The sequence below is a fragment of the Amblyraja radiata genome, chromosome 3 (genome assembly GCF_010909765.2).
Source record: "Amblyraja radiata isolate CabotCenter1 chromosome 3, sAmbRad1.1.pri, whole genome shotgun sequence".
NCBI classification, from domain to species: domain Eukaryota; kingdom Metazoa; phylum Chordata; class Chondrichthyes; order Rajiformes; family Rajidae; genus Amblyraja; species Amblyraja radiata.
Window position 1 is genome coordinate 59,736,853 of NC_045958.1, and position 288,358 is coordinate 60,025,210.

At 43.1% G+C, this 288,358-nt stretch overlaps 1 protein-coding gene and 2 long non-coding RNA genes across 8 annotated transcripts; 2 read left to right on the forward strand and 1 right to left on the reverse strand.

The window, feature by feature from the left end:
- Positions 1-45,977: 45,977 nt before the first annotated feature.
- rnf38 (ring finger protein 38) lies at positions 45,978-204,420 on the reverse strand. Of its 5 annotated transcripts, none has more exons than XM_033017866.1 (13): positions 202,952-204,420; positions 179,800-179,870; positions 117,739-117,932; positions 115,713-115,926; positions 112,442-112,606; positions 105,654-105,824; positions 96,469-96,630; positions 84,087-84,190; positions 69,389-69,574; positions 57,966-58,050; positions 53,209-53,330; positions 52,274-52,373; positions 45,978-50,322 (listed from the first exon to the last, which is right to left on the reverse strand). In XM_033017866.1, exons 1-13 carry the CDS (start codon positions 203,355-203,357, stop codon positions 50,260-50,262), a joined length of 2,043 nt encoding a protein of 680 aa, XP_032873757.1. In that variant the 5' UTR covers positions 203,358-204,420; the 3' UTR covers positions 45,978-50,259. The 5 variants fall into 5 exon arrangements, with proteins under 5 accessions (XP_032873757.1, XP_032873759.1, XP_032873758.1 ...); XM_033017868.1 differs by having other exon boundaries at positions 204,079-204,290; XM_033017867.1 differs by lacking the exon at positions 69,389-69,574 and having other exon boundaries at positions 202,952-203,947.
- LOC116971057 lies at positions 70,962-71,920 on the forward strand. Its single transcript, XR_004411389.1, has 3 exons — positions 70,962-70,989; positions 71,320-71,328; positions 71,808-71,920. It is a non-coding gene; the product is annotated as an uncharacterized LOC116971057 (long non-coding RNA).
- A 25,649-nt stretch (positions 204,421-230,069) lies between the features above and the next one.
- Positions 230,070-244,194, forward strand: LOC116971059. 2 transcript variants are annotated; one of them, XR_004411391.1, is made up of 4 exons: positions 230,070-230,428; positions 232,438-232,617; positions 234,299-235,072; positions 244,184-244,194. It is a non-coding gene; the product is annotated as an uncharacterized LOC116971059 (long non-coding RNA). The 2 variants fall into 2 exon arrangements; XR_004411390.1 differs by lacking the exon at positions 230,070-230,428 and having other exon boundaries at positions 232,056-232,617.
- The last annotated feature ends 44,164 nt before the right edge of the window (positions 244,195-288,358 follow it).

Consider the following 288,358-nt stretch of genomic DNA (forward strand, 5'->3'; position numbering starts at 1 on the left):
GATTGAACCTCAGAATTGGAGTGAGGGTCGCCATGGAACATAAATTTAGACATTGGATGACAACATGTCACTTTAAACAGATTTAGATAGATCATCTCAGGCATCAAAGTGTCACTAAATTTTGATGTCAGTCATCATACCTGACCCCAGAATAATAACCACTATCAAAATTACCATTCCGAGGCAGCTTCCAACTCCATCGATGATATTCCGCAGAGCCCGGAGAATGTGATCCGAAAATCAATCACATCTCCGGGAAGGTAAAACCATGAAAAAAAATGTGTCCCCCTCCCCCCACATACAACAAACAGAACATCATTAAAACAAACTTTAAACAAACGCTAAAAATAACAAAAAGGATAAAAAAACGAACAGACTGCCGGCTACAGGAGTCAAGACGGTCCCGTCAACGGGGGGCTCGAGGCCCCCGACCAAGGAAGAACAAAAAGGGAAGGACTTGAACTTTATTTTCGCATTCCATCACAGTAAGTAATAATGGATGGGATATATATAGCGCCTTTCTAATACTCAAGGCGCTTTACATCGCATTATTCATTCACTCCTCAGTCACACTCAGTGGTGGTAAGCTACTTCTGTAGCCACAGCTGCCCTGGGGCAGACTGATGGAAGCGTGGCTGCCATTCTGCGCCTACGGCCCTTCCGACCACCACCAATCACTCACACACATTCACACACAGGCAAAGGTGGGTGAAGTGTCTTGCCCAAGGACACAACGACAGTATGCACTCCAAGCGGGATTCGAACCGGCCACCTTCCGGTCACCAGCCGAACACTTAGCCCATTGTGCCATCTGTCGTCCCAAGTAGGAGTCACTGTGATGGATGTTTAGGAGTCACTGTGTAGGAGTTACTGTGATGGATGTTTAGGAGTCACTGTGTAGGAGTTACTGTGATGGATGTTTATGTGAAAATGTGCTTTTTGAGTCTGTTGCTTTTTATAAAATTGTATGACTGACTTGGCCAGTGAAATTTCACTACACCAATTGGTGTATGTGACAATAAATGAACCTTATGAATGACCTACTTCCTTGTCACCCTTCTTAGCTCTGGCATATGCTCATCTGCTGGTTTGTAAGCTTTACTGTTCTATTGCTGGTCTGGCCAACCTCCCAACTCCCACCACGGATAAGTTTCAGATAATCTCACAACTCAGAATCCTAACTTGCATCAAATTTGAATCACGTCGTCTGTCTGTTAACCTATATGAGCTCCAGACACAGCAACATCTCCATTCTAAAATTCTCATCCATGTTTTCAAATTCCGCTGTTGCTTGTCCTCTTTATCTTTGCAATTTCCTTCAGGCCTGCACCTCCATAATTCTCCAATTCTTGCCCGTTGCACAACTTGGCTTTCACTGACTTTCCATTAACTCCTGAATTCCTTCCTTAAATCTCTGCACTTTCCCCCGCTTTAAAAGCACTTTAAAAAAAAAACAATTTATAATTTATTTTCGTTCACCACAAGTATCCACCTAAACTCTGGTTCAATCCCAACCTGTATCCTCAACGACAGAAGCTGCTGGAAACAGAGCAAGAGAAACAGAATTAATGTTTCCAGCGAAAGCTGATCTGCAGGGTTCCCTCAATTTTTTTTCCTTTTACTTTAGCCAACATCTGCAGGTAGTTAATATGCAAAAGCAATAACTTCGGCCAAGCTTTTGTCATTTGTTCTGCCTCCGTCCGTGATGTCATCAGGACCTACATTACAAAGTGTTACATTTTCTGTCATGGTCAAACTCAAGCAACTTGCCCTCCATCTTGGCCAGAAATTTCCAGGAAGAAACTTGGACATCAGCTCCAATAAATAATTATTTATTTGGATTGACAAACCACAGAAATCTACTTAAACTACGGCTCAACTCAGCCTCACTCCACTTTCAATTCAATTTTCCCACGACTCACCAATCCTGTATTTAACCCATCAAATTAGGTTTATCAAATTTGATGAAGAATAGCTACACTAATGTATTCTCAGGTCACTAATAACCACTAATTCCCTTTAAATATTAGATGCAGAACATTTAAGTTTGGCTGCAAACATGGTTCTGTGCTACACATTACTTGCTGCCATCTCTTGGAAATCTAAAGGACTGCAAATGTTTTCAACTGTTAAAACAGCTTTTGGCTCGTCATTTTATACAGTATGGAAACGGGTCCTTTGACCCAACTTGCCCATGCTGATCTGCACTAGTCCGACCTGCCTCCGGTTGGCCTATATACTTCTAAACCTTTCCTAATTCAACCCGGACACTCTCTTCAGCGATCAGCCATGATCAGCCATGGTCATATTGAAAGGCGGTGCAGGCTCGAAGGGCCGAATGGTCTACTCCTGCACCTATTTTCTATGTTTCTATGTTTGTATGTTTCTTCTCCCCTCCCCTCAGGCAAGAGGTACTGAAGTTTGAAAATGTTTAAAATTCAGAATTCAGTCCTTAGTGAGGGGTGAAATAGGGTCAGAAGGTGTAGACTCACTATGGATAGAGCTGAGAAATTATAAGGGTAAAAAGACTCTAATGGGAGTTATTTACAGGCCCCCAAACTGTAGCCAGGACATAGGGGACAAGTTACATCAGGAGATAAAATTGGCATGTAAAAAAGGCAATGCTATGGAGGTCATGGGAGATTTAAATATGCAGATAGACTGGGAAAATCAGGAAGGCACTGAACCCCAAGAAAGGTGTAAAGACGAGCCAAAGCGCACTATGTCTTCACTACTGTTTTATTACTAATCACACTACTCATACGCATTACTGCCCTAGCTGTCCGTGGTCTGTCACCGGAGCTAGAGAGCGATCTAGAGGTGGGGAAGTTACAATTATACTGGTGATATGGGGAGTGGTTAGTAGTGGTGAGGTCACCATGTTAAAGGAACATGCACCAGTCTACATCCTTCCCCTTGGAAACAAAGCAGTACAGCAGTGACAGGGCGACCACGACTCATACGCTACAAGCAGTTAAACACACACACAGTCAGGCAACAATTAAACAAATTCCCTGTAACGTACAGGCGGCTTGACCAACCGCCCGGAGCGGGTACGCAACTCGCCCTCCCCCTCCTCCGCAGGAACAACAGGAACAGGAGCAGGAGCGGGAGCGGGAGCGGGCGAACGAGCCGGAGATCGGGCAGGAGAGGGATGGAGCGGAGACCGGGGAGGGGAAACCGGCACAAAGGCGGGCAAACGAACAGGCGAGGGCGGACTGGCAGCAGGGGAGCGGGGCACAAAGAGCTGAGAGGGCAGAGTTCTGGGCATGCGAGGAGCGGTAGGCAGAGAGGAAGAAATCGGGGGGGCAAAAGGGGCAGCAGGAGGCGGAGCGGGCTCATTGACCAGCCGCAAATACTGGCGGGATCGGCGGTAGATGGTACCCTCGTGGTCGACGAGGTAAGAGCGCGGCGAGCCGGCAGAGCTGACGACAACCGCCAGTCGGTAGTGTCCGGAGGGGGACTGCATCCGGACGACCTGACCAGGGAACAGACGCGGAAGGGGACGGCAGGACTTGTTGTGGGAGCGTTTTTGTATTTCTTGGTTTTGGGCAATGCGCTCCTGGATGGCAGCAGGGCGGAGGGCAGAAGGCACCAGGGACCGCTGGGACACAGGGATCGGAGGGCGCATGGTGCGGGACATGAGCCGCTGAGCAGGCGAGCCCAGGGCAGGGTCTCGGGAAATTTTGCGGAGGTTGAGGAGGGCCAGGTAAAAATCCGACCGGGAAAGTCTGCAGTGCTCCAGCAGCTCCTTGGCACTGCGGACGGCGCGCTCAGCAAGGCCATTGCTCTGCGGGTACTCGGGGCTGCTGGTGAAGTGACGAAAGTTCCAGGTGGCAGCGAAATCGCGGAACTCCGCACTTGAAAACTGGCTACCGTTGTCCGACCGCAAACTCGCAGGAGAGCCAAAGGTTGCGAAGTGGCGGCGCAGCTTCCCAATGACAGCAGCAGATGTGAGGGAGGGCAGCTGGTCCACCTCGAACCAGCTGGAGTAGGAGTCCACAAGGACCAGAAAGTGCTTGCCACGCCACTCGAAGATGTCAGTGGCGACTGCCATCCATGGCAGATCGGGGACAGGCTGTTGCAGAAGCGGCTGCCGTTGCTGATGGGGAGAGAGGCTATTGCAGGTGGAGCAGGCGGAGACCCTCTCCCGGATGTCCGGGGCCATGCTGGGCCAATAGAACTGGCTCTGGGCCTGGGACAGAGTGGCCTCGGCCCCGGGATGGCCGCTGTGGGCGGTTTGAAAGTAGTGGTCCCGCAGCGCAGCAGGCACCACAACCTGGTGGCCCTTCACCACCACTCCGCCGTGCAGCACAAGCTCATCCCGGACCAGGAAGTAGGGCACGGCACCGGCCGGCAAGGATGAGCGACGGTCAGGCCAACCACGCCGGATGACGTCGGCAAGCTGTTGCAGGGCAGGATCTTTGGCAGTGTGCTGGACCAGGGACTGCAACTGCTGTGAAGGCACAATATTAACGTTTAACACCATCAGGTCAGATGATTCGTACGGGTGTCGGGTTGTGGACGTCAGCGGTGCGTGGGACAGCGTGTCGGCCACGAACATGTCCTTGCCCTTGCGGTACACGACCCGAAACGTGAAGCGCTGGAGCTGCAGCATCATTCGCTGCAAGCGGGATGAGGCGACGTGGATCGGTTTATTCAGGATCGTGACCAGCGGCTGGTGATCGGTTTCGATAGTGAAGGTGTTGCCCAGGATGTAATCCTTAAACTTCGAGCAGGCAAACACCACGGCGAGGAGCTCTTTCTCGATCTGAGCATAACGCTGCTCAGCGGGGGTCATGGTGCGAGAAGCGTAGGAGACTGGCAGCTGCAGGCCATCGTAGAGCTGCAGGCAGGCGGCACCAAGACCGAACTTCGAGGCGTCGCAGGTGAGGACAATTGGCCGCTGCAAGTCGAAGGACTTGAGAGTGGGGGTACTAACCAGCCTGGACTTCAGGATGTCAAACGCCTTCTGGTGCTTCGGGAACCAAGCCCAGGCAGTGTCCTTTTTGATCAGCTCCCTCAGGGGCGCACTCAGCTCGCTGAGGTCGGGAATGAACTTCCCCAGGTAGTTCACCATGCCCAGAAAGTGCTGCAGGCTGGGCACGTCAGCGGGTGCAGACATCTGTGAAGACGTGGCCCACGTACGTGACCTCTGGGACGCGGAAACGGCACTTCTTAGGGTTAAGCTTAAGGTTGATCTCACGAGCCCTGTCCAGGACTTGGCGGAGGTGGAGGTCGTGCTCAGCGACATCCTTCCCGTATACCAGGATGTCGTCGACTATGATAGCACACGGCAGACCGGCAAACAGCTGCTCCATGGTGCGCTGGAAGACCTCGCTGGCAGAATTGATCCCGAATGGCATGCGAAGGAAACGGAACCTGCCGAAGGGTGCGCTGAAGGTGGTCAGGTATGAGGAACGTTCATCCAGCGGTATCTGCCAGAAAGAGCTCTTGGCATCGAGGACTGAGAAGACAGTGGCCGGGCCAACCTGTGCAGCGACGTCCTCCACCGTCCGCATGGGGTAGTGCGGGCGCTTGATGGCAAGGTTCAGGTCTTTGGGGTTTATACAAATGCGAAGCTCACTCTTATCCTTCTTTGCAGCAACAACCATGGTGGAGACCCACTGGGTGGGATCACTCACCTCCTTGAGGATGCCCACGGCCACCATGTGGCGCAGAGTCGACTCTACCTTGTCCTTCATAGCAAAGGAGATGCGGTGTGGCGGGCGGATCACCGGCTCGACACCTGGGTTGACAACGATCTTGTAATTGCAGGGCAGCTTGCCCAGCTCGTCGTCGAAACGATCAGGGTACTCACACAGGGGGTCCAGGAGGGTTCGCACCTGGTGGATATCGCGGTGAAAGGAGATCAAACCGAGGTCCTGGCACGCACGGGCGCCCAACCACATGATGTTCTCAGTGTCCAGCAGATAAAAAGTGAGGGGCCGAGAGGCCTTCAAAACCTTGCAGATAAGAGTTGCCTTCCCGACTGGTACGAGCACGCCTCCCCCATAGGCATGTCGATGGGAGTTGTCGGGAGTGACCTTCTCACCAGACCTTATCTTTTTAAAGAGGCTCACTAACATAACATTGGCCACCGCCCCCGTGTCGATTTTCACTGGGAAGGTCGACCCATTCACAGTAACACGCACCGAGGGATCCGTTATCAGCGCAGATGCACCCAACAGTGAAAAAATGCTTGATTCATCATGGGAGGAACTGGTATCAGAATCAGGGAGTTCGTCCGACTGGTACTGTGAACCGAGCGCGCTATCAGCCTCCGCAAGGTTGTTTAGCATTCTCCTGGGAGCAGGAACAGGCTTCCCACGGGTGCGACATGCGGCAGAAAAATGATTTAACTTTTTGCAGAAATTACAAGTCTTCCCCAGCGCGGGGCAAACATTAAACTGATGGGATACAAAGTTGCAGTTGGGGCAACGACGCGGGCTGCCCCTCGAGGGGGTAGGGGAACCACGCTGGCGAGGCGGGCCATCGATCCGCCGGTGGCCAGCAACAATGGCAACGTTAATGTCCTGAGCTGCAGGCGATACGACGGAGGCGACAGCCGCCGCCATGCGAGAGGCGTGCAGAGCCTCGGTCAAAGTCAGATCGGGCTTCCTTAGAAGTTCAGCCCGCAGTTTCTCGTCCTGGAGACCGAACACCAGGACATCCCGGGTCATTTGATCGGGGGTCAGCGCGTCCAGACGGCAACGCCGTGCCAGATGTCGTAGCGCGGCAATGTAGGTGTCAATGTGCTCACCGGGGCTCTGGCGCCTAGTGAAAAACTTAAATCGCTCTAGAATGCAGTTGGTGGGAATGTCGCACAGACCGGTGAACTTAGCCAAAAGACATACCGGGTCCTGAGCATCCTCACCATCAGCGTATTCAAACGACTCCGATCGTTCCAGGGCCTCTGGGCCAGCCAAGTTGAGGAGCAGGTGTGACTGCGTCGCAGGGGTGGCATCAGGATGGGCAATCACAATGTAGTGCTCAAAGTTGCGTCGGAAGACAGCCCACCGATGGGCAATGTCGGAGTTGAAAACCAGCATATCAGGCTTGCAACAAGAGTTGGCCATGGTAAAGACACGGGAGAGAAACAATGAAGGGTAGGGAACTGGGCGAAAAGTAAATAAAACCCGATAAACAGGAGGCGCAAGGTATTACTATGACACCATGTAAAGACTAGCCAAAGCGCACTATGTCTTCACTACTGTTTTATTACTAATCACACTACTCATACACATTACTGCCCTAGCTGTCCGTGGTCTATCACCAGAGCTAGAGAGCGATCTAGAGGTGGGGAGGTTACAATTATAATGGTGATATGGGGAGTGGTTAGTAGTGGTGAGGTCACTATGTTAAAGGAACATGCACTAGTCTACAAAAGGGTAGTGTAATGAGTTGTAGTGGAGCCAACCTAGGTAAAGGCAATTCTGGATTTAGCGTGATGTCATGAACTGGATTTGATAAGGAAACTCAAGGTAAAGGAAGCATTAGAAGGTAGAAATCACAACATGATAAGTTTTAATCTGCAATTTGAGAGGGAGAAGGCAAAATCAGATGTGCCGGTAATGCAGCTGAGCAAAGAGGACTACAGAGGCATGAGGGGGGAGCTGGCCAAAGTTGACTAGAAAGGGAACCTAGCAGGGGTGACAGTGGAACAGCAATGGAAGGAATGCTGGGAATAATCCAGAAGATGCAGAATCTTTTCATTCCAAAGAGGAAGAAAGATTCTAGGGGAGGAAGAGGCGACGATGGCTGACCAGTCAAGAACAGTATATAAAACTAAAAGAGAAGGCGTATAACAGGTCAAAGATTAGTGGGAAGCCAGAGGATTGGGATGCTTTTAAAGAAGAACAGTAGGTAACTAAAAAGACAATCCAGGGAGAAAAGATGAAATATGAAAGTATGGTAGCGAATAATATAAAAGAGGATAGCAAGAATTTATTCAATTACTAGACGAAGTGGGACCCGATGGGCTGGTCCCCCAACGCAATATTCCACCTCTCTACCAATTGCAATATACACACACACACTCACACTCACACACACACACACTGACACACACACTCACACACACACACACACACACACACACACACACACACACACACACACACACACACACACACACACACACACACACACACACACACACACACACAAACACACACACTCACACACGCACACACACACACACACACACACACGCACACACTCACATTCACACTCACACACACACACCATAAATATGTCAGTAAACTTTCTTGATTCCACTCAGGCCCGGCCTCTCCACTGTGCCGCTTCTGCAGTCAGCGGCACTTCCGCAATCAGCATGACCTCTGCACTTACCGGAAATTACGCAATCAGCACGACCTCTGCACTCACTGGAAATTACGCAATCAGTGTGACCTGTCCACTAAGCAGAAGTCACAAATTGAGCGGGACTTTTGGACTAAATACAGTCTGACCTAAAAAGCATTTATTCCTTCCCATCACAGTCAGACCTAATAAAGCATTTATTCCTTCCAAACAGAGTCAGACTGAAAAAAACATTTATTCCTTCCAAACACAGTCGGACCTAATAAAGCATTTATTCCTTCCAAACACAGTCGGACCTAATAAAGCATTTATTCATTCCAAACCCAGTTGGACCTAACAAAGCGTTGCAGTTTCAAGCACAGGCAGGGCAACAGACCAAACACCACATTGCATTGTCTTTTCATTTCATTTCATTTCCAATTAAGCATTGCACTTTCATGCACAGGCAGGGCAGCAGGCCAAACAACTCATGGCATTGTCATTAAGGGCTAACAAATCATTTATTGCAAGTACATTGCAGACTCACAGTTCAGTTGATTCACAGTTTAGAAAGAGAGTCGAAGCCTCTCCCTTGCGATCTTGCAGAGTGACTGACTCACGTCGAGGCATCCGGAGTTTTATAGTCTTTTATAGTATAGGAGAGTGGGCAGAGAAGTGATAGATGAAATTCAATACAGCAAAATGCGGGGGTCATGCATTTTGGTAATAAGAATAAAGGCGTAGATTATTTTCTAAATGGAGAGAGAATCTAGAAATAGGAGGTGCAAAAGGACTTGGGAGTGTTGCTGCAAGACTCCCAAAAAGTTCATTTGTAAGTCGAATCGGTAGAATCAGATGGAACTTTTTTTCGAGGCCAACGACACCCCAGATATTTCACCCACTTTACTATGGGAATCTTTCAAAGCATTTATCAGAGGATCTATAATTTCATATCAAGCTTTTCAAAATAAAAAGAATAAGAATGAACAAAGACAGTTAGAAGAACGAATTAGACAATTGGATCAAGATAACGCTAAAGAGCCAACTATAGATAAACATAATAAAATAACAATATTGAAATTTAAATAAAATAAAATATTATCAGCAAAAGTTATAAGATTATTTCAAATTACAAAACAGGAAAATTTTGAATTCGGTGATAAACCGCATAAACTTTTGGCACGTTAATTGAAAAAACGTAAAAAAGATCATACGATTTTAAAGATTAAATCAGATAAAGGTGAATTGTTAACACTACCTAATGATATTAATAAAATTTACTCAATTCTATCAAAATTTATAGACATCTAAAATGTCAGCAGATAGTACTAAAGTTATAGAGTTCTTAGATAAATGTAATCTCCCAAAACTTAACCTGATTGAACAAGAGGAATTAGGAGCACAAATCTCAATTAAGGAAATAGAAGAAACAATAAACTCATTAAAGAATGGAAAAACACCAGGACCAGATGGATTTAGTAATGAATTTTATAAAAGTTTTGATGAGATAATTACACCACGTTTGCATAAAATGTACACATATGCTTTTAAAGAACAAACATTACCAGAAACATTAGCGGAATCAACGATTACACTTATACCTAAAAATGTTAAAGATATAGAAGAACCTGGTTCATACAGAACCATTGCGCTGTTAAATACAGATCAAAAAATACTAGCGAAAACATTAGCTAGAAGATTAAGTAAATATGTTAGTAAATTAATAAATGCGGATCAAACGGGGTTTATACCCAAGAGATATTCATGCAATAATCTGAGACGTCTGTTTAATATAATGCCTTCATATAAAACTGAAAAACAAGACTTATCAATTATTTCATTGGATGCAGAAAAAGCATTCGATTAAGTGGGATGGGACTACCTTGTTAAAGTATTGCAAACATTTCAAATGGGAGTGAATTTTATCTCATGGATAAAACTTATATGACAGGCCCACTTCTAGAATATTAACTAATAACATATTGTCCCCGAAATTTCAATTATCAAGGGGCAATAGACAGGGATGTTCACCATCACCTCTGCTATTTGCTCTTGTAATAGAACCTCTAGCTGAAAGCATTAGAACACATCCGAATATCCATGGTTATATTACAATGGTATTCCATGGTTAAAATATCCATGGTTAAAATACTCAAATAATAAAATATCATTATACGCAGATGATGTACTACAATGCATCACAAAATCACAAATCAGTATACCAAATATATTAAACCTAATAGAGGAATTTGGATCCTTTTCAGGATATAGAATAAATTGGAATAAAAGTGAAATTATGACGATAAAACCCCAAGACTCAACACACCTGTTAAAATTCCCTTTTAAAATTGCTACAGAAAAATTTAAATATTTGGGAATTGAAATTACTAGAAAATATAAATCTTTATTTAATGCAAACTATATGCACCTACTTAATAAATTAAACGCCTTGATTAAATTTTGGAAAACTCTTCCGATGTCTTTAATAGGCCGAATAAATGCTATAAAAATGATCTTTCCACCATAAAATTTATATCTATTCCAATTAATACCAATATACTTACCAAAAAAGTTTGGATTCTGATATCACAAACTTTATATGGGACTATACATCCTATAGAATTCAAAGAAGACATTTGTGCAAACCTAAAGAATTTGGTGGATTTACACTCCCTAATTTTTTGTATTATTATAGGGCAGCAAATGTCAAAAATGTTGATTCACCTGTTGGACAACTCTGCCCAGCAGGTGGATTGGATAGTAATGGAGAGAGAGGATTTCTCCCCTTTTAATATAGGAGCGATCCTTCTCTCACCAATAAAATTGAATAATACAAAATATAGTAAAAATCCAATTATTCATAGTACAATTAGAATTTGGAAACAAATAAAATTAACCTTAAAATTAAGAAACCTATCGCTTCTTTCGCCAATAGTTAATAATCCGTCGATTAAACCAACTATTATAGATAAATCATTTACATACTGGGAAAGAATAGGAATTAAAACGTTTGGAGACATGTATGAAAATTGAATTGTTTTATTATTCCAACAACTACAACTTAAATACAATCTGAGAAGTAATCAATATTTTAAATATTTTCAAATCCATGACTATTTGAAAAAATACACACAAGAATATCAAAATTAGTCTCCAGACCTATTAGACGAAGCAATGAATATAAAGGCGGAATCAACTAATTTAATATCATACTTCTATAATATCATCCTAAATATAGAAATACCATCATCCGATAGAATTAGAAGAGATTGGGAACAAGAACTAGCTATAAAAATTTCAAAAGAGAGGTGGGATAAACACTTGCTATATGTGCACAAATGCTCGATCAATGTAAGACATATTCTAATCCATTTTAAAACTTTACATAGACTATATTACTCAAAAACGAAAATAAGTAAACTTTTTCCCAATGTCTCCCCCATCTGTGATAAATGTCTATCCCAAGAAGCAACTATAGCACATTCCTTTGTTTTTTGTATAAAAATCCAAAAATTTTGGAATGAAATCTTTGAAATTTTTACAAAATTATTTAAAATAAAACTGAAACCGAACGCAGAATTGATTTTTTTTTTTGGAACAATGGAAGCCAGCATTGAGCTGACTTCGTTCCAAAAGAGCTTCCTTAATTACGGCTTAATAATGGCAAAAAAACTTATACTTAAATTCTGGAAAAACACTCCCACCAACGATAAAAATGTGGATTTCAAATATGTCCGAAATGTTACACCTGGAAGACATGAGATTCCTCTTAGCAGGCAAATCAGACCATTTCCAAAAGATTTGGTCTCCATTTGTGGACTTATTACAAGAATAGGGTGCAACATAACTTTGAAAATAAATGGTTTCAGGACCTGGTAAGGGGTGTGTAAAGATACGAAGTAGGTATATCCCTTTTATCTTATTTTACTTTCTTATATCTTCTGTTCTCTATTTTTCTCTTTCATTTTCTTTGGTTTTCTTTTTATCTCTTTTTCGTGTTTTACGTTTCTACGGGTCTCTCTTGATCACTCTTTCACGCACTTACTATCCCATCTAACTCTCTCTACTTTCCTTCTTTTTAAAGTTTAAAACAAGAAGTGGTACAGGAAGTATTATGTTATTTTTGGCTTATATCACTGTAATGTACATTACTTCTAATAAATAAAATATTAATAAAATAAAAAAAAAAAAAAGAATCGGTAGTAATGAAGGAAAATTCAATGCTAACATTTATATAAAGTGAACTGGAATACAAGAATAGAGATTTGATGCTGACGCTCTATAAGGCGCTGGTCTGGCCACATTTGGAGGCCGTCAGTGGATATTTTTAAGGCAGAGATAGACAAATTCTTGATTAGAATGGGTATCAAGGGTTATGGGGAGAAGGCAGGAAAATGGGATTAGGTGACAGAGTTCAGCCATGATTGAATGGCAGCGTAGACGTAATGGGCCGAATGGCCTAATTCTACTCCTATAACTTGTGAAATGTTGTTACTCCAGCATTTTGTGTCTATCTTTGGCATAAACCTGTCTTTGTTGTTCCTTCCTACACATTTTCCTACAAATAATTCAAAGCCAGGGGGGAGCGTTGCAACATGGCTGGACACAGCATCAAGAAAGCAGATATGCAATAATGCATGTAGGTACAGTATCTGCAATAATGCATGTTTTCATTAGATATAATGCAATTGATGATTCAGGGAACACTATTTATATTACGCAGGCAGAAATGGTTCTAACCCATTTTTGATTGGGAACTTGAGAACCATTTAAAAGTTACTTTGGAAATTAAAAAACAGGAAAAGAATGTCTAGCAAAAAAAAACAGCCCAGGGGAAAAAAACTTTCTATGTAACTTTCCTACTTATTATCTCTAAAGGACTCTTTCAGCCAGTCTTCATTGAAATAGACAAACGATCGATTCTATTGACACTCGTTCAATAATACTTGTATAAACAATGTAACATATAGCCTTTGTTTAAAAAGGAACTGCAGATACGGGAAAAATCGAAGGTAGACAGAAAATGCTGGAGGAACTCAGCGGGTGAGGCAGCGTCTATGAGGAGTTGCCTCACCCGTTGAGTGCCTCAAGCATTTTTTGTCTACTTAATAAATAGCCTTTAATATTTTTAGCTTGCAGTAACAAAAATAAACTTGTAGCTATTAAAAATACCTTTATTTTTGAAAATTCTGTGAGAAAAAGAATTTTGTATATTGTGAATAAAATCTAACTTCCATTTCCACATTGACACATTTATTTTAATAATGGATTATGCTGTAACATGAGGTTAGGTAGGAATGCAAGTATCGCATTATAGCAGGGTTATCTGAATGTCTCAAAATGGGCAAAAGTTATAGAACGTTAGAAAATGGAGAACAGACTAGGTATCCAATTTCTGTGGTATCATAGGCAGAAAACAGTTCAATGTGTAGGAAAGGACTGCAGATGCTGGTTTACACCGAAGATAGGCACAAAGTCCTGGAGTAACTCAGCGGGAAAGGCAGCATCTCTGGAGAGAAGGAATAGGTGATGCTTTGGGACGAGACCCTTCTTTAGACTGAGGCAGTTCAAGCTGGGTCCATAAGGTCAGCCAATACTAATACCATTGGTCTGGCTCTGAGTCACAGAATAGTGTGTGTGGTGAACACGATTGATGATTCAGAACCGTCTATCATCTGCTCATTCAATAGTGAATCTGTCCCTTTATACTTTGTCAGACACCTGGTCGAGTGTGCATGCAATCAGAGTTAATCAATTGTTAATATTATTGGTCTGTTGCTTCTTCTTCTTCTTCTTTCGTGTGTTGTGCACAGCCGAAAGTTGTTGGATTTGATCTTGTTCTATTTGATCTTCCGTTTGTGCACGTCGAGTTGATTGCATTAGTCGAAACAGGGCGGACCGCGTGAAGGTTGCAATCTTCCACTCCGGTCTGTTGCTCAGAAAGTTCCATAGAAAGTATTTTTTCCCTGGGCTGTTTTTGTTTTTGCTAGACATTTTTGTTCTGCTTGTTAATGGTATGTCAACAGAGTAAAAAACAAATTTTTCGAGGAATTCAATGAGGTAGGCAGCATCTGTGGATAGAAATGGACAGACAACCTTGTGACTGGGAGCCTTCCTCCGTCTGAGTTCCTGCAGCAGTTTGGTTTTTTTCTCAAGATTCCAGCATCTGCAGTCTTGTATTTGTACACTAATAAATGTATTCATTTATTTATTTAATTCTTTATTTCGAACAGAAAGAATAAAAAGCAAGTGTGACAAAAAACAAAACAAGAATATTTATAAAGTGTCATAAACAATATCTATAAAAAATGAAATCGTATGTGCCCGAAAAGGAGCAGGAAGAAGCCAAAGCCTATTAATTCCCACCCCTTATTCCACTGTTTATAATTATCATATACATTTAGCAGCTATATGTACACCATATGTACACCAAATATTTACATTTATACATTAATCAAATATTTACAAAGCCATACAAAAAAGAGAGAAAAAATGCTTTCCTTTTTTCTGTGGAGACGTTCTCACAAACAGCAGTCCTCACCACCGGTGTTAAAAAATAAACCATTGATGCTTGCAACACACTCAGATCTTGAGTGATTCTTTGATTCTTCAACTACCCTGAACAGAGTCTGCAAAGTCCTAGAGATAGGTTAAATAAATGGGCTGAAGAATGAAAGAAAATAGTGTGGACAAATGTGAGATTATGCACTTAGATAAGAAGAATAGGAAAAAAAAAAGTGTTTTACACTGTGAGAAACTAGAATATATCAGGATTCAGAGGGTGCCTTCCATCACGGTAAGAAATGTGATTCCACTGTGGTGGAAGTTTATGTTAAATTCTATGGTGTATTGTGTTCTTTTTATTCGTATGGCTGTATGGTAACTCAAATATCACTGTATCAATTGGTGCATATGACAATAAATGTGAACGAACTTAAACTAGGTGTACAGGTCCATTATATTAGAGTCTAGTTAGGAATCCTCTCCCCAGGGGATAAGTCTGTGTTCGTTTGTCTGTTCGCTTGTTCCGGTGAAGGCACTGTGCACACGGCAGAAAGCCAATAGTTGTTTTGTCTTTTTCTTTTGTTTTCACTTTTAACGTCAAGTTTTTTGTGTACCTCGTTGTGTGTTGACTGTTGGCAGAACAATTTCCCTCCAGGGATGAATAAAGTTTTATTGTATTGTATTGTAAGTATAGAGATTGTGAAAAAATCCACACAGACACCAGTGGAGCACAAGATTGAATGTGGGTCATTGGCATTGGGACATAGCTGCTATACTAGCCACAGCGTGGTGTTCCCCCCTCAACCCCTACAGGCTTTCACAGGCATATAAGATGTACTGGAAGCAGCGTGAACCTTATGAACAGGATTTAAAAAATATATTTATTTATTCATGTGATGTGGGCATTGTTGATGATGCTAGCTGTTATTGGGTCTCCCTAATTCCAGCTGAACTGAAGGGGCCACATGTCAGTAACAAATTTGGTCAAACTGGACAAGAGCCCTTACCTGCTGGAGTTAATCAATCAAATGGACGTATACCACAAGCCAGTAGTTTCATAGCTTTACAATTATAAATATTTTGTGATCCATAAACATTTAATTGCTGGATTTGTGCTGCAAAACTTTCATTCTGTAGGCAATGTGTGTTAGGTTTACAATTTCATTATTTTGATAAAACAAATCACTCATAGGAATGTACCAGAGATTCTCACCAGGGCTACGAACACTATCCTACATACTATGGACAATTTAACAAATTACCAACGTAAATTAACGTACAAATCTGTACATCTTTGGAGTGTGGGAGAAAACCAGAGCATTCAGTGAAAATCCATGCGGTCATAGGGAAAACGTACAAATTCTGTCAGGATTGGCCCTGGGTCTTTTACACTGTAAGGCAGCAACTCTGATGCTGTGGTGCCACCCTAAATACATAAATGCATAAATACATAAATACAATACAATCAAGCCAAATTCAAGTACAATAGGTAGATATACTGAGCACAGAATGTCGTGGCACACCAATTTCCGAGACATAGACCAATATCTGAAATGGGGTAGAAGTGAATCAGACAGCACCCTGATAAGAAAGGGGAAGAGGCTGTTCCTTAGTCTCTTCGGCCCATGAAAGAGCAGCCTGAAGGGCCTTGAAAGCGAACTCCTATTTCTATTCCTTAAATTGTAATGTTCTTAGGATATAAAGCAGAGTGGATGTAGAACAAAGAAGATAGACAGATTGAAGCTGAAAACAAGTTTGAGAATGGCATACGGAAGATGATAAAGGAGTTCATTGCTTCATGCTGCATGGTCTGCTGATGAATGTCTTCAACAACTGCAACATTTTCCAACCATTGGGGTATTTATCTTAATGCCCATTAACTTTAGCTTTGACAGCTTTTGGTGCTTCAGTGCTGCTTTAATATCAAGGGCAGGTGGGAATATAACTCTTTGTAGGCAGTGGTTGAGCAAGAGTGTCAAAAAATAGAGATCTGCAGGATGTTGTATGCTCAGGTAGATGAATCTGTATAACAGTATATTGTAATATTGGTTAGAAGATCAATGATGACCAAGCTGTAGATTACATATTCTCCCGGAGACTCTCTGTTTATTCTCCGGGTGAACATGGAATCTACAGCTCAGGTCAACATTGATTTTCCAAACAATACTACAGTACATCTACCTGGACATACAACATTATGCAGATCTCCTTTTTCTGACACTCTTGCTCATTCACTAAGGCCGACAGAGAGTTTTATTCCCACCTGCACTTGACATTAAAGCAGCACTTGAATGATCTTGCCAACAGCATTGGCAAAACTGTTAATGGGCATCAAAAGGAAATACTCCTTTCAGTCAAATTTTGGAAACAACCGGGAATGAAGCAGATAAGGAATGGCTTGTTACGGACTCACCTTGAGCTTTTAAGGTTGGTTAAAGCCGACTTCATGAGGTTATCTAAATTCAAAGTCAGGAGTGTTTTTCTTGTCATATGTCTCAAAAGGGAACAATAGAATTCTTACTTGCTGTAGCTCAACAGGTATAGAAACATAGTACTCAGTAGATACCATGGTAAATAACAAAAAGTTCAATAAATTAGAAAAAGCAATGTACTGAATCTGAACTAATTATTGGTGATATTTACACCTACGAATTTGACCATCTGCTACGGTCAGGCAAACGCCTCCGTTGCCATGCTGTGAAAACAGAGAGGATGAGAAGGAGTTTCTTCCCAGAGGCCATTCGGACTGTAAACTCCTATCTCACCAGGGACTAACTTACTGTATCAATTTACTGTTGTGTGGTGTCTTTTTAATATTGCTGTTTTTTCTTTTTTTCCCCCAAATATGTAATTATTGATTCTGTTCTATTCTGTATTGTAGTTTTTTTGCACAATCCGCAAGCATTGCCACTTTTCATTTCACTGCACATCTCGTATGTGTATGTGACGAATAAACTTGACTTGACTTGATCTCCACTTTAGCACCATTGATGCAGAATGGGGTATGTATTCCACCCCTTTTCCTTAAGTCGAAGACAAGCTCCTTCATTTTGCTGACATTGTGAGAGAGGTTGTAGTCTTGACACCATGCTAGTAAGCTCTCTATTTCTTCCTGGACTCCATCTTGTTGTTGTTTGAGATCCAGCTCACTCTAGTGGCTTCATCTTTTAACTTGATGGTAGGTCTAACATTTTTGGGGGAATTTTCATAACTCTAAAATCACCAAGGAAATCATAGGATCCTGTGAGCTGGTTTTGATTTTGCAGTGGAGTCTAATGGCTAAAGGTCGATTGGCATTAAAGGATGACTGTGCTTTGTATTGAATGTTCCTGGCATCTTTCGTAGACCAATTCCACAGCATGTCCAAAGTGCATTTTTCTTTGTGTGTTCTCATAAGTGATGCATTTAAGACGTGGTCCAGACTACGGCTTCTGTTTGACTGTGTTTGTATGTTTTCCATGCGACTGTGCAGGTTTTCCACAGGTGCTTCGGTTTCCTCTGCGTTTCGAGGCATCCGACAAGGGGAAAAAAGATTCCTATTGTCAATCGACCTCCCTCACATACAGCCCATCGCCTATTTGTGTCATTGTGCAGCTTCATGGAAGGTTTGTCGAGACAACTTGGCACCTTTTTAAAATCTGATTCACATGGTCTAGAGATGAAAGGAAATTGGAGCGAATTGCTTTACTGCTCTAACAAACTTCCTGTAATAATTTTTTGTGATGAAATACATCTCTTGATGCTCCTGAACACATCATCAGTGATGTAACCTGGGGTCATTGGGTGTTTCAGGATTTTCAACATCAGACACCCTCGCCCAGGCGACCCAGCCGTGGCTGATCAGACCACGACTTGTGTTCAGGTGGAATTTGCTCCTCCCCATGGACAACCTCTCCTGATCCAGAGCCATCTCGAGGCCTTCTCCGCTACCTCTGTGGTATTCTTGATGGCTCTTCTTAAATTAAAATGTCTTTATTTATATAGCACATTTTTAGTCAACTTGCATTGACCCCAAAGTGCTTCACATAATTACATCCACACACACAGGCAAAGGTGGGTGAAGTGTCTTGCCCAAGGACACACACAGGCAAAGGTGGGTGAAGTGTCTTGCCCAAGGACACAACGACAGTATGCACTCCAAGCGGGATTCGAACCAGCTACCTTCCGGTTGCCAGCCGAACACTTAGTCCATTGTGCCATCTGTCGTCCCTTCTCTCCATTCTTCTCTCCATTCCATTGATTCCCAGTGCACTCAAGGCTTTGTAGAGCGATTGCCCTGCAAAACCTCTCCAGCCAACCTCGATGGGCATACACCTTGCCTTCCAGCCCTCCTTACGGCAGTCTATGGCCAGCTCTTCATGCTTGGCCATCTTCCTCTTGTGGGCCTCTTCCCGACGGTCCTCCCACGGCACTGTCAGTTCAAACAAGACAATGTTTTTGGTCGCCTCTGAGACAGGAGGATGTTTGGCCTCACGGTGGTCATGACAATGTGCTGTGGGAACTTCAGCTGTTTCACCAGGTCTACAGAAAGCTGCCAGTCCTGCACAGTCGCCAGGATTCCTGGCAGATTCTAGGCTGCCGTTGTTCTTGGCAGCCGCACTCCGGCCTACATGAAGGTGATCATCTGGGTGGTGGGGCGTGCTCGTTTGCAGCTGCTGATTCTCATGCTGATGGCTTCTGCAATGGGTTTAAGAACCTGATCGTGACGCCATGTGTACCGGCCCTGCCCAAGAGCCTTTGGGCAGCAGCTCAGGATGTGTTCCAATGTCCCCTTGCCTGAGTATTGCGGGCAATCTGGAGATTCCGCTTTGCCCCAGATGAAGAGGTTCGATGGGCTGGGCAGGACATCATACACTGCTTGGACCAGGAACTTGATACGCTGTGGTTCAGTTGGCCAGATCTCAATCCATGTGACTTTTCGGTCCATGGCCTGTTCCCACCTTGTGCAGCCCCCTGCTGCCTATTGAGCTACTTTTGATTGTTCCCTTTTGGGACATACAATGCATTCAGAAAGTATTCAGACCCCTTCAATGTTTCCACATTTTGTTATGTTTACACATTTTTTTTTGGAACATTATTTGGAAAGGCACACACCTATCTATATAAGGTCCCACAGTTGACAGTTCATGTCAGAGCAAAAACCAAGCCATGAAGACAAGAGAATTGTCCGTAGACTTCCAAGACAGGATTGTGTCAAAATACAGATCTGGGGAAGGGTATAAAACAATTTCTGCAGCATTGCAGGTCCCGAAGAGCACAGTGGCTTCTGTCATTTGTAAATGGAAGAACTTTGGAACAACCAGGATTCTTCATAGAGCTGGCTGCCTGGCCAAACTGAGCAATCGGGGGAGAAGGGCCTTGGGTAGGGAGGGCCTTGTGCAGAGCTCCAGTTCCTCTGTGGAGATGAGAGAACCTTCCAGAAGGACAACTATATCTGCAGCACTTCACCGATTGGGCCTTTATGGTAGAGTGGCTGGACGGATGGCACTTCTCATTAAAAGGCACATGACAGCCCGCTTGGAGTTTGCCAAAAGGCACTTAAAGGATTCTCTGGTCTGATGAAACCAAGATTGAACTCTTTGGCCTGAATACCAAGCATCACATATGGAGGAAACCAGGCACGGCTCATCACCTAGCCAATACCATACCTACAGTGAAGCATGGTGGTGGCAGCATCATGCTGTGGGGATGTTTTTCATCGGCAGGAACTGGGAGTAGTCAGGATCGAGGGAAAGATGAATGGAGCAAAGTACAGAGCGATCGTTGATGAAATCCTGCTCCAGAGCGTTCTGGACCTCAGACTGGGGCAGAGGTTCAACTTCCAACGGGACAACGGCCCTAAGCACACAGCCAAAACATCGCAGTGACAAGTCTGTGAATGTCCTTGAGTGGCTCAGCCAGAGCCCGGACGTGAACCTGATCGAAAATCTCTGGAGGGACCTGAAAATAGCAGTGCATCGACGCTCCCCATCCAACCTGTCAGAGCTTGAGAGGATATGCAGAGAAAATGGGAGAAATTACCCAAATACAGGTGAGCCAAGCTTGTAGCGTCATATCCAAGAAGACTCTAGGCTGTAATCACTGCCAAACGTGCCTCAACAAAGTACTGAGTACAGGATCTGAATAATTATGTAAATGCGATATTTCAGTTATTTCTTTTTAATTACTTGGCAAAAATTTCTAAACACTTTTTTTTCGCTTATTTATTGTGCGGTATTATGTGTAGATTGATGATTACAAATTGAATTTAATTGATTTTAGAATAAGGCTGCAACATAACAAAATGTGGAACAAGTGAAGGGGTCTGAATACTTTCTGAATGCACTGTATGACAATAAAAACACTCCTGACTTTCAATTTAGATAACCTCATGAAGTTGTTTTCAATCATACTGTAGCTGCTAAGATCTTAAAAGATCAAGGTCAGTCCGTAACAAGCCATTCCATATCAGCTTAATTCCCGGCTGTTTCCAAAATTAGTCCTTCAGGGGTATTTTCTCTTGATGCCCATTAATTTTAGTTTTGCCAGTGCTTTTGGCAAGCTCTTTCAAATGCTGCTTTAATATCAAGGGCAGGTGGGAATATAACTCTTTGTAGCTCTTGGTGGCTGATTAGGAAAAGGGGAGATGCAACGAGACCTGGGTGTCATGGTACACCAGTCATTAAAAGTAGGCATGCAGGTGCAGCAAGCAGTGAAGAAAGCGAATGGCATGTTAGCATTCATAGGAAAAGGATTTGAGTATAGGAGCAGGGAGGTTCTACTGCAGTTATACAGGGTCTTGGTGAGACCACACCTGCAGTATTGCGTACAGTTTTGGTTTCCTAATCTAAGGAAAGACATTCTTGCCATAGAGGGAGTACAGAGAAGGTTCACCAGACTGATTCCTGGGATGTCAGGACTTTCATATGCAGAAAGACTGGATAGACTCGGCTTGTACTCGCTAGAATTTAGAAGATTGACGGGGGATCTTATAGAACCTTACAAAATTCTTAAGGGGTCGGACAGGAGATTGAGAGGGGATCTTATAGAAACGTACAAAATTCTTATGGGGTTGGACAGGCTAGATGCAGGAAGATTGTTCCCGATGTTGGGGAAGTCCAGAACAAGGGGTCACTGTTTAAGGATAAGGGGGAAATCTTTTAGGACCGAGACGAGGAAAACATTTTTCACACAGAGAGTGGTGAATCTCTGGAATTCTCTGCCACAGAAGGTAGTTGAGGCCAGTTCATTGGCTATATTTAAGAGGGAGTTAGATGTGGCCCATGTGGCTAAAGGGATCAGGGGGTATGGAGAGAATGCAGGTACAGGACACTGAGTTGGATGATCAGCCATGATCATACTGAATGGCGGTGCAAGCTCAAAGGGCCGAATGGCCTACTCCTGCACCTATTCTCTATTTTTCTATGTAGGCCTTAGTGGCTGAGCAAGATTGCCAAAAAATAGAGATCCTGCAGGATGTCATATGCTCAGGCAGATGAATCTGAATAACAATGTTTGTAATATTGGTTAGAAGAACAATGTTGACCAGAGCTGTAGATTACATGTTCTCCCGGAGTATAAACAGAGAATCTCCGGGAGAACATGTAATCTACTGCTTGGTCAACATTGTTTTGGAGCCAATTGGAAGTCTTCAATTTACTTTGTACAATCCCTTTTGGGCAGATGCCAACATGGAAATTGCTAGATTACTAAACTAGTTCATATCCAGCCTATAAAACCAGTGACTTGGTAGTGAAGAAGCAGAATCTTGTCTGAACTGAAATAATTAAGAGCTAAAGAAGGAAAGATGAGCTGCAGATACACCTTCACCATCGTGGCCGTGCTGGTGCTCTCTGGTCTTTTGACAGATGGTAAGAGAATTATTGTGCTCATCTAGTATTATGATCATTTTATTAACTAACTGAGAAATTCAGCCTGTCGGAGAAATCGTTTTGATGTAATATGATGGTAGAGCTGCTGTCTCGCAACACCAGAGACTTGGGTTTAATCCTGACCACAGGTGCCGCCTGTGTGGAATTTCCATGTTCTCCCTGTGAACGCATGGGTTTCCTCAGGGTGCTTCAGTTTCCGTCCACATGCCAAAGATGTACAGAATTGTAGGTTAATTGGTCTTTGTAAAAATTGTGTGTAGAGAGTGGATGAGAAGGTGGGATAACAGGTAATCAATGCTCAGCATTGGTGGGTTGAAGGGCCTGTTCCCCGACTGTATCTTTAAATTAATGATAATTGTGTGGGGGAGGGGAGGTATGGGGAGGGAGTGTGGGGGAGGAGGGTGGGAGAGGGGGGTTTATGTGATGGAGGGGGGTATGTGGTGGAGGGGATGCGGGGGAGGGGCGTGTGTGGGGGAGGGGGTGGGGTTTGTGGGGGAAGGGTGGTGTGGGGGAATGGGGCGCATGGGAGAGGCGAGTGCATGGGGGAGAAGGGGGTGTGAGGGAGGGGGGGTGTGGGGGAGAAGGGGGTGTGAGAAGGGGATTCAAAGTAATCAAAGGTTTTTATTAGTCACATTCACATACACCGTGGTGTAGTGAAGTGAAATGCTTTTTGCCATTTTGCAGTACACAAAATAATACAGACATAACACCAATGAGAGTCTTAAACACATAGAACATCCCCCCACAATGGCTCCCACCATGAGGGAAGGCACAAAGTCCAGTCCCCAACCCCAGTTCACCCATAGTCGGGCCTATTGAGGCCTCCACAGTTGCCTCTACGGAGGCCCGATGTCCCTGGCCGTTCTCGCCGGGTGATGTTGCTCCGGCGTCGGGAGAGTCCTCACAGCGGCATGGGAACCCTGGAACGGCCGCCTCCGTACTGGAGGCCGCGGCTTCCGAAGCCGACAAGGCCACGCCGGTTGGAGCTCCACTACTGGCGATCTCGTCGCGAGATCCCAGACTCCCGGTGTAAAGTTCGGCGCCGCCGCCCGCAGCTGGCCGCTCCACAGTCCCGCAGCTCCGCGATGTTGTTCCCAGCGGTCTCAGCTCACCGGAGCTCCAGCGCGGCGACCCAGGCAAGGCATCGCCCGCTCCACGATAGCACTCCATTGCTGTGCCGCCACCGAAGCCGAGGTTCTGGGCGGTCCGCGACAGGAAACGCCGCTCCAGGCCCGCTGGTAGGCCGCGAGGACGGGTCGAAGCTGCAGCCCGGAGAAAAGCTGCCTCTCCGACCAGGTAGGGACCCTGAAAGGCAGTTTCCCCCTCCCCCCCCCCCCCCAACCCCCCACATAAAAAAGTCTAGACCTCCAAACAAAACACTTTAACTAACTAAAAATAAAAATAAAACGGTGAAAAGACAGACAACTGCTGGCAGGGCAGCCGCGCACAGGACAGCGCCCCCTAATTATGTGTGGGGGAGGGTGTGTGTGCGGTGGAGTGGGGGTGTATGGGGGAGGGGGGGCATGCAGGATTGCGGGTGTGGGGGGGATGGTGTATGTGGGGGAGGGATGTATGTGGGGGGGGGGGGTGTGTGGGGGAAGGGGGTATGTGGGAGGGGGGGTGTGGGAGGGTGTGGTGTGGGCGGGGGGGGGGGGGGGGGGGAGGGGAGTGTGTGGGGAGGAGATGGTGGAGGGGATGGATGGGGATGGGGTTGCTCACTCTCCGTAGGCTGCACATTCTCCGCGAGCTGCTCAACACACTCCACCCCTTCAACTTTTTATTCTCCTCCCAGCGGGTTCCAGAAGGGTGGTTTTTACGATTTTTAAACCTTCATTACTTTTGTACTATTTCACCGATCAGAACAAAACTTATATGACTTGCAGCAGAGGAGAATGGTGAGTAACGTGGCGAAAAATTGTAGCGCAATGGGGGATCGATTTTGCGCAAATTTACATACAACGCAGACCGGAAGTGGTCAAGATGAGACTTTTAGTAATAGTATAGATGTATAAATACATGCCCTCTTAAACATATTCTGCCATTCAGGAAGATTGTGGTCAGGCTTTCATCTAATCTGTTGAATATGTTATTCCTTATCAGCTGGACAAAATACATGGACTAGAGTATTTCAATGTAAGAAGCGATAAAGACACCAACAAACAAATAAGCTTTTATGATATAAAAACTTAATTTTAACATTTCAAATTTGTGATTGTTCAGCTCAAACCAGTGAATATTTGACTCAGCCCTGCCAATGCGCCAATTTACCGTCTACCGTGAACGACCCAGGGAACTTGACGTTTGTAGAAATCATCGTTGATGGGCCACATTGCCCGAACACTGAAATCATGTGAGTAACTTCATCAGAAATACCATTTCCATGAGTGCTAGAATAATGACTTGATTCTCAGTTTAAAGATTAATGGACACTTTCGGCCAATGCCCTGCATGCAGTAAGATTTGATGGAGTGGTGCGATATTCGTGGTTTCACTGCGCTTGGGAACAAAAAGACAATAGATTCAATTACATTTGCTGAAATCTTAAAATATGTGAGTAAAAACTACCAAATGTTATTTATTTCAGTGCCACTTTTATACCTGGAAGGAAAATATGTTTGGATTCAGACGCAGGGTGGATAAAGACACTGATAGACGAGACTGAAGAAAGGTAAAACATAGTTAGTTATTTTCAACACCAAAAACAGTGTATGGGATGTTTATTTTAACCATCCTTACACTTAAAGTCACTATTTTGTTACTAACATATTCTTTTTTTTATAGAATTGTATAAACAGACAAACCCAGCCCATTCTCAACCTGATAACCACACAGTGCCTTTGCCTGCTGTGGTTTTACCAGGCTGATCAACATTCAATTCTGAAACTGTGCTCAAAGCTCTTGAAAAAGAACCAAGTAGTTAATTTCTTGCATGTGATTTATCTGCATCCTGTGGTGTAATTGTTGGGGCTCATGGTTCTCGTGTTTCACCAGCCTGCCGAACAACCTGAGTCCCACCTGTCTCCAACTACCCTCCCCTGGACACTTGAATATTTGTATTTTGTGGACTTGGTAGTGTGGGGGGAACTGGTGAGCGGGGTTATAGGATAGATACTGCAGCTCTTACATAACTATGGATCCTGCTTGTCATTATTTTAATTTGCAAGACATTGCTTGTGAATACATTTTGCTATTGAATTTTGCATGTTTAAAGAAAGTACGGAGCAACATGGTATAGTCAGTAAAGTGCTCTCAATTGCTTTATGTAATGAGGCAATGCAACATAAGTGTTGGCAATAACAAGGGCTCTCAATATTTTCCCAGACTGAATTTTATAATTATGTTTCAACAATTCCTCATAATTACAAGCAACGTGTTCACTTGCCAAACTGCAGTGAGTTAAAACTTTTCATTTTAATGCCACTAATTTACAACAATAGCAAGGAATGAGCAAAGTGAAATGAATTCGTACATATGAACAAACTATGGTTATTTCAAAAAAATGGTTCAACACCTTTGCACAAAGATGTTTGATGCCATGTTGCTTCTACTGCTTAAATGCACAAAAAATAGTTGGCATATTTTTGGCAAGCACTTAATCTAAATTATCTACTCAACAGAGCTTGAGTCACATTTAACAGCATTGTGTAGGAATGCACTGATTAATTTTTGGTATTGATTAATATTTAAAAATATTTTCAATGTGTATTCATTATTTGATTGCATTATTTACCTTTGTATAATTTATGCTTAATTATTTGTTGTTACATATGATGATAGCAATCACTTTAAATTATGAGAAAATAAAATATCTTATCTTTTACTTTATTCTGCCATATTTTCCATTTTTAATGATAATGCCCGCTTCTATTCATGGATCCCTACTAGTGACACTAACATAGCACACTCGAAACAAATTAAAGATGCACTCTGACTCGTCATGGAGGTGCTTACTTGGTGATACTGACACCCTGGCCCACTTTTTCACACCATGAGACTTTTCTCTGAAATCAGTGTTTAATATACAACAGTTTGAAAACAGACTATTCACTCAGCGATATGATTGGGAAAATTAAGCAAAGGTAAATTCTAGTAAAGTTGTATGCTGGACCTTCCCAACTCACTTCAGGGACATAACACACAGAAATCACATCATGGATATCTGTTGTACAGCAGTTCAGCAAAAAGATCAAAAGGATAATGGCCTGTCAGAACTTTAACAATTAGGGAAATTCACGGCCCACAGGTATGAAGGTGCTTGCAGAGCAGTATGAGGACATCACGTGTAGAAAGCCTTCACATAAATCTCATCTAGATCACTGCCCTTCTTCACTCTCAGCTGCAATACTTTGCTACCAGAGAATGTATCAAATGGAACTCACAAATAAAGTTTCATTTGTGACCCCCTTGCAAGTTCCATTTAGCTTTCCAAACTCGATCAACATTTTGCCTGGGACTGACTACAAGAATTTGGTCATCAGGTGTGAGGTGCACACGGGGCTGCTGCACTTGGCGCTAGTATGACCTGAACCCGCTACAATGCCGCAGCGATCACCCGGGCCGACTTCCAGTACATCTGGGGGTTAAAGATGGAGCTGGTCCGATGGGCCACAATGCACAAGTCAACAGAAAATAGGGTCAAAAGTGTGCCCAATGTCGCCCTTACCCCGATGGCCACCTTCGTGTGTGCCTGCATCAGGCGGCATGTAGAACCAAGGCACTTGGGCACAAAGTGTCACTACCTGCGGAGGTTCTACCTGTCCCTGGTGTTGCAAAGGATGTGCCGGGTGCAGATGCCACACAATGTGCCAGTCAGCTGGCCATTGTCGCACCATCTATCGTTCGTGGAAAGGTTCATCCGGCCCAACATCTTTGACCACAAGTCTATCAGGCAGCGGTCAGCAGGGAACGTTCTGCAGGCACTGCAGGGAAATGACTCCATGGTTCCTGTAGGGTGGTTCCCAGAGCAGACTGTCCAGCTTGTCTGGCAAAATGCCTCATCGCCAGCACTCACCAACAAGCACCAGGACCTGGCTTGGCTGGCGATAAGGGTAGCCCTCCCAGTCAGATCCTTCCTGCATCATCGGAAACTCACTACCAGCGCACGCTGCCCTCAGGACGACTGCGATGGAGAGGAGACGGTTGCCCACCTCTTCGCAGAGTGTGGATTAGTAAAGAGATTCTGGGGAAGTTTGCAGGGGTTCGGACACGGTTTATTCTGAAACAGTTACGTAACAGAGTTCCCAGGGACACATTCAGAGCCAGATGTCGAGTGCTGCTGGAAGGTCTTCAACTGAAAGGCGCTCATTGGTCGGCCCGAACTTTGATGACCTCCCACTGTCAGGGAATGTTGCCGACTGGCCCGCTCCAGACGACAGGAGTACGCGCTGAGGAACGCATTGAAGCTTGATGCAGCCAACGCCAAGGCCCTGTGGGGGATGATCATAGTTGAGGGTTCGTCTGCCCCTGGTCATTGGGACAGGGTGTGATGGAGACACCCCTCAAACGAGAGAAGGGAATTCACACAAGGGGGGCCACACGAGTGGCAAGGGTGTGGGGCAAAATTGTGTAAAGACTACGTTACGATGCATTGAATATGCATTGACTATAGCCTTTGAGAATGTCGGAAGAATTTTTGCACAGTTCCTGTATTGTATATATTTTTTACTCTGAATAAAGTCTATTTTGAACAAAATTATTTTTTGACTACAAGAATTGATACGAGTTTGCGTGAATTGTGAAATGTGAAATTTGACATTGCTTTCAGACGCAGTTTCAAAGATCAGGAGGCAAATGATAAACGGCAAGCGATCCAGGATCAGACTTATGAGATATTTGTGTGATAGCATGGAGAAAAAGCATTTGTTGATGTTAAACAGAATACAGGACAGCGTAACACAGGGACAGGCACTTCAGCCCACCATGCCTGTGCTGACTATGATGCCAAGTAAGCGAGTTCTGTATTCTGACGGCGCATGCCCAGGTCATAGGTCACCGGTTATAAAACAGTCTTGGCAACAGTGGTGCTGCATTGTGCGCGTTTCGTCCGTAGTTGGGGTCGGGTCAGGGTCGTCTCTCTGTCGCTACGGGTGCTGTTGAGTTGCTGTTCGGCCGTTCCGGTCCCCTCCCCGGTGTCCCGTCCCTGTTCGGAGGTGTCCGGGGATGATCTGGGCTGGATGTCCCGCCGGGTTGGCCCTGGCAGCTCTCCACCTCCACCCTCCACTCCTCAGTCCGACACCGAGATCCTGCTGAAGATGGGCAACCACCAGTCCTTCATGAAGATGGGCGACTCGGAGCTGTTGCTGGAGTCATCCTGTTGGTAATGATGGTGCTGGCGGCAGCAGCAACCTCCTCCCCCTCCATTGCCCAGCCCCAAGCCCAGAGTCCCGGACAGCTCTGACTCCAGGTCAGGGCTGAAGACCGCCCGCAGCGCGGACCAGTGTAGCGCCGGGCCGGAGGAGGCTTTTCCCAGGCTGGCGCCTTGGCGCAGGTGAGGACGGGGCCCTCACTCCTCCTCGGGATTGTGCATGAAGTGGCAGCGTAGTGGCAGAAGCCAGTGATGTGCAAGGTACGGCTTGCACTTGTCGCCGTAGCTGCCCATCGGGGAGCGGGTTCCTCTGGAGTTGGAGCGGGGTTGGGCTGGAGTTGGTGCTGGCTGTGAGCATGTGGGTTCTCCACACTGTTTGTGGGTCTGGGGACGCTGGTGTTGTCAGTCCACAGAGATGATGCCTTTCTCTACGGCAGACAGCAAGGAGAACCACTCTGTAATTACCCCAGTCGAATCATCCTTTATGCTGCAGAACTGTTGGCAACCCCAGCTCCCTATTCAGTCCAATGCCTTGCAAAATCTTCACAGCAACCCCCATTGCCAACTGCATCTGTCTATTCAAAATCCCTGAGGTATTAAGCAAATTTGACCCCCCATCAGCTGGAAATGGAGAGAGGGAATACTCATTTAACTGGCGACATAATTATAAATATCTTTGACTCACTTTGTCTATTGAGCTAGAAGGACCAAATAAGACATTTTTGGGGAATTTTATTTTGTCACAACTAAATCAGAATTCTATATCGTCTTCAATGACCTTCGCGTGGGAACAGGTGCTGCTGGAGGTTTTTATTCCATCTTTGGGGGCATGGTCACAGAAAGTACAAATATCTTTGTGGCTCAACCTAGAATATTTGATTCTTCATCTGGTAATTTGCAACTCACAAATAAGCATAAGCTGACAAAATGAGAGGGGGAAGTGAGGAGAATAGGTAATGTGCCTGGATTTTATCAAACCGATTGAACCTCAGAATGGGAGTGAAGGTCTCCATGGATCATAAATTTAGACATTGGATGAAAACATGTCACTTTAAACAGATTTAGACAGATCATCTCAGGCATCAAAGTGTCACTATATTCCAACGTCAGTCATCATACCTGACCCCAGAATACTAACCACTATCAAAACTACCAACTTCCTTGTCACCCTTCTTAGCTCTGGCATATGCTCATCTGCTGGTTTGTAAGCGTTACTGTTATATTGCTGGTCTGGCCAACCTCCCAACTCCCACCACGGATAAGTTTCAGATAATCTGACAACTCCGAATCCTAACTTGCATCAAATTTGAATCACGCAGTCTGTCTGTTAACCTATATGAGCTCCAGACACAGCAACATCGTAATTCTCAAATTCTCATCCATGTTTTCAAATTCCTCCATTGCTTGTCCGCTTTATCTTTGCAATTTCCTTCAGCCCTGCACCTCCACAATTCTCCAATTCTTACCCGTTGCACAATTTGACTTTAGTCATTTCACTGACTTTACATTAGTTCCTGAATTCCTTCCTTAAATCTCTGAACTTTTTCACTTTAAAAGCACTTCAAAAAAATACAATTTATTATTTATTTTCATTGATCGAAAGTATCCACCTAAACTCTGGTTCAATCCCAACCTGTATCCTCAACGACAGAAGCTGCTGGAAACAGAGCAAGAGAAACAGAGTTAATGTTTCCAGCGAAAGCTGATCTGCAGGGTTCCCCCTATTTTTTTCCCTTTTACTTTAGCCAACATCTGCAGGTAGTTAATATGCAAAAGCAATAACTTCGGCCAAGCTTTTGTCATTTGTTCTGCCTCCGTCCGTGATGTAATCGGGACATACATTACAAAGTGTTACATTTTATGTCATGTTCAAACACAAGCAACTTGCCCTCCATCTTGGCCAGAGATTTAAAGATACACCATGAACAAAATAACTTTCTGCCAAGAATTTCCAGGAAGAAACTTGGACATCAGCTCCAATAAATAATTATTTATTTGGATTGACAAACCACAAAAATCTCCAAACTACGGCTCAACTCAGCCTCACTCCCCTTTCAATTCATTTTTCCCGCAACTCACCAATCCTGTATTTAACCCATCAAATTAGGTTTATCAAATTTGATGAAGAATAGCTACACTAATGTATTCTCAGGTCACTAATTACCAGCTAATTCCCTTTAAATATTAGATGCAGAACATTTAAGTTTGGCTGCAAACAGCCTGTGTTCTGTGCTACACAATTACTTGCTGCCATCTCTTGGAAATCTAAAGGACTGCAAATGTTTTCAACTGTTAAAACAGCTTTTGGCTCATCATTTTATACAGTATGGAAACGGGTCCTTTGATCCAACTTGCTCATGCCGATCTGCACTAGTCCGACCTGCCTCCGGTTGGCCTATATATTTCTAAACCTTTCCTAACTCAACCTGGACACTCTCTTCTCCCCTCTCCTTCACTGAAGTGTGAAAACGTATAAAATTCAGAATTCAGTCCTTATTGAGGGGTGACATAGGATCAGAAGGTGTAGACTCACTGTGGATAGAGCTGAGAAATTATAAGAAAAAGACTCTAATGGGAGTTATTTACAGGCCCCCAAACAGTAGCCAGGATATAGGGGATAGGTTGCATCAGGAGATAACATTGGCATGTAAAAAAGGCAATGCTATGGAGGTCATGGGAGATTTAAATATGCAGATAGACTGGGAAAATCAGGAAGTCACTGAACCCCAAGAAAGGGTAGTGTAGTGAGTTGTAGTGGAGCCAACCTAGATAAAGGCAATTCTGGATTTAGTGTGATGTCATGAACTGGATTTGATAAGGGAACTCAAGGTGAAGGAACAATTAGGTAGCAATCACAACATGATAAATTTTAAGGGGCTGTCCCACTTGGGCGACCTAATCCACGAGTCCAGAAGAGTGTCTTCGACCTTCCAGCTCGAGGGCACTCGCCTGGAAAGCCTCGAGCTGGATCGACCGGCCGCGTTGAAACCACAAGCTGGATCGACCGAACCGCGAGCTGGATCGACCGACCGCACACATACACAAATACATCGCGAAGCGGGGGCCAGAAAAGGCGGAGGAGCGCTGTCTGCGCGATGAAGAGGAAGGTAAACGGCTGCCACAGTGTATGTAAGTTCTTTAGAGAGCGCGGGGGGGGGGGGGGGGGAAGATAAGGGGGGAAAAAATTTTAAGAAGTTTAATAAAGTTCAGCCGGCATTTTACTGACCGGTAGGTCTTCCTTGGTCCTGAAAACTGCAATAAGCCAATCAAAATGCCCGGTCAGCAAAAGAGATTGCCTACGGCTGCCCTCGACTGCCTGTAAGTAATGAGTGACCCCACTCCACAGCACTACGAGTTATAAAGAAACATGCCGACCAAATTTTACTCGCGGAAGTTTTTTCAAAATGCTGAAATATTTTCCGCATGAAGGAGAGTTCCAGCGACCTCATATTAGGATCTTGTGTCGACCGTGCTGCGGGTTTGAAGGCTGAATTCTAAATTAGGTAGCCCAAGTGGGACAGGCCCTTTAATCTGTAATTTGAGAGGGAGAAGGCGAAATCAGATGTGTCGGTATTGCAGCTGAGCAAAGTGGACTACAGAGGCATGAGGGGGGAGCTGGCCAAAGTTGACTGGAAAGGGACCTTAGCAGGGTGACAGTGGGACAGCAATGGCAGGAATTCTGGAATAATCTGGAAGGTGCATAATCTTTTCATTCCAAAGAGCAAGAAAGATTCTAGTGGGGGAGAGAGGCGACGGTGGCTGACAAGGGAAGTCAAGGACCGTAGAAAGCTAAAAGAGAAGACGTATAACAGATCAAAGATTAGTGGGAAGCCAGAGGATTGGGAAGCTTTTAAAGAACAGTAGGTAGCTGAAAAAGGCAATACAGGGAGAAAAGATGAAATACGGAGGTAAGGTAGCCAATAATATAAAAGAGGATAGCAATACCTTCAGTTATATAAAGAGTAAGAAAGGGGCAAGAGTGGAAATTGGGCCGTTGGAGAATAATGCAGGAGAAGTGATAATGGGGAATAAAGAACTGGCAGAGGAGTTGAATATTATCTTTTTGCATCAGCCTTCACAGTGGAAGACACCAGCAACGTGCCTGAAATTCAAGAGTCAGGGGTTGGAAGTTAGTGGAGTGGCTACTACTAAGTAGAAGGTGCTTGGGAAGCTGAAAGGACAGAAGGTGGATAAGTCACCTGGACCAGATGGTCTGCACCCTTGGGTTCAGAAAGAGGTTGGTTTAGAGATTGTGGAGGCATTGACTAATATTTCAAATCACTAGATACAGGAGAGGTCCCAGATGATTGGGTAATTGCCAATATTACCCCGCTGTAAGAGAAGGGAGCAAAGCAGAATAGTCAGAACTATAGGCCAGTTGGTCTCACTTCCATGATTGGTATGATTTTAGAGTCCATTGTAAAGGATGAGGTTATGGAGTACTTAGAAGTTCATGATAAAAATGGCCGAAGTTAGCATGGCTTTGTGAAGGGGAAGTCTTGCTTGCCAAATTTGCTGGAATTCTTTGAAGTAAATAGCAGGACAGATTAAGGACAGTCAATAGGTTGTTTACTTAGATTTTTAGAAAGCCTTTGATAAGGTGCCACATGAGGCTTCTTAGGAAGATGAGAACCCGTGGTGTCAAAGGGGAGATACTAACATGGATAGCAGGTTGGCTGGATAACAGAATACAAAGAGTGGCAATAAAGGTGGCTATTTCTGGTTAGCTGCCAGTGACTAGCGGAGTTCCACAGGGGTTGGTGCTGGGGCTGCTACTCTTCACGTTGTATATTAATGATTTGGACAAAGGGATTGAAGGCTTTGTGGCCAAGTTTGTAAATTATACAAAAATATGTGGAAGGGCAGGTAGTGTGGAGAAAGCAGGGACTCTACAAAAGGACTTAGACAGGTTGGGAGAGTGGGCAGAGAAGTGGCAGATGGAATATAGTGCAGCAAAGTGTGGAGTCATGCATTTTGGTAATAGGAATAAAGGCATAGACTATTTTCTAAATGGGGAGAGAATCCAGAATCTATGGGACTTGGGAGTGCTGATGCAGGATTCCCAAAAAGTGAATCTGCAAGTCGAATTGCAGATTCAAAGAAAGCAAACTCAATGCTTGCATTTATTTCAAGAGGGCTTGTATACAAAAACAGGGATGTAATGCTGATGCTCTATAAGACCCTAGGCAGACTAAAATGCTGGAGAAACTCAGCGGGTGAGGCAGCATCTATGGAGCGCAGGAAATAGGTGACGTTTTGGGTCGAGACTCTTCTTCAGACTGATGTGGGGGTGGGGGCGGGAAGAAGAAAGGAAGAGGCGGAGACAGTGGGCTGAGGGAGAGCTGGGAAGGGGAGGGGAAAGAAGGAGAAAGCAAGGACTATCTGAAATTGGAGGTCAATGTTCATACCTCTGGGGTGTAAACTGCCTAAGCAAAATATGAGGAGCTGCTCCTCCAATTTATGATGGGCCTCACTCTGGCCATGGAGGAGGCCCAGGACAGAAAGGTCGGATTCGGAATGGGAGGAGGAATTGAAGTGCTGCGCCACCGGGAATCAGGTTGGTTACTGAGAACCGAGCGGAGGTGTTGGGCGAAGCGATCGCCAAGCCTATGCTTGGTCTCACCGATGTAGAGCAGCTGACACCTGGAGCAGCGGATACAATAGATGAGGTTAGAGGAGGTGCAGGTGAACCTCTGCCGCACCTGGAAACACTGCTTAGGTCCTTGGATGGAGTCAAGGGGGGAGGTAAAGTGACAAGTGTAGCATTTCCTGTGGTTGCAAGGGAAAGTGCCCGGAGAGGGGTTGGTTTTGGTGGGAAGGGACGAATTGATAAGACTATAAGACCCTGTTAAGGCTGCAGTTGGAATATTGTGAGCAATTTTGGGCAACATATCTGAGGATGTGCTGGCTCTGGAGATGGTCCAGAGGTGGTTACAAGAATGATCCAAGGAATGAGTAGGTTAACCTATGCTGAGCATTTGTCGGCCCTGGGCCTGTACTCGGTGGAATTTAGAAGAATGAGGGGGGACCTCATTGAAACATACAGAATAGTGAAAGGTTTGGACAGAGTGGATGTGGAAAGGATGTTTCCACTTGTGGGAGAGTTTGGGACTTGAGGTCATAGCCTCAAAATTAAAGGACTTATTTTAGGAAGGAGGAGAAATGTCCTTAGTCAGAGGGTGGTGAGGAATTCTTTGCCACAGAAGGCTGTGGAGGCCAAGTCAGTGGATATTTTTAAGGCAGAGATAGATTCTTGATTAGTACAGGTGTCAGAGGTTATGGGGAGAAGGCAGGAGAATGGGATTAGGAGGGAGAGGTAGATCAGCCATGATTGAATGGCGGAGTAGACTTGATGGGCCAAATGGCCTAATTCTACCTCTCTTATTCCTTATGATAGCTGCCTCCAATCTGTTATATTTGCTCCTCCAATTCGCTCTACTTGGGGGCCTTAGTACACTCCCCAAAAAGGTGATCATCCCCTATTTATTTCTTAGTTCCACCCATACAAACTCATTAGAGAAATCATCAGTAATGTCATTTCAGACTACTGCCATGACATTCTCCTTAATCAATAAAGCATCACCCCCTCCTCTTTTACCCCCACATCTCTCCTGTACGCGAAACATTAAAATTCCAGCCCTGTCCCTCTTTTAGCCAGGTTTTCGTAATGGTTACAATTTCCCAGTTGTATGAACTTATCCATGCACCGAGTTCATCCGCCTTCCCATCAGGCCTCTCGCATTAAAATAAGTGCAATTCAATTCAACAATCCTTCCTCACTCCATCGTGTCTATTCTGTCCACTGAACTTTCATTACAATCCATGCCGACTTCCAACCTCTCACCTGCCTCCTCAGTCTTGCATTGGATCCCACATCCTAGCAAATCTGAGTTAATTATGCACCTCAGGCAGGGGATCCAATATCCTGACAGACATGTTTGCTAGCGTGCAGCACTAGCAAACCTGCCTGCCGGGATATTGGTTCCCCTGCAGTTCAGGTGCAAATCATCCCCCTTTTAAAGGTCAATCGACAATAGACAATAGGTGCAGGAGTAGGCCATTCGACCCAGCACCGCAATTCAATGTGATCATGGCTGATCATCCCCGATCAATACCCCGTTCCTGCCTTCTCCCCATATCCCCTGACTCCTCTATCTTTGAGAGCCCTAACTAGCTCTCTCTTGAAAGTATCCGGAGAACCGGCCTCCATCACCCTCTGAAGCAGAGAATTCCACAGACTTACTTACTTATTCTTAAATTGTGGCCCCTGGTTCTGGACTCCCCGAACATCGGGAACACGTTTCCTGCCTCTAGCGTGTTCAAACCCTTAACAATCTTATATGTTTCAATAAGATACCCTCTCATCCTTCTAAACTCCAGAGTGTACAAGCCCAGCCGCTCCATTCTCTCAGCAGATGACAGTCCCGCCATCCCGGGAATTAACCTTGTAAACCTACGCTGCACTCACTCACTCAATAGCAAGAATGTCCTTCCTCAAATTAGGGGACCAAAACTGCACACAATACTCCAGGTGTGGTCTCACTAGGGCCCTGTACAACTGCAGAAGGACCTCTTTGCTCCTATACTCGACTCCTCTTGTTATAAAGCCCAACATGCCACTCGTTTTCTTCACTGCCTGCTATACCTGCATGCTTACTTTCATAGACTGATGAACAAGGACCCCCAGATCCCATTGTACTTCCCCTTTTCCCAACTTGATGCTATTTAGATAGTAATCTGCCTTTCTGTTTTTGATACCAAAGTAGATAACCTCACATTTATCCACATTAAACTTTATTTGCCATGCATCTGTCCACTCCCCCAACCTGTCCAAGTCACCCTGCATTCTCATAGCATCCTCCTCACAGTTCACACTGCCACCCAGCTTTGTCATCTGCAAATTTGCTAATGTTACTTTGAATCCCTTCATCCAAGTCATTGATGTATATTGTAAATAGCTGCGGTCCCAGCACCGAGCCTTGCGGTACCCCACTAGTCACTGCCTGCCATTCTGAAAGGGACACTCTGAAAGGTCATCTTTGCTCCAGAAGAGATCCCAATGGTCCAAAAATCTGAATCCCTACCCCTTCACCAACTCCTCAGCCACACATTCATCTGTCCTATGTGGCACATGTGGGGAAGAAGTAAATATAAAGGGCTGTTCACAAAGGGATATTGGTAAAATCAGGACACATCTTTGTGTAGTTTCTGCAAAGCTATTTGAAAAAGAAATGACATATCAAAATCAGTAAACTCATAAATGGAGCAGAAACCCCAATCTCCAATCAAGTGATGGATTTGGACGAGTTCAATTTACTGCACAAAATAGAACTGAATGAGGAAGAATTACTGATGCAGTTCTGAGGGTAATACCAGCTGCCATACAAGGGCACATTCATCGTAACATTTTATTCCCTGCACCTGAAAAACAAATATAGAAGAGGTTTTAGAAGGTATTTGCAAGGATATCCTGAGGTCAATCACAAAGTTTCCACTGCAACATTTTCTCAAGGAAAAATAATGTTTATTTATCGAATCTGGTTACAATTGTTGAGGCCAGAATTTATTAGTCAGCCCGAGTTATCTTCAAAATTGGGGTGAAGCCGGTTGCAATCTGTAATGTGAAGGTGTTCCATTTATGCATCAGTACAATACAAATTAATGAATGCACTACGAAACAATAGTTCAATGGAATAGAAGACTCCACGTACCCTCTCGTGTTGATAGAAATATTCCACTGTACTGTTTACTGTGTGACAACTTAGTTTAGTTTGTCACCAAGGTACAATGAAAAGCTTTTTTTTGTTGCAATTAGGAGTAGATTAGAAAAGAAAGTTGACTGGCTTATTGAGAGGCACATCAGCCAATAAATAGCAAAGGAATAATGGAGCAGCGTTCCTGGTCGAGGATGTGTTGAGAAGTGATATGTTTCCGTGTAAATGTTGAGGCTTTGATTCAAGAGGCTAAGGTGAGGAAGCCGAGCAGAGGGTGACAACAGGTTAAGGTATGATCTGTTGATTTTTATATATAATTGTCCTTAGTGTCTTAGTGGTTTTGGTGTAGGATGGTGGAATGGTCCTTGGTGATCATGACAAAAGGTGCATAGAGAGTAAAAGGGTGATCATCAGAAAAAGATGCAGACAGTGCAGGATTCCCTGAGGCCATTCTCCACAAAAACAGGTATAATAATAATAATAATGGATGGGATTTATATAGCGCCTTTCTAATACTCAAGGCGCTTTACATCGCATTATTCATTCACTCCTCAGTCACACTCGGTGGTGGTAAGCTACTTCTGTAGCCACAGCTGCCCTGGGGCAGACTGACGGAAGCGTGGCTGCCAATCTGCGCCTACGGCCCCTCCGACCACCACCAATCACTCACACACATTCACACACAGGCAAAGGTGGGTGAAGTGTCTTGCCCAAGGACACAACGACAGTATGCACTCCAAGCGGGATTCGAACCGGCTACCTTCCGGTTGCCAGCCGAACACTTAGCCCATTGTGCCATCTGTCGTATAACCTTTTAGATACTCTTGGGGTGGGGGTTGACCGGTCAGGGAAGAGCAGCAATCACGTCTGTGGCTCATGGCCTGCCTCTGAAGCACAGTGGGAAAGGGTGAAGTCAGGCAGAGCTCCAATGATGGGAGACTGACACAAATTGCTGGATTCGTTCAGCAGGTCAGGCAGTGTCTCTGGGGAAAAAGGATGGGTGATGATTCGGGTCGGGACCCTTCTTCAGACTGAAAGTATAGGGGAGGGAATTGGTGGTAACAAAAGGTTAGAATAAAACAGGGATAGCAACAGATGACCAAGGAAAGGTGGAGCCCATAATGGCCCATTGTTGGCCTGGGAAGGGGGGGGGGGGGGGGGGGGGAAGGAATGCAAGGGCTACTTGAAATTAGAGAAATCAATGTTCCTCCCAGTTGGTTGTAAGCTGCCCAAGCAAAATATGAGGTGCTGCAGACAGACAGATTATATGAAAGCAAACAGGACTCCAGGATGGCACAGAAAACATAGGTAGAAAAAATGATAAGATCCTGTAAAGCAAATACAGGGAATTAGGCAAAAGGTTAAAAAGGACTTTGAAGGCAGTAATCTGGGGATTATTCCCTATGCCACTTGTTAGCAAGGGTAGGAATACAAAGATAGGACTGATGAATGTATGGCTCGGGAGTTGGTACAGGGATAGGGTTTCAGAATTTTTGGGATCTCTTCTGGGGCAGAGGTGACCTGTACAATAGGGATGGGTCACATCTGAACTGGAGGGGCATCAACATCCTTGCCGTCAGGTTTGCTGGTGCTACTTGGGATGGTTTCAATTAGAATGGCAGAGGTGTGGGAACCTGAGCAGATGGTCAGCCATTAATTGACTTATTAATTGACAAGTAAATATGCAATGTTTCAAAGATCCAGGCTGCCTGCTTAAAATTCCAAGCCTTCATGCTTAAAAAAAGCTGCCTTCAGTGAGCCACCAGGCAATACAAAAATTACAAGATATTAATTACATGAACACATCGTAAGTTAACCCGTTAAGAGTACGGCACGGGTAAATCAACTGATTCAACACATTTGCACAGTATAACAGTGCATTCAGATCCCTTCACTTTTTCCATATTTTGTTAGTGTACAGCCTTATTTTAAAATGGATTAAATTCATTTTCTTTATCATCAATCTACACACAATACCCCGGAATGAAGGAGCATAAACAGGTGTTTAGAATTTTTGCAATGTAATTAAAAAGAAATAACTGAAATATCACATTTACATAAGTAATCAGACACTCAAAATTGAGCCTAGGTGCATCCTGTTTCCATTGATTATCCTTGAGATGTTTCTACAACTTGATTGGAGTCCACCAGTGGTAAATTAAATTGATTGTACGTGATTTGGAAAGGCACACATCTGTCTATATAAGGTCCCACAGTTGACAGTGCATGTCTGAGTAAACACCAAGCCATGAAGGAATTGTCCATAGACCTCCGAGACAGGATTGTGTCGAGACACAGATCTGGGGAAGGGTATAAAACAATTTCTGCAGCATTGCAAGTCCCGAAGAGCAATGGCCTCCGTCATTCTTAAATAGTTGAACTTCGGAACCAGCAAGGCTTTTCATAGAGCTGTCCGCCCGGCCAAACTGAGCAATCGGGGGAGAAGGGCATTGGTCAGGGAGGTGACCAAGAACCTGACGATCACTCTGACAGAGCTCCAGAGTTCCTTTGTAGAGATGGGAGAGCCTTCCAGAAGCACTCCACCAATCAGGCCTTTATGGTAGAGTGGCCAGACGGAACCCACTCCTCTGTAAAAGGAACATGACTGCCTGCTTGGAGTTTGCCAAAAGGCACCTAAAGGACTCTCTGGTCTGATGAAAGCAAGATTGAACTCTTTGGCCTGAATGTCAAGCGTCACGTCTGGATGAAACACCGCTTATCACCTGGCCAATACCATACCCACAGGGATGCATGGTGGTGGCAGCATCATGCTGTGGGAATGTTTTTCAGTGGCAGGAACTGGGAGACTAGTCAGGATCGAGGGGAAAATGACGGAGCAAATTACAGAGATCCTTGAAAACCTGCTCCAGAGCGTTCAGGGCCTCAGACTGGGGCGGAGGTTCACCTTCCAACAGGACAACTACCCTAAGCACACAGCCAAGACAACGCAGGAGTGGCTTCGTGATAAGTCTGTGAATGTCCTCGAGTGGCCCAGCCAGAGCCCGGACTTGAACCCGATCGAACATCAGTGTAGGAACCTGAAAATAGCTGTGCATCGACGCTCCCCATCCAACCTGACCGAGCTTGCGAAGAACTGCAGAGAAGGATGGGAGAAATTATCCAAATACAGGTGTGCCAAGCTTGTAGCGTCATACCCATGAAGACTTGAGGCTGCAATCACTGCCAAAGGTGCCTCAACAAAGTACTGAGTAAAGGGTCTGAATACTTATGTAAATGAGATATTTCCATTATTTCTTTTTAATTGCTTTGCAAATATTTCTAAACACCTGTTTTCGCTTTTATTATGGGGTATAGTGTGTAGATTGATGATAAAAAATAGAATTTAATCCTATTTAGATTAAGGCTGTAACGTAAGAAAATGTGGAAAAACATTTGAGGGGGGATCTTATAGAAACTTACAAACTTCTTAAGGAGTTGGACAGGCTAGATGCAGGAAGATTGTTCCCGATGTTGGGGAAGTCCAGGACAAGGAGTCACAGCTTAAGGATAGAGGGGAAATCCTTTAGGACCGAGATGAGAAAAACATTTTTCACACAGACGAGTGGCATGTTGGGCTTTATAACAAGAGGAGTCGAGTATAGGAGCAAAGAGGTCCTTCTGCAGTTGTACAGGGCCCTAGTGAGACCACACCTGGAGTATTGTGTGCAGTTTTGGTCCCCTAATTTGAGGAAGGACATTCTTGCTATTGAGTGAGTGAGTGCAGCGTAGGTTTACAAGGTTAATTCCCGGGATGGCGGGACTGTCATCTGCTGAGAGAATGGAGCGGCTGGGCTTGTACACTCTGGAGTTTAGAAGGATGAGAGGGTATCTTATTGAAACATATAAGATTGTTAAGGGTTTGAACACGCTAGAGGCAGGAAACGTGTTCCCGATGTTCGGGGAGTCCAGAACCAGGGGCCACAATTTAAGAATAAGTGGTAAGTCATTTAGAACGGAGACAAGGAAACACTTTTTTCTCACAGAGAGTTGTAAGTCTGTGGAATTCTCTGCTTCAGAGGGTGATGGAGGCCAGTTCTCCGGATACTTTCAAGAGAGAGCTAGTTAGGGCTCTCAAGATAGAGGAGTCAGGGGATATGGGGAGTAAATGTTGAGGCTTTGATTCAAGAGGCTAAGGTGAGGAAGCCGAGCAGAGGGTGACAACAGGTTAAGGTATGATCTGTTGATTTTTATATATAATTGTCCTTAGTGTCTTAGTGGTTTTGGTGTAGGATGGTGGAATGGTCCTTGGTGATCATGACAAAAGGTGCATAGAGAGTAAAAGGGTGATCATCAGAAAAAGATGCAGACAGTGCAGGATTCCCTGAGGCCATTCCCCACAAAAACAGGTATAACCTTTTAGATACTCTTGGGGTGGGGGTTGACCGGTCAGGGAAGAGCAGCAATCACGTCTGTGGCTCTAGGCCTGCCTCTGAAGCACAGTGGGAAAGGGTGAAGTCAGGCAGAGCTCCAATGATGGGAGACTGACACAAATTGCTGGATTCATTCAGCAGGTCAGGCAGTGTCTCTGGAGAAAAAGGATGGGTGATGATTCGGGTCGGGACCCTTCTTCAGACTGAAAGTATAGGGGAGGGAATTGGTGGTAACAAAAGGTTAGAATAAAACAGGGATAGCAACAGATGACCAAGGAAAGGTGGAGCCCATAATGGCCCATTGTTGGCCTGGGAAGGGGGGAAGGAATGCAAGGGCTACTTGAAATTAGAGAAATCAATGTTCCTCCCAGTTGGTTGTAAGCTGCCCAAGCAAAATATGAGGTGCTGCAGACAGACAGATTATATGAAAGCAAACAGGACTCCAGGATGGCACAGAAAACATAGGTAGAAAAAATGATAAGATCCTGTAAAGCAAATACAGGGAATTAGGCAAAAGGTTAAAAAGGACTTTGAAGGCAGTAATCTGGGGATTATTCCCTATGCCACTTGTTAGCAAGGGTAGGAATACAAATATAGGACTGATGAATGTATGGCTCGGGAGTTGGTACAGGGATAGGGTTTCAGAATTTTTGGGATCTCTTCTGGGGCAGAGGTGACCTGTACAATAGGGATGGGTCACATCTGAACTGGAGGGGCATCAACATCCTTGCCGTCAGGTTTGCTGGTGCTACTTGGGATGGTTTCAATTAGAATGGCAGAGGTGTGGGAACCTGAGCAGATGGTCAGCCATTAATTGACTTATTAATTGACAAGTAAATATGCAATGTTTCAAAGATCCAGGCTGCCTGCTTAAAATTCCAAGCCTTCATGCTTAAAAAAAGCTGCCTTCAGTGAGCCACCAGGCAATACAAAAATTACAAGATATTAATTACATGAACACATCGTAAGTTAACCCGTTAAGAGTACGGCACGGGTAAATCAACTGATTCAACACATTTGCACAGTATAACAGTGCATTCAGATCCCTTCACTTTTTCCATATTTTGTTAGTGTACAGCCTTATTTTAAAATGGATTAAATTCATTTTCTTTATCATCAATCTACACACAATACCCCGGAATGAAGGAGCATAAACAGGTGTTTAGAATTTTTGCAATGTAATTAAAAAGAAATAACTGAAATATCACATTTACATAAGTAATCAGACACTCAAAATTGAGCCTAGGTGCATCCTGTTTCCATTGATTATCCTTGAGATGTTTCTACAACTTGATTGGAGTCCACCAGTGGTAAATTAAATTGATTGTACGTGATTTGGAAAGGCACACATCTGTCTATATAAGGTCCCACAGTTGACAGTGCATGTCTGAGTAAACACCAAGCCATGAAGGAATTGTCCATAGACCTCCGAGACAGGATTGTGTCGAGACACAGATCTGGGGAAGGGTATAAAACAATTTCTGCAGCATTGCAAGTCCCGAAGAGCAATGGCCTCCGTCATTCTTAAATAGTTGAACTTCGGAACCAGCAAGGCTTTTCATAGAGCTGTCCGCCCGGCCAAACTGAGCAATCGGGGGAGAAGGGCATTGGTCAGGGAGGTGACCAAGAACCTGACGATCACTCTGACAGAGCTCCAGAGTTCCTTTGTAGAGATGGGAGAGCCTTCCAGAAGCACTCCACCAATCAGGCCTTTATGGTAGAGTGGCCAGACGGAACCCACTCCTCTGTAAAAGGAACATGACTGCCTGCTTGGAGTTTGCCAAAAGGCACCTAAAGGACTCTCTGGTCTGATGAAAGCAAGATTGAACTCTTTGGCCTGAATGTCAAGCGTCACGTCTGGATGAAACACCGCTTATCACCTGGCCAATACCATACCCACAGGGATGCATGGTGGTGGCAGCATCATGCTGTGGGAATGTTTTTCAGTGGCAGGAACTGGGAGACTAGTCAGGATCGAGGGGAAAATGACGGAGCAAATTACAGAGATCCTTGAAAACCTGCTCCAGAGCGTTCAGGGCCTCAGACTGGGGCGGAGGTTCACCTTCCAACAGGACAACTACCCTAAGCACACAGCCAAGACAACGCAGGAGTGGCTTCGTGATAAGTCTGTGAATGTCCTCGAGTGGCCCAGCCAGAGCCCGGACTTGAACCCGATCGAACATCAGTGTAGGAACCTGAAAATAGCTGTGCATCGACGCTCCCCATCCAACCTGACCGAGCTTGCGAAGAACTGCAGAGAAGGATGGGAGAAATTATCCAAATACAGGTGTGCCAAGCTTGTAGCGTCATACCCATGAAGACTTGAGGCTGCAATCACTGCCAAAGGTGCCTCAACAAAGTACTGAGTAAAGGGTCTGAATACTTATGTAAATGAGATATTTCCATTATTTCTTTTTAATTGCTTTGCAAATATTTCTAAACACCTGTTTTTGCTTTTATTATGGGGTATAGTGTGTAGATTGATGATAAAAAATAGAATTTAATCCTATTTAGAATAAGGCTGTAACGTAAGAAAATGTGGAAAAACATTTGAGGGGGGATCTTATAGAAACTTACAAACTTCTTAAGGAGTTGGACAGGCTAGATGCAGGAAGATTGTTCCCGATGTTGGGGAAGTCCAGGACAAGGAGTCACAGCTTAAGGATAGAGGGGAAATCCTTTAGGACCGAGATGAGAAAAACATTTTTCACACAGAGAGTGGTGAATTTCTGGAACTCTCTGCCACAGAAGATAGTTGAGGCCAGTTCATTGGCTATATTTAAGAGGGAGTTAGATGTGGCCCTTGTGGTTAAAGGGATCAGGGGGTATGGAGAGAAGGCAGGTACAGGATACTGAGTTGGATGATCAGCCATGATCATATTGAATGGCGGTGCAGGCTCGAAGGGCCGAATGGCCTACTCCTGCACCTATTTTCTATGTTTCTAAACTGAAGGGATCTGAATACTTTCTGAATGCACTGTATATCCTGGAGTCAAATCATAGTATAAATATATCTGTAAATCCCTGAAAATCGTTTCTCAAGCAGTTTCTATTTCATGCATTTGCATTTTTGTTTCTATTATATACAGTCCAACCACTATACACTGCACCTTTATATATTTCAGACATAATCGGGGTTATCATGTACCCCAAGGTATATGCATTTCATTGCAATAGAGGGTAAAGTGTGCGGTCCTCTATGCCTGGGCATATTATGTTGTTGTAGGGTACTCGTGCTAAGATTTATAAAGAAACATTATTGGGTTAAATGAGTGGGCAGTATTATGGCAAATGCAATGTAATATATGAAAATAAGGAGTCATAAGAATGGGTGCCTATTGGAGCAATGCTCCAATTAATTAATGTCAGTAGACCCGATACTTTGTGGGAGTTACCATGTGGAACAGCATCCCAAATGCGAGGCCATGTGTGCGCAGGTGTCTCTCAGATAGTCACTGTTATGCATCTTTCTTCTGCTGTGTAGAGATATGATTGTTCTCAGCTTGTCCGCAATTATTAAAGGGCCAGAGGGAGACAGCAATACTCCCAGCATATCCTTCTTCAGACGTTTCGACCCGAAACTTCACTTTTTCCTTTTATCCAGAGATGCTGCCTGACCCGCTGAGTTACTCCAGCATTTTGTCTATCTTTGGTGTAAACCAGCATCTGCAGTTCTTTCCTACACTCCTTGTACTGTAACTAGTTTTGTCTTTGTGGAATGACATGCGCTTAAACAATTTTACTGCTTCTAAAGTTCCCTTTTGGACCTCACCAGTTTTCAAGGTTTCTATTTAATCTCCAAATGGAAAATCATACAACTAAAATTTTAGACGTATGGCAAGAAATAATAATAGAACATTTAGGTTGAAAGATTAATTTAACACTTTGAATAAAATTAAGACTACCAAAGTATACATCATACATTTATTAAATGAACAACCCTCTCAACTTCAAAATTGGGCACAGGGATTAAAAATAAAAAATCATTGCACTACTTAGTAAAGCATTACTAGTAACTTCCATAAAAAATGTACAAATTTTGTTAAAAATTTATCAAGCTTTCAAATGATTTGGTTACAGATAGATTTATAATACAACACTGAAAACTACTTGTCATGTTAAATGATAGAATATATGAATGATTTAATTAAATGCTCAAAAGCCTCCAAAAAATGTAACTTGCTTTTTTACTGATTCATCAGCAATTTTTAAACATATAGTGGCAAATGAGGTAACAGTATATGTACCAAATAAAAATCCCGCTAAAAAAATGTTCATTAAGACCTAAAGATGACCCAGATTGTATGTGCTTCAGGTTTTACTTCCCCTAGAAATTTAGGCTGCCGTTGAAACCCCATCTTCAATATCACACTTTTAAGACGTTACCCCAAATGTTGCTGCATTTAGAACAAACTTCTTTAAAAAAAAAAGGATCAGTATGGAAATCCTTTTGAAGGTTAACAGTCTAGCTTTAAACTCTTGGTTTCTTGAAATAATGACCAAAACCTGGGGTATCACTAGGTCTTTGTGATATTTGTTTACAATTAACAGAAATTTCAAAATGTTACCTAAAACGGCATGCAAAACATTTTAAAAAATGGTGAGCCGGACACATTGATAAACCCAATATTTGTGGGGTCAACCAACACAACAGATCCTACTGCAAGTTGTTGCTTCCCTTACATCATACAGACTGTGGGATTAAATACAAAATGCGCATTACAGTTCATGGCAGTAATAGCTCAGCATGAATCCCCATTCCCACCCAAACCAACCCCAGCTGGGCAGATGCAGCCACGGCCAGTATGAGTTTGCTTGAATCACATGCACATGTACTTAAAACACACTGACCACAGAAAGCAAAGTCTGCACACATCTGTCCTACAGTCTCCATGCAAAAATAAGAAACATTTTAAAAGTGGTTAAGCATTAAGAGTGCAACAATTAACTTTGCCAATAACCAGACCTAAATTGTTACTTTGCTTCCTCTCTGACTCCAATTTCCATATGAAGATTAAATGAAAGCTATTCTCTCCAAATAAAATAATTCCAATCTGATCTCATTAATTCTGCCATGAGTGTTACAATTAATTATGATGACACAACAATAATGAATCTTTAAAAATAACTATTGGCAGCGCCACTTAACCTAAATATCATCATTCAGATGATGCTATGTTCAGCATCAGTATGTCTCAGCATTATAGTAGCGGTGAATTATAAGCACAAAAACGGATTTAACACTGGTTCAAATAATATCAGGAATTAGTAATCATGCAGGAAAAAAAGTGTCACACAGTGCTTCTGTACATTCTGGAGCATGGCACTACAAATGTCTGATAGTGTAGTGCCTTGGGATATTTAAGACTACTACAAGGAATGCACAAAACGAACGAATAACCAAAAGCTCAACTATAATTAAAGGTACATTCAAGATCTTCAAATCAGAAAGGAAATTATGTATTAAAAGAATAAAAGATAACACTATTCATACTATCAGTTGTACATATCTTATATCTTTAAAATTTTGCACGTCCATTATCACTACACTAATACCTTGTATACTGAATTATAATAATCCAGTGTGCCTAAGAGGCCCGTATTTACAAATTTTCTTCCATGATTCTATAAATAATTTAAAGAAGGAAAATGTATCGAGAACACATCAAGAATTTTTAAATTTAGCTCACCCTGGTTCTAATTTATAAATTCTTCCTGCAATATTTACAATCTTTGGCTGTGCTTTTACATATCTTGCTTCTACTCAAGAATTACACATTGCATTTGGCCTGATGAGGAAGTCATGATGAAAAATATTTATTGTACACATGTAACTGAATAGTGATAATGATGATAATGATATCATCTTTTTCTGCATTTTCGACCGTCTCAAGCTTCAAAGTATTGGCCTTTCAAAGTATTGGATACACTTTAAGAGAAACAGTCTTCAAATCTAGAACATTAACAAAACTATAAAAAGTAATACCAGTTGCTAATATTTGGTGTGCAGATATAATTTGCTAGCTTTTTGCTTGTATATTGTTGATATCTCCAAGTTCTAATGACTCCAATTTCATAGAATGTTTCAATACTGATATGTTATTGATGTCAATACTCCACCACAAATCATTATTAAGTCACAACTACAACTGAGGTCGAAGGCGAGAAGTCAATTAAGGTTTCAATTTTTAGACCATTGTTATTAAATGAAATAATAACCACATATGGAAATTAAATTTGTTTCCATTCTGTATCCAGTTTAAGTAACAAGCAGTTATAAGCCAGGTCTGGTCTGTTGCAACACCAGGCTCTCAATTCATCCCAACAATCTAAATCAAAAACATAAACTGTCTGGTGTATGTTAGATTATTAAATAATTACAGTAAATTACAAGTTGCATCCTAAAGTGAGAATTTATAAACCAATTGATTGCAATCTTTGCTTCAACCAAATGTTAGTGAATTTTTATTAGCAAAATATTAAAAATCTACAAGAATAATCAATATTGATTTACTGTAAATGACTACTGAGTCGATTACAATCTTGAAGGATCAAAGAAAAGGAGGCATGAAATTTCTTCAATCCAAATCTGCTTTAGATCTTCTCCAAATGTTTTTATTCAGCGGTTGGCCCCTATTTCGTACTATAAAAATAGTAATTTCGCAATTTTTCTTTTACAAAATTTGTTAAAAATTGAATCAAATACCACAAACTGTTGATTATAATTTGGTTACCACTTAATAGACCTAATAACTGCTCGGTTCTTTCCTACAAATTTTAAATGAAAATCCCAAGCATTGTGACTTGGGCACTTATATATGCAAATAACTTTATTGGGGTTTATTTGCAGATATGGGGAAATTACTACTCAGGCTAATAGTAAAAATTATAGAGCGTTGTCAAGAGAAAGAACTAAAATACTTAAGATGGAGAACATTTTATTTGATCACAAAGGTGGAGCTGAAGGCAGTAGAATGCCTAATAGTGCTGTGCTGTGGTCAATCAGAAAGTTTGAAAGAAACAATAATTAATATTGTGCTAGGACGGATGCAACATGGAAGCATTCATTAAGATCAGAAGATAAAATGGAGAAATGTCTCTTTTTAAGTAGCAAAATAACTGAACAAATCAGGTTAGGTCTTAAGGTGCTTATCGGAATATTTTGCACAATGGGTGGCCTATGTTATCAGATTGGCCAGTAATTTCAGTCACATATAATATTATTATACAACACCCAGCTTTCAAACCCCTTTGTCATTCTGCTTACAGAATTTACATTCATTATACGTCACTGGACAGCAAAGTATTTCACTAAGTAGATACTTAGTATTAACAAGCAGATACTTGTTTTGTACTTTGGGTTACAATATACCATTTTACAGATCAACATATTTCTTGACTATTCATTTATCTAATTCATTGACTAATTTTTTATCATATGGTTTTCCAATTTGCCATTATACAATACTGAGGGGTAACTGGCTGATAAAATTTACATAATTGCTGCACCCTTAACTTACAGTGTGCAACTGCAAACAGAAAGATACAAACCAGTGTACAGTACTAGTACTGTATAAATAACTATACATTTCAGCATAATTAAGACTACACACATACAACTCACATCATGCCAGTACTTAAGTTTATCTGACAAAGTACATGTGGCTAGAATACTTGCACACCTACAATCACTCTCACTCACAGTACCTGAAGGCTCTAAGGTAGACTGCTAAAATTGTTGAACTAATATATATATATATATAATATAAAATAATATATATATATATATATATATATATATATATAATATATAACACACACACACATATACATGTGTGTGTTAAATATATAAAAGCACACATGCTAAAAGATCACATCCACTGTAATCCTGCAGCAATACCCGGAATGATCACACAAAAAAGGGAATGTTAGTGCACACACAAATTAAGCTGAAAAAAATTCTTTGGAGTTCCAATCACACTGTTAGTATAACAATCCCATAATTGTTCAATGTGAAGACTATATAAGCTTTATAAATCATTAAATCACACAGTGCAAAGGGAGGTCAAATAACTGCATCACATCATGACCCTTAATGTAAAGGGAAGGCTGGAAGCCACAATAGGCATGTTCAATGGATAGTTCATTCATATGCAACAAGGAACAACCAAATTTGTGCTATTAAACTGGTCTCATTCTGAATCACGGTGAACTTCTGAAGCATCTGCTCGACAAATTGGACACGTACGATTGGCCTGCGGAAGTAAAAAGAAACATCATGATTTATATATTGGCATTAGATTTTGAAGAAATTAAAGTATATATAAAGATTGACACTAATCTTGTCTTGCTGGACCTATCTGCCGCCTTCGATACAGTGGACCATGGAATTTTAATTTCCAGACTACAGCACCAAGTGGGCATTTGTGGCAGTGCCCTGGGATGGTTCAGGTCCTATCTGGCAGACAGAACCATGCGGGTAAGCCTTGCTGGCTTTGAATCCTCCTCCACTCCCTTGGTATATGGGGTTCCACAGGGCTCAATTTTAGGGCCCCTGCTCTTCTCCTTATACCTACTTCCTCTGGGCTCAATTTTAAGAAGGCATGGCATCTCCTTTCACTTTTATGCGGATGATAGCCAGTTATATATGCCACTCAGGAAAGAGGAAGACTATTCTTTAAAATCACTTCTGTCTTGTCTTGAGGACATTAAGTCCTGGATGGCCTTAAACTTTCTGGGACTTAATGAAGAGAAGACAGAGGTGATTTTGTTTGGCCCCAATGGCTGCCGTGAACCTCCCTTTGTTGACTTGGGTCCACTGGCATTGTCTGTAAAGCCAACCGTCTTGAACCTGGGTTTTAGGATGGACGGTGATTTTAAACTAGACAAACAAATAGGCGCGGTGGTTAAGTCCAGCTTCTTTCACCTAAGGAAGCTGGCAAAGGTGAAGCCCATTCTCGAGCGGGAGCATTTTGAAACAGTAATCCATGCCTTTATTACATCTAGGCTGGATTACTGTAACGCACTCTACTCTGGAGTCGCACGAGCTTCATTGGCTCGTCTCCAGCTTGTTCAAAATGCTGCCGCTCGCCTTTTGACTGGAACTCGAAAGAGGGAGCACATTACGCCAATTTTGGCCTCCCTACACTGGCTCCCAGTGCACTTTCGAGTTCATTTCAAAATTATTTTATTTGTTTTTAAATCGTTGAATGGGCTCGCCCCGCCTTACCTCTCTGAGCTGCTCCACCTATATGCTCCTGCCCGGTGCCTCAGGTCAGCTGATCAGCTGCTCCTTGAGGTACCAAGGTCTAAGCGGAAGCTCAGAGGGGATAGAGCCTTTTCTGTTGCTGCTCCGGCACTCTGGAACACCTTGCCGTTGCACATCAGACAGGCCCCCTCACTGTCCATCTTCAAATCCTCCCTAAAAACATATTTTTATTCTTTGGCTTTCGACACTGGCTGAGGCATTGCTCCTGTTTTTAGTGCTTTTAATGTCTTTTAATTTTTAGTGTGTTTTTTATAGTCCTTCGTTTTACGGTTTTTAATGGTTTTTAATTGTTTGTAATAGCTTTTTGTTCATGATTTCTCATGTACAGCACTTTGTGGCAACTGTAGTTGTTTAAAGTGCTTTATAAATAAAGTTATTATTATTATTATATGAACGCTGGTCCCAAACACCCAAGTCTTGCATAGGTAGATCTTGAGCAGATTGCAACATGACTTAATGTAAGTCTGCAGCATAACACATTATGAACACGAACTATATTTGGATTTTTCCTTCATAAACAAATCAGGAATTCAATTTTGTGACAGTTGTATCAACGATTTATACTTCACTATGATAGTGGAATTATCCGATTATTATTTTAAATAATAGAGATAAATGGAGCGGTCAAAATTACTTCAGTTAATTTAATAAACTCGTTCATATGATATTCTTTTTCTTGTTATGGCAACAAAGAATATAAATGTATTTCTTGAAATAAATGTACAAATATTACAGATTTGCCAAACTCAGTCGCACTTAAAATATTAAATGAATTTAGACTTTTGTTACTACAAATTACACTAAATAATTAATACTATGTAGATATTATTGCAATATTATTTCAACATCTTGCATTATAAAATGCTAAAAACAAATTATGATAATATTTTAGAGAATAAGACATCAGGTCCAAGCACATGGTTACAAAGTCATTTTACCTTCAACCATTTGTCGACACACTTGGCATGAAACTCATGGTTGCAGGGTAAGACTCTAAGTAGTTGTCTTGACTCAAAATCACACATGCACACAACGCATCTGTATGAACAATGGAAGACAAAATTATTGCAGATTGCACCAGCAGATTGTGTCAGAACTTTCAACTATGGGGACTGGATTGACATTGTGCAAAAAGGAGGCAGGGTCTACCTTCCAATCTCTGACATAACCCTCTCAATTGTTGGTTTTAATACATCATACGACAATGCCCTCGCCTTCAATAAAAATTGCATACATTCCTTCCCCAACTGCTATCTTCTCTTTCCCCTTCTCTTATCCCTAAATCTTTGACATAATCCTAAATCAAATTAGGGTTGCTAACAACCCCACACACCCCAGTTGATTGCTGCAGCTTCCAGCTATTACTTCCCTTACTTGGCCAATTATACGCTTGTACGGTGTATTAGTGAAAAAGAGAAGGAAGCAGTAACGTCAGTCTGATCCCCAGTTTTGATGTCATCTTTGGCTCTTAATAATGCCTTTCCGTCATCTCCACAAACAGCAGTGCCAAATCTCAACCACATCTCAAGAATACAAATTAGTATCAGGGGTACCAAGATTCATATATTTATTCAAATAGATGTCTTCTATATTGAAGATAGGTACAAAATGCTGGAGTAACTCAGCGGGACAGGCAGCATCCCTGGAGAAAAGAATAGGTGACGTGAGCTACTCCAGCATTTTGTATCTATATTCAGTGTAAACCAGCATCTGCAGTTCCTTCCTACACTCTTCTTTATTGATCTTTTGCATTAATGATAACATTGAGATGACAAATAAAACTAATTGCTTCAGGGCTCTCCAAGTGGAAGAATTCTTGGTATCAGTTGAAGGGTTAAATAGTCTCACTATGAATTATATCAGAAATACTTACAATGTTTGCTCCGACTGGTGGTTGTTAAGGTTAAATCTATATGATGGAAGTTGTTCAATGTCTGCTTTAGTAAGTCCCCGCGGTTTGGCTTCTCCCAGTCTTTCTGCCAGGTTAAGAAGTGCCTTTATTCAAAGTAAACATATTAGTAATGAATGCTTGAAATTAAATGTGAACTCTTAGCTCTTGAGCAATATTATGTAAGGATGCCTAATTGTTAGGAATATATGTTTTTGTGTAAGTATGGAAACAGTTGTATCTATAAAGCACATAAGATATTTCACTGTGTTTAAAGTATATTATCAAACTACTATTAAACATGTTTATTTTCTGTTTTATAGCTTGCCAAATATTTATTTTAGACTAATGTTTGCTTAGACATTATACAAGCACAAAGAAAATCTCAAAATCAGAAAAAATGTTTCTAAAATGCGGTATTATCCTGCAATCCGAGGCCAAAAATGCCAGCAATTTCTTCCCACATTTTCCACTGTTCATATCCCTTTATTATCACCTGTTCCACAGCCAACAATGTACCATTGTGGGCTCCACCTTTCCTTGGTCATCGGTGCCTGTTCTGATTTGTTTTGTACATTTTCATACCTCTATTTTCCTATTTCCTGACTCTCGGTCTGAAGAAAGGTCAAGCGCAAAACGCCACCTATTCGTTTTCTCCATAGATGCTGCTTGACGCAGATGCAGTATAATGTGGATAAATGTGAGGTTCTCCATTTTGGTGGCAAAAACAGGAAAGCAGACTATTATCTAAATGGTGGCCGACTAGGAAAAGGGGAGATGCAGCGAGACCTGTGTGTCATGGTACACCAGTCATTGAAAGTGGGCATGCAGGTGCAGCAGGCAGTGAAGAAAGCGAATGGTATGTTAGCTTTCATAGCAAAAGGATTTGAGTATAGGAGCAGGGAGGTTCTACTGCAGTTGTACAGGGTCTTGGTGAGACCACACCTGGAGTATTGCGTACAGTTTTGGTCTCCAAATCTGAGGAAGGACATTATTGCCATAGAGGGAGTGCAGAGAAGGTTCACCAGACTGATTCCTGGGATGTCAGGACTGTCTTATGAAGAAAGACTGGATAGACTTGGTTTATACTCTCTAGAATTTAGGAGATTGAGAGGGGATCTTATAGAAACTTACAAAATTCTTAAGGGGTTGGACAGGCTAGATGCAGGAAGATTGCTCCCGATGTTGGGGAAGTCCAGGACAAGGGGTCACAGCTGAAGGATAAGGGGGAAATCCTTTAAAACCGAGATGAGAAGAACTTTTTTCACACAGAGAGTGGTGAATCTCTGGAACTCCCTGCCACAGAGGGTAGTCGAGGCCAGTTCATTGGCTATATTTAAGAGGGAGTTAGATGTGGCCCTTGTGGCTAAGGGGATCAGAGGGTATGGAGAGAAGGCAGGTACGGGATACTGAGTTGGATGATCAGCCATGATCATATTGAATGGCGGTGCAGGCTCGAAGGGCCGAATGGCCTACTCCTGCTCCTAATTTCTATGTTTCTATGTTTCTATGTTGACCCGCTGAGTTACTCCAGCATTTTGTGTCTATATTCTACATATATGTCAATATAATTTTACCACCCATTTGTATTGATGGATCCTCAAAAATATAGCAGTAAATGCAAACGCTCTGTTGGAAACAGGTTTTGAGATGGTTTGCTTTTAAAAATGGCACATTTATAAAGGCCAGAAAGACCTTTATAGCTACTCTTTCCTCAATTTTTTTTTATTCCATAAAACTCTTTCAGTGGTATCTTACCATCATCATTCTCTGTAGTCTGTTCTTGCTTCCATACCTACAGTGCCCTCCATAATGTTTGGGACAAAGACCTATCATTTATTTATTTGCCTCAGTACTCCACAATTTGAGATTTATAATAGAATAAATCACATGTGGTTAAAGTGCACACTGTCAGATTTTAATAAAGGCCATTTTTATACATTTTGGCTTCACCATGTAGCTATTACAACAGTGTTTATACATGGTCGCCCCAGTTCGGAGCACCATAATGTTTGGGACACAGCAATGTCATGTAAATGAAATTAGTCATGTTTAGTATTTTGTTGCATATCCTTTGCATGTAATGACTGCTTGAAGTCCGCGATTCATGGACATCACCAGTTGCTTGGTGTCTTCTCTGGTGATGCTCTGCCAGGCCAGTATTGCAGCCATCTTTAGCTTTTGATTGTTTTGGGGGCTAGTCCCCTTCAGTTTTTTCTTCAGCATATAAAAGGCATGCTCAATTGGGTTCAGATCGGGTGATTGACCATGTTTTAGCTTTGAAAAACTCCTTTGTTGCTTTAGCAGTACGTTTGGAATCATTGTCTTGCTGTAGAATGAACTGCCGCCTCCCAATGAATTTTGAGGCATTTGTTTGAACTTGAGCAGATAGGATGTGTCTATACACTTCAGAATTCATTATGCTACTACCATCAGCAGTTGTATCATCAATGAAGTTGGGGTGGAAGATTGCAACCTTCACGTGGTCCGCCCTGTTTCGACGAATGCAATCAACCCGGCGTGCACAATCAAATAAGATCAAATAGAACAAGTTGTCCTATAACTTTAGTCTGTGCAAGCCAAACGCAACTGAACTGAACTTTATTTATAGAGCACTTTAAAAACAACCACTGTTGCAACAAAGTGGCTGTACATGACTAATCATAAACATAAAACAAAACAATAAAAATATTAAAAGACAGTAAAAACAATAAAAAACAATAGAAACACTAAAACAGGAGCAAAGTCTCATGCAGGGTCGAAAGCCAAGGAATAGAAAAGGGTTTTAAGATTAGTTTTGAAAATGGACAGTGAAGGGGCCTGTCTAATGTGCAAAGGTAGAGTGTTCCATAATGTCGGAGCAGCAACAGAGAAGGCTCTATCCCCTCTGAGCTTCCGCTTAGACCTCGGTACCTCCAGGAGCAGCTGATCAGCTGACCTGAGGCACCGAGCAGGAGCGTAGGGATGAAGCAGCTCAGAGAGGTAAGGCGGGGCGAGACCATTTAAAGATTTAAAAACAAATAAAAGAATCTTAAAATGAACTCTAAAGTACACAGGCAGCCAGTGGAGGGAGGCCAGAATAGGCGTTATGTGCTCCCTCTTACGTGTTCCAGTTAAAAGGCGAGCAGCAGCATTCTGAACCAACTGGAGACGTGCAAGGGAAGATCGGCTAACTCCAAAATAAAGTGCGTTACAGTAATCCAGCCGAGACGTGATGAAGGCATGGATTACTGTTTCAAAATGCTGTCGTTCAAGAATGGGCTTCACCTTTGCCAGCTGCCTTAAGAAGAAGATCAATGAAGATAAGTGAGCCAGTACCTTCAGCAGCCATACGTGCCCAGGCCATAACATCTCCACCACTGTGTTTCACAGATGAGGTGGTATACTTTGGATCTTGGGCAGTTCCTCCTTTGCTCTTGCCATCACTCTGATATAAGTTAATCTTCGTCTCATCTGTCCACAAGACCTTTTTCCAGAACTATGGTTGCTCTTTTAAGTACTTCTTGGCAAACTTTAACCTGGCCATCCTATTTTTGCGGCTAACCAGTGGTTTGTATCTTGCAGTGTAGCCTCTGTATTTCTGTTCATGAAGTCTTCTGTGGACAGTGGTCATTGACAAATCCACACATGACGCCTGAAGAGTGTTTCTAATCTGTCGAACACGTGTTTGGGGATTTTTCTTTATTATAGAGAGAATTCTTCTGTCATCAGCTGTGGAAGTCTTCCTTGGCCTGCCAGTCCCTTTGTGATTAGTAAGCTCATAAATGCTCTCTTTCTTCTTAATGATGTTCCAAACAGTTGATTTTGGTAAGCCTAAGGTTTGGCTGATGTCTCTAACAGTTTTATTCTTGTTTCTCAGTCTCATAATGGCTTCTTTGACTTTCTTTGGCACAACTTTGGTCCTCGTGTTGATAAAGAGCAATAAAAGTTTCCAAAGGTGATGGAAAGACTGGATTAAAGACTAGGTGCTGAGAGCTCTCCAAATACCTGCATTAAGGAGGCAATTAAACACACCTGAGCAATTAGAGACACCCGTGAAGCATGTGTCCCAAACATTATGGTGCCCTGATTTGATTTGAAACACTAGCATCTTGTAGATTTCCTTTATTCAGTCCAGTATCCATCATGTTAACTTTTATTGTTTGTTCATAAAATAAAACACAAACTATGATTTAAGATCCTCATTTCTCAAATTTTCTACTCATACATGTCATTTTCCTATTTCAATTTTCGTTATTAAAATTAACAAGGCATTTCTTTTTATTAGATTATTAAGTTTTTACCCAAGAAATAACAATAGTTAAAATTATTCTACTTTACTAGTCTGTTGCTTTTACAGATTATATCATAAACTCATGGAGTCTGACAGCGTGGAAACAGGACCTTCAGCCCTACTTTCCCACACCGGCCAACATGTCCCATCTACACTAGTCCTATCTACCTGCGTTTGGCCCACATTCCTCTAAACTTGTCCTATCCATGTGCCTGTCTAAATGTTTCTTTAAAGATTTTTAAGATTAAAGATATCTTTAAATTGTCTGTACACCTAACAAAATAAAAGAATGTCCCCATATTCTAACTATCCTACTGCAAAAATGCATTTGACCCGTGTTCCATGGTTTGCTTCGCTATTGTTCCCCATTTTGATCTTGAAGGCAAGATTATTTTTTTCTCCGCATCCTTTCATCATAAATTATTTCTCCTATAACTTCCATGGTTTCAGCAAAATGCATATTACTAACCTCGTAATTTTCCACTTCGCCATCCTCCACATCCAATTCCAAACTAAAAGCTGGTCCCACCGTAGGTGGCACTGGAAGCATTGATCTGCAATGAACAATTAGGTTTTTAGTTTGAATAGCAAAAAAACACTTTCTATATGTAACAGGGTTATAAAAATAAAATGTACATTGTAGATTTCATTCTATTACATCTATAATATTTTATATTAGTTTTGGGAAATATGAATAGCCAACTGAAATACTCATTTTCCATCAAAAGGAACATGGTGGTCCAGTGAACGTGCACACAGATCTTCACTTCACATACCTGATTTATATTAAAAATATCTCCCTCTCAGAGGATTTTCAAGTCTCTTTATCTAGATTCAAAGTAGCCTTAAATCAGTAGCATAATGTCACCTGGTATTTGTGATTAATGAACCAGAAATCCAGAACAGTTCAGATCTTTAGATTATTACAAGTTAATAAAATGGAGAGATCTGAGGAACATGCAACTGGATCCTCGACTTCCTGACCAACAGATCCCAATCAGTGAGGATAGGGGACAAATCATCTTCCACGATAATCCTCAACCAGGAAGCGTTCTTAGCCTTCCTCTTTAATCCTTGTGCACCCACGACTGTGCAACCATGTACAAATCTAATTCAATTTTCAAATTCGCAGATAACACAACCATTTGTGGGCCGGATATCAAATAATGATGAGAAGGAGTACAGCAGGGGTTGGCAACGTATGGCCTCCGGGCCTAATGCGGCCTGTAACCCAAAATCATCCGGCCCGCAGGCGTATTTTTTTTCCCCGCATTTATCCGTCCCGCAGACTTCTGTCATCTCCGGTACCTCCCGGGCCCAAAGCCGCGGTGACGCAAGGAGAACTGCGCTGGCGGCCGCAATGGCACCAACCTCTGGCTGTACCGCAGCCTGCACAGGGCCGCCGACACGGCGCACGCCTTCTGTGTCTGGGCTTCACTGTGATGTCAATAGGCCGGGGACGAGTGAGTATTTGAGCCACTGCCTTCAGGACAGAGCCAAGGCAATGGTCCGTAGGTACGCCATGTTCATGAGCGGCCGTAACTAGGGGCCAGTGCTCCGGGTGGCGTCCTCGAAGGGGCGGGATCTATGTGAATACGTGATTCGATGGCTGCCATCCGGGGCGGGATCCATGTACACGTGATAGATGTGGCCCGCCATCCGCTCACAGACATGTGTCCTGGCCCATATGCAGAACAAGGTTGCTGACCCCTGGAGTACAGGAAGGAGATTGAGAACCTCGTGTCCTGGTGTCGAGTCAATAACCTTTCTCTCAATGTCAGTAAGACAAATTCGTTAGTAATCAACTTCAGGAAACAAAGCGGTACACATACCACAATCAGCATTGACGATGCTGAAGTAGGGATGGTTGAAGACTTCAAATTCCTAGGAGTCAATTTCAACAACTTCTCCTGGACCACCCATATTGAAGCAACAACCAAGAAAGCACACCAATGCCTCTATTTCCTCAGAAGGCTGGCATGTCCCCTACAACTCTCACCAACATCTACAGATGCACAATAGAAAGCATTTTATCAGGATGCATCACAGCTTGGGTTCGGAACAGCTCCATCCAAGACTGCAAAGAATGTCAGTGAATTGTGAACGCATCACACAAACCAACCTCCCTTCTATTGACTTAATTTATACCTCATGCTGCCTTGGCAAGGCCAGCAGCATAATCAAGGACGAGTCGCACCCTGGTCACTCCCTCTTCTTCCCTCTCCCATCTGGCAAAAGGTACAGAAGTGTGAAAATGCACACCACCAGATTCAGGGACAGTTTCTTCCCAGCTGTTATCAGGCAACTGAATCATCCTCCCACAACCAGAGAGCAGTGCTGAACTACTATCTACCTCTTTGATGACCCTAGGACTATCCTTGATCGGACTTTGTTGGCTTTGCTTTGCACTAAATGCTATTCCCTTATCAGGTATCTACAGTATACACTGTAAATGGCTCGATTGTAATAATGTATCGTCTTTCTGCTGACTGGTTAGCATGCAACAAAAGCTTTTGACTTTACCTCAGTACACGTGACAATAAACTAAACTGAACTGATGCATTTCAACTACTAAAAGCAGGAACTGACAGGCTGCTCTATGTTTCTTGGACAGCAGTGAGCTTTGGGAAAGCATTGCTGGCTGATGGGGTGTTTGCAGATGTCTGCAATCAAAGTGGGTCAGGTAAATGTATTGAAATGTATTGCAGTTTTGGTCCCCTAATTTGAGGAAGGACATTCTTGCTATTGAGGGAGTGCAGCGTAGGTTTACAAGGTTGATTCCCGGGATGGCGGGACTGTCATATGCTGAGAGAATGGAGCGGCTAGGTTAGTACACTCTGGAGTTTAGAAGGATGAGAGGGCATCACATTGAAACATATAAGATTGTTAAGGGTTTGGACACGCTAGAGGCAGGAAACATGTTCCTGATGTTGGGGGAGTCCAGAACCAGGGGCCACAGTTTAAGAATAAGGAGTAAGCCATTTAGAACGGAGACGAGGAAACACTTTTTCTCACAGAGAGTTGTGAGTCTGTGGAATTCTCCGCCTCAGAGGGCGGTGGAGGCAGGTTCTCTGGATGCTTTCAAAAGAGAGCTAGAAAGGGCTCTTAAAAATAGCAGTCAGGGGATATGGGGAGAAGGCAGGAACGGGGTACTGATTGGGGATGATCAGCCATGATCACATTAAATGGTGGTGCTGGCTCGCAGGGCCGGCCTTAGGAGGTGCGGGGCCTAATTGCGAACAATTTTCATAGAAATATAAATATATAATTATAAATGAGTCATATTCAGGCATGTGTCGTGAGTAATATGACAGTGAGTCGGCTTTAAAAAAATCTTAAACCGCGCATGCGCAGATTGTTCTCTCCGTAAAAATACAAATAAAAATAAAGTAACAATTCAATTTGCCCAAGGCTTCCAAATCTCCTTCTTTCTGAATTACTGAATGGGTGGGGGGTGGAGATTGACAGCAGGTGGAAAGATGGTGGGAAAAACAGGAACACACCGGGACATCATGAATCAGTTGTCATCTTATTGAATGGCTATACTAGTTCAAGGGACCAATTGGGGGGTGAGTTCCATTCACAGCGTGTGGGGAGTCTAGCCAGGGGTAAAGTTGCGGGGAGGGCAGGAGCGTTGAGAAGGAGGGGGTCGAGGTTCATGCCAGTAACCCACTCACTCACCGCTGCCGCGGCCCTCCGGGCGCGGAGCCACCGCATTGTGGCCGGGGAGGGAAGCAGCTCGCGTGGCTATGAGCGGCCGCCATCACCGGACAGCGGAACAGACTGCCATCTCAGCGCCTTCTGCCGACCCACTCACCTCTGGCAGTGCTCTCCGTCAGAACAGTGAAGGGACCAGCTCAAGAGCAAAGATCATAGAGCGGAGTGGGTCAGCGGGTGATGGATAACATCACAGTGGGCAGTGGAGTTTACTCCTGTGTCAGCGCGAACAAGGGATCAATTGAGGTTACTCGTACTGACATAAGGAGTAAGCTCCACCGCCGGCTGTCCAGTTATCCTTTGCCCGCTGACCCGCTCTTGAGCTGGATGCTGGAATGATCCCCGACCCCCTCCTTCTCAACGTTCCTGCCCTCCCCGCAACTTTACCCCTGGCCAGACTACCCACACGCTGTGAAAGGAACTCTTCCTCCCCCCCTCCCCCCCCACCAACCCAGCAGCGCTGTCCTTTTACAGCCGCTTCCCATCGGCTGCTAGCATTGAGGGATAGACTTGGCTATCCCTCAGTACAGCAACATCGTTCTTGATGTTGCTGCACTGAGGGATAACGAAGTCTATCTTTCTTGGCTAACAACCTAACCTTCGGCCTCCAAGATGCAGGTACATTTTCTAGCAATGTTACAAAATTTTGAGATTTTAAAAATCAAGTCTGCAATTTATCCCATCAGATAAAGCATAAAAGGAAGTTAAATTTCACACCTAATTCACTTTCATATCTTCAGTATTAAAAAAGCTATGGCCATTTTCATACTCAGAAATTAGCATCTTGGTCCCTATTGCTTTTCCATTGACTTAACACAAAAGCTGTGATCGAGGACAGTCAAAAGCCCATAACTTTCTTAAAAATTAAATGAACTGAATTAAATTTTCAGTTATTATTGATTGAAGCATTCTGAAACAAATATAAAACATCTTACTTGGATGACCTGAAATTAAAGCATATAATTAGTTAATTACATAATTGTAGCTAATTACAAAATTGATGGAAATAGTAATAAACACCCAGACTGCCTTGAAAATTCAAAAATGTGACACTCAAGATCAGAACTTTAATATTATTGTATTATATGCTGTAAGTCCGTAACAGATACGTAAATAAATTACAATTTCTAGCAATAGACCAGGTCTTTATGGAGAAAATTAGTTGCTAGCTGGTACATTGGCATACCATAATCAGTAGCATCATAGAAACATAGAAACATAGAAATTAGGTGCAGGAGTAGGCCATTCGGCCCTTCGAGCCTGCACCGCCATTCAATATGATCATGGCTGATCATCCAACTCAGTATCCCGTACCTGCCTTCTCTCCATACCCCCTGATCCCCTTAGCCACAAGGGCCACATCTAACTCCCTCTTAAATATAGCCAATGAACTGGCCTCGACTACCCTCTGTGGCAGAGAGTTCCAGAGATTCACCACTCTCTGTGTGAAAAAAGTTCTTCTCATCTCATCATCATACTCCTCAGATTGTAACAATAAACAACTCTGTACACCTTGTTTTTCATCAACTTTTCAATCTTGGCATTGTTAACTACAAGTTTTGGCTCTTCAAACCACACATGACATGCCTTTCTGCCCACTACTTTCCCATTAAGAATGTCCTGTAGATTCCATTTCTTAAGAAAAGGATAATTTTTAAAAATAGCCTAAGTATCCAAATAACAAACTAATCCCATTCACACAAGAATTCACAATATAACATGATTTTTAAATCTCACTGTCATGCATTTATATGCCAGATGGAAGGAATTTAATGTTTCATTCCCATAAATTAATCTAGAAACATCCACTCAATATAATCAAAATCTCTATGGAACCTGCAATGGGGTGTTACATATATATTGCAATCAGTGATGGAAATGGGTTTTAGGAACTAGGGATACACTAAGGTCCGTGAGGCTGAGGTTGGGCAGGAAGTGGAGGGGTAGACGCTATAAGCCCCCCATGAGAAATTTTATTTAACTCTGAAATTGAGGATAGACTAAAGCTGGAGTAACTCAGCAGGACAGGCAGCACTGCGACTCTGGAGAAAAGACCCTTCTTCAGACTGAACTGAACTCTCATCAGTGAGAGTACTTGTGATTGTCTGAAGAAGGGTCTCGACCAGAAACGCAACCCTCTCCCCAGAGCCCCTGCCCGTCCCGCTGAGCTACCACAGACAGGGGGGTCCACCTTCAACTTCAGAGCCTAACAAAAAACACAGAGTGCTGGAGGAACTCAGCGGGCAAAGCCTGCACCCGCGGAGGGAACATATCACTTATCAGGAGCCACCACTGGCCAGGACACTCTCAAAGCGTGTATTGTATTCAAAGGAACGCAGCGTCATTAATACTTGTTCAAAACACAATTACATTTACTGAGGAATGTGGATCGATGCATTGATGACACATTGTATAACTAGTTAACTACTGGCTGTAAACAAGTGCTAACAGTAGTAGTTAACAAATTGTTTGTGTCTGATGGCCGTGCAGCGGTTGTTATCCATGTTCGTTTTGTAAATAAATCCGTATGGCGAATGTTTTTTTTAAACCTTTATTTAACAAAGCGAATTTGTATTTCCGTACGAAATACGGAAAATTAAAGCGGGGCCCCCCTTCGGCGTGGGGCCCAATTGGGAGAAATCGGTCCAATCAGCTTAAGGCCGGCCCTGCTGGCTTGAAGGTCCGAATGGCCTACTCCTGCACCTTTTGTCTATTGAGATCAATTTGTAAAAGAAAGTGACTATTCCTACACGATCATCTGGATTATTGTTATTCTACTGACGGTGGGTGAGTGGGGGTTGAATGGATTCCTTGTGATTTTTTTCATTGGTATTAGATTTTCCTGTACTTTTTAAATCTCTGAAATTATTTATTGTCCAACCCTTATTGCCTCTAAAGAGTGGCTTGCTAGGCCATCTCCGGAAGTGGCGGCGCTGCCCAAGCAGCTGCATCTCGCCTGCAGTCCGTCTGTCTTTTTCTTTTTTTTTGTTTTCTTTTGTCTCGTTGGACGTATGTTTTAGTTTATTTTTAGTTGTGTATGTGTGGGGGGCGGGGGAAACTTGTTTTAGTCTCTTTCTTCGGGGGGGATGCAACCTTTTCTTTGTCATATCTTGCCTCCGTTTCCGTCTGCGCTGAGGCCTAATCGCGGAGCTGGCGGCCTCCAACTGGGGCCGACCTCGAGGCTCCGGAGGCAGAGCCAGGACTCACCATTGCGAAGCTGGCCGACTTCGGGGCTGTGGTGGCGCTGCGGCGGCGGTTCAACTTCGGAGCCTCGGAGGCTTCGGCCGCGGGCCCAGTGGATGACAACATCGGGAGCTCGCAGGTTGGTGACCGATTCTCCGGAGCTCCCGCAACAACAGTTTCATCCGCTGGACTTGAGGGTGGCAGCTTCGTCCGCCCCGGGGCGCGGAGTTTTAACCGGCCCGTTCTCGGAGCTCAGATCCGGCCGTGGGACTTACCATCACCCGGCAGGGGGCCCAACATCGAAAGCCTGGATCGCCTCAACGCAGAGGGAGAACAAGGAAGGAAGAGACAAGGACTTTAAGATTTTTGCCTTCCATCACAGTGAGGGGGTGCCTGGTACTCACTGTGGTGGATGTTAAACTGTGTTCATTGTGTGTTCTGTTATTTTATTCCGTCATGACTGCAAGGTATGTAATTTCCTTCAAACTAAAAGTTTGAATGACAATAAAGGATACTTTATACTTCAGAGTCAACTACATTGCTGTTGATCTGGAGTTACAATGGATAGAATAGCAAGGATAGTAGTTTTCCACTCGACAGATGGATTTCTAAACACTACAGTTTATTTTTTTAATTATTAAATTTAAAATCCACAGCTGCCAAGGTACACTAGTATTTAAACATTGTGCCACCTGCATTTCAGATGCTTTTCTACAGTACCATTCAGTAGAGCTCAGCTTGATCCTCTGCATTATTTAGATATGACAGGTTTGAAAAATAAACTCTCACTTTGTTAAATGCTTTTGGAGCAAAGGATGAAGGCATCAGGAGTCAAGAGTGTTTAGCTGTCATACAACAGAAAACGGAATAATTAAATTCTTACTTGCTGCAGTATAACAGGCTTATAAACTCAATACTCATATATAAGGTAATAAACCAAAAATATTACACTGATAACCGCAATACATGCACAAGAGCCCAAAGATCTTAGTGCAACCAACGATGGTGTATAAATCATAGTGTATTTAATGTTGTGTAGTGTTTGAGAACCAGATGGTTGCTGGGTAGAAGCTATTCTGGAACATGGTAGTGATTGTTTTCAGACTTCTATACTTCCTGCCCATTGGTAAGCTAGAGTGTGCATCTTTGGTGTTGGTTGCCTTTTTGAGATAGAACTTCCTATAGATCCTGTCGATGATGGGGAGGTCAGTACCGTGATCAACCACTTTTGTAATCTCCTTCATTCCTGGGCATTTGAATTGCTGAACCAGGGCATAATGCAACTAGTCAATATGCTTTCTACCGTACACCTGCAGAAGTTCAAGAGTCTTCATCGACAAAATAAATCTCTTCTATCTTAATGTGCTGCATGCACAGTACATTAAGGAATACAGATGCAAGAGTCTGATATCAGACTGTGTTGAGTTAGATCCCCTGACATGTAGAATGCTACAATTTGCCCCAAACCTACAAGTGAGAGAATATTAAATAAAAATTGTTAGGATCCCCACTCATGATCCTCTATGGCTTCCAAACAGAATTGCATATATTTTTACCAAAAAGTAACATTGGGCTGGGTATACTGCATTTGGCTGTAAAATGGCTTTCATATGTTTAATTCAATTCAATTCAATTCAATTCAATTCAATTTATTGTCATTTGGACCCCTTGAGGTCCAAACGAAATGCCGTTTCTGCAGCCATACATTACAAACAAATAGACCCAAGACACAACATAATTTACATAAACATCCATCACATTGCTGTGATGGAAGGCCAAAAAACTTTTCTCTCCACTGCACTCCCCCCCCCCCCCCCCGATGTCAGAGTCAAAGTCAAAGCCCCCGGCGGGCGATGGCGATTGTCCCGTGGCCATTAAGCCACGCCGGGTGATGCAAGGTCGCACACCGGGTCTTGGTGTTAGAGCCCCCGGCGCGCGCTCGCAGAGACCCGCGGCCATTCCAAGCCGCGCGGGGCGGTGCTGTAAGGCCCCGCTCCAGGAGCTCTTCAACCCCGCAACTCGGACGGGAGAAGTCGCCGTTGCGGAAGCCCGGAAAAGCGGTCTCCCTCCAGGGACCCGCGGGCTCCCGGTGTCACTGTCCGCCAAACCCGCAGTTGCAGCCACCGAATCTCCGGGGGTCGGGTCGCAGCAGCGTCCACCACAGCTCCGCCCGCTCTGGACTCGGCCAGCTCCGCGACGGTGAGGTGAGTAGTCGGCACCAGAGCCCCCGGTCTTCATGTTGGAGGCCGCTCCTCATTGCAGCCCCAACGACAACGGAGACCCGACAAAGAAAAGGTCGGGTCTCCCGTGCAGGGAGAGATTTAAAAGTTACCCCCTCCCCCCCACACCACCCCCACCCCCCCACACACATACCCCAACAAAAAATAACAAAAACTACATAAAAACATAGACATAAAATAATAAAAACGCAGACGGACTGCAGAGGCCGCTGCTGACGAGAGCCGCGCCGCCTACCGCCGTTTACATAAGACATTTTAAAGAGAAAAGAAGTATGCTAGGCAGATAATTAGTGATAAACAATAATGTATATAATAAGCAAAGTTAATTATAGTTTCAAAATCAATTAATTGCTTGTAATCATGAAACATGTTGAAATTTCAAAGCAAAGGATATTTGTTCATTTCAGTTTTAATGGCCATGTACAATATTATGCAATTTATATGGTACAATTTGGCAAGATAACAATTTGCAAATATGAGCTTTTCTAAATTAGAGATTGTGGCCAAATCCTAATCCAAAAAACTGAACATGGTCAATAGGTTAATGATAATGAGGGTGTGCTAGTGTCAAAAGTGGTATCTTTCAAATTAGATGTTAAATTATGATGCCAATCCATCAGGTAAACAATTGCATGACCTTATTTCAAAGAAGAGGTAGGCAGTTTACTCCATATTGGTTACATGCTTAGAATTCAGGTCATAATTATTATTTGGTTAAGATGTTTAAGAAAGAACTGCAGATGCTGGAAAATCGAAGGTAGACAAAAATGCTGGAGAAACGCAGCGGGTGAGGCAGCATCTATGGAGCGAAGGAAATAGGCAACATTTAGGGTCAAGTCCCTTCTTCAGATTCCAGATATTATTTGGTAATCAGTCCAAATCACCATGTTAAATATCTGGAGTGAATCCACGTTATTTAATAATAAAAGGTCTGTCAGAGTTCTACTATATTTAAATAAAAACGAAATTCTACTTCAAAGAGCAGAGTGTCTGCATTTCAGATTTTCATCCAAAAGAGTGAGTCATATCACCAGGTAATTTTAAAGACTGCAGGAAAAAATGAACCAAATAGTTTAAAGCTACTGATGCAATCAATTTCCAAATAAAATTTTGGTATGAAGGATTTGTAAAACATACTATTCCCGAAAAACAGATGGAAAATCTAAACAATAACAGGAGCAGTAAATGTAATAACAAAGAACTGCAGTTGCTGGTTTACACCAAAGATAGTCACAAATGCTAGAGTAACTCAGCGGGTCAGGCAGCATCTCTGGAGAAAATGGATGTGACGCTTTGGGATGGGGCCTTTCCTCAGACTGATTGAAGTGTGGAGAGTGGGGAAAACAAACTGGAAGCGAGAGAAAAACTGGACAAATAAGGGCTGGCAACAGATCTCATGTAAGGAGGTTCCCCGATAGGCCGATTGTTGGATAGAAATGTGTGAGCCCAAGATGAATACATTGTTGTGAACATGTGGAGCAGGTTACCAGAGTTTTAGTGGAGAAGAGGGATGTTTGGGGAAGTCACTTAAAATTGGAAAATTCAATATTCATACCGTTAGGTTGTAAGCTACCCAAGCTGCTACTTCAATTTGTGTGTGGCCTCACTCTGGCAATGGAGGAGGCGCAAGACAGAAATGGCAGTGTTGCAATGGGAAATGGAGTTAAAGTGGTTAGCGACCGGAAGGTCCAGTAGACCTTGGAGTCTAAGTGTTCAGCGAAACGGTTTCTGAGTCTACGCTTGCTGTCGCCAATGTACAGGAGGCCACTTCCGGAACACGGTATGCATGGATGAGGTTAAAGGAGGTCCATGTGAACCTCTGTCGCACCTGGAATGATTGCCTGGTCCCTGGGTGGAGGTGAGGAAGGAAGTATAAGGGCAGGTGTTACATCTCCTGCTGTTGCTGGGGAAAGTACCTGGGGAGGGGGTGGTTTGGATGGAAATGGATGAATGAACCAAGGATTTGTGGAGGGAGTGGGCTCTAAAGACAGAAAGGGGTTGAGATGGGAGGATGTGATTAATGGTGGGATCACGTTGGTGGTGACGGAAATATGAATGCGGAGACAGGTATGGTGAAAGGTGAGGACCAGAGGAAAGCTGTCCTTATTGTGTCTGGGGGTAAGAGGGAGAAAGAACTGATGACACAAAAGAGGCGAGGGTGAGGGCCATCGATGACAGCCAGGGGAAAACCAATGTTCACTAAAGAATGAGGATATAGATACATAACAATAGGTGCAGGAGTAGGCCATTCAGCCCTTTGAGCCAGCACCGCCATTCAATGTGACATGGCTGATCATCCACAATCAGTACCCCGTTCCTGCCTTCTTCCCATACCCCCTGATTCCGGTAGCCCTAAGAGCTCTATCTAACTCTCTTGGATATCCTCGTACGGAAAGCCTCATCTTGGGAGCAGATTCAGTGGAGACAGTGGAATTGAGAGCAGTTTTTGCAAGAGGCCGGGTGGGAGGAAATGTAGTCAAGATAACTGTGGAAATTGGCAGGTTTGTAGTAGATGTCAGTTGATAGTCTGTCTCTTGTGATGGAGACAGAGAGATCAAGGAAGGGGAGAGAGGTGTCAAAGATAGGCCAGGTAAATCTAAAGCAGGGTGCAAATTATTGGTCGTTAAAGGTCCTAGAGTTCTGCATGGGTGCAGGAGGCAGCCCTGATGCAGTGGAGAAAGAGTTGGGGGATAGGGCCATTGCAGGCCTAGAACAGGGACTTTTGAATTAACAAACAAAAAGGCATGCATACCTGGCGTCTTTGCATGGCTGTGGAGGACAGATTGCCAGAGGTGATGAAATCAGAGACAGTCCGGGAAATGATGGCTTGGTGGTCATGGTCATGAGGTAGGTATGAGTGTGTTCAGAGGGTGTGAGATTGTAGTGGGTATGGAGAGTAGAGAAGTCAAGACGGTTGGCAGAGCTGTAAATGGGCTCACTGTAGAAATGTGAAATAAATTTTTAACATAAATTACATTGGAACCTATACAGAATCCGGAAAAATATTGGAAGTTTACAACAAATGCATCAACCATCTCTGCAAGATTTCTTTTAAGACCCGTTGAAACATGCCATTATGTCCAGGGAACTGCTCCCTTCAGTCCCATTAGTTTGCCTGGAAACATTAAGTTAGTCCGTGTGATTATACTGGTTTTAATAGTTAAAATTAGCTACTCAAAACATATCTTATACGACCGTAGGAAATACATATATTGTATTTATCCTATATATTGTTCTTACCTTCTATATTCTTTAATATTATGCTTAAACAAAAAATACAGTGCATTCAGAAAGTATTCAGACCCCTTCACTTTTTCCACATTTTGTTAGGTTACAGTCTTATTCTAAAATTGATTAAATTACTTTTTTTTAATCATCAATCTACACACAATACCCCATAATAAAAAAGTGAAAACAGGTGATTATACATTTTTGCAAAGTAATTAAAAAGGAATAACTGAAATATCACATTTACATAAGTATTCAGGCCCTTCACTCAGTACTTTGTTGAGGTACCTTTGGCAGTGATTACAGCCTCAAGTCTTCTTGAGTATGACGCTACAAGTTTGGCACACCTGTATTTGGGTAATTTCGCGCATTGTTCTCTGCAGATCCTCTCAAGCTCTGTCAGGTTGGATGGGGAGCATCGATGCACAGCTATTTTCAGGTTCCTACACTGATGTTCGATCGGGTTCAAGTCCGGGCTCTGGTTGGGCCACTCAAGGACATTCACAGACTTGTCATGAAGCAACTCCTGCATTGTCTTGGCTGTGTGCTTAGGGTCGTTGTCGTGTTGGAAGGTGAACCTCTGCCCCAGTCTGAGGTCCAGAACGCACTGGAGCAGGTTTACATCAAGGATCGCTCTGTACTTTGCTTCGTTCATTTTTCCCTCGATCCTGACTAGTCTCCCAGTTCCTGCCACTGAAAAACATCCCCACAGCATGATGCTGCCACCACCATAGGTATGGTATTGGCCAGGTGATGAGCAGTGCCTGGTTTCCTCCAGACATGATGCTTGGCATTCAGGCCAAAGGGTTCAATCTTGGTTTCACCAGACCAGAGAATCTTGTTTCTCATTATCTGAGAGTCCTTTAGGTACCTTTTGGCAAACACTAAGCGGGCTGTCATGTGCCTTGTACTGAGGAGTGGCTTCCGTCCGGCCATTCTACCATAAAGGCCTGATTGGTGGTACTGCAGAAATAGTTGTCCTTCTGGAAGGTTCTCCCATCGCCACAAAGGAACTCTGGAGCTGTCAGAGTGACCATCGGGTTCTTGGCCACCTCCCTGACCAAGGCTCTTCTCCCCCTATTGCTCAGTTTGGCCGGGCGGCCAGCTCTATGAAGAGTCCTGGTGGTTCTACATGTGCGAGGTTATCCACTTTGGTAGCAAAAACAGGAAGGCAGATTACTATCTAAATGGTGTCAAGTTGAGAAAAGGGGAAGTACAATGGGATCTGGGGATCCTTGTTCATCAGTCAATGAAAGTAAGCATGCAGGTACAGCAGGCAGTGAAGAAAGCAAATGGCATGTTGCCCTTTGTAACACGAGGAGTTGAGTATAGGAGCAAAGAGGTCCTTCTGCAGTTGTATAGGACCCTAGTAAGACCACACCTGGAATATTGTATGCAGTTTTGGTCCCCTAATTTGAGGAATGACATTCTTGCTATTGAGGGAGTGCAGCGTAGGTTTACAAGGTTAATTCCCGGGATGGCAGGACTGTCATATGCTGAGAGAATGGAGTGGCTGGGCTTGTATACTCTGGAGTCTTGAAGGATGATAGGTGATATTATTGAAATATATAAGATTATTAAGGGTTTGGACACGCTAGATGCAGGAAATATGTTCCCGATGTTTGGGGAGTCCAGAACCAGAGGCCACAGTTTAAGAATAAGGGGTAAGCCATTTAGATCGGAGACGTGGAAACACTTTTTCTCACAGAGAGTTGTGAGTCTGTGGGATTCTCTGCCGCAGTGGGCGGTGGAGGCCTGTTCTCTGGATATTTTCAAGAGAGAGCTAGATAGGGCTCTTAAAGATAGCAGAGTCAGGGGATATGGGGAGAAGGTAGAAACGGGGTACTGTTTGGCAATGATCAGCCATGATCACATTGAATGGCGGTGCCGGCTCGAAGGGCCGAATGGCCTACTCCTGCTCCTATTGTCGATTGGTTCCATAGTTCTTCCATTTAATAATGACGAAGGCCACTGTGCTCTTCGGGACCTGCAATGCTGCAGAAATTGTTTTATATCCTTCCCCAGATCTGTGTCTCGACACAATCCTGTCTTGGAGGTCTACGGACCATTCCTTCGTCTTCATGGCTTGGTTTTTGCTCTGACATGCACTGTCAACTGTGGGATCTTATATAGACAGGTGTGTTCCTTTCAAAATTATGTACAATCAATTTAATTTACCACTGGTGGACTCCAATCAAGTTGTGGAGACATCTCAAGGATAATCAATGGAAACAGGATGCACCTAAGCTCAAATTTGAGTGTCATAGCAAAGGGTTTGAATACTTATGTCAATATGATATTTCAGTTATTTCTTTTTAATTACTTTGTAAACATTTCTGAACACCTGTTTTCGTTTCTTCATTGAGCTTAGATTGTTGATTAAAAAAATTAATTTAATGCATTTAAAAATAAATGTGGAAAAAATGAAGGGGTCTGAATACTTTCTGAATGCACTGTATGTTCAAATCTCACCACATCAGACCAGAAATGTAAACAGTTAATTCAAACTAGAATGTGAAGCTAAAAACAGTAATAGTAAATGTGAAATCACTACAAGGTAAAAAATTCCCATTTAGGTCACCGATGTGCAAGAGAGAATGTAGCTAACTAAAGAAATCCAAAATATTGAAGGCAAAGAACATTAAAAAGTAATAATATTTTTTTCTTGCTGGGATTTCTGTGAGATTTATGTTGTTTGTGACATATATAAACAACTTGGACTTACATGTAAATGTGTTGCTTAGTTAGTAACATTAGTACCGACAGGAGTTACCGCATTGTAAACATATGAACCCCAACTCCCATTATCACATCCTGTGCTAATAGGATAGATTCAGAACCAACCAGGCAACTCAAAACAGGCACCCATGAGGCACTTCAGGCCAAGTGTGGTAAAAAAATAATTTTCCGGCATAACCTTTAAACTCATGGCTCAGCATATGCCACAATCTAATATCACATGAAAAAACAAATCTTGGTTTCTTTCAAACTGCAAAACAAACGCATGCCATTAGATCAGTTTTAGTTCAGTTCAGTTTAGTTTATTGTCACGTGCACCGAGGTATAGTGAAAAGCTTTTGTTGTGTGCTGATCAGTCAGCAGCAAGACAAAACATGATTACAATCGAACTATTTACAGTGTATAGATACATGATAAGGGTATAACGTTTAGTGCAAGGTAAAGCCAGCAAAGTCCGATCAAGGATAGTTCAAGGGTTACCAATGAGGTAGATAGTAGTTCAGCACTGCTGTTTGGTTGTGGTAGGATGATTCAGTTGCCTGATAACAGCTGGAAAGAAACTGTCCCTGAATCTGGAGATGTGTGTTTTCACACTTTTTTCCTGAAGGGAGAGAGAAGAGGTAGTGGCCAGGGTGCCACTCAACCTTGATTATGCCGCTGGCCTTGTCGAGGCAGCATGAGGTATAAATGGAGTCAATAGAAGGGAGGTTGGTTTGTGTGATGGTCTGGGCTGTGTCCAAAATTCGCTGTCGTTTCTTACGGTTTTGGATGGAGCTGTTCCCAAACCAAGCTGTGATAAAATGCTTTCTATGGTGCATCTGGAGACGTTGGTGAGAGTTGTAGGGGACATGCCAAACTTCCTTAGCCTTCTAAGGATGTATAGGCTTTGGTGTACTTTCCTGGTCGTTGCTTCAATATGCGTGGTACAGGAGAAATTGTTGCTGATACTGACTCCTAGGAATTTGAAGTTTTCTACCATCTCTACTTTGGTGCCGTCAATGCAAACTGGGGTATGTGTACCGACCGCTTCCGAAGGTCGATCACTATCTCCTTTGTCTTGCTGACATTGAAAGGTTGTTGACTCGACACCAGGACACGAGGCTCTCAATCTCCTTCCTGTACTCCGTCTCATCAATATTTGATATCCGGCCTACAATGGTGGTGTTGTCTGCAAATTTGAAAATTGAATTAGATTTGTACATGGTTGCACAGTCGTGGGTGCACAAGGAGTAAAGAAGAAGGCTGACAACGCATCCTTGTTGTGGATTATCGTAAAGGATGATTTGTCCCCTATCCTCACTGATTGGGGTCTGTTGGTCAGGAAGTCGAGGATCCAGTTGCATGTTCCCCAGATCTCTCCATTTTATTAACTTGTAATAATCTAAAGATCTGAACTGGTCTGGATTTCTGGTTCATTAACCACAAGTACCAGGTGACATTATGCTACTGATTTAAGGCTAGTTTGAATCTAGATAAAGAGACTTGAAAATTCTCAATCAGATTTGTACATGGCTGCATAGTTGTGGGTGTACAAGGAGTGAAGAAAGGGGTTAAGAACACATCCTTGCAGAGCACCAGTGTTGAGGATTATCGTAGATGATAATTTATTCCCTATCCTCGCTGATTGGGGTCTGTTGGTCAAGAAGTCGAGGATCCAGCTGCAGAGATGAATGCTGACATCAAGTCCCCTAAGTTTGGTGATAAGCTTGGATGGTATAATGGTATTAAAGGCAGAGCTGTAGTCTATTAGCAGCACAAAGCATGCACCTAAAATCAGGATACCATGCATTCTAAACATGTTATGCAACATATTATAGAAAGAACCTTCACCAAAAACTGAACTGAAGCAGCCACATATTGTAGATGGTATTGTTACGTGAAGATGTCAAGACTAAATTCGTCATATGTACAAGTATGGTGACTACAGGTACAGTGAAAAACTGGTTTGCAGAAGAATTAGACACACAGATTCAGACAGCATACAAAATAAATTATACAAGATGACAGCAAGAAAAGGACTGCTGAAACAAAACATTAGTGCAAAGCACAATTAGAAAAAACAAATCCAAGGTAGTGCAAAGGCTGGTCCATTGTCTTCAGTTACTGAAGTACTGATTGGAGTTGCGTAGATCTGTACAAGAATCTGGTGATTGTAGGAAAATAGTTATTCTTGAACCTGGTTATGTGAGACTTCAGGGCTCCAATTGTTGCAAAAGGCAGTTTGGCCCGGAAGGTGGGATCCTCTTGAGGCAGCACTTAATACAGATGTTTGCAAGTTAAGGAGGGCTGTGCCTGTGATGGACTGGCCAGCAAGCCTTGCCATAGTTAATCCGTGATTCCAGCTTAGTCCGGAATTGGCCCTTCGTACTTGCAGGACTACAGGAGGCTGTACATGGATTACTTATACCACTCTGTTTCGCCAATCTTAAACACCACAGATTTAGCCTTCAGTAGATTACAAATCATCTGGTTTATTTAGGGCTTCAGGTTGGGGAAGATTCAGAATGTTTGTGGGTACACACACGTCCACATATTTCTTTATGAAGTCAGCGACAACAATAAAACATTCATTAGATTCCTCTGTTGAATCCCTGAACATGGCCAATTCCACCAATTTGTAGCAGTCATGGAAGCATTCTTTTGCCTCCCCTGACCCACCAGGTACCCTCCAGCAGATAATGCACCTCTTTACTCTGCTTTTTCACTTCCACATGGTACTTTAAGAAAGGGGAATATTCCACTTGTCTGAATGGATGTTGCTCCCATAACATAAAAGCACAATACCAGATTGTTTCAAAAACATCGACTTTGTTTGACTTACAAAATGCAATTTTTTGCTGTGACTTCTTTGACAGCATCTCCCAGATCCATGGCTTCATCACATCACAGACAGATGGATACAACACTTTGTGAATATTGTGAAACACAAGCTTAATGGGCCTGTCCCACGTAAGCGACTGCAGGAGACTATACAGTCGCCACATGGTCACCACATGTTCGCGGGTGGTTGCCGGGGAGTTGCCTTCATGGTCATGAGGAGTTCCCGCATTCTGGAAACTAGTCGCAGCCTCAGTATGGTCGGCGAGAATTCTCAAGCTGTAGGTGGGTCGCCAGGAGGTCCTAATGGGTTGCCAGGAGGTCGAAGGTTCTCGTAGGTTGTAGCCGGTGCTGACTGGTAAATTTCATTGGCTCATTGGGGAAAAAAAGGTAAGCGGTAGTTTTCAGAACCAAGGATAACCGACCGGTAATGTTAAACGTCCACCGAGCTTCACAGCCGAGTATCTCTGGCTTCTTAAAAGTTGTCGTCACTCCTTCTCCCCCCTTCTCCTCCCCTCTTTTAAAGAACACTGTGCTTTAGCCGTCTTTTTACAGCGCCAACCTTCCTGTTCATCGCGACGTGTGTCTGTTTCACCTTGGCTTTGCACCGTGAGAATTTTATAGACAGCGCTCCCACCCGCTTGCCCTGTCCCCCGCCTGCATAACGGGCTGGTGAAGGAAGTGATGTGTGTGTGTGTGTTCCACTCTGACAGTCGCCGTTCCAATTGCCGGTTTTTCAGGCGAGTGCCGGCAACTTGAAAAGTCGAAAAATCGCCTAAGTGGGACAGGCCCATAACTCCTGTTTCCTCAACTAGACTTGGCAAAGTGTTGCAGATCTTCATTGTTGCTGGATCAAAATCTTGGCACTACTTACCAAATATACAAAATAGGAACAGGATTATATGACAATTCAGTGTTCAGGGATTGCTCCGCCATTCAGTATGACCATGGCAAAACATCATCCATATCAGTATCCTGTTCTCAACGTCACCCCAAATCCTTTGATTCCTTCAGTATTAGAAAATATTTTCCAAGTAGACTAGTTATAGCTCAGGAGGGAGCCATTTAGCCCATCATGTTTGACTCTCCATTATAGCAATTTTCAGCAATTCCAGTCTCTTCTTCAGATCCTTGCAAGTTATTTCTCAGCATATATTTATCCAACTTACTGTTGAAGACTATGATGGAACCTGCTTCCGCACCTGCTGGCAATGTAATCTGAATGCAACATCTCCAAGTTTGCGGATGACACGAAGCTGGGGGGCAGTGTTAGCTGTGAGGAGGATGCTAGGAGGCTGCAAGGTGACTTGGATAGGCTGGGTGAGTGGGCAAATGCATGGCAGATGCAGTATAATGTGGATAAATGTGAGGTTATCCACTTTGGTGGCAAAAACAGGAAAGTAGATTATTATGTGAATGGTGGCCGATTAGGAAAGGGGGAGATGCAACGAGACCTGGGTGTCATGGTACACCAGTCATTAAAAGTAGGCATGCAGGTGCAGCAGGCAGTGAAGAAGGCGAACGGTATGTTAGCATTCATAGCAAAAGGATTTGAGTATAGGAGCAGGGAGGTTCTACTGCAGTTGTACAGGGTCTTGGTGAGACCACACCTGGAGTATTGCGTACAGTTTTGGTCTCCTAATCTGAGGAAATACATTCTTGCCATAGAGGGAGTACAGAGAAGGTTCACCAGACTGATTCCTGAGATGTCAGGACTTTCATATGAAGAAAGACTGGATAGACTCGGTTTGTACTCGCTAGAATTTAGAAGATTGAGGGGGGATCTTATAGAAACGTACAAAATTCTTAAGGGGTTGGACAGGCTAGATGCAGGAAGATTGTTCCCGATGTTGGGGAAGTCCAGGACAAGGGGTCACAGTTTAAGGATAAAGGGGAAATCTTTTAGGACCGAGATGAAGAAAACTTTTTTCACACAGAGAGTGGTGAATCTGTGGAATTCTCTCCCGCAGAAGGTAGTTGAGGCCAGTTCATTGACTATATTTAAGAGGGAGTTAGATGTGGCCCTTGTGGCTAAAGGGATCAGGGGGTATGGAGAGAAGGCAGGTACAGGATACTGAGTTGGATGATCAGCCATGATCATATTGAATGGCGGTGCAGGCTCGAAGGGCCGAAAGGCCTACTCCTGCACCTATTTTCTATGTTTCTATGTTTCTATGTATTCTAACCAACTGATACTTTCTTTCTGAATATGCTAAATGACTTGGCCTCCATTGCCTTCTGCGATAGAGAGTTCCAAACGTTCACTATGCTCTGAAAGAAGAAATTGTTCTTGATCTCTGCTCTAAATTGCATGCTCCATACCCTGAAGTTGTGACTAACACCCACTCTCCCCTCCCCTAACCATGGTTCTGCACTGTCAAAAATATGACACTGTTCGAATATTATAGGTTTTTAGTAGATGTTGTTGCATTCATACGATGAACATTGGTCCAATTGACCTAATTGTTCCATATATGACAATCTTGACATCTTGGGAACTAATCTGGATAAATAGACATCCTTGCACACCTTCCATAGCAAGGTGGTCTTTTCTCAGAGATCAAAACTGCATACAAAGTTCTAGACGATGTCTCACCTGTATTAGCTTTTCCAGCTGTAGTCGGACATTCTCACTTTAATATAACTCGGGCCCTAACACTGATCACTGTAGGATTTGATCTACCATCCCATCCATCCATTTATTTCAGTTCTCTGCTTACTGTCATTCAACAAATTTTAACACATGCTAGAGTATGTGCTTTAATGTTATATACTAACTAAAAAGTGTGGCCTTCAAAGGCCATCGACAAGTCCAAAAGCATCTTATCCACTGGTTCTCCCTTAGGTGCATTCTCAAAGCATGATTTTTTTACCATAAACTCACGCTGACTTTATCCAGTTAATGTTTTCCTGTTATTACACTTTTATAATAAAAGCTATAATTTTCTATGCCACTGAATTTAAGACTTTCACCAGTGTGTAATTTCCTTTGCCTCTACCCTTTTTTAAAATAGTGGAGATATATTTGCCACGTAATAAAGTTTAAATAAATTTGTAAAATGAGTACAATTGCATCTACTTGCAAGATTACTTTCTTTAGTATGTGTAAGAAGGAACTGCAGATGCTGGTTTACACCGAAGATAGGCACAAAATGCTGGAGTAACAAAGTGGGACAGACGGCATCTCTGGAGAGAAGGAATGGGTGACGTTTTGGGTCGAGACCCTTCTTCCTTCTCTCCAGCGATGTTGCCTGTCCCGCTGAGTTACTCCAGCATTTTGTGACTTTCTTTAGAAACATGGAACATAGAAAAATAGCTGCAGGTGTAGGCCATTTGGCCCTTCGAGCCAGCACCGCCATTCAATATGATCATGGCTGATCATCTAAAATCAGTACCCCGTTCCTGCTTTTTCCCCATATCCCTTGATTCCTTTAGCCATAAGAGCTAAATATAACTTTAGAAAATACTAAATTTATTATTTTGGGATGTAGACTACAAGGCCCTGCAGATACGTTAGCTTTTGCTCCTAATTTTATAACATTATTTCTTTACTATTTTTTTCTTTCAGTTCCTACATTTCTATGAATGATTGAACTGATTGATTGATGTAATGCCTCACCATTATGGCACCATGCTTGAGACCTGCCTTTATTATGTTATTAGCTCTCAAAGCTCTTCTTTGTGCTGTAGCTTCATTTAACTCTCAGCCTTATTCTAAGTCATCCACTTTTGCTTCTTCCTTTTATATTTCATTTTGTTTCCTATTTTCCAAGCTTCTATATTCGTTCTTCATCTCCAACCATTCTAGTTTAAACCCTCCAACAGTGCAGATTACAGTGCCCTAATGTTTGGGACAAAGACCCATCATGTATTTATTTGCCTCTGTACACAACAATTTGAGATTTGTAATAGAAAAAAATCACATGTGGTTAAAGTGCATGTTGTCAGATTTTAATAGAGGCCATTTTCATACATTTTGGTTTCACCAAGTAGAAATTACAGCTATGTTTATACATAGTCCCCCCCAATTCAGGGCACCATAATGTTTGTGACACATGGTTTCAGGGGTGTTTGTAATTGCTCAGGTGTGTTTAATTGCCTCCTTAATGCAGGAATAAGAGAGCTCTCAGTACCTAATCTTTTCTCCAGTCTTTTCATCAACTTTGGAAACTTTTATTCCTGTTTATCAACATAATAATATAATAATAATATATTTTATTGTCATTGCACAGAGGTACAACGAGATTTGGTATGCAGCTTCCATCCGATGTAATAACTTAATTAACTAAAAACGTAGACACCCAGAGAAACAAGATTTAAAAAAAAACAGTTAAAGCAGTATAAAGTGCAAATAGGTCTGTGCCGGGTCGATGTGCGACGTGACCATCCGAGGGAGACAGTTCATGGGGGTGGGGGGGGGGGGGGCACTCAGCAGGGCACCAAAGTTGCGCCAAAGAAAGTCAAAGAAGCCATTATGAGATTGAGAAATAAGAATAAAACTGTTAGAGTCATCAGCTAAACAGGCTTAGCAAAATCAACTGTTTGAAATATAATTAAGAAGAAATAGAGCATTGGTAAGCTTAATAATCGCAAAGGGACTGGCAGACCAAGGAAGACCTCAACAGCTAATGACAGAATAATTCTCTCTATTATAAAGAAAAATCCCCAAACACCTATCCGACAGATCGGAAACACTCTTCAGGAGTCAGGTGTGCATTTGTCAATGAACATTATCCGCGGAAGACTTCATGAACAGAAATACAGAGTAAACACAATTGACTGCATTGGTGCTACCTCCTGCACCCATGCAGAACTCACTGACTTCATCCATTTCACCACTAACTTCCATCCGGCACTCAATTCATCTGGGCCATTTCCGACATCTCCCTACTATTTCTAGACCTCACTATCTCCATCGCAGGTAACAGACTACTGACCGACATCTACTGAATTGAATTGAATTGAATTGAATCCTTTATTTGTCATTCAGACCTTTCGGTCTGAACGAAATGCTGTGGCCTGCAGCCATACATGTAATAATAACAAAACACAATAAACACAAATTAACATCCACCACAGTGAGTTCACCAAACACCTCCTCACTGTGATGGAGGCGAAAGTCTTAGAGTTACTGTCTCTTCCCTCCTCTTCTCCCTCTGCGCCAAGGCGATACCCCACCGGGCGATGGTAAGTCAGTCCCGCGGTTCAAGCTCCGCAGCCCGGGGGTGGTCGAAGCTGCCGCCCTCCAGTCCAGGACGCAGCTGTTGCAACGGGTGCTCCGGAAAACAGGCACCAGCCTGTGACCTGCGAGCTCCCGACATTGTCCTCCACTGGCCCGCGGCCGAGCCCCGGATCCAGGTCGCCGCCGCCAGAACGCCGCCTCAGCCGCCGTAGCACCGTCTCCGCCCCGCACCGGGCCGCCCACACGGCAGCGTCTCAAGAGAAGGGGGATACGACAAAAAAGTCGCATTCCCCTGAAGGGAGAGACAGAAAGCCCTGTTTCACCCTCCGCCCACACACATAACACCACCTAATAACCAAAAAAATTACTAAACTAGACAAAAAAAAACAACACAAAAAAGTAAAAACAGACAGACTGCAGGCGAGCCGCAGCCGTATCACAGCGCCGCCACTTCCGGAACGCCGCCACTTCCGCTACAAGCCCACTGACTCCCATGGCTATCTGGACTACACTTCTTCCCACCCTGCATCCTGTATGAACTCTATCCCCTACTCCCAATTCCCCCGTCTACGCCGCATCTGCACCCAGGATGAGGTGTTCCAAACCTGGGCACCGGAGATGTCCTCATTCTTAAGGGAACGGGGGTTCCCCTCTTCGAATATAGATGAGGCTCTCACCAGGGTCTCTTCTATATCCCGTACCTCCGCTCTCACTCCCCATCCACCCACTCTCAACAAGGGCAGAGTCCCCCTTGTCCTCACCTTCCACCCAACCAGCCGTCACATACAACAGATAATCCTCCGACATTTTTGCCACCTCCAACAGGATCCCATCACTGGCCACATCTTCCCATCTCCTCCCCTTTCGGCTTCCAGAGACCACTCCCTCCCTGGTCAATTTGTTCCTTCCCACCTAAACCACCCCCTCCCCTGGTACTTTCCCTTGCGACCGCAGGAAATGCTACACTTGTCGCTTTACCTCCCCCCTTGACTCCATCCAAGGACCTAAGCAGTCTTTCCAGGTGAGGCAGAGGTTCACCTGCACCTCCTCCAACCACATCTATTGATCTGCTGCTCTAGGTGTCAACTGCTGTACATAAGTGAGACCAAGCGCAGGCTTGGCGATCGCTTCGCCCAACACCTCGCACAGTTTGCATTAACCAACCTGATCTCCCGGTGGCTCAGTACTTCAACTCCCCCTCCCATTCCGAATCTGACCTTTCTGTCCTGGGTCTCATCCATGGCCAGAGTGAGTCCCACCGCAAATTGGAGGAACAGCACCTCAGATTTCGCTTGGGTGGTTTACACCCCAGTGGTATGAACATTGACCTCCAATTTAGGAAGTCCTTGCTTTCTCCCTCCTTCCGCTCCCCTTCCCAGCTCTCCCACAGCCTACTGTCTCGCCTCTTCCTTTCTTCTTCCCACCGTCCCCACCCCCCACATCAGTCTGAAGAAGGGTCTCGACCCGAAACGCCACCTATTCCTTCGCTCCATAGATGCTGCCTCACCCGCTGATTTTCTCCAGCATTTTTGTCTACCTTCGATTTTTCCAGCATCTGCAGTTCTTTCTGAAATATAGAGACTACACTGCAAGATGCAACTTCTGGTTAGCTGCAAAAATAGGATGGCCAGGTTACAGTTTGTCAAGAAATACTTAAAAGAGCAACCACAGTTATGCAAAAAGGTCTTGTGGACAGAATGGACGAAGATTAACTTATATCAGAGTGATGGCAAGAGCAAAGGAGGAGAGAAGGAACTGCCCAAGATCTAAAGCATACCAACTCATCTGTGAAACACGGTGTTGGGGGTGTTATGGTCTGAGCATGTATGGCTGCTGAAGGTACTGGCTCACTTATCTTCATTCATGATACAATTCCTGATGGTTTTAGCATAACAAATTCTGAAGTGTATAGACACAAGTTCAACCAAGTCCCACAAAACACATTGGCCGGCGATTCATTCTACAGCAAGACAATGATCCCAAACATACTGCTAAAGCAACAAAGGAGTTTTTCAAACCTATAAAATTGTCATTTTTTGAGTGGCCAAGTCAATCACCCGATCTGAACCAAATTGAGCATGTCTTTTATATGCTGAAGAGAAAACTGAAGGGGATTAGCCCCCAAAACAAGCTTAAGCTAAAGATGGCTGCAATACAGGCATGACAGAGCATCACCAGAAAAGACACCGAGCAACTGGTGATGTCCATGAATCGCAGACTTCAAGCAGTCATTGCATGCTAAGGATATGCATCAAAATACTAAACATGACTACTTTCATTTACATTGCTGTGTCCGCAAACATTATGGTGCCCTGAAATGGGGGGACTATGTATAAACACTGCTGTAATTTCTACATGATGAAACCAAAATCTATAAATATGGCCTTTATTAGAATCTGACAACGTGCAATTTAACCACATGTGATTTTTTTCTATTACAAACTTCAAATTGTGGAGTACAGAGGCAAATAAATAAATGATGGGTCTTTGTCCCAAACATTATTGAATTGAATTGAATTGAATTGAATCCTTTATTTGTCATTCAGACCTTTCGGTCTGAACGAAATGCACTGTAACACAAAGCCCTTCTTGCCCATCCTCTCACCCCGCCAGTCCCCATGGTATTAGTCCCTATACTGCTCAGGTGTAATTCCAATGTTCCAGGGATCTCCATCCCACCATGCGCATCTCCCCCCCCCCCCCCCCCTCCACTGCAGCTCCACTGCATATTCATGTTATCTTCCTTTTCCTCCAATCTATATTTTAGCTAGCATGTGGATGTTCATGAGCATTCTGAAAATGACTACCTCTGAGGCAGTGCATCACCACAAGGACTTTCCGCTGCTGTCTTATTATGTGGAAATTATGGATAGCCAATAACTCGTTACCTTCCTTGAAGTGGCCACATGCCAAAGAATATATTGTAAACACATTTTGCAAATTTAATATGGGCTCATCAGAATTTTCCAATGTTTGAATCAACTCAGGCAGGGGAGTTACATAGTTTTCACTCAGTTTATTAAATTATCCCATTGCAAGTCTTTTGCATATTTTATGCTCAGTGATACATTTGTAATGGAATGTTATTGACCTGAAACATCATGTCCACAGATGCGGTCTGAGCATTTCCAGCACTGAGTTGAATTTTGTAAAGTTCCAATTGCTGATAGAAACAACATTTAATTTGATTTTCTTCTCTTTGTTCAGTTAGTGAGTAGAAAATGAAGTAAATACAAAAAAATAATCTTGACATTGGAAACTGGTAAACCACAACTTTCATCACAATTGATCAAAACTCCCTGCTCAGCATTCCTGTATGTTTTTGAATATCTACATCTCTCATTCTGCAGAGCTGGCAGATTGTACATTCATCCAGTTACTTGGTTAAGCCACTGAATGACCAGAGTGCAAAACTTTCCAAACATCTCATAGGAAATAAATACTTAACTATCACAATACAGTTGAAGGTACTAAACTCACGTACAGGAAATATGGCAAGAAGCTGGGATGATATGGTGGAGGTGGTAAGGGTTGCTGTGAGCGATATCTGCGTCCTGGCAGTCTTCGAGGCATGAAATGAGGATACGGCTGTTTGGGAGCAATAACAGACAACAGTAAACATAAACTGCAGTCAACATTTGCTCTCAATATCATCCATAAATTTGCTCAACTTCTCAATGAAACAAGGAACTTGATAGTTAATTATCATCAATAAAGAACACTTACTGGAAATCAAGTTTTCAAAATAATCAGATTTATAAAACCCTTCTGCAGGGCTTCATGCCACCTCTAAGCATGCTGAAAGCAGCCAGTGAATGGAGTGAGGCATCTGAGTTGTTCCTGTAGATACATTTTGTGAAGTAATATCACACCAGAACAGCAAATCCATACACCACAGATGAGATAGTATTTACCTTTATATTGATATTTACTTATTTCTTGTTTTAGAATTATTATCTATAATGTAATAATCAAATTGCTCTCTCAAAATAACTACAACCACTTGCATAAATGTAACAAACGTCCCTGAAGAGAAAGTTGGTGGTGCAGAACACTACATTCAGCAAGACATGCGTTAAGTTTATATTGGATTAATCAGTTTCTTTGGGGATATTTTTTATATAATTCATATATGATAAATTAAATTAACTCCTCAATTTACAATCAAAACAAATTTGGCAATTTCAAAAGAAATTAACTACAAGTCTTCAGCTAAATTGATTTTCTTTAAAACATTTAAATTCCAACCCATACACTGTTATCTTCTTTCTCCAACATAACCCCACGATCAGTAGCCAAATATTGTGACTGAAGAAGGGTCTTGACCTGAAATGTCATCCATTCCTTCTCTCCAGAGATGCTGCCTATTTTGCTGAGTTACTTCAACTTCCATTATTGATTCCATTATTGATTCTTTAACATGGGCTAATGCCCTAAAGTGCCACATATGTAACAAAATAATTCTGGTACACACAACAAAGAAAGTGAAATCTGTGCTTTCCGTCCATTTACAATTCTGGCAAATCAGAGATGGTCCTGGTATTCTGCTGTTTCCATGAGGAGTCCAACGGTTGAATGACAAAAATGTAATCAGAAGCATTTGCAACCTTTTGCATTGATGACCAACCAAAGACATTCCTATGATCTCCACCATAATAGAAACTAATTCAATCAATTTCATTCATTCCATGTGATATTAAGAAACAGCTTTCTAGTCTCAAAGATGGTGGGACAAAAGAATACAAGAAGAATTGGAAGTGCAGGCGAATTGGCTCCTCAAGTCTACTCCTCTATTTACTGAGATCATGTTTGATCCGATAGAAACCTCATCTCCACATTCCCATCTACTTGCAGTTGCCTTTCATTCCTTACTCACTCATACCTGTCTATCCATCCATTCCCATCTTAAAAATACTCAAGAGGTAGGACTTCCGGTGGCGCCATGACAGTGAAGGCTGTGTAGTCGACTTGCTCTCCGGGAGGCCCTCTTCAAACCAGCCATAAAGAAAAAATATATTGTGGTATACGCGGACAAAGGTGTGCTGGCAGCTGCCCGAACATGATGGGTCGACATACGGCGTCCGAATGCGGAGGAAAAGGAAAGATTGAAGGACAGAAACCGACAGACGACGGTGAGTCCGACAAGGAAGGCCCGCTAATTCTCTCCGAGTTGAGAGTTGAAAAAAGAACATAAAGAAGCCTCAGAAGATACAAAACAGAGACTAATGAGAGTGGAGGATAAAATTAAGGATTTAACGGCTCGAATGGAAAAGCTGGAGGGAAAATTGAAGGAAATGGGAGGACAGAGCAAGTTTAACAGAAGATAAGGGAATGAGACACGAGAGGGCAATTAATTACCTGTTACAGAGAGATGCTAAGCTAGCGGAGAAAATTTTGGACCTGGAAAATCGAGCGAGGCGTAAGAATTTGCGGATATATGGAGTTACAGAGGGAAAGGAATAAAAAAGAACATGTTCCAGTTTGTAACTGAACTGTTGAGGAATTCCCCAGAACTCCCGGAAGATTTAATTGATCATATTGAGAGAGCACATAGGTCCCTCGCAGACAGACCGAGAGCAGAGGAAGCCACACCAAAATCCATAATAGTCAGATTTTTGGACTATTACACAAAAGATATCGTGCTGCAACAGGCTTGGAAGCAACGAAAGATAATATATGAAGGGGACAGAGTGTATTTTGATCAAGATTACTCGCCAGAAGTCCAGAGAAAGCGTAAGGAGGTACGACAGGTGATTAAGCAACAGCGGGAGAAAAATATCAGAGCCAAGTCTCCATTCCCGGCGCAGCTCAAGATCTTCCTAGATTCTGGAGTTAAAGCCTTCAAGACACTGACCGAGGCAGCACCCACACTGGAGAAGATGGGGATCCACATCAGAACGGAGTCCAGAGATGAGTTGAATGCGGGATCATTGGTCAGGGGGCACGAATAAAGCCAGCGGGCAGAGAGGATTGACAACTTTGTCAGAGAATGATCTTCGCACCATCTTGGGTATCACAAGAGAAGGACTATAGACAGGTTTGAAATAACTACAGAAAACGTGGGTCCTATGGTAAAATGACTGCAAGAGACTATTGAGACAATGAAGTGGACAAATAATATGTATATGAAAATACAATAGTATATGGAGATATAAATAGTATGCAAATAGTATGTACATATACTCTGCGGTGTTTTTGAAGAAGGTTAATTATGCTACGTTTAATAGTACGTATACGGCTAGTTTTGTATTCTATATTTTTATTTAATTTAAATGCACTATTTAAGAGAGGGATTGAGGGGGGCTCTCTCGGGTGGGGGAAAGATACCTGCCATTTATTTTTGTTTATAACTGTAATTTAGAAGTCCCAAAGTGGGATTTAGAGCAACCTTACTTTAGTTGCAACCACACATAAGTGGGCTACCCAGGAGAGACCTAGTCACATCTCTTCGCCTTTTTACGAGGAGATGGTACACCAGTTAGTTCAGGGTGTCCAGATAGGTTTGTTAGATAGGAAGTACCTTTAAAAAAAAATATATTTCTTGTCTTATGTGTAAAGTTTTATTGTTTATTGATCTGTCTGTTTTGCAAATGTCTTTTATTGTTGCATCGCACCCTAGTAAATTGTATTGTGAGTATAGTGGATATTCACAGGCTAACCAGAGCGGATATTCACAGGCTAACAAGAAACAAAAATGGTATAGAAAGCAACTAATAGAATACACAATGTGGAATAATGACTAATTTAAAGATAGTAAGTTATAATGTTCACGGTTTAAATCACCCCATAAAGAGGAGAAAAATTCTGAGCCAACTCAAAAATTTAGGATGCGGAGTTGCATTGATACAGGAAATTCATTTGGTGGAAACTGAACATAAAAAGCTTAGAAGAGAGTGGGTGGGTGAGGTATTTAGCGCCTCCTATGGGAAAACGAGAGGGGTGGCTATCCTTTACAATAGAAATTGATTTTTTTCAGTAGAGAAAGTACTCCAAGATATATTGGGGAGATACGTAATGGTAATTGGTACAATAAGTGGGTGGTAGTATTGATAATAAATATTTATGCACCAACGGAAGATGATTACTCTTTCTTTAGAGACATTACAAATGTAATTGCAGAAAATGCCAAAAGTTTGATAATACCTGGTGGAGATTTTAATGCTGTTCTTGATGGGAGGCTGGATAGATTACCAGATGAGTATAACCAAAAAAAAAAAAAAATACTAAATAACATGCTATGGGAGTTAGGATTAGTCGACCCATGGAGATATAAAAATCCAAGGGGGAGGGACTATAGTTTCTTCTCGAACGTGCACGGGAGCTATTTACGTATAGATATGTTTTGTGTCCTCAAACAATATACACATAGGCACAACAACAATCAGTGACCATGCACCCATAATCCTCACCCTGGAGCTAGGAACAGAAAAGTGATTTAAATACTGGAGAGCAAACATTTTTGATTGACCGATACGGTAGTGACCCAGGAAATTAGGAATTGTATTAAAGAGTACTTTGACTACAATGACAATAGTGAAGTAACACCATCCACTCTTTGGGATGGTGCAAAAGCAGTAATAAGGGGTAAAATGATCGAAATATCGAGTAGAGTAAGGAAGAACAGGTTGAAGAAGCAATCTGACCTGGAAAGTAAAATAAAGGTATTAGAAGTAGAACACAAAATAACAATAAAACTAAGAATCTTTTAAAGGAACTAAAACAAAAAAGACATGAGTTAGAAAAGCTTCTAACATATAAAGCGGAAGGAGCCCTTCGATTCTTAAACCAAAAATACTATGCGAATGGAAACAGGGCTAGTCGCATTTTGTCCTAGTGGCTGCGCGGCTCTGGCTGCAGCGGCTCTCCGGCAGTCCTGTTTGTTTTCTGCTGTTTATTTTCGTTTTGGTTAGTCTAGTTTTGGTTTTTAGTTTCTGTTTTGGGGGGGGGGGGGGTTGAAACGGGGCTTGCTGTCTCTCCCTGTGGGGGAATGCGACTTTTTTGTCGTATTCCCCTTCTCTGCCTCCGTCTGCACTGAGGCCTAATGGCGGAGTTGGCGACCTCGAGGCTCAGGAGGCAGAGCCCGCCAGGACTCACCCTGGGCTCGCTCCCGTGAGGACGGCCCGGCTCGGGGCTGGACAGTGCTTTCGTGAGGGGCTGTGACGCTCCCGTGAGGACGGCCGGCCCGAGGAAGGAACGGTGCTCCCGTCGGAGTGGCCGAGCTCGGGGAGGTACGGCGCTCCTAGCCCGAGGGAGGAGCGGCGCCCATGTTGGGGCGGCCCAGCCCGAGGGAGAAGCGGTGCCCAGTCGGGGCGGCCCAGCCCGAGGGAGAAGCGGTGCCCAGTCGGGGCGGCCCAGCCCGAGGGAGGAGTGGCGCCCATGTCGGGGCGGCCTGGCGCGAGGCTGAGACGGTAACGGCACTCACGTGAGGGCGATCCGGCTCGGGGCTGGAACGGTGCTCCGGTGGCTGGGATGGCGTTCTGGCGGCGGTGGCCTGAGTCCGGGGTTCGGCCGCGGGCCAGCGGCTGCGTCAGCGGGACTGGTGGGCGGCAGCTTCGACCACCCCGGGCCGCGGTGTTTGAGCCGCGGGACAGTTGTAACATCGCCCGGGGGGTATCGCCTCAGCGCAGAGGGAGAAGAGGAGGGAAGAGACTGGAGACCTAAGACTTTTGCCTCCATCACAGTGAGGAGATGTTGGGTGGACTCACTGTGGTGGATGTTAATATGTGTTTATATGTTGTTTTTTATTGTATTGTATTGTATGTATGACTGCTTCAATTTCGTTCAGACTTCGGTCTGAATGACAATAAAGGCTATCTAATCTAATCTAATCTAATCTAATTTTGGCATTTCAGTTGCGTAAGGAGCAAGCTAATCGAGTGGTTTCCAAAGTTTTACATCCGGTTTCTAGAAATTTAGTTTCACAACCACGAGAAATCGCAGAAACGTTTGCATCCTTTTATGAACAACTATACGACTCTCCTGAAATCATAGATAAAGAGGAAAAGATTAGAACTTTCTTTTCTGGATTAAAAATGCCCTGCCTTTCCCAAGAAGAAGCGATAAATATGACAACACAAATAGAAGAGCAGGAAATAAAAGAAGTATTAAAAAAACTAAAGAACAACAAGTCCCCGGGGACGGATGGGATTCCAGGAGAGTTTTATAAATGTTATAAGAACGAGCTTTCTCCGATTCTGGCTAGAGTCTATAACTATGCCTTGTCTGAAGGTAACCCACCGAGATCATGGGCTGAGGCTATAATTTCTGTTATTCATAAGGATCCAAAGATCCCACTGGATGCGAAGGCTATAGACTGATAAGTCTCTTATGCAATGACCAAAAGATACCTAGTGCTATATTAACCAAGAGAATCCAAAAAATTATAAAACAATTTTGATACATCCTGATCAAACAGGGTAGACAGGGAGCCAATAATATTAGGCGGGTTCTGAACATCATTACACATGCAAAAAGGAAGCATCAGACTTCAATGTTATTAAGTTTAGATGCCCAAAAGGCTTTCGACAGAGTAGATTGGGTCTATCTTGAACATACAAAATTTATAAATTGGATGAAAACACTATATTCAAATCCAAAGTCAAGAGTGAGGGTAAATGGATGTTGCTCTGAGTTTTTTGAATTGAAGCGAGGAGACAGTTTGAGTCCCCTGCTTTTTGACATGTTTAGAGCCGCTCGCAGAAACCATCAGGCAAGAGGACTATATAGAGGGTATTAAAGATGATAGGGGGGTGGAACAAAAAATGTCACTATTTGCAGATGATGTTATGATCTATGTGAGCAATCCTATCTCCTCAGTGCCTCGCCTAATGCAAGTCTTAAAGGAATATGGAGTAATATCGGGATATAAAACAAATGACTCAAAATCGGAAGCAATGATGCTGTCAGGTCTATGGCCTTCGCAACTAAATGATCAGGTCAGGTTCCATTGGTCTAGGGAGGGTTTTAGATGTCTAGGTATTGTCATCACCCCCTCTATTTCAGCATTGTTTGAAGCTAACTATTGCAAATTATTTAAGAGGATAAAGGCAGATATGCTCAGATGGGAGATTCTCCCTTTATCTCGAAATGGTAGAATTGAAGCTGTTCGAATGAATATTTTGCCCCAACTGCTTTTCTTATTTCAAAGCTCTACCAGTAGAGGTCCCTGAAGTGGCATTTAAGGCGTCGGACAAAGAGTTAACAAGATTTGTGTGGCAAAATAAGGAACCCAGAGTTAGACTTAAGACACTGTTATTATCAAAACAAAAAGGGGGCCTAAATATGCCCAACATTAAATATTATTACTGGGCAGCGCAGTTGAGAACCCTGATAGCATGGATAACAAATGATAAGGAAACGGGATGGGTGTAAATAGAGCAAATTTCATGTCCCAGTATTGTCCTGGCTGGGCTCCCATTTCTAAGTCAAGCAAATTGGAAGAAATTAAAAATAGATAATGAATGGATTAAATTCACAATGAAAACGTGGTTGGCTATCAGAAAGCAATTAAATCTCTTCAATTCTATATCAAGAGCAATGAAGATAGCTGCTAGTCCCAATTTTCTACCCAGCAAAATTGATAAGGGTTTCAGAAACTAGGCAGACAAAGGGCTCATTACTGTAGATCAGCTTTTTTTGTGGGGGAGTTTTGAAATCATATGAGCACCTTCAGAAATAATTAAAAACGTAGTCCCGTAAAGTTATCGAGAAATGAAATGCCACCAAACGTTCAACAGTGGAAGGAAAGACTGAAAAGTGTATATTTGATGGAAAGTATAACAGCTAAACTCCAGTTGAGGACTGATGCCTTCAATATTATGTGGAAACCAGTATTACTACAACTGCCAAGATTGATTAAGGATACAATTGGATGAGCTTGCTCCGGTACCTGTGAATAGGATGCTTTTACGATAGAACGTAAAGATGATTTGATGCAATGCGATGCTGATAGATGCTAGGTGATTTGTTGTTTTTTTTTGTTTTGTTTGTATGTATATTTTGTTATGTCAATAAATGTTGAGTTCAAAAAATATATATATATTCAAAGACTTTGCGTGCACAGTCTTAGCAGAGAAATCTGTGTTCCTCTGAAAATCTGACCTCGTATTTGAAGAAGGTAACCTATTACTTTAAAAACATAGTCCCGATTTTCAGATTCTCCCATGAGAGAAAACTTCATCTTCATATCCACTCAATCTAGTATACCTTCTTTAAGTTGCTTCCACCACATTGACATCCTTCATTGAATGCATAATATTCCCGGTCTCTCCAATGTTCTATACATCTTTTGGATGATGTATGACTATTTTTTGGATGCATTACTCTTTTTTGGATTCAATTCCCTTAGCATTGAATAGTAATATTCTGCTTAATCTTTACTAACAACTTGATGCACCTGTGAACTAGTCTCTTGCAAATCATATACATGGGTACATTGGTAGATCTCTTTAAATGCACGTTGAATGCAAGTAACAATGTTATACTTTGCATCCATTCTGCTTTGGATTTTTTTTGCCTTCTGTATTGGAAGTCACTTGTGATAAAACTTTAGCCACGTGACCCAAAGCACTTTAATGGTCTTACAACCTGGCCACATTTTACTATTATACCAAGGATAAAAATAACAACAAAAACATTTCTTACTAAATTAGCAAAGGGTTATCTATATTTTAATTTTGTATCTTCTATATCCGAGTGTAGTAAGAACACAATGAAAAAAACATTATAAATAATTACAGAGAAATGTGAGGTGTTACATTTTGGGAAGTCTAACATGGGCTGGACATAAACAGTGAATGGTAGGGCTCTGGGGAGTGTTGTAGAGCAGAGGGATCTAGGATTGCAGGTGGCCTTCATCAGTCAAAGAGTATTGAGTATAGAAGTTGGGATGTCATGTTTTAGTTGTGTATGATGTTGGAAAGGCTGTATTTAGAGTATTGTGTTCAGTTCCGGGCACAATGTTATAGGAAAGAAGTTGTCAAGCTGGAAAGGGTACAGAGAAGATTTACGAGGATATTGCCAGGACTAGAGGGTCTGAGCTACAGGGAGAGGTTGACTAGGATGGGACTATTCTTTGGAGCGCAGGGGGATGTTTAAGGATGATCTTATAGAGGTGAATAAAATCACGAGAGGAATAGATTGGGTAGATGCACAGAGTCTCTTGCTGAGAGTAGGTGAATCAAGGACCAGAGAACATGGGTTTAAGGTGAAGGGGAGAAGGTTTAATAGGAATCTGAGGGGCAACTTGGTGGGAACAAACTGCCAGAGGAGGTAGTTAAGGCAGGGACTATCCCTATGTTTAAGAAACAGTTAGGTACATGGATAGGTACACAAAATTGCTGGAGAAACTCAGCGGGTGCAGCAGCATCTATGGAGCGAAGGAAATAGGTAACGTTTCGGGCCGAAACCCTTCCTCAGACGTTTCGGCCCGAAACGTTACCTATTTCCTTCGCTCCATAGATGCTGCTGCACCCGCTGAGTTTCTCCAGCATTTTTGTGTACCTTCGATTTTCCAGCATCTGCAGTTCCTTCTTGAGGTACATGGATAGGACAGGTTTGGAGAGATATGGACCAAACGTGGGCAGGTGGGGCTAACAACTGGGAAATGTTGGCTGGTGTGGGCAAGTTGGGACAAAGGGCCTGTTTCCACGCTGTTTTACTCTATAAAAGTATTAAATTCTAGTTAACACAGCTATGGGCATAGCCTAGCCATTCAAGTTACTATCTCACAGCTCCAGTGATCTGTGTTCTACGTTGACTTCTAGCACCGTGTGGAGTTTGCACTTTCTTCATGTGGCAATATGGGATTCCTCCTAGTGCTCCAGTTTCCTCGCGCATCCCAAAGATAGGCAGGTCAACTGGCCACTGTAAACTGCCCCTAGTGTGTGATGAGCATACTAAGGTATGGCATCTCAGTGTGGTATCTCAGCTGCACGGAGGCGGAGAGGAGAGCTCTTCAGCGCATCGTCAACAGAGCGCAGAGGATCATCGGGACAGAGCTACCAGCCTTGGAGGGCATCTACCACACGCGGTGCCTCAGGAAGGCCCTCAGCATCCATAAGGACTCATCACACCCCTGCCACGGTCTGTTTCAACTACTTCCCTCCGGCAGACGTTACAAGGCCTTCTACGCCCGAACCTCTAGACTCAGGAACAGTTTTATCCCAAGAGCTATAGCGGCTCTGAACCGGCCCTAATGAGTGCCACCCCACCCACTCCCTTTGGACAGTCTCCCTCAGATGGTCACGTCAATCAATTCAGCTTGCTTATTTATGTATTGTATTTATTTACCTTTCTTGTACATCAGTGGAGCTGCACACTAAATCTCGTTGCACTGACGTGCAATGACAATAAAAGATATATTATTATTATTATTATTATTGATGTCGTAAAATTTGGAAGTTGATTAACGTGAAGAGAGTAAAGTGCGATTAAGTAGGATTAATGTAAAATGGGCATGTGATAGTTGGTGTGAACTTGGTAGGGGCAAAAGACCTCCATGCAGTACGATTCTGTAATCCTGAGATTTAGTAGGAAGTAGACCAAGTGTGGGCCTGTTGGGCCCCGTCCCCAATGCAATATACCACCACACACCCATAGTCCCCAACTGCGCAGGCGCGGCTGACGGGTTCCCGTTGTGAGGTCAGAGATCCTCTTTGTGATGCGAGTGATGGCAACCCACCCCCAACTGCGCAGGCGTGGCCGGCAGGTGGGAGCGCGACTGCGATGTTTTTAAAGTATAAAATGGCGATAACTTGTAAAATATAAGATCAATGTGAACGCATCTCACTCTCCCTCTTAACTCCCCTATTCCCCATCTCCATTATCCTCCCTCTCCCCACCCTCCACCAAGCTCTGCTTGCTCTCCTCACCCCCTCCCTCCCCTCCTATATCTTCCCCCTCCCCTTCTCCAATATCTCGCCATCCCTCTTCCTACCCTTATCCTCCTCCATTCCCCCAGCACTCCCTCCCCTCCCTCTTCTTTCCCCTCTCCTGCCCTCTCCCACTCCCTCCCTCACCTCTCCCTCCCTCTCCTTTCTCCTACCCTCAGTCACTCTGTCCCTCCATAACCCCTCTCCCCTCCCTATCCTCCTCCTCTCCCTTTATCCCCATCCTTCCCCCACTCCTCATCCCCCGCTATGCCCCCCCCACTCTCCCTCCTCACCCCACTGCCCTCCTCTCTCCCCCACTCCACTCCCCCTATTGCCCTCTCCTCTCCCACTCTCCCTCCTCATCTCCCCCACTCTCCCTCCCCATCTCCCCCAGGGTCCAGCTCCTCTCCCTCCTCCTGGAGCATCAGAGCCGCCGCCCCCAGACCTAGCCCCAGCCTCAGTCCCTCCCTCCATAACCCCTCTCCCCTCCCTGCCCCCTCCTCTCCCTCTATCCCCCTCCTCCCCCACTCCTCACCTCCCCCCTTTCCCACCCCCCACTCTCCCTTCTCACCTCCCCCACTGCCCTCCTCTCCCTCTATCTCCCACTCCCAACCTTCCCCACTCCCCCCCTCATCTCCCACTTTCCCTCTTCACCTCCCCCACTTTCCCCTCCCTCCCTACCCACTCCTCTCCCTCAATCCCCCCACTCAACTCCCCAGGAAAAAAAAGAGAGAGAGAGTATGGCCACATTTGAAAGATGGTGAGCAATTTTGGGCACCATATCTGAGGAAGGATGTGCTGGCTCTGGAGAGGGTCCAGAGGAGGTTTACAAGAATGATCCCAGGAATGAGCAGGTTAACCTATGATGAGCGTTTGTCGGCACTGGGCTTGTACTCGTTGGAGTTTAGAAGAATGAGAGGGGGACCTCATTCAAACATGCAGAATAGTGAAAGACCTGGATCGAGTGGATGTGGAGTGGATGTTTCCACTAGTGGGAGAGTCTAGGACTAGAGGTCATAGCCTCAGAATTAAAGTATGTTCTTTCAGGAAGGAGATGAGGAGACATTTCTTTAGTCAGAGGGTGGTGAATCTGTGGAATTCTTTGCCACAAAAGGCTGTGGAGGCTAAGTCAGTGGATATTTTTAAGGCAGAGATAGATAGATTCTTAATTAGTACAGATGTCAAGAGGTTATGGGGAGAAGGCAGGAGAATGGGGTGAGGAGATAGATCAACCATGATTTAATGGCAGAGTAGCCTTGATGGGCCGAATAGCCTAATTCTACTATTCCTTATGACAATAGGTATAGCATTTCAGATTAATTATCTTTCTTTAAAAGCAATGCTCTGGCATTTTCTATTTCAGCCTTTTGTATTTTTGTATACAAAATGTAGCTTGAAATTTAGCAAGTTTAATAGCTTTTGAAAGTAGAAGCGTCTGTGAGTATGTCAAATCAGTGAACTAATGTCTAGTAAAATTAACATTGCATGAATTGACTTAAAGTTTACAAGCCTAACTAGAGAAAAATTGTTTCTAAATTAAATGTAACGTAAAAGTCCTTTGATACTTCACTTTTGACAAATTTAAAAGCAGTAAAGCCATATAATAAGTATCTTTTTATGTACAATTCAATGTCCTTCAAATATATTTATACTGTGCCAAAATTAATTTAGTCTATAAGTTCTTTAGTTGCAAAAAAATCTCACCAATTCTTGTGCATGATTCTGCATGAAGTAATCCAAAGCCTATAATTAGTTCAATTAAAGCACTTTTCTGGTCTCACGACATCCTCCAGTGATTTTTTTTGTCAAATCAATTCAAGTCACAAGTTCGAAAAAACGATATCATTTGGTACTTGAAAAGATATTGAATCAAGGACAATCTTAGAACTCAATAGCATGTTCTTGATCTTCTCTGCTTTGGACAATTCCATTCCACCCTCCAGTCACACCCTATCATCTAGTGTTAGATGAAGTAAAGAAACCTTCGGTACTCACAACTCCAAATGGCAGCTCTTGGTGAAGAGAGTCGTGTGGCAGGAACTGGAGCGGTGCAGATGGAGGCAGGGTAGGCGGATGTGGCGACGGAGGATAAGCGAAACCACTGACAGGAAGATGTTCTCCCAATAACTCCACTTCATTTTCTATCCTTTGTAAAGGCTAATAAGAGATAGGTAACAATTATTAGACATGGTTTTCTTGGTTATGATCAGTCAGAAAGATCTTTTGCCTATTTTAAAGCTTTTGGAAGTTATTTCAGATTATTTTGGTCATTTTTAAATATTTGAAGCTTTGCCAATTTGAGGAAAATACATTTGCTCATTTGAATGTACAAATTTAGTATGTATCCAAGCTTCCAGAATTTTGACAAACTTATTTTTGCAACTTATTTTTCTTCTTATGTACAGATATGCCTAGCAACATTTAAGTTATCACCTCTTTCTCCAGGTCAAACTGGGTATGAAACAGACGACAGATGGAACTGCACCAAACAAAATCTATTGCATCAGTCTTCTGAATGGTCCATCCATGAGCTAGGGTACTCTATGATTCACCTCTAGGCCATTGAGGACTTTGCACTCTGTCTATGGAACAGATGCCCTACAATGCTGAGAACTATATTCCGCACTCTGTATCTTCCCGTTACTCGGTCAACACAAAATGCTGGAGTAACTCAGTGGGTCAGGCAGCATCTCTGGAGAAAAGGAATGGGTGACATTTTGTGTCAAGACCCTTCTTCAGACTGATGTCAGGGGACGGGGTGGGACAAAGGTAGAATGTAGTCGGAGACATTTAGACTAGTGGGAGTCTTCCTGTTGCTCTAACTATTGTACTTGAATTAGAATGGGTTGATTCCATGTATATCTGATTGTTTGGATAGCATGCAAAACAAATATTTTCACTGTACTGTGGAGCCATCTTGTGGCCGAGCCACTTTGGTCTCGAACCTTCTGTCGAGCTTGAGATCTCACGTGAACTGGCGTGATCTGGGCCAACCAATCAACGGCGATCTGGGTGGTCAGGTGATGGGGTGCAGCAGATGACAGAGACTTCACGAGGCAGCCATCGCTTTTGTACTAATATTAAACTGTGTGTTTAAATATTAAATGAGTGTTCGTCCAACACGTGAACCTCTTCAGTACCTTTGTACATGTGACAATAATAGACCTAAAGCCAAATTATTATGCTTAGTTTACAGTACAGCCTGAACTTTCTTTATTGCCTCTCCATTTCATATTTTTAGCTCAAAGAATTGCCTTGATCAAGCTTGTTGAAAAAGGCTTTCATTTACCAAGAACACTAATTCATCAGATATTTTGAATAATTTTATGAAAAATCATTTCACTCATCAAAATGCTATAAGCATCACCTCTAGATATGGAAAGTGACAATTAATTTATTCCAACTGCTTTTGAGGCATTACGTTTTGTTGTGTACTCCTAGAGTAACTCCTAAATCCAGAAACTCTCATTACTCCCACTAAAAATTATGGCTCTTCATCACTATGTTGTTCCCGGATACTTACAGTGCCCTCCATAATGTTTGGGACAAAGACCCATAATTTATTTATTTGCCTCTGTACTCCACAATTTGAGATTTGTAATAGAAAAAAATCACACGTGATTAACGTGCACATTGTCAGATTTTATTAAAGGCCATTTTTGTACATTTTCGTTTCACCATGTGGTAATTACAGCTGTGTTTATACATAGTGCCCCCCATTTCAGGGTCCCATAATGTTTGGGACATATGGTTTCACAGGCGTCTGTAATTGCCTCCTTAGTGCAGGTATAAGAGAGCTCTCAGCACCTAATTTTTCCTCCAGTCTTTCCATCACCTTTGGAAATGTTTATTGCTGTTTATCAACATGAGGACCAAAGTTGTGCCAATGAAAGTCAAATAAGCCATTATGAGACTGAGAAACAAGAATAAAACTGTTGGAGACATCAGCCAAACATAGGCTTACAAAATCCAGTTTGAGAAAGAATCATTTCAACACTTCAGTGCCAGTTGCTGGCAGTTACAGCTATGACATCACAATGGGATCTCATTTGCAAGATCGGGCGGTTGGGGGGAGAGACCGGGCGGGTGCGGGGAGAGATCGGGCGGGGAGGATTTGGAAGACTGGATCGGCTCTCATCCGCAGCCAGGATCGAACCCGTGTCCCAGGCGTCCTGACCGACGGGAGACCCGGCCTCCAGGCCCACCACCGGCACGGAGAACCCACAGACCCACAGCCAGCGACAGCTCCAGCCCAATCCCGCTCTAACTCCAGAGCAGCTTGCTCCCCCATAGCTCGCTAGGGGGACAAGTGCCAGCTGCCCACGGCCTGGCCGAGCTGTGCTCGCTCAGCCGCCACCCCAAGTACAAGACGTACCTTGCACACCACCAGCTTCTGCCCCTACGGTACCTGCTGCCACTTCATCCACAACCCCGAGGAGGAGTGAGGGCCCCAGCTTCGCCTGCGCCAGGGCTCAGCCTCCTCCTGCCCGGCGCTAGACTGGGCCGCGCTGCAGGTGGCTTTCAGCCCCGACCTGGAGTTGGAGCTGGCCCGTACTCTGGGCTTGGAGCTGGGCAAGGGAGGGAGAGGAGGTTGCTGCTGCCTGGGGGGTGGAGGTAGAGGGCTGCCGGCCAACCCGGCAGGACAAGCAGAGCCGAGCTGGAGTCTGCCCATCTTCAGCAGGATCTTGGTGTCGGACTGAGGGGAGAGGGGTGGAGGGGGAGGACTGCCGACCAACCCGACGGGACAGGCAGAGCCGAGCTGGAGCCAGTGGCTGCAAGTCCGGGGCCGTCCCGTCAGCCCAGGGCCACCCCGGACACATCCGGACAGGGATGGGACACCGAAGAGGGGATGGGGACGGCCCAGCAGCAACTCAAGAGCACCCGCACAATGGAGAGCCGGGCCCCAACCCCGACCACAGACAAAACGGAAGCCTGCACACAATGCAGCACCACCATTGCCGAGACTTTATAGCTAGTGACCTATGACCTGCGCATGCGCAGTCGGAATACCATACTCTCTTATTAGAATAGGTTTTAAAGTCATGGCAGCAAGTGCTTGCATTTTTATTAAAATTTAAAAAGAGGGATGAGGGGCTATGGGTGAGTGGTGGAATATTGCGTTGAGGGAACGGGTTGCATTAGGGAAAAGGGTAAGTGGTCGAATCATATGTTGGTGAACGGGTTGTGTTGGGGGACCAGGCATCCCGTGGGGGGCTATGGGTGAGAGGCTGAATATTGCGTTGGGGGAACGGGTTGTGTTCAGGGACCAAGCTTCCCATGTGGCAGGGACCCAACGGGTGAGTGGTGGAATCTTACATGGGGAACGATTTGCGTTGGGGGACCAGGCCTCCCGTGGGGGCTATGGATGAGAGGTGGAATCTTACGTTGGGGAACGGGTTGCGTTGGCAGACCAGGCCCCAAATGGGGGCTTTGGGTGAGTGGTGGATATTGCGTTTGGGGAACAGGTTGAGTTGGGGAACGTTGAGTGGTGGAAACGGGTTGCGTTGGGGGAACAGGTGAGTGGTGGAATATTGCGTTGGGAGAACGGAGCCCAACGGGTCCCACTTGTATATTACTTAAACTCTCATCTTGTTTGTTTGCAGGTTTGTGTTTGTAATAAAACAGTACACGATAGCTCTACAATTTTTGGCCCACCTTACTCATCATTGTCCTGTGCTGTAAATGAAACACGTTTTGTTCAGATGGATGGTATATTTTAAAAGTTATTAACGTTTAAAACTTGAATTAACAAAACAACGCCCCACCCGCACTTGTATATCTATATTTATCTATCTTCTATGCTATTGTGCCAGACTTCTTCACCATTGTGCCAGAGCTACTACACTCCAAACTTTCCGAGTTGACTGTGCCTGAACCCCTCTGTCAGTGGATCACCAACATCCTGTCAGACAGGAAGCAGCATGTGAGGCTGGGAAAGCACATCTCGGACCCGCAAACACTCAGCATAGGAGTACCGCAAGGCTGCGTACTCTCTCCTCTCCTCTACTCTCTCTACACCAACGACTGCACCTCCACAGACACCTCTGTCAAGCTTCTCAAGTTTGTGGATGACACAACCCTGATTGGACTGATCCAGCATGGGAATGAATCTACCTACAGACAGGAAGTGTCACAGCTGGCATCCTGGTGCCGTAGCAACAACCTAGAGCTCAATGCTCTTAAGACAGTGGAATTGATTGTAGACTTTAGGAGAGCTCCCCCTCCCCTCACCCCACTCACCATGAACAACACCACAGTCACATCTGTGGAGTCTTTTAAGTTCCTGGGAACCATCATCTCCAAGGACCTTAAGTGGGGGGCTACCATCGACTCCACAGTCAAAAAGGCACAACAGAGGATGTACTTCCTGTGGCAGCTGAGGAAGCACAATCTGCCACAGGAAATGATGGTCCAATTCTACACGACCATCGTAGAGCCTGTTCTCACCTTCTCCATCATGGTCTGGTTTGGCTCAGCCACCAAGCACGACACCTGGAGGCTGCAGCGAATCGTCCGATCAGCATAGAAGGTTATTGGCTGCAACCTTCCCTCCATTGATGAACTGTACACTGCAAGGGCCAGGAAGCAAGCGGGCAAGATCATCTCTGACCCCTCTCACCCTGGCCACAAACTCTTTGAATCACTTCCCTCTGGAACTCGACTCCGGACTGTCAAAGCTGCCACAGCCAGACATAAGTGGGACCCAACGGGTCCCACTTCGTCTAGTCTATATTACTAAAAGTAAGATCTTGACCACTTCCTGTTTCGCTGTTTCATGATTTCTGATAAAACGCTGCCACTTACGGCTGTGATTTTTGGCCATCTTACTCAGAAACCCCCTCCGCTGCGCAGGACAAGAGGATTTTTCCCATCGATTAAAAATAAAAAAGTTATTAATGTTTTTAAAATGGTGAGATTCTCTCTGCTGCCCCTGCTGGTAGGAGGGGGGATGGACTATATAACCCGGAAGTGTTGTGCCTCTCTCAGTCTCTGCAAAATGGAGGAAGTGAAAGTGTCACGTCTCTCTGAGCTGTGAATAACACTGAACGCATGTCTACTCAACTGTGAGTGCCCTTAATGTGCTTTGAAATGCTGCACTGCAAATGTTTGTTGGTGGTGGTAACTGCTTTGAAATGCTGCACTGCAAATGGTTGTGGGTGGTGGTAACTGCTTTGAAATGCTGCCCTGCAAATGGTTGTTGGTGGTGGTAAATGCTGTGAAATGCTGCACTGCAAATGGTTGTGGGTGGTGGTAACTGCTTTGAAATGCTGCATTGCAAATGGTTGTTGGTGGTGGTAATTGCTGTGAAATGCTGCACTGCAAATGGTTGTTGGTGGTGGTGGTAACTGCTTTGAAATGCTGCACTGCAAATGGTTGTTGGTGGTGGTAACTTGACAACTTCCTGTTTGCATTGTATTGATTTTAGATAAAACGCTACCACTTACGGCTGTGATTTTTGGCCATCTTATTCAGTCCCCCGCCGCTCATCAGGTGCAGAGGATTCTTCCCATCAATGGAAAATAAAAGTGCTATTAATGTTTAAAAAAATGTTGAGAATCTCTCTGCTGTCAATCACGCCATGAATGCCACGCCCTTTCTAGTGGGAGGGGTGAGTGATTACAAAACCCGGAAGTGTGGGTGTGGCTCAGTCTCTGCAAGATGGGGGAGGGAGAGGTCACGACTCTGTCTGAGTTGTCAACTGAACACACTGAACGTCTACTGAACTGTGAGTGTGGTGTTTATGTGGTATTTTGTGTGGTTTTATGATGGTTTCACCCTGCTTGAAATGGTATGAAACTGTATTTGAATGTGGTGGCCTTGCACCCTGCATGAAATGGTATGAAACTGCATTTGAATTTGGTGGCCTTGCACCCTGTATGAAATGGTATGAAACTGCACTTGAAATTGGTGGCCTTGCACCCTGCTTGAAATGGTATGAAACGGCACTTCAATTTGGTTGTCTTGCACCCTGCTTGAAGTGGTATGAAACTGCACTTGAATTGGGTGGCCTTGCACCCTGCTTGAATTGGCATTAAACAGCACTAGCATTTGGTGGCCTTGCACCCTGCTTGAAGTGGCATGAAACTGCACTTGGTTTTGGTAGCCCTGCACAAAGTGGTATGAATCTGCACTTGAATTCGGTGGCCTTGCACCCTGCTTGAAGTGGCATGAAACTGCACTTGATTTTGGTGGCCCTGCATGAAGTGGTATGAATCTGCACTTGAATTCAGTGGCCTTGCACCCTGCTTGAAGTGGTAGGAAACTGCACTTGAATTCGGTGGCCTTGCACCCTGCTTGAAGTGGTAGGAAACTGCACTTGAATTCGGTGGGCTTGCACCTTGCTTGAAGTGGTAGGAAACTGCACCTGAATTTGGTGGCCTTGCACCTGCTTGAAATGGTATGAAACTGCAATTGAATGACCGAGCTGTCACCCCAAGAATCCATTTGACCCAAAATGTCCATACAAGCCCTCTGGAAACCAGTCCGTAGCCCACAATACCCATACTAGCGCTCCAGAAAGCCCCCTCCCACTGGCCACCAATATTGGAATTGGTGGAGAGGTGGAATATTGCATTGGGGGACCAGCCCTACCGTGTGAACAGGGGACCCAACAGGTCCCACTTAGTCTAGTATATTACTAAAAATCTCATCTTGTTTGTTAGTATGTTTGTGATCCGTACGTGTATGTGTGTATGATCCTGAAATTACGGCAAAACGGTATACGATAGCACTGCAATTGCTGGCCCAACTTACTCATCACTGTCCTGTGGTGTGTTGTATCAAGTTATGTTCAGATTGATGGTATATTTTACAAGTTATTCACATTTTAAACTTTACGAAAAACACTTTGACAAAGTGCATTGGCCGTTAGCAGCCTATGTCGTCATAATAGGATCTCATTTACATTAAAAAATAACTAAATTTTCAAAAACACAGCAGCATTCCACCATTACATCACAATGGGATCTCATTTACATTTAAAAAAACCCTCTGATTTAAAAAACACTGCAGTGTCCACCTCACAATGACATCAAGGGGGGTAGGGAGGGGAGAGGGGTTATGGAGGGAGGGTGACTGAGGGTAGGGGTAAGGTGAGGGAGGGAGAGGTGAGGGAGCGAGCGCGGGAAGGGGGTGTGGAGGAGGGGGGGAGAGTGCTGGGGGATGAGGGGGAATGGAGGAGGATAGGGGTAGGAAGAGGGATGGCAAGGCGCACTTGGGGAAGGTTGCCGTGACTCGCGTCACAACAGGGATCTCTGGTATCACAATGGGAACCCGTCAGCCGCGCCTGCGCAGTTCGAGACTAAGCGCGAGTGGCGGAATATTGCGTTCGGGGACCACTCATCTGATATTTAAACTTTACAAAACCCCACTTTGACAAAAGTCTCTTCCATCTGCAGTCAGTTAGCAGCGTATGACGTCACAATGTGACACAATTTGTGGCAAGACTTTTCTTTTTACTCTTGTACCAAAACCTTTTTGTCATAAAGTCTAACATAACTCTTGCATTCCTAATTGCGTAGTGTACAAGAACACCAAGGTCTCTCTGAAAACCCAAGACACTATTTAGACCAGCTTTCTTCATCTGCCTTTCCATATATATATAATTGAAAATCTCAGATCAGTCACTCGATTTTCCTTTCTTCATTGATCACTAGCTTATGGCATAGCTGCCCTTCTACCGTGTTTTTAATAACAGCTTATAGTATGTGTCCAGCTATTTATAACCGGCTAAGTGGTCCATAGCACCATTTTTCTTATCTTCAATAATTAACTTTTGCTACCTTCCAATTCTTAGAGACCATTCTAAAATTCAGAGAATCTTGAAACATCAAATCTAACACTATCTTAAATCATAACCATCTCTTAAAAGCTTAGAATGAACCATTAAATTCAAGGATATAATATTCTATGATTCTAATCTTTTCTTAATGGGAATTTAGTTACTATGAGGACCAAAATAAATGCTTGATAATGTAATTTCTTCATGCAAAAAACAAGAATAAATGTATTTCCTCCTCCCAGTTAAAAAGTCATGGCATATTTTTGTTATGTCAATACATTCACTTGGGACATGTAAATGAGGTACAAATAAAGAATTGAAGGTAAACCAGTCAGGTAGAGCAATGAAAACACTGCATGGTTTCTAGGAGGAGGTGACAACAAGCTTTCTGATGTTCACCTCTATTCTGAACCTCATGAAAATGGTATCTGGATTTTGTTCTAAAAAATAATACAAATATTATTACTGAAAAGAACGTGAATTATTTAAAACAGACAATATTGGTATTTTATCCATTATCTCTTCATAGGGATAGAGTTCCTATCATTGAGTCGTTTTCTTGTTTCACTCATGATATAAATGGAGACAGGTATGGAAAATAAATCACGAGGCAGGGCTGTGACTGAATAGGCACAAAATTAAACTTGTAATTACACCCCAAAAGTGATATTTTTGTCCTTGAGGAAATTATGCAAAAAATAATGAAAGCAATATAGTTAAGACTTTAGGAAACAAGATTTGAAGGAATTATGAGAAAGGCTGCAAAATTAAGAATAATGCTATATCCAATAATTCTTACAATTGGAATTACATTATTTGAATTGAAATATGGGGTTAAAATGGCAATTTACTTTAGTTCAATGAATGGCTTGATCCTTCACCCACAAACAAGGATTTGCATAACTCAGCTAAATGAGTTGTTGTAACAACATTAACACATTTAGTAAGAGTAGACAAAAAAATCAAGACCAATCAGGACCCTTGACCAATCAGTATTTATTGCCACATAACAAAAGCAGTATAAATTATGTCAGCCTTGAACAATTGCATCATAGGTTTGGCTTTCAGTTATACCTCACCTGTCAATCACAAGGCCATTGGTATAGCTGCGTAAAGGGTCAGTAGTTTTAAAAGAAGGAACTCATGCTATCGCCTTGCAACACCGTACTTTATTAATTAATTAAATAAATAAGGAAGTTGGAGTAACACATGTACACACTCTCTAAATCAATTCATATATTACCAGACGTGTTACTGAATACTCAGAATTTGAACATGCTAGCAAGAACCTCATTCAGTTGGCATTACTCTCTGCTAACATTCCCAGACACACAACAAAACCAAATAGTTTTATTTTCATAAACGTGTCCAATGTTGCAAAAGTTCAAATATTACTTACCGACCGTGACTGTTGTGTTTGGAAAGGAACAAACTGACCCGGAGGTGGCACATGAGGATGATGGTGGGGTGACAGATGTGGAGGGTGCAATATAAAGGGATCACTTGAGATAAGAGGAGGAAATGCAGCATATGAAACTGGCAGATGTTGTACAGAACACGCTTGGAGCATCTAGAGAGGAAAAAACAAAAATATAACATTTTAAATCATTAGCATTTTAGGGCCATAAAGATATAAAATAGATATTGGCCACCACATTCACACCGACCAGTGGCTACCTATCTGTATTAATCCCTTCACTTTCTATCCCTAATTAATTCAAGTGTCCATCTAGTGCTAAATGCAGTCAGCAACTCTGCACCCATCACTCTCACAGGTAACTAATTCCTGATACTTGCCACTCTCTGGAAGAAAAACAGTCAACTTTATATCCTCTCCAAATTTCTTGACCGGTACCCTTAATCTACATCCTCTAGACTTATCTGGGAAATGTTCTGCACTCTATCCTATTAATACCAGTCATATATATCTCAACCAGGTACCCACCTTTCCCACTCTCCCTATGAAAAACAGACATGGCCTCTCCAGTCTCTCCTCATAACTGAAACACTCCATCCCAGGCGACTTCCTGGTGAATCTCATTTGCACCCTCTCCAGCATCATCAGAACTTTTTGAAAAGGTATTACATTTGGAAGATAAATTAACCTAATAATCTGTTTCTTATATTTTTCCAACTAGGTGGCGCCATCAGCGATGGCAGTCTCGCTAACGGTCTGTCTGTCTTTTCGTTTTTTCTGTTATTTTTAGTGTGTTTTAAGAAGTATGTGTTAATGTTCTCTGGTTTGTTTTATGTGGGGTGGGGGGGGGAGGTCGGGCAAAACTTTTTTTTTTTTCAATCTCTCACCTTGCCAGAGATGTGATTGTTTTCCGGATCGTATCTCCGGTCGCTCTGCGGCCTAACATCATGGAGCTGGCGGCCTTGCTTGAGACTGACTTTGAGTTGTGGACTTACCATCCGTGCCTGCAATCTTTTGCCTGGGATCAACGCTCCAACCGCAGCCTGCAGATTTCACCATCGAGGTGCTCGCAGTATCGGGTAGAGGCTGATGTCGGGAAGCTCCAAAGTCGCAGGAGGTTCGACTAGCCCCGACCCGGGGTCCGATCATCCGGTGCGGGGAGCTGAGATCCCCCTGATGCGGGAGCTTAATTGCCCCGATGCAGAGGTCCCGACCGCCGGATACGGGAGCCAAGCTCCTCCTGTCAATGGAAAGCTCGAGGCCCCCGACCGCAGAACAAAGAAGGGAAGAGATTTAACTTTTTTTTTCGCCTTCCATCACAGTGAGGAATGTGAAGGAGTCACTGTGGTGGATGATTATGTTAAACTGTATTTTGTTTGTTTTGTTGCGTTTTATTGGTATGGCAAATCAAATTCCACGTATGTTGCAAAACATACTTGGCTAATAAAGTATGATTATGATTATGATCTCCGTCCACACTGCATCGAGGAGGTGGCGGCCTATTGCTGGGGATCGACTTCGGGAGCTCCAACCGCGGGAGCCAGTGGACTTAACATCGTGGTGCTCATGGTCCCTTGGTTAGGAACCGACTTCGGGAGCTCCAACCACGGGAACTTCGACCGCCCCGACGCGGGAGCTTCGATCGCCCTGACTGCGGGTGGTTCGACTGCTCCAACCGTGGGAGAAAAGGAGCGAAGAAGATAATACGTTATTGCCTTCCATCACAGTGCGCTGTGGTAGATGTTTATGTTAATTTTTATGTAGTTGTGTGTCTTGTTGCTTTTTTGGTATGACTATGGCAAATAAAACTCCTTGTATGTTTTTACATATTTGGCTAATAAATTAATTACAATGCAGTACAAAACCACCTGAATGCAAGCGTTTCACTTTTCTACGCTTTTCAGAAGTGTTTTCAGAAATTCCTAAAGTAGTTTGATCACAGAAGGGATAAAATGTCAGGTCTCATGTCCTTAGTAGAAAAGACAGATACTTCATGTAAATTTAATATAACCAATTGATGTTTACCCAGGAACTCAACGAGGCTGGGTTTGTTTGCCCCAACTATGTTGCAGGAGGCAGCCCCCACTTCTGTAATGAGCCAAGCCAGAATGTCTAAAAAAGAAAAAAACAGCACTTTGATTTACTGCCCCAAACCATCCAGAGAGAAGAAAATAAGATAAAGATAATACCTAAACATTATTTATTTGGAGGCAATCATTTAATAATGTTATTTACAATGGCATATTTTTGAAAGGTTTGCAAGCGTTTGTTCAATTTGAAATCTTCCAGATAGAAGTTTGTTACAATAGAACATAGAACAGTACAGCAGAGGAATATTCCACAATGTCTGCGCCAAACATGATGCCCAGTTAAACTAATCTCCTTTGCCTGCAAATGATCCATATCCCGCCATTCCCTGCATATCCATGTGCCCATCCAAAAGCCACTAACATAAATGCCACTATCCAATCTGCCTCCACAACCACCCAGTTCCAGGCACACACAGCCCTCTGTGTAAAATACTTGCCTCGCACATTGTCTTTAAACCCCTCACCCCTTTGAGCCCTTCTCACTATAAAGGTATGACCTCTTGACATTTCCACACTGGGAAAAAGTTTCTGACTGTGTACCTATCTTTGTCTCTCATAATGTTATACAATTCAATCAGGTCTTCCCGCGACATTTGCCATTCCAGTGAAAATAATCAAAGTTGGGCCAATCTCTCCTTTTAGCTAATACCATCTAATCCAGGCAGCATTCTGGTAAACCTCTTCCGCACCCTCTCCAAAGCCTTGACATCCTTCCTGTAAAATGGTAATCAGAACTACACAGAATACTCCAAATGCAGCCTGAGCAAATGTTCATAAAACTGCAACATGGCTTCCTGACTGTTATTCTCAATGCCCCAATTGATGAAGGCAAGCATACGGTACACCTTCTTTATCACTCCATCTATTTGCATTGCCATTTTGGATTTGCCATTAACTGTATACTTCCTTCTTACATTCGACCTCCCAAAATATAACACGTCACATTTGTTTGGATTAATTCCCTTCTGCCACTTTTCTGCCCATTTCTGTAGCTGATCTCACTATCTGCAACTACACTAATTTTGGTGTTGTCCACAAAATGTTTAACCAATCCTTCTACATTTATGTCCAATTTGTTTATATATATCACAAACAACTAAAAGTCCCAGCATAGATCCTTGAGGAATTCCACTGGCCACAGATCTCCAGACAGAACTATACTCTTCCACCAATTCTCAGTCATCTATAGCTAAGTCAGTTCTAAATTCAAGCTACCAACTCACTGTGGTTCCCATGCATCTCTATCTTCTGGATCAGCCTATCAGGAAAGAATTTAACAAAGCCTTACTAAAATCTACAGTATATAGATAATTTATCCCTATCTTTATCAATGACCTCCATTATCTCCTTAAAAATACAATGATGTTTGTAATAATCGGGCGACATACGATGGCAGCTTCGCCGGCAGTCTGTTCATTTTTTTCATATTTTTTTTAATTTTAGTGTTTGTTAAAAGTTTGTTTTAATGTTGTCCTGTTTGTCTTATGTGGGGGGAGGGGGAGGGGATCAGGGGAAACTTTTTTTCAGGTTCTCACCTTGCCAGCGATACGATTGATTTTCGGATCGCATTCTCCAGGCACTCTGCAGCCTTCCATCAATGGAGCTGGAGGCCTCCTCGGACTGTTGTGAGCCTCACCGAGGAGCGCCGACATAACATCGGAGCTGATCCCTTACCTGGGATCGCTCCAACTGGGAGCTGACATCCCCCCGATGCAGGAGCTGATCGCCTCGACGGGGAGGGCCCAAACGCCGCCGGCTACGGGAGTCAAGATCGACCCATCAACAGAGGGCTCGAGGCTCCCGACCGTGGGAGAACAAAGGGAAGAGACTTGAACTTTATTTTGCCTTCCATCACAGTGAGGAATGTGTAGGAGTCACTGTGATGGATGTTCATGTTAAAATGTGTTTTGGATGATCTGTTGCTTTTATTTGTATGACTGACTTGGCAAATGAAATTCATAGTATGTTGCAAAACATACTTGGCAAATAAAGTACTATTCTGATTCTATTCTATTCTGATTCTCAGGCAGTTGTATCTTGAATTAGGCTTCACAATTTTCCTTGGCTGCAATGACTTTAAAAAAATCTCTAACATGTAATCATTTTGAATGCCCAAGTATAATTTCTTACTCCACTATTCTAATGGTACAAATCGTTTCGAGGCACTGCATTTAGCTAAACCAACTTGTCGAGCAATGTTTCTCTTGCTCATTTGTGTTCAACTAATTCAATATTCACCTCTTCCCAGATAGTCTTCCCTTTGGTAGGGACAGACAAAATAATGAATACTCAAATTTTCTCACCTTCCTTTATCCCCTCACTCTTACACCAGTTCTATTTTTATTATAATTTTGATCATCTTCATTGTCTCTCTTCATTAATTGGATTCTAACCCATTATCTACTTAGCATCCCTGCACCCCCTCTTTCAGCTGTTCTAATTCTCGGGAATGTAGAGGCCATTCTTCAATGATGCCAGATAAGATAAAGGGGCACAAAAGACTCAGGGCTGAATGAAAAGAGTACAGATGAGAGATTAGCTAGAAATGAAAATACTTCTCGATAGAAATACGTGACATTTAAATAGATCCAGGTAATAGCCTCTTCTAGAGGTAATCATAGAGCTATACAGCACAGAAACATCCTCGACCAACTTGTCCATGCTGACAAAGTTGGCATACTGGGTAGTCCTATAGCCCTCACCCTTTCTTATCCATATGTCTGTCCAAATGTCTTTTTTTTTGTTTTTTGTTTTTTTTTAAATATTTTTATTAGAAGCAATTGTACAGAGATAAAAACAAGCGGCATCTAAAATTATACGATTATTGTACAGCTTCATTTTTAACCTTATAACCTAAATTATGAAAATGAAAAAAGAAAAGAAAGAGAAAACAAGAAAGAAAAGAAGTAGAAAGTGAAAAGATAGATTGAAGAAGAACAAAAGAAAGTCCCCTAAACTACCAAAGCAGTGTAGCAGAAAGATATAGGAATAAAAAAAAAAGAAAAAGTGGAGATATACCTTGCCCCCCGCCTCACCCAACCCAGCATCGGATTTAAATTTAAATTTGTGTTGTCACAGATTGTCACTGCTACCGTTGATACGTTCATACAAAATTCATTTAAACGGCAAATCATTGTTCTTAATATGGAGTAGCAGTACTGTAGTTATTTAATGAGCAACATTCACAACTATACGTTGGATTTATCCAGGTTCCACTTCTGCAGTCGGTCATATATATCACAAATTTGGTCAGGAGATATTTCAGTTGAAATTTTAACGTTAATTCTGAAGTGGTAATGATGGAAACAGCTTATCAATAATTTTTTTAATATGGTGTGTACAAACTGGGTATTTTCATTGCTGTTCACAACACATATATCTAATCTGAATGTCCGGTAATATGGTGTTTTGACACCTTTAAACATATTACCAAAAGAACATTTGCTGCAGTTATGTCCTTTGGCCATCACTTGTCAGTTAGTGTAATGTCTAACCTGTCAGATGGAGATAGTCAGTTTTAACAGCTATTATCATAAAATGCCTTTAGAAATTGCCTTGCAACCTGTATATTTCATTATGGATAAATTATGTGGGAAGCGAGAGTATTTCTGTGCCAATAGCAATAACGACCCATGCTATGGCCATGTCATGATAATTTTCGGTCCTTCACAGAAAACATGCTTGCATCAATCTGTAGTGTGCATGGTTAAGCATATATGTTACCATGGTCCAGGATTTATTGACACAGGTTGATCATACGCTCAATAATCCAATCACATTTTTGTTTGGAAGTGGAAAGAACTAATAGAAATTACATTAATTGCAATGTGTAAAAAGAGTTGAGATACTGTATTATAATTTTGCTGCATGTCATTGTGGGATATATCATGTCTTGATTGGCGAATATGTTTAGTTTGTGACTTTATTTGAAGCAGAAATAATATGTGAATGTTTCATTGAGCATAATTCCGACTGGTAACTACGTACTTCGTCCGAGCACATTATCGCACGCGTCATGCAAACCGTCTTAAATGACCACCTAAACTGTCATTTGGCAACTTAAAAAGCTGCCTAGGTTGCCCGGCTGGCAACAGGGAAAAAAACTTAAGTGAGAGCCCTGGTCAGGCTTACCAGCATGTGGTAATGGATGCACAGGTCTACCTATACTGTTACAATGTTTAAAAGATGGGGAATAAGGGGAGACTGATTTTTCACATAGCAGTGCTCAGATGGTTCCAGTAGATAAATAATTAACTTTTTCTAAAATGTTAGAATCCTGTCTTACCTAATGTGACCCACTATCCCTTCCAATGCCACTTTAAGTTTTAAGCCCCCCTACTGCTTTGGAGCTGGTTCTGTCATTCAGCATTAACATGATGTTACCTAGAGAGTTTCATTACTTCAACCTTCAATTGAAACCATGACTGCCCATTACTGTTAAAAATTGAGGATTTGTATGAAGAATATTTTGGCCCACAAACTTTGTAATATAAACAAATTGAATCTTGAGTAGATAAGAAATTCAAAGTAATCGTAACAACAGTTTTCTGTGAAATTTTATAGGCAAAATGTTTTGATTCATAAAATACATTCTGTAAATGGCTCTAGGGAAATCCGCACATTCTACTTATCTTGTTCTATTTCGTTATTATTAGTGAGAATGATAATGTTAATACTAACCGGAGGAGGAACACTGCACACAGGATAATGTTGTCCACTAAATACGACCGAACACCCTGGAACTTGTGTGTTACACGCTGGGATGTGCTGTCCTGTGCAAAGTGGGATACCATGTGGTGCTACAGTAGTAACAGTATACGAGACAGGAACGGTGCCTTGATGAATCTACACATTTAAAAAAATATTCAACATCCAAACAGTTAATATGCAATGATTGGGGGTAAAAACATTCATCGTACAATACTCTTGGCTGGAACGGACATTTTTTCCTGTGCTCTGTGACTTCTATATGGGCCTTGTGGTATGGACTGTTATACAAAGTATTAATTTGATTTGCACTTGTGTAGATTCAGTACACAATCTTGATTAATATTATTTTGCATGAGTGCATTTAAGTCAGTTGGTATAGAGGCGTGATAAAGCCTGCTAAAATATTTACATCACATTCTATTTGTTCCAACAAAAAAATGATTAAACTGGTAATACTCATATCTGTCCCAGTTCTACAGCTGAAGTTGATGACAAAACAAACACATTACCTATGCAGTAAAGAGCTAAGTTCGAGTCTATTAGGACCACCTTAAACTAATGTGCAATGGACATTGAGTTCATTCGTTCCATGCGGTCACATCCACTAGGGTACAGTTTTTCCAAAACATTTGTTTTCTTCTTATTCAGGAGAGCTAATTATTTTGCACTCAAGTCCAAACTCAGAATACTAAAGTGAAAGCGCCTTCCTGACCATCACCCAGTTGGCTCATTATCCATCTTTACATAAAGTTGCATTAATCTTTGAAAGTACAATTCAATGTTTTATTTTCATTAATATCACTACTTAATTGCTCCCACTGCATAATAAAATAATTGGTTTTATGGCAATTAGGGAAGTAGATTTAGAAAATTAATCAGGCTAGGATGGATTTAGCATAATTCAGACAATAATGGCACTTTTCATCATCAATCTTCACAATTAGGATTTGTCAACACCTACATTGATGGCTGGAAGGGGGTGAAGAGGTAAAAGCGAGGACACCAGAGTTTACATCCACTGGAGTTGAGAAGGACAAAAAGTGGCTTAATTGAAACATAAAAGATCCTGAAGGATCTTGACAGAGTGGACATGGAGAGAATGCTTCTGACACATGGAGAGAATGCACATCAGATCCATAGACGATTCTTGATAAACAAGAGAGTAAAAAGTTACTGGCAATTGAGCGACATGTGGAATTAGGGTTACAATCAAATTAGCCAAGATCTTATTAACTAATAGAGCAAACCTATTCCTCTTAATTCTTATGTTTGTAAATTACCTACGATGACTGCAGAGCAGAACTTCTCCTCTATGCAAGTTCAGCTTTCGATCTCAACTGATCTCATCTAATGTTTCCTTTCTACGATTGCTATTTGTAATTAACTGTATGCAAGAAAGTGGTGCAAATACCCGATTCAAACTCTATAAAGAGCCTGTGATCACAGCAGATGGAACAATAATAGAAAATGTTGATTTACCGCATTTGCATGAATGGCCCTCATAAGTGATCTGCATAGTCAGCCTTTCCCTCTCCGTATAAACGTCAGTCTCAGTTTATATGTTACTCAAATTGTTCTTCGAATAAGATGCATAGCATTCATTTGTGCTGACTTTTTGCCAAAATCACTGACAAATTCATGCCATCTGTTCCATATAATCTACAGCGCAACTAAGATTCTACAGGTGACAGTATCATTGTTCAACTCTTCCGATCTCCAAAGACTTTGAATTTTAGAGATTTCACAACAAATGCAGCCAATTCCAGATGTGAAGCTATTACATTCAGAAAAAAAATGTATCAATGTATCAGTATCTAGTAATGTATCTAGTAATGTATCAATGTATCAGTAATGTAAAATTTCGCACAGAAGTTCAGGGTCTTTTTAAAACTGACAGCTTGAGTCATTGACCTATTTTTGTCCAAGTCCTTAAATTAATACAACAACTTGTAGAAACAAGAAACTGCAGATGCTGGTTTACAAAGTGCTGGAGTAACTCAACAAGTCAGGCAGCATCTCTGGATAACATGGATAGGTGACACTTTGGGTCAGGACTCTTCTACAGACTAATTGAGGTGGGAGAGGAAGAAAGCTGGAAGGGGGAGGGGCAGGACAAAGCCTGGTAAGTGATAGGTGGATACAGGTGGGGGAGGGAGGTTGATGGGCAAAGACCAGAGATGAAAAGATAAAAGGTGTGAGATAAAGATTGAACAATTACACACTGTGAAGCTAGAGGAAGAAATGCAGGTGGAAGAGGAGGGGGAGGGGAGCATAGGTGAAATAGGAAGGGGTTACATAAGCTGCACCTAGCTGTAACCTGGTCTAGTTGAGCCAATGCTAAAATCCAGAATGATAATTAAGACGGTCTTGGTGATGGTAAAGCCACTGAACATCACAGTAGAAGATTTGATGGGAGATGGGCAGTAACATTCACTTGTATGGCATTGCGGCAGCACTTATCTGCCCACACCCAAATGTTGCCTCGATCTTACTGAATGCAGTCCAGAACTGGTTCATTGGTTGAGATGTTGGAAATGAAACTGAATACTGCAATAAACATCTGCTTCTGGTCTTAAGGTGGTCAAAGAAGTTAGAGGAACTCCTGCAGTGATGTCTTGAAGATGGGATGATTAACCTTTTCCAAAAACAACAAACCTCTGCCCAAGATATAACTTCAAATTTTAACCAGGCTCCCCAACACCAAACCCGGTTAAAATCTACCTTGGCATTAACACCACTCATTCCCATCCACAGCGTCATGACAGTTTTGAGATCTGGAGCAAAGTGATCCTGGTAAAATACTTGACAGCCTTTTTCCGCCTCCATACCTCTATTCCAATCAGCGAGAAGAAGGTTCCAACACAAAACATCGCCTGTCCATTCCCTCCAAAAATACTGCCTAATCAGCTCAGATCCTCCAGCATTTTGTGATTTGCTCAAGATTCCAGTCTCTTGGAGTCATACAATGAAGTTGCTATACAAATGATAAGGCAATTTTGACTTGCTAAAGTTGACCAATTGATGACTATCCAATCTATGCAACTGAATTCCCAACAGAAACAAGCACTTAAAAAAAATTAATGTTCTATTTACATTCTATTTGTCTGTTTACGAATAATGAAGACAAGGGATCTATTTATAGCACACCTAATTCACTAAGAGGTTTGTAGAAACTGAAATCTTATCATCTATAACCAAGGAAAAAGACAGGCAGAGGGTGCATTCAAACCAGTTCACTGACCTGCTCATGGATATCAACCACCACAGCATTCTGCTGAGGAGGGTGTGCGGCAGGGTGGAGCATGCGTGCAGATATATTTGGAGGATGAAATGCTCTGGGTTCTTCCACAATTGGCTGTTGTCCATAAGGATGATGGTGGTAGTTTTCATCTTGGCTCAGAGAACTATTTCTAGTTAGTCTTTCACGTCTCCCTCGCTGTCGTCTAACAGGAGGACTGTGCAAAGCAGAAATGCAGAAACAAAATTACAGTGAGGTGGTTGACCAATATCTGTCTTAACAGCTCATCCTCGTTCAGAATGTTCAGAACACCATCGAGAGGGAAGGAGCACAACCGGCAGTAGTTGTGTACATGGGCACAAATGACATCGGGAAGAAGAGGAAGGAGGTTCTGCAACACATATTTAGAGGGTTAGGAAGAAGACTGAAAAGCAGGACTTCTAGGGTGGTTATCTCTGGATTGCTTCCAGTACCTCGTGCTAGTGAGGACAGGAACAGGGAGATAGGGGATCTGGATGTGTGGCTGGGGGGCTGGTGCAGGGTGCAAGGATTTAGCTTTATAGACCACTGGGGTCTCTTCTGGGGTAGGGGTGACCTGTACAAAAGGGACGGGTTACACCTTAACTGGAGGGGGACCAACGTTCTGGCAAGCAGGTTTGCAAGGGCTACACGTGTGAGTTTAAGCTAAATAGTGGGGGGGAGGAATTGACAAATTGGGAGTATAAAGATGGAGTTAAATGGGAAGTGAGTACATGAAAAGTTACAAAAGACTCCCAAATTAATGGAAAGCATTTGATAAGGTCCCACATAGGAAATTAGTAGGCACAATTAGGGCACATGGTATTGGGGGTAGGGTATTGACATGGATAGAAAATTGGTTGGCAGACAGGAAACAAAGAGTAGGGATTAACGGGTCCCTTTTAGAATGGCAGGCAGTGACTAGTGGGACTAGTGGCAAGGCTCAGTGCTGGGACCGCAGCTATTTACAAAATACATTATTGATTTAGATGAGGGAATTAAAAGTAACATTTGCAACTTTGCAGATGACACAAAGTTGAGTGGCAGTGTGAAATGTTAAGAGGATGCTATGAGCATGCAGGGTGACTTGGACAGGTTGGGTGTGTGGGCAGAGGTTTTCCACTTTGGTGGCAAGAACAGGAAGGCTGATTATTAACTGAATGGTGTCAGGTTTGGAAAAGGGGAAGTAGAACTAGACCTGGGTGTCCTTGTAGTCACTGAAAGTAAAAGCATGCAGGTACAGCAGGTAGTGAAGAAAGTTAATGGCATGTTGGCCTTCGTAACGCGAGGAGTTGAGTATGGGAGCAAAGAGGTCCTTCTGCAGTTGTATAGGGCCCTGGTGAGACCACACCTGGAGTATTGTGTGCAACTTTGGTCTCCTAATTTGAGAAAGGTCATTCTTGCCATTGAGGGATTACAACGTAGGTTAACAAGGTTAATTCCCGGGATGGCTGGGACTGCCGTATGATGAAACAATGAGCGACTGGGAATCTAGAAAGAATGGAGCGACTGGGAATCTCTGGAATCTAGGAGAGGGGATCTTATAGAAACATATACAATTATTAAGGAATTGGACACGCTAGATGCAGGAAACATGTCCCTGATGTTGGGGGAGCCCAGAACCAGCGGCCACAGTTTAGGAATAAGGAATAGGCAATTTAGAACTGAGATGAGGAAAAACTTTTTCACCCAGAGCTGTGAATTTATAGAATTCTTTGCCTCAGAAGGCAGTGGTGGCCGATTCACTGGATGCATTCAAAAGAGAGTTAGATAGAGCTCTTAGTGCTAGCGGAATCATGGGATATGGGGAGAAGGCAGGAGCGGGGTACTGATTGTGGAAGATCAGCCATGATTACTTTGAATGGCGGTGCTGGCTCGAAGGGCCAAATGGTCTACTCCTGCACCTATTGTCTATGTATCTATGTACAATATAGTTTTTATTTAGGCAGTAGGATCTAAACAAAACCTTTTAAAAATGCCACTTTTACAATCACATGCTGTAACAATTTACCTTCTCCTACTGCGTGAAGGTGTATTGCATCTTTCCCCTGAGAAGTAATGTTGATTTGGTCGAGCTGAGGGAGGTCGCCTATTTGAAGTCATCTCCCATGGTCGCATTGGTGGTGATGGAGCAGGAGATACCGGTGCGTATTCAAAAAACGAATGAGAGAGGCGCTGGCGCTTAGGACTTGGGCTTTCTTCACTCTATTATCCACAAGGAAACAAGACATTTATTACTCATTAGATACGAAAAGTCACATTCAAAATACAGCAATATAATTTTTAGAATATGGAGATAAGATGCCAATAAAACAGAACAGTTCAGCACAGGAACAGACTCTTTGGCCCACAATGTCTGTGCCAATACAACCCATATCTTCCTGCACATAATCCATATCCCCCTATTCCCTGTTTATCCATGTGCCTATCCAAAAGCCTCTTAAACACCACTATCATATCTGTATCCACCCCCACGCCTGGCAGCCCATTCCAGGCACCCACCACTCTCTGTATAAAAGAAAACTTGCCTCACGCATTCCATTAAACTTTGCTTCTCTATCCTTAAAGTTTCATATTTCCATCCAGAAAAAAACACTCTGATTGTCATGATTTTATCAATATTTATGCTTCTCATGATTTTATTTATTTCTGTCAGGAATCTTCAACCACACAAGTGACTCATACAAAAGAAATGTGGATACTGGATATTTCAAATAAAAATAAAAAGTGGCGTCCACTCAGTGGGTCAGGTAGTCAAGTCAAGAAGAAAGCAAACCCAGAATAAGCGAGTTAGGTATTCCACAAAACGCAAGAAATCATGGGATTTGTCATAGGTCACTCACGATAAACACTCGGCAACTGTGCTGCTGCATGAATACAGACCTGCGTTTCATCCGTAGTCAGGATTGAACCCGGGTCTCCGGCGCGGCAAGCGCTGTTGAATTGCTACTGGACGGTCCCCGTCCCCTCCCGAGTGTCCCATCTCTGTCCGGGGACGGCCAGAGATGTCCAGGGTGACCCTGGACTGACGGGGCACCGGCCCAGAGCAGTGGCGGCCCAGGCTTACAGCCAGCGCTAACTCCAACGCTAACTCCACTGCTCCGGGCTGGTGTCCCGTCAGTCCAGGGCTGTCGGTTAACCCGGTGGGACAGGCAGAGTTGAGCTGGAGTTAGCGCTTCTTCGAGCTGGCTGTAAGCCTGGGCCGCCACTGCAAAGGGACCGGTGTCCCGTCAGTCCAGGGCTGTCGGTTAACCCGAAGGGACAGGCAGAGTTGAGCTGGAGTTAGCGCTGGCTGTAAGCCTGGGCCGCCACTGCAACGGGCTGGTGTCCCATCAGTCCAGGTTCACCCCAGACATCTCCAGCCACCCCTGGACAGGGATGGGACACTCGGGAGAGGACATGGATGGTCCAGCTGCAATTCAACAGCACTTGCAGCGTCGGGGACCTGGGTGCGATCCTGACTACGGTTGAAACGCGGGTCTGTATTCATGCAGCAGCACAGCTGCCGAGAATGTTTACCGCGAGTGATCTATGACAGGGCTCTCGCTTAACTTTTTTTCCCTGTTGCCAGCCGGGCAACCTTGGCAGCTTTTTAGGTTGCCAAATGACAGTTTAGGTTGTCATCTAAGATGGCTTGCATGACGCGTGCGATAATGTGCTCGGACGAAGTGCGTAGTTACCAGTCGGAATTATACTCAATGAAACATTCACATATTATTTCTGCTTCAAATAAAGTCACAAACTAAACATATTCACCAATCAAGACATGATATATCCCACAATGACATGCAGCAAAATTATAAGACAGTATCTCAACTCTTTTAACACATTGCAATTAATGCAATTTCTATTAGTTCTTTCTACTTCCAAACAAAAATGTGATTGGATTATTCAGCGTATGGTCAACCTGTGTCAATAAATCCTGGACCATGGTAACATATATGCGTACGTATAGTTGTGAATGTTGCTCATTAAATAACGACAGTACTGATACTCCATATTAAGAGCATTGATTTGCCATTGAAATGAATTCTGTAATAACGTGTCAACGGCAGCAGTGACAATCGAACACTGTGGTTTTAATGTTTCACGTGTTCATAATTTAATTAATCCATCTCTATGGATTAAAACAGATAATGGGAATTAAAACACATTTGATTGCATTCCGTTATCAAACATAGTCAATGTTCGCTCTGAAGACATTTCCAGGACAATAGGGTCAGGGAGGGGGGTGTGTGTGAATCAGTGCGGGGTGGATAGATGGCAGGGGGGGTTGGGGGTTTGAAGGCAGTCGGTGCAGAATGGATGGATTGAGGCAGGTGAATTAGTACGTGTTGGTTGGAGTAGGTAAAATTGTGAGGGGAGAGCACGGGGGATGTCAGTGGTGTTGAATGGGGGGGGGGTTCAGCACTGGATGGATGGGGGTAGACAAAAGTGCTGGAGAAACTCAGCGGGTGAGGCAGCATCTATGGAGCGAAGGAAATAGGCAATGTTTCGGGTCGAGACCCTTCTTCAGACTATTCCCTCCATTCTTCTTGAATGGGAGGATCAGTACAGGATAGATGGGGGGGGGGAGATCAGCGCAGAATGAATGGGGGGGGTCAGTACAGTGTGGATCGGAGGGTGTGTGCAGGATGAATGGAAATCACTACAGGATGAATGAGGGGAAGGTGCAGGGTAAATGGAGGGTGGGTCAGTACGGGTTGAATGCGTGGATTATTACAGGATGGATGGGGGATCAGTACAGGATGGATGGAGGAGAAGTGCAGGATGGATGGGAAAGGGGTAAGTACAGGATGAATTGGGGGACCAGTGTAGGATGGATGGGGGGGGTGGCAGGGAATCAATGCGAGGTGGATAGGGTGATAGGGTTGGAATGGCCGCGGGACTTTGCGAGCGCACGCCGGGGGCTCTAACACCAAGACCTGATGCGCGACCTTGCATCACCCGGCGTGGCTTTAATGGCCACGGGACAATCGCCATCGCCAGCCGGGGGCTTTGACTTTGACTCTGACATGGGGGGGAGAGTGCAGTGGAGAGATAAGTTTTTTTTGCCTTCCATCACAACGATGTGATGGACGTTTGTGTAAACTGTGTTGTGTCTCGGGTCTTTTTGTTTTGTAATGTATGGCTGCAGAAACGACATTTCGTTTGGACCTCAAGGGGTCCAAATGACAATAAATTGAATTGTATCAGCGCAGGATGAATAGATTGGGGGGGAGATGGGGAATGGAGCACAGGGGATGTCAGTGAGGACTGAATAGAGGCGTGAATGGGGATCAGTGCGGGATGGAGAGGAGGGGTCCCAGGATAAGGGGGGGGGGCGTACAAGAGAGAGAAACAGAGAGAAGGGGGGCGAGGTATGGAGGAAGGAGGGTCAGCGCTCCTCGGCCTTGGCCGTTGGGAACTCTTCGCTACCGCTTCCCTCCTCCGCCAGCCAACAGCAAGGTGCGGGGCCAAGCGGTGCAGCTCAAAGATCCCATAGCTATAGTATCTTTGGTGCAGCTGCTTCAGAAGGGCCTCCCCCTCCCTCCCTCGGCGTGCCAGAGGGTTTGTTTTAAAAGCGCCGTTAGCGGATTTGCGAGCTGCGGCAGCTATCAGGGCGGGCGGGGGGGCGTGAGGAGGAGGAGATGGAGCCGCTGCTCGGGGCCCGCCATTCGCTCTGACCCTTCCTCACCCCGCACCCAGTATCTTTCCCACGCAATACAGCCGTCACCGCCGACACAAAACATCGCGTTCCTTTTCTCCAGAGATGCTGCCTGACCCGCGGAGTTACTCCAGTTTTTTGTGTCTGTCTTCGGTACAAACCAGTATCTGGTTGCCAAGCCGGGCAAAATGACTCGGTGTTTAGGTTGCCCGGCTGCGCTTCGAGTGGTCAGTGGCACCCGGGCAACCGTTAATTTCGAGCCCTGTATGACCTGGGCATGGCAGTCGGAATACCAAACTAGTTTACGGTGGTGCTTGCGTTTCAATAGACAATGGACAATAGACAATAGGTGCAGGAGTGGACCATTCGGCCTTTGGAGCCAACACCGCCATTTAATGTGATCATGGCTGATCATCCCCAATCAGTACCCCGTTCCTGCCTTCTCCCCATATCCTCTGACACCGCGATTTTTAAGAGCCCTATATAGCTCTCTCTTGAAAGTATGCAGAGAACCGGCCTCCACCTCCCTCTGAGGCAGAGAATTCCAGACTCACAACTCTCTATGTGAAAAGTGTTTTCTCATCTCCTTTCTAAATGGTTTACCCCTTATTCATATCCCTAGTTCTGGACTCCCCCAACATCGGGAACATGTTTCCTGCCTCTATCGTGTCCAAACCCTCAATAATCTCTTTACTCCTATACTCAACTCAGCTTGTTATGATATCCAAAATACCATTCGCTTTCTTCACTGCCTGCTGTACCTGCTTGCTTACTTTCATTGACTGATGAACAAGGACCCCCAGATCCCATTGTACTTCCCCTTTTCCCAACTTGACACCATTTAGATAATAATCTGCCTTCCTGTTTTTGCTACCAAAGTGGATAACCTCACATTTATCCACATTAAACAGCATCTGCCATGCATCTGCCCACTCACCCAACCTGTCCAAGTCACCCTGCATTCTCATAGCATCCTCCTCACAGTTCACACTGCCACCCATCTTTGTGTCATCTGCAAATTTGCTAATGTTACTTTGAATCCCTTCATCTAAATCATTGATGTAGATTGTAAATAGCTGATGTCCTAGCACCGAGCCTTGTGGTACCCCACTAGTCACTGCCTGCCATTCTGAAAGGGACCTGTTAATCCCTTCTCTTTGTTTCCTGTCTGACAACCAATTTTCTATTCATGTCAGCACTCTACCCCCAATACCATGTGCCCTAATTTTGCCCACTAATCTCCCTTGTGGGACCTTATCAAATGCTTTCGGAAAGCCCAGGTACACTACATCCACTGGCTCTCGCTTATCCAATTTCTAGTTACATCCTCAAAAAATACCAGAAGATTAGTCGAGCATGATCCTTCATAAATCCATGCTGACACGAACCAATCCTGTTACTGCGATCCAAATGTGCCGCTATTTCATCTTTTATGATTGACTCCAGCATCTTCCCTACCACCGATGTTAGACTAACTGGTCTATAATTCCGTTTTCTCTCTCCCGCCTTTATTAAAAAGTGGGATAACATTAGCTACCCTCCAATCCACAGAAACTGATTCTAAATCTATAGAACATTGGAAAATGATCACCAATGCGTCCATGATTTAGTCCGTGGTTGCTGTCGGCTCTCAGTCGCCGTGGTTGCTGTTGAGTTGCTGCAGGGCCGTCCCTGTTTCCTCCCGTGTCCCATCCCTATCCGAAGGTGTCCGGGTGGCTGTGGACTGGCGGGGCGGCCCCAGACTTGCAGCTGCTGGCTCCAGCTCGGCTCTGCCTGTCCCGCCGGGTTGGTCAGCAGCCCTGGACTGGCGGGGTCAGGCACGGATCCCCGTCGTGGCGGGCGTTGTTGCTGGTGGGCCGTCCCCGTTCCCTCCCGGGTGTCCTGTCCCTATCTGGGGGCGGCTCCGGACTTGCAGCCGGCGTGGGGGGGGGGGGGGGGTCCCCGGGGGGGGGTTCCCCGGCAGGTGACTCTCGCCTTTTGCAGTGGCTGTTGACAACTTACATTCTTTCAATGGGAAAGATACCACCGCCCCTTGCCCCCTTCAGTCTTTCACACTAGGGTACAACAGACCCCACAAACCCGGAGGGGAGGGTGACACCCTATGGGAGACGGCACCCAGCCACAGCATGGGAGAGGCAACACACAGATACCCTTCTCTTCTCCACCTCCACGCAATTCCCCTCAGTCCGGCACCGAGATCCTGCTGAAGATGGGCAGACGCCGGCCCTGCTCGAAGACGGGCGACTCGGAGCCGCAGCTGCTGGAGTCGTCCTGGTCGGAGAGAGAGTTCTGCGGATGGGCTCCTGCTGCCCATGGGCAGGCCGGGCGCTCGCTGGAGCTGCTGGTGCTGTTGATGATGATGGTGCTGGCGGCAGCAGCAACTTCCTCCCCCTCCCTTGCCCAGCCCCAAGCACAGAGTCCGGGCCAGCTCCAACCCCAGTCGAACGCTGGGCCGGAGGAGGCCGAGCCCAGGCTGGCGCTGGCACAGGCGAGGCCGGGGCCCTTGCAACCTCCTCGGGATTGTGTATGAAGTGGCAGCGGGTACCGCAGCGGCAGAAGCCGGTGATGTGCAAGGTACGGCTTGTACTTGGGGTGGCGGGTGAGGAAGTGCAGCTCGGCCAGGCCGTGGGCGAACTCGCACTTGTCGACGTAGCGGCCCATCGGAGAGCGGGTTCCTCTGGAGTTGGAGCGGGGTTTGACTGGAGTTGGCGCTGACTGTGGGCCTGTGGGTTCTCCTTGCTGACTGTGGGCCTGGGGCCGCTGGTGTCGTTGGTCCGGGCTCAATGGAAAACTGAGTAACTGCTGTGCACGGAAGCCACTGGGTGTGCATGAATAATTTAAATCAGCATTCAGTGTACAATTGAAAACAATGTTGCAAAACTGAAGTGTTTAAAACAGTGTATTCTCAAATAGCAGATGAAAGAGCGAAAGACTGCTGAATAAGCGAGTTCAGTATAGGGAAGTTGCACGGTATAGGGAGGTTGCCACGCAACGCCTTCTGGAGTACAAGTGGTGACAGTCAGGTAAGCACTTCTGCTCCAGCATCCGGACTCACGGTGACTGGTTCCACACTCGCGGACCCCGGGCCGTCTGTCCCCGCGGCCGGTGTTTGGCGGCTGGAACACCTGGAATCCAGGGGGGGAATCCCCGTGTGTTGGTGGGGGTCCGGTGAATCACCCCGTGTGGTGGTGGGGGGTCCAGGGGTGAATCACCCCGTGTGGTGGTGGGGGGTCCAGGGGTGAATCACCCCGTGTGGTGGTGGGGGTCCGGTGCCGGTGCAGCGCAGTCAGTGACTCTGGGTGGGCGAGGGACCAGACTGTCCCCAACTCTGCTGCAGCTGACAGGGATGTTGCCAGGTTTATGGCCCCGTGTGTCCGCTGCCCAGAGCGGCAGCCCCGCTCCACCCGGCCCCGTGTGTGGCCGCTGTCGACCCACAGCCCGTCACAGTGCGGCCGCACAGGGGGAGACGGGGTGGAGAGCAGCCGTGGCCGGACAGCGTTGATCCCGGGGGGAGAGAGGGTGCTGTTCCGAGCGATCCGCTCCTTCGGCTGCTTGCACCTTGGTGCTCAGGTTCAGACTGGAGGGTGTAGTGGCCATTTGGCTTAATTTTGTGTGTCATAAATTATGGCATTTGCTTTTAAATTTTGTCTGCCTGTAATCATGTGGCTGGGATTTATTATATAGTCGGAGGCGTGTTTGCTGCTGGGATTCTTAAGCAGAAGCTGTTAGCTTTTTAGTTTAGTTCGGATGATTCAATTCAATTCAATTCAACTTTAATGTCATTGCACAAATACTAAGTATGGGTACAACGAAATGCAGTTTTGCGTCAGTCCGTAGTAGTAGTGCATATAGAAATTTAAAAAAAAGAATATACAGAATAATCAAAAATACAGAATAATTAAACAATGGGGACGGAGGGACCGGAGAAATCTATCGGCGGGACTCCGAGTTCAGCAATGTGATGGTATAATTGTAGAAGCTGTTCCTCATCCTGCTGGTACGAGACCTGAGGCTCCTGTACCGCCTCCCTGATGGGAGGAGGGCAAACAGTCCATGGTTGGGGTGGGAGGGGTCTTTAATGATCTTCCCAGCCCGTCTCAGACACCGTTTTCGGTGGAGGGCATCCATGGCAGGGAGCGGGGCACCGATGATGTGCTGCGCGGTTTTCACCACCCGTTGTAGTGCCTTCCTGTCCGCAACAGTGCAGCTGCTGTACCATACCGTGAAGCAGGTGGTCAGGATGCTCTCGATGGTACAGCGGTAGAAGTTGGTCAGTATCTGGGGGGACAGGTGGGCTTTCTTGAGCCTCCTCAGGAAGTAAAGGCGCTGCTGTGCCTTTTTGATCAGCTTGGAGGTGTTGAGGGACCAGGACAAATCCTCCGAGATATGTACCCCGAGGAATTTGTAGCTGGAGACGCGCTCCACCTCAGTCCCGTTTATATGGATGGGGGTATGACTGCCTCCTCTGACCTTCCTGAAGTCGACAATAATTTCCTTCGTCTTCTTGGAGTTGAGGACGAGGTTATTGTTGGCACACCAGGTTGTCAGGTGCTGGACCTCCTCTCTGTAGGCTGACTCATCGTTGTCACTGATCAGTCCTACCACCGTGGTGTCGTCAGCAAACTTAATGATGGCGTTGGATCCATACTTAGGGATGCAGTCGTGGGTGAAGAGGGAGTAGAGGAGAGGGCTGAGCACACAGCCCTGTGGCACGCCGGTGTTCAGTGTTGTAGTGGAGGTGAGGTTGTTGACCCTAACAGACTGTGGTCTGTTGGTGAGGTATGGTAGAAGGAATATCTTTCGACCATGGGTCAGAACTTTCCAACATGAGGAGTTTTCTAACGTTTAAAAGTGACATGCTGGAGTTTGACGAAGATTAAAGTGTACGAGTCAAAGAAGAAGGTTAGATGAATATCTTACTGTTTTTCTTCAACAATAAAGAAATTATTAATCAAAAGACTGTGTTATGAAGATTTATCTTTTGAGAAACTATGAATGTCTCGTGGAGAGCTCACATGCGTAAAACAACATTCTCCTAACCCCATGTTTTTTCCTAAGTGGCTGGCGGGAGCGATCTCTTGAACAATATAATAATCTGTCACTATATCGAGTCGAAAGATACCTCACAGACAGGAGGTGTTAGCCACGTTCCAAAGAAGAGGAACAGAAGATATGGCCTGGATCTCTGGAGGGTCGGCCAGAAGAACCGGTTCCAGAAGAAGAACTGAAGACAATATCTCAGCCAGAGACTGGCTTAGAGATTTATCGACAGTCACAAGACTTATCTGAAGATTGAAGACTTTAACACGGAATCGTGAGTAAATCGACTATTATACTATACTGAATTCAGAAGCTGGAACGTTTTAATTCGAACAGCTTTTGAAAAGTGATTTAAAAGCTGGTTCTGCTAAGCTTGGGATATAGCCAAGAAGCTTGTTTTTCAGTTCAGCCTGGATAGAGATCCAGGTGCCTGTTGAGTTGTTTTGAAGTCGAGATAAGATACATTCTTTGGGAACTGAGAACATCAATAACCTCGAAAATATTTTGGATGTTTTCTGAAAGTCCAGTTTGATATAGTTTCTTATCTGATGTTTACAAAACATTCTGCTCAATATTTATCAAGAAGACTGAAGCAAATTGAAGAAGTCCTTGTTCGTCCAATTTAAAGATATGGCAATCTCCCAAGACCTGTTTAAATCCATGGAGCAAGAAGGAGCAGATGAGTCAGAGGAGCCACAAGGTGGCAATGAAAGGCCCAGGAGACAAGTTAAATTCACTGAGAAGGCCCGAATTGCATTTCTGAAAGAAACCGAAAAGGAACGAAACAAGTTATGGAGGAAGATACTGAAGCTATTTGATGGCCAGAAGGAACTAATGGAATCAGATGAGAATGTGGTGTCGAATATTCCAGAAGAAAGAATATAAGGAAAAGGTGGATTTCTTGAAAGAGAAGTAAATCTGTTTAGGATGTTTGAAAAAAGGACACATGGTGAAAGACTGTAAGAGTCCTATAATTTGTGATAAGTGCAAGCAAAATCATCCTGAAGCACTTCACACTGTAAAGAAGCCACCAGAGCAAATAGAAGAGAAGGAGCCGGAGCAAACAGAACAGAAGGAGACACCAGCTACTAGTGATGCTGTCACCTCGCCTCAAGTAACTGCTCATATTGGGGCCACGGTTGAAGCCTGTATCTTCTCTATTTTACCAGTAAAGGTAAGGAATAGTAAGACGAATGCAGTGTTGCAAACATATGCATTTTTAGATCACAGAAGTTCGGCTACCTTTTGCACAGAAAGCTTGATGAGAAGGCTGGACATCACAGAAGAGATTAAGATTCGATTGCATACCATGAATGAAGATATAGACTGCATTAGTCATTACATTACAAGTATGGAGATATCCAGTCTGGATGAAGGTAATTTTATACCAATATCTGAAGTGTTTACACATGAGAACATGCCTGTTGGTCGTCAAAATATACCCAGATATGAGGACTTGAGACAATGGCCTTACCTGAAGGATGTCAAAATATCTAAAATAAATTCTGGTGTTGACGAATGCTTTGAAGACATTGGAACCTATACAGATTGTGAGGAGCCAAGGTGATGGACCATTTGCTGAAAAAATTCTACAAGGATGGGTTATCTATGGCTCCTTGAGAAGGAACAACGAAAGCGGGAACCGGAAGAACTACCCTGCCGCTGCAGTAGATATCAAATATCTACTGGTAAATTAGAAAAGCTGTTGATCAAGCAATACAATCATGACTTCAATGAAAGTACCAGTAGGGAATCTGAAGAAATGTCCAGGGAGGAGTTAAAGTTCTTGGATACTATGGACCACTCAGTAAAGATGATAGATGGACACTATTGTCTGGACTTACCTTTCAAACAAGAAAGTGTTAGTCTGCCAAATAATCGTCGCATGGCAGAGCAACGGTCCCAGAATTTGAAACACAAGTTAGGCAAGAATACGAAATTTCATGAGGAATATACGTCTTTCCTAAAGGATATGATTGATAATGATTATGCCGAAATGGTACCAACGAACCAACTGAATTGAAGTGATGGAGAGCTTTGGTACATTCCGCACCATTGGGTGTATCACTCGAAGAAAGCAACCTTGAGTGTGGAGTGTGGTCTTTGACGGTGCTGCAGTCTTCAAAAGAACATCACTTAACTGTCAACTACTGCAAGGTCCAGACCTTACCACCTCACTCATTGGTTCTCATTAAATGCAGACAAGAACTAATTGCTATGATGGCTGATATCAGAGCGATGTTTCATCGTCAAAGTATCAGAAAAACACATTGACTTCCTGCGATTCTTCTGGTGGCCTGAAGGGGGATGTACAACAAGACCTTGTTGAATACCATATAACCATATAACAATTACAGCACGGAAACAGGCCATCTCGACCCTTCTAGTCCGTGCCGAACACATAATCTCCCCTAGTCCCATATACCTGCGCTCAGACCATAACCCTCCATTCCTTTCCCATCCATATAACTATCCAATTTATTTTTAAATGATAAAAACGAACCTGCCTCCACCACCTTCACTGGAAGCTCAATCCACACAGCTACCACTCTCTGAGTAAAGAAGTTCCCCCTCATGTTACCCCTAAACTTCAGTCCCTTAATTCTCAAGTCATGTCCCCTTGTTTGAATCTTCCCTACTCTCAGTGGGAAAAGCTTTTCCACGTCAACTCTGTCTATCCCTCTCATCATTTTAAAAACCTCTATCAAGTCCCACCTTAACCTTCTGCGCTCCAAAGAATAAAGCCCTAACTTGTTCAACCTTTCTCTGTAACTTAGTTGCTGAAACCCAGGCAACATTCTAGTAAATCTCCTCTGTACTCTCTCTATTTTGTTGACATCCTTCCTATAATTAGGCGACCAAAATTGTACACCATACTCCAGAATTGGCCTCACCAATGCCTTGTACAATTTTAACATTACATCCCAACTTCTATACTCAATGCTCTGATTTATAAAGGCCAGCACACCAAAAGCTTTCTTTACCACCCTATCTACATGAGATTCCACTTTCAGGGAACTGCACAGTTATTCCCAGATCCCTCTGTTCACCTACATTCTTCAATTCCCTACCATTTACCATGTACGTCCTATTTTGATTTGTCCTGCCAAGATGTAGCACCTCACACTTATCAGCATTAAACTCCATCTGCCATCTTTCAGCCCACTCTTCCAACTGGCATAAATCTCTCTGTAGACTTTGAAACTCTACTTCATTACCCGCAACCCCACCTATCTTAGTATCATCTGCATACTTACTAATCCAATTTACCACACCATCATCCAGATCATTGATGTACATGACAAACAACAGTGGACCCAACACAGATCCCTGTGGCACCCCACTCGTCACTGGCCTCCAACCTGACAAACAACCATCCACCATTATTCTCTGGCATCTCCCATTCAGCCACTGTTGAATCCATCTTGCTACTCCACCATTAATACCCAACCATTGAACCTTCTTAACCAACCTTCCATGAGGAACCTTGTCAAAGGCCTTACTGAAGACCATATACACAACATCCACTGCTTTACCCTCATCAATTTCCCGAGTAACATCTTCAAAAAATTCAAGAAGATTAGTTAAACATGACCTTCCAGGCACAAATTCATGTTGACTGTTCCTAATCAGACCCTGTTTATCCAGATGCTTATATATATTATCTCTAAGTATTCTTTCCATTAATTTGCCCACCACTGACGTCAAACTAACAGGTCTATAATTGCTAGGTTTACTCTTAGACCCCTTTTTAAACAATGGAACAACATGCGCAGTACGCCAATCCTCCGGCACTATTCCCGTTTCTAATGACATTTGAAATATTTCTGCCATAGCCCCTGCTATTTCTACACTAACTTCCCTCAATGTCCTAGGGAATATCCTGTCCGGACCTGGAGACTTATCCACTTTTATATTTCTCAAAAGTGTCAGTACTTCCTCTTCTTTGATCCTCATAGTTTCCATAGCTACTCTACTTGTTTCCCTTACCTCACATAATTCAATATCCTTCTCCTTGGTGAATACCGAAGAAAAGAAACTGTTCAATATCTCCCCCATCTCTTTTGGCTCTGCAGATAGTTGGCCACTCTGACTCTCTAATGGACCAATTTTATCCCTCGTTATCCTTTTGCTATTAATATAGCGGTAGAAACCCTTCGGATTTACTTTTACCTTACTTGCCAAAGCAACCTCATATCTTCGAATACCGGATGAAGGTACATCTCTTTGGAGCAGTGTCATCACTAAGTTCTGCGAACTTTGCTTTAAAGAAGACCGCAGAGGACACTTTTCAGAGGAAGTAATTACCACTTTGAAGAATAATTTCTATGTGGATGATTGTTTAAAATCCATGTCTACTGAGCAGGAAGCAATTCAAATGGTAAAACATCTGACTTCCCTCTGCAATAAGGGAGGATTCACGCTTTCCAAGTGGATCGGCAACAATCGTGTTGTATTGGAAAGCATTCCACCAGATGACAGAGCCAAGGAGACCAGAGAGTTGGATTTGGACAAAGATAATTTGCCAATGGAAAGAGCATTGGGACTGCACTGGTGCGTTGAAACATATGTGTTCAAGTTCAGAATCTCTATTCAAGAGCGACCATGTACTAGAAGGGGTATCCTATCCGTGATTGGTTCAGTTTATGACTCTTTGGGATTTCTTGCACCATTTACACTGCCAGCCAAGTTGATTTTTCAGGATCTTTGTAAGGAAAAACTTGGATGGGATGAGGGTATAACACAAACTTCCTCTCACCGATGGACAGATTGGTTAGCAGATCTCAATAAGATCTCAGAATTCAAGGTGGACCGGTGCATGAAACCTGTAAGCATTGGTAAATTCAGGGGTGCACAGCTGCATCATTTCTCAGATGCCAGTGAAAGTGGCTACAGTACATCTAAGACTGGAAAATGATAACAAAGAAGCACATGTATTCTTAATGGGAAAGGCCAGGGTGACACCATTGAAACAAATGACAATTCCCAGAATGGAACTTACTGCAGCAGTCTTAGCTGTTAAAGTTGACATAATGCTGCAAAAGGAACTACAGCTTCAACTGGAAGAATCTATCTTCTGGACCAATAGTACAACAGTGCTTAAATACTTCAACAATGAGAACAAACGTTTCATGACATTTGTAGCAAACAGAATCTCTTTTGTTTTGGGAGCTACTAATGTTTCACAATGGAAATATGTTAACACAAAAGAATATCCTGCGGATGAAGCTTCTAGAGGACTGACAGCGAACCGCTTCTTAAGCAATAAGAGATGGATCAATGCACCAAAGTTTCTCTGTAAGGCAGACAGAGAATGGCCAAAACTTGAGCTGGGATTTGAAATCTCTGCTAATGATCAGAAAATAAAACAAACATCACAGTGATCATTATCGCTAAAAATCCTATTATTCTCTAGAAGGATTTTCACACTTCAACATTATTGTTACAACACATCCATGAGTTGATCGGACATGGAGGAAGACGTTTCATGCTATCAAAACTTTGGACTTTTGTGTTTTGGATTATATACTGGGTATCGTGCCTGATATGGGTTTGGTGCGCACGGTATGACTTCAAACTAAAAACAATGTTTTAACAAGACCAATAACCAAGTTATGCTTGCTTCTAGAAGGGGAAGGTGAAGATGGAAGAATCGCTGAAGAATTCTGAATGCGGATATATAATGCATGTTACTTTTTGCTTTTGATATATGTTGTCTTCATGGCTACTTTTTTGATGTTTATTAGTAATTGCCTCGTTATATACTCAGAACAATTTGGGGAAGGTATGTAGTGGCAATTTGGCTTAATTTTGTGTGTCATAAATTATGGCATTTGCCTTTAAATTTTGTCTGCCTGTAATTATGTGGCTGGGATTTATTACGTAGTCGGAGGCGTGTTTGCTGCTGGGATTCTTGCTCAGAAGCTGTTAGACTTTTAGTTTAGTCCAGAGGCATGCTGGAGTTTGACGAAGATTAAAGTGTACGAGTCAAAGAAGAAGGTTGGATGGATATCTTACTGTTTTTCTTCAACAATAAAGAACCTATTAATCAGAAGACTGTGTTATGAAGATATATCTTTCGAGAAGCTTTGAATGTCTTGTGGAGAGCTCACGTGCGTAAATCGACATTTTCCTAACCCCATGTTTTCTCCTAAGTGGCTAGAGGGAGCGATCTCTTGAACAATATAATAATCTGCTACTAAAGAGGGTGACTCCAGCTCCTGGTGGTTGTGGGCCGGGACTTCCCCTCAATCCACCGGCACACTGCTCTTTCGCAAGTCAGTGAGCTGCAATGATTTTGGCGGTTTTCTCTCACAGTTACACCTATTTCCACAATATTTTACAGCGCAAAAATTGACAATTTTGGCAGTTTCTAACAGGTAAGAACGTACGCGTTTCGTGTGTTACTAGTGTATGCCGGAAGCTGCCTTGTACGCCAGAAGGATTGAGCTACATCTATTGAAGGTGTTGAAGGCCGCGGGTCGGCGGTCGGAGCTCTTCTCCTCTGGGGATCCCCAACGAGGGATTCCAAGCTCCGGACGCCGCGCCCCCGGCTAGAAGCTCCACAGACCGCGGCTTCAGGCTGTAACACTCCGCGGGTCAGCAATCGGAGCATTACCTTCTGGCGACCCCGGCATGGATTCGCCCCGCTCCGTGATTTTAAAAATCCATGCTGCGCCCCGTGCTGAAGCTCCAGGCATGACTCCGGGAAAGGCCACACCAATCCATGGTGTTAGGACGTGAGGGAAGCGACATGGAAAAAGTCGCCTCTCCGTGGAGGAGGCGACCGAAAGCGGTTCCCCCCTTTCCCCCCTCACCATCCCCCACACAAGACACACCAAGAGACACTAAAACACACATTTGGACATACTAAAAAAACAAAAAAAGTTGAAATGACAAACACGCTGCTGGCAGGGCGGCTGTCTCGCAGCGCCCCTACCAATGATGACTCCCTTTATTAAGGATTTTGGACACGCTAGAGGCAGGAAACATATTCCCGATGTTGGGGGAGTCCAGAACCAGGGGCCATAGTTTAAGAATAAGTGGTAGGCCATTTAGAATGGGGATGAAGAAACACTTTTTCACCCAGAGAGTTGTGAATCTGTGGAAGTCTCTGCCTCAGAAGGCAGTGGAGGACAATTCTCTGGATGCTTTCATGAGAGAGTTAGATAGAGCTCTTAAAGATAGCGGAGTCAGGGGATGTGGTGAGCAGGCAGGAATGGGGTACTGATTGTGGATGATCAGCCATGAATGGCGGTGCTGGCTCGAAGGGCCGAATGGCCTACTCCTGCACCTATTGTCTATTGTCTCTTTTGCTATTCACTTCTCAAATAATTCCAGCAAATTTGTCAAGCAAGACCTCCCCTTCACAAAGCCATGCTGACTTTGGCCTATTTTATCGTGAACTTCTAATTACTCCGTAACCTCATCCTTTATAATGGACTCTAAAATCTTACCAACCACTGAAGTCAGGCCAACCGGCCCATAGTTCCCACTATTCTGTTTTGCTCCCTTCTTGTGCAGCGGGGTAATATTTGCAAATTTCCAATCATCCGAGACCTCTCTCTTGGAATATCACTGTCAACGCCTCCACAATCTCCAAAGTCCATCTGATCTAGGTGACTTATCCACCTTCTGCCCTTTCAGCTTCCCAAGCACCTTCTCCCTAGTAATAGGCACTCCACTAACTTCCAACCCCTGACTCTCTTGAATTTCAGGCATGTTGCTTCCACTGTGAAGACTGGTGCATAAAAGTTATTCAGCACCTCTGCCATTTCTTTATTCCCCATCATCACTTCTCCTGCATCATTCTCCAGCAGCCCAACTTCCACTCTTGCCACTTTCTTACTCTTTATATAACTGAATACATTTTTGCTATCCTCTTTTATATTATTGGCTAGCTTACCTTTGTATTTCATCTTTTCATCCCGTATTGCCTTTTTATTTACCTACTGTTGCCTTTTTAGTTACCTACTAATCTTTGATCTGTTATACCCTTTTCTTTTAGTTTTATACTGTCCTTGACTTTCCTTGTCAGCCACGGTCGCCTCTTTCTCCCCCTAGAATCTTTCTTCCTCTTTGGAATGAAAAGATCCTGCATCTTCCGGATTATTCCCAGAAATTCCTGCCATTGCTGTTCCACCGTCACCGCTGCTAGGGTCCTTTTCCAGTCAACTTTGGCCAGATCTTCCCTCATGCCTCTGTAATCCCCTTTGCTCAGCTGCAATACCGACACATTCAATTTCAAAATCATGTGTAAAGTATAATAAAATGATGTGTAAATGTATCATGTATAATAAAACAAAGTATAAAATCATGAGAGGAATAGATCGAGTAGATGCACTCTTGCCCAGAGTAGGTGAATCAAAGACTAGAGGACATAGGTTTTTATTTTTATTTTTATTTTATTTTTTATTTCATTATTTTTTTAAGCTTTTCATATACATCAATCATACATTATTAAAATTTTAAATTGTCGATTACTTCTACTTCTAGTGTTTTTTTTTTATATATAGAAAAAGAGAGAAAGAGAGAGAAAAGTTACAAATATCAAAAAAAACTAAAAAGGTGGAATGGATTACTTATAATACGTCATTGGAGATAGGTTCGTAGATTATAAAGTATGACTTTTCATCTAATCCTGAGTTCAAGTTTCAGTTGGGTTTTCGTGCTGGGCCAATCTATCCCGTCAGATAATTAATGAATGGAGCCCATATTTTATCAAAAAGTTCTTGTTTGTCCATTAAGCCAAGTCTAATTCTTTCTAGATATAGGGTCTCCGACATTTCCACAATCCACATTTTAATTGTGGGGGTCGTAGGGCCTTTCCAAAATTTTCATATTAATTTTTTCCCGGTTATTATACTGTAGTCGAGGAAATTTCTTTGGCTTGTTGTGAGTGTTAAACTTTGCTCTGATATTCCAAGTATTATTAATTTTGAGTTTGGATCCAGTTTTGTATTAATAACTTCTGAAATTGTTTCAAAAATATCAGTCCAGAAATGTTTAATTTTTATACAATTTGCAAACGTATGTGTTAAATTAGCATCTAGATGTAGACATTTATCACAAATAGGAGAGATTTGTGGGAAGATTCTATTTAGTTTTATTTTAGAGTAGTATAATCTATGTAAGACTTTAAATTGTATTAAAGCATGTCTGGCATTTAACGAACATTGATGTATATGTTGTAAACTTTCGTCCCACAGATTTTTCGTTATAGGATGACCTAATTCATTTTCCCATGTGTGTCTATATGGTTCCATCGGTGGTACCTCGTTGTTTAGGAGGGTGTTATAAATATAAGCTATTAATTTTTCAGTGTTAGGATGCTTGTTCAAACATTCATCAAGGATTTCTGGTTCCCTAGTCCTGTAGACTTGTGTGTTAGATTTAACATAATCTCTAATTTGTAGATATCTGAAGAAATTATTTGAGTGCAGTCCATGATTCTGTTGTAACTCCTGAAATGAAAGAAAAGTGCCTTTCCCATAAAGATGTCCATTCTTTATAATTCCATAATTTTTCCATTGTGTGAAACCCTTATCCAAAAAGGATGGTTTGAATAAGGGATTATTTACAATGGGAAGGCATAGTGGTATATTATTCAATTTTAAAGCTTTTTTTAATTGTTTCCAAATTCTTATTCCACTATGTATTATGGGGTTCTCCTTATAGGTTTTTTTGTGCAGTTTTGTGGTAGCAAATATGATCGGTCCAATTTCAAAAGGTAAACAGTCTTCCTTTTCCATCCTTAACCAATCTGGTTGTTGATCCAGTTCTTCCAGCCAGAAATTCATGTTTTTAATATAGACTGCCCAAAAATAAAACAAGAAATTTGGCAAAGCCAAACCTCCATTTATCTTTGACTTACATAAATGTTTTTTACTTATTCTATGATTCTTATAATCCCAGATAAAACTTGTAACAATGGAGTCGACTTTTTTGAAAAAAGTTTTTGGGATATATATCGGAATTAATTGAAATAGGTACAGTAGTTGCGGTAAGAAGATCATTTTTATAGCATTAATTCTACCAAGCATTGAAATGGGAAGTGTTTTCCAGTATTGAATATTCTTGTGTAGTTTATTCAGTACGGGTGGAAAATGTAGTTTAAATAAAGAGGTATATGTCTTAGTTACATAGATTCCTAAGTATTTAAATTTATCTTTAACTATTTTAAAAGGGGATTGTTGTAATGTATGTAGATTGAGTTTTGTTATTGGCATGATTTCACTTTTATTCCAATTAATTCTATATCCTGAGAACTGACCAAATTGAGTTATTAAATTTAATAGATTTGGAATACTAGTTTCTAACTGTAATATATATTAGTACATCATCTGCATATAAGGAAATTTTATTCCTTGTTTCTCTAGTGTTATATCCGTATATTCCTGTATGGGTTCTAAAGCTTTCTGCTAAGGGTTCGATTGCAAGAGCAAATAATAGTGGGGATAGTGAACATCCTTGTCTACAACCTCTAGAGAGGTTAAATTTAGTTGATAACATTTGGTTTGTTAACATTCTAGCTGTTGGATTAGAGTATAACAATTTAACCCATGTACAGTACTTCTCTCCCAATTGAAATTTTTCCATCACTGAAAATAAATATGGCCATTCAACCTGGTCAAATGCTTTTTCAGCATCTAACAAAATAATTGCTAGATCTGCATTATGAATTCTATTGGAGTATATAATACTGAATAAGTCTTCTCAGATTATAAAATGAATAACGTTTTGGAATAAAACCTGTTTGGTCGGGGTGTATTAATTTGTTAATCACTAAGCTCAATCTATGAGATAGAATTTTAGTTAGTATTTTCTGATCAGTATTTAAAAGGGCTATTGCTCTATATGAACCTGGGTCTTCAAGGCCCTTATCCGTTTTTGGTATAAGTATGATTGTAGATTCATTTAGAGTTTCTGGGAGTTTCTGTTGAGTGTAAGCATATTTGTACAGTGTCTGTAGGCGTGGAGAAACCAGGTCATAATTTTTTTAATAAAATTCAGAACTTAGACCATCAGGACCTGCAGCTTTTCCATTTTTTAAAGATTTAATTGATTCTTCGATGCCTTTTATCGTAATTTCAGCACCTAGTGATTCTCTCTCTTTCTGATCTAAACCCACAAGCTTACATTTCTGTAGAAATGTTTCCATTCCTGCTGATTGTTCTGTCATTTTAGATGAGTACAATTTTTGATAGTATTGTAAAAATCTATCATTAATATCTTTAGGCAGTGTTAGTGTTTCTCCCTTGTCTGTTCTAATTTTGTAAATTGTTTTTTCCCCGTCCAGTTTACGAAGTTGTCGCGCTAATAGTTTTTGTGGTTTATCACCAAATTCAAAATTTAATTGTTTTGTATGTTGATAGAGTTTTATAACTTGGTCTGAGTATATCTTGTTCAATTTATATTTCAGTACTGCAATTTTATTGTGTTTTATCATGGATGGTGCTGCTGCATTTTCTATGTCTAATTGCCTTATTTCCATTTCCAATTTCTGTTGTTTGGCCCTATTCTCTTTGTTAAGAAATGATTGAGAAGAGATTAATGCTCCACGCACAAATGCTTTAAATGTTTCCCAAAGAAGGGAGGCAGAGATTTCAGGGCTATCATTAGCCTCAAAAAACATATTAATCTGTTTTACGAGGTATTCATTACATACCTTTTCTTTTAAGATTTGGGGATTAAGTCTCCATTGTGGCTGTGTCTCTACCATTCCGTTTAGTTTAATCATAAATGTTAGTGGAGCATGGTCTGAGATTATGATATTATGATATTGCGAGTTATAGGCGAATGGGATAAGTTTTGAGTCTACTAAAAAAGAATCTATCCTTGAGTAGGTTTTATGTACTGGTGAGTAAAATGAATATTCTCGACCCGATGGGTTTTCAATTCTCCAAACAACCTTAATGTTGGTAGTATTAATATATGAGTTTAGAAATTCACTTGATTGGGATTTTAGTTTTCTTTGAGTTGATGATCTATCCAAATAAGCATCCAATGTACAATTTAAGTCTCCACCGATTATTAAGTTTTGTTGTGTACATTCCGGGATATTGTTAAGTATTCTCTTAAAAAACAGGGGGCTATCAAAATTTGGTCCATACACATTAAGGAGTCACCTTTTTTGAGTATAACTCCCCTATTATTACAACATATCTGCCTTCAATATCTTCTATCGTTGATATATGTTTAAAGGGTATACCTTTACGAATTAATATTGCAACCCCTCTAGATTTATGTGAGAATGAGGAGTGGTACGCTTTAGCAATCCATTTTGCTTTCAATCTATGTTGTGCTTCCTTTTTCAGGTGTGTCTCCTGGAGAAATATTATATCTGTTTTCAATGATTTTAAATGAGCTAACACTTTGCCTCTCTTAATAGGTTCATTAATTCCCTTAACATTCCAACTACAGAATTTAATTCCTTCACCCCCAGTTTTCCTATTCCCGTCTTGCATCTTGTGATTAGAGTGGTTAGAGCAGATGGCTCAGCACCCTCAACCCTACCTTATACTCGAACATCAGGTAGATGAGTTTTAAGTCTCGTCTGTTTTCCATCCGAACATATCTCCCTAAATAAAATATGTAATTCCACTCCAAATACAAAATATAATATATTATAAGGTAGAAGAGGTAATAAAAAATTGTATTAGTAATGTGTAAAAGGTTGAAAAAGAAAAAAACTACAGCTAAGATTAGTGCAGTTGGTGATAGCTACCCTAATGCATCTAAGGACTTCCGTAGCTTTTGGTTTAAAAAAAAAATTACTAGCTCCGTACTTTCCTTAAAAGAAAAGTTTCAAATTCAGTGCAAGCAATTTATGGGGGGGGGGAAGGAAATAATGGTTATATTCCATTAATGATATAATTATTAGTCTCAAATTGAAATGTTAGTCTCGTATAACATAAACATTTCTCAAAGAATACTCAGAATCAAAAATATCAGAAAGAGAACCACTATACATTTTTAATTATAAAATACCTGGATCACACTTTACTTATATTTCATACTTTTAGTTAATTCTTAGTTGATCCAGTTAGCAATAATTAGTATTAATTAGTGTTCTTGATTATTAATAGTTGTTAGAAATTAGTACTAAAATGTAAATATTATATATCAGTAGCAAAATATTTGCCCAATTCTTGTTGCAGATTTTGGGCAGCTCTTAAATATAATAGTTTAGAGTGTAAAGTTCCATATCTTCTCTGCGGGATAACAATATCCAGGTAAGTATTGAGTGTTGAATATTATTCAATCTTCGGTCTTATCCTCGATACTCTTGGCGAATTCAAGTGCTTCTGTGTGCTTGATGAAGAAGTGTTCCTTCTTCTTGTAGGAAACTCTTAATGTTGCGGGGTATAACAGTCCGTATCTCAAATCTTTTATGTTCTTCAGTATTCTTCTTGTTTCTGTAAACAACGCTCTCTTCTTGGCAACTTCCACAGGATAATCTCTAAATATACTAATCTTATCTCCTTCAAATACGAGGTTTCTGCTTTGGACAATTTTCTTCATCATATCATCCAAAACATAGTCATATTGCACCTTTACTATCAGTTGTCTTGGAGGGGTGCCCTCTCTTGGGCGACGTCTCGATACTCTGTGTGCTCGGGCAAGTAATGGTGCTTGATCCAGGTTCAAGACTTTTTTCAGTAGCTCTGCAGCAAATTCACGGGGTCACGACTCCCCTCTCTGTCTTCCTGAACGCCCACGATTCTTAAATTCTGGCGCCTCTGTCGTCCCTCCAAGTCAGTACATTTTTCGGTTATTTTATGCAATAACTGTGATAGACGTTTGTTCTCGGCGATAAGTTTTTTTGTAGTTTCGGTGCTTGTCTCAGCGATTTCCTCTAGTTCCTTTACAATCTCTTGGTGTTGATTTAATGTCTGGAAGATAGGTTCCAACTTAGAATCAATTCTAGATTCCATCGAATTCAGTTTATCATTTACTTCTTCAATATTTTGAGTCAGATTTTCTTCTACATTTAATTTTCAGTCTTCCAGAACTTCATGTACAGTAGCTGTAACCTCTTCTTTAATTTGTTCTTTAATTTCATTTAAAAAAGATTTCAGCTCTTCCTTGAAGTTCTGTTTAAGATTTTTTAGTTCTTTCATTAATAAATTATTGGAATTAGAGATTTCCTGTACAAGAAAAATGTTTAATTCTTCGATTTCAGTCTTTTTCTTCTTTGAGATATCTTCTTGGGATGCTGTTAAAACTGAGGCCGATGCTTCAGTTGGGCCTACCTCTTTAGCCCTGCCGGTTTTTCTCGCCTTGGGAGGGGGAGGGGGAGTATGTTGTGTCGACATTCTGCCGGTGTCGCGTGCCTGATGACGTCACGAACTTACTGCAAAACAATCGGTGCCGTTTTCAGCAGGTAGGACCTGTCTTTTCCCCCGTTTTTAGCGTTTTTTTCCCGCAGCTAGTTGGCGCGAGTCTCTCCTGCTCCTTATGGAATGGAATGGCATAGACTGATATAAATAGGCAGCATGACTTTGTGCATGAGCAATCTTGCCTCACAAGTTGAATTGAGTTATTTGCACAGGTGATAAAAGGGGGTTGACATGAGGGCCAGGTGATAGACATAATCAACATGGACTTCAGCATTGTTCCCTGAAAGTGGCAACACTGATATTCTTTTATTACTATCACATGCTCTAAGATACAGTGAAAACGTTGTTTGCATACTACCCAATCAAGCCTTACTAAGTGTAAAGCAGCCAGTACTATGATTCATACATAAGCACAATAAGTAGCGCAAATAAAAAATAAGACTGCAGAATATAGTGTTACAGTATTACTTTGTTAGTTACAGAGAAAATGCAGATTAAAAAAATGCAAGGTCAGCAATGAGGTAGGTAAGGAGATTGGGAGCAAATCAAAGCGAGTATTGCTGAGTAGTCTGATAACAGCAGAGAAGTTGTTCCTGAATCTGGCAGTATGGGCTTTCAAGCATTTGTATCTTCGGCCCTAGGTAAAGGGGAGAAAAGAGAATTACCAGGGTAAAAATGATCTGTAGATGTTGGTAAGAATTGTTGGAGACATGCTGAACTTCTTTACTCATCTAAGGCTTTGGTGCTTTCTTGGTCCAGGACAAAATGTTGGCAATATTTATGCCTAGGATTTTGAACCTCACACATTTCTCCACCTCAGCACCATTGATGCTGACTGGGGCATGTACGCCATCTTGTATCCCAATGTCAATAACTAGCCCATTTGCCTTGCTGACAGGTTGTTGTCTTGACACCATGTTACTGAGCTCCCATCACCTTTGTGTCCTCCATCTTGTCACTGTTCAAAATCCAGCCCACTATGGTGATGTCTTCTGAAAATTTGTAAATGAGGTTAAAGCAAACTTTGGTTACACAGTCCTGAGTATATAGGGAGTATAGTATGGAGCTGAAAATACATCCGTGTGCTGTACTGAGAATTATCATGGAGGATGTTTTGTTGGCTATGCTCACCGATTGTGGTCTACGGGTCAGAAAATCGATGATCCTGCTGTAGAAGGAAGTGCTAACTATGAAGTGCAGGACTTTGGAGTTGAGTTTAGTTGGGGGGTTTGGTGGTGCAGGTGGACCTGTAGTCAATAAATAGAAGTCTGTCATACGTATTTTTGTTATGCAGATATTCCACAATGAGCTCAGGGCAAGGGAGATGGCATTTGCCATGGAATTGTTGCAATGGTAGAAATGTTGAACAGCAGTGGATCAAGGCTGTCTGGGATGTTGTATTTCAAGTGCGCCAGAACCAGCCTCTCCAAGCACTTCATGCTGGTGGATGTCAGAGCCATTGGATAGTTGTCATTAAAGTATGATGTCTTGTTTTTCTTTGGCACCGGGATGGGAGTGGTCTTCTTAAAGCAGGTGGGAACCTCAGAGTGGAGTAGGAAGTAGTTAAAAATGTCTGTAAATATTTCTGCTGCATGTGTCCTGAGGACGCGGCCAGGGACTCCATACAGGCCAGTTGCATTGTGCACATTCACTCTCAGGAAGGCCGATGTGACATCTGCGACACCAAGTGTGGGTGCAGGTGCACCAGAGGCTTTCGGGGTGACATAATTCCACTGATCTTCTGTTGAAAGGAGCAATAAATGCACTGAGGTTGTTGGGGAGGGATATATTGATGCCAACGATATTGCTTGATTTCACTTTGTAACTTGTTATGGCATGCAAGCCTTGCCACAAATCAACAGGTGTCTGTGTGGTTATCCTGCCACTCAAGCTTGATCTTGGAATTCCCTCTTGGAAAGACATTGCTCTGCCCACTCTACTGACTGATCAATAACATCCTTGATGGCTCTGCGAAGGTTCAATAGTCCTTTATTGTCACATGTGCACTTCACAGTGAAATTCATTTTGCATAAATCATACGTGCACGAGTCGCCATATTTTGACGTCATTCATAAATAGTCCAAAGTCCGGTCCATGCGCTCAATGTACTGGAGTAGCTCTCAATCCAGGTAAGCCCCAGGCTGCTGCAGGGCCTCCTCTGTTACCCTTGACTGGCTTTGCCCGTGAACCGACATCACTTCACCTTCAACAACATGCCATCCCAGGAATAAATCTGATGAATCTTCATTTTACTCTCTCCATACACAATTCTGGGTGGGGAGACCCAATCTTCAATATTCCAGATACAGTCATGGAGTCATAGAGAACAAAAACAGGTCCTTCAGCCCACCACGTCTAGGCCAACCGGCAAGTGCCCAATGCCATTTACCAGCACCTTGTATGTAGCTTTGCAATTCAAATGCATATGGGACTACGTCAATGTGTCCATAAAATCAGAGAGATACAGCAACAGGCCTTTGGCCATTTGAGGATCTAGTAACCATCAACACTATTCGTACTTAATGCCATTTAAAAAAATTCTCCCCACATTCTCATTACTCTCCCTAATTCTAGCACTCCCCTACACAATTTTCAGTGACCATCTAACCTGCCAATCCACATGTTCTTTAAAATGTGGGTGTAAGTCTGATCACCCAAAGGAAAATCAGACGGTCAAAGAGAAAATGTACAAATTTCACACCGACGACACCTAAGGTTGGAATTGAACCTGGGTTCCTGGCATTGTAAAGTAGCAGCTCCACCACAGTGCTACACTGTGAGAGAACCTGCCTCCACCACTCATTAATGTAGTCTATCCTGCCAGGGCAATCACATCCTTCCTATGCTATGGTGACCAGAACTATGCACAATACTCGAGCCATTGCTCTGCCCACTCTACTGACTGATCAATAACATCCAGTAGCTTGAGACTCATTATCTACACCATCTGTAAACTTACTAATCATACCTGCTACAAACTTAAAGCACACGGTATTGGGGGTTCAGTATTGATGTGGATAGAGAACTGGCTGGCAGACAGGAAGCAAAGAGTAGGAGTAAACGGGTCCTTTTCACAATGGCAGGCAGTGACTATTGGGGTACCGCAAGGCTCAGTGCTGGGACCCCAACTATTTACAATATATATTAATGATTTGGACGAGGGAATTGAATGCAACATCTCCAAGTTTGCGGATGACACGAAGCTGGGGGGCAGTGTTAGCTGTGAGGAGGATGCTAGGAGGCTGCAAGGTGACTTGGATAGGCTGGGTGAGTGGGCAAATGCATGGCAGATGCAGTATAATGTGGATAAATGTGAGGTTATCCACTTTGGTGGCAAAAACAGGAAAGTAGACTATTATCTGAATGGTGGCCGATTAGGAAAGGGGGAGATGCAATGAGACCTGGGTGTCATGGTACACCAGTCATTAAAAGTAGGCATGCAGGTGCAGCAGGCAGTGAAGAAGGCGAATGGTATGTTAGCATTCATAGCAAAAGGATTTGAGTATAGGAGCAGGGAGGTTCTACTGCAGTTGTACAGGATCTTGGTGAGACCACACCTGGAGTATTGCGTACAGTTTTGGTCTCCTAATCTGAGGAAAGACATTCTTGCCATAGAGGGAGTACAGAGAAGGTTCACCAGACTGATTCCTGGGATGTCAGGACTTTCATATGAAGAAAGACTGGATAGACTCGGTTTGTACTAGCTAGAATTTAGGAGATTGAGCGGGATCTTATAGAAACTTACAAAATTCTTAAGGGGTTGGACAGGCTAGATGCAGGAAGATTGTTTCCGATGTTGGGGAAGTCCAGAACAAGGGGTCACAGTTTAAGGATAAGGGGGAAATCTTTTAGGACCGAGATGAGGAAAACATTTTTCACACAGAGAGTGGTGAATCTCTGGAATTCTCTGCCACAGAAGGTAGTTGAGGCCAGTCCGTTGGCTATATTTAAGAGGGAGTTAGACGTGGCCCTTGTGGCTAAAGGGATCAGGGGGTATGGAGAGAAGGCAGGTGCAGGATACTGAGTTGGATGATCAGCCATGATCATATTGAATGGCAGTGCAGGCTCGAAGGGCCGAATGGCCTACTCCTGCACCTATGTTTCTATGTTACATTCACATCCAAACAGTTAATGTATCACAAAAGCTCTAAACAGTTTGATCATGTGATGGGAGAATTCAGCCCATCAAGTCTACTCCGCCATTCAGTCATGGCTGATCTATCTCTCCCTCCTAATCCTATTCTCCTGCCTTCTCCCCATAACCTCTGACACCCGTCAAGACCGCTAACACCTGATCAAGATGTCACTATATTCATATTCAAATTACTTTGCAATAAAGTCCAACATCCTCATTCCCTGCTGAACATGCCTATTAACTTTCATATATACAGACACCCAATAACACCTTTCTATCGCTGACCATTTAAAAATATTCTTCCTGCTTATTTTTCTAGTTAAGTGAATGAGCTCTCATTTGTTCACATTGTAGTCCATCTGCTATGTCCCAGATTGTTCACATGTCCTGGTGATATCCTTCTGGAGCCTCTCTGCATTCTGCTCACAGCTTTTCTACTGCCTCGTTCTATATCCTTAAGCCACAACCATGTCTCTACAATTACTACTATGTCATTTCATCATGTACATCCTTTTTACCATGGGTACAACATTTACCATGTTCAAGGTTCTGTGAAAATGTTTTGATGTTACCAAAATTACCCCACCATTGAGGTAAAGACATACTGACAAGTACTAATAAGTAAACAGTGACAGTTATACACAATGAACAGTTAGCATTAATATCAGAATTTAGCTTAACTCACCAATCAGTGCACAGTGCACAAGGTCCTGAAAAGTGTGCTGTCAAAAACTAATCTATATTTTTAAACAGGTGGATGGGTTGAAGTCAAACAGGAAATTATCAGGAGCTTCTAGAATTCAATAATACACATCAATCTCTGACTGTGAGACTTAATGGCATTCAGATAGTTAGGAAACATGGGGGAGAACCATTGCATGAACATCTAATTGAGAGTGATTCAAAGAAAGGAAGAGACGCTACTACTCAATGTCCATATGTTTTCCCTGTGGACTCTGACAAAATAATTGAAGTATGAATGAATTCTTGATACGGGTAAAATTGATAGTGCTGATAACTGTATTGAATGTTTGAACTCAGTTTTGCAACAACCAAATGGAGCAGTGAAGGATAGAAATGTTATTCATTAAAATGTACATATAACTTCACCCATAAATTTGTAACAATAGAACAATATAGTAAGGAGTTACTGAAGATGTTAACATTTATTTTTAAACGATTAATTCTTTGTAGTATGACTGGTTAGTCAAAAGATAGCTTATGCAACATGTTTATTTTTAAATGTCAATTTATTATCTTTTTTAGGCAGTCAAATGTTGATGCTCTCGTTTATTCATAGCAAATGCTATGATCCAATGAATGATGAAAACAGTAAGGATTACAATGTTCTGCCATTACCTACACATTCTAAATTTGCTATAATTGGACTTCTTTGTACTTAACCCTAAATTTATTCCCCTCTCAAATCGAAATTATTTGTTGGGATATGCAGCACATTGCAAAAGTGGTAATTATGCATTCCAGAAGCCTGAACAAATACTGTATCAACAGTGAAGTATTTAACCACAGGTTACCAATAAAGCTAGTCATTCCTCAGCTGAAATTAATATATTGGATGTGTAAGAAGGAACTGCAGATGCTGGGTTACACCAAAGATAGGCACAAAATGCTGGAGTAACTCAGGGGGACAGGCAGCATCACTGGAGAGAAGGAAAGGGTGACGGACGTTTCGGGTCAAGACCCTTCTTCAGATGTCTGAAGAAGGACTTCGACCCGAAATGTCACCCATTCCTTCTCTCCAGAGATGTTGCCTGCCCCGCTGAGTTACTCCAGCATTTTGTGTCTATCTTTAATATATGGGATATTCAGCAAATTTCTGCTGTGGCAATTGCTATAATTTCTTTTTCACCTCTGTAACGTGGGGAATTGGAATTCACTCAACAAACAAATTTTTCTTGCAGTTATATAATACTGACTAATACAAAACCATATATCTCCCATGTAAAACAAAAATTACAAGACATGAGTGCTGTTGGCAAGGACAACATTCATCAGCCATTTAATATTGTACAGCAGAAGTTAAATCCAATTTTATTCCAAGCTCTTGGCTGATTTTCAATTTTGATTGACTGAGTGCTTCTAATTCAGGAACAGCCAGACACGAATACAAGGAACGAAAAACAGTGATATTACAGATGTCCTAGAATGGGCATCATCTCTAGTTTTTTCCTGCAGGTGTCTCATGAATAAAATAGTAATTGGACCTACTGAAAACATGCTTAGCAGCTTTTACTCAGCATCTATGAACTGTTCTATCCCCTGGATATAGTCAGGCAAGATTTCATCCCAAGAGATCTCTGACATTAAGAAAAAAATCGGCATTCTACAATAGCTTTTCTTTTGCATTGTTTAGTATGCAAAGGGACTCACTGCCTTCATGAGAAACTAAGTGCAGAAAAGATACCACTTGCAAGGAAAGCAATCATAATTTCTCCACTCAGCAGAAACTGTACAACACATTGCGACCTATCTCTTAAGCTGCTGAAGTGCATGGTTGTCCAAATTTTGTATTTTGCAAGTACCTAATTTCAAATTGCCTTGTATATTCCATTATACAAATTCACCCAGAGCTCTCAATGATTGTGTTTTTTTATCGGATAGCTGTTTTCAGAAGGCTCAATCCACTTGTGGATCCACAATCCACAATTATTGGTAACATATAGAATGTTATTTGCATATTTTCCAGACTCCAGGGGAAAAATCCCAAGCGGAATATGTAAAAAATTTACCGTTAGCCTGTTGTTTTTTCGAGAAAATGTGATTATACACAAACACACACACACATCCAAGATCAGAGTTTTAATAGTTACTAGACCAAGTGGACCCCTTTGGATCCCGTCCCCTCAACGCGGCGGGGGGGGGGGGGGGGGGGCCTGCGGCGTCACACACACTAACCACCCCCCCCCCACAAACACTAACCACCCCCCGCCCCCCCAAACACACACACTAACCACCCCCCTTGATATCTATATAATTAAAACTCAAATCTTGACCACTTCCTGTTTGCACTACATATTGATTTTAGAAAAAACGCTACCACTTACGGCTGTGATTTTTGGCCATCTTACTGAGTCCCCTCTGCTGCACAGGACAAGAGGAATTTTCCCATCGATGAAAAATAAGACCTATTAATGTTTAAAAAATGTTGAGATTCTCTCTCCTGTAAATCACGCCATGAAGGCCACGCCCGTTCCGGTGGGAGGGGGGGAGGGACTATAAAACCCGGAAGTGTGGACTGCCTCAGTCTCTGCAAGATGGGGGAGCGAGAGGTCACAACTCTCAGTCTGAGCTGTGAATAACACTGAACAACTGTGAGTGGTTTTACTGACCTGTGAGTGCCCTTAATGTAGTTTGAAAATGTAGTTTGAAAATGTAGTTTGTAAATGCAAAAGTGGTTTGGTTTTAAAATGCAAAAGTGGTGTTGCCTTTGCCTTATTGAAAAGTGGTGTTGCCTTTGCCTTATTGAAAAGTGGTGTTGCCTTTGCCTTATTGAAAAGTGGTGTTGCCTTTGCCTTATTGAAAAGTGGTGTTGCCTTTGCCTTATTGAAAAGTGGTGTTGCCTTTGCCTTATTGAAAAGTGATGTTGCCTTCTATATAATTAAAAGTCTAATTTTGACCACTTCCTGTTTGCGCTCTATAATGATTTTAAAGGTCACATGGCGGGTGGTTGGTTAGTAACCTAAAATTGCAAAATTCAATGTTCATATCTTGAGGTCTCTCCTTTCTTCTCCCCGCCCTCCCCCGCCACCCTCCATCAGTCTGAAGCCCGAAACGTTGCCTATTTCCTTCGCTACATAGATCCTGCCGCACCCACTGAGTTTCTCCAGCACTTTTGTCCACCTTCAATGTTCATACCATTGGGTTGTAAGCTACCCAAGCCGAATATCAGGTGCTGTTCCTCGCATTTGCACATGGCCTCATTGGCAATGGAGGGGGGGGCAGGACAGAAAGGTTAATATGGGAATGGGAAGGGGAGTTAAAATGGTTAGAAAGCAAGAGATAGATCGAGCACAAGTGTTTTGACGAAACGGACATCGATTCTACGCTTGATCTTGCTGGTGTAAAGGACAGAATGCTGGTGCACGTAAATCCCTGTTGCACCTGGAAAGACTGTTGGGGTGCATGGATGGATCTAAGGGAGGAGGTATAGAGACAGTGTTAAATCTCCTGCGATTGCAGGGGAAAATACCTGGAGAGGGGGTGGTGTGGGTGGAAAGGGATGATACAGCAGTCTCTGCAGAAGGCGTAAAGAGGTGAGGATGGGAAGATGGTGCTTGGATCACATTGGAGGTGGTAGAAATGTAAGAGAATGATGTGTTTGATGCAAAGGTAGTGGGGTGAAAGGTGAAGACCAGGGGAACAATATTCTTATTCTGTCTGGGGACGGAGGAAGGGGGAGCAAGAGCAGAACTACGAGATAAAGAGGAGATGTGGGTGAGGGATCCATCTGTGACGGCAGGAGGTAACCACATTTACTAAAGAAAGAGAACATCTTGGATCTCCCAGCATGGAAAGCCTCATCTTGGTGCAGTAGAGACGTGAGAAGTTGAGAGTAGGGGATAGCATCTTTGCAAGGGGCATAGTGAGAGGAGGCGTAGTCCAGGTAACTGTGGGAGTCAGTGGGTTTGTAGTAGACATCAATCGGTTGTCTATCCCCGTGATGGAGACAGAGAGATCAAGAAAAGGCAGAGAGGTGTCAGAGATAGTCCAGGTGAATTTGAGGGCCTCCTCCAAATGTCAGCAAGATGAAGGAGCTAGTTATTGTCTTCAGGTATTGTGGTGGAGTACACATCCCAATCAACATCAAGATGCCAAAGAGTGCTTTGTTCCTAGGCATAGATAAGACTTACAATCGTTCCTGGAACAAACACATTGTAGCTTGGCCAAAAAAAGCTCATAGGTACCTCTACTTCCTCAGAAAACTCAGTAGGTTTGACATATCTCCAACAACTCTTACCAACATTTACAGATGCACCATTGAAAGCATACAATCAGACTACATTGCAGCTTAGTTTGGGAACAGCTCTGCCCAAGACATCAAGAAAATGCACAAAGTTGTAGATGTAGCCAACAATGCATGGTGCCTCAGGAAAACAGCCAACATAATCAAGGATATTTATCGCCCCAGTCCTTTTCACCTAACTTTTCCCATCGGGCAGAAGATACAAAGCTTGAAAGCATGTACCACCAGACTTGGGTACAGCTTATTCTTCTCTGTAATCAAAACTGAATGGGCCTCCCATAAGCTAGTGAGTAGTTCCGAACTTCCAAACTACCTTCTTCGTAGATGCTGGACATTCTCTCTGTAATTGTTATGCTGCAATGGTGTAAAACTGTATTGTTCACTCTACTATTTTTCTCTTTACACTCCCTGTTGTACTTGTATATGGCTTGATTGTAATCTTGCATACCACAGGATGAACTAATTTAATTGGTTAACACACAAACCCTGATAATAATAAGATTATCAAAATCCACTACATTCAATAAATAGTTGAAGAATCAATAGAATGTTACAGTGAAGTGATGACAGTTTTAGTTTCAAAAATATCATCAGATGCACATAAAAACTAAGTGTACTTGAGGGGCATTTAATTGGCAGATGGGTAAGGTGAATGACAAAGGCTAGAGGTGAAAAGGAGTCAAAAGATTGTCAGATAAGAAGAGAAGAGTAGGATTGAAAATAAACCTGAAAAGGAGGGAAATTGTCAGGACATGATCAAGAACAGAACAGGAAGCCAAGAAATAAATATGTCAGAATTGACAATAGAGAATGGGAATTTAGGAGAATGGAATGATTATCCTTATTTGGACATGGTAAGCCTGAATACCTGGGTGAATTTGATAATTTGAAAACTGCATGCTTTTGTGATATTGAACAAAAATATGAAATTCAAAAATGAAAATGATCACACATCTTAAAAGAAACAAGAGTTTAAAAATGTAGATACGTTAAAAACAAAATCTAAATATAAATGCTAAGGTGGAATATTACTATGAATTCTCATTCTACACCAACTTAAAACAAACTATTTCTGCTAACTAATTTCCAAAGAGAATGGATACTCATTTTGTACACCCTGCACGATTTATTTTTCTCTCATTCAGGTCGTAAGACAAAACATATTTTGATCTTTACTTCAAAGTGCAGTAATTCTATCAAAATAATTTCCCCATTTTGGCCAAGGAAAATTATTTTGCATTAATCTGACATTAAGACAAGTTCCAACTACCCATTTGCAGGAAACCTGCAAAATGATATCAACTGCACGATTACACCCATCTAGATTCATAAAATGTTCAAAAAGGAACTGCAGATGCTGGAATATCGAAGGTACACAAAATTGCTGGGGAAACTCAGCGGGTGCAGCAGCATCTATGGAGCGAAGGAAGAAGGGTTTCGGCCCGAAACGTCGCCTATTTCCTTCGCTCCATAGATGCTGCTGCACCCGCTGAGTTTCCCCAGCAATTTTGTGTACCTTAGATTCATAAAATAGCAGACTAGATTTAAGATTCTTTTTTTACAATATTTATGAAATGTAATTGGTTGCTTTTATAAATGTTATGATATCTATTTTAGTTTCTTTTAGAGTTATGATATTTAAACTAATGAGCACACAATTGTTTTAAAATGTCCACATCTATCATGGGCAATGTTTCGATTTGTGCAAATTTAAACTATCTTTTCCTTCAACACTTTAGAAACACAACTACAAGCAATATCACAATGTTTCCATGTTGAAGCGCTGGCCGCAAGTTGTAATATATCAAATTCTCCAAATGTAAAGTCTCGCGTTTAGAATTTATTGTCCACATGGTGATATTTTCAGTGTCACAACAATGTGCCTTAATAGTGCTCATAAAAAAGATCCATTGTTATATTCACCAAATTTCTCATTGTTATAAACTTAGTGCTAAGATTACTTTAACTTCCAGTCTCATGTCCACGGGAACCTGGATCAAAATTGACCAAATTCATTGCACCTCATTATGTCGGCCCAGAATTAATTCAAACTCAAATCCCACTGAAGCAAGACCACTAACCAATTTCAATAATTATATATATATTTTAGCACCACAATTTCAAATAACAGATATACACACAAGCAGCTTGTCCAATAATTTAGCTTGCAGTCCCCTTGTTCAATTAGCACTGTGCTAATTACATGTTTCACACTCCATGAATTATACATCATTTAAATTGACAGTAACTTGCAACGACATTACTGACAGGCTTCCATATGTCAAAATAGGATTGTTTCAATACTAAAACACAAAGTGCTGAAGTAACTCAGCGGGTCAGGCAGCATCTGTAAAGGTTACAGGTTGGGCCTCTTGTTTCAATACCGATTGGATAACATTCAATTCCTATTGCAGCTCCTCATAAAACAAAGTAATCCATGTTTGTGAGCTGGACATCCCAGACAATCCCACCACCATCTGACAAAGATTAAATATTATTTGTGTCAAACAACAGCCATCCCAACAAGAGAATATAATTGCTTATCCTTAACATTCAATGGCATCATTCTGAGTACCATCATTGACCTGCCACAAGTGATGACATAGGCAGGTCAGAGGATGGTTTCAGCACATGACACAGCATCTTACTTCCCTACAACACAATTTTTTTCATCAATTTGTTAGAAGCATGATGCTGTATTCTCCATGTCTGGGTGTGCATTCTTCCATTGCGCACAAAGTCCTAGAAATCCCCAGTGTTGTAGGAATACTTTCACCAGGCAGTTTAAGTAGTTAAAAGCGGTAAGTTGCTAACAATGCTTCAACAAAGTTAGAGATAAGACTATAAATGACCTTAGCAGCAATTTTCATTTACATACCAACTGATCTAATGTAGCCCATTTAGCAAATGCAATAAAATCCTAACCTGACTAAACAAAACAATAACCAGAACACAGAAAAAATTGCATCCAATATTCACTGCAACACATTAAGCCATGAGCCATTAACGAGAACATCAATTTTTTGGAAAACCTTCAGAAAGATCAAATTAATTTGTCAAGAAAACAGATTGATCAAACAGAATGAGAAGCCTTCAGCCAATATAAATATTCAGGAGGGTGATGAAATAAGGATTCAGTGCTGCTGCACAAATGACAAAAAATGCTGTTGCTCTAGCATAGTATTTTCCTTTTTAAAGAATACCATACCAAGTTCAGTTGACATGAACCAAACTGCAGAGTAACTAACCAGTCATGTATGTGACTTCCTAAACTGTGTAAGAAGGATTTGCAGATGCTGGTTGAGTGGTGGCGCCATCGAGTGTGGCAGCCTCGCCAGCAGATAAATCCTAACATCCTTTTTGTTATTTTTAGTCTGTCAAAAAGTTTATTTTTGGAGGTCTTTTAGTCTTTTTTATGTGGGGGGTGGGGGGAAGAGGGAAACCGTTTTTCTCAGTCACTACCTGGTCGAGGATGCGTCTTTCCTCCGAGTCACATCTTCCCCCCCTCCTCGCAGCCTACCATCTGGATTGGCGCGGCCTTTCCTGCCGGAGACCGGCCAGAGCTTCAGCGGCAGCGCAGCGCTGAATTCCATCGCGGAGCGGGATGATGCCTTACCGGGATCGCCATGTTGGAGCTCCAGAGTGTTGGGCCTGCCGACTTGAACACCGTGGAGCTGTGGTCTGTGGAGCTTCCAGTCATGGGCGGTGCTGACTTTAAACATCGCAGAGGCCTGGGATCTTTCACCGAGGATCGCCAGTGTTGGAGCTCCGCCCAGCTCGGCCTGTGGACTTCGGGAGCCTGCGGCGACTGCAGGGGCATCAATAAACTCCGACAACGGGTGAACAAGAGGAAGAGGACTGAACTTTGTTGCCTTCCCTCTCAATGGGAAACGTTGATTCTGCTGTGGGGGTTTGTTTTTATGTTTTATGTTAAATTCTATAGTGTTGTGTTTATCTTATTTGTGTGCTGCATGGTAACTCATATTTCACTGCACCAATTGGTCTATGTGACAATAAATCAGGCACGTGCCATCAGGGTAGGCAAGGTAGGCACTGCCCACCCTGACTAAAATTATAACATGGTAATTACTAAACATAAATAGTAAAGGCATGGGAGAATTATGCCTATCTAAGAGATCGATCTCTTAGGTAGGCATAATTCTCCGTGTCTTTCATCCGCAGCGCTTGTAATCCTTGAAGGTCTGTGCAGCCCACGTGCCGTCAGCGCAGCCTGAAGCCATCAATTTCAAGCGGGGCTGAAGGCAGCTGACATTCTGCCTTTGCAGCACTGAGCATGCGCAGCAGCCTACTGAGCATGCGCAGCGCTAGTTTCTTGGCGGGGTTTTCAAATATGGATTGACATTATTTTAAGTGTATCTTAGGAAACAGGGAGAGAAGAATGGAGTTTGTGTACCAACGATGTGGTAAGTACATTTCTTGATGATGTTTTTAAATACCGTATTACCCGGGGTGTGGGGGTGGGGGGGAGAGCTCCTTTCACAGCGTTTGGGGAGTCTGGCCCGGGGTAAGGTTGCGGGGAGGGTAGGAGCGTTCTGAAGGAGGGGATCTGGATCATACCAGTAACCCACTTGTGACGCTCCTTGCACGGAGCCACCGTATTGTGGCCGGGGGTGGGGGGGGAGAAGTAGCTTGGGTGGCTGCAAGCGGCCGAACAGGCTTCTGCCGGCCCCCGCTCACCTCTGGCAGCTCTCCGTCTAAAAACCTCTCTCCTGCCGCTCGCTGGCCTCACTCATATCAGCTGCTTCCCGCAAATCCTTAAATTCCAACAGCGCGATTGAGGTTACTCGGCTGTGGGAACTTAAGGATTTGCAGGAAGCGGCTGACATGAGCGAGCGGCAGGTGAGAGGTGTTCAGATGGAGAGCACTGCCAGTGGTGAGTGGGCCGGCAGAAGGCGCTGAAGTGGCGGCCAGTACTGCTGTCTGGTCCCGGTGGCCGCTCGCAGCTCCCCGAGCTGCTTCTATCCCCGGCTACAGTGCGATGGCTTCGCGGCCGGAGAGCTGCGGCAGTGGTGAGTGAGTTACTGGCATTATCCCCGACCCCCTCCTTCTCAACACTCCTGCTCTCCCCGCAACTTTATTGGCGTTTTGTCTGTGACACAAACATATTAATTAGCAGTATGCTGCTCAGCCTCTCAAAACTGTACCACCATTTAACAAGACCATGGCTAATCTGTATACAACTGTGCTCCATGACAACCTTTCATCCTCGTGCTACCTTGATTTTACAAGTATCTATCTACCTTGATCTATCTTGATTTTACAAAGATGGGCGGCACAGTGGTCTCGCGGTAGAGCTACTGCCTTACAGCGCCAGAGACCCGGGTCCGAGCCTGACAACGGGTGCTTGTCTGTACGGAGTTAAAATGTTCTTCCCGTGACCTGCGTGGGTTTTCTCAGAGATTTTGGGTTTCCTCCCACACTCCAAAGTCGTATAGGTTTGTAGGTTAATTAGCTTGGTATAAATGTAAAATATCCCTTGTGTGTGTAGGGTAGTATTAAAGTGCGGGGGTTACTGATCAGTGCGGGGGTTACTACTCTGTGGGCCGAAGGGCCAGTTTCATGCTGTATCTTGAAACTAAATTAAACTAAAGATACAGTTCTTCAAAGGGTTGAAGAAACAGAATTTCAAAGAGGCATGAGTCATATTACCATCTCCCCCCCAGAGAGAAAAAAAATCACCTTTAACTCTGTAACAATCTCATGTTCTAGAGCTCCGCAAAAGTGAAAATATCCTAATCCTATGAGGCCGATCCAGATGCCTCTTTCTTCTAAACTGCAACAAATATGAGCCCAGAATGTCCAACATTTGCTCAGTAGATAAACCACCGTACCATGGTGCATTGAAATTATTTGTTCACATGAAGCTCAGAGTATAAACACAGTAATAATTAATTTTGACAAAAATACCACGATGAGTACAAAATAATAAAATGGCGCAAGAGAGCAGAACAGTAAACCTTTGCTGAACTGAGGCCAAAACATTAACAAACTTCCTTAAGTAAGACTACCATTACTGGACACATGCTCCAGGTGTGGTTGGACCAATGCCTCACAAAGCTGATGCTTGGCTTCATACCTTTCGTATTTAATTCCTTAGCCACAAATAATAGCACTCTGTTAGCTTTCCCAATTACTTGCTGTATATTCATTTTAGTCCTTGGCGAATCAGGCAAAGAGCCAGTATGAAGGTCCAATAAGAGCTCTGAGATTTTCTTTACGGTAACAAATTGTGCAGGCTGATTACACCGAATAAAGACATTTCTCCACATCTCAGTGCTACATCTCTACCCTGCAACCCGAGACCAAGACCCCTCATTCTAGACACCGCAACCAAGTGAAACATCCTCCCCACATTCAGTCTCTCAGGCCCCGAGATAATTTTGAGCAAAATACCGAGTGTTGATGGAACTCAATGGGTTAGGCAGCACCTGTGGAGGGGATGGACAGGCGACTTTGAGCTTTTTCCTCAACCAAATTATCAATCTATATTAAACATGGCTGAAGTCCAAACACTGATCCCTGGTGTACCCAAATTTTCAATCCTTGCCAACAGAATATACCCATTCAATGTTCTTTGCTTTTACAGGCAAACTTTTATCAAAGGTTATCTACAAATTCAGGTCTACCACATCAACTGATTTTCTCTCATCTATTCTACGTTCATCTTCAAAAACCTCCAGATTTGTCAAATTCCAAAATTCCATTTTGTCTTTGTCTAATTCCACTGTTTTCCAAGAGGCCTGTCATTTCACCTGTTTTAATAATCTCCAGCAGTTTCTCTCACACAAATGGTAATAGGAATGTAGATCCCCTTTATATATTTCAAATAATCTAAATAATTCTTGAAAATGACAACTAACACACAGTACTCACAGTTTCCAAGCTATTTCCTTTTGTACTCTGGGAAGCAAATTATCAGGACCTAGCGAATTACTGGCTTTCAGTGGCATTCATTTCATCAGCATTATTTTTTTTACCAATACTACTTTCTAGTTTGTCACCATTAAATTCTAGGTTCTCCAATATTTCTGGAAAGTTAATAGTTCTGGAAAGTTCTCCTCTGTGAAGGCAATAAAATATTTGTTTATTACTCTGTCATTGAATATTGGATATCACCACAGCAAAACACAGATGATAGTAATCAAAGTTAAAAATGTCATTCTGGATGCAGGTCTAAATGGCAAAAGAACGAATGGAACACGAGGATAAACATTTTTATGTTGCAAAGTTGAAGATGTAATGTTGAAGATAACCAAAAACAACAGTAGACAACCAAAAAGACAATACGGGGAGAAAAGATGAGGTACGAAGGTAAGCTAGCCAAGAATATAAAGCAGGATAGTAAAAGCTTCTTTTGGTATGTGAAGAGGAAAAAAATAGTTAAGACCAAAGTTGGACCCTTGAAGACCGAAAAAGGTGAATTTATTATGGGGACCAACTAATGGCAGATGAGTTGAACAGGTACTTTGGATCTGTCTTCACTAAGGAGGGCACAAACAATCTTCCTGATATAGTAGTGGCCAGAGGATCTGGGGCGACAGAGGAACTGAAGGAAATCCACATTAGGCAGGAAATGGTGTTGGATAGACTGATGGGACTGAAGTGCTACTTGACCTCTACCTTGTAATCCCCAGGGCCTGATGGTCTGCAACCCACGGTACTTAAGGAAGTGGCTCTAGAAATCGTGGATGCATTGGTGATAATTTTCCAATATTCTATAGACTCTGTTCCTGTGGATTGGAGGGTAGCTAATGTTATCCCAGTTTTTAAGAAAGGCGGGAGAAAATGGGGGAATTATAGACCAGTTAGCCTGACATCAGTGGTGGGGGAGATGCTGAAGTCAATTATAAAAGATGAGATAGCCGCACATTTGGATAGCAGTAACAGGATCGGTCCGAGTCAGCATGGATTTACGAAGGGGAAATCATGCTTGACTAATCTTCTGGAATTTTTTGAAGATGTAACTAGGAAAATGGACAAGGGAGAGCCAGTGGATGTAGTGTACCTGGACTTTCCGAAAGCATTTGATAAGGTCCCACATAGGAGATTAGTGGACAAAATTAGGGCACATGGTATTGGGGGTAGAGTGCTGACATGGATAGAGAAGTGGTTGGCAGACAGGAAACAAAGAGTAGGAATTAATGGGTCCCTTTCAGAATCACAGGCAGTGACTAGTGGGGTACCGCAAGGCTCGGTGTTGGGACCGCAGCTATTTACAATATACATCAATGGTTTGGATGAAGGGATTCAAAATAACATTAGCAAATTTGCAGATGACACAAAGCTGGGTGGCAATGTGAACTGTGAGGAGGATGCTATGAGAATGCAGGGTGAGTTGGCCAGGTTGGGGGAGTGGGCAGATGCATGGCAGATGAAGTTTAATGCGGATAAATGTGAGGTTATCCACTTTGGTAGCAAAAACAGGAAGGCAGATTACTATCTAAATGGCGTCAAGTTGGGAAAAGGGGAAGTACAACGGGATCTGGGGGTTCTTGTACATCAGTCTATGAAAGTAAGCATGCAGGTACAGCAGGCAGTGAAGAAAGCGAATGGCATTTTGGCCTTTATGGCAAGAGGAGTCGAATACTGGAGCAAAGAGGTCCTTCTGCAGTTGTACAGAGCCCTAGTGAGACCACACCTGGAGTATTGTGTGCAGTTTTGGTACCCTAATTTGAGGAAGGACATTCTTGTTATTGAGGGAGTGCAGCGTAGGTTTACAAGGTTAATTCCCGGGATGGCGGGACTGTCATATGCTGAGAGAATGAAGCGGCTGGGTTTGTACACTCTGGAGTTTAGAAGGATGAGAGGGGATCTCATTGAAACATATAAGATTGTTAAGGGCTTGGACACGCTAGAGGCAGGAAACATGTTCCCTATGTTGGGGGAGTCCAGAACCAGGGGCCACAGTTTAAGAATAAGGAGTAAGCCATTTAGAACGGAGACGAGGAAACACTTTTTCTCACAGAGAGTGGTGAGTGTGGAATTCTCTGCCTCAGAGGGCGGTGGAGGCAGGTTCTCTGGATGCTTTCAAGAGAGAGCTAGATAGGGCTCTTAAAAATAGCGGAGTCAGGGGATATGGGGAGAAGGCAGGAACGGGGTACTGATTGGGGATGATCAGCCATGATCACATTGAATGGCGGTGCTGGCTCGAAGGGCCAAATGGCCTACTCCTGCACCTATTGTCTATTGTCTTAAGTCATCAGCATCTGGAATGCATTGGTAGACACAAAATGCTGGAGTAACTCAGCGGGACAGGCAGCATCTCTGGAGAGAAGGAATGGGTGATGTTTCGGGTCGAGACCCTTCTTCAGAATGCATTACTTGTCAGGCAGATTTACGCAGAGAATTGTGTCGATATTTGATAGCAAAATAATTCCAGTACTGCATTAAAAAACAGGCATGCAGGACTGACTTCATTGCTTTTGCATGGCCCAATTCGAAGAATTATGAAATAATAAATCTGTAGGGCAATCGACACCACCAAAATAGATCTTCAGTCTTTCACATGATTACAATTTTAATGAACTTATGCTAAAAACGCCATATTTACCAATACTTTTTTTTGTTTTCTCATTGTCTACAAGTCACAGGCCATTCAGCTGACTAAATCCAGATCAATTGACCCACCCATTTTAGGATTTGGAGCTGGGGCAAAACGGAGACAGGAGTAAATACAGACTTATTTGGATAAAGCTGCATTTATATTTCAGTGGAAAGATCCATCATCTTTGATAATATATTCACTAAAAAAGTTTCCAAAGATCAGGTAGGAGTGCAATGAAACCACAGACACATTTGCATGGCAGTGTAATCTTCCTAAATTCAAAGTTGTGTATACTCAATTCAAAAGCAATAATGGACAATAAAGGACAACAAAATAACCATACACTTACACTTAGTTCTGCTTTCCATTCAGCTGACATTGTTCTGGCCTGCTTGTCTATAGGAATTTCCACATGATATGCCTAACAATGGCAATATAATGGCACATCTGTTTTTAATAGATTTGTGGTGTTAAATATTTATTTATTATGATTTTGGCTCAAGCCCTAGAAATTAGTTTCATCCATCAGAGAAAAATATTATTACAAAATGAATACAGGTTGAAAAAAGTTTTCAGAATACTTCCATGTTATAGCATAATATAGCATATAGAATTGTGAATTCAGAAACCTTTGCCATTTACATTATGCAGCTGAAAATTAATCTGAATAAGCAGACAGTTATCTATTAAATAATAAATGTATACCTATAGTTCACTAGGATAACATTTTAAGCTATGATAAAGAATAATTAAATGTGGAATTCACATTTGAATTATAATCAAATGAATAATTTAGAAATGTGTTTGTGTGTTTGAAAATCGATATGCATGACCTAATATTACCACAAAGTGGATTTTCTTGGGAATTACACATTTGATTTTAAATATCTACAATATACAGATACAAAATATTAATATGTAATTACAAATTTGAAAAAAAAATGAAGCATTTATCAATTGGAGAATCATTCTATAGAATTAAACTATGTAAAGGACAATATTCCGAAAAAAGACAAAGGCTGCACAACCTCACTGATATCCTCTAACATAACAAGCAGATAAGAATATTCAATGAAATTTGAAGCGATCTATCCCTTTCCAACTTAAAATGACATGAGAATGATCTCAGGGATGTTTGGGTTAACGTATGAGGCACATTTGAAGACTCTGGGCCTGTATTTGCTGGAGTTTAGAAGGATGAAGGGAGGATCTCATTGAAACCTACTTGATAATTAAAGGCCTAGATGGAGTGGGTGTGGAAAGGATGTTTCCAGCAAGGGGAGAATTTAGAACCAGAGGGCACAACCTCAGTACAAAAGAACATACTTACACCATAGAGATAAAGTTTCTTTAGCCAGAGGATGGCAAATTGGTGGAAATTATTGCCACATATGGTTGAGGAAGCCAGGTCATTGTGTATGTTATGGTGGAGATTGACCGATTATCGATTTGTAAAGACAGCAAATGCTACGAGGAGAATGGGATTGAGAGGGAAAAAGATCTGCCATGATTGATGGCGCCGTAGACTCGATGGGCCGAATGGCCCAGTTCTGATCCTGTCTAATCGACACATTAGCTTTGCAATCCAGGAAAGTAATTAATTACTTAGCTAACTGCTTTCTGACCGAGTGGGTGACAGTGATGAGAGAGAATGTTTTACACATCAACTTTATTAAATATTAAAAGTGCATAGCAATTTCTAATAAACGCAATTACCTTTAAAGTAAAATTATTATTTAAACTTTTTAAAAAATAATATTGAAGTTTTTCATCAATTTCTGATACATATGAGTAGGAATGAACTGTGGATGCTGGTTTTAGCTGAAGATAGACAAAAAACCTTCTTCAGCTTTTTGTATCTGGTACATGTGAGTTGCATCCAAAGAAACTCAATTTTAAATAAACACTTTGAAATTCTACAATTCCCTCAGATTTAGATTTATATAAGAAAAGGAACAACCCTGGTCTTCACATGCTGCCTCGGTGATATGCTGAAGCATGGGTATTAGTTTCCATTACATTTCAGAAAAATGAAAATGAAAATATGAAGTGTACGCGTGTGATTTATATACACACGTTTTTCTACATATGTGTGTGTGTGTGTATGTATATTTTTGTAAAACATTTGACTAATATTAATGAAAGGACTTCCTAAACAGGCCAATAGTTATTCACTTTTAAAATTACTGTTTATCTTACATGCTCTCAAATATGCTCCTTTTAAGTTCCTGTCAATGTACCAAGTCACTCAATGTATGTGTAGATTGGTTGCTTCAGGGCCAGCGACGTTGAGTAGTATGGAGGCACGCACTTCTGGTGTAGCGTTGCGATGAGCAGCACGAATGTAATGGTTGTAATCGCGCTCAAAATTGCGCCAACATTCAGCGATGTCCGAGTCAAGGATCAGAGGGTCTGGCCGGCGAAGTGAGCTGGCCATGGCAGCGCGAGTGAATGGGTGAAAACCAGGGGATAAAATAAAACCCGATATATCAAACGCGGAGTGACTTACCAACCACTTCTTGACACCATGTCAAATGTCTCAGTCATACTCACAAACATGGTACATCGGTACTTATTGAATGGCACTTATAACACACTACAGCATGCTTTCAAGTTGGCATCAACTCTGCTAGTAAGGTATTCCAACGCACAATGGAACAATTATTTGCGGGGTATCTATGCGCCATCATTGTCGATGATATTCTCGTTGCCGGACGCAACACAGCTGAACATGATGCCAACTTGAAAAAAGTACTAGACCGTGCTAAAGACATCCATCTCAAGCTCAACCCTCTAAAATGCAAATTTTGTGTCAAGGAGGTCAACTATGTCGGACACGTATTCACCGGTGATGGCCTCAGACCGGACCCATCCAAGACCACTGCCATCAACGAGATGCCAGCTCCCACTGACGTTATGAGTTTTACAGAGATTCCTGGGAATGGTCAACTACGTGGGGAAATTCATTCCCAACCTCTGCGAAATATCTGCTCCCCTGAGACAACTGACTCACAAGGACACTGCCTGGTCCTGGTACCCACAACACCAGAGAGCTTTTGAAATCCTCAAATTGCAATTGTCCAGTGTTCCAACCATCGCCTACTTTGTTTTGAAGTTACCGGTGATGCTCACGTGTGATGCATCCCAATATGGACTTGTTCCTGCTTGCCTACAGACTTCCACTGAAGGAGACTGCAGACCTATTGCTTACATCTCCCACACCCTGTCTGAGTGAACAACGCTATGCCCAGGTTTTTGCCTGCACGAAATTCAAGGACTTTTTGGCAAGTCCATGACTGTTGAAACAGACAACCAGCCACTGGTCACCATTCTGAACAAACCCATTCATGCTGCAAAAAGGGCAAGGACATGCACCTAGCTGACATGATATTAAGAGCCCCACGTAAAACCTGCGAACAACAGCCATCAGAACAAGACCAGTTCACAGTAATTATGGTGTCGTACGTACCTACTGAATGCCTAGGCAACCTGGCAGAACTCTTCGTTTTAAGGTATAATTTGCTTGGGTAGCGCAATGTTTTTCACTTATATTTCGGTACACGCAATAATAATAATAATAAACCAGTGCAATTCAAGCATGGGCATTTTGCCTAATCACATGCTATGAAGAGCCAGGGCCATTTTATTGAGTGGACAGGTTGGAATAGGGAAGGTGTGTGTGATGGTGTCTATCTGATCCCTAGTTTATGAACCATCTTGGTTCAACTCATGACAGTTGTCAGGGAGAGGAATGATATCAGTGGCGAAACCCAAAATATCACCTATTTATGTTATCCAGAGATGCCAGACCTACTGAGTTATTCCAGCACCATGTGTGCACCATGCGTCTTTTTATTTTGCCTAACTTTCTGGAATGCGCAGACTTGGAAGTATTAAAATAAAAAAATAAACACCAAAATGGTAATTACTTAAAAAAATTAAAATATTAATATTAATTAAACATGTCTCTTCTGGAGAAGAATTTCCATTGTCAGATCTAGGCATAGTTGTGAAATTGATGGTTAGTGTATGAACTTCCATTTGAGCATGTCAACTAAGTGTGCTGGCTGAGAATTGCTGCAGAGAAATTGCTGGCATTTACTTGCAACATTTAAGTAATTGAAGTTTGGGTTCATCTCCAAATATCTTAATTCCAGCCTATTTCCAGCATGCTTCCAAGACATTTAACACACCTTTTAACTCTGCAATAACTTTCAGTTTCCAGGCTAAACTTTAAAAAAACGACAAAGTGCTGGAGTAATTCAGTTGATCAGGCAGCATCTCTGGAGGGCATGGATAGGTGACATTTCGGGTTGGGGCTAGTCTTCAGACTGATTTACGGGCCTGTCCAACGATGCGAGTTCACCCAAGAGCTCTCCCGAGTAAAAAAAAAATCAAACTCGTGGTACCCCATCACGAGTATTTTTTTACTCTTGGAAAAAACTTCACGAGTTTCCGCATTTCCCGAGTACCTGCCGTTAGCATTACGAGCCGCTACGAGACATCCACGAGCTCCAGTGTACCCGCTACGTACATTCTACGTACTTACCACAAGTTTGATTTTTTTTTAAACTCGGGAGAGCTCTTGGGTGAACTCGCATTGTGGGACAGGCCCCGGGGGGGTGGGGGGGGAGAGGGAAAAGTGCTGCAAGAGAGGGGTAGGACGAAGCCAAACAGGTAAATAGGTTGATACTGGTGAGGGGGGTAGTTTTGATAGGCAGATGGTGGACAATGGCCAGAGATGAAAAGAAACTAAAGGATTGAAGTTGAGAAAGGGATGAAGTAGGTGGGAGGGGAAGAGGTGAAATAGGTGCAAGTCCAGGTGAAGCACAGTGGAGGGGGTGGGGGATGGTTATGGAATTACTTAAAATTGAAGAATTCAGTGTTTATTTTGTTGGGTTATAAGCTACCCAATTATAATAGGTGTTGTTCCTCCAGTTTGTGTGGCCTCACACTGGAAATGTCTGTATGGAAATGGGAAGATGAGTTAAAATAGTTAACAAACAGGAGATTCTGTAGGCATGATCGGGCCGAGCGCAAATGCTAGGAAAAATGGTCTTTGTATCTATGTTAGGCCCACCCAAGTACAGAAGGCTATTTCCTGGAACATCGGATGAAGTAGATGAGATTAGAAGAGGTGCACATGAACTTCTGTTTCACATAGAAAGACTGCTGGAGTCCCTGGATGGAGGTGAGGGAGGAGGTATATTGTCAGGTGTTACATCTCTTGCAGTTGAAGGCTGGTGAGGGTATGGTGTGGGTGAGAAAGATGAGTGGACCAAGAAGTTGCAGAGAGCGCGGTCTTTGCAGAAGGCAGGAAGAGGTAGGGATGGGAAGATATGACTGGTGGTGGGATCACGATGGAGGTGACAGAAATGTTAGAGGATGGTGTTGGATGCGGAGGCTAGTGGGGAGAAAGACGAGCATGAATATGCAGGCAATTCAGAGATATGGGTCATGCAAGCAGGGTAGATTGCTTTAACTTAGCATCGTGTTACTCTAGGGGTACTCTCTCCTTGATCCGTCTGTGATTGGAGCAGCAAGAGCAGAACTACGGGACAAAGAGACACGGGCGAGGGATCCATCTATGACAGCAGGGGAAAACCGTGTTTACTAAAGAAAGATGACATCTCAGATGTCCTAGAATGGAAAGCCTCATCTTGGGAGCAGATGCTGCGGAGACGGAGAACTTGAGAATAGGGGATAGCGACTTTGCAAGAGGAGGGTGGGAAGAGTGTACTCCAGATAACTGTGGGAGTCGGTAGGTTTGTAGTAGATGTTAGTCGATAGTTTGTACCATGATGGAGAGAGAGAGATCAAGAAAGGGGACAGAGATGTCAGACATAGTCCAAGTGAATATGAGGGCAGGGTTCGTGGCAAAGTTAATGAAATCAACAAGTTCTGCATAGGTGCAGGAGGCAGCCCCGATGCAGTCGTCAAAGTTGCCAGGCGGAGAAATGTGTTAGTAGAGAAAAATTGATTGCGTCTATGTTCAAGGAAAATCCTAGGGCCTTGAGACTTTGTTGGGGGGTAGAGGTATAAAGGGATTGGATGTCAATGGTAAAGATGAGGCAATGTGGGCCTGGAAACTGAAAGTTATTGCAGAGTTAAAAGGTGTGTTAAATGTCTTGGAAGCATGCTGGAAATAGGATGGAATTAAGATATTTGGAGATGAACCCAAACTTCAATTACTTAAATGTTGCAAGTAAATGCCAGCAATTTCTCTGCAGCAATTCTCAGCCAGCACACTTAGTTGACATGCTCAAATGGAAGTTCATACACTGACAAATTTCTCACCATCAATTTCACAACTATGCCTAGATCTGACAAAGGAAATTCTTCTCCAGAACAGACATGTTTAATTAATATTAATATTTTAATTTTTTTAAGTAATTACCATTTTGGTGTTTATTTTTTTATTTTAATACTTCCAAGTCTGCGCATTCCAGAAAGTTAGGCAAAAGAAAAAGACGCATGGTGCACACATGGTGCTGGAATAACTCAGTAGATCTGGCATCTCTGGATAACATAAATAGGTGATATTTTGGGTTTCGCCACTGATATCATTCCTCTCCCTGACAACTGTCTTGAGTTGAACCAAGATGGTTCATAAACTAGGGATCAGATAGACACCATCACACACACCTTCCCTATTCCAACCTGTCCACTCAATAAAATGGCCCTGGCTCTTCATAGCATGTGATTAGGCAAAATGCCCATGCTTGAATTGCACTGGTTTATTATTATTATTGCGTGTACCGAAATATAAGCGAAAAACATTGCGCTACCCAAGCAAATTATACCATAAAACGAAGAGTACAGATATAGGGTGTTACTTCTACAGAGAAAGTGCATTTTTAAAAAAGTGCAAGGGCCGCAACGCAGTAGATTGGAAATGCACCTTTCGCACGAGAGGAACATGGATAGGTGACGTTTTGTCGCCTTATTTTTATTTAGCGAATGCAAAGTCCTTTAGCCAAGCAGTTGCCTCTTGATCTGCTGTATGAAGGGTGACAAGTCCTCCTTTGAGTCTTTGTTGAGGGCATGCTTCAATGATGTGTTGCATTGTTTGCTGCTCTCCACAAGCACACCATGGGGTTGGGCTGCTGCCCCATTTGTGAAGGCTGGCCAAGCAGGGGCCATGTCCAGTCCTGAATCTATTCAGCGTCGTCCACTGCTTCCTTGGGAGATTGGTGCCAGGGACCGGTAGGGTGGGGTCTGACACCAGATGTTTATTTGGGACGTCCTTGGACTCCCATTCCCTTTTCCAAGCTGATTGGATGGTGAAATCAGCTGGTGGTGAGTTCTTCCAAATTGGTCGTCTAGATGGAAGTCGAGCAGTGGGTGGGTTGAAGATGTCCATGTGAATTGGCAGATGAGGTGAGTTTTTGGTCTTTTGGAGCATCCTTTGAGTGAGGACTACTCGCCGGATGTGTGGAGGGGCTATGTTGGATAGGACAGGGAGCCAGGGGAGTGGTGTTGAGCGGATTATTCCTGTGATGATCCTCATTGTTGAGTTCAATTGGGTATCCACATGGTGTGTGTGGGACGACCTGGACCAAACAGGGGCACAATATTCGGCTGAAGAAAATGCAAGGGCTAGTGCTGAAATGCGCAGTGTGGGGGCTGCTGCCCCCCACTTTGAGCCAGCAAGCTTACAGAGGAGATTGTTTCTGGACTTCACCTTAGCTGCTGTTCTTTTAAGATGTTCCTTGAAGGATAGGGTCCTGTCAAGGGTCACTCCGAGGTAGGTTGGAGTGGGGGCATACTTCAGTTTGGTCCTGCTCAGATAGATGTTTGGTTCTCTTGTGGCTTCTGCATTATGGAGGTGGAACACACTGGAGACCGTTTTTGCTGGGCTTGGTTTTAGGCGCCAGGTTTTGCAGTACTCGTCCAGTTTAGCAAGGTCTTCATTGAGCACCTGTTCCAATGTTCCAAAATCTGGTGCTTGGAAGGCCAAACAGATGTCATCTGCATAGATGAATTTGCGGGATTTGGTGGTGGGTAGGTCATTTGTGTAAAGGTTGAACAAGGTTGGGGCTAAAACTGACCCTTGCGGGAGCCCATTCTTCTGCATTCTCCATGCACTCTTGTTCTGTCCAAGGTGAACTCTGAACCTGCGGTTGGAGAGCAGAGATTTGATGGTTTCTGATGCCCAGGCAGGGAGTGCTTTGGTGAGTTTTAGGTGGAGGCCTTTGTGCCACACAGTGTCATAGGCTGCGGTGAGATCAAGGAACACTGCCCCGGTCTTCAGTTTGTTTTCGAAGCCGTTTTCAATGCAGGTGGTTAGGGCCAGAACTTGTTCTCCTGTGCTGCGGTCCTTGCGGAAACCTGCCTGATCCACACTGAGAATCTCTTCTACTCCTGGAGATATACGTTGTAGTATAAGGCGTTCTAAGATTTTGAGTGGGACGCAGAGTAGAGAGATTGGGCGGTAGCTTGCTGGTAGTTTTTCGTCTTTGCCAGGTTTTGGTATAGCAATGACTTTTGCTGTCCGCCATATCTTTGGGATGGAGTTAGTCTGTATGGCCCTAGTGTAGAGTTGGGTCAGCCAGGTTAGAGCTCGGGGGCCCAGGTGTTTCATGAACTCTGGAGAGATGTTATCATAACCTTATTAGGTTTATTAGGCGATGGTCAGTCAACGTTCATGATATTTTTACCATGGTAAAGATTCTAAAACTAGATGGCTTAAGGTGAGATGAGAGTTTTAAGAGGAATCTTGTGGGCAGGTTTTCTATTCGGAGGCTAATCCGTATCTGGAATGAGCTGCCAGAGGAAACTTTAGTAGTGAATACAATTACAACTTTAAAACAATATCTGGACAGATATTGGAAAGGAAGGGTTAGGGTTGTGGGCCAAATGCAATAGACAATAGGTGCAGGAGTAGGCCATGCGGCCCTTTGAGCCAGCATCGCCATTCAATGTGATCATGGCTGATCATCCCCAATCTGTACCCCGTTCCTGCTTTCTCCCCACATCCCCTGACTCTGCTATCTTTAAGAGCCCTATCTAGCTCTCTCTTGAAAGTATCCAGAGAACCGGCCTCCACCACCCTCTGAGGCAGAGAATTCCACAAGACTCACAACTCTCTTTGCGAAAAAGTGTTTCCTCGTCTCCGTTATAAATGACTTGCCTCTTATTCTTAAACTGTGGCCCCTGGTTCTGGACTCCCCCAACATCGGGTACATGTTTCCTGCCTCTAGCGTGCCCAAACCTTTAATAATCTTATATGTTTCAATAAGATTTCCTCTCATCCTTCCAAATTCCAGAGTATACAAGCCCAGCCGCTCTTCTCTCAGCATGACAGTCCCGCCATTCCGGGAATTAACCTTGTAAACCTACGCTGCACTCATTCAATAGCAAGAATGTCCTTCCGCAAATTAGGGGATCAAAACTGCACACAATACTCCAGGTGTGGTCTCACTAGGGCCCTATACAACTGCAGAATGGCCTATTTGCTCCTATAATCAACTCCTCTTGTTATGAAGGCCAACATGCCATTCGCTTTCTTCACTGCCTGCTGTACCTGCATGCTTACTTTCATTGACCGATGAACCAGGTCCCCCAGATCCCGTTGTACTTCCCCTTTTCCCAATTTGACACTATTTAGATAATAATCTGCCTTCCTGGTTTTGCTACCAAAGTGGATACCACATTAAACTGCATCTGCCATGCATCTGCCCACTCACCCAACCTGTCCAAATCACCCTGCATTTTCATAGTATCCTCCTCACAGTTCACACTGCCACCCAGCTTTGTGTCATCTGCAAATTTGCTTATGTTACTTTGAATCCCTTCATCTAAATCATTGATGTATATTGTAAATAGCTGCGGTCTCAGCACCGAGCCTTGCGGTACCCCACTAGTCACTGCCTGCCATTCTGAAAGGGACCCGTTCATATAGTCAATTTATAAGAATTTCTCATTGATATTTGGCGAGGTATATGCTGACAATTAGGAGGATAGGAAGGGGCATAAGTTTATGGGCCTTAACCATATAACCATATAACAATTACAGCACGGAAACAGGCCATCTCGACCCCTCTAGTCCGTGCCGAACACATAATCTCCCCTAGTCCCATATACCTGCGCTCAGACCATAACCCTCCATTCCTTTCCCATCCATATAACTATCCAATTTATTTTTAAATGATAAAAACGAACCTGCCTCCACCACCTTCACTGGAAGCTCATTCCACACAGCTACCACTCTCTGAGTAAAGAAGTTCCCCCTCATGTTACCCCTAAACTTCAGTCCCTTAATTCTCAAGTCATGTCCCCTTGTTTGAATCTTCCCTACTCTCAGTGGGAAAAGCTTTTCCACGTCAACTCTGTCTATCCCTCTCATCATTTTAAAAACCTCTATCAAGTCCCCCCTTAACCTTCTGCGCTCCAAAGAATAAAGCCCTAACTTGTTCAACCTTTCTCTGTAACTTAGTTGCTGAAACCCAGGCAACATTCTAGTAAATCTCCTCTGTACAATCTCCTTATTAGGAGATGAACACTCACACGTAAAATCAGTGCTTCTTCAAATGCATCTTTAAAAGGTTTATTCTGTATAAGCTTTTAGAAAATATTATTGGATATTATTTCAGTTTAGATAACTCCAGCGGTGAATATTTCTAATCAAGGTGAATGGGCAAGTACTAAAATCAAAATCAAATACGTACAGAAAGAATAATTATTATTCCCCCTATTTATGTTTATATTGTCACGCTAATAACGCCTTCAAACTGCTATAGCAGATTGCATGAAATTATGCATCCAAAGCAAAATGTGGTCTGAAGAAAATGTTCCGATCAAGATAAGGTGTGCCGAGCAATTGAGATATACAATCTAGACACCGCATAGATAAGTAAATAGGAACCTCGCTACTGCTGACTGCAGTCATTCCATCCTCACTCCAATCTCCATTAAAAATTAAAGAAACAGAAACCTAGAAAAGACGGGACGTCAAGTTACATCACTCCCCACCGACCAAATGGTTAGTTCATCGGGGAGGCAGACGTATGGGAGCAGAGATGGGGAGAGGGAGACGGAGAGGTCCGTCCCGTCCAGCCCACCAGCCCGGGGCGGCTGCGGATTGTTTGTCTGCGCGGGGAGGGAGGGGGTCGCGCGAGCCCCCGCCGCGTCCGCGTCCGCGTCCACTCCCGGCAACGTTCCGCGCTAGGACCGTTGGCAACTTTTCAATTTAAAAGCCCCCCCCCGACGGAGCCGACCTGTCGCCCGACCCCCACCCCCACCAGTCCCAACACCAGCGGCCGCCCGACCCCCACCCCCACCAGTCCCAACACCAGCGGCCGCCCGACCCCCACCAGTCCCAACACCAGCGGCCGCCCGACCCCCACCCCCACCAGTCCCAACACCAGCGGCCGCCCGACCCCCACCCCCACCAGTCCCAACACCAGCGGCCGCCCGACCCCCACCAGTCCCAACACCAGCGGCCGCCCGACCCCCACCCCCACCCGTCCCAACACCAGCGGCCGCCCGACCCCCACCCGTCCTAACACCAGCGGCCGCCCGACCCCCACCCCCACCAGTCCCAACACCAGCGGCCACCCGACCCCCACCAGTCCCAACACCAGCGGCCACCCGACCCCCTTTCGCCGCCAGTCCCCGCCAAAGATGGTATCTTTGGTCCCAGCTGCGAGCGGCCGCAACCCTCTGGATGGTCGTTGTGCGAGGGAGAAGTTACAAATATATTTTCAGCAACACAGGCCCAGGCCTGCTCCAGGGAGTAAACTCGTTTACTTTGTTTTATTATTTTTAATCATGAAACAGCTTGACAGTCATGCGAGTCCTTTAGTACCGAGCGGAGGAGAGAGAGGTCAAGTGAAGTTTATTAATTATTCCATTCTGTCGCGGTTATCCGTACCTATTGTGTACAAGTTACTCGCGTTGTCTCCCGTCCTAATCCCGGCTCCCGCATATTGCTTGAGCCCGGCCGACCCGCCTTGTTCACTTCGACATCCCGCCGCACAGGAGTCGATGAGCTGGCCCGCGCCGTAACGTTAGCGGCAGCCGAAACCGCGCCTCCCTCCCCCTCGGTCACAACCGTGTACTGTTAAATGTTTTTAGGGGAGGGGTGGGAAGAGTAGGTTAGAAAGGAAGGAGGAGAAAGAGAGAGGATGGGGGGGGGGGGGGGGGGGGGAGAGAGGAGGGGGAAGAGAGGGGAGTGGGGGGAAAGAGGAATGGGGGGAAAGAGAGAGGAGGGGGAAGAGAGGGGAGTGGGGGGAAAGAGGAATGGGGGGGAAAGAGAGGAAGAGGGGGGGAGGGGAAGAGAGAGGAAGGGGGAGGGGAAGAGAGAGGAAGGGGGGGAGGGGAAGAGAGAGGGAGGGGGGGAAAGAGAGAAGGGAGGGGGGGAAAGAGAGAAAGGGGGGGGAGTGAAAAGGGGGTAGGTGTGGGGTTAAAATGCCTGTCGTGTTAAAATGCACTCAAGAGCTACATTTGCAAAGCATTATTTAAACCTGACATTCAAATGCCAGGCTGTTCCTTGCATGTATAAAGCAAGATTAAAACTTGCAGATGCTGTAAATATTCAAGTCATGCAGTAGAAATGGAGAGTGAAAGAGGCAACATTTCAGGCTGATATTCCTGTCATCAGAATGAGACAAAGCTGTGAAATGGATGTGTTTAGATAGCAAAGAAAGGGGATGAGTGGTGAAAATCATGGAAATATCAGACACTCTGATATTGACACAAATGGTCAAGTCAAGTGAGTTTATTGCCATGTGTCCCAGATAGGACAATAAAATTCTTGCTTGCTGCAGCACAACAGAATATTATAGGCATACATACAGAACAGATCAGTGTGTCCATATCAGAGACACACAGGGAGAGAGACGGAGGGAGGGAGGCTGTTACACAGTGATCAGTTGCAGCAGATTGCACCCCTTCAGCCACTGCCATGACTGCACAGAGCTTCAGTACATCTCCAAGAATGTATTCCTGCACCTTGGAATGTGGCTGTCAGCATCATTTTCTTGCAGACATATGCTTGCAATGGAAGGTCAACAAGTTACCAGCAGACCAAGGTGTATCTTTCACTGAATTGATGATCTTCCAGCAACAGTCAATGTTTGTCTTGATATGCATATGCAACACACATTCTGTATTACACCTGCTCAGGATGAACATTGACAAAGATCCTTTAGGCAAGTACAGTGCACTTTTATTTGGGTGAGTGTGCTGGTGATGCAAAAGAGATGTCAGAATCAGAATCAGAATGCTTTATTGTCGTTGCATGTGTCACATACAACGATATTACTGTGTCTCTCCATTTAATAGAACTTCAAACATTCACATACTCATATTTTTTACACTCCCTCCCTCCCCAAACCCACCCATGGATTCACATTTACATAAATTAACACTGTCTCCCACCCCCTCTCCTTCCCCATAACCCGCTCCCGAGACAGAGTTCAGTTCCAAGATTGCTGATGGGTAAAAGCTGTTCTTGAGTCTGGCAGTGCGTGACTTTAGCGACCTGTACCTTTTTCCTGAGGGCAGCAGTGTGAAAAGGTGGTGATAAGGATGTGTAATGTCTTTCACAATATTACAGGTCCTGCTGCGGCATCTGGAGTGGTAAATGTCCTCCAGGGGGGGCAGGGGGAGTCCAATGATACCCTGGGCAGTTTTTATCACCCTCTAGAGAGCTGCTCTGTCAGCTGCTGAACAGTTCCCAAACCAGGCAGTTATGCAGTAAGTCAGTATGCTTTCTACCGAACAGCAGTAGAAAGACTCCAGCAGTTTAGCAGACAGATGGGCCTTCCTCAGTGTTCTGAGGAAGTAAAGTCTCTGTTGTGCCTTTTTTACAACTACAGCAGAGTTCACAGACCATTTAAGATCCTCACTGATGTTGATCCCCAGAAATTTAAAACTAGGCACCCTCTCCACCTCCTCGCCCCCTATCTCCAGTGGCCTGAGTTCCGCTCTATGTCGCCTGAAATCAGTGATGATCTCCTGTTTTTTTAGTGTTCAGAGAGAGATTGTAGTGAGCACACCACTCAGAAAGTCTGCACCTCCTCTCTATAGGCGACCTCGTTCCCATTTGAGATGAGCCCCACCACGGTTGTATCGTCCGCAAATTTTATTATCCTATTTGCGGGGTGATGGGGCAAGCAGTCATGTGTGTATAGGGCGTAGAGGAGCGGACTGAGCACACAGCCCTGCGGTGCTCCTGTGCTGAGGGTCAGGGATGTCGAGGTGTAGGGTCCAAGTCTCACCGTCTGTGGGCGTTCACTGAGAAGTCCAATATCCACTGACACAGTTGACTGCTGAGGCCAAGGTCTAGCATTTTTGTGATCAGCTTGCTGGGTATGATTGTATTAAAAGCTGAGCTGTAATCAACAAAAAGCATCCTGACATATGACCCCTTCTCCACTAGGTGTTGTAGTGCAGCATGGTGGACAGTGTTTATGGCATCCTCTGTAGATCTATTAGCCCTATATGCATACTGGTGTGGGTCGAGTGAGGGGGGGGGGGGGGGGGGGGGGAGAGATAATTTAAGGTGACCTAGGACCAGCCATGTCAAATCATAACTGCTTTTAAGCCAGCAGCAACCATCCCCAACTTTATAAATTGTTCACTATTTAAATATATACCGTAACAGAACAGTTATTCTGACGGATCTGTTGGATATTAACAATTCACTGGATCAAATTTAGATTTTTATTTTAGAAACCTTTTTACTCATGCAATTTTACATTTTCCCTTCTCCTTCCCACCCAAACCACATCCCTTCAGCATCAACTGTAGTTTTTTGTTTTAGGAGGTTTACAGAAAATGCACTGTATGATAGATATTTTCCTACAGTGCATTTTCTGTAAGGCTCCTAAAAAATGTTTCCTCCAGAAAAAAAATTACTCAAACAACCTGTTCATCTGTAGAATGCTTGAAGGATGGTTTTACTGAGATAAGATTATTTTAAAGTAAAGACCCAGAGTGCATGAGCACCATGAGAAGTTTCAGAAATTCTCAGGTAAGTATTGGGATCATGAGAATTTGAATTTCGCAATGCGCAATTCAAATTCCCAGCAAAGGGATTTACAGGAGTCGCTGCCTCAAAAAGGCAGCCAGTTTCATCAGAATGCCACATCACCCTGGCCACACACTCATTTCACTCCTGCCATCAGGAAGATGTTATAGGAACTTAGTAGCAGGATAGGTCCACGTCAGCATGGATTTACGAAGGGGAAATCATGCTCGACTAATCTTCTGGAATTTTTTGAGGATATAATTAGGAAAATGGACAAGGGAGAGCAAGTACATGTAGTGTACCTGGACTTTCAGAAAGCATTTGATAAGGTCCCACATAGGAGATTAGTGGGCAAAATTAGAGCACATGGTATTGGGGATAGGGTGCTGACATGGATAGAAAATTGGTTGGCAGACAGGAAACAAAGAGTAGGGATTAACGGGTCCCTTTCAGAATGGCAGGCAGTGACTAGTGGGGTACCACAAGGCTTGGTGCTGGGACCGCAGCTATTTACAATATACATTAATGATTTAGATGAAGGGATTAAAAGTAACTTTAGCAAATTTGCAGATGACACAAAGGTGAACTGTGAAGAGGATGCGATGAGGATGCAAGGTGACTGACAGGTTGAGTGGGCAGATGCACGGCAGATGCAGTTTAATGTGGATAAATGTGAGGTTATCCACTTTGGTGGCAAAAACAGGAAGGCAGATTACCTAAATGGTGTCAAGTTGGGAAAAGGGAAAGTACAATGGGATCTGGGGGTCCTTGTTCATCAGTCAATGAAAGTAAGCATGCAGGTACAGCAGGCAGTGAAGAAAGCAAATGGCATGTTGGCCTTCATAACAAGAGGAGTTGAGTATAGGAGCAAAGAGGTCCATCTGCAATTGTACAGGGCCCTAATGAGACCGCATCTGGAGTATTGTGTGCAGTTTTGGTCTCCCAATTTGAGGAAGGACATTCTTGCTATTGGGGGAGTGCAGTGTACGTTCACCAGATTAATTCCCGGGGTGGCGGGACTGTCATATGCTGAGTAATGGAGCGGCTGGGCTTGTATTCTTTGGAATTTAGAAGGATGAGAGGGAATCTTATTGAAACATATAAGATTATTAAGGGTTTGGACACGCTAGAGACAGGAAACATGTTCCCGATGTTGTGAGAGTCCAGAACCAGGGGCCACAGTTTAAGAATAAGGGGCAAGCCATTTAGAACGGAGATGAGGGAAAACCTTTTCACACAGAGAGTTGTGAGTCTGTGGAATTCTCTGCCTCAGAGGGCGGTGGAGGCTGGTTCTCTGGATGCTTTCAAGAGAGAGCTAGACAGAGCTCTTAAAGATAGCAGAGTCAGGAGATATGGGGAGAAGGCAGGAACGGGGTACTGATTGTGGATGATCAGCCATGATCACATTGAATGGAGATGCTGGCTCGAAGAGCCGAATGGCCTACACCTGCACCTATTGTCTATTGTCTGAACTGTAATGTCCAGGTTCAGGATCAACTTCTTCCCTGTAGCCATCAGACTATTAAACACTACAACCTCCAAATAAGCTCTGAACTACATAGACTTGGGTGCATTTGTTTTGTCTTTTTGGACTGTGTGTGTTCGTGCATGCACGCACTTTTTTTCGCTTATTACATTGTTTACAGAATACTATGTTTATATATTGTGCTGCTGAAAGTAAGAATTCCATTGCTGTCTGGGACATATGACAATAAAATACTCTTGAACCTTCTTTGGTCTGCCTTTAATGCAAGGTTAGCCATTCCTTAAATATGCAATACTCAGGTGAGCTTTCGTAAGCATTTTGTCAAGCTATATCAAAATCTCTACTTTTATACCCCATACTAGAGAGACCAACATTCCATTTGCCTCCCGAGTTATTGCCTGTCCTCTATTCCACAACAGTTCATATGTGTACACATGTTAAATAATAGTTTATGCATCCTTCTTTCCAAAGAGAATAACGTCAATTTGTGCTCATTTACTTAGCCCATCTAAATATTTTTGCAGGATATTTGTTCCCTCTTCACAGCCTGCAAGCCACCTATCTTGTTTCACCAACAAATTTGGCTACTGTACATCTGGTCATTCAAAACATCAGTTTAGATCGTAAATTGAGTCCCCTGCACTGATCACTATTTACTGTTCACAAAATCAAAAGCGATTCAATTATTCTGTAACCTTTTACCATGCATTGGCCAATCCCCTACCCATACCTCTATCCTGTGCTGTCTGATTCTGTGAAGTATCCTTTTGAGGCAGCCTACTGAATGTGTCTAGAAATCCAGATATATATCTACTGGTTCCCTTTCATCCAGTTAAATTTCCAAAAATAATCTAGTTGTAAAATGTCCAATTTCATTTGCGACTGGTCAGATAATAAAGACTTTGCTAGCAGGATCAGGATGTTAAAATGAGTTATTTTGCCAGTCTAATTCAAGAAAACTCGAGTCAAACCATTGCTGCTAAAATCAATTCTTTATTCTGACAGCGCTGGATAATTCTTTAAAATTTCCAACACAGAGTTAGAAACTCTGGAGCAGGTCGAAAGAACTACTGACTTTGGCATAAATGTAACACATTATATAGGTAAAAGACAAGGATGGTACAAAAGGAGTAGCAAACTATTAACCAATCATTATGGTTTACCATACATTTAACTTATTTGCATTAACCAATCAACTAAATCCTTTCCATTGATTGACAACACGTATAGTCACATGATTTTCCCTTTTCCGGCCCCTTTACAACCTTCTTCCCCTCTGGTTTCTTCAACCTCTTTGCTCAAAATCATTTTATTTCAATAAAGTAAAACCACAGATATAAAACTAATTCTCAGAGAATACTTCTCAGAATATACACATAATACAGCAATCACACAACACATACATACAAAACATATTTTCACTTTTGGAAAAGAAAGTTATTTCTAAAACTTCAGATTTAAACAAAGTCTAATACTTACAATCGTAATTAAACACAATACACTTCACAATTAATTTCCTTACAACTACATCGTTGAAATACAGTTACTTATGGATTACAAAGATTAAATATGAGTTTTGCCCCATTCTTACAAAGTGGTAAAGACTTTGTTATTTCTAATCACACAATTCCCAACTCTAGCCACATAAAGGCCATTAATTGTTACACTTGATTGCTTCTTCCCAAGCTCGGGTCTAATTTCATTCTGTATTACAAACCCCCCCTTCTATCTCTGGATGAAAAGAATGCAAGGCCTCTTTACAACTTCTTATCAATAGCATTCCACACAGCAATTTGAAGATTACTATATGCAAACCCCAATCGTTTGGCTTGGATCAAAATTGGCTTTGAGCAATTTTATTGTATAATATTTCCTCAAGGACATCATTTAGGCACAGCCAGATCAATGACATTCATCGTGCAGGGCCATGACCATCTACAACAAGAGCCAAATCACCTTCCCTTAATATTCAAAATCATTACCATTTACTGGTCACCCAACATCAACAACTTGGAGGTGACAATTAATCAGAAACTTAACTGATCCAGCCACTGTGCCTTTAGGATAAATCAGAGGCTGGGTAGAGTGCTCTTAATTCCTGATAAATTCACTAAATTGATTCCTGGGATGGTAACTTTGTCATACAAGAAGAAATTAAAGTGTACGAAGGAACTGGTGGTTTACACCGAAGATAGACACAAAATGCTGAAGTAACTCAGCAGGTCAGGCAGCATTCTGGAGTAAAGGAATAAGTGACATTTCTGGTCGAAAATCTTCTTCAGACTTGAAACGTCATCTATTTCTTTTCTCCAGAGATGCTGTCCGACCCATTGAGTTACTCCAAGAAGTTAAGGAGATCTGGTCAGTATTCTCAATTTAGAGTAAGAGGCGATTTCATTGATAAGTGCATAAATCTTACTAGATGACAAGATAGATATGATGTTTTCTCTGGTTAGGAAGTCAGGGTTAATGTCATAATCTAGAAATGTCAGCCATTCTGGACAGAACAGAACAAATTACTTCACAAAATGGTGCTAAATCTTTACAATTCCATTGAACAGATTCAAGACTGTTTGATGGATTTTTAGATATTAAGGAAATTCAAGGACATGCAGTTAGTTCAGAAAAGTGATGCTCACAAGTTATAGGAGTAGAATTAGGCCATTTGGCCCATCGAGTCCACTCCGCCATTCAATCATGGCTGATCTCTGCCACCTAATCCCATTTTCCTGCCTTCTCCCCATAACCCTTGACAGTCGTTCTAATCAAGAATTTGTCTATCTCTGCCTAAAAAATATCCACTGACTTGGCCTCCACAGCCCTCTGTGGCAATGAGTTAGACAGATCAATTACCCTCTGACTAAAGAAGTTCCTCCTCACCTCCTTTCTAAAATATCGCACTTTTAATGACCTTTGTTGCTGGACTCTCCTACCAGTCTAAACATCCTTTCAACATTCACTCTATCTATGCCTTTTATTATTCTAAATGTCATTATATATGCTTTCAAATATTAGCCATTATCTATTTTGTATCCTTAAAACCTTCCCATCCCAAGACAATCACAGATGTGAAGGAATGCGGCCTCGTGGAATGCAGCAACTCAACAAGAATAAGAAATGACTTCACCCAGTTAATGTTAAATCTTTAGAGTTTCACGAAACAGATTCAAGACAGAAATTGGCAGATTGTGCACTGCAGCAACTCAACAAGGTTTCTTTGCCAGACTTCCATCTCCCAGAAGCACAAGAGCAGCAAACAAATGAGAAAACAATAACTATACGTTCCTTTCTCGGTCACAGAGCACCCTGACTTGGAAATATATCATCGCCTCTTCATCTGGATCAAATATTGTAATTCCCTAATCAATAGCACAATAGGAATAACTTCACCACAAGGACAGCTGTCATTCAAGGTGGCTTGTCAAAGACAAGCAGGCATATAGGGCATACGTAGCCTGGACAACTAGTGCACATTCCCTTCCAAAATTAAATTAAAAAAATTAAACTCTAGGAACTTAGAAATTTCAAAAATTCATAATGTTTTAGAGAGTGAGACAAGCAAATGTGTTTTTTCTTACCTTTACAATCTGAAATTTGTAATGCAATTACAAAATATTAAAGTATCAATACACCATTTTACTTAAACTAACATGGTAATGTAGATGGTAATTTAAAAATTAAATATTAACAATCATTCAATAAAAAGCATCTTGGTTTTAACTCTCCCAGGAATAGATATAAAAATCTGATACTTTTCTGAAAACTACCGGACACAATTTTCTGTATTCTTTTAATGTGATAATTAAGTGCATTTCCTTTAGGCTTTACTTTGTTATGTAAAATGGTACATTTTATACTTTTTTTAAAAAGTACAATATTAACTTTATACATCTCACCTTATCACTATCTTCAATTAAAGGCAGGTCATGCGGACTTGGGTGATATTGAAAGGAAGTATCCATGCCACCTATAAATAAATAATAAAAAAAGAAAATTACAATTGAGTAAAACTGATGAATTTAAACTTGTTCACTCCAATATCTTATAAAGACAATTAATATATGTATGCTAAAATGAAAATTGAAAGCACTAACACCTTAATTTAAAATAAACATAGAAACACAGAAAATAGGTGTAGGAGGCCGCCATTTGGCCCTTCGAGCCAGCACCGCCATTCATTGTGATCATGGCTGATCGTCCCCAATCAATAACCCATGTCTGCCTTCTCCCCATATCCCTTGATTCCACTAGCCCCTCGAGCTCTATCTAATTCTCTCTTAAATCCATCCAGTGATTTGGCCTCCACTGCCCTCTGTGGCAGGAAATTCCACAAATTCACAACTCTCCAGGTGAAAACGTTTTTTCTCACCTCAGTCTTAAATGGCCTCCCCTTTATTCTAAGACTGGCCCCTGGTTCTGGACTCGCCCAACATTGGGAACATTTTTCCTGCATCTAGCTTGTCCAGTCCTTTTATAAGTTTCTATAAGATTCGCCCCTCATCCTTCTAAACTCCAGTGAATACAAGCCTAGTATTTTCAATCTTTCCTCATATGACAGTCCCGTCATCCCAGGGATCAATCTCGTGAACCTCCGCTGCACTGCCTCAATTACAAGGATGTCCGTCCTCAAATTAGGAGATCAAAACTGTACACAATACTCCAGATGTGGTCTTACCAGAGCCCTATACAACTGCAGAAAAACCTCTCTACTGCTATACTGAAATCCTCTTGTTATGAAAGCCAACATTCCATTAGCTTTCCAAACCTTCCATGCATTTCCAAATGAGGAAATTTCATAATGAAAATAATGGTGATAAAGAATTGAAATGCACAGCAGAAAGGATAATAAAGAATAATAGTCTGTAATAGAATCAGGCTTACAGAGGAGATATGTTAAGGTGAGATGTCCATGTTTAAAGGAGATCTGAGCGATCTCTGGAACATGCTGCCAGAGGTAGTGGATTTGTTTACCACATTTAAGAGCCATTTACACAAAACATTTATTTAGACAGGAAATAGAGGATACAGTCCTAATGTGGGCAAATTGGATAAGTGTAGCTGGGCAAAACCACACAGTGCCCTCCATAATGTTTGGGACAAAGACCCATCATTTATTTATTTGCCCCTGTACTCCATAATTTGAGATTTGTAATAGACATTAATCACATGTGATTAAAGTGCACAATCAGATTTTAATAAAGGCCATTTTTATACATTTTGGTTTCACCATGTAGAAATGCCAGCAGTGTTTATACATATTCCCCCCATAATTCAGGGCACCATAATGTTTGGGACACAGCAATGTCAAGTAAATGAAAGTAGTCATGTTTCGTATTTTGTTGCATATCCTTTGTATGCAATGACTGCTTGAAGTCTGTGATTCATGGACATCACCAGTTGCTGAGTGTCTTCTCTGGTGATGCTCTGCCAGGCCTGTATTGCAGCCATCTTTAGCTAATGCTTGTTTTGGGAGCTAGTCCCCTTCAGTTTTCTCTTCAGCATATAAAAGGCATGCTCATTTGGGTTCAGATTGAGTGATTTACTTGGCCACTCAAGAATTGACCATTTTTTAGCTTTGAAAAACTCCTTTGTTGCTTTAGCCGTATGTTTGGGATCATTGTCTTGCTGTAGAATGAACCGCTGGCCAATTAGTTATGAGCCATTTGTTTGAACTTGAGCTGATAAGATGTGTCTATACACTTCAGAATTCATTATGCTACTACCATCAGCAGTTGTATCATTAACGGAGATAATGTGAGCCAGTACCGTCAGCAGCCATACATGCCCAGGCCATAACACCCCCACCACCGTGTTTCACAGATGAGGTGGTATGCTTTGGATCTTGGGCAGTTTCTGCTCTCCTCCATACTTTGCTCTTGCCATCACTCTGATATAAGTTAATCTTCATCTCCTCTGTCCACAAGACCTTTTTCCAGAACTGTGGTTGGTCTTTTGAGTACTTTTTGGCAAACTGTAACCTGGTCACACTATTTTTACGGCTAACCAGTGGTTTGCATCTTGCAGTGTAGCCTCTGTATTTCTGTTCATGAAGTCTTCTGCGGACAGTGGTCATTGACAAATCCATACCCCACTCATGAATAGTGTTTCTGATTTGTCGGACAGGTGTTTGGGGATTTTTATTTATTATAGAGAATTCCTCTGTCATCAGCTGTGGAGGTCTTCCTTGGCTTGCCAGTCCCTTTGCGATTAGTAAGTTCGCCAGTGCTCTCTTTCTTCTTAAAGATGTTCCAAGCAGTTGATTTTGGTAAGCCTAAGGTTTGGCTGATGTCTTTAACAGTTTTATTCTCGTTTCCTAGTCTCATAACGGCTTCTTTGACTTTCATTGGCACAACTTTGGTCCTCATGTTAATAAACAGCAATAAGTTTCCAAACGTGATGGAAAGACATGAGGAAAGACGAGGTGCTGAGAGCTCTGCAAATACCTGCATTAAGGAGGCAATTAAACACACCTGAGCAATTACAAACATACCTGTGAAGCCATGTGTCCCAAATTATGGTGCCCTGAAATTGGGGGGCTATGTATAAACACTGCTGTAATTTCTACATGGTGACACAAAAATGTATAAAAACACCTTTAATAAAATTTGACAATGTGCACTTTAACCACATGTGATTTTTTTTATTTTACAAATCTCAAATTGTGGAGTACAGTGGCAAATGATGGGTCTTTGTCCCAAACATTATGGAGAGTATTGTAGTTCTAGTATATTGCTCACTCATTCTTATCTTTAAACACTGCTTGAGTTAGTGTTGGAGTTAAATTACAACATTCTATTCCCACTTTTCTGTAAATATCCTCACGTTGAGGGAGCCTTGAATTTACTAGGTTAATTTTTGAGACAGTCCATTCATGAAGGAAGTTATAAACAAATGTTGAACTGGTCTTCTTTTCAGATATACAAGTAGACAGATGGAAAAATACATTTATAGAAACAATTTCTCATAAGTGAGCTCATGTTCACTTGTGAGACCATATGAACTTTTTTTGCACCTTCATGGTCGATTTCAACCTTGTTTTTCTTTCCAATCAAATCCAAATCACCAAAACAGGAAACAGCTCCAATTGCTTGTGACAATATTCTTACAATTACTGATCTTAGAGTAAGGAGCATTTCCAGATTTTTTTTTGGTCGGTCCCATTTAAAAGTTACGATGTGAAATATCCTATCTAAAAGGATACTGAGGATAGTTTCATTGGTAAAATCCAAAAGAGTAAAAAAATGTTGAATTGAAATTAAGGCTTTGCAAGATTTTATGAAAACGCAAAAGGGCAAAACTAAATAAACGAGTTCAGTATTCTGAAAAACGCAAGGAATCGTGGGATTTTTCAAAGGTCAAACACTATAAATAAAAATCGAACGAAGCACTGTAGATTCAGTGAGTATAGTTTGTGTCCGTTTTGTTGTCTTTTTTCAAGTTTGTATTTGTCAGGGGGCAGGTACGAGTGTGAGACCGGGGGGGGGGGGGGGGGAGACTAGACTGGCTCTCGGCAGCTGCACGCACACAGAACCGTGCCTCATCCGCAGCCAGGATCAAACCCGTGTCCCTGGTGCCGCAAGCGCTGCCGAACCGCCACGGGACCACCACTTGAGTGTCCCATCCCCGACCGGGTGAGTGTCCCATCCCCGCGGCTGGAGACATCCGGACCGACGGGACACCGGCCCCAAGGCACACAGCCAGCACAGAGAAGCGCCAACTCCAGCCCAACCCCGCTACAACTCCAGAGAAACCCACTATGGCGACAAGTGCCAGTTCGCCCATGGCCCGGCCGAGCTGCGCTCCCTCAGCCACCACCGCAAGTACAAGCCGTACCTTGCACACCACCGGCTTCTGCCCCTACGGTACCCGCTGCCATTTCATCCACAACCCCGAGGAGGCGCGAGTGTGCTGTCCTCACCTGCGCCGGAGCGCCAGCCTGGGCTCCGCCTCTTCCTGCCTGGCGCTTGACAGGGCTGCGCTGCGGGGGCCCTTCCGACCTGGAATTAGTGCTGGCCCGGACACTAGGCTTGGGGCTGGGCAAGGGAGGGGGAGGAGGTTGCTGCTGCCGCCAGCACCACCATCACCAACAGCTCCAGCAGGCGCCCGGCCTGCCCATGGCCGGCAAGAGCCCGTCCGCAGACTCTCTCTCCGACCAGGACGAATCCAGCAGCAGCGGCTCAGAGTCGCCCGTCTTCGAGCAAGGCCGGCGGCTGCCCATCTTCAGCAGCATCTCAGTGTCGGACTGAGGGGAGAGGGGTGGAGGTAGCCAGCTGATGGTTAACCAGGCGGGACAGGCAGAGCCGAGCTGAAGCCAGCATCTGCAGTGCCGGCAGCAAGTCTGGGGCCTCCCCCGCCAGCCCAGGGCAACCCCGGACAGGGACGTGACACCTGGGAGGGGGCGGGGACAGCCCAACAGCAACTCAACAGCACCCACAGAGACGGAGAGCTGGGCCCGACTCTGACTGCGGACGAAACACAAGCATGCACACAATGCAGCACCACCGTTGCCGAGACTGTTTTTCGCCTGTGACTTATGACCTGGGCATGCGCCGTCGGAATACCGAACTCGCTTATTTAAAAAAAAGATCCTGGAAATCTGAAATAAAACAGTACATACTGGAAAAACTCAGGTCAGGCGGCATCTTTGAAAAGGGAAACAGCTAACATTTTAATATCTTTCAGTGTCCTTAACTGTTACTCTCTCCACAGATGCAGCTTTTTTCCTCAGCAGTTTCAGTTTTTATTATTGAAGAACAACACTAATTGGATCAAAGGAGATTCAAAGAAGAGGAAGTACTGACACTTTTGAAAAATATAAAAGTGGATAAGTCTCCAGGTCCTGACAGGATATTCCCTAGGTTATTGAGGGAAGTTAGTGTAGAAATAGCAGGGGCTATGACAGAAATATTTCAAATGGCATTAGAAATGGGAATAGTGCCGGAGGATTGGCGTACTGCGCATGTTGTTCCATTGTTTAAAAAGGGTTCTAAGAGTAAACCTAGCAATTATAGACCTGTTAGTTTGACGTCAGTGGTGGGCAAATTAATGGAAAGGATACTTAGAGATAATATATACAAGCATTTGGATAAACAGGGTCTGATTAGGAACAGTCAACATGGATTTGTGCCTGGAAGGTCATGTTTGACTAATCTTGAATTTTTTGAAGAGTTTACATGGAAGGTTGGTTAAGAAGGTTCAATTGTTGGGAATTAATGGTGGAGTAGCAAGATGGATTCAACAGTGGCTGAATGGGAGATGCCAGAGAGTAATGGTGGATGGCTGTTTGTCAGGTTGGAGGCCGTTGACGAGTGGGATGCCTCAGGGATCTGTGTTGGGTCCACTGTTGTTTGTCATGTACATCAATGATCTGGATGATGGTGTGGTAAATTGGATTAGGAAGTATGCAGATGATACTAAGATAGGTGGTGTGGATAATGAAGTAGATTTTCAAAGTCTACAGAGAGATTTAGGCCATTTGGAAGAGTGGGCTGAAAGATGGCTGATGGAGTTTAATGCTGATAAGTGTGAGGTACAGGACAAATCAAAATAGGACGTGCATGGTAAATGGGAGCGAATTGAGGAATGCAGTTGAACAGAGGGATCTAGGAATAACTGTGCATAGTTCCCTGAAGGTGGAATCTCATGTAGGGTGGTAAAGAAAGCTTTTGGTGTTCTGACCTTTATAAATCAGAGCATTGAGTATAGAAGTTGGGATGCTAAAATTGTACAAGGCATTGGTGAGGCCAATTCTGGAGTATGGTGTACAATTTTGGTCGCGAGTACCGAGGAGATTTACTAGAATGTTGCCTGGGTTTCAGCAACTAAGTTACAGAGAAAGGTTGAACAAGTTAGGTCTTTATTCTTTGGAGCGCAGAAGGTTAAGGGGGGGACTTGATAGAGGTCTTTAATATGATGAGAGGGATAGACAGAGTTGACGTAGATAAGCTTTTCCCATTGAGAGTAGGGACGATTCAAACAAGAGGACATGACTTGAGAATTAAGGGACAGAAGTTTAGGGGTAACATGAGGGGGAACTTCTTTACTCAGAGAGTGGTAGCTGTGTGGAATGAGCTTCCAGTGGAAGTGGTGGAGGCAGGTTCAATTTTATCATTTAAAAATAAATTGGATAGGTATATGGACGGGAAAGAAATGGAGGGTTATGGTCTGAGTGCAGGTAGATGGGACTAGGGGAAAATAAGTGTTCGGCACGGACTTGAAGGGCCGAGATGGCCTGTTTTCCGTGCTGTAATTGTTATATGGTTATATGGATCAATCTTCAAAAAATACAGCACAGGTTATTAAAATACAATACAAACTAGGCTGAATGACATCCCTGAGCAGCAAGACCACCAGGCTAAATGTTATCTTTCCAGTTATCTTATTACACATGAATAATAATTTAAGTTTTCCATAGAGACTTCAAGGATAACATTTAAACATTCCAAAACGTCTCTTTTATTTGATAAGCAGAAGCAAATAGACCAATTAATTGCTTCGCAGAAGATCAAACAATTTATTTGAACCTTTCCAACGTTCCTGTGATTAAGCACTTCACCAGGAATATTTCTCAATTAGGCGGATTTTCAGCAATTAGTGCCCCCCTTGTAAAATATCTAAATGCATTTGATTGACTCATTTCATTTATGTAAAGCATATGCTGCCTTTGATAACCTCTACATTGTTAATTCCTTACTAAAGCCCGTGCAACAAATGCAGTGCATGGTTGGAATCCAACATGGCAAATCAGAAGTTTAACAGAGGGAAAGAAAATACATTGACATGAGAAATACAAGTCGTATAAGAGAGCTCTTAACACCTAGTCTTTCCTCCAGTCTTCCCATCACCTTTGGAAACTTTTATTGCTGTTTATCAACATGAGGACCAAAGTTGTGCCAATGAGTCAAAGAAGCCATTATGAGACTGAGAAACAAGAATAAAACTGTTAGAGACATCAGCCAAATCTTCGGCTTACCAAAATCAACTGTTTAAAACATCATTAAGAAGAAAGAGGGCACTGGTGAGCTTACTAATCGCAAAGGGACTGGCAAGCCAACGAAGACCTCCGCAGCTGATGACAGTAGAATTCTCTCCATAATAAAGGAAAACCCCAAACACCTGTCCGACTGTTCGGAAACACTCTTCAGGTGTGGATTTGTCAATGACCACTGTCCGCAGGAGACTTCATGAACAGAAATACAGAGGCTACACTGCTAGATGAAAACCACTGGTTAGCTGCATAAATAGGATGGCCGGGTTACAGTTTGCTAAGAAGTACTTAAAAGAGCAACCACAGTTTGGAAAAAAGGTATTATGAACAGATGAGATGAAGATTAACATATCAGTGATGGCAAGATCAAAGTATGAATGAGAGAAGGCTACACTGCCTAAGATCCAAGGCATACCATTCATCTGTAAAACATGGTGGTGGGGGTGTTATGGCCTGGGCATGTATGGCTGCTGAAGGTACTGGCTCACTTGTCTTCATTGATGATACAACTGCTGATGGTTGTAGCATAATGAATTCTGAAGTGTATAGACACATCCTATCTGCTTAAGTTCAAACAAATGCCTCAAAACTCATTGGCCGGCAGTTTATTCAAGTTTCAAGAGTTTATTGTCATGTGTCCCAGATAGGCCAATGAAATTCTTGCTTTGCTTCAGCACAACAGAATATAGTAGGCATGAATACAGAATCGATCAGTGTGTCCATATACCATTATATAAATATATACACACACATGAATAAATAAACAGATGAAGTGCAAATAAACAGTTAATGGTCTATTAATGTTCAAAGTTTTGTTTAAGTTGAGTTTAATAGCCTGATGTCTGTGGGGAAGCAGCTATTTCTGAACCTGGACGTTGCAGTCTTCAGGCTCCTGTACCTTCTACCTGAAGGCAGCGGGGTGATGAGTGTGGCCAGGACGGTGTGGGTCCTTGATGATGCTGTCAGCCTTTGAGACAGCAACTGCGATAGATCCCCTCGATGGTAGGGAGGTCAGAGCCGATGATGGACTGGGCAGTGTTTACTACTTTGTAGTCTTTTCCGCTCCAGGGTGCTCAAATTGCCGAACCAAGCCACAATGCAATCGGTCAGTATGCTCTCTACTGTGCACCTGTAGAAGTTAGAGAGAGTCCTCCTTGACATACCAACTCTCCGTAATCTTCTCAGGAAGTAGAGATGCTGATGTGCTTTCTTTATAATTGCATCAGTGTTCTCGGACCAGGAGAGATCTTCAGAGATGTGCACGCCCAGAAATTTGAAGCTCTTGACCCTTTCCACCATCGACCCTTTGATATAAACGGGACTGTGGGTCCCCATCCTACCCCTTCCAAAATCCACAATCAGTTCCTTCGTTTTGCTGGTGTTGAGGGCCAGGTATTGTGCTGGCATTTGGTCAGTTGGTCGATGTCTCTTCTATACTCTGACTTGTCCCCATCAGTGATACGTCCCACAATAGTGGTGTCGTCAGCGAAGTTGATGGAGTTCGCACTATGACCGGCTACGCAGTCATGAGCATAGACTGAGTGCAGCAGGGGGCTGAGCACGCAGCCTTGAGATGCTCCCGTACTGATTATTATCAGCTAATTGTTAAGGCCCTGTCCCACTTGCATGTCCTTGGCACACAAATTACGCGACCTAGTCGTTGCGTTGAGGCGCACGGGCATCGTGTGGCCGTGTGGCGCCGGTTCCACTGAGAAGCGTGGAGGGGTATGAAGTTGTGCGCGGTATCGCGCGGCGCTCTGGGAATTTGTACCGAACAAAATCTTCGCGCGCCACCGTCCTGTCGCGTAACTGACGGCCAAGGTGGGACAGGCCCAAGACACTGGCGCGACGCAACGTCTCACCTCCAACAGCAGCAGAAGCGGGCAAAAGATCGTCGAACTCGGCCTGGGGCTCACGGCCGTTGCGGATACGGATCCGCACAGACTTCTACTCCCAGAGTGGGGCCAAAAAAATTGAAGATAGACACAAAATGCGGGAGTAACTCAGCGGGACCGGCAGCATCTCTGGAGAGAAGGAATGGATGACGTTTCGGGTCAAGACCCTTCTTTCAGACTGAAGAAGGGTCTCGACCTGAAACATCACCCAATGCTTCGCTCCAGAGATGCTGCCGGTCCCGCTGAGTTACTCCTGCATTTTGTGTCCATCTTCAAATGACGTCACGTGCTCCAGACGGCTGTGCGAGCGCTTGATGACGAGCGCGACTCACCCGGGACCGTTGCGCCTCAACGCGACGACGAGGTCGCGTAATTAGCGTGCCAAGGACACGCAAATGGGACAGCGGCTTTATTCTACAGCAAGACAATGATCCCAAAAATACTGCTAAGAAAACAAAGAAGTTTTTCGAAGCTAAACTGTCAATTCTTGAGTGGCCAAGTCAATCACCCGATCTGAACCCAATTGAGCATGCCTTTTATATGCTGAAGAGAAAACTGAAGGGGACTAGCCCCCAAAACAAGCATAAGCTGAAGATGGTTGTAATGCATGCCTGGCAGAGAATTACCAGAGAAGACACCCAGCAACTGGTGATGTCCATGAATTGCAGACTTCAAGCAGTCATTGGATAGGATATGCAACAAAATATTAAACATGACTACTTTCATTTACATGACATTGCTGTGTCCCAAACATTATGGTGCCCTGAAATGGGGGGGCTATGTAAAAGCACAGCTGTAATTTCTACATGGTGAAACCAAAATGTATAAAAATGGCCTTTAATAAAATCTGACACTGTGCAGTTTAACCACATGTGATTTTTTCCTATTACAAATCTCAAATTGTGGAGTACAGAGGCAAATAAATAAATGATGGGTCTTTGTCCCAAACATTATGGAGGGCACTGTAGTTCTCCCCCTTGGCCTTTTCACCGCAAGAAAATTCAGTCTATCCTCACAGCTGAAATGCACCATCCTAGACAGGATCTTATAGAAACATTTAAATTTCTATAGGGATTGGACAGGCTAGATACAGGAAAACTGTTCCCAATGTTGGAGGGAATCCAGAACCAGGGGGTCACAATTCAAGAATAAGTGGTAGGCCATTTTGGGACTGAGAGGAGGAAAAACTTTTTCACCCAGAGATTTGTGAATATGGAATTCTCTGCCACAGAAGGCAGTGGAGGCAAATTCACTGTCTTCAAGAGAGAGTTAGATATAGCTCTGCGGTCTCATGGAATCAAGGGATATGGAGAGAAAGCAGGAACGAGGTACTGGTTTTGGATGATCAAAGGGCCAAATGGCCTACTCCTGCACTTATTTTCTATGTTTCTATCCTAATTAATCTCCTCTATATCCCTTCCAATGGGTTATGTTGTTATGTTTGTTTGATTACCACAATTGTACTCCATGTGCAGCCTGACCAATGTTTTATAAAATTGTACCATAATCACCCTGCCAAGTTAATCAAGTATCCCATATGCCCTCTTGGCTCTCTTATATACCTGTATCATCACCTTCAGAGGGAATTGGATCTGTTCACTAAAATTCCTCTGTTCCTTAACACCCCAGCCTTAGCCGATTTCAAGCAAAATGAGTTCCCTTACAAGTACAAGATTCAATTTCATTTGCCAATGTTCTGTCTATTTTACCAATTCATCATGTAGCCCAAGATTACCAGTTTTCTCATCAGTGAATTTATCAATCATACCAACATTCACTTTGAAATTGGACTGGAGGGCGGCAGCTTCGACCACCCCGGGCCGCGGTGTTTGAGCCGGCCCGTTTGCGGGGTTCGATGAGCCGCGGGACTGTTTGTACCATCGCCCGGTGGGGTATCACCTCAGCGCAGAGGTAGAAGAGGAGGGAAGAGACTGCAGCCCTAAGATTGTTGCCTCCACCACAGTGAGGAGGTGCTTGGAGGACTCACTGTGGTGGATGTTAATTTGTGTTTATTATTGTTTATTATTGTATTATTGTATGTATGACTGCAGGCACGAAATTTCGTTCAGACCGCAAGGTCTGAATGACAATAAAGGTAATTCTAATATGTTTAACTAACAATAGGAGTCCCAGCAACAATCCCTGTGATACACCATTGATTATGGTTTTTCAATCATAAAAACAACCCTCCACCTCCTATTACCAAGCAAATTTTGGATCCACTTAGCCAACTTGTCCTTGATTGCATAGGCACATGAACTGGTCTCCCCTCCAGTGCCAAAGATTCCCCCACCTCTGTAAGGCACAAGTCAGCAGTATGATGGAATATTTCATCTCCAACTCTGAAAACCCTATTATCTCATCTATACCATAGATGTCCAGTCCCTTTTCACATCCATTTCCCATCAGGAAGGCCTCCTCTGCCTGGCAGAATTTTTCTCATCCTTAATAACTTTTCTTCTGGCTCCTCTCACCTTTTTCAAAGTAAGAAGTGTAGCCGTGGCCTTTGCATGGGCCCCCGGCTATGTCTGTCTTTTTATTGGGTAGGTTGAATACTCCTTGGTCCAAACCTATTCCAGCACCACTCCCCAACTCTTTCTCTGCTATATTGATGACTGCATCGGGGCAGTCTCCAGTAGGGGTGCCAAACAAGTTGATTTCATCAACTTTACTGCTAACTTCCACCCTGCTGTCAAATTCACTTGGACTATCTCTGACACTTCTCTCGCCTTCCTCAATCTATGTCTCGATCACAAGAGACAGACAGACAATCGATCAATGTTTACAACAAACCCACTGACACCTTGACAACATGTCTATTCCAAGTTACATTTTATCCTGACTTGGAACATATCACCATTTTTACCTAATTACCATCTTTAATTAATGGGACTTCCTGGTGAATTGTTAAGTACCTTAATTTCCACAACAGTTCATCACAACCTTCTCAAATTAAGAATGGGCAATAAATGAAGGAATGTTCAATATGTTCACACTCAATAGTAAACAATTATATGTGCACAGGTATTACAAACTTACCTACAAAGGTGGGTTAACTACAAGCTGCTCGTTGCACACAATAAATTACCATCTTACAGAACTATGCATAAATCTCTCAGGGGAAAGGATCACAAAAGAAGTCTCAAGGTTTAATATCTGATCATTTGATTCTGATTTCATATCACCAAAGGTAGCACAAAAGCTTTTGGACAGCATTACCTTCCTCTACCATGTAATATTTTGCTTGTTATCCCTTCCGCTACTTGTTTTTGACCAGAACATTCACTGCGGCATTTTCATTGAATTTTGATGTACTGGGGTGGACATATAGAATATCAAAGGAACGCAGTAAAATTACAAGTTTGAGACTGAAGAAAAGATTAAAGATCAGGGATACGTCAAAATATCCAACATATAGACTAATACTTTTATCTTGGGCACACCAAGTTTCTGACTAAAATAAATTGGGAGGTAATCTTGGCTGAAAAAAAAAAAAAGTATTCTACTTCCGTTGTTGAACTGTTTCAGGATCTGAAGAAAAGCAATGTAAATTGAATCGTGCAAAAGTTATTAAATGCAGTTTATAAACTAAAAATGTGAAATTTGAGATATCAGAATCCATAATTGTTAATTGAATAATTCTTTGTGCCGAAGTGATGGTTCTGTACAACTTAGCACAATATTGAAACTGCTGGCTTGGAAAGGATAGACAAAGAATGGTTAAAACATCTTAATTGCTATGTTTTTCCATAGTGGGTGGAGGTTATCTGGATCAAGCTACCATTGGTGGTGGAAGAGACAGATTCAAGTCCACCTGAAGGGCACTTAAACAGGTACTTAGAGAGGAAAGCCATTCAGGCACAATGCAACTTCATGGAATCAGCGTAAATAGGCATCATGGTCGGCATGGACAAGGTGGACCGAAGGAGCCTATGTCTGTGCTGTATGATTCTATGATACATGTGGGATATCCAATGCAGTTGAGGAATATGCAAATTGTAAATGCAAGTACATTGCAGAAACATTTCTCAAGTTACTTCTAGAGGCATATGATATTCCATTGCACAGCATCTACTCTGAAATCTATTCGAGTAAAATTATTTTTGTACCAATTCGCCTTCCTCTTCAATCCAAACTCTTGTCAGTATGACATTAGTCCCCAGCACCCCTCCATTACCTTACATTTAGTAAAGGTCCTTATGTTTCTAGGTGGTGAATGTTGTATGGTCAAGTGAAAGGCTGTGAAGATATGTTTAAAGCCACATCCATTCCTCACACAAGGTTTGTGCATGTGCCCTTTAAGAGTTGTCACTGGCTCGCAGTCCGCCTATTCTTCCACTTTTCAATTCCTATCTGCATATTGAATTCCCTGTGGGGCTTTAAACCCACAAAGCATAACCAGTTCATTGTCCTGCAATCTTATTTGGGCCACAAACATTATAGAAACATAGAAATTAGGTGCAGGAGTAGGCCATTCGGCCCTTCGAGCCTGTACCGCCATTCAATATGATCATGGCTGATCATCCAACTCAGTATCCCGTACCTGCCTTCTCTCCATACCCTCTGATCCCCTTAGCCACAAGGGCCACATCTAACTCCCTCTTAAATATAGCCAATGAACTGGCCTCGACTACCCTCTGTGGCAGGGAGTTCCAGAGATTCACCACTCTCTGTGTGAAAAAAGTTCTTCTCATCTCAGTTTTAAAGGATTTCCCCCTTATCCTTAAGCTGTGACCCCTTGTCCTGGACTTCCCCAACATCGGGAGCAACCTTCCTGCATCTAGCCTGTCCAACCCCTTAAGAATTTTGTAAGTTTCTATAAGATCCCCTCTCAATCTCCTAAATTCTAGAGAGTATAAACCAAGTCTATCCAGTCTTTCTTCATAAGACAGTCTGACATCCCAGGAATCAGTCTGGTGAACCTTCTCTGCACTCCCTCTATGGCAATAATGTCCTTCCTCAGATTTGGAGACCAAAACTGTACGCAATACTCCAGGTGTGGTCTCACCAAGACCCTGTACAACTGCAGTAGAACCTCCCTGCTCCTATACTCAAATCCTTTTGCTATGAAAGCTAACATACCATTCGCTTTCTTCACTGCCTGCTGCACCTGCATGCCCACTTTCAATGACTGGTGTACCATGACACCCAGGTCTCGCTGCTCTCCCCTTTTCCTAATCGGCCACCATTTAGATAATAATCAGCTTCCTTCACCCCCTTTACACCCAGAGATGACATGACAACCAACCATGTCATCTCTGGGTGCCCGCTCTACCACCCACCAAATGGAGCTCAGGGCCTGGCAGACATTGACGCAGAGACAACAACCTGGCTGCTCAACACCCGGCTTGAGATCTAATTATTCCTTTGGTTTATGTTTCATTCACAAGAAGAAGATGACCCCCTTTCAGCTTTTAACTAATTATGCCTTGATCTTAGGAATTCTATCCCAAACTTATTTTATCTTTCCACCTCGTCATTCATTGTGGCCCCAAAAGCCCATTTCACTGACCTAATTCATGTTTTGCTTTGGGAAGATGTCACATTTCTTTGTTCCATGAAGTGCCTTAGAATATTTTGGAGCACCAAAGTTGCAATTACTGGTCAACAGGCCAAGCAAGTTCATTTCTTTATTCCATCCAAAATCACAGAAGGTAAACTGATAACACACAACCTGGACTGAAATCAGCAAATTAAGAAGAAACTTTCCTGGCACAGAGCTGTAGCACCAGTCAGATTGCACCCATAAACAATGCCTTTTTTCCACAGCTCATTTTATTTTTTGTTATTCCATAATGCCTTATCACTAAATTGGATCTTCTTTTGCAAGGCATATTATTAACTTGGTCAGATAACAAAATCGCACTGAGTGCTTCAGTGGCCTCTTAGGTTCTGTTGGAAATACTCCAGATTTTAAATGTCAGAATGCCAATTTATAAAGTTGGATCAACAAAACACTGCATAGAGGAGGTCTAAATAAAGAGAACCAGAAGAAAAATAACTTGAATTTATGAACACTATTTACAATATAAACGTCTTATGAGACATTCCAGTTGATGAGTGTCAAGAGTGTTTAATTGTCATATGTACCAAAACAGAACAATTAAATCCCTACTTGCAGCAGCACAACAGGTTTGTAAACACAATACTCAATAAATATAAACAAACAAAAATAAAGTTCAAAAAATAAAAAGTCAATATAGTGCAAAACAGAACAAAACCCAAAGTCCCTGCTAACGTATTCAAATGAAGTACATTCGAATAAGTTACTAATATAATACTGTACATAAAATTGGTTGCCATTTATTGCAGGGTAATATGGGAAAACATTTTTGGGGATAAATTAAAATTGTCATAATTGGAACTGTTAACATCACTGGTAAAACACATTTTAAATATAAATACCTAAACCTGCAATGTTAAGAATTATTTTCATTTACATTAGTGATACCAAATCTGCAGATTGTGTGTTTGTTTTTAAAGTAGCACCCATAAATTTGACTGAATAATCAGAAAGACCCAAAATGTAATTCAAGATATTTTAGGACACTAAAGAAAACAATGCTCCACGCACATCCTTCCCTGTTTTTGTATACAAGCCCTCTTGAAATAAATGCTAGCATCGAGTTTGCTTTCCTACTGATTCGACTTGCAAATTAACTTTTTCGGAATCCTGCACCAGCACTCCCAAGTCCCTTTGCACCTCCGATTTCTGGATTCTCACCCCATTTAGAAAATAATCTACTCCTTTATTCCTACTATCAAAAATGCATGACTCCACACTTTCCTACACTATATTCCATCTGCCACTTCCCTACCAACTCCCCCAGCCTGTCCAAGTCCTTCTGTAGAGTCCCTACACTACCTTCCCCTCCCCAATTTTCGTATCATCCGCAAACTTTGCCACAAAGCCTTCAATCCCCTCGTCCAAATCATGAATATACAATTTGAAGAGTAGCGGCCCCAGCACTGACCCTTGCGGAACTCCACTAGTCACTGGTAGCCAACCAGAACAAGCCCCCTTTATTGCCACTCTTTGTCTTCTGCCATCCAGCCAACCTGCTATCCATGCTAGTATCTGCCCATTGATACCATGGGCTTTCATCATCCTTAGCAGCCTAATGTGTGGCACCTAATCAAAGGCTTTCTGAAAATCTAAGTAAACAACATCTACTGACTCTCTTTTGTCTCTCCTGCTATTTACTTCAAAGAATTCCAGCATCACATGGGGTCTGATACAAAAAAAAACACTAGGCCAGTTAGTCATTCAACCTTGTTTTGCCATTACGATCATATCCAATCTTCTCTGCTCACTACTTGTACCACTCGAATCCCCTGTAGTCAATCTTGAACGTATTCAGTGGCTCTGCCTCCCCAGCTGTCTGGGATAGAGAATTCCAAAGATCCATCAACCCCTTATTCTGAAATGATCCAGGTTCTGGATAACTCCAGAAGTAGAAACGACCTCCCAGAATCCATCTTCAATCCCCCTTAGAATTTTGTTTCAGGAAGATCATCTTTCATTCTCCTGCTCAACCTTTCTATGTCAAACCTCTTCTCCTCGGAACAAATCCAATGATTTTTCTCTGCATTGCATCAAACGGTATGTAATATTCTCGATGTTATCCTACCGGTTTCCTATAATAGTGTATTAATTGAAAATTACCCTGCTTTATCCAAGCAAGTTGCAGTAAAAGTCAAAATTTCTTTACTTTTCCTAATTAGTTACTGTACCCACAAGCTCATATTTGTGATTCGTGAACCATTACTCTGAAGCGTCCCAACCCAAAAAGTCACCTGTCCATTCACTCCACAGATGTTGCCCAAATAATTGTAATTTACCAGAATATCCCTTTGTACTGCAATCTTTTGTAATCCCATTCCCATTAAATCATAATTTGCTTTTTCATTTTTCATTTCAAAGTGAATAACCTCACATTTTCCTCACATTATACTTCATCTGCAAATTTCTTGCCGATTCACTTACCCTCATCTCCAATCACTTTGCAGGATCTGTGCCCTCCTCACAACACTCATTGTTAACCCAATCTTTGTATCAGCAGCAAACCTGGCTGGAGCATTTTTTTTTTTTAAATCTAGTAGATTATTACAGGCCAATGTTTCACATCCACAATTACATTCCATGAACATCCTCGGGGTACTGTTAGCATTTTGATTTGTCTGATCCACACGATAATTATGTTGCCCATGATAATTGCACCATCCTTCTGATTTGCCACCATTATTTTGTGATTTATACTGTTGTATGGCATGGTATTGTATGGTTAGTCAAAGGATCACAGAGCAATGAAACAGATGCTTTGACTCACAATGTCCATGTCAAGGGCTTAGACACTGATCCCACCAGTGACTTCTCCCCCTTACTATTTTTCCCCACCTAAACAATTCCACATCTGGAACTGCTGTGCCAATATCACTCCTCATCACTACAATGGCATTATCCCTTTTTTACAGATCCAACCCATCTCACTTTTCTACCACAATATCAAATACCCCTCAATATTCAGTTTCCAGTCTTCATTCCCTTGCAATCACTTATTTGTAATGGTTATAAAATCATAATCATTTAATCATTAATGTTAAGTTATTATGAAATCAACTCATTTATCTTGTTATGGATGGTGCCTGCATTTAAGAATCTTTAACTGTTTCCTCTCTGATCACTCACGTGTACCCTTATTATTCCACTCTCCACCTTCACAATACAGTCTGGTTATTGTTACGTCTTTGACCTGCACTATTGCCTTTTCCTTCCAACGTGCTCCCTCACCTGAACCCCTATGTCCTCTTTCCAGTTTAGCTTTTCGGGAAATCAATTCCAAGGACATCGAGGAGGCCCACAAAATCACTTGCTTTTCCAAGTGTGCAGGAAAGTGGTCTCATGCTCTGACAAGAATCAACACATCAAAGGCGTTTTAGCAGTAGTTTGGCTTTTTGAATTCCATGCTTGTTTGGATATACTTTTATTTAATGGCAATAGTCAGCTTGTTTGAATGTACAGCTACCTGTGAAGTCAAGGGAACTAAGATAACAGTGGATGAGCAGAAAAGCTATAATATTACAAATTAGGCGGTAACTTAACATACTGCAAACAAATAACTGAAAATATTTCAATTTTTTATTCGCGTGTCTTAAAAGTTGTACTAAAAGAAATTATACTTTGTTGAAGTCACATGGCACAGGCAGTATATTGTTGCATTGCTGATTACTTAATGCCCCAAGGCCAAGATGTTGATATATAGAAAATGTTTCTGCGTGAATACTTTTAACTGGCATCATCTGATCTTTGCCAAACATCTCAGAATTAAATAATAGTGCCAGGTTATTTTTACAATATTCTTGTCCCATATCATTCTGCTTGACTGTGCACATCCATAACACTAGAAATGTGATCGTGCAACAGTCAGACAATTATGGATACTTATTCCACAGGTGTTTTTTTTTTAAATGGAACATTGCAGGAACTGACAGTGGCAGGGAAAGTATTATGATTCTGCCAACAATGTGCCGTGTTATGTGCACTTCAGCCTGTACGTATAAAAAGACCGACTAAAATATATACCTCCTCTCTGTGAACAGTTACAAAAGCCTCAATTTGGAGTGGTATTATATTTACGGAAAATATATATATATATCAAGCATGTTAGACTGAAGTGCAGTTCATGGTGGAATGTGACTTATAGAGTGACACTCCTGATTACAATCTAATGCATCATATCCCTACGCATCAATTCTTTATCTAATATCTCCAGTTAAATTTCATCCTAATTGTGCCCCCCCCACCCCCCCCCCCTCCCCACCCACCCTCGGTGTTGAAGTGGCATGGTTTCACATTTTTACCAAAGGGAATCTCCTCCCTTTCCTTCATGACCCCTGTAGAAATGTATGCATAACACTTTCCCATTGTCCACCTCGCTGGGACTGTCTCATCCAATCCCATATTTCCCCTTCCAATCTCAGCCAGACACTTTCAGAAAGTATTTCCTTTAGAACTATACCTCACCACATCCTCCTCTTTTACGCATTGCCATTTGACAATGCTATAGAATCTTGCAGCACAGAAACAAACGTTTTTGGTCCACCTCATCCAAGCGATGCCTACAGTATGTACCATTTGCTTTCATTAGCTCTGCATCCCTCTATGATTTTCCTATCCAAGTATCTGCCCAAAATGTCTTTTAAACACTGTAATTACAGTACATCTGCCTCCACATCTCCTCTGGCAATTTGTTCCAGATAATCATTAACTTTTGTGTAAAAAGCTGACTTGTTTGACCAAGTGATGTATGATTTGTAACGTTTCTGAACTATTGGGAAGTGGTAAGGGTTTGTCTTTGGCACACTCTGAACCACTACCCTAGCATAAACTCAGTAACTTTGATACTAATTTCATGCCCTATCCCATCATCTGTCTGAACCAATGTTGCTCATAATCTCTATGTCCAGAATGCAAATTCTCATCCTACATGATAAAAGATTACAAATTTATAGCATTGTTTATTTTCACTCCTCCCTGTGGTACCGATTTCATTTGTCTTTGTCAACTTCCAGACGACATCATTCCAATGCTCGCCTGGCTGGCGACATCCAAGCTTCACATCGTCCTGAACCAAACTGTTTAAACCTACACTGGATTCTATGCACCCATCACTTATTTAGCGATACTATTATATATCCTAAATTCTACATTAAAATCTTAATTCTTGCATTCAAATATCTTTGGGGCATCTCTGTTGGTTCCAACAACCACATAATTCTCCCACGACGATCCCCGATCTCTCTTAAATTAAAAAAACTCCCCAGCAATCCACCACCCCCCTGACCAAATGAGTCCACTTACAATTTATTGTTTAGTTTATTGTCACATGCACCGAGGTATAGTGAAAAGCTTTTGTTGCGTGCTATCCAGTCAGCAGAAAGACTATACATGATTACAATTAAGCCATTTACAGTGTATAGATAGATACATGATAAGGGAATAACGTTTAGTGCAAGGTAAAGCCAGCAAAGTCCAATCAAGGAAAATCCGGACTTTCCTTTCCCCTCCTCTTTGATCAAGTTTGTTTCACCCCTAGTAATATCTATTTTAAAGTAGAATTAGCATGTTTTTCCAAGTTAAAGCGAATAGACAAATTTCTGTTTTTCTTTTAAGAGGCACTGCTTCTGGACAATCGTTCAAATGACAAGAAAGGAATATCATCAAAACTCGCAAAACAAAGCTGCAAAAGACATCATGTTAAGGACGGGAAGAGAATGTATTGGATAGCAAACTAAAGTAACTACATTCTTGCTATGTTTACAGACCACACCAATTCAAAATCAGTAAAAGATCAAAAAATGAGTTATCCAATAATTGATGTAACAGAGAATTGAAAATTACACAATACAAAGTGAATTAGTACAATAAAAAATAAATTATGAACTCTGAATTGACAATATACTGTAATTTCTACAGTTGGATGACAGTAGGTATCCAGCATGTCAATGTACTCACTTCATGACGTCACGTTTGCTCATTGTCGGGCCCCACTTAAATAGTTTTATTCCTCGCTCTTGCTGTTCCTGAATATATTGACCCCTAGCTGGTTGCTGTTTCACGAGTCAAACCCCGAGTTACTTTTTCTACCACTTTTAATCAGGCAACTGAACCATCCTATCAACAACCAGAGCAGTCCTGAGCTACTTTCTACCTCATTGGAGACCCTCGGACTATTTTTAAGCGGACTTTACCTTGCACTGAACGTTATTCCCTTTATAATGTATCTGTACACTGTGGATGGCTCGATTGTAATCATGTATAGTCTTTCCACTGATTGGTTAGCACGCAACAAAAGCTTTTCACGGTACCTTGGTACACGTGACGATAAACTAAACTAATCCTGAACTCGGCGTCAATTGCAATATCAACAACACTGGATATATGGAGCTCAAACCAAAGATCAAACTAGTCTGCATGGTTTAGCTTTCATTTTTTATCTGATCAACTCCAGAAAAGCAATCCCAACCTTTATACAAAGCAAAGTAATAATTTTTTTAACTAAATTCTGTATCTGACGCAGAACCACAAAATGTTTATCATTGGGCACATTAGTGAAAGTTAAACCAATCCTGTTACAAATAGGGAAGACAACAATGCATTTTCAATTTTGATAAGGGTGGTACAAGTAAATCAGTTACTTTACTACAGCATCTCATATTCCACTTGGGGAGTCTGCATCCTGGTGGCATGAACATTGAATTCTCACAATTCTGTTAGCCCTTGCTGTCTCCTCCCCTTCCTAACTCTCCCTCATCCCTCGGGCTCCTCCTCCTCCTTTTCCCTTTCTTCTCCCCGCCTCCCCCCACCTCCCATCAGTCTGAAGAAGGGTTTTGGCCCGAAACGTTGCCTATTTCCTACGCTCCATAGATGCTGCTGCACCCGCTGAGTTTCTCCAGCATTTTTGTGTACCTCCAGTATTTTACTTGCACCTTAAGTACTGAAGATCATTGTTTCTGTACTTTATGTTGCTTTTCAATTCAAGCAAGGCAATTTTAGTTTGAGAGTTCAAGAGTAAATATTCCCAGTAGCTCCAAATTCAGAACTGCTCCTCCTCATGCAGAAGTACAATAAAATTAATCACTCCACAAGGAAATCACTAAACTGTCAATTGTAATTTGTTGCAATAGGTATATGAACACGTTAAAAAATAAAAAAAATAAAAGAACCGACGGTAATCAAATGAATTGACACCCACTGGCTAACAACATAACATCACGGAATTAAAAGTAAGGATCGTTTATTTTTGGAAATGTTTAAAAAAAAAAAAATCTTCAAGCATTCCTCATTTTATGCAAACAACTGCCAAATTTTTACTCTGATTTATTGATACAAGTTATGGCTATTTCAAATCAAATCAAATTTAAATTAAAAATGTTGCTTTCACCAGTGGAATGAATGACTTATGAAGATGGGCTTTCATGTACATATTGGGGTGGGAGATTGCAACCTTCACGTGGTCCACCCCGAATTCGACCAAAGTTTCGACTATTGCAATCAACCCGACGTGCACAAACAAAATATGAAACAGAACAAGTTGACCTACAACTTTAGGCTGTGCACGCCATACGCAAGAAGAAGTAGACGTGCATATTTCTCCATGACAAGAACAAGCCAACAATCAACTAGTTCAGCCTTCCCAAGAGGCAGAACAGACCACGCTACAAAGTTTTCATGTCGTTGCCACTGTTTTGCAGCAGCATACGATGACATGTGTCAGACACAGACCGTTTCTGGATTTTGGAAAAGTTACATGATGCACCTCGTGTGCAATTCCACCCAGAAGCCCACCCAAAGAGTAAGGAAAAGCGTCACAAGCAAAGATTATAGAGGAGCTTTGGTCACAAGTTTACTTAGTTCAGAAGCAAAACTCAGATGTAGGTGGAAGCCGAGTTAGATTTAGCTCTTAGGGCTAAATGAATCAAGGGATATGGGGAAAGAGATTTTTGATGATCATATTGAATGGCTCGAATGGCCAACTCCTGCACCTATTTTTTTTTAAATATGTTTCTAACCACAGACCTGTTCAAACTGCACATTTGTGCGACATCGTCCTCGGAGATTGTTTTCTAAAATTTCCAGCTACGCACAGAATGATTAAACAACTAAATAGCCGGCTTCCTGACGTCGGTGGTGATATTAAACAGTTTCTATTTCTGCAAAATTCAGCACTATTCTCCCTTATCAATATTTACTACACGTCGGAGGATGCACTAGTTCTGGTTGTAGTCCTTCCAAAAGTAACCGAAATGTGCTTTTTAAAATAATGTATTCCTCTCCGACAATTTAGGAAAAAAGCAGCGAGATTTAACTTGGTGCACATTGCACGAGCTTCAGTCTAAACGCAACATGCCCTGCGAGTGGGGCAACGACTACAAACAACTAAACCTGGTGTCCTAATTATTGGCACACTAACTCCCGTCCACTAGCTTTAATGCTGGGCCTTGTACAAGAAAGAAAGTGGCACCCACCACACAATCTCATCCCATTATCACACGCAGGCGCCCTGCTAGCAGTTAGCCCACACAAACTGGAGCAGCGCTTCCCAGAGGCTGCACATCCCCAGAGTCACCGCCACCCCGCCTGAGCCTCAGCCCGCGGTCCTTTACCTGCTGGCCTCGCCGCTCCGGCCGCGCCTCCATGCCCCATGGCGGGACGATCGCCGTGGCCCTGACAGCCGGCCTGTGGCTGGAGGCCGCCTGCCCTCGGCGGGTTTATGCCGCCGCCACCGAGTCCCGACCTGGATCTGGAGCGCGTCCGGGGAGCTTCTAGCAACGGGTGCTGGGCAGGCGGGGGGAATCTGCCCGCACCCCGGTCCCACGGCTCCTGCCGCAGCGAGCCCTCGGGACCCAGCCCGCCGCCCGCCGCCAGGTTACTCGGGGGCCGCGGCTGCTCTGCGGGCGCGCCTTGGTCGTGGCTGCGATCGCCGGTGTCTTTGGGCGGAGAGGGCCCGGTCCGCAGCCGGGGGTAGAGGCAGGGCTCCTGAGCCGAGTGAGAAGGCGAGGCGATCGGCATCTGGTGCCGTGAGGAGAGGCGGCGGGAGCGGCGCGGGGCCCAGGGGAGGGGAGGGGGGTCAGGCAGGGGGAGCCGCTGGTCGGGCCGATCCCGAAGTTGCGGGACTTTGTGTCAGGCGGTGGCGGAAACAATAACCGGGGGCGGCCGAGAGCCCACTCCCCGCTCCCCGCTCTCACTGGCGGCCCTGCGCCTCCCAGGCCCCGCTGCTGCCGCCGCCGCCGCCGCACTTCCGCAGCTGCTCCTCTCGGGCTTGGGCTTGGCCAAGCTCCAGGCTCCCTCACTGCCCGCTTCGCTCCGTCGTTTCGCTTCGTGTTCCGCCCTCAGTCGGCCCGGCGACCCTCACCGCAAGTTTCTACAATCTGATCTTTTTCTCCTTCCTGTTATTTAATTTCTGATGTTGAGGGCGGTGGGGTTTGGTTTTTTTTTGTTGCGTCTCCTCCTTCCCGTCCGTGGCCCCCGGACCTCTCCCAGTGTGTGCGCCTTTTGCCGGGGGCCGGGTTATTTACAGCGGCCTCATGTACTGCTGACTCAACCCGCTCTCATGGGTTGCGTTCCTCGCCAGAGGAAAGGGAGGAGAGGAATGAATTAATGATTGCGAGTCACTGACTTTCAGCAGTCAGCTCTCCGCCCGCAACACAGCAAGCCCCGCACAGCACGCCACCCCAAATCAGAATCAACTCCAGTCCAAGCCCGTGTCAACCCTTTACCTCATTCAACTTACATTTCCAATTCAAATTCACGCCTGAAATAAATTCAACCCCAAAACAGCCACGACTCCACTTCAATACAAATCCACGTCAACCCCTGACCCTAATCCAAATTACATTCCAACAAACCCAAACTGTATTCTGACTCAACTACTTCCCTAACCCGAATCCAATCCAATTCCTGGACCTATTCCATCTGGGTTTTAACCCCATCCAAGCCTAGGTTAGAATTAAAACCTAATCCAAATTGCAATTCGACCCCACACAGAAGTCTTAAATCTATTTCATGGCAATGTTTTTTGGATCCTATGGTTCGGCTGATATGATATAGTCGGTTGGAATGAAAGTAAACAGGTTCGTGGAGCGCCTGTCAGTTTACCCGAACCTTGCTCAGCTCCAGCAGAATATGTGCCATAGTCAGAATAAATGCAAAGATCAAAAGAATTTCAGCTGCAGACTAAATCCATCAATCTGGGACTTGACTAGCAGCAGGAAATGAGACATCATCAGCTCAACACTCACTTCAAATTTATATTATTTGCGAAAGAGTTGCGTTTTCTAATTAATCGTGTTGTTCATCCTTAAATTAACTGCAATTATGTGGAATACTCTACTTTTTTTTTGTCGCTGTCGATCGACTATTTGCTGTCGATTGCGCTGGGCTGGTTTCCACTGAAGGAGGAGGAGTGAACAAGGCAGCTGCCTGTTATTTACTAACATTGGCAAAAGGTGTGGGTTGTGTGACTCTCGAGAGGAGATGACCCATGTGGTGGCTTGTTATTTAATGTTCCAAGCCTTTTGTTGAGCATTAGGAAGGATAAACGAGCGTTGTGATTTTTAGATAATAGGTGGCTGATTTTGGTTACATAAAAAAAAAGGATTGCATTATGTTAATAGTAATCAGTATTTAATACTTCTACGGGAATAATATTTTAAATTTAACGGTAGAAATACGATAAATGACGAAATAATACCGGACTTGGAATTGATTGCGGATACCCATTATTTAGAAACCGCCCAGCAATGGCTGATTCATTTCCTCAGAATAATGCTGTTAAATATAATCGTGCTAGATTTTAAACTGTAATTGTTTACTGATTTTACTCAATGTTTTAATATTACATATTATAGACGTTTTCAAGTTTTAAAAATATTTCCCAATGGAAAATAAGCACGACGGAGGCGGAAATAAGATTCCAGCATATTATAATATATTAGTACATTGAAAATATGGAAATAATCGTATTTTGAATATTACGATTTATTTGTGGGATGAAACGCCTGGATTACGTGAGCTCCTGGATTGTGGTTTGAGCAGATAATGCAGGATGGAAATTCACTGCACTCAATGGAGTGCTGCATTGTTTTTGGATTATGTGGGTGATGCCTGCCTGTTGACTTTCACAATAAAGAGTTGACTTTCACAATAAAGATGCTCAAGCATTATTCAAAGACGGAGGAGCTAAACAATAGCTCCACCACTGTCAACCACCATGGCGCCAATAAAAGTAACTCGCTCTTGTTTTACTTATTAACACATGGTTTACCAGCATTGCTGTCCTCTCCAAATTAATCCAAACCTTGAAGAACTTTGAACTATTTTGATAAGAAAAAGAACCAATATAATATATAATGTTATTAATTACTGATTTAAACATTTTGATTATTGATTAAAAAAAACATATAAAATCAGGCGTGACCAGAGTTTTTTATTTTCATAATAAATACTATGAGTTAACAATTATTTAGGTGGAAGTGCTTGTCAGACACCCAGTATATTTTATTGCTGTGCACTATGTTTTACAGGAAGGTTATTGCAGACGTTAAATCAACACGGGATGGAGCTGACAGGCATAGTAGACCCAGTGGCCTTCATGTCACCCTCATTTTAAAGGGAAAAGATGGGAATAGATTTTCCCCCAAATTATAATTATAATCATCTGCATGTGATTGTCCAAGAAAAGATAAATTTCAACAATTTTGAATTCAACTATGTTTGAATAAAGTTAGGAAATTTGAATCCCCAGACTTGCATTTAAAATGCCCTCCATTGATTATAATAATAATAATAATATATCTTTTATTGTCATTGCACATCAGTGCAACGAGATTTAGTATGCAGCTCCTCTGATGTACAAGAAAGGTAAATAAATACAATACATAAATAAACAAGCTGAATTGATTGACGTGACCATCTGAGGGAGACTGTCCAAAGGGGGTGGGTGGGGGGGCACTCATTAGGGCCGGTTCAGAGCCGCTATAGCTCTTGGGATAAAACTGTTCCTGAGTCTAGAGGTTCGGGCGTAGAAGGCCTTGTAACGTCTGCCGGAGGGAAGTAGTTGAAACAGACCGTGGCAGGGGTGTGATGAGTCCTTATGGATGCTGAGGGCCTTCCTGAGGCACCGCGTGTGGTAGATGCCCTCCAAGGCTGGTAGCTCTGTCCCGATGATCCGCTGCGCTCAGTTGACGACATGTCAACAATTATGTTTACTTGGATGATAGAGATTCATCATGCACATTGTTAATATTTTAATTTCCATTATAAGTAAGAATGATAAAAATGACTTTCAACAAAACTGTTTCTTTTGCCTTTTCCTGAATAGTCAGGAAAGTATTGGCACATTTTATCAAGTTTTGCATTTAGGTATACAGTGCCCTCCATAATGTTTGGGACAAAGACCCGTCATTTATTTATTTGCCTCTGTACTCCGCAATTTGAGATAAGTAATAGAAAAAAAATCACATGTGGTCAAAGTGCACATTGTCAGATTTTATTAAAGGCTATTTTTGTAAATTTTGGTTTCACCATGTAGAAATTACAGCTGTGTTTATACATAGACCCATCCCCCCCATATTTCAGGGCACCATGATGTTTGGAACACGTGGCTTCACAGGCATTTGTAATTGCTCAGGTGTGTTAAATTGTCTCCTAAATGCAGGTATTCTCATTTAGGTGGTTAATTCTACAGCAAGACAATGATCCCAAACAGACTGCTAAAGCAACAAAGGAGTTTTTCAAAGCTAAAAAATGGTCATCACCCGATTTGAACCCAACGGAGCATGCCTTTTATATACTGAAGAGAAAACTGAACGAGACTAGCTCCCAAAACAAGCATAAGCTAAAGATGGCTGCCATATAAGCCTAGCAGAGCATCACCAGAGAAGACACACAGCAACTGGTGATGTCCATGAATCGCAGACTTCAAGCAGTCATTGCATGCAAAGGATATGCAACAAAATACTAAACATGACTACTTTCATTTACATTACATTGCTGTGTCCCCAAACATTATGGTGCCCTGAAATGGGGGGGACTATGTATAAACACTGCTGTAATTTCTACATGGTGAAACCCAAATGTATAAAAATGGCCTTTATTAAAATCTGACAATGTGCACTTTAACCACATGCGATGATTTTTATTACAAATCTCAAATTGTGGAGTACAGGGGCAAATAAATAAATGATGGGTCTTTGTCCCAAACATTATGGAGGGCACTGTATATTCATATAGAAATATTTTATGAATCCATTCTAGATTTCAGATACATTCACTTTTTTATTTGATGAAATCAAACATTTTATAAAGAGTACATTGTATTCTACTAAATAACATGGTATTTAAATGTGCTTAATTTATCAACACAGCCAGACTTTACAGAATGTAGAAATAAAAAATTGCAGATGCTGGTTTATACCAAAGATATACATAAAGTACTGGAGTAACTCAGAGGGTCGGGCAGCATTTCTGGAGAAAAAGGAAGGATGACATTTTGGGTTCAGGTCTGAAGAAGGGTCCTGACCCGAAACGTCATCCATTCGTTTTCTCCAGAGATGCTGCCTGACCCGCTGAATTACTTCAGCTGTTAGTGTTTAACTCAGGCCTTTTTACAGTCTGAAGAATGGTCCCAACCCAAAACCCCACCTATAGTAGATGCTGCCTGATGACAGTGTTCCTCTAGCGTCTTTGTTTTTTTATTGTTCATATATATAAAATATGTTTACACGCCCAGTAAGGCAAGGCAAGCCAATGAGAGGTCTGGTTCTTATTGGGTTGATTTGGAGCTGATTTGTTATGAATTGAGAAAATACCTAATTGGGAGACTGCATTTTGTTTTGGTTTATCTCTTGACTATGAGAGAAGGAAAATAGACTTAATTTGGAAACTCAGAAAAAGGAAATACCAGTAGCTTTTTAACCTCTCAATAGCCATTCTGCTCTTCAATTGGATCATGGATAATCTATAACCATATTTACTCCTTTGCCTCTTATCCCATAATATCTTTGGTAAACAAAGCTCCATCACCTTCCAAGTAAAATTTAATAACTAATAGAATAATTCCAACATTTTAATAGGTTTTGAATGTATAAGTATTTTTCAGAAGTTCTGGTTTCAATTTTTAGGCTCTGTTCACTAATAATAGATACCGTAACCAATGGAAATAGTTTATCTGCATCCAACCCAACTCTTAACTTACTGAAGACTCAGTCAAATCGCTCATTGTTTTTCGAAATTGTAGTGTATAGCAGCCTTATTTTTTCAAATCTGTCCTTACAATTTAGCCCTTGGAGTCTATGTCTTTTTAGTAAATGTAAACCCTATGTCCAATGATTTCAACACTACTCCAGTTGTGGTATGTTGGCTGGTGAAGGAAGTCGTTTTCCTGTGCTAATATGTGTGCTATATTCATAATAACAAATGGATGCTGGAGTTCTCAAAGATAGCTTTCTCTTAGACAGCGTCTCATGGGGAATTCACCAAGTCCCATCGATCAGGAGCCACAAAGGATCCATAACATCTAGAACATCCTGGCCCTCACAATTTTTGCACCGTGAAAATGGGAGTGTTACAGGCACCAGAATCAAATACACAGGACAAGATGTTAAGAAGTCCCTTGTGCCAATAGGTGGGGAGCATTTCACGACATTCGTTGATTGTTGAGAGTGGTAGACGCTCAACATCGGTGGGGGGCGGGGGGGGATACGTATATCTTGGCCTGGGTAACCTTCAGGACAGTTGGGCACAGGACACGTCATCAGTAGTGTACCCTTGCATCACTGGGTGTTTCGGCCTTTTAACACTATACACCCTCCACAAGGGCGGCCCGCTGCAGGATGATCAGCCCTCAGCGCGTGTCCCGTGTCAAACCGTCCCAAAGATTCACCCTGACGTACTTGGGCCCAGCATGGGTCTTTCCGCTTGAGCCAAATCCACCGGCTGCTTCTTTCAGCCGCCTCTGAGAGTGATCTTATGGTCTTCCGCAGAGCCTGACCGTGGATTCCAAGCTCCTTCAGCAGTCTGATGGTAGATGACGCAACAAATCCTCTGCATCCCACTTCAACTGGATAGACTTTGGTGTTCCAGCCACGCTGCGTTGCCTCTGCTGCAAGCTCTGCATAGCGCAGCTTTTTACGCTCATAGGCCTCACCCAACAGAGTTCTCCCATGGAACTGTGAGCTCTATGATGTAAGCAGTCTTCTGTGAAGGGGACCAGAACACCAAGTCTGGCCTGAGGTTGGTGGAAGCAATTTCAGGTGGAAAAATTGCTCTCGGTTGCTTGCTCTCGGAGGCAAGGAGTTGGTCGCACACCGCCTGTTCTCGGGCTGCCAGGCTTTTTAGTACCTGATTATGCCGCCACATGTATCTCCCTTGCGTGAGGCTGGTCTTGCAGCCTACCATGATGTGTTTGAGGGTTGCTAGAGTTGGGCAGAGGGCACAGGTTGGATCCTCGCCGTACCACTGATGGAGGTTCTTTGGTGATGGAAGCACGTCATAAGTCGCTCTGATGATGAAGCTGATCTTGCTTGCTTCCATTTCCCATAGTTCTTCCCAGCTGATCTTCCTCTGCTCCACACCTTCCCACTGCATCCATTGCCCGTTTGGCAAGAGAGACCGCCTTTGCACTTCTTGCGGCCTCTTCCTGTCGCCGCACCTCCTCGACCACCAATGTCCTCCGCTCTGATGTTGTGGCCTTTCGCCAAGTTGGTTTACTTGTCGTAAGGCCAAAGCCTCCTCTTCCCTGCTGGACTTGCCCCACAATGTCTTTGTGCCTCAGGACTGATGAAGCTTGCTGTACTGCATCAGATGGTGTCCACTTCCGGCCAGTTACTAGGGGCGGCGCAACAGCACTGATGGTCTTGTCTCTAGAGTCCCTCAGTGTCATCTGGAGTCTTACTTTAGAACACTTGTATTCCTCTGTTAGACTAGTGAGAGGTAGTTCCAGGACCCCTTTGCCATATAGGCCGATGTTAGTTAGACATCGTGGGACCCAGAGCCATTTCTTCGCGTATGAAGTTATGGTTCGCTCCATCTTCTCCACAGTTATTGGGGCTTCATAAACGGTCAGTGGCCACATTGTCCGAGGAAGGAGTCCAAACTGTAGGCACCAGAGCTTCAGTTTCCCAGGCAGTAGGGTCTGATTGATGTTCTCCAGGCCGTTGACAATTTCTTGCCTTAGGCTAAAGCACAACGTAAAACATGATCCATGGAACAAATGGTGGGTGGATAGAGTGCTGGAGATCCGCCAACTCTTATAACGGTTAGGTGCATCAATTTTTCAGAACCTTGAAAGCAATTTAGGGCCCAATCACCAAAATGCACCACAGAGTTTAGTGCACACTGGTCTTATTGCCTCCACACCGTTTCCATTCATTATGGCTACAATGCTGCACCTCACAATAGACAATAGGTGCAGGAGTAGGCCATTCGGCCCTTCGAGCCAGCACCGCCATTCAATATGATCATGGCTGATCATCCCCAATCAGTACCCTGTTCCTGCCTTCTACCCATGTCCCCATGACTCTGCTATTTTTAAGAGCCCTATCTAGCTCTCTCGTGAAAGCATCCAGAGAACCTGCCTCCACCGCCCTCTGAGGCAGAGAATTCCACAGACTCACCACTCTCTGTGAGAAAAAGTGTTTCCTCGTTTCCTTCGTCTCACCTACAGTACTGTTGGATTGGAGCTAATCCATAGCTTGTTGGGAAACTTCAGCCTCCTTTGCATGCACTCCAGAAATAAGATAACTCCTTTGGCTGTGATCTGATTGCAGTATGCCTTATACTTAAAATTCACAGTGCAAAGGTTTTCTAATAAATTTCATCCACTATAAAACACCAACCCCTAACAGTAACAGTGAGACTGTAGAAAATGTGTACCCTTTCCTATATCCCAATCTCAGGAGCCATCTTTCTGCAGGAGGGAATTAAGTTCACCGTTGCCATCAGTCTATCATCAGAACCTTAGACTGCCCGAAGAAATGACTGCTTTAAGATCAAGATCTGAAATCCTGCACAAATCTAATATATACATGCCTCGGTGACCCGGCAACCTCCTGGATGTGTCTTAAGACTTTGGCAGCATGCAACAGACACCTCAAAACACTCGAGATATATCAACAAAGATATCTACACAGGATCCTCCAAATCCCCTGACAGGATGCCATATCCCCATCTTGGAGGTCCTAATTACACCCTGTCAGTTCTAGATGGGCAGGCCAGGTCATCCACATGATGGGCATCAAAACCCCAAAACTGGCACACCATGCTATGTTTTATCTGGTGGACTCAAAGCCTCTTTGAACGAGTGTAACATCCCTACCAACTCTTGGGAATTTTGGTCACTGATTATCTCCAACCAGTGTCAGAAGTACACAATGGAAGAAACACACCACCTCACAGATCACCTAACCCATCAAGCAGCTCTTGCCCAGACTGTAGCAGGGACTTCAAATTCAACATTGGCCTAATCAGTTATCATTGAACAAGAGTGGAAGCAAGTCATCCTTCATTCTGAAAGATCACATTAGAAGAAGGTGAAGGATTCTAACAATCATTGGACAAGATCAATGGCTTCATAGTAGATTCTACTCTGCCTTTGGGAATGTGAAATTTGCATCCAATTCCATAATTATGTGGTTGAAGAATCACATCCAATCTGGTTATTTTTGAAGTGGACCCTTAGTTTCCTGATTGTAAGACAACAGCAAAGCATAGGAAGAAACTGCAGATGCTGGTTTAAACTGAAGATATGCACAAAAGGCTGGAGTAACTCAGCGGGTCAGACAGCATCTCTGGAGAAAAGGAATATGTGATTTTTCGGGTTGAGACCCTTCAGAGAAGTATATATGTTCAAAGTAAAGTATATAACAGCAAAATATATATGTTCACTGTTTTTGTAATTAGATTTTTTTTGGTGGGTACTGTGGGTAAGTAAGCTGGAAGCATGGTATGTTGATGGGAGTAGATAAAACTTACTTCTTGTGTCCACGAAATACCAATTGATTTGCCTCTTTGCCTTGATGGTAATGATAGAGACATAGAAAATAGGTGCAGGAGTAGACCGTTCGGCCCTTCGAGCCTGCACCGCCATTCAATATGATCATGGCTAATCATCCAACTCAGTATCCTGTACCTGCCTTCTATCCATACCCCCTGATCCCTTTAGCCACAAGGGCCACATCTAACTCCCTCTTAAATATAGCCAATGAACTGGCCTCAACTACCTTCTGTGGCATTTCTGATGAAAGATGCACTTGCAGGGTAGACACAATAAAGCCTGGGATTCTACAGTTCTGTTTAGGTTGGGATTGCCTGTATGTTTGTAATTCACATCCACTATGCATTAAACCAGGTTTGTAAAATTGTGAACGTATCCAGAGGTCGGTTACTCTATTTTGTGACTTTCCTTCCATTACAGCATGCCTTTACATGCTCATTTTTTGTGAATGCCATCTGGTTAATATCCTGACTGACAGGAGTGCACTGAAACACCTGGCTAAGAGTGCTCAAATCCTCAAACGGGGTATGAATCTTCTGCATACAATCGTTACAAAGAAGCATTATAGTTACAGTGGCTTGCAAAAGTATTCATACCCCTTGAACTTTTCCAAATTTTGTCACGTTACAACCACAAACGTAAATGTTTTTTATTGGGATTTTATGTGATAGACCAACACAAAGTGGCGCGTAATTGTGAAGTGGAAGGAAAATGATACATAGTTTTCAAATTTTTTTACAAATAAAAAACTGAAAAGTGTGGCGTGCAAAAGTATTCAGCCCCCTTTACTCTGATACCCCTAAATAAAATCCAGTGCAACCGATTGCCTTCAGAAGTCACCTAATTAGTAAATAGAGTCCACTTGTGTGTAATCTAATCTCAGTATAAATACAGCTGTCTGTGAAGGCCTCAGAGGTTTGTTAGAGAACATTAGTGAACAAACAGCATCATGAAGCCCAAGGAACACACCAGACAGGTCAGGGATAAAGTTGTGGAGAAGTTTAAAGCAGGGTTAGGTTATAAAAAAACATCCCAAGCTTTGAACATCTCACGGAGCACTGTTCAAACCATCATCTGAAAATGGAAAGAGTATGACACAACTGCAAACCTACCAAGACATGGCCGTCCACCTAACTGACAGGCCGGGCAAGGAGAGCATTGATCAGAGAAGCAGCCAAGAGCCCCATGGTAACTCTGGAGGCGCTGCAGAGATCCACAGCTCAGGTGGGAGAATCTGTCCACAGGACAACTATTAGTCGTGCACTCCACAAATCGGGCCTTTATGGAAGAGTGGCAAGAAGAAAGCCATTGTTGAAAAAAAGCCGTAAGAAGTCCCGTTTGCAGTTTGCCACAAGCCATGTGGGGGACACAGCAAACATGTGAAGGAAGGTGCTCTGGTCAGATGAGACCAAAATTGAAGTTTTTGGCCTAAATGCAAAACGCTATGTGTGGCGGAAAACTAACACTGCACATCACCCTGAACACACCATCCCCACTGTGAAACATGGTGGTGGCAGCATCATGCTGTGGGGATGCTTTTCTTCAGCAGGGATAGGGAAGCTGGTCAGAGTTGATGGGAAGATGGATGGAGCCAAATACAGGGCAATCTTGGTAGAAAACCTGTTAGCGTCTGCAAAAGACTTGAGACTGGGGCGGAGGTTCACCTTCCAGCAGGACAACGACCCTAAACATACAGCCAGAGCTACAATGGAATGGTTTAGATCAAAGCATATTCATGTGTTAGAATGGCCCAGTCAAAGTCCAGACCTAAATCCAATTGAGAATCTCTGGCAAGACTTGAAAATTGCTGTTCACAGACACTCTCCATCCAATCTGACTGAGCTTGAGCTATTTTGCAAAGAAGAATGGGCAAAAATTTCAGTCTCTAGATGTGCAAAGCTGGTAGAGACATACCCCAAAAGACTTGCAGCTGTAATTGCAGCGAAAGGTGGTTCTACAAAGTATTGACTCAGGGGGGCTGAATACTTTTGCACGCCACACTTTTCAGTTTTTTAATTGTAAAAAAATTTGAAAACCATGTATCATTTTCCTTCCACTTCACAATTATGCACCACTTTGTGTTGGTCTATCACATAAAATCCCAATAAAATACATTTACGTTTGTGGTTGTAACGTGACAAAATGTGGAAAAGTTCAAGGGGTATGAATACTTTTGCAAGCCACTGTAAAACAGTCGAGACTGAATGACTACAGTAATGCTGTCTATCTTGTTTCTGTGGTTTAATCTATTTCTGGAAATGTACACTATTACAAAATACAAATTTAATTCAAACAAAAGACAATATAAAAATAACTGAATGCTGATCAGGCAGCATTTGAGGAGAGAGAAACAGAGTTAATAGTTCAATCTGACAATCGCTTATCCACGCTCTGTTTTCATTTCAGATGTTCAGCAATATACAATATTATGTTTTTAGAACAAAAATATTTATGCTGTTAAATCTTTTGATATCAACTATAATTCTTTTCTCAGGATATCACTTGGTAAGTGTAAATAATTAAATATCACTGTGTGGATGGATCTCACACTGTTACAATTGAAGTCTTGGTTGAAGAGATACATGTTTAGAGGAATATGTTTAAAGGAAGAGAGGAATGGATATGTACAAAGATGTAAAGGAGGGACAATAAGAAATAAACAGCGGATCATGTCCGCATTATTCATGAGGCAGCAGCAAAAGTTATGAGCTACATTTGGAGTTTTTTCATGATGTTACTATTAAGTTGAATTGTCCAAAGTATAGATCTCGAGGGAATTCTATTCATAATGAAGGCAGAGTGACCAGAAAGGGCAATGTAGGTGATTTTCTGAGTCTATGACTGGTTAAATATGAACAAAATCAGATGAGAAAAATCCCAACAAGAAGGACAAGACATATTGGAGAAAGATGGTATGCGCAACTGTCAAGAAGGGATTGTTTACCACACTCACAGACATATGGAATGTAATTTGTGATTTTAATAAAGGTCACTTAATTTCTATGGATGCTGGTTTACAAAAAAAGACATAATGTGCTGGAGTAACTTAGTGGGTCAAGCAGCATCTCTGGAGAACATGGATAAGTGACATTTCGGGTAGGGACCCTTCTTCAGACTGATGGTGGAAGTGAAGAAAGCTGAAAGTTTAATTTCTTTGGCAGGACTGAGTAAGTGGGCAAGGGGATGTGATGGAGTTTAACTCGGAGGTACACAAAAATGCTGGAGTTTAACTCGGACATGTATAAATGTGCAAAGTGCATTTTTGGAGGTTAAAGCTGGACAGGACACACAGTGAATGGCAGAGCCCTGGGAATGTTGAAGAGCATGAGACTTTGGGTTACAAGTACATAATTCCCTTTCAATGATGACACAGGTATTCAGAATGGTGAAGAAGGCTTATAGTATGCTTGCCTTCATTGGCTGAGGTATTGAGTAAAGGAGCTGGGACATCATGATACAGTTATAAAAATTGCCACAATCGGAGTATTGTGTGCAATTCTGGTCCGTACAGTATAGGGTGTGTTTTGACAAAGATCATTCCATTTCTTTATCCATTTGGTTGAAGGGCTGGCTTCTGTGCTGCTTAATTGTATGAATCTATGACTGGAAACTTGATAGACAATAGGCAATAGGTGCAGGAGTAAGCCATTCAGCCCTTCGAGTCAGCACCGCCAATCAATGTGATCATGGCTGATCATCCCCAATCAGTACCCCGTTCCTGCCTTCTCCCCATATCCCCTGACTCCGCTGTCTTTAAGAGTCCTATCTGACTCTCTCTTGAAAGTATCCAGAGTCTCCACCGCCCTCTGAGGCGGAGAATTCCACAGACTCACAAATCTCTGTGTGAAAAAGTGTTTCCCTCGTCTCCGTTCTAAATGGCTTACCCCTTATTCTTAAACTGTGGCCCCTGGTTCTGGACTCCCCCAACATCGGGAACATGTTTCATGCCTCGAGCGTGTCCAAACCCTTAATAATCTTATATGTTTCAATAAGATCCCCTCTCATCCTTCTAAATTGCTCCTATACTCAACTCCTCTTGTTATGAAGGCCAACATACCATTTGCTTTCTTCACTGCCTGCTGTACCTGCATGCTTACTTTCATTGACTGATGAACAAGGATCCCCAGATCCTGTTGTACTTCCCCTTTTCCCAACTTGATAATAATCTGCCTTCCAGTTTTTGCTACCAAAGTGGATAACCTCACATTTATCCACATTAAACTGCATCTGCCATGCATCTGCCCACTCACCCAACCAGTCCAAGTCACCCTGCATTCTCGTAGCATCCTCCTCACAGTTCACACTGCCATCCAGCTTTGTGTCATCTGCAAATTTGCTAATGTTACTTTGAATCCCTTCATCTAAATCATTGATGTATATTGTAAATAGCTGCGATCTCAGCACCGAGCCTTGCGGTACCCCACGAGTCACTGCCTGCCATTCTGAAAGGGACCCGTTAATCCCTACTCTTTGTTTCCTGTCTGCCAACCAATTTTCTATCCATGTCAGCACTCTACCTCCAATACCATGTGCCCTAATTTTGCCTGCTAATCTCCTATCTGGGACCTTATCAAATGCTTTCTGAAAGTCCAGGTACACTACATCCACTGGCTTTCCCTTGTCTATTTTCTTAGCTCAGAGGGATTCAAAGACAGCACTTCCAGAAAACAAGCATCTTTACAGATGACAATACAGAATAATGGAGAGCAAAATAAGTTTAGAAATAAGACTAACTTGCAAGGATATAAAAAGTATGATCATGCATTTTTTTAAGAGAAAGTGATGTCAACAGATTTGAATGAGAATGGCATCTAAGAAGAGCAATTTATGAATGCTTTGTGCTAACATGAGGCTTGAAATGGATGTAAAATGGTGTAAATTGGAGGGAAACAAGAAAAAACATTTAGGGCTGATCTTCAGCAAAGACAGAGAATGGTGGATAGGAGAAAGAGGGGCAGCTGAATGGATGGTTCCAACTTCATTGATAAAGAAGTTCATCGGTACTTTTCCCACAGTCATGGCTACGGTGATAAGAGACTCGTTAGTTAGGCAGACAGACAGGTATTTATATGGCAGCAAACAAGGCTTACTGGTTGTAGATGGCTTATGCATGCAACCAATCACATAGCTACCTCAGCACTACTAACCCCGCCTTAGGTATCATTTATAATAACGCCTGTTTCTCCTTCTGCGCAGTACAGTAGCAGACTGGAGTCAGTGACTACTCATGTATCGTTTAACCCTGTATCCTTATTAAAGACTGTTATAAAGTTACACGTGTGTAATGTCTCATTTACATGGTGTCAGCTAGAGACAACTCGCGTCTCCTGTTTACCAGTTTTTATTTCTTTTGCTAAGTTTTTATTTTCATTTTGATGATGGCTTCCTCTTGCCGAAAGCCTGCCCAGCCCGTCTTCGATTCGGACATCGCGGAGCGCTGGGCTACCTTCGAACTGGACTACCGCCACTACATGAATATCGCACATCGGAACGAGCCCGATGAGGTCAAAGCCTCTCTTCTTCTCAACCTTGCCGGCCCCGATGCCATGAGAAGAGCGAGAACTTTCAGTTACGCTCCAGCGGTCTTGGGTGAAGACGATCAGGTACTGATACCCATAGAAACAGCTGACGACCCGCATGTCCTGATACGCAAATTCAGGGAGATTTGTGACCTGCCCTCTAATCGTATTTTAGAAAGGGCGCGATTTTTTACTCGCAAGCAGTTGCCCGATGAACCTGTTGAACGCTTCGTCGCTGATTTACGTTACCTAGCCCAGAGGTGCCGGTTCGAAGCGATGGCAGACCAGCTAACTAGAGACATTTTGGTGAGAGGGATGCTCGATCAGAAGCTGAGATCAGAGCTCCTCCGCAAACCCGATCTGACCTTAAATGAAGCCATGCATGCCTGCAGAATGGCTGAGGTCATTGACCTGCCAGACAGTCAGCGTGATTCGGACACTAAATCTATTAACCTGACTGGGTTCAATAGACCGCGACCTCGTACGGATACCACGATATTTGTGCCTCGGGCCGGCCCCGCATCTGGCGGTGAGCCCCCCAAATGCTCTACCTGCAACAGCCTTGCGCCCCACCAGCAAAGGCAGCCCCTTTTGCAACAATCCGCGCCTGCCCTGGCTTGGACCTCGGTGGCCGCTGACATTTTCGAGTGGCGCGGTCAACACTACCTTGTCCTGGCTGACTCGTACTCGAACTCGTTCAAGGTTGACCTTCTCACCTCCCTCACATCCGAGATGGTCATCCGCAAGCTGAGGAAACATTTTTCCACTTTCAGCGCGCCTGTCCGTCTGCAGACCGACAACGGCAGGCAGTTTACCAGCCAGGAGTTCAAGCACTTGCCAATAAATGCAACTTCCTCCACTTCACGAGCAGCCCTGAGTACCCGCAGAGTAACGGGCTAGCTGAGCGGGCTGTCCGGAGTGCCAAACTGCTAATGGAGCAAGCACGCCTGGCGAATTCCGACCTCTACCTCGACCTCCTGAACCTAAGGAACATTTCCAGGGATGCAACCCTGGGGTCACCTGCCCAGAACGACGAGACCACCGATTCCGATTGCTCAACACAAGCTGCTACCTCGAGTGCTGGAGCCTGCCTCCGTCCAGACGCGCATTCAGGAAAAGCACGACATTCAGAGACGGTCACATGATAGATCATGCAAGCCACTCAAGCCTCTACTGCCTGTACAGGCCATTCGTCTACAGACTGCTAGCGGATATTCCCACCTGGCCACCGTGGTTGGCGTTGCCGACGCGCCTCGTTCGTACCTTGTGGACTTTGAAGGGACTGTCTACCGCAGGAGTCGTCAGCACTTGCTTGCAGTACAGGAGCCGCTCCTGCAGGCAGCGGGACCCTACGCTCCGCCGCTGCAGTTCCAACCGTCCGCTGCTGATCCCGTTACCGGCCCCTGCATGCCTCAGTCCCCTCGCGTGTTTTGTTCACCTCCTGCGTGGGACGCCCCTTCCTAACCGTTTTTCCACCCCTCCTGCACGTTTGGCCCCCCCCCGCCGCTTTCTGTTTCCCCTATGGCTTTGTCGCCTCCAGGTTTGGGTCTTTCTGGTGAGGGGGGGAAGGGTTGGTCTGTACGCGCTCGGGCCATGTCAGCAAGCCGCCTGTTCGGTATGGTGATTTTGTTTAATTTTGTTGCCATGGTTATCCACCATGTTTAATCTTCTAAGGGGAAGGATGTAGATGGCTTATGCATGCAACCAATCACATAGCTACCTCAGCACTACTAACCCCGCCTTAGGTATCATTTATAATAACGCCTGTTTCTCCTTCTGCGCAGTACAGTAGCAGACTGGAGTCAGTGACTAAATTAAATTTAAATTAAATTTCTTTATTTATATAGCACATTTTTAGTCAACTTGCATTGACCCCAAAGTGCTTCACATAATTGCATCCACACACACAGGCAAAGGTGGGTGAAGTGTCTTGCCCAAGGACACAACGACAGTATGCACTCCAGCTACCTTCCGGTTGCCAGCCGAACACTTAGCCCATTGTGCCATCTGTCGTCCCATGTATCGTTTAACCCTGTATCCTTATTAAAGACTGGTATAAAGTTACACGTGTGTAATGATTCATTTACACTGGTTGTGCTGTCTCACTGGTGCCGAGGTCCAGGATGTCTCGGTTGACTGCAGTACATGCTTGAGGAGGGTAAGTAGTCAGAAATCATGGCGCACTTTGTCACAAAAGACATGGGTCGGAAAAGAGACAAGACCCTGCATAGGATCTTAAGCATAGCAATCTCCATATCACTGGTACAACGGGGTAGGAACCAGAGAATAGGGCAGATGAATGAGTGGCTGTGGAGTTACTGCAGGGGCAGGCACTCAGAATTTTGGACCAGTGGGATCTCTTCTGCAGCAGAGGTGGCCTGTACAAGAGAGATGGGTGGCCTCTGAACTGGAGGGGGACCAATGTCCTGGCAGGCAGGTGTATTAGTGCTACTCAAAAGAGGGTTTAAACTAGATTGGAAGGAGGACAGGATCCAATACAGTAATGAGGCAAGTTTGGAGCCTGGAAGTCGTTACAGAAGTCAATGACAGAATAGGCAGGAGCATGGTAGGGAGTGAGGAAGAGCTTCATTGATTGAGAGATACAGCTTGGAACCAACCCATTCGGCCCATCGACTTCACACTAATGTGTTCAAGAAGGAACTGCAGATGCTGGAAAATCGAAGGTACACAAAAATGCTGGAGAAACTCAGCGGGTGCAGCAGCATCTATGGAGCGAAGGAAATAGGTAATGTTTCGGGCCGAAACCCTTCTTCAGACTGGTAAGGCTTCACACTAATCACCTGTTTACACTAGTTTTATGTTATCCAATTTTTGCATCCATTTCCTACACACCAGGGAATTTTTCAGAAGCCAATTAACCTACAAACATGTATGTCTTTGGGATGTGGGGGAAAGTCTAAGCCCCCAGTGGAAATTCACATTATCACAGGCAGAACATGCAAAACAGCAAGATTAAATTGCATTTATTTCAATGTGAGAGGTCTGACTGGTAAGGCGAATGAACTCAGTGTGTGGATAGGTACATGTAACCGAAATGTTATGACAACCTAACTAAAGGAGGGACAACCTATCTAAGGGAGGGACAGCACTGGCAGTTTAATGTTCCAGGATACAGGTGCTACTGGGGAGAGTTGCTTTATTAATTAAAGAAAAAATCACAGCAGTAATCCAAGATGACATCACTGAAAGTTCATCCAGGGAGGCGTATGGGTGGATGAGAAACTAAAAGAGGATTATCTCCTTCTTAAGATAGTAGTATAGGCCCCCAAACAGTCATTGGGAGTTAGAGGAACAATTATGCCAAAAGGTTGAAAAAAACTACAAGATTAATCAATCAGCTTGTCACAGTAGAGGATTTTACCTTTGCTTACACAGACTGGGACTGCCATAGTGCCAAGAGCTAAGATGGAGTGGAATTTGTCAAGTGTGTTCAATAATGTTTTCTCAGGCAATATGTAAATATGCGGGGCAAAGTTTGACCTACTTTTTGGGAATTGGGCAGGGCAAGTGATTTACGCTAATACTATTAGCTTTAAAATAGTTATGGATAAGGACTAGGCAGGTCCCAAGCTTAAAGTTTTTAATTGGGCCAAGGCCAATTTTGATGGTATTAGACAGGAACTTGCTAAAGCTTATTGGAGTAGGTTGTTTGTGGGCAAAGATATGTACGAAAAATAGTTAGACAAAAAATGCTGGAGTAACTCAGCGAGACAGGCAGCATCTCTGGAGAGAAGGAATGGGTGGCGTTTTGGGTTGAGACCCTTCTTCAGACCGAAAAGTAGGATGTTTTTAAAAGTGTGAGACTAAAAGTTCAGGGTATGTATATTCCTGTTATGCTGAAGGACAAAGCAGGTTGGGGTAAGGAATTCTGGATGATGAGAAATTGAAGCTCTGGTCAGGAGAAAGGAGACTTTCCTAGATGTAGGCAGCTGGGATCAAGTGTATCCCTGGAAGAGTATGTGGGATGGAGGAGCATACTCAAGGAAATGAGGAGTGCAAAATGGGGGGCATGACACAGCTCTGGTAGATAAGATTAAGGATAATCCAAATAAATTTTAGGGAATCCAAAGTATATTAAGGGAAAACGGGGTAACTAGAATAGACCTGTCAGAATCCAAAGTGGTCATCTATGTGTGAAGCCACAGGAGATGGGCAAGGTCAACAATTAATATTTCTCCTCTGTTTTTATTGTGGAAAAACATGAACACAAGGGAACCTGAAAAAAAAAAAGACAATGTCTTGAGGACAGTCCACATTACAATTGATTAGATGCTGGACCTGCTAAGACCCATGAAGGTAATTAAATCTGCCGTTTTATCTGGTATATCCAAGGACACTGTGGGAAGCTAGAGGATAAATTGCAGGAGTTGTGCCTGAGATAAATGAATCATCAATAGACACAAGTGAGGTGCCAGCATACTGGAAGGTGGCTAATGTTGTGCCTCTACTTAAGGGCTGCAAAATAAAACTTGGGAATTGTAGACCAGTTAATAAGCATTATTTCAGTGCAGATTTTTTCAATCCACTGTATTTCAGAAACAGCACCAACAAAACGAATAATCTGAGCCAAATTTAAGGTAAAACCACTCCTGTGACTAGTTGCGTATGGTAGAACTACTGCTGTTTGTGCGGAGTTTGCACATTCTCCCTGAAACCACATGGGCTTCCTCAGGTGCTCCGGTTTCCACCCACATCCCAAAGATGTGTTGGTTTGTAGGTTAAATTAACTCTGTAATTTGCCCCCAGTGAGTAGGCAGTCGGAAAGTGGGATAACACTGAGTTGGATGATCAGCCATGATCATATTGAATGGCGGTGCAGGCTCAAAGGGCCGAATGGCCTACTCCTGCACCTAATTTCTATGTTTTTATGTTTCTAACATTGAACTAATGTGAATGAGTTATCGATCGTCAGCGTGGACAAGGGGCCTGTTTCCATGCTTTATCTCTAAACTAAAACTAAACTAAGAAGCCACAATAAAACGTTGTCAGAAACTGATGATTGAATTCTGCAGCATGCTCACTTGATTAAATTCAACTATATTCACAACTAGCTCCCAAGTACTGGTGAATAAAGCGATCGGTGACTACTTGTGATTTCAGTAAATCATTGCAAACTCACACTGATCGGGCAATTTTACATGAATCCGTCAGCAGGTTATCAGTCTGCAAAATCAATTTAACAGGCAAGTGTCACTCAAGCAACATCTTTATTATTCCAAAAGTGAAGGACAGGTCTATCAACATTAAACTATAGTCTCCATTTATATGGTTGTTATATATTTAACTTGCCACATAATGAAACTTCTACAATCCAGTCTGAACGGAGGGGAAACATTTTTTCAACACTACCTTACTCTAACTAATGTGAAAATTAAAGCAAAATACTGCTTTCATAACATTGGCTGGATGTGCCCTGGTGGTGGACACAATCTAAAATCTCTGGAATAGTGGGCACTGCTGTAAGTCAGTGTGTCAGGTCATTTCTGTGCCTGAGTGGACAGTTATACAGGTGGTGTCCAGTATAAGTGTCACCACTTCTCAATACAATTATTTTATCAATACAATCGTGCAGTTTTATTGGATGAAGCAATCATAGTCTGATGGTGTTTGTGCCAGCATTTTGTTGTAGTCTGAACCACAAGGTATTAAAACATGAGGTATTCAAGAATTCTGCCCTGACATTGTCTCCAGGGTTTCAAGCTTTGTAATTACTTTTGATAATATCATCAGGCAACACTTGGCGCAGTGGGATAATGTTCATCTCCTTACCATTTAGCACCAAGTGCCGTCTCTGGTTCTCCAGGTGGTTTTGGCAGACATTTTTCAGGCCTGGCTCACATTCATTGGGAATTTCAAGGGAACATTTCAGATGTCAAAGTAACGTTTGTGATGTGCACAGGTAATAAGATTATTTCAGTAACTTGTTATCACAAGAATCCCTTTCTCTTAGGAAGTAGTAGTGCAACAGAGTCTAAGTTATTAGATTGCAAAAGCAAATAGTAACAACAGAACCATCCAGCCGTGGTTAACTTAGAATTGCACAAAATAATGCTAATGAGCATCCATCCCACCCACAGCACTTAAACCATATTAGTGAATCACAAGCAGCAACTTAAGTGGTTGAGATGATTGGACAATCCCCGTTCTCAACTGCTCTTCCCTGTTGCATGTTCCCATCATGATTTCACTTCACCTTGTTGCATCACATCCATACAATTGCCTCCAACAAATTTTCCTCTATTCCTTTAATTTTAGTTACACCTATTTTAACAAATCATTTATAGCAATATGAGTGAACTTACAATGGTATAAATGGGAAGTTGTGGAACCTATCTGGATTTCCAAACACTGAGTGTTAAACATACCCTAGCTCAGGGGTGGGTTAAATCTGGTGCCTAATTAGAACAGTTATTTAAGGCAAAGTCTCATTCCACTTAATGATTCTTGACACATATGAAAGCTATTTTTCCACATTTAGGGATTATATAAAGTTAAATGATTGGTTTCTGCTGTTTTCAAGTATTTGAAAATAGAGAATTTGGAATTTAAATAAGAATAATTTCTTATTCAATAATTTCTTATTCAGTTATGAACTGAATTGAACTGTTTTTGATTACTTCTTTCCCGTTCATTTCTTGTTTCATTAATTAAATATTTAATTGGTATTTTGTAACAGGTAAGGCTCTTCACAACAATTCTATCCCGTAATGTTACCAATTGATTCATTACACTAAGGCCCCATATGCCTCCCATGTGTCTGTGAAAGTTCCCTTGGCACCATTTCAAAGAACAGGTAGGAGTTATCCAGATGTCTTAGCAGATGTGTGTCCCTCAACCAACATATTAAAATAGATTATCTTATTTTCTTCTAATTGTGGGAGCTTTCTCATGCATTAGCTATATTACAACGGTGAATACACTTTAAATATAGTGCATTATTGCTTTAAATGTTTTGGAGCATCCTGCATTCATTAAATGTATTATATAAGACTGAATTATGTTTCTTTGTACATGTAATGTTTTGATCAGTGATAGACACGGTAAACCTTTGTTATATTAGACCATTGGGGGGGGGTAAATTGTGTCTGTTATTACCAATTGTCTGCTATAACCAAGTGGAATATATGGCCTTTCATATGCAGCGACCCAACTATATAATTTAAGCGGAGCAACAACTGCATTGACAAAGGTGCCTATTCTCAGCTAACACATTAAAGCAAAGCCCTACCTGCCCTCAGCTACATAACGTCAAGGTCTCAACAACAATAGAGGTGGCAGTGTAGGCGGCAGTGGGCGCAGCCAAGGAAGCAGTACGGCCAGGGATGGCATTGGCAAGCAAAGCTGAGGAAGCAGCCGGAGAGGTAGTATAGGCCGGGGGTAGCATTGCCAGTCCGGCCTGGCGGTAAAGTTCGGCAGGTCAGTCTGCCATAACCAAAATCCGTTATAAAGAGATCCGGAAAAACGAAGGTTCACTGTACAATGATACAAATGAATACATGAACATATGAGTTAGGAGTAGGGGTAGGCCACTCATTCCCTTGAGTCTTACCCTTCTTAAAACACTACTGGAAATACAAATGTCCAACTGTTCAAATGTTAGTTCTCACAGTTGCACCTTTAATCAATTTGACCAAGACTGAATAATCTCTCGCCAGTTATTATTTACTTTAAATTCTTTTCACCTTTTTTACGAAAGTGGTTTTGTTCTGTTAATATCCCATAACAGTACGTTTTTGTGCTGTATTCATAATAACTCCTTCCCATCTGAGATAGAGATGAGGGAGAATTTCTTTTCTTTGACGTTCAAGAATCTTTGTAATCTTCTAATCCAGAAAGCTAAAAGAACCTGAGTTTTGGTCTAAAGAACAGTAGAAGATTATGACGAACAGGCCTGAAAGTGAAGTTCAGGCCATGATTAGTTCAGCCACAATCTTATTTAATGATGGAGCAGTTAGCAGGACCATACAGACTACTCCTTATCCTGCTTATTATTTTTTTATGTTCAATCCCCACCCTGTGAGCATCTGCTTGATTTCCTCTGCTACCTCGGCAGTGGTAGAGAAAATGAGGAAAGGCCTTTGCCTCATTTTCACATCAAATATCTTGGAATTTGTGCACCATGTCAGTGTCGGAGCAAGAGCAGGAATTTCAAGAGGCAGCCGTTGGATTGGTTGAGTGAAGGGCCAACATATTGGCTAATTGGGAAGCCAATAAAAAGGCAAGATGTAGCGGAGCAGCCTATTGGGAATGGCAGTGCTGGGAGAGGCTGTGTTGAGGGAAAGTGGAGTACAGAGGGTAAGGCCTGCATTGAGGCATCGGCTCAAGAGGCTTCAGCCGGGAGGCTGAGCAGAGGGTCGCAGGAGGTAAAGGTACAGTCTGCTGTTTCTTGTGTGTGTTTGTTGTGATTTTTTTTCCCCTTGGTTTTAGTGAAGGAGAGATGGGGGTAGAATGTCGCAATGTTCCTCCTGCTGTATGTGGGAAATCAGGGACTTAGTAAGTTTGCAGTTGACACTGAAGTGGGTGGTATCATAGATAGTTATAAAAAATTACAGCAGATCTTGACCAGCTGGGCAAGTGGGCTGAGGAATGGTTAATGGAGTTTAATGCAGATAAGTGCAATGTGTTGCATTTTTGGAAGTCAAACCAGGGTTAGGGTTGAGTGGCAGGACTCTGGGAGTGTTGTAAAGCAGAGGGATCTAGAAGTCCAGAAATCCTTAAAACCAACACCACAGGTAGATAGGGTGGTCAAGAAGGCTTTCAATATATTGGTCTTCATCAGTCAGGGTATTGAGTATAGAGGATGGAATGTTATGTTACGGTTGTACAAGACATTAGTGAGGCCGCATTTGGGGTACTATATTTTGTTTGGGTCATATTGCTATAGGAAGGATGTCGTTAAGCTGTAAAAAGTGCAGAGAAGATGTATGAAAGTGTTGCCAGGATTTGTGGACCTGAGCTGTAGATACAAGCTGGGCAGGCTAGGACTTCATTCCTTGGCATGCAGGAGGTTGAGGGGTGATCTTACAGAGGTATATGAAATCATGCGGGGGATGGAGAAGGTGATTGCGCTGAGTCTTTTACCCAGAGTACAGGAATCAAAACCAAAAGTCATAAGTCTAAGGTGAGAGAGGAGAGATTTAGTAGGAACATGAGCAGCCACATTTTCATACAGAGGGTGGTAGGTATATAAAATGAGCTGCCAGAGGAGGTAGTTGAGGCTGGTACCATAACAACATTTAAAAGACATTTGGACAGGTGCATGGAAAGGAAAGGTTTAGAGCGATGTGGACCTAATGCGGGCAGGTGAGACATGTATAGATGGGGCATCTTGATTGGCATGGGCACATTGGCCGAAGGGCCTGTTTCCGTGCTGTATGATCATTTGAGTCTGTGGCAATAAAGTTTTATTGCCAAGGACCATCAAACTACCATAAGGTTGCTATTCATCTCCAATTTAATGTGCTGTTTTAGGCACCAAAACCTTTTTAGGCCTGTACAGCACTCAACCTTTCTTCCTTGATTATCATCAACCATTGTCTCGGGCAATCTTTATTTTGAGGTAACTGGTTCCTTTGGTACATATCAGTGCTGACAAAGATTGTTGCATTGTCAATGGATGCTTGATATTGAATATATATTTGCAGGCTTCATCAGAGGGAACATATTTATATAAGCAGACAGAATGACTGTTCCTCAAGATTCTGTTGGCTAAAGAATTGCAATACCAACTGGTAAACGTCGGTTCAGCAGCTGCTATTCAGCTTTCCTTGAAATGACATAATGGAAACAAGTTGAAATTAGGGTATATGATCAGTCGAGATTATAGAATTATACCTAGACACCACAGCTTATGTCAAATATAAGCATAACAAAGGCATTCTGTACATCATTCTATTCATGAATTATGCAAACCTGGGGGATATAACACCTTCCTTATACCTCCTCCATCACATTCATTCAGGAAAGCCAGTAGTCCTTCCAGGTGAGTACGTGATTCTATGCACCTCCTCTACTGTATTTGGCGTTCCCAATGTGGCCTCCTTTACGTTGGCAAGACAAAGCAAAGACTAGTCGACCATTTCTCAGAACACTTGAGATCGGTTCGCCAAGGCCTGCTGGATCTATCGGTGGTGAACCATTTTTACTCCCCTTCCCATTCTCATACTGACCTTTCTGTCCTGGGCTTCTTCCATTGTCAGTGTGAGGCCACATGCATATTCTGCTTTGGAAGCTTAGAATCCAATGGCAGGAACATTGAATTCTATAATTTTACGTAAACAACATTCCCCCAAACTGTTTTTCTCCTTTTCTTCCGTGTTCCCCACATGGAAGTGCACCCATTTCTCCCTTTCCCCTTCATTCTGTCCCCTTCTACCTATATTCCTTCCTCTGGCTTTACATTTCATGCCTCATCTAACCTTACCTCCTTATTGCACACTTTGTGTCTTTTCATCTCTGACCTTTGTGAAACCATCTGCCCATCAATAACTACCCTTCTCTGTATCCACCTATCACTTGCCAAGTTTTGTCCCACATCCATCTCTCTTCCAACTTTTTTCCCCCCCGACTACAATCAGTCTGAAGAAGAGCCTGGTTTCCCACCTCTCCATGTTCTCCAGAGATGCTGCCTGAGCTGCCTGTGTTACTCTCGCAGTTAGTGTCTTATTTGGTAAACCAATATCTGCTATTCTTTTGTGTCTATAGATCTACAAGAGAACCAATGTCGGTAAAGACTTGAGGTTGTGCAAAACTATGCTGAAATATAGAACAAGTGGGGATGAAGCACGCCGTTTACAAACACCCAACATTAGAACCTTTACTGGGATTATAAAAAAGACACAAACAAATTATGTGATCCAAAAGCAAGAAGTGGAAGACACTGGAAAATTTATTGAAGAAAGATTTAAAAAATTCTGAACACTCACCTCTCTCTGTACTGTGTGAGATCTAGACAATAATAGATTAGCGCCTTTTGCATCCGGATCATTGGAGACTTGAGCTGCCATGTCACATTGTACCCTCACCCTTCTTCTGTATCTTGGTTTCCCACTTGTGCTCTTCAGCAAAAGTTGATCCTGTACATCAAAACACAGGAACATCACCATGATCACTGGATTGACAGTTGAATCACTACTTATGTACCAAAGGTCAGTTCCATGGCATTTCTGCTTGACATCAAAAGCAGGTCCCGGAGTGTCAGTTTGTTTGTTCGTCTTTTTAAATAGTGGGTAGTAAATCTCAAAGTATTTTTGATCTTACAATTGGGGCTGAGATCCAGGTGCATTATTGAAAGAGTGTTGGACTGTTAGATGTGCCACCTTTTTGTAGTAGATCTTAAACCTTCCCCAATTTCTTGGCACCTTTCAGCTACCACATTATATTTTACAGAGGTCCCTTATCAAATGTATTGCAATACACCTACAGAGCTCACCCAAAAAAATCTCCATGATAACTTATGTATGCTATCAACTATGCTTTTTTATATCCTCTTCCATCTGGAACTTTTAGTTTCATTTGTATGATATTAAGTTTGATCTGGTGGCAAAAGATCTATCTAACAGCAACATATATTGGATGCATGTGTTCATGATTATCTAGATTTGATTTGCCAATCATTCGTCTCTTTTCAATTAAACTTTAAACATCTCTCTGTTATTTTAGTTACTGGTGGCTTAGTGTTACCCAGCGTGATGCATCGGAGAAAGTGAATCTGCCAGTTAAATACAACGAAGGGAAAAGTCGTTGCCTTTGACTGCCTGCCCGCACCCACCTGCCACTGTACACCTACTCCAAGCCATGGTCCCTCATGTCTAATTTATTTCTGTTCACCAGCTGTTGTCTCAGGTAGTAATGAAGCATCCACACCTTCAATATCCCATCTACTGTAATCCCAAGATGATCAACTGTGTAATCTCTTCCATTTAAACTGCAGATATAGTCAGCCATCTGCACTGTACCAGCAGGAGATAGACATAAAATGATGGAGTAACTCAGCGGGTCAGACAGCATCTCTGGAGAAAAAGGAATGGGTGACGTTTTGGGTCAAGACCCTTCTTCAGAAGAAGCGTCTCGACCCGAAACGTCACCTATTCCTTTTCTCCAGAAATGCTGTCTAACCCGCTGAGTTACTCCAGCTTTTTGTGTCTATCTTCGGTTTAAACCAGCATCTGCAGTTACTTCCTACACTGTACTAGCAGAATACAGGTAGTTGCTATTAATGTGGTATGGATATTGCAGGAAGAAGTTCAGGGAGACGAATTACTGGAAATTTGTTTATGATCCAGGCTACATTTAGTCAGCCAGTATTGACGTGGGGAGATAACAAGCTAAGACACAGCGCTATGATTATTCCTGTTTGGTATTTTTCCCTTAAGCTAAATAGTGTGGGAAGGGTTCAACAGATTGGAAAAGTATGGATAAACCTAAAGGGAAGGAGAGCACAGTAGAGGTTACTGAAGTCTCCAAACTAAGAAATAGGGCAGAACGTTTAAAAAGGGTTAAAAGTCTAACATGAGGCAACAATGGGGACCATTTTGAGAAGAGGGGTGGTTAATACAGAACTGAAGATGTTTGTTATGTCTAAATGCAAGCAGTATACGAAGCAAGGTGGATGAGCTTGTAGTGCAGCTGAAAACTGGCAGGTACGACACTGCGGACATCACACGGTCATGGCAGAAAGAGGAAGAACATGTATAGACGATGTTCAGTCAGACCCTTCTTCAGACTGATTGAAGTGTTGGGGGAGGTGGGGCAGGCGGGGCGGGGGGCGGGGGGGGGGAAGGAAACTAGGAGGGGCAGTGCAAAGCCTGACTGGTAATAGGCTGACAAAGGTGGGGAGGGTTATTTAAAAGGCAGATAGTTGGACAAAGGCCAGGGATGAAAAGACAGAAGATGTGAGGCAAAAGGATGGATGAGTTGCTGTTTTATCTGATTTTTCTCACATGTTTGTCTTTTACATTGTGGGGGAAGTGATTCTCATGGGTTCAGATAAAGGCATCAGAATTCAAGGCACATTGCCTCAGCCTACCCAGGGTTCATGTTTTGAACTTAAAAGCCTTATGATACTCCAGCTGGAGAGAGTGATCTTATACCCTCACACATGCTAAAGCTGTCGCTGTGCAGTGTTTTCACAATGTAAATATTTTGGCCTTGCATCCTTTGAGCAGAGGCTCAGAGCTGCCTTGTGAACTATGTGTTGATACATGTCTTCGTTTTCATTTCCCTATCCGCAATTATCAGGAACTTGATTTTAACTCTTTTCAGCGCACTAAACACATTTACCCGTATTCTACATTGCAAAGTTAGACTTTCCTTAAACTCACCTTAAACCTGCCGCTCGGTCTAACTAAACCCGACACTCGGTTTAAGAAAAATTTGGTATTCTGGTAGCGAGGTTTAGTTAGACTAAAGTCTAAGGCGAGTCTAACTTTAGACTTTGGTTTTAGCTGAATCTAGTAAGACAGCGTTTTAGTTGCCATGGTGACGATGTCTGCTTGTATTGCACATGTGCAATGTAATAGCAGAAGCACGAGCAGACGACAAGTTCAACATGGCTGACAAATAAAACAGCGGAAAGGAAACTGGGACGCCAGCAAGAAAGAATTTCTCCTGACGTTACTAGCTGATAAAATTACATTTATCGAGAAAAAAAGGTGCAATTTCCAGGCAACAATTGAAAAGAACAAGGTATGGGATGCGATTTATTCGCAATTCCAGTCGCGGTTTGGCAGCCGCAGAGATCTTCGGGACCTTCGTGTGCAATGGAAGATAATTAAGTTGCAAGCGAAGGTAGAGTGTCTTCTCACAAGAAGAGCATGAGACAAACGGGTGGAGTCCCACCATCTCCCAACCCATCACCCATGTGTATGCTTATCAGGGATCTGATCCCCCCACGATTTCTTACAGATCAGAAATCCATTCGATGATGATGCGGACATTTCACAGCAAAATGTGACAGTTTTGGAGTTCCTGACTGGTGCCGGAGAGGCAAACGAGTAAGTGATAATGTCTAAATTTAGGTTACCGTGAGTGATGTTGTCTCGTGTTTAATGTAAAGTGGTCCGTAATTATATTATTCCCTGGCGAGGACGTGACTATTCTCCGAATCGCGTCCTCGCCCCCCTCCTCGCAGCCTACTACCTGGATTGGAGCGGTCTTTCCTGCCGGGGACCCGGATACATCGCGGAGCGGGCGATGGCTTACCTGGATCGCCTTGGAAGCTCTGGAGTATTGAGCCTGCTGCATCTAAATCGGAGCTGTGGTCAACAGAGCTTCCAACATTACCTTCGCCGAGGGCCGCCAGCGTTGAATCTCCGCCCAGCGCGGCCTGTTGTCCTCGGAAGCAGCGGACTCTGGTAGGAGGCGGCCAACTCGGATGCCCAAGCCGCGGAAATGTGGTAAAAAGAATGTGATGTGACAAAATATTGGTGAAATAGGTGGGCCACTACAGTCATCCATCTCAAGGCCCTGTGTGGCAAATCATATAGGCCTTATTTTTCTTAACAGTGAAACAACATAGTTCAGTCAGTGAGCATTTGCTTTTCTTGATCTTTTCCAGAACCAACAAGTCTGAAGAACGTGAAGGAACACAAGAGTTTGACATCCCAAACCCACCCGAGGAAGATGTTCAACTGCTGGAACCAGCTCATGTCGAAAACACCACATCAGAAAACATCCCACAACCAAGTACCAGTTTTTCTTCCTTGAGTGCACATACACCTACAGTTCCTGCTGAAAGGTACATTTATTTCTACTACTGTGAAAGTATGTTGACATAAATTTCATATAATTTTTTAATTCATTTATATTACGATGTATGACAGCAAATAGATGTCATCATCAGTAGCAAGATGGATTCAACAGTGGCTGAATGGGAGATGCCAGAGAGTAATGGTGGATGGTTGTTTGTCAGGTCAGGTTGGAGGTCCAGTGACTAGTGGGGTGCCACAGGGATCTGTGTTGGGTCCACTGTTGTTTGTCATGTACATCAATGATCTGGATGATGGTGTGGTAAATTGGATTAGTAAGTATGCAGATGATACTAAGATAGGTGGGGTTGTGGATAATTAAGTAGATTTTCAAAGTCTACAGAGAGATTTATGCCAGGGAAGAGTGGGCTGAAAGATGGCAGATGGAGTTTAATGCTGATAAGTGTGAGGTGCTGCATCTTGGCAGGACAAATCAAAATAGGACGTACATGGTAAATGGTAGGGAATTGAAGAATGCAGGTGAACAGAGGGATCTGGGAATAACTGTGCACAGTTCCCTGAAAGTGGAATCTCATGTAGATAGGGTGGTAAAGAAAGCTTTTGGTGTGCTGGCCTTTATAAATCAGAGCATTGAGTATAGAAGTTGGGATGTAATGTTAAAATTGTACAAGGCATTGGTGAGGCCAATTCTGGAGTATGGTGTACAATTTTGGTCGCCTAATTATAGGAAGGATTCAACAAAATAGAGAGAGTACAGAGGAGATTTACTAGAATGTTGCCTGGGTTTCAGCAACTAAGTTACGGAGAAAGGTTGAACAAGTTAGGGCTTTATTCTTTGGAGCGCAGAAGGTTAAGGGGGGGGGACTTGATAGAGGTCTTTAAAATCATGAGATGGATAGACAGAGTTGACGCGGATAAGCTTTTCCCACTGAGAGTAGGGAAGATTCAAACAAGGGGACATGACTTGAGAATTAAGGGACAAAAGTTTAGAGGTAACATGAGGGGGAACTTCTTTACTCAGAGAGTGGTGGCTGTGTGGAATGAGCTTCCAGTGAAGGTGGTGGAGGCAGGTTCGTTTTTATAATTTAAAAATAAATTGGATAGTTATATGGACGGGAAAGGAATGGAGGGTTATGGTCTGAGCGCAGGTATATGGGACTAGGGGAGAATACGTGTTCGGCACGGACTAGAAGGGTCGAGATGGCCTGTTTCCGTGCTGTAATTGTTATATGGTTATCATATCCACAGTATTAGTATTTCATACAGGCGCAAAAAAAACCCCACGATTTTTCATTCCTAAACAAAATCCTTCGACATCACCATTCAATTATTGCTAAAGTTAGGAAACTATTCCTATGTGCCCTTTACTAAGGCTACAGTGAATGGAGAAATGACAAACTTGATCATAATCATAGAAGTACCTCATGTGCACTGTAGATTTTTTTATGTGTGTGTAATGATCAATTAATGCTTAGTCAAAAGTTGAATTTGATATGGGCACTTTGTTGGTAAATTCCTTAATGTATAAACTTCTGAAGACGTTATGAAAGAAGTCACATTTCATTTATTTACAACCTAGCAAATTCTACATCTTATCTGGGTTTTTTTTTAAATTGTTCAAGGAATTAATGTTGCAATTTGCAACATTGGCCACTGGGTCTCAATGATATTATATTTTGTTTTCCCTTTCCTATTGTACCCAAACGACAGGTTGTCAACCACCAAACGACGCCTCGCCAGGACCCCTTCTCCAGCACCACCAACCAAATGACCGGAGATGAAGTTGCGAGAATATGCCGAGATAGAGCACCATCTGAAAATGGCCCATCTTGAAGAAGAACATATTATGCGAAAGCAAGTGATTGAGCTAATAAAACAATACCAGATGAAAAATTTAGAGCTTTTGCTGACTAAATTACCATAATGATAATTACTGCAAGGACAAACTTTTTTTGATTGTTGTATTCATATTTGTTTTCCTTTTCTCATATTGATACATGCATTGGTGCAACACTTTTAAACATCACAGACAAATTACGAGTGATGGGCCATTCTCAGTCGGTGCTTTTTTTGCATATTCTCAACTGGTCAACTGGTTTCAGCAGCTGAACATCTTCCTTAACTCATGTGTACCTTCTGCTTCATGTTCTTCAGACTTGTAGGATATTTTGGCAACATCAGTAACTCTATAACTGACACAGCATCCTTTTTTGTGTGTGTTAATATGTCTGCATCGTCATCAAACACAATTTTTCATCTGTAAGAAATTGTGGGCCACAAGATCTCTGATGAGGGAAAGGGGTGATGGGTTGGGAAAATGCCTCCTTTTACATGCTTTTCTGAAATACACACCACTCACCTTTTCTTGCGGCTTCATCCTCTTCTTTGTTTAAATCTCTTTAGGTTAGTCTCAGAAAAAGAAGTCTTGCAAGTTGTTCAGGAATCCTCTACGGCATGTGATCTTGATCCTATCCCAACTCACTTGTTTATAAGCCATTTAGAACAGAGACGAGGAAACACTTTTTCTCACAGAGAGTGGTGAGTCTGTGGAATTCTCTGCCTCAGAGGGCGGTGGAGGCAGGTTCTCTGGATGCTTTCAAGAGAGAGCTAGATAGGGCTCTTAAAATAGCGGAGTCAGGGGATATGGGGAGAAGGCAGGAACGGGGTCCTGATTGGGGATGATCAGCCATGATCACATTGAATGGCGGTGCTGGCTCGAAGGGCCAGATGGCCTACTCCTGCACCTATTGTCTATTGTTGAAAATAAATCCTCAAAAAATTGGTTCCTATTATAACAATTATGTTATTTATGACTCTTTTGAAAGTGGGTGTTTTCCTGACAAGTACTTGCCGAAGGGATTCCTCAGGGATCTGTGTTAGGTACGTTACTGTTTACTTTGTACACCTCCCCGTTAGAAAGTATAATTAACCCTCACACTGTGTATAAGATGTTTTTATGTTTCCACAAGTGAGGTTATCCACTTTGGCGGCAAAAAAAAGGGGGCAGATTATTATCTCAATGGGGTTAGGTTACGTAAGGGGGAGGTGCAGCGAGACCTGGGCGTCCTTGTACACCGGTCACTGAAACTTGGCTTACAGGTACAGCAGGCAGTGAGGAAAGCTAATGGAATGTTGGTCTTTATAACAAGAGGATTTCAGTATAGGAGTAAAAGGTTCTTCTGCAGTTGTTTAGGGCTCTGGTGAGACCACATCTGGAGTATTGTGTACAGTTTTGGTCTCCTAATTTGAGGAAGGACATCCTTGTGATTGAGGCAGTGCAGTGTAGGTTCACGAGATTGATCCCTGGGATGGCGGGACTGTCATATGAGGAAAGATTGAAAAGACTAGGCTTGTATTCACTGGAGTTTAGAAGGATGAGGGGATATCTTATAGAAACATATAAAATTATAAAAGGACTGGACAAGCTTGATGCAGGAAAAATGTTCCCAATGTGGGGCGAGTCCAGAACCAGGGGCCACAGTCTTAGAATAAAGGGGAGGTCATTTAAGACTGAGGTGAGAAAAAACTTTTTCACCCAGAGAGTTGTGAATTTATGGAATTCCCTGCCACAGAGGGCAGTGGAGGCCAAGTCACTGGATGGATTTAAGAGAGAGTTAGATAGAGCTCTAGGTGGAGTCAAGGGATATGGGGAGAAGGCAGGCACGGGTTATTGATAGGGGATGATCAGCCATGATCACAATGAATGGCGGTGCTAGCTCGAAGGGCCGAATGGCCTCCTCCTGCACCTATTTTCTATGTTTCTATGTTCTATGCTGATGATACCCAATTGTATATTGCATTTAAACAGTCTGATGCAGATGCCACATTACTGAATGTGCTAAAGCAATCAAAGAGTGGTCCCATCATAAAGGTCTCGTTGATTAGTATTAAGACTGAGTTTTTACATATATATTCTCGTTTTCTATCTGTTGTTCCTGCCTTTGTGATGTGTCACATAGATTTTAGTAATATATTATATTATTATATTATAAATAAAATTGATTTTTGCAAAAGGAATGCAAACCTTGTATAATATTACAACACATTTTGATTTCTTTTAAATTCTCCTGTATCTGTATAAATAACATTAAGTGAAAATAACACACTTAAATAAATTCCATTCATATAGTTTTTTTTCTTTTTTACAAGAGCATGAAATGTTCATGCTGTATATCATGCGACAGCATAACTGGTTCTCTAGGACTGCATTAGTGGCATTTACTATTGACAGGAGTTCTGGAAATTCAGGAATTTAAAGAACATTGTAGCTCAATGATGTGACAACGTTGCAAGTCACCTGCCACATTGCGAACTCCAGGAAGTGGCTGTTCAATTCCAGGGATCGCTGGAATGTTTGGGCCGCCAATGTGAGGTTCATGGCGCATGATGGACATGTTCCAAAGCGCCCCCACTGCAACAATCATTCGCAGAGTGGTGTCGAGCTTGACACGCATGTCATTAAGGCACGGGAAACGTCTCTCCATCATTCCAAACGTGCGCTCAAAGATGTTATGGCCTCTCTTGTGGGCAACGTTATAATGTTCCTCACCTCTCCCCTGGGGCCAGAGCAATGGAGTCAGGAGAAATGGCTGGCAGGCATACCTGAAAAATAACAGATGTAAACGGTACATATCTTCACTACAAAGAGCATAACACAGTTAATATTATATCCAAACATTACCTGCAACGATTCAAATAAATTTCTGTTAATATCATAGAAGCATCATGTGGTAAAAAAAAATATCAATGATATTCTTTTATTCTAATAAAACCCTTTTTTAATCAAAGGAGAGAATATCCAAAACATATTTCCTTCCTGTATTGAAACTGGACAGCTGTTCAATATGAAATTGTGCACATGCTATTCTGATGCCAATTGCCAACTACAGATAAAGTTTTGTGGAAACCGGGAGAGCTTTCAAAAGAGGGCTACTGCTACTACCTTTAAATTTGGTCCAATATTTTTTTAAATGATTACGTTTCCATTTGTGATGTTTAAGGTCTAAAGACGAAAATCTTTTTTTATTGCCTCTCTGGAAAATAATCATTCCTTTTCTTTAAAGTTACTTAAATGTTGAATTTGACTTAATTCTTTCTGTACTTTGATGAATCCATACTTTCAAACCGCATGTAACCTGCAAGTATTTTACCCACTGTCTCCAAGGAGCCATTTGGCCTCATGGCTTTCTACTTCCAATTGTTTCCTGAGTTGACATTCCCGAAAAATTCAGGATTTGTGTGTGCGTCCAGGCTACCCTGCTACAAGATTTGTTAACTTGCCATCTTGGTTGCATACAGCTTACATGAAGAATAAGACAGATTATAAAACATGAATTAATGACCTGACCTGAGTGTCTAATTAACACTGTTATGAAAACTATTGTGGGATAATCAATAATGCTGAATGCGGATGATGGAGTTCCGGCGTCGGGAGAACACTCTTCAGCGGCGTGGAGTATCTGGAACGGCCGCTCCTCCCTGGAGACCGCGGTTCCCAAAGTCCATAGGCCGCGTTGGTTGGAGCTCCGACACTGGCAATCTCGACAAAAGATCCCAAGCCCCGCAGAGTTTAAAATCAGCGCCACCCGCGGCTGGACGCCCGCAGCCACAGCTTCGCAATGTTCTAGTCGGCGGTCTCTGTCCTCCAGAGCTCCACACGGCGACCCGGGTAAGGCATCGCCCGCTCCACGATGGTGCTTCAGCGCTGTGCCGCCGCCGAAGCTGTAGTCCCGGCTGGTCCCGGCAGGTAAACGCCGCTCCAGTCCCGCTGGTAGGCCACACGGAGAGGGCGAAGATGCGAAGCGTCAGAGTGATGGCGATGACTGTCGACTTCGAATTAATTTTATCAATAAAATAACTCTTCTGATAATCACTTTTTCAAAAGAACCAATATTTAATACATTCTTAGTTCGATCACCCCATTAAATTACACGTTTAACAAAACAACACTACCTACCAACAGCATAGAATCTGAGCGCCGTCACCACTTGCACATTCACTGGTATACCGTCTGACCTTCGCCTAGAGAGTACAGGAGTCAGCTCATTGATGATGAATGTTGCTGTTTCTTTTGTGAGGTATGTATCCTTTTCAAGAATGCATCATCGTCGTACTTAAAAAAAGGATTAGCGTAGTCAGTGACATGATTCGCCAGTCTCCCAGCTTGTTGGGCAATCCTTTCGATCTCATCAAATCGTTCTGCTCTCTGCAGTGCTTCCAGCTCATCGGCCATTTCTATTCTCCGTAGCGAGCTTAAACTGTCCTTAAACCGGCTCCCTGCTGAGTCTAAATTTTGCAGCAAGTTAGACTCTAGTCTAAGGTCAGTCTAAGCTTTGGCGATTGGTAGAAAGACAACTTAGACTTAGACTAAATATCAGGGATTTACATCCGCCGTCGAGTCTAAATTGCAGAGTTAAACCTGCTGTTGGGTTTTAAAAAAATAGTAGAATATGGGCCATTGAGTTCATCATCAACATCCAATTCATTCCATGATACAAAAAAGAGAAATTTGCCAAAAACACATTAGGTGGCAAATGGTGGAGCTGCTGCCTCACAATACCAGAGACCCAGGTTCAATCCTGACCTCGGGTGCTGTTGTGTGGAGTTTGCATGTTCTCCCGGTGACTGCATGGGTTTCCTTCGGGTCCTCAGCTTCCTCCACGCTCCAATGGCATCCAGGTTTCTTGGTTCATTGGCCTCTATAAATTGCCCCTTTAGAATGTGTAGGGAATGGATGATAAAGTTGGATAACATAGAACAAGTGTGAACCCGGTGATCGATGGTCAGCATGGACTCATTTCTTTGAGGCCAAAGGGTCTGTTTCTATGTTGTTTCTCTAAACTATAAACTAAAACCCCATCATGGTGATTTACACCTAGAATCCTACAGTGAAATATAATCCATGCAGTTCCTGCCAGGACCAGGCCTAGTTTAACTATTTTCCTCCACTTTGCTGCTATCAGCGCTTGAAAGCTCACTTTTGTTGCTAGGTATTAGGTGTACACACTATGGCAGTTGTGGATGGATAGGTTGAAGAGGACTGAGCCCTCTTGATTTAATGACTGGGCTTCTCAGTGAGAACACTGTCAGAAGGAGGGTGTTGTTTGCCCCGGAGACCAGAGCCAGCACAGAGAGGCTGGCAAGTAGTGGCTTCAGTTGCTTCCTTCCTCGCTGGGAATCCCCAGCCATATGAGCAATGCAGAAATTCATGCCTTCGCAAGTTTGTCAGGGTCAGCTGCACACCATTCAAAAGATTTATAGCAAGTCATTTCAGTAAATAGACCAGGGGTTCATTCCTTCATGTAATCAGGGCAGATAGTCCCATAAAAGAGGATGTGGCGATTTTATGTGGCACAGGAGCTCCTTGACTGATTGCTTGTGAACTATATTGGTGTTAAGGATTAGAGTGTGGAGATGATCACTAGGTGTGTATTGGAGACCATGATCTAGAGGATTCCTGATGAAATATGCACCCCTCCCTGCCTGTGCTGTTAATGTTTCCATCCTCCACTTTGTTGGGAGTTGAGGCCAGTAGTGCTCTGCTGGGACTCCCCAGCAGCCTTCCTTGTCCTCATGTTCCTTATGGGCCTGTCCCACTTAGGCGATTTTTCAGGCGATTGTCAGAGACAGTCAGTACACACACACATGTACACATCGCTTCCTTCACCAGCCCGTTATGCAGGCGGCGGACAGGGCAAGCAGGGGGAGTGCTGTCCGATTGAAATTCACACGGTGCAAAGCCAATGTGATACAGACACAGACACGCGATGAACAGGAAGGTTGGCGCTGTAATTAAGATGGTGAAAGCACAGTGTACGGGAAGGGTCACGCAAGTCCTTTAAAAGAGGGGGGAGAAGGAGGTAGAAGGGGGGAGAAGGAGTGGGGACAACTTTTAAGAAGCCAGAGATACACGGCAGTGAAGCTCGGCGGACATTAACATTACCAGTCGGTTAGCCTTGGTTCTGAAAACTACTGTTTACGTTTTTTCCCCCAATGAGCCAATGAAATTCACCAGTCAGCACCGGCTACAACTTACGAGAACCTTCGACCTCCTGGCAACCCACTAGGACCTCCTGGCAACCCACCTACCAGCACGAGAATTCTCGCTACTCTCCATGGCGGCTTCATTCTGGTCACCCCTAATTTTTCAACATGTTGAAAAATTTGTGGCAACCATAATGAGGCCGCGACTGATTCCCAGAATGTGGGAACTCTTCACGTCCATGAAGGCGACTAGCCGGCAACCATCCGCGAACATGTGGCGACCGCATAGTCTCCTGCAGTCGCCTAAAAAGTCGCTCATGGGACAGGCCCATTACACTCCTGCTGTTGTTCAGTTGATGCCAAAGGCCCCTGAGGCCTGCCTGCTTTTCCACTGGCACTGGCTGCTGTCTTTGGATTGCTACTTTGTGCAATATATAACACACTACAAATAATCCCAATCTCTTGCCAGGAGCATTCAATAGACAATAGGTGCAGGAGTAGGCCATTCGGCCCTTCAATTCCTCACCGTGCCTCCAGATTGATGCAAACTCAGGAGCCTTGATTGCAGAAGATCAATGCCATTTCAACATGCTTGCTAGCCTCTTAATGCAATGGTTCTGAGTAGCTGCAGGAGGACAGACCATCACTTTGAGAGCCAGGAAGGTGAAGGGTAGCACTTATTTCCCAAGATCCAAATCTGTAGGCGGTGTTGGCAGTTTGTTCTGTTTTAGGGAGGGTGGCACAGTGGCGCAGCTGTAGAGTTGCTGCCTTACGGCGTCAGAGAACTCTCTGGCGTCTCTGGATGCTTTCAAGAGAGAGTTAGATAGAGCTCTTAAAGATAGCGGCATCAAGGGATATGGGGAGAAGGCAGGAACGGGGTACTGATTGTGGATGATCAGCCATGATCACATTGAATGGCGGTGCTGGCTCGATGGCCTACTCCTGCACCTATTCTCTATTGTCTATAGAACCGGGCTCGATCATGACTAAGAGCGCTGTCTGTACAGAGTTTGTCCGTTCCTCCCTGTGACCGCGTGGTTTTTCTCCAAGTGCTCTGTTTCCTCCCACATGCCAAAGATGTCCAGGTTTGTAGGTTAAATGGCTTGGGTAAAAAATGTAAATTGTCCCCTGTGTGTAGGATAGTGCTAGTGTACGGGGGTCACTGGTCAGCATATAAACAGTGGCCGAAGTGGACCTGTTTCTGCGTTGTATCTCAAAGTCTAACGTCTAAAGGATGAACGTATCAAATGTACATCTCAGAATCTCACCATCAGGAAAATCCACGGACGGGCCACCTCTGCCTGGAAAGTGTTTGTTGAGGAGAAACTCTATTTTATTCATTGGAGCCCATAAGTACAGACGATGGCTCTCTACATTCAGGGGACATCAGCAATGACCAAGATGCTGGCACTTGGTTGGCATTGAATTCTAAGCAGATGAACTCATCTCTGTGTGAATACATGTCTGGCTACAGAAACAAAACAACGAGAATTGCAGAGGCCGATTGAAAGATCCTGTGGCAAGAGCTTATTAATACTCAACATGACTTTGACCTCTTCAGAGAGAACAGTCCAGACATGAAAATATAGAGTAAGGTCTCCCCAGAGTATTTCACTTGTGCCACAGCTTTCTTGGCAAAATCAAGATACATTGTTCATCAGTGAGGTCTAGTTAGGATATACTGGCTCTGAAAGCTCCATGGGGGTCTGGCTTTACCTCCAGCCAGGAGATCCACAAACCACTCTGCATTGCTAGCTATTGCCACAGCAATGTCTCAAGCACTGGCTTGCTGCCAACAACATTATCATTCAATGAATATCTCAGCGGAATGGAAGAAAGGCATTCCCTGTTAGCTGGAGCATGCTCTGCGAACTGTAGCCTGCAGCCAGTTCCAAAGCTGCCACCCAGTTATGCCATCTCATATCAGCCAAGTATCTCTTTGGATGAGCATAAATGTTAAAAGAGAGCACACCGTATCCCCAGCTGCACTGTGAATATTTGGCAGTGGCTCTAGATTGCACCCTGACATTTCATTTAATGTTGGTCAGGGAGGAAATGTGTTGTACACAACTGGTGATGTCATTAGATGCATGAATGATGCCAGAAATGGTCAGGCAATCTCATGTGAATTGTGTACACAGAGGCTGGGCTAATTTCACTCAGTAATGACTGCTAGCACAATCTAACCTGGGTTAAGTTGTTCTCATGCTCAATTTGCACAGATAAAAAGCATCGGTCTATTAGCCCAATGTATGGGCTATGAGCCCGACCACTTCAATCCAGGCAACATTCCATAGTGCTTTGAGCACTGAGTTAGTCAGAGTTTGGAGTGGAATCTTGGCCCTGTTTCAACCTACTGATTTCATATACAGACATGACACAATAGAAACAGCCCGACTGCTTTAAAATAGGTTAACGTCGCTGCAGAATGAACACTTTGGGTGGTTCAGCAGGTTCCACTGTAAGATTACTTAAACAGTTTCCATGCATACTTGTTCATTGAAGAAATGCCTTGTATTCCTGCCATCCTTTAGTCAGGTCAGTTTCTCTTTGATCTCAAATTATCTCTCAGCTCTCCTGCTGAAGTCTTTAAAGGGTAGTAATTCTGGAACAGATGGAGCTCTTTAGATTCAAAACAAATGGCAGTTTGAGATGCTAAGTGAAGTTTAGGCTCACTGCCGGACAAAACAGCAGCCAGAAGCCACAGAAAGCATTGATATATTGTCATGTAATCCAGTATTTACTTTTGTGGCTAACTTGCCCATACAGAAATAAACTATTATATAGCACAGTTAAGGGGCTGTCCCACTTGGGCGATTTTTCAGCGGACTGCCGGCGACTGTCAAGTTCACGGCACTCGCTGAAAAACCAGGAATTGTAACGGCGACTCAGAGTGGAACACACACACACACACACAAAAACACTTCACAAAGGCGGGGGCCATGGAAAGCGGGGGGAGCACTGTCTGAAATTCACATGGTGCAAAGCCAAGGTGATACAGACACACACATACGATGAACAGGAAGGTTAAGACGGATAGCACAGTGTACGGTAAATCCTTTAAAAGAGGGGGGAGAGGGGGAGGGGAGAAGGGGGGAGAAGGAGTGGAGACACTTTTAAGAAGCCAGACAACTTTTAACAAGCCAGAGATACACAGCTGTGAAGTTTGGCGGGCATTTAACATTACCGGTCGGTTCTCCTTGGTTCTGAAAACTCGTGCTTACATTTTTCTCCCCCAATGAGCCAATGAAAATGCGCGGTCAGCAAAGGCGATTTACTAAACTACCTATGACTAGCTCGACTACCTATAATTACATGGCAACCCCACTACAACTACACCTACGACTACAAAAGTATTGGTTTTCGCCATGTCGACCAATTTTTGGCTTAAAAAAAATCCCATGAAGGAGACTCACCAGAGACCACCAGCGAACATGTGGCGACCATGTGATGATCATGTGGTGAGCGCAGAGTCTCCTGCACTCGCTTAAAACGTCACCTCAGTGGGACAGGCCCTCTAAGAGTAAAGTATGTCTTTGCATTTCTCAAAAGTTTAATCAGCAAACATTTGAATGTGTCATATATTAGGACAGGTGAGGGTCAGAGAGGTAGGTTAAAAAAAAAAACTCTTTAAAGAGTAAGACAGGTAGATTGGTGAAAGCAAAATTTGAAGAGTATTTCATAGCTTAAGAGCCCAACTGCTAAATATTCTCTATACAATTCAGAGAAAGCAAAGTTTGCTGGAGATCGTGGCCATTCTGATCATTGCTACTGAGCTGTCATTTAAAACTAACACACCAGACTAAGTAGGACCCATTGGGTCCCAGTCACATGGGAGGCCTGGTCCCCCTATGAAACCCATTCCCCAATGCATTATTCCACCACTCACCCGTTCCCCCAAAGCAAACTGCTCCCTCAAAGCAATATTCCACCACTCACTCATAGCCCCCAACTGCGCAGGCGCGGCTCATTTCCCCTCATCCCCGAGCACTCCCTCCCCCTCCTCTTCATGTGTGGAAACGGAAGAGGGGAGGGAAGTGGGGTGTGTGGGGTGGGATGGGAGGAGGGGTGTGTGTGGATAGGGAGGTGTAGGGGGGGGGAGAGGGTGGTGGGGGAGGGGTGTGTGGGGGAGGGGGGTGGCTGGAGGGGTGTGTGGGGGAGGGGTGTGTGTGATGGAGGTGTGCATGTGGGCGGGAGGGGTGTGGGAGGGGGGAGGAAGGGGCGGATCGTCTCGGTGAGTGACAGGGGAAGAGACGATCTGCCCTGAACGGTGCTGAACGGCAGGAGAAGAGATCGTTCTGCGCACACGTAGTTTTTAAAGATTTTTTAATCCTCGCTAACTTTTACGACATTTAACCGATCGGAACGAATGCACAGGAAAACGATGAGTGAACTGGCGAAAAATCGTAGCGCTATCTCGAACTGTTTTTCCACAAGTAGATGTATGTATAGATAAATAACAAAAAATTGTCTTGTAGAGGTGGTGAATCTCCAGAATTTTCTACCCAAGATAATATTTGGAGGCTGGAACAATGTACCGTAAATATTTAAAGGGAGGATGATACATTTAGTAAGATGAGGGAATTAAGGGCTATGGGGAACTGCCACTGAAGAGGAATTGAGACCTGGGACAGATCAGCTATGATGATACTGAGTGGCGGGCGGGCAAGCTTGATTGGCCTGGTGACCTATGCCTCTTATCAAAACCCCCCTCACCTGCATCCAGCTGTCACTCGCCAGGCTCCTCCCCTCCCCTCCCCCCCCATTACAATCATTCTGAAATATTCCCTCCACAGATGTTGCCCGGAGTTCCTCCAGCACATTGTGTTTTGCTTCAGATTCCAACATATGCAGTTATTTTGCGTCCTTATTTTCTTGCATTCTTGTGTACTACATGTAGGTATGTTGCAAAGCCTACCTGAAGCGTCGTTGAAGATCTGCTGCTGAGGGTGTGCGCGATTTTGGCGCCGTTTAGAGGGGGCGGGTTTAAAACGCGATTTTCTCTAAGCTGTTCCAATCGAAAATGTTCAGCCTAGTTAATTATTAACGAAAAATCGCTGGAAGACCCCGTCGCAAAAGCTATTATTAGGTTTAAAGGCCTTGAATAATAGTTATAGTAGTTTAAAAATCAATCTCTAAACCCGCGAACACCAGCAACCGCAGGGTCTCATAAAGCAAACAATTGAAGTTAGGTTGTATATTTTTACATTAAAAAGGGCTTCTAAAGATCCCTTTATACAAAGTTTAATATTGCGAGTAGCTCATTTTGGGCCCATTGTATCCTGCAGTATTTTTCTCGGCATTTGGGGCACAAATCTACCGCAATGTGAACGTTCTAAACCAGCGCGTTCCACAGGGACCCACTGGAAAGCTGATTTAAATGGGCATTTATTTACAGCAATTAAACACTAAATTCCTTCCATTTGGCCTATAAATTAATGTAAATGAGATTTAAAAATCATGTTTTATTGTGAATTATTTGTGAATATTATTTGGACATTTAGGCTATTTAAAAATGTTAATCATTTATTAAGAAATGGATAGATGTTTAGATCTAGTAATTGAAGTCTGAAATTAGCTACAATTAGGTAACTAACTAATTATATGCTTTAATTTCAGGTCATCCAAGTAAGATTATTTTATATTTGTTTCAGAATGCTTCAATCTATGATAACTGAAAATTTCATTCAGTTCTCTTAATTTTTAAGAAAGTTATGGGCTTTTGACTGTTCACGATCACAGCTTTTTTGTTATGTCCATAGAAAATCAATAGGGAACAAGATGCTCATTTCCCAGTATGAAAATGGCCATAACTTTTTAAATACTTGAGATATGAAAGTGAATTAGGTGTCAAATTAAACTTATTTTTATGCTTTATCTGATGGGATAAATTACAGACTTGATTTTTAAAATCTCAAAATTTTGTAACATTGCTACTACATGCAATTTGAATTATACAAAGATGCTCCTCTGAGGATGGTTCTCCACAAAAGTGGGATCCTAGCAGTTATGCTCCAGTGCACAATCCCCATCAAATCCATCAAGTAAATCAACATTATTCTAAGTGGCTGGGAAGGAAACTGCATTCAGGATCTGAGGAAGTCTTCCTTAAGCTCTCTGTTATGCGACACAGGATGCTAAATTCCCAAACCCTTCTGGATTACTGAATTTAAAGACGACTGCAATGTATTTAAGAATTTGAGAATATAAAAATTAAAAATCTAATGGGCCTGTCCCGCTTGCCGATTTTTTGGGCAACTGCCGGCGACTGTCATAGTCGTAGCAGGTTGCCGATAAACCGGCGACAACCTACGTCATCCTGGCGACAACATAGGACAGGCTACGTCAAGCTACGCTCAATGGCGTCAAACCCACAGTCGGCGAAAAATTTTCAACATGTTGAAAATTTAGCGGCGACCAGAAAGACGCTACGACTTTTTGTGCGACTGAGGAGACTACTCCCGGCGACCACCAGTGAACATGTGGCGACAAACTAGTCGCCTGTAGTTGCCTAAAAAATCGAGTAAGTGGGACAGGCCCTAGCTTAAGTCAGTTTTGTGAAACACTTTAAAATAAACTATTGAAATGAGAATATACATCCCACCATTCCCCTACTGCCCCACCAGCCACCTGCACACCCTAACCCAGGTAGAAGAGTATTATAGTCTGAAGAAGGGTTTCGGCCCGAAACGTTACCTATTTCCTTCGCTCTATAGATGCTGCCTCACCCGCTGAGTTTCTCCAGCATTTTTGTCTACATTTCATTCACAAGTTGGTTTCTCCATTCTACAACATATCACCTGCATTAGATTAGTACTCCAAAGCTAAACTGGATCGGGCTTTAATGCACAGTCAGCTACTTTTCCATTGGCTGCCAGAATCAGATAGCCTTGCCAGCTCTTCTTTCAGATGCATTCTCTGCCAATTGAACTTGTCACTCACAGAAAGCCCTGATATGGACTGTACTGGAGCACATGCTCACCCAGTAATCATATCATTCACCAAATACTTGTATGTACTTAGAATATCACACATGGCCCTACCCCTTTCTTTATGAGAGTAAGGAACAGCTGGAAATGAAAGCCTGCACCCTGATGAACGTCCACACTAGATATGTTCATAAATATCAAGCTGCCCCAAAACGTTGAATGGTAATTTAACTAAGGAACCACAGGATCTGCAAACCACAGTCACATTTTGACTTGATTAATTATATTTGTAAGGTTGGTTGAGGAAGAGCTCCTCTGTGAAATAATGTCTTGTGATCTTTTACATTCAACTGAGAAAGCAGACTCATTTATATGTCTGAGTACAAGAGGTTCCTGCTGACAATGCAGCTTTTTCTCCACACTGCCTCAGGGGTTGGAGTCAGTGGGGGTTGGGGGCTGAGTACAGTGGGACAAAGAGGCTTGGAGAGTTCATTAGAGAATTAGTTTAGTTTATTGTCGCATGTACCAAGATACAGTGAAAATATTTTGTTGCGTGTTAACCAGCCAGTGAAAATTCGATACATGATACAATCTAGCGTCCACAGTATACAAATAAATGATAAAGGGAATAATGTTTAGTGTAAGGTAAAGTCCGATTAAAGATAGTCCGATGATCTCCAATGAAATAGTAGCTCAGGACTGCTCTCTAGTTGTTGATAGGATAATTCAGTAGCTTGATAACAGCTGGGACGAAACAGTCCCTGAAACTAGAGGTGTGCGTCTTCACACTTCTGTAGCTGTTGCCTGATGGGAGAGACGAGAAGAGGGAGGGGGTGAAACTAGAAAGATTAAACAAGAACTTACCGTTTGTAGTTTGATCTCTATTTTATGAGAAGTCTGAGAGAGAGACTACAGAAAGAACCCGCCAGCCCGCATGCACATCAATCTTCAGAGCTAGACAAATTCGATTTTCCAGCATCTGCAGTTCCTTCTTGAACATTCAATCTTCAGAGCAACTGTATGAAACCACAGACCACTTGAACCAAATTAAGCTAAGGAAAGATTAATAACCCTTGACTTACCAAATGATATTTATGAGATTCAGGGTTGGGAGTGGAGGGCACATAGTCTCTCACTCCAATTTCTCATAAAATAAAGATCAAACTTCAAACGGTAAGTTCTTGTTTAATCTTTCTATTTTATTTTGAATTCTTGTCAGGAGTCTACGTGAAGCCTTTGAAGCTCTGTGGTTTCATGCAGTGAATCAATCTGTATGTGAACACACTGCACAGATAAACCATAAATGGTTAAAAAAAACATAGGCCATTAACACATGATGCTAACTTTACATACATGTATATCGCTTTTAACAGGACCACAGTCCCATTATTCCGCAGTTACAGACAAGTGTCTCATGTAGCTCTGCCCAGAATTCTATCTGCAAATTGTCCAGACCTGTTAAGCAGTTTATTATAAAACTTCCGAAAGGTGCGTTCATCTGACCATCCTTCTGCTGCAAGAATGTGATCAAGAGGAACCTCCATTCTATTGGCTGCCGACATGGCTGCAGCCTGGTAGATTGAGACTTGAAAATATCAGTATTCACTCGCGCTTTCAACAGCGTACACTTTGTCCATCTTGAAATAGTCTGCACCGACACTCTCTTGTGTGGCTTGTTATAACTTATGAAGAAGGCTTTTTCCTCATATCGAAGGTTTTTAGTAACCTCAATGCACTTCTTCACATAACTAACAACACACAATCTGCGATCCGGTGGGTATGCTGCTAGATCCAAATTGTACCCAACCGTTCCTGGCCAGCTCTGCTTTATGAGATCATCCACATAAAATACCACCTTCTTGTCAGTTACAACAGAGTTATCCAGACGGAGTTTGCGCAAAGACTAAGCTCTTTGCGCTGAAATAAGTGCCATAAGCATCACTAATGTATGAGTGATCTGTTCCAACGTCAGCGATGCAGCTGGTGCCAGTTTGTGTAGAAAACTTAAAACTGATTTCACATTCCACACTTCTTTGTATCTAGGCCTTGGAGGATTCACATTAAAGATACCTTTCATAAACTTTGGCACCAATGGGTGAGTGCCAATTATTTGTTGTCCTACCCCAGGCACTAGATAGATGATAAGGCACGGCGAGCAGTGTTAATTGCGCTATAACTTAGACGTAAATTCCAAAACATCAACTACTTCTGCTTTAAAGTAGTTCACATGTGCATCCTCACAAAACCTCTTCCATTGTTTTATGTAGGTTGAATACTGCCTCTTGTGCCATCTTGCCAAGCTGCAGTGATCATGTCAACTGTCCTGCTGGGTAGTCCCATTCGCTCGAAAGAAATCTCCTTAAATCCTGCAAATTAATAAATCAATGTGGTCATGCAGTGGGTGAGGTGCTGAAATAGTGACAGGCTGAAATAACAATTGTTCGTGTCTGTGAGCAATCAAAGGAGCTTCTTTCAGTAGTCCTTTTAACAATGGAAACCATGGATGAGTAGGCTAATTTGGTACTACTATAATTCCTGATGCCTTGTCTTGAATTATCTTTTGCAAGCATCTTCCGATAAGGCCGAATGGGGGAAAAGCATAAAATGACAATCCACCCCAGTCCAAAGAAAACGCATCTACTTCTGCCCCTGGATCTGGTTGTCAGGCTACATACCTTGGTACTTAGTTATTAAGCCTTGAAGCAAACAGGTCAATCTCAGCTGTTCCATATCGAGATATTATCTTCTTGAACATTGACTGATTTAACATCCATTCTGTTAGTTCATTGAATTTTCTAGACCTGGTGTCTGCTTCTACATTGTATCTACCTGGCAGGTGAGCAGCTGATACCCATATTCTCCTATCTATACACCATGCCCAAATGGACTTTGCCAGTCCATCACATGATTGAGACCTACATACGTTACTGCTGTTGTGTTGTCCAATTGTAGCCTAACATGCATATCATGGCCATTCCCACAATATGTTCTTAATGCATGGAATGCTGCTAGCATTTCCAAATAGTTGACGCCATACTTTTGGCCAAGTCGCAACTCATCCTCATTCTACCTACTACCAGAACTAGAGTTGGTATCAGTTGCACCCCAACCCTGTCCACTGGCATCACTTTGTAATGTTATTGTGGGTTTACTAGGTACAATGAAACCTGAACACTCATGTGTGTGCTCAATCCACCACTGTAACTCTGATATCAACTCTGTCGTCAACCTCATACATCTATCAAAATGCCCTTTATTCAATCTTAGGGCCCGAACCTTCTCACGATCCAGATTTCTATAATGCATGGCCCCATATTTTGTGGCTGTGAAGGCAACTACCATCTTGCCTCTTACCCTTGCAACCTGCTGCACAGTAGGCTTCTCATTTTTAAGTAAACCTGTACATGCCTCTACAATATTCTGTTTCTTATCTGTGGGTAGGGTCAGACATATCTGCAGAGTTTATGACAAAACCTAGATATGTAATAGCATTTGTCAGCTCCAGCATGGACTTTCCTGGATGAATAACAACCCCTAGATTTTCTAGGAGTGCCTTGGTTGCTAACAGCTAACTCTGTGACACATGATGTCTTCCCTACAATGAGCATGTCATCTATAAACCCCATGACAATATGCCCTTTAGATCTGAGTAGGGCAAACACTGGTTTTAGGAACTTTGTAATAGCCTAGGGGCTGAACTCAACCCATTAGGTAGAGCCTTAAATTGCCATAACTGGCCTTGCCAGATAAACTTCAGATATTTCCTGTGACTCTCGTGTATTGGTACCAAATAGTATGCATCTTTGAGATTGATTGAGGCCATAAAGCAATCCTCTGTAATCAGCTGTTTTGCTGAATGAAAATTATCCATCTTAGAATGGTTACATTCCAAGCACGTGTTCAGACTAGCCAAATCAAGAATGATTCGGTATCTTCCACCTTGAGAAGATATTAGAAATAGACTCCCCTTGTTCATGGACAGACTGCTCAATCACACCCTTTTGGTGTAGTTTCTCTATCTCAACTTGAATAGCCATATTTCCTCTTTAGACCATCTTTAGACTCTCTCTCTCTCTAGAAAGAGAGAGAAGAAGAGAGTTAGACAGACGCCAGTAGAGAGAAGCCAGAAGGGAGAGAGAGAGCAGAGAGAGAGAGAGAAGAGAGAACGAGACGAGAGAGAGAGGAGAGAGAGAGAGATGTAGCTGAGAGAGAGAGAGAGACAGAAGAGAGAGTAATGAGAGAGAGTACAGACAGCGAGAAACGAAGCGAGAGAGAGAGAGAGAGGAGGAGAGCAGAGAGGAGAGAGAGAGAGAGAGAGAGAGAGAGAGAGAGGAGAGAGAGAGAGAGAGAGAGAGAGAGGAGCAGAGAGAGAGAGAGAGGAGAGAGAGCGAGACGAGAGAGAGAGAGAGAGACGCGAGAAGAGAGAGAGAGGCGAGAGAGACGCGGAAGAGCGCGAGCAGAAGGAGAGAGAGAGAGAGAGAGAGAGAGAGGAGAGAGAGAGAGAGTAGTAGAGAGAGAGAGCTGAGAGAGAGAGAGAGAGAGTAGTCGACGAAGCAGAGAGAGAGAGATGAGAGAGAGAGAGAGAGAGAGAGGAGAGAGAGAGAGAGAGAGAGGAGAGAAGCGAGAGAGAGAGCAGAGATGAGCAAGAGAGAAGATAGAGAGAGAGAGAGAGAGAGAGAAGAGAGAGAGAGAGAGAGAAGAGAGCGAGAATACAGAGAGAGCAGAGAGATAGAGAGAGAGAGCGAGAGAGAAGAGAGAGATAGAGAGAGAGATCTCTCTCTCTCTCTCTCTCTCTCTCTCTCTCTCTCTCTCTCTCTCTCTCTCTCTCTCTCTCTCTCTCTTCCCTCCGTCTGCCCACCTCTCCCCGACCCACCCGCCTCCTCTCTCTCTCCTCTCATGGCCTTGCGTTCTGACCCGCTTGTCCCCGCAGTTCTCTCTCTCCTCCCCCGATCTCTCCCTCTACCCTCTCTCTTGCACTCTCATTCGGACCCCATCCTTTCCCTCGCTCTTCCCTCTTCCTCCCCAATCTTAACAAGTAGAGGAAAAACATGTAAGCGGAATGAAATAAATAGTAGAGACATGACTAGTACACAAATTAAAGACAGAATTCAGTTCAAAACACAATATGAGGCAATTCAAGCACAGATGAAAAGGGAGGGGGAAGTGGGGCTAAGGATAGGCAGAGGTGAAGAGATGGGTCTTGAGGCGGGACTGGAAGATGGTGAGGGACACGGAATTGCGGATCAGTTGGGGGAGGGAGTTCCAGAGCCTGGGAGCTGCCCTGGAGAAGGCTCTGTCCCCAAAACTGCGGAGGTTGGACTTGTGGATGGAGAGGAGACCGGCTGATGTGGATCTGAGGGACCGTGAGGGTTGGTAGGGGGAGAGGAGGTCAGTGAGATATGGGGGGGCCAGATGGTGGAGGGCTTTGTAGGTGAGGACCAGGATTTTGTAGGTGATCCGGTGGGAGATGGGAAGCCAGTGAAGTTGTTTGAGGACTGGAGTGATGTGATGCCAGGATTTGGTGTGGGTGATGAGTCGGGCGGCTGCGCTGGCATGGATGAGTCTTTCAGCAGCGGGAGGTGTGAGAGAGGGTCTGATTTTGGCGATGTTGCGGAGGTGAAAGAAGGAGGTTTTAATGACATGGCAGATGTGAGGCTCAAGGGAGAGGGTGGAATCAAAGATCACGCCAAGGTTGCGGGCCTGGGGAGATGGGGAGACAGTGGTGCCGTCGATGGTGAGAGTGGGGTTATTGATTTTGCTGAGTGTGGATTTGGAGCCTATGAGGAGGAATTCTGTTTTATCGCTGTTGAGCTTGCAGTGTCCACCTTCGCCTCTTCCTACTGTCCGTTCTTTCCTCACTCTCCCTTCTCTCCCTCCATTTCTCACTCCTCTCTCCTTCCCCGTCTCTGTGCCCCTCTCTCCTTTCCACCCTTTCTCCCTATCCCCTCACCTTCCCTCCCTCTCTCTCCCCCTTTCTCCCCGCCCTCTCCTCCCCCTCTCTCTCCCTCTCCTCATGTCAGCTTCCTCCCCTCTCTCCACTTCCCTCCATCTCTCTCTCTCTCCCCCTCCCTCCTTCTCTCCCTGCCTGCTCCCTCTCCCTTCCTCCCTCCCACTCTCTCTCCGCTCTCTGTGACACAGATCATAGATGTTCTGTGAGTTACCTCACGCTCCCCAGTGAGATGATTCCTCGTGTGTTTGTTTACCCCTCTCTGTGCACATCCTGTCCCGGAGCTACGAATGCAAAGCGTGAGCGGAGAGGCAGAGAGGGTTCGCCTTTATAGTGAGGGCAGTTTCTCTCCACTGGGAACAGCGTCTTGTGCAAGGAGCGCCAGGATCGATGTCACTGCTGCGGGTGTCGTTTCCATTGGAAACGTTGTTACCGGCCCCCAGAGCCATGTCTCTGTGAAATAGAACACAGAGCATTCCCTCAGCTCCCTAAAACAGCCTTGCCCTTAAGTCCTCCACTTTGTTTTCAAGTGACTGTACATTGGCCAGTAGGATAGTAGGGAGAGGGGGCCGAAGTCCCCTTCGCTTCAGTCTTACTTGTAGTCCTGCCCGACGGCCACGTTTCCGTACTCCATGAAGCCTTCCTCGGTGTTTACAGGTACAGTGCTTACGGGTCTCCGCGAGGTCGGGGAATCCCCTGAGTTCAGCGATTCCCTTACAGTCGGCACCTCCAGCTCCGTTGTAGCTGGGGACGGCTTCGATTCCAGACTCCATGAAGGCCTCCATGGGGTTTACAGGTAAGGTTCTTGCTGTACCTGCGTTCCTCAGCAAGGTTGGGGATTCCCCTCTGATCGGGGATTCCCTTACCATCGCTAACATCGGGAGTTCTCAGTAGCACTAATGCATTTCAATGCGTTAGCAGCTCGCTACTTACAGCATTGATGTCATTGGATTCTCTGCTGTAGGTGAGTACAAAATTACTGTCTTTTACTATTTTTCATTGTGCCGTTCGCAAAATGTCGCCGCAGGTAGGCGCCATCTTAATACAAGCCCAGTCAACATATTCTTTCATCATATGTCAGTCCCGCCATCCCAAGAATTAACCAGGTGAACCTATGCTGCACTCCCTCAATAGCAATAATGTCCTTCCTCAAATTAGGAGACCAAAATTTGCACACAATACACCAGGTGTAGTCTCATCAGGGCCCCCCTGTACAACTGTAGTAGGACTTCCTTGCTCCTAAACTCAAATCCTCTTGCAATGAAAGCCAACATGCCATTAGCTTTCTTCACTGCCTGCTGAATCTGCAAGCTTACTTTCAATGACTGATATACAAGCATACCCAGGTCTCGTTACACCACCCCTTTTCCTAATCTGACACCATTCAGATAGTGTTCTTGCCACCAAAGTGGATATCACATTCATCCACATAATACAGCATCTGCCATGCATCTGCCCACACACCCAACCTGTCCAAGTCATCCTGCAGCCTCATAGCATCATCATCACAGCTCACACTGCCACCCAGCCTTGTGTCATCCGCAAACTTGGAGATGTCACATTTAATTCCCTCAACTAAATTGTTAATATATATTGTAAATAACTAGGCACTCTGCTAGTCTGAAAAGGACCCGTTAATTCCTGCTCTTTGCTTCCTGTCTGCCAACCAGTTCTCTATCCATGTCAATACCCTACCCTCAATACCATGTGCTCTAATTGTGCACACTGATCTCTTGTGTGGGACCTTGCCAAAGGCTTTCTGAAAGTCCTGATACACCACATCCACTGGCTCTCCCATATCCATTCTACTTATTACATCCTCAATAAATTACAGAAGATTAGTCAAGCATGATTTCCCCTTCATGCTGACTTTGACCGATCCTGTCACTGCTTTCCATATGCACTGCTATAATAACTTTAACAATCAACTCAAGCATCTTCCCCACTACCGATGTAAGGCTAACTGGTCTATAATCCCCCATTTTCTCTCTCCCTCCTTTCTTAAAATGTGGGGTAACATTGGCTACCTTCCAGTCCACAGGAACCGATCCAGAGTCGAGAGAACATCGGAAAATGATCACCAATGCATCCACGATTTCTAGGACCACCTCCTTAATTACTCTGGGATGCAGACCATCAGGCTCTGGGAATTTATCTGCCTTCAGTCCCAACAGTTTACCTAATACCATTTCCTGACTAATGTGAATTCCCTTCAGTTCCTCCCTCCCACTAGATCCTCGGTCCCCTAGTATTTCTGGGAGATTGTTCGTGTCTTCCTTAGTGAAGACAGAACCAAAGTACTCGTTTAACTGTTCTGCCACTTCTTTGTTTCCCATTATAAATTCACCTGTCTCTGATTGTAAGGGACCTACATTTGTCTTCATTAATCTTTTCCTTTTTACATATCTAAAGAAGCTTTTAGAGTCAGTTTTTATATTCCCCGCAAGTTTTCTTTCATGCTCTTTTTTCCCCTCTTAATTAACTCCTTTGTCCTCCTCTGTTGAGTTCTAAATTTCTCCCAGTCCTCCAGTATATGCCTTTTCCTTGGATTTAACACTATCCTTGATTTCCCTTGTTAGCCACGATTGAGCCGCCTTCCCAGATTTATTTGTTCGCCAGACAGAAATGAACAATATTTGATCCATGCGGTCTTTAAATCTTTGTCATTGCATCTCCATTGTCAACCCTTTAAATATTTTCCAGTCTATCCCAGCCAATTCCTGTCTCATACCTTCAAAGTCTCCTTTCTTTAAGTTCAGGACACTTGTCTCTGAATTAACTGTGTCACTTTCCTTCCTAATGCAGAATTCCACCATATTATGGTCACTGTTGCCCAAGGGGCTTTGCAGAACAAGATCGCTAACTAATCCTTCCTCATTACGCAATACCAAGTCTAGGACTGCCAGTACTCTAGTCGGCTTTTCTACACATTGGTTCATAAAACCATCCTGTATATATTCCAGGAAATTCTCCTCCTCAGTGCTGTTACCAATTTGGTCGGCCCAATTGATATGTAGATTAAAGTCACCCATGATAACTGCTGTACCTTTGCTACACGCATCCCTAATTTCCTGCTTGATGCTATCCCCAACCTCCCTGCTGCTGCTTGGTGGTCTGTATACAACTCCAACAAGCGTTTTTCTGCCCTTGGTATTTTTGCAGTTCTACCCATACCGATTCTGCAGCATCCAAGCTAATGTCTCTCCTTGCAATTGCATTAATCTCCTCTTTAACCAGCAATGCCACCCCACCTCCTCTTCCTTTCTGTCTATCCTTCCTGAATATTGTATACCTCTGCATGTTTAGCTCCCAGCCTTGGTCACCCTGGAGCCATGTCTCCGTAATTCCAACTATATCATATTCCTTAACTACTAACTGCACATTCAATTCATCCATCTTATTTCGAATGCATCCATTAGGTATGTTGCAAAGCCTACCTGAAGCGTCGTTGAAGATCTGCTGCTGAGGGTGTGCGCGATTTTGGCGCCGTTTAGAGGGGGCGGGTTTAAAACGCGATTTTCTCTAGGCTGTTCCAATCGAAAATGTTCAGCCTAGTTAATTATTAACGAAAAATCGCTGGAAGACCCCGTCGCAAAAGCTATTATTAGGTTTAAAGGCCTTGAATAATAGTTATAGTAGTTTAAAAATCAATCTCTAAACCCGCGACCGCCAGCAACCGCAGGGTCTCATAAAGCAAACCACAGAAGTTAGGCTGTATATTTTTACATTAAAAAGGGCTTCTAAAGATCCCTTTATACTAAGTTTAATATTGCGAGTAGCTCAATTTGGGCCCATTATATCGCGCAGTATTTTTCTCGGCATTTGGGGCACAAATCTACCGCAATGTGAACGTTCTAAACCAGCGCGTTCCACAGGGACCCACTGGAAAGCTGATTTAAATGGGCATTTATTTACAGCAATTAAACACTAAATTCCTTCCATTTGGCCTATAAATTAATGTAAATGAGATTTAAAAATCATGTTTTATTGTGAATTATTTGTGAATATTATTTGGACATTTAGGCTATTTAAAAATGTTAATCATTTATTAAGAAATGGATAGATGTTTAGATCTAGTAATTGAAGTCTGAAATTAGCTACAATTAGGTAACTAACTAATTATATGCTTTAATTTCAGGTCATCCAAGTAAGATTATTTTATATTTGTTTCAGAATGCTTCAATCTATGATAACTGAAAATTTCATTCAGTTCTCTTAATTTTTAAGAAAGTTATGGGCTTTTGACTGTTCACGATCACAGCTTTTTTGTTATGTCCATAGAAAATCAATAGGGAACAAGATGCTCATTTCCCAGTATGAAAATGGCCATAACTTTTTAAATACTTGAGATATGAAAGTGAATTAGGTGTCAAATTAAACTTATTTTTATGCTTTATCTGATGGGATAAATTACAGACTTGATTTTTTAAATCTCAAAATTTTGTAACATTGCTACATCCATCTTATTACGACAGGACAGGAGTGTGGCCTGTGAACCCCTGTGCTTTAGGGATAATGCCTGCAAGTTGGTCAAATATCCATTCCAGCTCTGTCTGCAGCTGGGGAGAACAAGATTTCTTGCTGTGAGTATGGGGTTTGAGTAGCCCCGCTAATGCAACATTAATGAGGAAACAGTAGCAGACACGTGGCAGTGCAGTTGCCACAGTGCTGATGCTCGCAAGCCAGCAGCAACTGTGACTTTGACACCCATGAACAGAGCAGCCTAGCACATGTGTGAGGTTATATTTCATGCCGTAGCTCAGTGAGGACATGGAATAGTTTGGATTTCTCCCTTATTAAAGCATGGTTTCAGGGGATAATGGATTAGTAAAAATCTGATTGTTCTGGCAGTAAATAAGACCAGCTGTTTTTCAAATCAGAGAGGTTGAAAATCTAAATGTTGAATGCTGGACCACTATTGACATCCTCTGCTCCAGGATTAACAAACACCCTGCAAAAAAATGAAGAGGCAGATTTTTTCGGCAGGTGCAAAGCTACCCAGTATGTACACAATCTAGCTCTTCTCCAGGTTCATTCTCCAGCTCAATAGCACAGCACTGCCTTCAGGAATTGTGCGAATGAAATTCTATCCTAAAGATGTGAAGCTAAGCAAAGTGAAAACCCTGATAACTGCCAAGAGAATGACCATATTAGAATACCCGGAATAATAAATAATGATATAAATTAAAATGTTGATAGCTCTTAATGATTAACTCAAGTTGGAATAGGAGTCTAAGTTTTGAATTTACAACAGTATAAATAATTTATATTACATCATATGACTCAATATGTTGAAATATAAACTTAAAGTTTTGGAAATGTTCAGCAGGTCAGACAGCATCTATGGATAGAATGTAGAAACAAGCAACTGCAGATGCTGAAGAAGGATCCTGAGCTGAAACATCACCTATCAATGTTCTCCAGAGATGCTGCCTGACCTGCTGAGTTACTCGAGCACTTGGTGTCCTTTTTTCTACGGAGAGAAACAGTGGCTCAGAAGTTGAGAAACAGACCTGCAAAACAAAGTAACCAAATGGTCAGATGATAAATCCAGAGTATAAATCTCAAAGGAAAAGATGCTCTTGGTCCAGCGTAACAGTGAAACGCAGTGTGGTATAAACAGTTTTCGTCAAGGTCATCACTTCAACAGTGGGTTCAGTTTTTCACACAATAGAACTCTTCACAAAACTCAAAGGCAGGCAGAAAATGTTTATAATCTGTTTGACTAGCTTGAGAGAACCAATTCATTGCACTTTTAGGAAAGCACTGCAGCAATGGCTCAATGGATATTTATTATCACATATGCAATTGCATATTACGTAGTGAAATTCATTTTGTATATAATGCCGGAGCCGCCATGTTTGGCAGCCTTTCATCACTGCAAGAATCAAGGAACTAGGCAAAAGTAACAGGCTTAGAACAAGGTGCTGCCAGTGATGCTCTATCGTCTGACTTTGCGATTTCTGTGGTGGAGCTCAGACTCTTCAAGACTATAGCTTTCTACAGAGTTGCCGAATAAAGAGCAGATAGTGTTGGCTATGATGAAGGACGATTGCCCTGCTATGTGAAGGAAGTTTCATGGCTCTGAATATCTTCTGAGGGATGTCACAGCAGGCTTGGGCTTATTGACATCAGGTCTAATTCATGTAGCCAGAGTGTGACAGGACAGTACTTTGAACACAATCAACTCAGAGGAGATAACTTTGTGACTCCAAAGGTAAGACCAGGGAACATGAAAGATCCAATATCAACAAAGAATCACAAGGGGGATGTAGAGTGCAGATGGAGAACTTTATAAAGCAATTGAAATAGAGATTGCAACGGGATTCATGGCATTCAGAGATGTGCTAAATACAATCCATAACTATAACTACTATAGTTGGCGATAGGAGTTATTAGACTCTTGCTAAGATGTCTATAGGCAGTTTAATGCATACAGGTGAGACATAGAAACATAGATAATAGGTGCATTCGTCCCTTCAAGCCTGCACCGCCATCCAATATGATCATGGCTGATCATCCAACTCAGTATCCTGTACCTTTCTTCTCTCCATACCCCCTGATCCCTTTAGCCACAAGGGCCACATCTAACTCCCTCTTAAATATAGCCAATGAACTGGCCTCAACTACCTTCTGTGGCAGAGAATTCCAGAGATTCACCACTCTCTGTGTGAAAAATGTTTTCCTCATCTCGGTCCTAAAAGATTTCCCCCTTATCCTTAAACTGTGACCCCTTGTTCTGGACTTCCCCAACATCGGGAACAATCTTCCTGCATCTAGCCTGTCCAACCCATTAAGAATTTTGTAAGTTTCTATAAGATCCCCCCTCAATCTTCTAAATTCTAGCGAGTACAAGCTGAGTCTATCCAGTCTTTCTTCATATGAAAGTCCTGACACCCCAGGAATCAGTCTGGTGAACCTTCTCTGTACTCCCTCTATGGCAAGAATGTCTTTCCTCAGATTAGGAGACCAAAACTGTACGCAATACTCGAGGTGTGGTCTCACCAAGACCCTGTACAACTGCAGTAGAACCTCCCTGCTCCTATACTCAAATCCTTTTGCTATGAATGCTAACATACCATTCGCTTTCTTCACTGCCTGCTGCACCTGCATGCCTACTTTTAATGACTGGTGTACCATGACACCCAGGTCTCTTTGCATCTCCCCTTTTCCTAATTGGCCATCATTCAGATAATAGTCTACTTTCCTGTTTTTGCCACCAAAGTGGATAACCTCACATTTATCCACATTATACTGCATCTGCCATGCATTTGCCCACTCACCCAGCCTATCCAAGTCACCTTGCAGCCTCCTAGCAGAGGAGACAAAGAAGAAGGTGATCTAGGACATTTAAAATTATGTATTCAAAGTTCACACTCAACTATGTTGAGGCAATAATTGCAAAACAGGATGTGAGGTTCAATTCATATCACCTACATGAAGAAATTATAACTGCAATTGTGGTTAATTTACAGGTGTCAAGTCCAGTTTGAAGTGAAGAGTTCAGTGATTGATGAGATGAAGAAATCAAGTTAATTCATAATAGGTTGAATTTACAAAAGTGTATTCACGGAAATAGTGATCCAATTGTGTAACTTCTATTGTGTAAATAGTTTAATTGAGTGTATGGAATTATTTGTGTTTTTAAAGGGTAACTATAGAAATATTTAAATAGTACTTAAATAGAATACATTTAAGAGCTGCTCTATAACGTGGTATGAATTGTTGTATCCAGATGCTACTGCTGATTTCAATAAAGAATGTTCTGTTTATTGTTCTGACTATGATTGTAGCAATGCAAAGAAACCCACAACCTCTACAGTTGTGAGTAGCAAGATGTTGATTAAAGAAAGAGGGAGAGATACAGAGGGACAATGAACTTTGGAAAGGTAAACTCCACAGCTGAAAGCTGGTACTGAGTTCAGCTTGCTTCTTCCATTCATGAATGGGGACTCCATTCAACTTCTCTCAACAATGCCATCCATGCAAGGACATGAATGCTTTCTGTTCACCAAACCCAATGATGAATTGACCGAGCAGCACTCAACTCACCTGGTTGTGAAAAGAAAGTTCTGTCTTCTTTAATCCCATTTATAGTTGGAGAGATTTGATGATTCTTCCGCTTTATGAATGAAACAAATCACCCTTTACTTGTTATTTTCATTCATGAACAGACATTATCAATACTGCTTTCTGTTCTCATTTACTTGTGCTAAACCTAGTGGTGCAAACATTAAAATTATACAAAGAAGAACTTCATCACAACACCTTATTTTTGGCGCATTCTAAACAATAATTCTGAAATGACTAGAGTAAGGCCTAATCTCTAATTACACCTATCTCCTTCTTTAAAAAGTTGTCATCAGGGGAGTCTGTACAAAGTTTCCTTCCCCTGTTTAAGACATTGAAAGGCAGGAGAAAATTGCTGGGGCTATTCAATATGTGCACCGTCATACATGCACAATACCTACATATCACGGGATACCATTTCCTTTACAATGTTCTGTTTTCTTGTGAGAAAAAACTTTTAATGTTGGATTGTGGGACCAAACAATGGAACATGTAAGAAGAAAAACTAAAGGCAAACCTACTGTTTCAATGTGTCTTGGTATTTCTTACAGTCAGTAGCGAGATATTGGGCCAAGAACTGAAAGGGATACTCCCACATGTAACTAATAGGTTGATACCAGTTGAATCTCTGACTGGAGACTGTAAAGAGCCAGCCCCATTAAGGTTTGCGGCAGCTGTCAGATTCACTCTGCAGGCAAAGCTTTGCAGTTACTTTGTTCCTTCAGCCTAAACCTTTATCTGACTTATCTTTCATTAAGAGCCAAGAAGCAGGCCCAATAAACAAGCAGCAAAGGATATGACCTCCACTTCTCTCTTTTCTTAACAACAGCTGCTTAATACATAACAACACAAATCTCCATTATCAGAATGAAGTTGTCTCTCTTTGAAATGAATTGAACATTAGGAAGACCAGCTGGTATGTGATCTAATTGTCAGTTGCTAAATCACCTTGTGCTGCACCATTGGCATTGATTCTCCTCAATTATAAGAAAAAAACCATGCATAACATTTCAGTGCTTTGAGTGGCAAATTGAGGCAGGAAATATGATGAGGCACAAATCAAAGTCTGAGTGGAAATTAAAGTGTGCTAAAATAATACTTGTCGATTGGTAGTCTAACGGTGGCACAGTGGCCAGCGGTAGAGTTGCTGCCTTACAACGGCAGAGACCCGTGTTTAATCCTGACCACGGTTGCTGTCCATACAGAATTTGTACGTTCTCTCTGTAACCTGCGTGGGTTTTTCCTGAATGCTCCGGTTTCCTCCCACGCTCCAAAGATGTACGGGTTTGTAGGTTAATTGGCTTTGATAAAATTGTAAATTGGCCCTCGTATCCCTCTTGTATTGTAATTGTAATTAATTTATTAGCTAAATATGTAAAAACATCCAAGTAATTTGATTTGCCATACTGTCATACCAAAAAAGCAACAAGATACACAACTACATAAAAGTTAACATAAACATCCACCACAGCGCTCCCCCACATTCCTCACTGTGATGGAAGTTTGATTTACTTTCCTCATTCTCCCGCGGACGGGGCAGTAGAACCATCCGCAGTCGGGGCGATCGAAGCTCCCGCAGCTGGAGATCGAAGCTCCCGCGTCGGGGCGATTGAAGCTCCTGCGATCAGGGCGGTCGAAGCTCCTGCAGTTGGAGCTCCTCGGTTGGAGCTGCCGAAGTCAGTCCCTAACCAAGGAACCGCAAGCTCCATGATGTTAATTCCGCAGGCTCCCGCGGTTGGAGCTCCAGAAGTTGATCCCTGACAAAGCATTAGTGTGTGGGGATTGCTGGTCGGTGCAGACTCAATGGGCCGAAGGGCCTGTTTCGGCACTGTTTCTCTAAACTAAACTAATGGATTCTTTAGAGAGAGATATCCTGCTCACATTAGCTCCCGGTAAAGATTTACCACTCAACCAACAAAACTAAAACAAAATCTGGTTATTTATCTTAGCAATGGTAGTGTGATTAAGTGTGGACTAAAAATATAGAGCAACTGCTGTGTTTCCTTAATGCACAATAATAACACCAATCCAGAATCCATCACCGGCTCTATAAAGATGTGTAATCCTAGGATTGTGATAGGAGCTCAGTTAACCATTCTTTTTGTTTTTCTCTACCTTGTTCTGTGGTGAAACCTGACCAGTATGTGGTAAAATTATAAAAAATAAACAAACTCCATTACAAAAGTCTGAAGAAGGGTGCTGAGCTGAAAAGTTATCTATCCCTCCACAGATGCAGTCTGACCCACTGAGTTCCTCCAGCAGTTTGTGTTTTGCTCACGGTTCCAGTATCTGCAGTATCTTGTGTTTTCAGGTGATATAATTGTATGCACCTTAGTATAGTTCCTTAGGTGCTGGCTGATCTTTCTGGCAAGACTTCTTTTACTGTAAAATATCACAATTACTATGTATTGTGACTGAATGCATAAACAGTAATTCCCATCATTAGTTTTAAACTGACTTTACAAATAGCACTGGAGGCTCTAGCCCGTAGTTAGATGCCTTGCGATTCTCCAGCTTATGTGGAAACTTGCATTCTTGAACTACTTTTGTAATTCTCTCTGCTTAGAAATGTTCCTCATTGGTAGATGTTTTATTTTCAGGTGGCATTTTAGTGCACTAGGGAACCTTCCTCCCTCCCTCCCTCCCTCCCTCCCTCCCTCCCTCCCTCCCTCCCTACCTCCCTCCCTCCCTCCCTCCCTCCCTTCCTCCCTTTCTTCCTTCCTTCCTTCCCTCCTTCCTCTCTGATCTTGTGCTCTTCCGGTTTGCGTAGTTTTTCTATTTGCGCAAAACTGGTACACGGTAGTGCTACAGTTTTTCGCCCCCTTACTCACTGTTGTCCTGTGCTCAAGTGCAACAAATTTTGTTCTGATAGATTGTATATTATAAAAGTTATTAAGGTTTAAAAATCGTAAAAATCGCTTATGCGCAGTTGGGTCTCCTTTCCTGTTGGTGACCTGCACGCAGATTGGTCTCCTGTCCTGTCAGTCACCCGGGATGGCGACGCCCCTTCCGGCTCCTCCGGCCGCGGCCTCTCCCAACTCACTCGCTAACTCCTCTCTCCCCTCACAGTAACTTTTCTACCGTCTCCCTCACCACTGGCGACGGCCCTGGGGGGTTCAGTGGAAACCGTGGTCCCGTCTCTCTCTCCCTCACTCACTCCTCTCCCCCGCCCACCCTCTGCGGCGATGGCGGTCCTGTCTACCTGTCCCCACGGGTGCGACCATCCGTCTCCTCCACTGCCACTGTCGCTGCGGTAACTCACCCTCACGGCCCTCTCGGAGGAGATCTCCTCCACCAGCTCGTCGAAACTTGTGGTGCCCACCGTGGTGAACACCGACTCCATCCCCCCCATGGCCCGGCCCGGCGTCTGAAGCGAGCAGGCAGGCAGGTAGGTTGGTGGGCAGGGTGGGGATGGGCCGAGCGGCAGCAGTGGGCGGGCAAGGTGGGGACGGGCTGAGAGGCAGCAGCGGGTGGGCAGGCAGAACGGGGATGGGCTGAGCGGCAGCTGAGTCAGAGTGGGCAGAGGGAGGTAGGGAGAGTCGGGTTGCAGGGTGGCCGAGCAGCTTACGCGGAGTTTGAGTAACACACACGATGCAAACTGGTCCAATCATCAAGTCAACAGGACCTAAACTACAGCTAACAATGAATGACCTATGGAGGAAGGAACTACAGATGCTGCTTTAATCTGAAGGTAGACACAAAATGCTGCACTGTGGAGCAGTCTGAAGAAGGGTCTCGACCTGAAAAAAAAGTAAGGGGGGAGGGAGTGCTGGGGGAGGAGGGTGAATAGAAGGAGAGGAGGGGGGAGTGGGGGAGGTAGGGAGTGGGGAATAGAGGGACAGGAGGACAGTGGGGGAGGTCAGGAGGGATAGTGGGGGGGGGAGGGGATAGGGGGAGATGAGGGAATAGAGGTATAGGAGTGGGTAGGGAGGGGGGAGGAGTTATGGAGGGAGGGAGTGACTGAGGATGGAGGGAAAGGTGTGAGAGGGGAGGATGAGAGGGGAAAGAAGAGGGAGGATGAAGAGGAGGGGGAGGGAGTGCTGGGGATGAGGGGGAATTAGCCGTGCAGGCGCAGTTGGGGAACGGGTTGCGTTGGGGGACCAGGCCTCCCGTGTGACAGGGACCCTACGTGTCCCACTTAGTTTAGTGTTAACTAACTGCTTCAATGCAGTTCTTATTGTTTACAGAAACAGAGAATGGGAGGAACTATTGCCCAACTGAAAAATGAAACCATTTATCAATCACAAGGAGAGGTGGATGGGTGTGTTATGTTAGTGAGTGATGCAGGGGTGGGCGGTGCGACTCACGTCGCAGCGGCCTCTGCGGTCCGTCTGTCTTTTTATTATTTTTTGTCTCGTTTGAATGTAGTTTTTATTTTATTTTTTAACTGGGTATGTGAGTGGGGGGCGGGGGGTGGGGAAACTTTTAAAATCTTTCCCCTGCACGGAGAACCCGACCTTTTCTCTGTCGGGTCTCCGTTGTCGTTGGGGCCGAGCACCGTGGAGCGGCCTCCAACCGGAACAACCTGGGGCTCCAGTCACGGAGCTGCGGACCTACTTACCATCATGGAGCTGGCCGAGTTCGGAGCGGGTGGAGCTGTGGTGGCGCGCGGCTGCGACCCGACCCCGGAGATTCAGAGGCTTACCGCAGGTCTGGTAGACAGTAACACCGGGAGCCCGCGGGTCCCTGCTGGGAGACCGCTTTTCGGGGCTTCCGCAATGGCGACTTCTCCCGCCCAAGTTGCGGGGTTGAAGAGTACCTGGAGCGGGGCCTTACATCATCGCCCGGCGCGGCTCTGAATGGCTGCGGGACTTGCTAGCGCCCGCGGGGGCTCCAACACCAAGACCCGGAGCGTGGCCTTGCATCGCCCGGCGCGGCTTTAATGACCGCGGGACACTTACCAGCGCCCGCCGGGGGCTTTGAATCTGACATCGGGAGGAGAATGGGGAGTGCAGGGGAGAGATAAGTCTTTGCCTTCCATCACAGTGAGGAGGAGATGCGCTGTGATGGATGTTTGTGTAAATTGTGTTGTGTCTTGGTTCTTTTCCTTGTGTGTATGACTGCAGAAACCAAATTTCGTTTGAAATGACAATAAATAAATTGTATTGTATTGTATTGTATTGTAGGAACACTTGATACGTGTTGGCAAAGTGATTAGACTTCTAAGTTCCTGGTACAAACTTGCCCTAGTGTTGTTCCCTTCTGTTGGAATTTTACCCCACGTCCTTTCCGTTCTCTCTATCATGGTGCCATTTTTCACTTTTTGTAGGTTGAAAATGTATTTTTACATTTGACATTCATACAAATTTGAAAAAGCATTTGTTCAGAGACAGGGTTCTGTGGACTTCACTGAACCTTCGTTTATTGAGACCTTCTGAGTAGATCTGAGTAGTCTTCACAATAAAATGGTTGGTTTTGGGTCAGGTCAGTTTAATCTTTTCTAATGAAAATCCACAGTGCCTACTTTCAGTTCTAGCAGAGTGGGGTATTAGATTAACCTGCTCTCAGTGTTGCTGGGGTGCCTTGCTTAGGAAGCCTCCATTTTAACAATCCTATTATTTGTATCCAATACCAGCCAATCAACCAGACTGGGAACAGTGGTAAAAGTAGATGAGAAAGACTGGATCAATAAATGAAGTGCTTTTATGTTTGTGGGCCATGCCTAGGTAGTTAACCTGCAAAGCCCTTGCAATCTCAAGTATTATTCTCACCAATATTTCTCCCTACGATGGTCGGCACTCTGGCCCCATCATCATCCTCCTACAATTCCACCCTCCCTCATTGATAACCATCTCCAGTCCATTGTAATGTCACTTCCCAAACACACTTAATCACCCCAGAATTTTGCCCCAGTTCAACTTCACTGACAGTCGTTTCCTACACGTGAACCATTGTGAGATCCCTTCCATCCAGCAACAGACCATGTCACCCATAAACTCGAGCCACTTAAAACCAGCCTATGATTGTCTACTCTCTCACTCCATCCTCTTCCTACCAGCCTCTCTACTATGTATTTTTGCTGTACCCTTTCCTGCCCAACAGCTGATAGGCTATTAAAACTTGCAAAATAAACTCTTTTAGGTTTTCTGCACAGAACAGGTCCCGACGAGCTCCAAATGCATAGCTCAGGAGTGCATATGTCAACACAACATAACGTGGTATGCTTTGGAGAGACAAACAAGGGTGGGTTAAACAGCAATGAAAGCAGCAGAACAATACCAATAAAGACATCTGTAAATGAATGGGGAAAAAAACAATAGAGAGAAATGTAATGAGGTATGTGAAAAGGATAATTTCACAGATGATTCCCTTTGCAGACATTAACTGACAATATTATACTGACTGAATCAGATTACCTTATGTTCATAAACTAGGACACGTAGACTACTCTTCAATTTACATCATGGAGTCGGCATCTCAGGAAACAGTGGCAGCTTGACTCTGGAAAATGGATTGCATAGTGTCACTTTTGGACACTTCATAATTAAAGTTCAATGAAGTTTAATGTTGTACCACTCACCCGTTTCCCCAACACAACCCGTTTCCACCACTCACCCGTTCCCCCAATGCAACCGTACCCCTAAAACAATATTCCACCACTCACCCATAGCCCCCAACTGCGCAGGCTCAGCTCATACACTCCTTCCCCCTCATCTTCACCCTCCCTCTTCTCTCCCGTCTCCTCCTCCCCTCCCTCCTCAGTCACTCCCTCCCTCTCCTTTTCCCTACCCTCAGTCACTCCCTCACCTCTCCCCTATCGCACTCCTCCACCAAACACAATGTTTAAATAAAATTTCTTCTCCTACCCTCCCCACTCCCTCCCTCTCCTTACAACAATGCAAGACATCTGTCATTTCACTGGGTGGAGCTTATCCCAACACTGTTGATTGGCAGCTGAGATTGTCGGGTGGAGGACTGTTCACGGCAGTTTATGTAAATGAGATCCCATTGTGATTGGTGGACTTTGAGATCCCATTGTGACGTCGTAGCTGCCAGAATCTCCCATCTACTGTCACAGCATCTGTCAACTTATTGTTCTCAAAGTGGGGTTTTCTAAACTTTTAAACGTCAATAACTTGTGAAATATAACATAAATCTGAACAAAACTTTATACAAACCACCACAGGACAATGGTGAGTAAGGTGGTGCAAATCGTGTACCGTTTTGGCGTGGGTCCGTGATCACATGGGGATAGATAGATAGATAGATAGATAGATAGATAGATAGATAGATAGATAGATAGATAGATAGATAGATAGATAGATAGATAGATAGATAGATAGATAGATAGATAGATAGATAGATAGATAGATAGATACAAGATGAGAGTTTTTGTGATATATAGATAGATATAGATTACACATTTTCATATTGAGAGCTAAGGATACATTTCTATTTAATTCTGCCTTATGCTTTATTGAATTTCCTGGGGGCAGGTTCCAGAATAAAATGTTCATGGATCTAAGCAATCCCATTGTTTAACATGTAGAAACTAAGAACAGCACATGCTGGTTTACAAAAAAACAACACAAAGTGTTGGAGTACGTCAACAGGTCAGACAGCATCTCTGGAGAACATTGATAGGTGACGTTTTGTGTTGGGACCCTTCTCCTGACTGAGCCAATCAGTGTGAAGATTCCAAATTCAGAATCAGTCTGAAGGAGGGTCCTGACCTGAAACGTCACCTATCCATGTTCTCCAGGGATGCTGCCTGACCCGCTGAGTTACTCCAACACTTTGTGTAATTTCTTTCCATTGTTTAACATGCTTCTTTCAATTTGCAGCATGATGTTTTACTGCAACACCATTGTTTTCTGGAAATTGCTGAGTTTAAATTCATCTCTCTCAGCATGGGTTCAAATATTTTGTTCTCAGGCAAAATGACAGTGGGTGCACTAACTAGGTGACAATAGTACTGATTGAAAACACAGTGCTGCGACACTAGCACAACACAATTATTCAGCAGCAACTTCTGCTGTGAGGTTTGAGTGAAAGGTGTACTAACCTACTGCAGGATCCAGGCCAAATCTCTGATATCATGATTTTTAACTGCTGAACCCACGCAGATCATGGGGAGAATGTACAAACTCCATACTGACAGCATCCGTAGTCAGGATCAAACCAGGTCTCTGGCACTGTAAGGCAGCAACTCTACCGCTGCACCACCGTTCCGCCATCATTCCCCTAGTCAATTCAATCTCCCCTCTTATGACAGTCCTGTCACCCCAGGAATCAATCTGGTGAACTTTCATTACATTCTATAATAAACATATCAATTCTTGAGTCCAGAGATCAAGACCACACACAGTACTCCATGTGCAGTGTGTTCCTGTACTCTAAAGCCTCATCTACTGAGGGCCGGTGGACCATTTGTCTTCATAATAATTTGTTGCATTTGCATGTTTGTTCCAATGATTGATGTACAGGAATACCCAGATCCCTTTATAAATAACATTTCCCAGTTTATCGCCATTTAAATAATATTCTGGCTTTCTGTTCTTCCTTCCAAAGTGAGTACGTTTGTTCCAGTTTCACTTGTTATATTTCTGCCCACTGATTCAACATGTCTACGAAGTCTCTTTGATTTTCATCACAACTGTACCCTGTTTTATCTTAGGAACAAGCTTGGAATTATTATATTTGGTTCCCTCAGCTAAATAATTGATATTGTGAAAAGTGGGGTCCATGCCTGATCCCGGCAGTACCCCATTAATCACCACCTGCCATCCTGAGAAAGAAATGTATGTCTACTTTCCTCGTCATCAACCAATTTTCAAATCCTGTCAGTACATTACCATCATCCCATGTGTTTTAATTTTACAATAGAACCTCTCATATGGAACTGTGTCAAATGCCTCCTGAAAATCTAAATCCACTCCATCCCGTTTCTCTCTCTTATCTATTCTACATCAAATAGATACATATTTGAAGTTATGTGAGTGATTACTCTGCACTGGAAAAATATTTAGAGGATCAAACTTGAAAAACATTCTTTCTTTGACTCGCTCACAAATTCAAAACTAAACTAAACCTGCCTGAGGTGAGGAAGAATTTCTTCCCTCAAAGAGTAGTGAGTCTTGGGAAATCTTTAGAAAACAGTGAAGGCTGATTCCTGGGCGCATATTCAAAGCTGTGATACATTTTTAATTAGTGAAGTTATAGAGAGTGTTCAGGAAAGTAGAAACAAGGAAAGCTGTATCAGCCATAAATTTATTGAATCCGCACCAGGCTTGGAGGGGTCAGATGGCCTTTTCCTGTTCCTATTTTATATACCGGGTAGTTTAATGATGCACAGTATATCTACCATGTAAGTAACATTTAACAAGGTGTCATGTAGCCAGAATCCTACATTATATAAGACCAGCTACCTACCAATAAATCAGTACCTCACAGTATGCACCCTCACTCAATCTCCCTGCCCTGGGCACCAGCATGTATACTGCCAATTTCAACAATGGGATGAAAAGAAAGGGACTATTACATTTATTACATACAGGGTACTTCATTGAGAAAGGCAGAACGAGCAGTTGTTGGAAGCAGCAGGAGTCTATCGGCTGCAGCATCACTGGATATACCATGATACCAGACAACATTACAGCTTAAGATGTGCTCTAGGTAATTAGAAAGAAGGAGATTACCAGGCAGAATGGTTATGGGGCCATGGGCAGTCATTGAATGGGTAGAGTAAGAATAGGGAGGAGAAAATAATCTGGAGACCATCAAACAGAATCCAACAATAGTCTTTGACTATATATTGGAATTGGGAGGAGTACTACCACATTTCCAGGCTGTAGAGTCAAGGTAGAGTTCTGATGAGGCAATTGAATCTGGTCGATTACAACTCACTCAGCTTCTACACACATTGGCAAGAAAACACACACATTAGTCATGGCATTTGTGCATGAAAGCACCACAGACACATGTGCAAATACATGCACATTACAATCACAGACATGTACGCACAAAGATTTATTCGTACACACTGTTCAGGCACAAATAAGCTTGCATTCACCCACAGGAAAGAATGACAAGCATTGATGTGCACGTATGCACATGTGTGTGTAAATGCAGCAGCACGTACAGGAGATAATGCACATTTTAAAAAGTACTTCGGTAGAAATCAGCAGTGTAGCTGAATTCCATCTCCGTGAAGGGCCTGTCCCATTTAGGAGATTTTTTAGGCGACTAGGCTGCCGCCACATGGTCGCCGGGGTGCCTGTATGGTCGTGAGTAGTCTCCTCAGTCGCCCAAAGTGTTATAGCGTTTTTCTGGTCGCCGCTGAATTTTGAAATGTTCAAAAATGTTTGGCGATAGTCGGCGACAGTGAGCTTGATGCCAATGAGCATAGCTTGACTTCTCCTGACATAGGCGCTGTTGTAGGTTGTCGCTGGGATGACGTAGGTTTTTGCCAGAATGACGTAGGTTGTCACCGGGTGATGTAGGTTGTCGCTGGTGCTGACTTCGATGAATTCCATTGGCGACTTCCTACATCAACCTACGTCAACCGGCAACAGGTACCGGCGACTGAATTGTCTTAAGTTGTCTTCAGTTGTCGCTGACAGGGTCGTAGATCGTCATAGCTTGACGCAGGTGGACGTAGATTGTCGTAGGTGTGGTCGTAGGTGGACGTCCTAATGGGTCGCCAGTTGTCAGTAGCTTGCCGTAGCTTGACGTCGACATTGTCGTAGGAGGATCCAGTCGCCGTTTTTTTGGCAACCTGCTATGACTATGACAGTCGCCAAAAAAATCACCTAAGTGGGACCGACCCTTAACTCAGCACATTGAACCAGTTATATTGTCTTTGTGAATATCAAGTTACTCAGCCAGATACTCAGAATGAATCTGGGACCTCCTGTTTGTATGTCCATACAAAACTAAGCAGTATGTAACTAATCTGGTAGCAGCTGATCCTTCGGTTATTTTTAACCTTCCTTCAGTCCAAGTATCTTATTTAGTATGTCTTCAGTGTATTATGACCAACTGAATCACTGTTCGGTTTAATTCTACTAGTGTTTTTAATCGTGATCAACATTTTGAGAATAGGAACAATAAATTAAAAATAGTGGAGAAACAAAGAAAAAAAGAGTATTTGAATTTATCAGAACAGATCTGAGCAAAATGAAGAACTGGGTTCATGTGGAATGAGCAATAATATGAGACTAAGGTATAAGGACAAAAGTTCAATGTGAAAATATTGTTTATCTATGGGGTGAGAATTGCATGCAAGATCAGCATTTACTGTCTATTCCTATTTGCACCCAAAGAGGTGCAGCCTTCTTCGAGTCATAGAGAGTCAAACTGCGTGGAAACAGGCCCTTCGGCTCAACTTGCCCAAAGCCGACCAACATGCTTCATCTACACTTGTCCCACCTGTCTGCATTTGGCCCATATCTCTCTAAACCTATCCGATCCATGTACCTGTGTAAATGTTTCTTAAACATTGCAATAGTAACTGCCTCAACTTCCTCCTCTGGCAGCTCGTTCCATCCACCACCACCCTTTGTGTAACAAGGTTGCCCCTCAGGTTCTCCTTCCCCTTAAATCTATGTCCTCTGGTTCTCAATTCCCCCACTCTGGCCAAAAGACTGTGCATTTACCCGATCTATTCCTTTCGTGATTTTGTAAACCTCTACAAGATCACCCCTCAATCTCCTGTGCTCCAAGGAATAGAGTCCTAGCCTCTCCCTCAACCTATCCCTATAGCTCAGGCCCTCGAGTCCTGGCAACACCCTCATAAATCTTCTCTGTACCACTTGTGGGGTAAAGGAAAGTAGGAGAATAAACAAATATCTATAGAGATAGAGATAAATAAATAAGCAAGACCATAAGAAAAATAGACAAATCCATTGAAGCTCCAATAATCCATGATCAGACCATTCAGAAATCCTAACCAGACCATTCATGGGGTCAACGGATTGCCCTCATTTCCAGACCCTATGCTCCCTTTCCAAATCACTGGGACCATGGACCTTACCTCTCTCCAATTTGCCAGGATCCTGGACGATAAGCTCTCTTCCAACTTGCCGGGGTTGTGGACCTCATCTTCCTATCGTCTTGCGGTGGCCCTAGTTCCATGTTCCCTGCTGATTTGCTGGGGACCTGCTTGCTGGGGATCTTCCTGGTTCACCGGGGTCCTGGCCTCCATGCTCACTTCTGATCTGCCAGGGTCCTGCTTCCCGTGCACCTTTCTGACTTGCAAGGGGTCTGGTTCCCTTTAAACGCGAGTAGACTCCTTTTAAACAAGAGGTTCAATAATTTATTATGATATTACGATATCTTGTAACATTTTAAAGCAAATTAGTAAAAATCAAGTTGGGGATAGTAATAGGAATAGCATAAAATAGTCGGCACAAAATTTGCTAGTCTGGCATCAAAGTCTCAAATGTGCAGGATTATTGGAGTTTTACTGTACTTTCCTTATCTTCTTAAAAGTTACATGGCAAACCAATCAAAAAAGTAATCAAACTTGATGGCGCTTAACACAAAAAGAAATCTTATGACATTTCTATAAAAGGGGACAGTGCATTGTACAGATGGCTGATTGGTTTCTCGACCTAAGCCAGGATCTGCCATTTGCAGTTGTGAGCTCTAGACTGTGAGTATGTGGAAATATCCTGATCTATTGTCATTACCTCATCCCTGCCAATTTTCACCCCATAACATTCCCAAACCTCTGCACCTGTATACAAAATAAATACGTTAAACTTTGTTTTGTAAATGCTGCTTATTACAGGTATTCCATTAGATTATGTTCCAAATATATAACCGGTAATCCTAATAGAACATAGAACATCATAGGAACGGACCCATTGGCCCACAATGTTTGTGTCAAACATAATGTCTGTGTGTGTGCCTACCTAAAAACCTCTTCAATGCCACTATTGTATCTCCTTCCACCACCACCCCAGGTGTGTGTGTGTGTGTGTGTGTGTGTGTGTGTGTGTGTGTGTGTGTGTGTGTGTGTGTGTGTGTGTGTGTGTGTGTGTGTGTGTGTGTGTGTGTGTGTGTGTGTGTGTATGTGTGCGTGTGCGTGTCTGGTTAATTCCTATCTTCATCCAAACGCTATGCCACAGCCTTCCCATTTTCACACATCCTACTCACATTTTCCCGTCGAGACGACAAACATTTTCCCGTCGCATTCCCACCAATATTTCCGAAGTTATTAATCATTTAAAGTTTTAAAAACAGCACGAAAACTCACCCATTTCGGAAAAAAACCCGAGTGACATCACAATGCACTCGCAAGACAGGACGGAACATTCAGGGAGGGAGGGGCACTCCAGGGCTCGTGGTGAACGAGGAGTGGCGCCCGAATCCCGGTGGGGAGTGAGGGCCAAGTCCGGGGCTTGGGATGGGGCCGTGACCGGGGCCGAGAAAGAAGTATTTATTTTATACCAAAATATTTTATACTCCTGAATGTTTTCCCTTGTTTTCAATTCTCTTTACTTGCCATATGCTTCCTTTTTTTCTTTACCCAACCCAACCACCGGGTGGCGCCAGCAATGGCTGCCTTGCCAACCGTCTGTCTGTCCCTTCCTTCTTTGTGTTTTAATAGTATGTGTTACATGCTTGAGGGGGTGGGGGGGGGGGGGGGGGTGGGTGGGGGAAACTTTCTCTAATCTCTTACCTCAACGGAGATGCGATTTTTTTCCATATCATATCTCTATCCGCATTGCGGCCTAACATCGAGAAATTGGCAGCCTTTGCTGGAGCGCAACTTATGAGAGCTCCACCACGGGACTTTGCCAGGGATCGACCTTGGAGCTCCAACCATGGGTGCTTGCGGACTTAACATCACGGAGCTCGCGGTCTCTGGTCAGAGCCGCAGGAGCTTCGACTGCCCCGACGCGGGAGCTTCGATCGCCGGTTCCGGGAGTTTCGATCGCCTCGACGGATAGTTCGACTGCCCCAACCACAGGAGAATAAAGAGGAAAAAAATTGGACTTTTTTGCCTTCCATCACAGTGAAGAATGTGGGGAACCCACTGTGGTGGATGTTTATGTTAACTTTTATGTAGTTGTGTGTCTTGTTGCTTTTTTTTCGTATGGCTGCATGGTAATTCGCCATCACTGTACCTTAATTGGTACATGTGACAATAAAAGACCTTTGAAACCTTTGATATCCTTTGGCATTCACGGTACGTAGGACATACTTTCATCGTGACTGAAGCACATTGACCCTGAACTCTCATTATTTACCTTTTAATTGACTTTCACAGGGTGAAGGAATGGGATTGTCTGAATTGATCTCATAACACTCTGGAATGGAGTCGATGGGGTGAGTAACCTCCTTTCATGCAGAGACTTTTCTAGGGGCCTCTCTAGAAGTCTAGTGAAGTCCCACAGCATTAAGTTTTGAGCACAAAAAAACATTTCTAGCTTTTCAAATGTGAAAACAGTGCTCAGAAAGGGAGTATGGAAAAGATCAGCTAATTCTAACAGAGGCGAAGAATGTTGGGATAAGTTTGTACCAGGAGGCCCAGGCACATTGCCCAGCTGTTGCTTGAATGGAACAAAAAGTACCCGCACACATACACACACACACACACACAGGTGGGTGGGGTTTTGCAAACTGCTTTGCTGCTTCTGAGTCTGAATGCAATCATGAGACTCCAGCAGAAGAAAACATATTTTTAAACTGACATTTCAGACTTAGCAATGGGAAAGATTGAAGGCTCAGAACCGTATCAAAATTTCTCAGAGAGTCCTAGGTCCTGAGCCACTGAGAAGGAAACAGTATTAGAAAACTACACGCATTGTGTGAGCACAGGCCCGATACTGGAAACACAGCTTTCTGTGTGCAGCAGTTCAGTCCTCCAAGGATCACTGATTTAAAGCAGTGCCAGCAGATTGTTATCACTTGACACACATTGCTGTGTCAATTGGCACTGGAACAGGGGAAAGAGAGCAGAGTTTGAACGGGGGAGATGGCTTTCCGCAACAAATTTATAGACAGGTTATTTCCAGTCCAAACAGAAAAACACCATGTGTTATAACTGTTGAATGCTTTTTAAATATTGCCATTGTTAATGGTTTCAACGCCACGTATATTTGTGTAATCATAGGATCGGCAGCACAGGAACATGGCACTAAAAACTGTGTCTGTTCTGGGCCTATGAAAGATTATTTCAATGCATCAGGCTGACAACTCTAACCTAAAACTTGGAAAATTTTCACCTGCTTATGAATCACCCATTAGGAGAAATAGTAGGGAGGGGAGTGCAGGTTAGTGTTAGATCAAAGTGGAAGCTGAAATTTCAGCTGTTAATGGCTTGCAAAGTTTTACCTTCAAAGAAAGAATACTCAGCCACATTAACCATATATTCTCTACTTACATTTAACCTCCCAAAGTGCAACACCTCACATTTGTTCATGTTAAACCCAATCTGCCATCATTCCACCCATTTTTGTAGCTGGTCTATATTCTGCTATATATTGTGACAGGCTTCCTCACTGTCTGCAACTCCTCCAATGTTGGTGTTGAGAACTTTGGAAAACTCCAGTGGGAACAGTAGGGAGGGGAGTGCAGAAATTAGTGTTATATCAAAGAGGAAGCTGCAATTTCAACTGTTTGTGGCTCGCAAAGTTTTACGTTCAAAGTAAGAATACTCAGTCACATGAGCAAGGTAGGCAGGATCTGGTTAGTCACCAGAAACTGTTGGCAGGTGGTCCACTGAGAGAGGCAGCAATCCCTTGCTACCTGCTCCATGGTCGGATAGTCGGCGACTAAACTGTCTCCCCCACCTGGTTTGCCAGGTGAGGAGGGGGCTGTGGACCCCTAGCAGGACCAAAAACAAGACCTGTCAAAGGGCGGATGAGCTCCTAGCGAGCCAATGGCCATCCACACTTCAGTAGAAGTTGCGATCACTGTCGTACATAGCGTTGTAAGGTACTGTGCCCGTTCATGTTTTCAACGATGATGATGTTGAGAAGTTGGAGTCCAGGACAGTTGAAGGAGATGCTCCAGAACAAACAGAACACATCCCATGTGATTAGTTTTATTGAAGATCTTTTGAAGAGGCATAGTTTTTAGGTTAAGCTGCTATTACAATGGGCGCCCTTCTAAGGACGTATGGATATTGTCCGTACGCTTACTATATGGTATTTGTAAAGCCCTACAACAATGAAAGATGCTTCATTATTGCATGGCTTTATTTTCCAGCAGTCAGCTTTAATTTTGACCATCTTATACATGTTAGCATATGTTTAGTGTACTTGGAAGCAGCTTGCCGGGTAGATGAAATGCTGATACAGGATCTCATCCCAGACAAGCTGGTCACGCTCCGATTGGAATTTAGCCCAGAATGTGAAGCAGTGCAACTTTCCTTTTCTCATGGGCTATAGCAATTCCTGCACAGCCATGAGGAATTCCTGGCATCCTGACTTGTTGCCTCTGTGCTTCTTTGCTGCTTGGCAGTAAAATGGGGTTGGGAAACATTTGAAATTGAAAGCGCACTCTCCTTCGAAATGGCTAAAACAAGCCTTCAACAGTCTGCAGCCCACAGCTCTCCTCAAAACCACAGACAACAAATCCTGAAGCACCAGACTGTTTCTAAAGATGCCTGGTCCCTGAGGATACATTGGCATTATGTGTGTTGCACGGGTTTCTGAGATGGGGAGGCCTGCAGTGAAGACATGTGAACCGGCAGAGTGCTGGAAGCACAACATTTCTGTTGTTTCCATGTTTGAATGAGAAAGTTATCAGTTTTGCATTCTCTAAGAAACTTCAAAACCATGTTTCATGTAAACAGAACAGCATGAACCATCCAACCGAATGCAGTCATGTACTTTGAACAAGAATTGATATGGGGAAATGCAGCATAACAAAGAATGTCTTGGGGCTCCAAGTATATAAATGGACTTGGACTTGACACACTGTTTGCAATCTCACAGAAAAGCAGCATGTCCAATACTTGTCACACATCATATGCTATGGTTTTTTATTACTTTATATCATAGGTTTGAGGTATATAAAATAGTTTTGAGAACCATTGACTTCAGACTAAAAGACATGGGCAGAGATCATCTATTATATGATATTACATAATTACATACAATAGATATACTATTACTGATAGTACATCAGTCTATGAAAGTAAGCATGCAGGTACAGCAGGCAGTGGAGAAAGCAAATGGCATGTTGGCCTTTATAACAAGAGGAATTGAATGTAGGAGCAAAGAGGTCCTTCTGCAGTTGTACTGAGCCCTAGTGAGACCAGACCACACCTGGAGTATTGTGTGCAGTTTTGGTCCCCTAATTTGAGGAAGGATATTCTTGCTATTGAGGGAGTGCAGTGTAGGTCTACAAGGTTAATTCCCGGAATGGCGGGAATGTCATATGCTGAGAGAATGGAGCAGCTGGGCTTGTACACCCTGGAGTTTAGAAGGATGAGAAGCGATCTCATTGAAACATATAAGATTGTTAAGGGTTTGGACACACTAGAGGCAGGAAACATGTTCCCAATGTTGGGGGAGTCCAGAACCAGGGGCCACAGTTTAAGAATAAGGAGTAAGCCATTTAGAACGGAGACGAGGAAACACTTTTTCTCACAGAGAGTGGTGAGTCTGTGGAATTCTCTGCCTCAGAGGGCGGTGGAGGCAGGTTCTCTGGATGCTTTCAAGAGAGAGCTAGATAGGGCTCTTAAAAATAGCGGAGTCAGGGGATATGGGGAGAAGGCAGGAACGGGGTACTGATTGGGGATGATCAGCCATGATCACATTGAATGGAGGTGCTGGTTCGAAGGGCCGAATGACCTACTCCTGCACCTATTGTCTATTGTCCATTGTCTATTATCTATCTGTGTTCAATACATTATGGGGGGAAAATATCCACCAAATAGTTTCACTCGCAATCAATGGGACGGCGGACAGGGAATTCCATTTTCTTTTCACAAATTTATTTTTTTACCACTTTAAAGGCGACTAATGTCTATAACCAAAAATGGATAGATAATTATGCTACAAAAAGCCACTGAATCTTCTTCCAACAATTAAACAATAAATAAAATGTTTTCACACATTGGTATACCCATCATCCTCTGTGTAAAAAAAGCTGCCCTTTCTCATGTTAAACCAATGTACTCTAGTTCTTGATTTCACACCCCTGGAAAAAGACTTGATTTCACCCTATCCGTGGCTTTCATGATTTTATACACCTGTATAAGATCACTCCCCAGTTTTCTGCATAAGTATAAATTCCCAGCATGCCCAGCCTTACCCAATAACAGTCCCTTGATTCCTGGGATGCCTATTTATTGTTGAGAGTTTAAGCAGAATGGGCCTATAGCCTCTAGAATTTAGAAGCACAAGAGCAGATCTAATTGAAATATCAAATTATTACAGGGCTTGATGGGACAGGTGCAGAGTCACAATCTCAAAATGAGGCGTCAGCCACTCAGGACTGAGATGAGAAGAAATGTGTTAATGGAGAGAAGGAATGGGTAATGTTTAACTCCCTGGTTAACTCATCTCTTCCCACCCAAACCAGCCCCTCCCCAGGTACCTTCCCCAGCAACTGCAGGAGATGCAACACCTGTCCCTATACCTCCTCCCTTGACTCTGCCCAGGGACCCAAACAGTCCTTTAGGGTTAGGCAGAGGTTCATTTGCACCTCTTTTCATTTTGCTGAAAACCTTTGCTCTGTCTGCCTGGACCTACCTGATCTCCCGGTTGCTAAACACTATAATTCCCCTACCAATTCCCACTGACCTTTCTGTCCTAGGCCTCCTCCATTGTCAGAATGAGGCTAAACACAAATTGGAGGAACAGCCTCTCATATTTCACTTGGGCAGGTTACAACCCAGGGTTATGAATATTGATTTCTCTAACTTCAAATGACCCCTGCATTCCCTCTCTCTCCATTCCTCCCCCACCCAAGTCACACCAGCTTTTCGTTCTCATCTAGCAAACAGCTAACAATGGCCTGTTTCCTTTATACTGTTGTGGATGATCAGCCTTGATCACATTGAATGGCGGTGCTGGCTCGAAGGGCCGAACAGCCTACTCCTGCACCTACTGTGTATTGTCATTGTTACTTTTTCTTTTGCATATCTTTCATTCTATCTTTGTTCTATATCTCTTTACATCATCATCTATGTCTCTCATTTCTCTTTCCCGTGACTTTCAGACTGAAGAAGGGTCTCGTCATGAAACAACACCCATTCCTTCTCTCCAGAGATGCTACTGCCTGTCCTGCTGAGTTACTCCAGCATTTTGTGTTTATCTTCGGTTTAAACCAGCATCTGCCGTTCCTACACAGAAATGGATTCATGTTCGGTATGGTGATTCTGTGGAATTCTTTACCCGAATGGGTTGTTTCAAGTGAGTATCTGAATATCCTGAAGACAAATAAATGGTAGATTTTTGGATAAATGGCAGAGAACATAGAGGTCATTTGAATAGAGCTTTAAAAGCAGAATGGCAAATAGATTCTGTATCTCACTCTAAGTTTGACCCGTCTTTCTGTGGCCTCCTGCACTGTGACTGTGGAACAGTGCTTTATCTGATGACTGGGCATGTTGGAGTCTTCCAGACTCGACATCAATACTTTAACCTCAGGTAATTTACTTTCTCTGCCTGTTTCGGAACTGATCTTTTGTGCTGCAAATCATTTATCGGTGATATTGGCTGAATTCTTCGTTCTAATAGCATATCAGACGTCCTGGGCAAGTCCCACAGCTTGCAACAACACTTCATTATCTGCATTTTCATGCTCTAACTGTCTCATTAACCCATTTGTCCAGATGATTTCTACGACTTATCCCCATAGCTAAACTGGCCTCACACTATCACAATGTTCCATTTGTCCTAAACATTCCTCCCCCACCATCTCTGCAACTTTAACTTGTTTCTCTCTCTTTCGCATTTCCGACAAAGGACCTTAGACCTGCAATGTTAACTCCAATACTCTTTCCACAGATGCTGCCTAAGCTACTGAATGCTTCCAGCATTTTCTATTTTTATTATAAAACATTTTTGGATTTGCCATGTAAGAATGAACAGCAAGATGGTGAGGGTGAAAAGGGGCTGTCCCACTGCGGCGACCTAATTGGCAAGTTTAGAAGAGTTTAGGAGAGTTTGAAAAAATGTCATGTTGAAGACCTCCTTCGACTATGCAGAAGACCTCCTTTGACCTCCTTCGACTATGTTGAAGACTAGCTTCGACTAGCTTCGGGAAAATTGGACACCGAATAGTGGAGAGTGAAATCGATCTCCTTCGACCTCCCTTCAACTATGTTGAAGACTATCTACGACTACCTTCAACTACCCTCGATTACCTACAAATAACATACCGACCTACCACGACCTACTTCGACTAAGCCTACGAATAAAAAAAGTATCGATTTTTTCCATGGCATCCTTTTTTTACTCGTGGGCATTTTTCAGCATGTTGAAAAATATACGGCGCGACCTAGCTGAGGCCTCGAGTACGTGGGGAATACTCTCGAGCATGAAGGAGAGTTACAAAGACTTCCTAGGACCTCGTGTCAACCATGCTGCGAGCACGAGTTGAGGGCAAACTCTTCTGAACTCGCGGATTATGTCGCCACAGTGGGACAGCCCCTAAACTATACAAGATATTGGTTGGGCCCCAGCTGCTGCAGCAAACAATTCTGAACATCCAACTTTAGAAACAGCACCACAGAAATCTGATCTGACATTCCAGTGCAGTACAGAAGGTGTTCTGCTTTGTCTGATGTGCCATCTTACAATTGCAACATTGAAGTGAGGTTCGGTCTACCTCTCAAAGTAATATAATGGCACTATTTCAAAGATAGCCTGGGAATTATCCCAGAATCAGATCAATTCTAAACCACCAAACAAAAACATTACATATATATGTATACGGCGCGACCTAGCTGAGGCCTCGAGTACGTGGGGAATACTCTCGAGCACGAGTCTGAAGAAGGGTTTCGGCCCGAAACGTCGCCTATTTCCTTCGCTCCATAGACGCTGCTGCACCTGCTGAGTTTCCCCAGCAATTTTGTGTACCTTAAAAACATTACATTGTTGTTTGTGGAACATTGCTGTATGTAAATTGGCTATTTTGTTTCTTACAACGCCAAAAAAAATACTTGAAAGGAACATGAAAGGTATGATACAAATGTAAATCTTTTTTTGTTATATTGGGAAAAAATTATAACCGCAGATATGAACCTGGTTTTAATGAGATCATATAGCAAGAGCAGAACTTTGCCTATGGGAACAGTAGAGGGTCTGAGAGAGTAAGTGGAGAGTTGTATCGAGTGAAAGATAATTTTCATTTAACACATCAAGGATGGGAACATAGTTTTAAAAGCATAAAGAAGTAGAAGGATTTTATTTTCATGTAAAGAGATACCAGTATATATTGAGAGAAATAAGTAATGGGACAAATACTTGAATAAGATTTTTTTTTGAATATAAGAAAAATTAGGCAATTAAGCCAACGGCAAATAGGTTTATGGAACTAATATTAGTTTAATGAGCAGGCAGTGCCAAACTTTATATGACTCTGTGACCAAAGCAATCATTACTTAATGTAATATGCACATTCCCTGCTGTTCTGTGTTAGGCGCACAATCTAAAATATAATGATACTTGTAATGAAAATATTACTTCATGTTGTACTTTGATGACCCAGCATTTAGTCAGTACTTAACAAGTTTGTATTTCTTCAGTGTGAAAAATGAAGACCCTTGCTCATTGTATTGGGAACAACACAGGTTGCATGTTAATGATGTGGTACTGGAGAAAAATCTGCCTGTCCTGACAATTAGAAGACATTGAAATACAGGACCTTATCTACTCAAATATAACAAATGTACATTGCATTGAAAATTATATATGGTACAACCATAAACAAATCTCCAATCAGGTTGATCCTTGCTATATGCCACACTTTACGATTGTGTCAGTTGATAGTGAGTTTGTTTAAGTCAATGGTGAATAGTGTGTATTAGAGTGCTATAGGAGCTACCAACTATCATGCTCAATCCCATTTGCAGTTCAATAACCTATTACTATACGTAAACACAATAGAAACATAGAAAATATGTGCAGGAGTAGGCCATTCGGCCCTTCGAGCCTGCACCGCTATTCAATATGATCATGGCTGATCATCCAACTCAGTATCCTGTACCAGCCTTCTCTCCATACCCCCTGATCCCTTTAGCCACAGGGGCCACATCTAACTCCCTCTTAAATATAGCCAATGAACTGGACTTAACTACTTTCTGTGGCAGAGAATTCCACAGATTCACCACTCTGTGTGAATTTTTTTTTCTCATCTCGGTCCTAAAAGACTTTCCCCTTATCCTTAAACTGTGACCCCTTGTTCTGGATTTCCCCAACATCGGGAACAATCTTCCTGCATCTAGCCTGTCCAACACCTTAAGAATTTTGTAAGTAAGATCGCCCCTCAATCTTCTAAATTCTAGCGAGTACAAGCCGAGTCTATCCAGTCTTTCTTCATATGAAAGTCCTGCCATCCCAGGAATCAGTCTGGTGAACCTTCTCTGTACTCCCTCAATGGCAAGAATGTCTTTCCTCAGATTAGGAGACCAAAACTGTATGCAATACTCCAGGTGTGGTCTCACCTAGGCCCAGTAAAACTGCAGTCGAACCTCCCTGCTCCTATACTCAAATCCTTTTGCTATGAATGCTAACATACCATTCGCTTTCTTCACTGCCTGCTGCACCTGCATGCCTACTTTCAATGACTGGTGTACCATGACACCCAGGTCCCGTTGCATCTCCCCTTTTCCTAATCGGCCGCCATTCAGATAATAGTCTACTTTCCTGTTCTTACCACCAAAGTGGATAACCTCACATTTATCCATATTATACTGCATCTGCCATGCATTTTCCCACTCACCCAACCTATCCAAGTCACCTTGCAGCCTCCTAGCATCCTCCTCCCAGCTAACACTGCCTCCCAGCTTCGTGTCATCCGCAAACTTGGAGATGTTGCATTCAATTCCCTTGTCCAAATTATTAATATATATTGTAAATAGATGGGGTCCCAGCACTGAGCCTTGCAGTGCCCCACTAGTCACTGCCTGCCATTCTGAAAAGGACCCGTTTACTCCTACTCTTTGCTTCCTGTCTGCCAGCCAGTTCTCTATCCACATCAATACTGAACCCCCAATACCGTGCGCTTTAAGTTTGCATACTAATCTCTTATGTGGGACCTTGTCGAAAGCCTTCTGAAAGTCCAGATATAACACATCCACTGGTTCTCCCTTATCCACTCTACTAGTTACATCCTCGAAAAATTCTATAAGATTCATCAGACATGATTTACCTTTCATTAATCCATGCTCACTTTGTCCAATGATTTCACCACTTTCCAAATGTGCTGCTATCCCATCTTTAATAACTGACTCTAGCATTTTCCCCACTACCGATGTTAGACCAACTGTTCTGTAATTCCCCGTTTTCTCTCTCCCTCCCTTTTTAAAAAGTGGGGTTACATTAGCTACCCTCCAATCCTCAGGAACTACTCCAGAATCTAAAGAGTTTTGAAATATTATCATTAATGCATCCACTATTTCTGGGGCTACTTCCTTAAGCACTCTGGGATGCAGCCTATCTGGCCCTGGGGATTTATCGGCCTTTAATCCATTCAATTTACCCAACACCACTTCCCGACCAACCTGGATTTCACTCAGTTCCTCCATCTTATTTGACGCCTGGTCCCTGCTATTTCCGGCAGATTATTTATGTCTTCCTTAATAAAGATAGAACCAAAGTAGTTATTCAATTGGTCTGCCATGTCCTTGTTCCCCATGATCAATTCACCTGTTTCTGACTGCAAGGGACCTACATTTGTTTTAATTAATCTTTTTCTCTTCACATATCTATAAAATCTTTTGCAGTCAGTTTTTATGTTCCCTGACAGTTTTCTTTCAAAATCTATTTTCCCTTTCCTAATTAAGCCCTTTTCCCTCCTCTGCTGGATTCTGAAATTCTCCCAGCCCTCTTGTAGGCTGCTTTTTCTGGCTAATTTGTATGCTTCATATTTGTTTTGATACTATCCCTGATTTCCTTTGTTATCCACGGATGCACTACCTCCCCTGATTTATTCTTTTGCCAAACTGGGATGAACAATTGTTGTAGTTCATCCATGCAGTCTTTAAATGCCTTCCATTGCATACCCACCATCAACCCTTTAAGAATCAATTGCCAGTCTATCTTGGCCAATTCACGTCTCATATCCTCAGTTACCTTTCTTTAAGTTCAGAACTCTTGTTTCTGAATTAACTATGTCACTCTCCATCCTAATGAAGAACAACCATATTATGGGCACTCTTGCCCAGGGGGACACGCACAACAAGACTGCTAGCTAACCCTTCCTCATTACTCAATACCCAGTCTAGAATAGCCTGCTCTCTCGTTGGTTCCTCTACATGTTGGTTTAGAAAACTATCCTGCATACATTCCAAGAAATCCTCTTCCTCAGCACCCCTGCCAATTTGATTCACCCAATCTATATGTAGATTGAAGTCACCCATTATAACTGTTTTACCTTTGTTGCACGCATTTCTAATTTCCTGTTTGATGCCATCCCCAACTCCACTACTACTGTTAGGTGGCCTGTACACAACTCCCACTAGCGTTTTCTGCCCCTTAGTGTTTCGCAGCTCTACCCTTATTGATTCTACATCCTCCAAGCTAATGTCCTTCTTTTCTATCGCGTTAATCTGCTCTCTGACCAACAACGCTACCCCTTTTCCTTTCTGTCTATCCCTCCTGAATATTGAATATCCCTGGATGTTCAGCTCCCAGCCTTGGTCACCCTGGAATCATGTCTCCGTGATCCCAACTATATCATATTCTTTAATAACTATCTGCACATTCAACGCATCCACCTTATTAAGAATGCTCCTTGCATTGAGACACAAAGCCTTCATGCTTGTTTTTACAACACCCTTATACAATTATGTTGAAAAGTGGCCCTTTTTGATTTTTGCCCTGGATTTGTCTGCCTGCCACTTTTACTTTTCACCTTGCTACCTATTGCTTCTACCCTCATTTTACACCCCTCTGCTCATGCTCCCATTCCCCTGCAACATTAGTTTAAATCCTCCCCGACAGCACTAGCAAACATTCCCCCAAGGACATTGGTTCCATTCCTGCCCAGGTGCAGACCGTCCTGTTTGTACTGGTCCCACCTCCCCCAGAACTGGTTCCAATGCCCTAGAAATTTGAATCCCTCCCCCTTGCACCATTTTTCAAGCCACTTATTCATCTGAAATATCTTCCTATTTCCACTTGCACGTGGCACTGGTAGTAATCCAGAGATTATTACCTTTGAGGTCCTACTTTTAAGTTTATCTCCTAGCTCCCTAAATTCACCTTGTAGGACCTCATCTCATTTTTTACCTATATCTTTGGTGCCAATGTGCACCACGACAACTGGCTGTTCACCCTCCCCCTCCAGAATGTTCTGCAGCCACTCAGAGACATCCCTGACCCTTGCACCAGGGAGGCAACATACCATTCTGGAGTCTCGTTTGCTGCCGCAGAAACGCCTATCTATTCCCCTTACAATTGAATCCCCTATTACTTTAGCCCTTCCACTCTTTTTCCTCCCCTCCTGTGCCGCAGAGCCACCCACGATGCCATGAACTTGGCTGCTGCTGCCTTCCCCTGATGAGCCATCTCCCCCAACAGTATCCAAAATAGTATATCTGTTTAGGAGGGAGATGACCGCAGGGTACTCCTGCACTACCTGCCTACTGCTAACGCTGGCTAATGTCCACCCGTTCCCTTTCTGTCCGCTTAACTTTTACCTGCGGTGTGACCAACTCACTGTACGTGCTATTCACGACTTTCTCAGCATCGTGGATGCTCCAGTATGAATCCAACCACAGCTCCAACCGTTCAATGCGGTCTGCCAGGAGCTGCAGCTGGACACACTTCCTGCACACGTAGTCACCAGGGACACCAACAATATCCCTGATCTCCCACATGTTGCAGGATGAGCAATCCACGGGGCCGATCTCAACTAGTACAAAGTGTATCGAAATAGCCCAATGAGCATATACAGGAGTCGCCAGGTTTGGCACTATTTTCAAAGTATAAGCTGCGGCTGAATGTAAAGGTCCGTTGCAGTCGTTTCCTCCATCTGGACCAACTAGAGGACCGTCATTCCTCTCCTCGCCTGGCCACCATTCTGTCTTTGGGGGCGCCTCCAGCAGCTGACCTTGAGGGCACGGGAGGTATGACCCCAGTTCCTCTTACCGGCCTTTTGTTCTTGCATCTGCCATCGCCGACTTCTCCGTGCTTCTCACCAGTTCTCCAGTCCTTGGGGATGAGCAGGAAGGAGTCAGGCTTCCCTCCTCAGGATACCAAAATCAACTGTTTGGAACATCATTAAGAAGAAAGAGAGTACTGGTGAGCTTACTAATCGCAAAGGGGCTGGCAGGACAAGGAAGACATCCACAGCTGATGACTGAAGAATTCTCTCTGTAATTAAGATAAATCCGCAAACACCTGTCCGACAGATCAGGAACACTCTTCAGGGGTCAGGTGTGTATTTGTCAATGACCACTGGTCGCAGAAGACTTCATGAACAGAAGTGTTCAAGTTCAAGTTCAAGTGAGTTTATTGTCATGTGCCCCTGTATAGGACAATGAAATTCTTGCTTTGCTTAAGCACACAGAAAATAGTAGGCATTTACTACAAAACAGATAAATGTGTCCATATACCATGATATAAATATATACACACATGAATAAATAAACTGGTAAAGTGCAAATAACAGAAAGTGGTTATTAATAATCAGAGTTTTGTCCGAGCCTGGTTTAATAGCCTGATGGCTGTGGGGAAGTAGCTATTCCTGAACCTGGTTGTTGCA

Bases quoted from the DNA above. Each gene is read 5' to 3' on its own strand.
- rnf38 (XM_033017866.1), bottom strand. From the start codon at position 203,357: ATGCCGATCGCCTCGCCTTCTCACTCGGCTCAGGAGCCCTGCCTCTAC. The intron at 112,607-115,712 runs GTCAGTGAACTG...TTAAATGTGTAG, and splicing joins TGGTTGATATCCATGAGCAG to ATTCATCAAGGCACCGTTCC. The intron at 105,825-112,441 runs GTTAGTATTAAC...TTTCCTCTCTAG, and splicing joins TGTGCAGTGTTCCTCCTCCG to ATGCTCCAAGCGTGTTCTGT.